The 288,358-nt window shown below is 39.0% G+C and overlaps 2 protein-coding genes and 2 long non-coding RNA genes across 7 annotated transcripts; 3 read left to right on the forward strand and 1 right to left on the reverse strand.

Annotated features, from left to right (window-relative positions):
* Positions 1 to 40,716: 40,716 nt before the first annotated feature.
* Positions 40,717 to 241,536, reverse strand: pcdh9 (protocadherin 9). 4 transcript variants are annotated; one of them, XM_085456809.1, is made up of 5 exons: positions 240,921 to 241,536; positions 237,281 to 240,417; positions 185,642 to 185,743; positions 104,018 to 104,093; positions 40,717 to 42,804 (listed from the first exon to the last, which is right to left on the reverse strand). In XM_085456809.1, exons 2-5 carry the CDS (start codon positions 240,314 to 240,316, stop codon positions 42,434 to 42,436), a joined length of 3,585 nt encoding a protein of 1,194 aa, XP_085312935.1. In that variant the 5' UTR covers positions 240,317 to 240,417; positions 240,921 to 241,536; the 3' UTR covers positions 40,717 to 42,433. The 4 variants fall into 4 exon arrangements, with proteins under 4 accessions (XP_085312935.1, XP_085312919.1, XP_085312944.1 ...); XM_085456793.1 differs by having other exon boundaries at positions 104,018 to 104,219; XM_085456818.1 differs by lacking the exon at positions 185,642 to 185,743.
* LOC146718875 (uncharacterized) lies at positions 79,043 to 81,020 on the forward strand. Its single transcript, XM_085464436.1, has 3 exons — positions 79,043 to 79,140; positions 79,547 to 80,771; positions 80,828 to 81,020. The coding sequence occupies exons 1-3, from the start codon at positions 79,083 to 79,085 to the stop codon at positions 81,018 to 81,020; spliced, it is 1,476 nt and encodes a 491-aa protein (XP_085320562.1). The 5' UTR covers positions 79,043 to 79,082.
* LOC146718876 (uncharacterized) lies at positions 81,239 to 82,333 on the forward strand. The gene is made up of 2 exons (XR_014920477.1): positions 81,239 to 82,071; positions 82,157 to 82,333. It is a non-coding gene; the product is annotated as an uncharacterized LOC146718876 (long non-coding RNA).
* Positions 241,537 to 271,265: 29,729 nt separating the features above from the next.
* LOC146718877 (uncharacterized) lies at positions 271,266 to 271,588 on the forward strand. The gene is made up of 2 exons (XR_014919413.1): positions 271,266 to 271,322; positions 271,402 to 271,588. It is a non-coding gene; the product is annotated as an uncharacterized LOC146718877 (long non-coding RNA).
* Positions 271,589 to 288,358: the final 16,770 nt, after the last annotated feature.

Raw genomic sequence — 288,358 nt, forward strand, 5'->3', positions numbered from 1 at the left:
AGCTGGACAGCCTTAAACATCCATATCCATATAAGACCTGCCTGAAATAGACCACTAATAATTTCACCATATTCCCCACTGCCTTTTGACAACCCCTTTTCAACGCCTTCCGGGGACTCCCTCCAGTGCCAAGAGATTTCAGTCACCACCACAGGGGATGGATGCTTTTCCCAGTAGCAAATTATTAGACCATAACCTCCATCATGGTATGTGAAGTGGCTGAAGGGAAAGGAAGCGAATATTTCTGATAGTCATAGAAACTTTGAGACCAGCTTCGAATTCTCCCCTGTGTCAGTCCTATTCTCTCTCAGTAATTTGTTTGTTTTTCTTTGTGTGTTTTTGTGAGCTAATTCTGTGATTAATCCAGAGTGGCATGAGAGCCGGAGACTCATCCCACTCTGGGATATGAATTATTCATATTATTATCAACTTACTAATTTCATGATATCTGGCGCTTGTCTTTCATACAAACTGCAGAGAAAATTTTGCTCTGCCTCCCAAAAGGTTTACAAACAGCAAGACGAGCCTGGAGCAAGTTATAGGTGAGGACAAACAGAGGCTTAAGTGCTGCATTCGCTTACAAAACTCTCCCCAGATATTATGAAAAAGGGTATTTAATAAGAGTAGACCAAGCTCAAAGTATCATCTAGTTAGAGACCGTGGGTTTTTGCAGTAACTGGAAATACAATTAAATAAAGCAGCATCGCAATCCTCTAAATATTGGCCACTTTGGTTTCATGCAGTCCCCAAACAAGAAAATAATGCGGGAAAGCACAAGCAGTAAAGAAACTCGCCTGCTGCTAGTGTGTCAGTTTACCATGAAATACAACTTTCAAGCCAGAGTTTTGTCAACTTACAGAAAAGGATTTGTACTTCATTTTCTAAATCTATGTCAAAGAGTAGGACACACCAAAAAAAAGGACCTTGAGAATATTATGCACTGCAATAATTAGACCATGTTTTATCATGTGGCTGATCCTCCACCTCCCATGCATCTCACCTCCAGTGTTTCTGTTTTGACCTTGAACTAAAAACTGTCTGTATAAGAGAAACTTTCCCCAGAAATTGGGTTTTGAATCAATAGTTTTAAACTTTCAACCTCTTCACCTAATTATCTCTTTTTGCTCAAGTCTTTCTCTAGCTTAGCAAACTCTGTATCTTGGCACTTTGTACACAGTTGTTGGTTGCTGATAAAATAGTTGTTTGTGAGTTAATGAGCCCATGATTCTTTTTTTTTTTTTTTCAGTTTTTTTGTAAGCTTGCCAGTTGTTATGAGATTGATTATTTACACACCAGTGCTGAATAGTTACTCAAAAAATAGACTCCAAATGCCTTGATTCATAAAATCTGTTTTAAAGTGAAAAGGGACTATGGTGTAGGCACTGAAAAGGTTAGACATTAATTGAAAGAATGTTATCCTTCAAAGTTTTGTTAAGGGATCATCCATTTGCAGCAATCAAAATCAATTTTTTGAGGTAATCTGGAGAAATATCACCCCGTGCTTACCTCCCACAAGTGGGACTGGTTTGATAGACACTTCCAATGTAGCATTTGGTCAAACTGTTCCCTTAACAGCTCAATAGGGTTACGATCCAATGACTGACTCAATTACAGGCAGAAAAAGAGTGGACTTTTTTGCCATCTTAATCTTTCCTCTTTTTCTTTTCCAGTCTTTTTTTTTTTTTTTTTTTTTTTTTAAATTCTGCCTAGAAGGCCAACATCTCTTCTCTGTCGACAGGTATTTTTTGGGTGCCATTTAATCAAACTGCCAGTGAAGCATCTCTGTCTCACACTCAGAAATGAAGCACTATTCCTCTTAAACCAGGGATGGGCAATTAATTTTCCCACAGAGTCACATGAGAAAACAAACCTTTTGTTAAAGTAGCGAAAATTAATGCTCCAGTTACTCAAATTACTGGAATTTGTTCCTCTTTTAATAAGAATTCCCAACAACTGACAATTTTGTGGTATAGTATTGATAAGCAAATGGACCTTTCTACCAAAAACAAGACAATTTCTATGTGACCTAAGTGACTTTTGAGTGATAGTGTATGTGTTTTACAAATTAACAAGTATTAAATAATGCAGTGTCTTTGAATACATCGCCTACATACACTTAAAGACTACTTAGAAATGTTGTAATCTGTCATGTAACTAGAACCTGAAATGCCCTCCTTTCACCTTATTTGAAAAAAAGGAAAGTGGCCTGTATGCTGAAATGCTTTTAATCTGTCACACCATGACATGTATATGGGCCATGAAGAATTTATTATAGACCATTATTGTTATTATATTTATGTTACAAGTGACTCTTGTAACTCTTGGTTGGAATTGAAAAAAATAGAGGCAAAGTTGACACTTGGAAGTTAAGGGAGTTTTTTATGTTCAGGATACACAGTTTTATTTAAATATATTACTGCAACTAGTAAATCTGCTCTCATCAACTTCCCTATCTTGTTCATTTATTTTTGTATAGAACACCTCTCTCGCATTGAGCCATAATACCAGATGTGGTGCAATAAAAATGGTGTGACCTTCACCTGTTGTATTAATAATTCACTTCTAAGTTCTTTTTTGTAGCGATTTTAGACTTTAAATAGCTGACGGATAAATTTCAAGGTGTACTCGACAAAAAAAAATGTGAGGCTTTCTGAACAATAACAGCTGGAATCTTCAGACATCTACACAAAAACAAACTTCAATCACTAAGCACAGAGGAGCAGTTTTATTCATTGCATGGCCTAGTCACAACAATTACACAAAAAGAGGACTTTAGCGCAAAGATGTGAAATGAAACACATAAAAAAGAAGGACTGTTTATAAAGAATTAGGGGTTTGGATTGGCTTAAGCTATTTTTTTTTTCTGCAAACCTGCCTAAAAAAGCCTTTTGTCAATGTAATCTCTAAAATGATGCAGTTTAGCCCCACTTTGTCAGTGAAGACATAATCAGGGTTTAAAATAAATTTGCACATTTATCCCAGGTTAAGACATTCAACATTCAAGTTGTTATTTATTTATTTAGTGTCCACATGCTTCAGTTCTTTTTGCTGTGTGAGTGTCTAAAGTTTTCTTTCTTTCACATTCAGGAATAATTACTACTTTACCATTTGTAACATTACAAATGTCTCCATAGTCATCAAGACTCTTGCATTGGAAATGTGATGTCATTTGTGAGTCTGAAAACGAATAATAATAACCTTGTCTAAGCAGTGCATATAAAAATGTTGTTACTCTCGGGTGCTAAGGCTAATAGAAGTGTCTGAACTCGGTACTCGTTAAAATTCTCAGGAGTAGTGTAAACAGCAACTTAAATGGGATTTTAAAATGCTAATTGCATGGATCTATCCAGCAATGAACTGATGTGTTGCTTGATGTTTTACCAGAGTAAATAGCACCTAAGGCTAGACAGTTTGCACATTTTTCATCAGTACTTGTGGTACAAAGATATAAAAGGCTCAATTTAATTATTTCATTTTCTATGCCTCAAGTATCCACCCAATGGTACAATAAATCAATAGCATTTCCATGAATACTAATTGTGTTTGCAGGGATAGTAGGTGTAGCCAGTAGGTGGGAATTTGATCAGGTCTGCAAAACCAGCCGGCCGAAGCCTCTGCCTTTCCATCCATGCCCCACAGAGACTGACTGGCACTCCTTTGAAGTTGAGGTGCAAAATCAATTGAACACGTCTGGGAGTAAATGAACTTGTTTGGAGCTTAATTTCCAAGTGACTGAAGGCTTTTCACCAAGATATTTATGAGAACAGGTGGACCATTCAGTTTTTTCTTTTAGGGATATGCGTTTCATAACTGAGCCTCAGAATTCATTGACATTTATGGAATCATGAACTCTTAAAATGAATAAGTAAGTGTTTGCTTGCCTTTTCTTTTCTTTAGGCCAGAATATGAAGTTTACATGAAATAAAACAATAAAATTGAAAGAGAAATATTATTCCAGTGAATAGGTCAATAATTAAACAAGCCTACGCTACCTATTTAATACTTAAAATGTTTGTTACTACTAGAGATTTTTCTTCCCCTAATTGAAATCCTAATTTGATACTTGATTGGTGCATTTTTACCTTTTATTTTATTATTAGTTTTTGCTGCTGTGTGTAATGAAATGTATTTTCTAAACAGAAACAGCTTTTTCAATCTGTGTAAGGTTATCAGTCAATTAGGCACAATACTTTGGATTTATTAAAAGCAAACTACACACTTGTTTTCATCCTTTGAATAGTTTTAGCTTTCAACAAGCCATCATCTATGCGTGTTATGTCTCTTGTTCCTGTTTTAGCCTTGCCGTGGTTTTTGATCAAAGCAGAAATGTCTGCTGGCCTGCTGCCCTTCAGGCACTCACTCTTTTTAAACTTTAATCTTAGAATATGAAGTAACTTCAACCCTTTTACATGATTTTGCACATGAAGAGTAGTTCTCCGTGAAGAAATGCACTCACAGGATTTTATTAATTGTATTAACTTAACAGTGTATTGTATAAATATTATTATCCATTAAAAACAGATATTTATTTAAAATGCACAATTAACACTTTAAAAAGAATATTTTGTATAAAATGTAATTTCCACTCATTGAATTAACAAAGGTAACCCTTGCTTGGCTACATGTTTATTGCTATAGTTTTAGATTTAAAAAAAAAAGCAAAATAAAAGCAAAAACAAAAACAAAACAAAACGTCATTAGGCTGTAATTGCTTCCATGCCCCTGGACTTTCGTCTGGAACATTTGACATCTACATTTTTCTCACATAACCTCAGAAGAATTGGTAATGGGTGCTGCTCTGCTAGCAGAAAAAAGGCAAAGGATACAGCAGCCCAAGAAAAGAGAAATAAAAAAAGTAACTTGATTAGGGGAAAAAGGAATCAGTAAGATGGAAGAAAGTCTAAGCTCTTTAACTGGTGCTCCTTTGCATATAAATGAGAGATTAGGCAGAAACTATATCTTACTGCCTGTTAGAATACATATGCCTAATTACAATATATTCATAAAGTGAGAGTGTAATTTCCACAAAGGAGATTACAAACGAAGCACAAGGTCAGGAAAAGCCCTTTCTGTTCTCTGCATACAATTAGGATGATGATGCTGATGCTGCACGGAAAATGACTCGCGCTCATTGGCTCTCCTCGGAGATTATGTATTTTAAGTATGAAGATGGGATAAAGGGAAAAAGAGTGAGTGCTGTTGAGTTATATGTTAATAATGTTAATGAAAACATGAAGGAAAGGACCGAGTTCATTTGAACTTTGTAAACCATTTGTGTTTAAGCAGCAACTGATGGCTAACCGGGTCTTATCGGAATTATAAAGAGTCTCACAAAAAATCTGTGTGTCATATATTTGACATATATATGTGTGCTTTAGGAAATCTTCCTTCCTTTGCTTTTGAAAACATTATGATCCAACTTTAAATGTTTAAGAACCGAGGGGAAAATACACTAACACCTGCAGATTTTTAGAAATCTTCAATTCACTTGTTTCATTTATCCTTATATGGATTTCTGGCATTTATACAAGTTTTGTCATGTGCATTTCAATGGCTAAATGCAGAAAATTTACATTCTAAATCACCTTAACACATAGGTTGTGATTTAGCTGTGTGTTTAGGGAACGTGGGCCATCTGTCAGTGAAATCCCCATATTATCAATTCACTTACTTCGAGTGTTTTTAGTAAAGGAAGCTTCCTATTTTTTTTGCTCTAGTGAAACATCAATAAGAACTGCTCCTGTACTGTAGCTGTCATTGAATTGTAAGAATAAACCTCCAGAGAAAGGTTTGATGAGTCATGTACTTCATTTTAAATGGCAAAGTTCTAACTCTAAAAGCACATTCATTATTTAACACTGGGTCATGGGAGCACGACATTACTGATTTGTTACAGGTCATGGATACAAATCAATAACCTGATGTGCGTCGTCAGTGGGGTATAGAAATGAGATTTCTCGAATTCAGCTGGGATCTTGTCCTTATTTATCATACAGATGAATAGATGACTCCTTTATATACATTCTGTCAGGTGTGTGCACGCATGTATGCATGTGCGTGAAAGATAGTGGGTGGTGGATACGTGTGTTTTACAAAAGCTTTATGTAACACTGAGTTCTGGTTCAGGGTCTGAACATTATTCAAGTTTTCTAACACTGAGTTCAATACAAGCTAATAAAATGTTACTGGGACTTGATATAAGATAAATTCTAAGTGAGAAAAATCCTATCAGTTATGCAGAGTTGTGAGGTACAGAAAAGCAAAAAATTGTTATAAGTAGAATGAGTAGAAAGGGCCTTTGCAGTCCAGTGTCTAAGCTGATCTCTACTGAGTTAAGTAAGCCAAGTTTTCCTACTTTGCTCTAGTTCCAAATAATGAGGAGAGCAATGATACGTGAATGTAAACATTATAATAAAATCCCATTGGCTCTTTCCGTCTGAAAGGAAAGACTTATTTGCTTATTGTTTCAAGTTGTTAATTAATGTACCCTCAAACCATTTTGTTAGAAGTGCAAAAAGTGAATTTTAAAACTACAAACAGCTACCACATCATTGCAATGACATGCACATGAAGGAATCAAATATTTCACAGCAGTCAATCCCATACTTCAATACTGTGGATTCCTCATGTATTGCAACTTAATTGATCAATCTCTTCTAAATCAAATGTCACCGAGGAATTTACTGAAAATTTCTTGTCCAATTACTAGCAAGTGAATGACTAAACGCTCTTATTTCTGGTAATACTCCACCACCGTCTTTTCATTAGAATTTTAATGGAAATTGCTTATCTATGTCCTGTCTTTCAGGTGTTCAAAGGACCTTACGTTAAGTAAAATAATCCCCAAAGCCAGCGCAATTACAGCTAATTCCATTTTAATTCAGCCAAAAGGTGACGTGACAGTGAGCATTTCAAATGTTGGCAGGTGGTTAAAAATGAAATTTTGGTTTCAATTATACGGACGGTGAGTGTGTGGGGATATAGTGTTTGGAGATTACAACGGACCTTATCCCATCAGTAACCATGATAGTATTTATTTATTATCATGGTGACTATATACTAATAGTTATTTAATAGTGTTTTTTGCATAGAATGTTATAGTATTGGTATTATTATTTAAGGGTTTACAATAATTAATTAAACGTATACACAATGATCACCCAATGGGGCTTCATACAAATCATGCTTAAGGTTAACATCATGGTCATATTATTCTTTCACAGACCCTACAGTATTTGTCAGATTTTGGTTATTGAACTTGCACACAAAGCTGTCTACTCTCATGTACATCTAAGTATGAGAACTGAAGGAGCTACAAGGATCCCTCATCCAGATTATTTTGCACTTAACACTTCAAAATGTTGAGCAAAGGCCAACGTGTACAGCAGTTAAAAAGAAATTTTCATTCCTGTCTGATGGCAAAACTTGAGGTGGTCATGAAAACGTAGTCTACTGCTTGTGTAAATGGGCACACAATGTCCATTTTGTGACTTTGAAACCAATTTATTCCAATAGGATGTACTCTGCTTGTGGTACTCAAAGTTTTCAAATGTGGTGGATTTCAAAGAAAATCCAGGCAACTGCTACATTTCACCCAAATAAATTTATTTTCTAATCAAGTTCGTTTCTTTCTAAAGATTAACCAATCACTATTGAATTCAGACTTCTACACTAAACGAATATAAAATAAATAAAATAACAAATCGAATGAAGCCCAGAAAGAAAAGAAAAAAAAAACAGGAGTGCTGGTAAGTCCCAACTCAACTAATAATCTCAACAAATCTGCAAAATGCAACTGAAAGGCTGGTGGTGGAGGAAAGGGGGCTAACACACTAAGACACACATGACAATGCTTCTGTGTCTTATGAAACCAGTACACAGATTAGATTAGTCAAATACCCTCACTTGAAATTTTGAGATCATTCAGCACACAAAAAGAAAATTCAAATTTTCTTTTGATAAATTTTAATTTAGTTAAGCAAGTGAAAAGGAAACTGCTTTGAACACTGTACTTAAAAACAAGTGGTGCTGACAAGAAGCCTTTTTCAAATTGCTGTGGTGGACATGTTTGAGTCCTGCACCAGTGACTGGGGTTCTCCTTTACTGTGTACAGATTTACTTCTGACTAGAGGGGTTAATCAACAATCCCTCTCTGGTTTCTCTCTTTCATCTCAGTCCTCTGTTGAGAGCTCAGGACTCATCTGGAGGGAATATTGGCAGAGTGTTTGTTCCTTGATTGGCTTTGCGGGAGTAATCCATACAGATGTGTCTCTTGTGCCCATGTGGATCAGACTTCTGGAAGGACCAAGACAGACTGAAGCCATCAGATCTCTCTGTAAACGGCCTCAGGGTCCAGGGAATGGCTCGCCATAAAGCAGAGTGATCATTGATCTTTACCAAGGCATTAAGTCTTGATGAAATACTCAGGACTTTCTATCAACACTTCCATGAGCTGTCCTGTTTTAATATTTTCTTTCTTTACAGTACAGCAATAAAAATAACACTATATACTTAAAAAGTAGCAAGAAAGGTTAATCACCCCCTGTTCTCTAACTGCTACAGAGAAACCACAGAGAAAATTACCAGTTAACATTAGTAATATTTTAATATTCCTTTACATATATATCTGTAAAGAAAAAACAAAAAAACATTCAGAAAGTGTGTGTGTGTGTGCGTGTGTTTGACGGGGGGTGTCTTCATACACCCTTCATTCACACATCTTGCCTTGGTCGAGGCTCCACTGGTGGTTTGGGGGCGTCTGCTCACCTACACCTCAGGGGGAGTGCGTTGATGTGTGTGCATGTTTGTCTTTGTGTGTCGTATGTGTGTGTGCCTGTGTGCATGGCTGGTCCTTGGTCTGGGGCTTGCTGAGCTTTAGCCCCTGTGGGACATGTTCATAGAGGGTGGAGTTACCGCTTCTCTCCGCTTGATTCCAATCCTCCTCCCTGGGATGTGGGTACTTGTTGGTTCTGGGGTTGGTTCTCTGGAGCTCTCGTCCTTTGGCCGTGGGCACCCCATCTGGGGCCACCAAACTTCTCCTGCTGGGATGGACGCACAGTTGTCACCAAGATGTGGCACCAAGATGGTCTTAGGTACTCTTGGGGACTGTGGATGGCCTGAATCTCCTGGATCTATCTCCATCTGCCTCTGGCTCCTAGGGGTCATTATTGCAACTGCGCACCCTTGTCAAATACATTTCATGACAAACACACATACACAGACACTCACTTTCTCACAGTTTATGGCGCAACAGTGCGTTCAGATCATAACTCTGATTGTAAAAGCTGCCAGACAGGACAGGAATAAAAAACATTCAACATGCAATGTGGAAAATCAGCATAATGTAAGTTGAGATCCAAAAGCTTAGTGACAAAACTGTACCTGATTTAAAATTGACCACCATCTTTTTGCTAGTGCTGTTCAATAATGCAAATTTTCGTGTTACTCAGATAACGAATTAACCTATAAATGCAGCTTATGTAGGGGAGAGCACCGTGTCATGATTTGTGAGATGAATCATCAATTCGCAAATTCTGAAGACATTTCAACAACCACCGAATCACTTTTATTTTTACTTTCCATAATAATTATTTAATACAGTAAAACACACCTGTCAGTTTTTCATGTATTTTGAAACAGATTTCTTCTAATGTAAATTTGTCTGTCTCTAAAGCACTTTGGGTCAGCTTTTGTTGTTTTAATGTGCTATAGGTTACAAATAAAACAGATGTGACAGTTAGCACAAAAAGTTATTTTTTTCTTAGAGTGTTTGAGGTATATTTTTTTCATTTTCACAGACTATATAAGGTGCTACGAGTCGGTCATGATGGGCTATCTTGCTGGAGCACCCATTTACTATTGTGCCACAGTTCTGATAGTGGGCACTCCTTTACACACTTTATGACATCTGATGAGTGAATTCACATTGTACTATGAATGTTAAGAAGACAGTGGGTTCTCTTACTTGGAAGAACTGCTGTTTGGTCTAAAAGTTGTAGCTATGAACCCAAATCTCATGACCACTGAGTCACAGGCTTGTTAATAAATATCTTTGCAGACATTAAGATGGTGCTTCTGCTCCACATCCAAGTTACAAATGTGTGTCTGCAGTTGGTCACACATTTGATTGCAACACAGGTCTGTGTGTTGCTCACATAACTGCATGTGTCACCCTAGAAAAAAGGAAAGAAACTCAAGGAAAAACTCATGTCAACAATGATGCTGACATATAGAAAAATAATCCCACTAATAAGGAAACTAGAATTATCTCATAAATCAGTTTTGGGGGGGGAAATATGTTCTTCTTTCATGTTTTGTCAGCAACAGTGAAGAAGAGCAAAGAGTAAAGGAATTTCTCATGTTTGTGACCCTATATTTACAACAGCTTTTAATAGATATAATATTTCAGAAAAAAACTGTTTAACAGGGATCATGACCAGTGCACTTTGGACACAGTTTAAATAATTTAAAAGTCAAAGAATGATCTCATAGTTAGATGGTGTGAAAAGTCAAAGTAGTAGGAACCATATAATTGGTTTTATGAGTAGCATTTTGGGCAAACTGGAAATGAGCCATAGAAACTTGACTGATGCAAGTTAACAAGGCACTGCGATAGGCCAGGCATGACTATTAATAAACTGTGTGCAGAGAAAACCAGAAAAAAATTCAAAAACTGAAAAGTAACTGAAAATTGATAGTTCAGAAAATGGTCACAACTTACCTCTTAACAAATGCTGCAGACTGCTCCATTGTAATTTTAGCAGACAAAAGCAGGGGTTAAAATGTGCCAGAACAATCTGGAACAGTGTTCTGGCACTTTCTGTTAGTGTGTAATTAAATCTGGCAGCTATATACAAAATACTGTCAAGTGAGTTCATCTTGTGTGTGCTGCAGTCTTGTGGTACTTTCAGCTGATGCCATGAAGCTACTGGCTTAACAAGTTAGAAAGTAAAATCTTCCCATGATCTCATTGGACCAGCTACACATTTTATTGTGCTTCTCATCTCCGCTATGCATTAACACATGCGGATGTCAATAAAGTTGTAGTTATGGAAATTCTGCTTTAGGCATGATGATACAGCAGCAAAATGGTGGGGAGCATAAACTGTGTAACTGTGTTTAAAGTGGTAGGTGATTTCTAATGCAAAGTTTCACACAGCTTTACCAATATCAACAAACAAATTTCGTTTTGTGCAGTTCACTCTCAGAGAAAGATGAGATGTTTTTTGTTTTTAGAAGATAACTGTTCGCTAAATAACATTGTGAAAATCTTGATATTTGTTAACTCCAGTTTTTAATCAGACAGTGGATTTCTACATCATGTGTTGTTGGTTATTTCGTTATACAAAATAACATTAAAAGTAAACTAAAGTAATAATTTTGTGTTATTCAAACAGTATTATGTTTGCAATTTAATGTCGTTAAGTGAATGCTAAGTAGATAAGATTGCAGTTCTATATTACAGTTTGCAGTGAGATAGTTGTGGTATTCATACTCATTCAACTCGCTGGTCCCATTAATGGTTCTCAAAACTGTGAGTGATTCTCAAACTGTGATGCTGGTTGTCTACATCCCACTTGAAGGACATGGACAATCAGGTGAAATAAAAGAAGTGGAAAAAATCATTAATGTTTTGTTTTGTTTTTTCTTAGAAAAAACAAGCTCTAGCCCAAAACCTGTTTGGGTTCTATGCCCTGAATTTCATTTTTTATTTGCTTAGATTACTTCTCCATAGTATGTTGTAACCCAGTAGAGAAAACTACCTTTTGTTATTTTTTTCTTGTTTTCGTTTTGATTGTATAAATGTATTTTCATTTTATTTTGAAAAGAAACATTTATTTTGAAAAAAGGAAGTGTGATCCTCTAGCAAACTTTATTTTCTGTTGCTGGATCACAAGGGATAAATGCCTTTTTCATTGGTTGAAGGTGGTTTTAGCCCCGTCTTCCGAAACACCAGACCATCATTTCACATGAGCTAGATCTTTTCGCACGTGGAAATAGATGAGACAGGTCACGGATAGCTCGTGCAGAATTTTCTAACATTTTGGTGAGTTTAGCCCATGGGTTTGAAAAGTTAATAATGTGTTAGTCTGTTGCTAAAAGTTGTTTCTTCTGTTCATACCGATTCGCGAGTGGTAATTTGCTGTTTAAAAACGGTTGAAATGCTGTTGTGGTAGGATTTGTTTAGCATACTCGAAGGATGATTGGAAAAATGTATTATCTTGCTGGTTATACCTATTAATCATAATTTCATGGTTAAAAAGAGAACAAGAAATTCATTTGTTGTTTACATGGTTAAAATAATTTCATGTATAACGAGAGATATATTCAAAGCATGCATGTAATGTATTACTGTGGTAATGTGAAAGAAATGTGAAAAGAGATAAAGAACTAAAGCTATAGCTGTGATACAAGAGAAGAAACTGAGCTGGCTGTGTACAATAATGTTAATATTGTTGTGCAGGCTAGGTTTTTTTCCCTTGTCCGTGTGGAATGAACTAAGATTTTGGATTCCAATGGATTCTCTCCGGATGGAGATGGCGAGCCTGAGCCCAGACTGAACTTTGCAGAGGAACTTACTCTTCTTCCTCGACGGAGACTCCCAAGTGGTAACACACAAACCACAAACGAAAGAGAACAAGAACTAGACTAAGAATTTTTGACTTGACAAATGACCAAAGACAAAAAGACAATTGAATATTGAGCTCAAACGACTATTTTTGGGGTTATTTTTGTTTTGCCGGCTTCTTCTTGTTATTGTTATGGTTATTATCACTACTACTGTCAATGTGGAATTTGTGTCTTGTTTATTTCATTTTTGTGCAAAATAATAACTGTTGCTGCTCAAATTCCTGTCTCCAGCCATTTCATTCTGCATTCGCCTCGCTTTCTATTGTAGCCCTGCCGAACCTAGCAACTGGTCCGTAGTTTGGCTGTCCTAAACTATTTAAAATGAGTCAGTGGTTACAGTAAGTCTTGGCGAGCCAGCCAGGAGGCTTTTTCTCATGTGATTACAAGTATATAACGCACCCCAAATGGACCGTCTTGTTGAACGTGAATCTGTTAAAGTCCCAAATTCGGTGATCGTGAGCGAAATAGCTGGAGATGAGCAAATTGATGAGGTGACTGAATTCCTAAAACAGTATGGGTCAATCTCAAGAGTCTTAAAGGTAGATGATGGTAAATCTGAGTTTATCTCGAGTGTTGTTGTTGAGTACAATTCAGGTACTGCTGTTGATGCTCTTGAGCCGTTACCTTACAACCACATATCCGATAGCGGGGTTAAGTATAGAATACAGTCTCTTGCAAGCGTATACACGCGATGTGTGGGGAATGATACAACCAAGTCATATCTCACGGAGTTAAAAAACCTAGCCAAAATGAGCGGCCGAGGGTTTGCAGATGTTCTGAAAGACATGATGTCACAGATAGCTGAATCAATCAAAGAGCCTGAACATGATCAATCAGAGCAAATTGACTTACCTGAATCTCCCTTGGCTGAGTTTCAGCCTTCAGCTGTTGAACCCAGTGTTGATGGTGCACAGCAATCGAACCAGTCAAATCACACTGCAAGAAACCCAGCTCATAGTGTACCCACCATACCTGCACCTGATTTAAACCCTCCTGAGGTGCAGTGTGTAGTAGTTGAGCACATTGTGAGAAGAGATGATCATTCAGTGCAACATTTTTCACAAAAACTCAGAGCTTTTTCTGGCAAGGACCCCCGGCCAACCTATGAGCCAGATTATGATACTTGGCGTTCCAGTGCTGAACTAATCTTGAGTGACACTTCCATGTCGCAACTGCAACAATCGCGAAAGATTCTTGAGTCTCTCTTACCCCCGGCAGCTGACGTAGTTAAGCACTTGAACCCAGACAGCTCACCTGCAGACTACCTTCAAATGTTGGATTCTGCCTATGGGACAGTTCAAGATGGTGGAGAGCTTTGCGCCAAATTTCTTGACACCTTCCAAAATCCAGGTGAGAAACCGTCGTCATACGTACAACGCCTTCAGGTAGCTTTAACTCACACTGTAAAACGGGGTGGTGCTTTAAGCAATGATGTTGACAGACTCCTTGTCACGCAGTTCTGTCGTGGTTGCTGGGATGATTCCCTTTTAAACGCACTTCAACTAAAACAAAAACGGATAAACCCCCCATCTTTTCCTGAGTTGCTTCTCTTATTACGCACAGAAGAAGACCAAAATGCTACCAAAACAATGCGAATGAAGCAACATTTGAACATCACGAAACAAAAAGCGACATACCACCTCCAAACAGTCAAAGGCTGCTTAGACGAAAATGAAGACACAACCACCTTAAGCTCAATTAAAGAACTCTCAAAGCAAGTTGCAGAGCTCCAGGCCCAACTGGTGCAGCTGACCGCGAAATCAAAAGCGCAGAATTCCAGATATGCCTCCCATACCAAGTCTAAAGAAAACCGAAAGCCAGACAAAGTGAGCAAGGAGCCCTCAGAACGAACAGTTAAAACTCAAAGTATCCCACCCAAACCGTGGTACTGTTTCCAATGTGGAGAAGATGGCCACATCAAGCCAAACTGTGAAAATGAACCAAACCCAGCCCTAGTTGCTGAAAAGCGCAAACTGTTTAAAGAGAAACAGAGGAAATGGGAGGTTGAGAACCCTCCAGCCACTAAGGAACAGTTAAACTGAAAACAGTCTCTATTGCGGGGCAAATGGAGACTGCAGCCAGGCGATCATGTCCCACTAAGTACATGCAACATGCTAACTGTAAGCAATCTGTCACTAAGCCACAGAAGTATAGTCTGCCAAAAGGGTTGGTTGGCTCTAAATGCACAGCAGTAGTTAGCATTTCTGGCGTTAATGTAAATTGTCTCCTGGACTCAGGGTCACAAGTGACCACAGTCGCTGAGTCGTTCTACAAACAGAACTTTCCAGATCAAAATCTTAACCCACTCTATGATCTTTTGGAAGTGGAGGGTGCTGCAGGTCAGCCCGTCCCCTATTTGGGTTATATAGAGACATGCATTACTTTTCCAAAAGACTTCTTAGATGCAGAGATGGACATACCAACCTTAGCTCTTGTTGTTCCAGACACTCATCCAAACAGTCAGACCCCAGTGTTGGTGGGAACAAACACGCTTGATGTCCTTTATGAAAAATTTTTGGACCTTAAGACTTCTGACTACTTACCTAGTCCTTGCGGGTTTAGAGCCCTGTTGAAAACTCTAGAACTAAGACATACACAGAACAAAGATGGGAGCATTGGGTTAGTTACCCTGTCAGGCAAGGCTACAGTTGTAGTTCCAGCAGGCAAACAGTAGTTTTAGAGGGATCTGCTAACGTTCATTGTACTGCAGCAGACACGTGTGCCATAGTTGAACACCCCTCTCAGTCTTCCTTGCCTGGTGGCCTTTGTGTTAAAACTTGCTTGATAACACTTCCTTCCCGAGCTCCACACAAAGTGCCTGTTATGATTACAAATTAAACAGAACAAGATGTTACTATCCCGTCTACTTGTGTCATTGCAGAGCTGGGAGCTTTCCATTGTATCATGTCCCAGCATAATGTCACCAGTGTTAATGAGTCAGCCACAAGTAAGACACCGCTGAATTTCAATTTTGGTGACTCTCCGATTCCACATGAATGGAAAGAGAGGATAACCAAGCAACTCAATGACATTCCGGAAGTATTCGCTTTTCATGATCTTGACTTTGGGTGTACGAACAAGGTGAAACATTCCATCAAGCTTAATGATCCGACTCCCTTCAAGCACCGTGCACGCCCTATACACCCTCAAGATCTTGAGGCTGTCCGGAAACACCTGCAGGAGCTGCTTGCTGCAGGTGTGATAAGAGAGTCTCAATCACCTTTCTCGTCTCCCATTGTTGTGGTGAGAAAGCGGAACAATGATGTGCGTCTATGTATAGACTTTCGCAAGCTGAACTTGCAAACAATAAAAGACTCTTACGCACTTCCAAATCTGGAAGAGACATTCTCTGCCCTTTCAGGATCCAGGTGGTTCACGGTCCTCGATCTGAAATCTGGGTATTACCAGATAGAAGTTGAGGAGGCAGACAAAGAAAAGACCGCGTTTGTGACACCGCTTGGGTTCTGGGAGTTTAACCGCATGCCGCAGGGCATAACCAACGCCCCAAGCACCTTCCAGCGGCTGATGGAGCGCTGTGTTGGTGATATGAACTTACATGAAGTGCTCGTCTTTTTAGATGATCTCATCATCTTCTCAGATAGTTTGGAAGAACACGAACGCCGACTTATGCGGGTACTCCATCGCCTTAAAGAGTATGGCCTGAAGTTATCGCTGGAAAAATGTAAATTTTTCCAAACCACAGTTCGGTATCTTGGGCATGTAATCTCTGAAAGCGGAGTTGAGACGGATCCCGAAAAGATTCAGGCCCTAAAGACCTGGCCACAGCCCAAGAATCTCAAAGAACTAAGATCTTTCCTGGGGTTCTCGGGGTACTACAGACGTTTTGTAAAAGGGTACTCGTCCATAGTACGCCCACTCAATGACCTCACTCGTGGTTACCCACCACTACGTAAGAAATCAAAGTCCAAAGAACCCAACCAGACCTACTTTGATCCCAAACTGCCATTTGAGGACCGATGGACCGCAGAGTGTCAAAAAGCTTTTGACTCCATCATTGAAAAGCTAACGTCAGCCCCCGTCTTAGGCTTTGCAGACTCGAAGCTGCCTTATGTGCTCCATACCGATGCCAGTACTACTGGCTTAGGTGCAGCACTCTACCAGGAGCAGGAGGGTCAGCTCAGAGCCATAGCTTTTGCCAGTCGTGGGTTATCAAGAAGTGAAGCACGATATCCAGCCCACAAGTTGGAATTTTTAGCACTCAAATGGGCAGTGACTGAAAAGTTTCACGATTATTTGTATGGTGGTCAGTTCACTGTGGTTACAGATAGTAACCCACTCACATACATATTGACCTCTGCTAAGTTAGATGCCACTGGCTATAGGTGGCTTGCCGCTTTATCTAACTACAACTTTAAGTTACAGTATAGAGCGGGCAAGCACAACCTAGACGCAGATGGGTTGTCTAGACGTCCTCATGGAGAACTCGTAAATGATGTCCAGTCCAGGAAAGAGCAGGAGCGTGTAAGCCAATTTGTAGAGCGTCACCTAGCTGACACTGACACCACTGACACCATAAAGCTTGTAGATAGTGATGTTGTCCAAGCAATCTGTCAAAATCACCTTGTAAAAGTCAGTGATGATTGTCAGGATAGTGGTGTTACACTTGTAGAATCGCTTACCCTCTCAGCTGACGCGATTCCAGACATCTATGTTTCAGAAGAACATCATGGCTTACCAACCATCCCTGCCTTGTCCCAATCAGAAATTAAGGATAAGCAGAGAGCAGACTCGACAATCAGCCAAGTTATCAAACAAATCGAACATGGTCAGACACCTCCACCGACTGTTAGAAAAGAACTCCCAGATCTCCCTCTTTTGCTTAGGGAACTCAATCGGTTGGAAATGCACAATGAGGTGTTATACAGAAAAAGACAAGATGGAGACCAGGTGACCCACCAGCTTGTTCTTCCTGAGGAGCTCAGAGCTTCAGTGCTCCAAAGTTTGCATGATGACATGGGCCACTTGGGTATCGACAGAACCCTTGATCTGGTCAGAACCCGATTCTATTGGCCACGCATGGCGACACAGGTTGAGCAGAAAGTGAAAACATGTGATCGTTGTATACGGAGAAAGAGTCCCCCTGAAAAAGCAGCTAGACTGGTCAACATAACAACAACCAGACCTTTAGAACTCGTCTGTATGGATTTTCTCAGTCTAGAACCAGACAGTAGCAACACACGGGATATCCTTGTGATAACCGATCATTTCACTAAGTTTGCCCTCGCATTGCCCACCTCTAATCAAAAGTCACGAACGGTCGCCAGGTGCCTGTGGGACCAGTTCATTGTCCACTACGGCATACCTGAGCGCCTGCACAGCGATCAGGGTCCTGATTTCGAGGCAAAACTGATAAAAGATCTGTGTGAGATCTCTGGGATAAAGAAAATAAGAACTACCCCGTACCACCCACGTGGTAACCCTACTGAACGATTTAATAGAACACTACTTAGTATGTTAGGAACACTGGAATCCAAACAAAAGTCTCACTGGAAAGACTATGTTATGCCATTAGTACATGCGTACAATTGCACCCGTAGTGATGCAACAGGGTTTACACCCTACGAGTTGATGTTTGGCAGAAAACCCAGATTAGCTGTTGATCTTGCATATGGACTTCCTCTCAGCAAAGATCAAAAAGTGACACATTCGCAATATGCTGAAAGTCTCAAGAAACGGCTAGAGGAAAGCTATAGGTTAGCTTCTCAAACCGCACAAAAAGTGGCAGACAAGAATAAGGCCAGATTTGATCGCAAAATAACTGTTTCAGAACTTGAACCTGGGGACCGGGTTTTAGTTAGAAACGTGCGGCTGCGTGGCAAGCATAAACTTGCTGATAAATGGGAGGCAGACATCCATGTGGTAGTCAAACGTGCAGGCGACCTACCCGTTTATACTGTTAAACCCGAGTCCAAGCAAGGTCCCTCCCGAACTTTACACAGAGACCTGTTGCTTCCCTGCAGTTTCCTCCCGGTTGCCACCGCAGACACATCTGAGCCACAGCAGGTTCACCGTCCTAAAACGCGTCAAACTGTTGTCACAGAAAGCAATGAGGATGAAGAATCAATGGAACTTGACAATGAACTTTTCATTCAATGGGTTGATGATTCCCCATGTGAAGAAATAACCAGATTTACTACTGTACATGAATATCCAAAACCTTCTCATGAACCAGACATTACAAACTTACCTGATTGTGACCTTTCTGAAATTGCTAGCAACAAGGAGCTGAATATGGATAAAGATGCAAGCAAAGACGAACTTACCAATCATGTGCTTGTTGAAAACTTACCAGATGGAGATGAGATTGGAATTGACGATCCTGTGGACAATGGAACGGGAACCATATTGGATGAATCACCTGAGGATTTGGTTAAAGAACCAGGAAACCAGCCTGTTAACTCACCTGATGAGATGGACAGTTGTGATCCCATTACAACTCAACCAGTAAGACAGTCAACAAGAATCAGACATCCACCTAAAAGACTTGATTATCCTGATTTAGGAAACCCTCTAGTTACTGTTGTGAAATCACTTTTCCAGGGTTTGAGCATAGCCTTTTCTGAGTCCCTAAACAGTACAGAGGGACAGTACTGGCTACACATGCAACGAGACGTGCATGACATTTAGCTGGGGAGAGTGTAACCCAGTAGAGAAAACTACCTTTTGTTATTTTTTTCTTGTTTTCGTTTTGATTGTATAAATGTATTTTCATTATTTTATTTTGAAAAGAAACATTTATTTTGAAAAAAGGAAGTGTGATCCTCTAGCAAACTTTATTTTCTGTTGCTGGATCACAAGGGATAAATGCCTTTTTCATTGGTTGAAGGTGGTTTTAGCCCCGTCTTCCGAAACACCAGACCATCATTTCACATGAGCTAGATCTTTTCGCACGTGGAAATAGATGAGACAGGTCACGGATAGCTCGTGCGGAATTTTCTAACATTTTGGTGAGTTTAGCCCATGGGTTTGAAAAGTTAATAATGTGTTAGTCTGTTGCTAAAAGTTGTTTCTTCTGTTCATACCGATTCGCGAGTCATAGAGTAACTGCCTGATTCTTGGAATCACTTCCATGCTCTTGAGACTGTGCTGGGAGACATAGCCAATCTTCTTGCAATCCTGGAGGAGTTGGGCAACCTGTGCAACCTCTGCACGGTCTGGATATAGACTCATGTTACCAGTACTGACACTGACCCTGGCCAGATGACCAACAGTCAAAAAAGATGAGAAGGGAAAAAAAATACCAGTGGCCTCCCCCTCTAAAAGTATTAAGTCCACACTAACTGTGAAAAATGAGAGGGAATAATCATGTAATTATTCTGCTTTCAAAACTTAGAGTTCTTCCACTAAACTAACTCACTTGAACAATGGTAATACTATGTTTTGACAGGCCCTTTTTGAGCTTCCCGCTTGAAAAAATGACATGCCCAAAATGAACACAGTATTTCTCTGCAATTATAAATTCTGTGTAAACAATCTTGGCATCAAAATAAAGCTAACACTTGTGAAATTTCATCAGAGGTGTAAAAATTGCAGATGTTACTGTGTCATAGTTACTGAGGCTGGAACACAGAAAAAGTAAGTAGATTTTTTCCTTACCTAATTTATTTATTTATTTATTTTTAGCATATGACTAAAATATGACTCAAGAATATGCTTTAGTTTACATTTTAACCCACAAATTCAGTAATCAATATATAAACATCATCTGTGCAAAGATTTATGTTTCTAAAGTGAAACAGTGAAAAATGACAGCATTTTTGATAAATAAATATTCAGGCGTTGTCCAGCCCTGTCCAATTTTGGCACACATTGGAAACTATATGTGAGCTGAATTTTTTTAGGTATTAAACAGCAGAAATTATTTAATTTCATTAACATGCCTAAAAATGCCTATTTTCTGAATATTTGTGAAGAATCAAGCACACATTCACAGGTGACGGGCTCTTTCTGCCCTGCGCATGGAGTTTTTAAATGGCCTCTGGTGCTTAAAAGTCTGAGGGCCTGTAGCTCCGTCTTCTTTTGGCCAATTTGTATGATTGGCGCCTCTTTTTAATCATTTGAGCCAATAGAATCAAGGTAACAATGCTGCATTCACATCACTTCAACCAGTCAGAAGTTGCAAGGCCAGATCCCACGTCACCCAAAATTTATAACATGTGCGTCTAGTTAGCCTTCCATTATCAGTAGCTATGCAGGCTATTGGCTACCTGCGAAAACAGCGGAGGAAACTGAGACGGTAAAACTATTTCTGTCTTAGTGCATCTGCGCCTCTACGTGTTTTGGTGCTCTTCTTTTGCAGCTGGTTCAGTAAAGGTCGGAACATGGTGAAACTTGGTGTTTTGGAATCTGTGAGGTCTCTGCGAGTTAACAAGCCATTGTTTACCCAATTATATGAAGTCTGACAGGCTTGGTTGTTTGTGTTTAGCGGACTTTTGCGCATTTACGTTCCATAATTACGTTACCAGATTCTAAGGTTTCTTTGGATACTACACATGTTACATGTTGATATTTGCATAAAAGGCATGGTGGGTTACATAACTCTTGAACCAGTGCCCCCGGTACCAGGGGCATTGGGACTTAACTGCAACCAAATCACCAGAAAAAAATGCCTGTATTTCCTTCATGTCACCTTTCACCTTATTTTTTCTCAAAATATTATGAGTTAAGCAGCTGCGATCTAATGAAAAAAATAATTAGCTTTTTAAAACAAACAGCAGCCCTGGCAAGACCAACAACCATCTGAACAAGTCTAACTTGGTGGCAGTGTGAACTCTTACTATAGTTGTGCTGTGACTGGAAACATCTAAAAACAACTAAAAGTTCACTCAGTATCGGAAGTTATAGCACGCTGTTTACTGTGTACATATTTTACTCGGGGCATAATGACAGGGGGAGCAGTTACTACCTTTGTGTCTGTGTTTCAGCAGCAAAGGATAACATCTTTTTCAAGACGATTTTCCACTGAGTAGTGGACAGTTACATCAGCAGGTGGAGTTTTCTATCACTCCCAGGAGGGTCATTGCTGCTTGGATTAGGGCTTGCAGTGTAGCAGCATCAGCTTTCCTTTTCATGTGCAGCATGACCAGGGCATCTATATGTCTCAGGTAGATTGGTAACATATCCAGCATTCTGATCGCGTCCAGGTTGGAAAGTTGATGATGAATTCAGTAATGGCATCTGACTTTTTCTTCTTGAAATGGACTGCCAGCATGGCCCTACCTCTCTTGATACTATGTTATACTTTTATTTTGGACCAATTATAAATATTAACTGAATAAACAGTGCAGTTCAATAAAACTGGAATTGGATGCCTTTAACTGGGTTCTCCTCAAGAACATTTTTATTTTTAAAAGAGCAGAAGTAGAAAATAATACATGGAACGTCATTAGGAGGAACAAACTGATTGTCAAAGTAAAAAAATAAAATAAAATCGGATGACACATTTAAAAACACAGACTTATGTGCAAGAACCCCAGTTGTTAGGAAGAGGATTACATTTTTTTTTAATCAAACAGCATTTCAAGCATGCATTCTTTAACAAAATCACCTCGGTCCTCTGTTTCTTTTACATGCATTTATTTACAGTCAGTGACTAATGTACGCCTGTCACATTCAAACATCTACCAAGTTAGTTTACAAAACAAGAACAAACAATATGTCTTTGCGACCCAATGACATGACTGTCTTAGATCCTGTGAAATGAGGTGCTCTGATGTAGTAAATTAATTTTGTGATGTTTTAGAATCCTATATAAAGTCCATTAATATCTCTAATCACTCACCCTTGGTTTTCCAAGAGTAATTTTTCATTTGTCAGTGAGATTAACAGGAATGAAAGGGAGATAGAGCCCAATAAATACAAAAGACAACTTCACATTTGTTTATGCTGTGAACGTGGGGTTGGGGAGGGGGTGTGCAACGACTAGTCACTGGGCCTAAAACCGACAATTAACACACAGTGACAATTCAAATAAGTCTCACAGGAACTTAACAAATTTGGATATTTTTAGGCACTAAAGACTACTTTGTTAGATTCAGGAAAACTGTGACTTGGGCAACATATTTCTGCAGAAAGTAAAAGAAAACATCACAATTGCAAAAACTCTAATACAGAAACTTAAACACAAAAGCTGAAGATTCATGAAACAACTTGGTAATGAAAAATGTAAACACCCATGTCTCCAATACGTTTGTAGTTATGCAAGTTCAATTTAATTATTTGATTCACAGTAGTTTAGTGCTGCAGCAGTCGTGGTAAACATAACTGTGGAGGACACTGAGTGGATGGGCCTAAGGGGAGCTACCCTTCACATCCCTTTGAAACTAAGGAAAGGTCATTCGTGCAGATAGTCTTAGCACTAAAAACACCAAGGGGGTCATTTTGACTCGTTGGCATTTTAAAAATCCCGTAACTGTGATGAATTAAAACCCCATCATTTCATATTTCATTACTTTTCCTAAAATGGGCAAAATGTGTAAAATGTCTTTACACACATTTGGAGTGAAAGCTGTTACATGACCGAAGCTAGCTAACCTTGAGTGATAAATAAATATACAGGTAATTGTACAAGATAAATAATTAATGCCGTGGTGATTTTGCTCTGGCTCAAAATCCCATCTTCAGGGGCATGTTCGACCAAACACTTGAACCAGGTGAACCAGGTAGGTAGCTGACTGTTCCAGTAGCTGGAGAACCATAGCTAGACTAAACAGAAAGTACATTGTAACCACTGACTCATTTTAAATAGTTTAGGACAGCCAAACTACGGACCAGTTGCTAGGTTCGGCAGGGCTACAATAGAAAGCGAGGCGAATGCAGAATGAAATGGCTGGAGACAGGAATTTGAGCAGCAACAGTTATTATTTTGCACAAAAATGAAATAAACAAGACACAAATTCCACATTGACAGTAGTAGTGATAATACCCATAACAATAACAAGAAGAAGCCGGCAAAACAAAAATAACCCCAAAAATAGTCGTTTGAGCTCAATATTCAATTGTCTTTTTGTCTTTGGTCATTTGTCAAGTCAAAAATTCTTAGTCTAGTTCTTGTTCTCTTTCGTTTGTGGTTTGTGTGTTACCACTTGGGAGTCTCCGTCGAGGAAGAAGAGTAAGTTCCTCTGCAAAGTTCAGTCTGGGCTCAGGCTCGCCATCTCCATCCGGAGAGAATCCATTGGAATCCAAAATCTTAGTTCATTCCACACGGACAAGGGAAAAAAACCTAGCCTGCACAACAATATTAACATTATTGTACACAGCCAGCTCCGTTTCTTCTCTTGTATCACAGCTATAGCTTTAGTTCTTTATCTCTTTTCACATTTCTTTCACATTACCACAGTAATACATTACATGCATGCTTTGAATATATCTCTCGTTATACATGAAATTTTAACCATGTAAACAACAAATGAATTTCTTGTTCTCTTTTTAACCATGAAATTATGATTAATAGGTATAACCAGCAAGATAATACATTTTTCCAATCATCCTTCGAGTATGCAAATTAGGCTAGGTTTTTTTCCCTTGTCCGTGTGGAATGAACTAAGATTTTGGATTCCAATGGATTCTCTCCGGATGGAGATGGCGAGCCTGAGCCCAGACTGAACTTTGCAGAGGAACTTACTCTTCTTCCTCGACGGAGACTCCCAAGTGGTAACACACAAACCACAAACGAAAGAGAACAAGAACTAGACTAAGAATTTTTGACTTGACAAATGACCAAAGACAAAAAGACAATTGAATATTGAGCTCAAACGACTATTTTTGGGGTTATTTTTGTTTTGCCGGCTTCTTCTTGTTATTGTTATGGTTATTATCACTACTACTGTCAATGTGGAATTTGTGTCTTGTTTATTTCATTTTTGTGCAAAATAATAACTGTTGCTGCTCAAATTCCTGTCTCCAGCCATTTCATTCTGCATTCGCCTCGCTTTCTATTGTAGCCCTGCCGAACCTAGCAACTGGTCCGTAGTTTGGCTGTCCTAAACTATTTAAAATGAGTCAGTGGTTACAATGTACTTTCTGTTTAGTCTAGCTATGGTTCTCCAGCTACTGGAACAGTCAGCTACCTACCTGGTTCACCTGGTTCAAGTGTTTGGTCGAACATGCCCCTGAAGATGGGATTTTGAGCCAGAGCAAAATCACCACGGCATTAATTATTTATCTTGTACAATTACCTGTATATTTATTTATCACTCAAGGTTAGCTAGCTTCGGTCATGTAACAGCTTTCACTCCAAATGTGTGTAAAGACATTTTACACATTTTGCCCATTTTAGGAAAAGTAATGAAATATGAAATGATGGGGTTTTAATTCATCACAGTTACGGGATTTTTAAAATGCCAACGAGTCAAAATGACCCCCTTGGTGTTTTTAGTGCTAAGACTATCTGCACGAATGACCTTTCCTTAGTTTCAAAGGGATGTGAAGGGTAGCTCCCCTTAGGCCCATCCACTCAGTGTCCTCCACAGTTATGTTTACCACGACTGCTGCAGCACTAAACTACTGTGAATCAAATAATTAAATTGAACTTGCATAACTACAAACGTATTGGAGACATGGGTGTTTACATTTTTCATTACCAAGTTGTTTCATGAATCTTCAGCTTTTGTGTTTAAGTTTCTGTATTAGAGTTTTTGCAATTGTGATGTTTTCTTTTACTTTCTGCAGAAATATGTTGCCCAAGTCACAGTTTTCCTGAATCTAACAAAGTAGTCTTTAGTGCCTAAAAATATCCAAATTTGTTAAGTTCCTGTGAGACTTATTTGAATTGTCACTGTGTGTTAATTGTCGGTTTTAGGCCCAGTGACTAGTCGTTGCACACCCCCTCCCCAACCCCACGTTCACAGCATAAACAAATGTGAAGTTGTCTTTTGTATTTATTGGGCTCTATCTCCCTTTCATTCCTGTTAATCTCACTGACAAATGAAAAATTACTCTTGGAAAACCAAGGGTGAGTGATTAGAGATATTAATGGACTTTATATAGGATTCTAAAACATCACAAAATTAATTTACTACATCAGAGCACCTCATTTCACAGGATCTAAGACAGTCATGTCATTGGGTCGCAAAGACATATTGTTTGTTCTTGTTTTGTAAACTAACTTGGTAGATGTTTGAATGTGACAGGCGTACATTAGTCACTGACTGTAAATAAATGCATGTAAAAGAAACAGAGGACCGAGGTGATTTTGTTAAAGAATGCATGCTTGAAATGCTGTTTGATTAAAAAAAAATGTAATCCTCTTCCTAACAACTGGGGTTCTTGCACATAAGTCTGTGTTTTTAAATGTGTCATCCGATTTTATTTTATTTTTTTACTTTGACAATCAGTTTGTTCCTCCTAATGACGTTCCATGTATTATTTTCTACTTCTGCTCTTTTAAAAATAAAAATGTTCTTGAGGAGAACCCAGTTAAAGGCATCCAATTCCAGTTTTATTGAACTGCACTGTTTATTCAGTTAATATTTATAATTGGTCCAAAATAAAAGTATAACATAGTATCAAGAGAGGTAGGGCCATGCTGGCAGTCCATTTCAAGAAGAAAAAGTCAGATGCCATTACTGAATTCATCATCAACTTTCCAACCTGGACGCGATCAGAATGCTGGATATGTTACCAATCTACCTGAGACATATAGATGCCCTGGTCATGCTGCACATGAAAAGGAAAGCTGATGCTGCTACACTGCAAGCCCTAATCCAAGCAGCAATGACCCTCCTGGGAGTGATAGAAAACTCCACCTGCTGATGTAACTGTCCACTACTCAGTGGAAAATCGTCTTGAAAAAGATGTTATCCTTTGCTGCTGAAACACAGACACAAAGGTAGTAACTGCTCCCCCGTCATTATGCCCCGAGTAAAATATGTACACAGTAAACAGCGTGCTATAACTTCCGATACTGAGTGAACTTTTAGTTGTTTTTAGATGTTTCCAGTCACAGCACAACTATAGTAAGAGTTCACACTGCCACCAAGTTAGACTTGTTCAGATGGTTGTTGGTCTTGCCAGGGCTGCTGTTTGTTTTAAAAAGCTAATTATTTTTTTCATTAGATCGCAGCTGCTTAACTCATAATATTTTGAGAAAAAATAAGGTGAAAGGTGACATGAAGGAAATACAGGCATTTTTTTCTGGTGATTTGGTTGCAGTTAAGTCCCAATGCCCCTGGTACCGGGGGCACTGGTTCAAGAGTTATGTAACCCACCATGCCTTTTATGCAAATATCAACATGTAACATGTGTAGTATCCAAAGAAACCTTAGAATCTGGTAACGTAATTATGGAACGTAAATGCGCAAAAGTCCGCTAAACACAAACAACCAAGCCTGTCAGACTTCATATAATTGGGTAAACAATGGCTTGTTAACTCGCAGAGACCTCACAGATTCCAAAACACCAAGTTTCACCATGTTCCGACCTTTACTGAACCAGCTGCAAAAGAAGAGCACCAAAACACGTAGAGGCGCAGATGCACTAAGACAGAAATAGTTTTACCGTCTCAGTTTCCTCCGCTGTTTTCGCAGGTAGCCAATAGCCTGCATAGCTACTGATAATGGAAGGCTAACTAGACGCACATGTTATAAATTTTGGGTGACGTGGGGTCTGGCCTTGCAACTTCTGACTGGTTGAAGTGATGTGAATGCAGCATTGTTACCTTGATTCTATTGGCTCAAATGATTAAAAAGAGGCGCCAATCATACAAATTGGCCAAAAGAAGACGGAGCTACAGGCCCTCAGACTTTTAAGCACCAGAGGCCATTTAAAAACTCCATGCGCAGGGCAGAAAGAGCCCGTCACCTGTGAATGTGTGCTTGATTCTTCACAAATATTCAGAAAATAGGCATTTTTAGGCATGTTAATGAAATTAAATAATTTCTGCTGTTTAATACCTAAAAAAATTCAGCTCACATATAGTTTCCAATGTGTGCCAAAATTGGACAGGGCTGGACAACGCCTGAATATTTATTTATCAAAAATGCTGTCATTTTTCACTGTTTCACTTTAGAAACATAAATCTTTGCACAGATGATGTTTATATATTGATTACTGAATTTGTGGGTTAAAATGTAAACTAAAGCATATTCTTGAGTCATATTTTAGTCATATGCTAAAAATAAATAAATAAATAAATTAGGTAAGGAAAAAATCTACTTACTTTTTCTGTGTTCCAGCCTCAGTAACTATGACACAGTAACATCTGCAATTTTTACACCTCTGATGAAATTTCACAAGTGTTAGCTTTATTTTGATGCCAAGATTGTTTACACAGAATTTATAATTGCAGAGAAATACTGTGTTCATTTTGGGCATGTCATTTTTTCAAGCGGGAAGCTCAAAAAGGGCCTGTCAAAACATAGTATTACCATTGTTCAAGTGAGTTAGTTTAGTGGAAGAACTCTAAGTTTTGAAAGCAGAATAATTACATGATTATTCCCTCTCATTTTTCACAGTTAGTGTGGACTTAATACTTTTAGAGGGGGAGGCCACTGGTATTTTTTTTCCCTTCTCATCTTTTTTGACTGTTGGTCATCTGGCCAGGGTCAGTGTCAGTACTGGTAACATGAGTCTATATCCAGACCGTGCAGAGGTTGCACAGGTTGCCCAACTCCTCCAGGATTGCAAGAAGATTGGCTATGTCTCCCAGCACAGTCTCAAGAGCATGGAAGTGATTCCAAGAATCAGGCAGTTACTCTATGAGTAAAAAAAGCTGTAAAAGGTCAGAAGGACCAGTATCTGCTTCTTTGTGCAAGGAGAAACTGCATAGGTTCTGCTCACAGCCCTACAAAATGGCCTCTAGTACCCAACTGGTGTGAATGTCTCCAAACAATAAGAAACAGACTTGACAGTGGGCTGAGTGCAGAACGTCCTCTAGTGGGCCCTGTGCTCACTACGCAGCACCATGGAGTGACTGACTGGCTGAGAGCGGGTTCACCCTGAGCATATGTGACTGATGTAAAATGGTCTGGAGAAAGTGTGTAGATTGTTATGCTGCTTGTAGCATCATTCAGCATGCCCAGTTCGGTGGTGGGTTACTGATGATCTAGGGTCATGGTGGAACATACTGACCTCTACACGCTAGACAATTGCACGTTGACTGTCATTAGGTATCGGGATGACCCATGGACACCATTACCAGACCCAGCACTGGTGTAGTGGCTACTGCATCTTCTCTACATCATATATGTTGGCCTAGGTGTTTAGCAAGTAAAAACTCATCTGTTGGGATCCTAAATACCTGAAGCTCACTTAGTGCCAGCTGGGTTTCACCCAAATTCACGCAGATAGCAACTGATCTCAGAGCAGCTTGTCTCACACGCTGGCCTCACAGCTTGCAGACATGTCCATAAAATGGAGGCAGCTACAGTTCTCTATGAGTAAAAGACAAGCGGCGCTTTCAGCGACAATAGCTAACTGGAGCCACGTGACGGCAGTTATGAATAGAATATAAATATCCTTTATTGTTGCTCATTGGGGAAATTCATACAAAGGATGGGTAAGGAGCTTCACAAAAGCCCTTTCTTACATGAGAGGAAAAAGAGCACTTTACTTTGGTATGTTTTTAATTTGTCTATTTTTAGATTTGACATCCACTTTCATGAGTAAATCATATATGTTTTTACTATTTCTTTTCCATATGGGCAGGAAACATGCATATCAACGTATTTTGTTTCTTCTAAAATCAATGTGTCAGTGAATTATTCTAAATGAATTGGCTCATGCTTACTGTCTGCAATCTTCATACTCCCACACTTTTTGTCAACATAAGGACAAGTTTTTCCTGAAGGGGCGGAATCATGATAGTTTTATATATATTAAAAGAAGCAGCAATAAGGCTGCTATAACCGAAGTAGTATAATTTATTTGTGACACAAGCAGTGTGGGTGAATGTGTTTTAATAAATGTGGTTTCATGTATTAAGCGTTTATAGCTAATAATATCTTTGGATTTTTTTCTGTTCGGTCTTTGTGCTGGTACAGTAAACCTAACTGTGAAAGGGTTATTAATTAAAATATGTTATATCAGAAGGTATAAAGTTTTCATGTTTTCTGTAAATATTTCATATATTTTACATTTCATTTGTTTTTGTTATTACTTTACTTACTTTTCATGAACCCACTGTTTCTGAATGGGGTTTTTTATACATAAAACAAAAAGGTTGACGTGAGTTTTGCAGAGATTTGAATTTATCAAAGAGAATTTCAAAAGTTTAAAAACAAATTTATAAAACAAAAAGTATGTGAAATCTTTTCAGGAATGGTATGAATGTGTCATTGGTGAGTTTATCACTTGTCCACAAAGCAAACCTTGAAAGCAAACTCATATGCCCACTCCTCTAGTCCAGCCCTCCAGTCTTCCCCAGCTGATTCACCTTTCTGTTTATTTTCTCTCTGTCTTTAAGAATGTGTGTGATTAACCAGTTCTCTGCTTGCAGGGGTGGGATCCCCCTGGGTTTCCTGACCTTAGTTCTTTTACACCTGGACTTGATGAGTACACCTGTGTGTCATCAGCTCATCCTGCTTCCCTTACTTAAACTGACAGAAGTTCATCAGAAGATGTCTGATCCTTTAACTAACACCATTAGTGCAGTTGGCTCCTCCCCAATGTATGTATGCTATGTTTTGGTCCTGTGACTGGCACTTATTTCTCTTTCTGTGTAGGACAACCTGTATGGAGAGAAATGTGTCTGAAAAGGGTTACAAATGTGTAAGGTATGATCCACAAGCATAAACTAAGATTTACGAATGTATGCAGTCATTTGTGTGTAACTTTTGAGAGATGTTACTTGGAATTTGAAATTTTTATGCACACAAAGATACAATTATACCATTTGTGAAGCTGAACTTAATAAGTTGTGTATAAATGATGAGTATTTATTCATGTTTTGATGTAAAGATTTGTAAGACAGTTTCACGTGTAGTAAAATTGCTTTGCATTTATGTGTGGATTTAAGCACATACTTGTGAGACCTCAAACGTTATTAAAAAAAGATGTCAATCTCAGTTTGCTCTTGTGGAGCATACTGTTTGCATTTGTAACGATTTTGAGATTAATGTCTCAAAAACATAGAACATAAACTGGGTTTCTGGGAGAGTTTTGAGAGAGGACCCATTGTGGAAGGACCATACTTTGGAATTTTGTGTTTGTGGACCTGGACCTGCACTAACTAGAATATTTTTGCCTCAATGTTCTGTTGCACTTTTTTTTTCTAAATAAACTTGTAAACTTTTATTCATTTACACTGAAAAATGTGCTGCAAGTAGCAATCGTGTAAAAGGAATACACCTATTCACTGGGCCATGCTCAAAGGCTACACAAAAATAATCAAAGATAATCTACACCACATCACGAACCACAGTTAAGACCATGTGTGTGGTGTGCTCATAGAGCAATTTAGCCACATCGATAAAAGTGTGAAAAATACTTGCCACAGTGTACAAAGAGGAAGACAGGCATCTCCGAAAACGTTAGAGCACTTATGCAAGTATGTGATGTCTTGATAAATCGAGCAGATATGTGAAGTTTACACTGCACCATTCTCGCATGAAAATATCTTAAATGTTTATTTTGTGACCCAGAAAGAGTAATATTTCAAACTCCGCCACTCTGTGTTCCTCCGCCCCCTCCTCGTTTGAGTTTTGGACGAAATGGATTCTGGGATATTGCATTTCGTCATTTCGAGCTGATTGGAGACCAAAACAGCCAATGAGATTTTTTTGCATCCAAGTCTGTGATTGGCTGGTTTTGTGGCACAAATATAACGGTGTACAGAAAGAGTTGAGAGCGCAAGCAACACATTGCGAGCGAGCGCAAATGCAAAAACTGAGCGACAGGGGCTGCTATTGTGTGTGTGTGTGTGTGTGTGTGTGTGTGTGGATAATAGCAAACACTGAAATACATTTTTTGCACGCAGCACTGAATTTTGTTCACTCAAATTTAGCTTTTCTTCGCTCAAAATAAATTTCTCCTCAAAATACAACACTTGCATCTGCAAAATTTTTTTACGTGCGCTCAACTTTTTTTTGCGTGTGCTCAGAATAGTGGCACAAAAATAACGCCATAGTAGATGTTTATACTTTTCATTTCAAATCAGCATCAGAATGACTTATGTCAACAGGCCAGATGAAGCTGAAGTGGCACAGTGACCTCTTTAGAAGGGCCTGGATCCCAAATACCAGCACATAGTGCTGATGCTGCAGAATAGACTTTTTGTCCTGAATTGTTTAAACTCTGTCTTAAAAAGAGAACCTTCATTTAACTGACTTATATTAAAATCAAGACCTCTGGTATTTTGAAAAACCATACACAAAAATGACACTGACGATTTGGCTTTTTTTTTTTTTAGCTGTGTCAGTGTTTTGAAACTGAAGATTTTCAGGACAGTTTCAGCCTTACAGAGGTACTCTCTTGTTTGCATTTGAAACAGTACGTGTTGAAGCATTTTTAGTGACACCCTCAGTATTCAGCTTTGACCTACAGTAGTGACCTCTAGGGATGTAATAACTCAAATGCCTCAGATTTGTGGTTTAAGGTCATAGTAAGAGGGAATAGTAAAGGTACAATTTCTTCTGACAGACTCTTAATCTGTCATAGTTATTGCAGTGGCTATTGCATGACAGTTCCTGTTCACTTATCATCTTCTCCACTGACCTTCATGATTCATTTGGCCAGCCAAGTCTTTTACTGGGTAGATAAAATTAATATATGCCCTGCTGTTTATTTAAATTCTGACCATTAAGAAGAGTGTTATAGACAAAATGCATATAATCTATCCGATTGTTAAGTGATGACGTGACGAATCCTACTTCCGGGCCTAAAGTAGTCTGCGTTTAATATGGCTTTTGTGTTGTTAACATGTTTAATGTTATGTATTTTCTTCTATTTAATCTCAAAAAGCTCCTAAAACAGTCAGTGATCACTGTTGACCTCCCTCGGCTTTTATTATCGCTAATCATTTATTTAATCTCAGTTTTTAAAACCTTAGGATGTAACTACAGCCCAGCCCATGCAGCAGTATATGAATGACTAACCTCATATTGTGGATGGATTATCTCAGTTGTTCTCCTGGCTGAAGTTTGGTCCTTTTACAGCATCCTGCCATATCTGCTCGATTTATCAAGACATCACATTTGTTCCTGACCACCGAGAACACTCGCGTTAACTTTTATCAAGTGGAAAAAAAGTTAGCTTGTTTATATTATGCTAACATAGCTGTGTCGCTAGCGGTCACGTAGCACATCATTATATACCAGCTAGCCCAACTTCAGTAACCCTACAAACGTCACTGCTGTTTAGTTTTCTGTCTTCATTTATGTTGGAAGTGATAACAGAGCTGTACGTTTTAATTTGTTTCCAAAACCCCGCAGTCAGGACATGCTATATTGTATTTAGATAGAAGCTAGCGAGCTAACTCCCTGCTAACTTCTAACTCCGTTAAATGTCATAAATTCCATTTTCATGGATGCCTGGATGTTAAACTCAATTGTTACACCTGGTAGAGCAGAACGCTGATCAATTTATTAAAGACTTCCTCCCCTCCCTCCTTTTCCTCCCCATCCCCGGCTACCTCCCTCTTCCCGCTCCACCACACTCACCCACACAGGTAGGGCCTTGGGGTGCGGGTGTGTCACAAGGGTGCAGGGGAGACATTCCCCCCCTCCCCCCCCCCCTCTGTCCCCTTCTGGCCACCTGTGCCTCAATTTTATCTCACAACTTAGACATCCACATTACTTACACTCTCATAACACACACATATATATAGGGCCTTGAGGGTGGGCACGTTAACGGCGTCCAGTGTACTCAAACCTACCTCTGGCGCTGGTGCCCACCTCTCAATTTTAAATCCATGTAGACATTGAGGGTTCTCGGGAGGGGCCGTGCTAACACCTGCTGCTCTCTGGCAGCAGCACCCTTGTTTTAAATGCACTTTAGAACAATATGCAGCAACACTACACATGAGCGGGAGGAGGGAGGTATGGGGTCTTCACACACTCCCGTTCTCTGCTAGCCATTGGGGGGGGCTGGGAGGAGATGTTAGCTGTCCGATTGGCCTCCCTGCTGCTGCGGAGCCTGGGACGGTCTGCTTGCCTCCACCCCGGGGGGAAGGGTAACATCTCTTGGGTCTGGGTTCTGTTTCCCCATCTGGGGGCGAGGATACCTGGACCCGGGGTATAGAGTATGTTTGGGGAGTGTGATTGTGTGTACATGTCCATTTATGTCAATCCTTACGTTGGGTGAGTGCTGAGTGTTTGTATATGTGTGCATGAGGGTGGGAATGCATGTTTGTGTCTGTGTGTGCCTGTTTGTCTGTGTCTATATGTCAGGTCGGGTCTTAGACTCCACCTCTCTGGGAACTCCCAGGCCCTCCAAGGCCTATCTCCCCTCACCACACTCCCTGCCGGTGACTGATGCCCTCAGGGGTCGGTGCATTGGTGGTTCTTGGTGTCCGGGGCTGGGCACTCAGGTATGTACCGGCTCACTCCCGGTGGCTACCTGGCGGGGCCTGGCGCCTGTTGCTCGGTCAGGCCTCCTCCGGGGTGCGGGCCCTTGGGCCTCCGGCCTCTGGGCCTGCGGCTCGGTTCACTCTGGCACGCCGGTGCAGCCCCCTCTAGCTTCTGCTCGGTGGCTACTGGGTGACACCTCGTCTGGGGATCCTCAGCCCTTCCCATGAGGGTGGCACGGATGCCCCTCCGGTGGTGCTCCTTGGGCTCTCGCACTCTGAGGCCTCTGGATGTCTGGGGCTTGGATCTCCTCCATGCCTGCTTCATGCCCTGGGGGAAGGGGCTATGGCTCGCTACATCCTCTTGCAGACCATTACATGTGGAAACCATTTGAATACAAGCGCGCTGATCCACACAGGTATGCACACGGGTGTTCACTGCTCGTAGACTTAAATTACACCTTTCTTGGCTGCTACTTCAAAGCACATTGTGCGCTGTCTGTCCTGCGTGCTGCACAACAACATTGAATATTTAGTATTTACTGCTGTTTACACTTAGCTAGATTAATGCGATGGTGTTGTGTTTAGTATGTTGCTTTGGGGTTTTTTTTTTTTGGCTTGTTTTCTATTCTTCTCTCAACAGGTGATCCAGGAGATTTTTTCTCCCCCCCCTTTCTCACTGTCCCTCTCCCCTTCTGTTTTTCTTTTCCTTCCTCTTTCTTTCTCCCTTTCCTATCCCTCACTCATGTCTGTCCCGTCTGTAACATCTGAAAATAAAATATAATAAATAATAAAAACAAAGTTCGATCAAATGGACCAATACGGCAATGCCATGATGATCCATTTGGCAAAGTAAATCCATTGAGTATCCTTGTTGGTCTTCAGACAACAATTCTGATGGCTAAAGAACCAAATGGGACAGGCAAAAAAAAAAAAAAAAAAGATGAAAGACTTTAGACAGTTTTTCAACTCTCAGTAATGCCATAGTGATCGTTTGATATATGAACCTGCAGCGGAGTTTAGGTCCAGACACGGCTAGTGATGTCAGACTCAACAACCGGATAGCTTTTGGGAGGTATTCAGAAATTTCCATATAATACAAGAAAACCCACTACAGTTATGTAGTGCACTTTCAACCGGTGTTAAAGGCCAGAACAAACTGAACGAGTTACAATTAAGAGTATCTGTAAATGATTAATTGATTGTAATTTGTGTGTCACTTAGGCGCACAGTCAGTCTGTGGGAGCCACGATTGTTTATTTCACTCAGTAACTTGTAAATCAATTTATAAGTTTTATGTTATGTATTTTTCTAGATGTTTGGTTGTTGGTTGTCTCTCTCCATTAAAATCGAATTGCCATAAAAATGTGAGACTCTTCATTTCTTTCTAAGTGAACAAAAATACAAATTCAGCAGGGGGTCAAATTATTATTTTCCTCGCTGCTCAAAAAAAAATTTAAGGATGACTTTTTTATCAGAGTTTGGGGGTTGTTTCAGTTTAGCTGCTTTGGTGTTAATGAAATAAACAACAGGTAAACCAGGGGCAACAACGAGACAACCCCCAAAACAGAAATGGTTCTACAGATGGAGGTCGCTGACAGTTTTCCTCTCCTTGTCTTTTTTTACTGTATTTCCCTAGTTTTGCATTTGGCTAGAATCAGTGACTTAATTGTTGCATGATGATATTTGTAGACCCTACAGAGGTTGCAGAAGTGGTCAAAGTCCTTCAGGATGGCGAATCAATATGTGCCATTGCCAGAAGGTTTGCTCTGTCTTCCAGCACAGTCAGAAGAGCATCGAGATTTCCAGGAGTCAGGCAGTTGCTCTAGGAGTTGGACAGAGGTGTTAAAGATCGTTAACCCATAAGCAGAACTAGTATCTGCTCTTTTGTGCAAAGAATTACAGGACTGCACTGCCACAGCCCAAAATGACACTAGCATGAATGTCTCCAAACAATCAGAAACAGACTTCATGAGCATGGGCTGAGGGTCTCCAGTGGGCCCCATGCTAAATACCCACCACCATGGAGTCCTATTGGCATTTGCCTTACAACACCAGAATTAGTATGTCCACCAATGGCACTTTCACAGATGAGAGCAGGTTCACCTTTAGCACCTTTGACAGACATGAAATGTTCTGGACAAGCTGTGGAGAATGATATACTGGATGATATGATATGTAGCATCATTCAGCATGACCTGTTCAGTGGTCTGGGAAGGCATATCCTTGAACGTACGCACCTCTACCTAATGACTGATAGCTAATAGCACAAACCTGCCATTTGGTATCGGGATGAAATCTTTGGAAACTTTATCCAGTCCATACCAGTATAGAGAGACAGCATGATGTTTTCTTCAAACATGTGCTGGTGTGCTCAGTGTAGCAGTGAGGGCAGAATAAAACAAATTCAACAAATGTTCAGCTATGAATTAATTAAGCTTTTCTTGCAAACAACCAACAATGGTTATGTTTTGTACAATAAGCTTAAAAAATGTTTTAAACTTTTGAAATTATCTTTGATAAATTCAAATCTCTCATGTCAACCTAATGTTATGAAAATAAAGTATTTAGTGCAAGTAGCTAAAGTGGGGGTGGGGAAAAAATCTGTCCTGCAGATGTGTTCTTGATCCAACACAGCTGATTTAAATGGCAAATTACCTCCTCAACATGTCTTGAAGTTCTCCAGAGGCCTGGCAATGAACTCTTCATTTAATTCAGATGTGTTGACCTAGGGTGATATCTAAAACCTGAAGGACAATGGCCCTTGAGGCCCCGAGTTCCCTACCCCTGATCTAAAGCATGAGTAGAGGGGAGACCTATCTTGCCAAACAAGGCTGCTTGGGATCCAAAGCTTTGGAGTACTGTCCTTCATTTCACTACAATTGACAGAGAAATGTGATACTTTTACATTTCCACAGCAACCAGTTTTAGATCTTGGTCTCCAGCAGAGCTCTCTTTTTTTAAATGAGCCATCCAGGAATCTCTGCTAACTCACGAGGTTCACAAGGCCACAGGGTCTTTTAGATTGTTTAAAATTCAGAATAGATATTCCCATGCTATTTACATAAAAAAGAAATTTATTTAAGTGTTTCAGAAAACTGAGCTTGATTCCTGCTCTTATTATACTAAAAGCTACCTCTAACAATATATAGATGCTGCTGCTTATGCCTACTGTATCCGTATGGAGAGTTCTCTTCGTCTGTCTGATGTGCATGCTCTCTCTGTGACTGATTCCCTGCTGAACATTCACTCAGTTCCACTTTGTGCACAGAGACTTCCCTGTCTGAAAAATATTCTCAAAGCCATATAAAAAGCAAATGCGATTGGGAACCTTTTTTCTTGGTTGTGGCGTGACACTAATTTAGTTCGCCTCACACTTCCAAGGCAATTAGCTTTGAAGCTTCTCAGAAACTATTCTTGCACCAGTCGATAGCTAGCATGGCAAGTAAGAATTTAAGCAGGTCCATTGGGCGACAGCTGATAAATATATCAAATGAGGTTACACTGAAAAAGAGAAACCTAAAAGAATAAAGAAAATATAATTACTTCACCAATTTCACTGGTTGCCCGGCCCTTCATTGCTGGCCAGAGGTATGAAAATTTATATCTGACTGGCTTTGACTTGATGAGCACAACAAACTGCAAGTTTTTTTGTGAGGAAACTTTGATGATTAAACCATGTAATGATACGTTCACTGAAGCACATTTTGTGTAAAGGAACAGCCTATGCAGGCATTTAGGACACCAGAAAAATTGAATATACATACATTTAACTTACCGTATACTGTTAATTGAATGTTCATTCTCTATGCGATTTGTAAATGAACTCAGACATGTTCATGTTTCAACGCATGATGAGACTCATGTGGTTGTTTGATGATTTTTTTAATTAGGTGATTGATAATTGATAAATTATAACAAAATATCTTCTCAGAGTTTTTACAAACCTGATTTATTGATCATTGTAAGCTTATAGGTGTATACTGCAATCTTGTCACTTAAAAACAAGTCGAATGGCCACAACTTCATTATTTTACCTGTTATGGAACTTGAAACTTGACACTGATACCCAAGACGGTGAAAAAAAGGTTCTTGTTTTCCATGTTGCTCGGATCTAATTCGAACCAATTACACATCACCACTTCTTAATGTGGTGTTAAAAGGGTATGATCATTTCATGTTATTTTTTCGCTTAGAGCATTGCAAGAAGCTGTTAAGGGCTCAATATCTTGAAAATGAGTGTGGATTGTGTTTTAGAAAGATTATTAACTTTTAGATATGAATTAAGCAGTGTGAAAATATGCCACCTAATTTTACAGTGGCGCTAGTAGTAAGCACATTCTGTTGTTATCATGCATTCACCACTTACGCTGTTTTTCCCACTCCAGTGACAAAAAATCAAGATATATTTACAGTAAAATGCAGACTGAGTTTCCTCGTTTACGGATGCCCCATAAATATGTTGTTGTAACATTGATCCAAAAAGGGATAAAAATGAAGTTTACATCTCTGTAACACCAACTTGCATGCTCCCAAACACATCTGCAAAGGGTTAAAGTAGCGAAAGTCCGCGGTGATCTGAAAATGATGTGTCAGGAGTTGTGCCGTTCTCAGCGGCTCCAGTGACTCTCAAGCTCTCGGCTACTTATCGAACTGGTGGGTAGCAGACGTCTCCGAAAACGTCGGAGCACTTTTGCAAATATGCAATATCTTGATAAGCCGAGCAGATATTTGAAGTTTACACACCCACATTCTCGCCTGAAAATTAGTTAAAACTTTATTTTCTGACCCAGAAAGAGTAATATTAAAAACTTAGTAGCGGCCGCCATTGTTGAAAACTGGAATTGGCTGGGCCGTGCTATAAATTCTGGGATATGGTGGGCCACGAAGGACACACCCGACCCAGCCTTCAAATTCGGGGAAAAGGAGGACGCATTTGTCGGTCGCATTCGGAGGAGTCTACGAATTTGGACAGCCTCCGTTGCGTCTCTGTGACGCGTCGCTGCATCCTCCTGAGGCCTACAAATGCGACCTCAGGAGGATGCAGCCCATGAATTTGGACACGACCATGGTGTGTTATGTGGCTAGTTACAAAGCTACAGATAATATAAACACATTAGCACAGTGAAGCTGGAGGATAAACGCTAACTTTTTTCCCCTCAATAAAAGTTCATGTGAGGGCCCTGATGGGCAGATCCAAATGCAATCGCATGGCAGGAAAAAGATGCTGAAATCTCCAGCACAAGGTAAGTCATTAATATAGTGCTGCATGGTTTGGATGACTTTCTATGAAAAATTCCTGATCCTCAGCTCCATGTACCCATTCAAAGATTTGTAAGTCTCAGAGTGATTCTTTTCTAACCTGTTCAAATATTTGTTGTCTTGCAAACAGTGAGGCAATGGGCTGTAGTTACATCGCAAGGTTTTACAAACTGAGCTTTAAAACATGCTGATGAATAGTGATGATAAAAACCCAGAGAGGCTCATTGACTATTCTTAGGGGGTTGTTCAGATTAGAGCAGGATATAAAGCATTAAAACACGTAAAAAAGACAGCGAGTCAAAAAGACAAAAGAGTCCTTCAGTTGATTCGTCACTCATCACATCAAGTTTTAAGACACCAAGGTGGCAATAACAAATGCTGAGTTTAAGTCTTCACAGCAGGACTTGACTAACTGATTGGTGATAGTATGGTGGTTTCAGCCATTGTTTATTTGTAGTCTTTGGTCAAAGCTACATGAGCTACCTGCCATGCCGTCATGTGACTGACTATCATCCCCATTCTGATGCTCAAGATGACATGCTGAAATTAAAATTGGCGGTGTAATGGTGTATGTCCATTCCTTCAGGACCACAATACACTCATCTGATGGCTGCTTCCAGCAGAAAAAGGCTCCATGTAACAAGCACAAATCAAACTGGTTGCTTGAACATGTGAGTGAGTGCACTGTCACTAGATCTCAATCTAATAGAGCACCCTTTGGAATATGGTGGAGCTGGAGAGTCACATCAAGGATATGCAGCAAAAAATTTACCAGGTTTGATACAAAAAAAATCCAGAAAGAGACCTGTTCTTTACTGTTACTAAACATAGTGAAGCTGAAAACCAAAGAAAAGTTACTGAAAGAAACTACTGGGAGTTTTTTTTTTTTCATGTTCTTTGGATGTTTAAGCCGTCTTCATTTCCATGGCAACTCACTTCCAGAAATTTGACCTTCCTAGATTGCTTCCCTCAGGATTTGACGCACAGTGACCCTGACATTAATGCTTTAAGGAAGCATTATGTGTATGGTAAGGACACAACATGCAAACTAAAGCAACAGGCAGAGGGATTATTACTCAAGAATCAGTCGTATCAAGGCTGTTTTGACACCTTTTTAAGGTAAAATATTTTAAGCAGAAAATGGGACCTGATAACAGGAAGAATCTCGCTGTGTTCAAAGAAATAAAAAAAAATTAGGAAAAACTAAATTGTACCTCATGAATGCACTGTGCTCTCAAAATAAAGGGGCTGGCTTGCTTTTTTTTTACACTAAATTATTAAGGAAAAATGACCCAAGTGGGAATACATTTACAGCACACACATAGCTGCTGAGGCGATTATCCTGCACACAAATTAAGCATACACGTACTTAAAACATTTATTGCAGTAGCTGTATACCTGTAGAGTAGTAACAAGGATTAACTGTTCAGTATCTGTGTTGTCAAACACCCTCACAACTGACAAACATACTGCGATAAGCAAATCACTCCATCCCACTTAACTTCATTATATTGTGACATAAATATGAAAGTGCTTTACAAACTGAATCTCTCCTTAATGCACAAATCAACGCTATTCCAACAAAGTAAAATGACACAAAAATGATCAAGTTAATTTTAAAAGCTATATCTTTTAGCATGCTTTTTCCATTGTGTAATTTGCCCTCCATGCTGTGGAATAAAACAAACCTTTTCAGACAGTGGAATGACAGAAAATGGTCTCTCATGGTTAACCCATTATCTGCACATGCCTTTGTGTTTTTCTTCAGTATCATCTACTTGATTTTGTACTTTAACATGTGTGTGATTATGTCTCTAAATTTGGCAAACATTCAATGCGTAAGGCATTTGATTATCATACAGAATATTCTTTGTAGCCAACATGTTGTCATTGAAATAAGCACAATTCAGTATTTGAAGAAACATCATGAAGGCACAGTGATTAAAGTGTGATCTTAACCTGTGTTTTCTTATGTATGGAAAATAATAGTTTGTGTGGAAATAATACAGATATATACATATGCCAGGAAACTGCAGATACTACTGAGGGATTTTTCTCAGTCAAATCACAATTCGAATAAAATCTATACAGTAATAAGATCAACATTAGATAAAACATTTAGCCATTTACAAATATATTGCTATTTAATTTGTACTGAACACCTTCAAAACTGGTTTATGGAGAGCTTTCAGAACTTTTCATTTTTATAATGCACATATTGAGCACTGACATCCTTCATACAAAACATTTTGCTTTTTTGTTTTTTGTTTGTTTGTGTTTTTCTTTTGTTTTTTATAGAAAAAAAGATTTGGTTGTGGTTTTGCATTACTTGAAGAAAATTATTAAGAAATATGGGCAACACTGGGTATACTACGAGATGGAAAATTTGCTTAAATCAACAGTATTTTTTCCAAGAAATACATAAATGTCTTGTTGTTGTACATTTTCCCTTATTATAGAGCTCAGTCCAGCTAAAATCCCAAATTCTGATGACAAGGCATTATAATGATAACGGCCAAAAACTGTCCTATTCACTTTGGATATTACAGATACATGATAGTGGTTAATAAGTCTTATTTACAAACACAGAGACAATGACAGAATAAACAAGTGTTCACAAACAGTGTTAGAACAACACTTTCTGAAGTGTAATTCCATTTTCTTTGATTGTGTCGATTAAATATAGTCCTGAACAACTCAATAACAACCACACCACAAATATTTGTATATATTGGTCAGCCATGGTAGTTTTTTTTTCCTTTCTTCTAATTTCTTTTAATTTATGCACGTCCCCGTGGCACTTGTCCAATTCACACTCAACAAAAAAACCTTGCTGAATGTTAAAGAAATCCATAGAGGATCACACACACAGTTTCCTCTAGAGCCATGGTAACACAGCATAAGCACTATTTTGTGACCACCATAGTAAATGTGGCTCTTACACTGCAGAAGCATCAACTTAAGCGCGAAGAACAGAAATAAGAGAGAAAAAATAAAATGGGGAGGAGCTCCGATGATTGCTCCGCCTGTTCACTGTGTCCAGATGTAAGGACATCTAACAGCACAGAAGGAAAGTCCCTCTTATAGCTGCTGGTCCTTTGGGCTGTCTGGGCAAGAGGCTGGCTGGCAGGACTTGAGACTCACCAGTGGAATATCAGCCATGCCACTGCTGGTGAAGTGTCCCTCCCCACTTCCAAACTGCTTTCTGTCACCAAAATGCTCTGACCGCCCACTCTCATTTTTCCAGGTTCTGCTCAGAGTATGTCCATTGAGCAGTTTGTCCTTGGGACCCCACTCCCTCTGAGACCCGAAGCTGGTTACAGGTGACTTGGGCTGTTGGTATGTTCCCAGTGTTGGCGGCATCCAGCAGTTGTCTGAATGTCCCAGGACAAGGCACTCCTGTGTACACATCTCTGTAGCTTCCACTAGACCGCGTGGTCCAAGGGGGCCATCTAAAACAGAAGAACCAGAAAGAGAGTTGTTATATATTTTGCTGTTCTCGCTGAACGTAAGGTTCTCCACTCCAGAATAGCCCAGAATATGAGAGGGGGAACTTCGCATACTTTAGTGATTCAGAAAACAAGCTAGGAATGTAACAGAGAAGGAGATTTGCTTTGGGGAACTGGGAGACATGGTAGTGCTATAGATCTTAGGAAAGCCACCGTCTGGCAGATTTAAAATTGTTTCTAATAGTCTTTATTATTTATTTGTTAATCTAAACAGGTTTTTAAACACGTCAGCCAACGGTTATGTTATAAGCTATTCAAAGGCATAGAAGTTCACTAATTCCTTATTGTAAATCATGTTGCTGTCTCCACTATAAATGATTTTCTGGAAATTAGCCTACCTCACTTCACCTAAACCAGGAGGTGGGGGGAAGAAAGTTGAAGGACAATTTGCATCACAACAAATCATCTTTCCTTGCCAGCTCTCTGCCACCATCTGGCTACTCCTTGGCTGAACATACATCACCATCAAACAGTAAATATTTCAGGTGGTATTTGTTGAAATCTCATTTGATAGAAAACATGCATAATGCATGAAACGTAATGGAATTCTCCCATTTGAATAAATCTCCTTCTTTGAATCAGTTTTATTTTCTTAAAATTGAAAAACAAAGCAGTCATGTTTGTGTTTGTATAGTATAGCATTAGTGGGTAATTAATTCATATGGGGTTTTTTTCTGTTTTACCTAAAAGAGAAAATTATATCTATTTGTCCTAATTTGTCCCTTTGCTTCACAAACTGCTAATCGGCTGGTGCATCAGCTAAAAGGGGTTGCTTTTTGTTTTTTGCAAACCTGGGCATGAACTGGTTTTTCTCCTTCTTCATTTACATATATAAAATTTCAGATTAGTTATGTTACAAAGATATACCAGAAAATGGTATAGAGTGGTAAAACGTTTTTGCTAATTAAAGTTTAACTTAATATTCAGTGAATGGTCAAAGCCTTGCTGCAATGTTTACAGTGTGCAAGGTCTACTGAGAATCCATAACAAACACTTTTGGCTTAGAATAACATCATCACCTAACTGTTTTAGTCTGCTGACCTTTAAGGTCTGCATAACCTTTATCCTGTACCAATGTGATCAGAAAATTCAGCTGTAAACATTTCAAGGTCAGTTAAACATTTTGCATTGAAAGCAACCTTGCTGTACTTTACTTCTGGGATTAAGTTTGAAAAACACTGGAAATGTCTAAGAACCAAACTCACTACATCGGGCAGCTACTTTTATATTGAAACTGTTTTTGTGAGCTCTGTCAAAGACTTCTAGATGGATCAATATAATAACAATACAATAATTAGTAAATGTTAATGCTAAAATGCAATTGTGTGTATGTTTAGCACTGACTTTTAAGGGATTTTGATACATAAAACACCCACTTCATATAAAATATTGAGTCTGTAGTTCAAATTGCGAATTCATATTTTCAAAATTGATGTTGAGTTAACTGTAATCTAACATGATTGTCTTGGATTATGCAACACAGCATACAAATTGACATTTACATTTTTTATATTTGGAGATTCACATATTGTTTGTTTCTGACAGTCACTGCTTGGCCTATAAACCTTTTTATAAAGCTCATCTTGGGCAAAAATAAAACTGTTTTGCATGAGGAGAGCAATTTTTTCCTATTGCTATAATTATTCATGTCTTCTGATCCAAATGGGAACATTTTCTCATACTCCACTAAGCCTCGCTTCTTTAATACTGCTTTCTGACTTTTACAGCACATACTGGAAAATGATGTGAAGAAAGCAGAAGCAGGAGTCAGTCACTCTTCTGTGTGAATGTAGAGTCCATCACAATAACAGGCACCCATAATTGGCATATGAGGAGTATAACCAAGATACACATTATCATAGTTGCATGAAGAACCACAGAGAGCAATAATACATGGTACCCAGGAGACGGCAAGATGAATTCCTCAAATGAAATTGTAGATGAGTGAGTAGATATCTGGGGAACTCTTAAGGAAGAGAGATGGTAAGAAGGAAAAATGCCGTGTACATATACAGTACATGGTGTGCAGTTGAGAACAAATGAACAAGAAAGAAGGCTCCCATTTGCATCTACTTTTTTTAATAAGATAATAATGACGACATTAAAATCATTATGTCTCTGATGGCATTTCTTCTAACTTTGCAATCACTGGACACTTGAGAAATAATAATGTAATAACACAAGGTTGTAAATTAGACTATATACATATGATGAATTTGGACTTTGTGTATTGATTACAGCAGGATCAAATGACTGTAATGTCTATGTTTCCTGTTTAATTTTGATTCCTTTTTTAACAAAGCAGAGCCAGTCATTAATCAAGAACACTTTGTGCTTTGCTTTTCCCCTGGTGTAATAAACATGACCATTTGCATGCAGATTGGTACAATCAGTGGCCCCAGTGGGCAGCAGAGGATAATTTGAATCAGCCATTTTCACCGTTAATCTCTGTATACCTGCTGTTTGAGAAAATGCAGAGACAAAGCCTGATTGAAAAGACCACTTGAGGTATAGAGCTGATAGGTTACAAAATCTATTCATATACAAGAGTCTTATAATACCGGCCTATAATTCCCATACAGGGAAAGCAAATGAGTAGGGAAGTCAAAATAAATTGGATACCTAAATATAAAGGATAAAAGATTGAAATGTCCACACTCCACTGTACCCCAAGAGATGCTATGGAAAATACAGTAACATGACCATACATTGCAAAATAAATCAATCCAATAAAACATATGACAGGATTATCAGAACACTGTCCCTTCAGGTTTTTAGTCTTTTTTTTTAAAAACATTTATCTGAGGCACTGTTAGTAAAGCAACATATTTAAACTTCAGCAACAACTCCAGGATATCACTTCGCTATTACCAGCTTAATAAAAGTTCTGTGGTATATCACTCTCCAGGAGCCCGACTCCACACTTCCAAAAATGAAAGAAATGGAGAGTATTTAAAACTCAGACTCAGCAGACCAATTTCAAACAAAACCAAAACACCAGCAATCCTTCTTTACTGGCTCCCCATTGATGCACGCATGCGAACGGAGCCCTGTTCTTAAGTGTGCAGAAATATGTGAGTCTGTTTAATTGAAAGTACACTGTAAGAGCAGGAATTTTATCCCATTAGTCCACGTTGCCCTGGAGAAGACTTTTTGACACTGCAAGAGAATGCCTCCTCTTAGAGTGGGTGAAACCCATTTATTAAGAACAAAACCCTCATTTTAGCCAGCATTATTATTTTTCTTTATATTTTTTAATAATTTTTGTCATGTCCTTTTTTTTTGCTGGACTAGTCACAGTTTCCATATCCATAATCAATATGCACACGTAGTTAATTATGCATTTTTTAAAATAATTTCTTTTCCTTTCATTGCTCTTTATTTTAATCTTACCTGTTGATTGGGCTCAATTACCGAACTGGATAACACTGACTACCAGCACTTATTAGCTGCTAACTTTTCCTGGTTATCTTGTTCCGAAGAAAAGCTTCCCTTTTTGCCTCATTACCTTCTGACTTCCCAACTCTGTTCTCAGAGTTACATCTCATGTCATGTATTACAATTCGGAGTGGACTGGTGATGGACCATATAATTCATGAAACCCAGTTTCCTATTTGGATTGTAATTTATTTAAACATTCTTGCATAATAACATGGCTGCACATGCCAAACGTGTAATAAAAAACCTGTCACTGGTGAATGGGAATACTCCAGAGGATGTCAAATAACATCTTGTTACTCCTACTGAATCCTGAAGAGCGCTGGACGGACGAAAAGCACCAACAAACCATAACGTCACAACATCAACAGACCGAGTATGAATTCCTTTTGTGACTTGCGAAGTAATTGTAGAGAAAATACACCTCAGTGTCTCTTTTGTACCTTAGCTAAAGTTTTGATATAAACATAGCTTTCCTAAGTCACAGAGAAGTTCTTTTAATATACTGATGTTATGAACAAACAGATAGAGAAACAGAATTGTTTTCCGAATCTCCTGCCTAACATTATTGCGTTTTTGTTCATGTTTTTTTTTTTTTTTAAATACAGACAAAACGTGTCATTTGGAAACAAAACCAAAATACCCTAAGCTTTTTTAAGCTTTTTAATTCAGCTGATTTCACAAGCACATGGCTCTACTGCATAAATAAGGAGTATAGAGTATATGTAAATTAATGTTCCTTTCATTCATACAAAATTGCTTTCACATTATTTATTTCTACTTTATCTCTGCATAGTGTGTTGCTCATGGTTACTGTGCTCAGGAAGTCAAATTCCTCCCTGTGCTTGCACACACACACACACACACACACACACGCACACACACACACGCACACGCACACAAACGCACAAAGAAGCAAATAGCCGGTGGCTTGTGTTTGGTGCAGAGCCCCTGAGTACTTTAAATAACATTGTGGCACAGGTGTTGAGGAATGCAAGGGATTCAGAACTGTGTCAGATGGTGCTGACTTTTGCTTACAGCGCTGTGCAAATGTTGCAGATGTCCACAAAGACAGATACCTTAAAGACAAAGAAACCATTAGATTGCTTCCTGATACGATGTCATTAGGCTGTGCTAAGGGCTGGTGTGCTTAATTCTGCGGAAGCTGTGGAATAAATGTGAGGTACAAGAAATAGCTGTTTAACGATGGACACTTTGACCAAAAAAGTATTTACATGCCTCTCTTTCTCTCCTCCCACTCAGCATCAAAAGATCACAGAGGTTACAGAGGAGGAGAGAATCATCCTTATTTTTGACCAGAGGTTGTTTGCAACTATAAGGGAGTCTTGTTTTAGTCTTCTGGCTATTACTAATGAGATAACATTTGGCTAATTAATTGGATGCACACTATCAGTGCTGATGTGCCAGTCCCACACCAACAACTCACAGCCTTGAGAATGGCAAGGGGGAACGGGTGGAGAGGGAATGAGAGTGATTGAGTGTGGGGGATTTAGTGTCCACAGGGCTTGTTTATTTATCCATGCTGTTAAGCATGCCCAGATGTTGTTATTTAGGGATGAATGAGGCTTGTTTTAGTCCAGCACAGAGGCTAAAAGTTCCATAGTGCTGTTTTTCCACTACCACTCAAAAACCCTCAAGATATGTCAGAGAGATTTATTCTGTATGCTTCTGGTGTAAGTTTTTTCTTTGTGACCCTTTTATCTTCTACTACTAAGGATATATACGCATGCCACCTTTCCATCACTGTGCACACTAAGGCATGTAATGGCACACAATGTTATAAACATAACCAATACATAAAGGTCCGTCTTGTAGTAAAAGTGTATATATATATATATATATATATATATATATATATATATATATATATATTGTAAATAGCCTGGGGAAATGTGTGAGTCTTATAGTGGTTGGTAACCAACGAGGCATAGAATCGCAGCTTCATACTGCTATGCAGCAAATTTGAAAACAGGCCCTGTGATCTACAGTAAAGGCTATCTAGGGTTGGATAGATATAATAGTGAGTGGAGCAGAACAGAGCAAACACTGGATGCATTCTCCTGAGAATACCAGTCTGGCTGATGGATCCTTTCTTGTGCTCCCTTTGAGGCCAGCAAGAAGCTTCTCATGAGAGGAGATGAAGCGCAGGATGGAGTCAAAATAGAAAAAAAAGACAAAGTTTGAGAATGGAAGTGAAGGGTGGTCAGATAAAAAAATTGAAGGGGAGCGAAGAAAAATAAAAGGGAAGTGAAGGTGAGCAATTGTAAGAAAAAAAACCACAAAGCCTGTCAAAAAATGACTATCATTTACATAATTTTCCATGATCAGTGGTAAATATTATTATCTTAGACCTCACTTAAAGCTATTCTCAGATCAATTTGTAATTCAAATTTTCAGTTAAAGCTACTCTCTCTCTCTCGACCAGACTTTTTTAATGTCAGCTGTACAGTATGGTGTGTGAAGAAGTATGTGTGAAACTGAACTTTGTGTGTTTCTTGGAAAAGAACCTCGAGAAATGTAATTAGCATTTTCCCTCCTTTTCACTTTTCAAAGAATAAGTCTCTTAACCTCCTATTTGCTCCTGTTCATTCTTCCAACATGTGCCCTGGACTACGGTTTGCCTGATTAGTAAGATTAATGATGATTTGGAAGCACACTAAAGTGGTAATTCTACAGTAGCATGGCTTGTTGCTTAAATGGCCTAGAGTGCTTTAAAACAGCATGTGGTCTGATAGCTCGCATTACCAAGTAACATAAATTACAAATTACAAGTTTCCTTCAACAAATCAACACGTGAGAGCATTTGGTGAGCATTTTCATTATTCACCTCTGTTAAAAACTCAATTAAACTCCTTGGCATGATATAAAGGTTTAAATCTGAAGCTACTAAGCCTTAGTGAAAAAGAGTTATCTTAGAAAAAGTTATTTCAGCTTCTTTCGACTTTCCAGCATTCTGCTTTAACTGCTAAGCCTTACAATAACTAATTCTGTAATCACATACCATATTTGTTATTCCTCTTTTTGCTCTTACATTTTCTACATGACTCTCTAAAAGTGATACAACAGATACTATTAAAATCATCTGGGCTCTCACACTTGGAAAACAAGTTTAAAGTTACTGGAATAATAGCACAGGGACAATACAGATGTTGAGCTTTTTTTGTCCATCTACTGTACACCACAAATTTCTGGGTCGTGCCACCTACAACCACTCTTAGCTGAAACTGCTTTTCACAGTGCAGCACTTGTGAGAAGAGAATTGGATTGTAGAAACATGAAGAGCTTTGGCAGTGTGGGAAAGCAAAATAAATTTCCTCAAAATCTGAAATACATTTGGGGGCAGCACGGTGGTGCGGTTAGCGCTGTTGCCTTACAGCAAGAAGGCCCTGAGTTCGACTCCACCAACTAGCCGGGATCTTTCTGTGTGAAGTTTGCATGTTCTCCCCCGTGTCTCCTCCCACAGTCTGAAGACGTGGTTAATTGGTGATTGTGATTGTAAATGGTTGTCTGCCCTGTGTGTCTCACCCTATGACAGCTCTGCGAGGCACATCGCAACCCTAAATTGGATAAGCAAAAAAGGATGATCGAATGGCTGAAAGACAAATGACCTTCTGAGACCAGAGTCTCCATTCAAGATTTCCAAAAGATCAAATATTTGATTTTTATATGAATGGAACCAAAATGCATTTTCATGTCTTCCTATATTTGCCTTAATACTATACATATCCACAGCAAACATCAACTCCCAGAGCAACACCGGCACCAGATATAGACAACTGACAAACTTGCCTCTACTGATTTTTTGGAAATAAATATATTCCTAGAGGAATAAGTAACTGAGAATGTGAGTAAGCACAGTGAAAATATGCTGAAGCTGCATTTGAAGACGTGGTGAGATTTCCATATTAAAAACAAACTGTGCTGTGCTGATAACATAGAGAGTTGGGGAGAAGAAGGGCAGATTAGACTGTTGTTGTTGAGCTCTGACTCTTAAGTGCATGCAGCAGACCATATGCACAGTATCAGCTCGGGGAAGCAACACTGTTCTTTGTGACGACGAAGAAGAAAAGGTACCGACAAGGAATTAATAAACTGGTGAAAAACCGCTGTTTGGCCTGGAGGCAACAGTAAAAAGGGATGATGAGGACTGAACTAAATTTCACTGTAGAAAACACCTTGCATCCTATTTATAGTGAGATCCAAAACACCTCAGCATCTGCACTTTTGTCACTGTTAGACTGTACATCGCACTATGACCCAGGGTAAGGATGAGTACTAGGTTTGGGACCAAATACAACTATAGTGCAAGTTAAAGAAAGAATTTAGGAAGGATCTCTACATTACACTGCAGAAAGCGACTCTTTTCTACACTGACTTCTGTTGTAATGTTGCATGCAGATTCTTTGCATGACACATTACATAGTTACTTGTGTAATGTAACTATGAGGTTAATTTATTCACTTCACTCACTTTTTCATGCTCAGATGACATAAATGTTCAAGAGTTAAGACTCGATGACAGTAATTTAAGTTTTGAGTTCAGTTGGAGAAAATTGCTTGACATCCAATTTAGGATTTCACACCATTATTAATCAATCTCAGCATATCTGGATAGGATCATTTAATGGGCAAATATATCTTTGTGTCATCAGCATAAAAAGGAGACATCAGCATTTTGAGATAAAAAGGTCACTTAGAAACTGGCCTATGATTTTAAAGGAAAGAGGGATCTAGCCCAAGTCTTCGGGAACAAACTACTTAACAAGGAAATATTAAAAATACCAAGAAGACTGAGCTCAATAGTATATATTACTTCAAGTAAAAAGAAGGCAGTATATATCAAAGGAAAGCACTCTCATGTGTGACAGCACTTCTAAAAGTACAGACAAAGTAATCAAATAAAACTGGTTTGAACAGTACACTTGTAATCAAAGACACAGTAGTAAGTTGGGTGTAATCAAATACTAAGTGACTTCATTTTATCAGTAAAATAGGATTTAAAAAAGGAAAGAAAAAAACATTTCATGATGAGCAAAAGTGAAAGATGGGGATGGATTTATCAGTTTATCAAAATTCTTAAATAAAAGTATGACATAGTCTTAACAGGTGAAATGATATTCAATGAGGACACGCTGACTGTGTTGAAGGGATCAGCCAGGTTGTTTATGTGGGAATATTCAGACACGCGAGCCTTGGCTGTCAAATAGGGCACAGAATATTGAGACACTTTGATCACTGGCAGTGTTAATAGAGGATGATTCAGTTTGTGGTCAAAAGCAGCCATCCATCCATCCATCCATCTTCATCCGCTTTATCCGAGGCCGGGTCGCGGGGGCAGCAGCCTAAGCAGAGAGGTCCAGACCTCCCTCTCCCCAGCCACCTCCTCCAGCTTATCCGGGGGAACACCAAGGCGTTCCCAGGCCAGCCGAGAGATATAATCTCTCCAGCGTGTCCTGGGTCTGCCCCGGGGCCTCCTCCCGGTGGGATATGCCCGGAACACCTCACCCAGGAGGCGCCCAGGAGGCATCCTTGTCAAATGCCCGAACCACCTCAGCTGGCTCCTTTTGATGTGGAGCAGCAGCGGCTCTACGTGAGCCCCTCCTGGATGGCCGAACTTCTCACCCTATCTCTAAGGCAGAGGCCAGCTGGAGGAAGCTCATTTCTGTCGCTTGTATCCGCAATCTCGTTCTTTCGGTCACTACCCACAGCTTGTGGCCATAGGTGAGGGACGTAGATTGACCAGTAAATTGAGAGCTTCGCTTTTACACTCAGCTCCCTCTTCACCACGATGGACCGTGTCTGCATCACTGCAGCCGCAGCCCCAATCCGTCTGTCGATCTCCGGCTCCCTTCTCCCATCACTCGCGAACAAGACCCCGAGATACTTGAACTCCTCCACTTGGGGCAGGAACTCATCCCCGACCTGGAGTGGGCACTCCACGCTTTTCCGGCTGAGAACCATGGCCTCAGATTTGGAGGTGCTGATCCTCTTTCCCGCTGCTTCACACTCGGCTGCGAACCGTTCCAGTGCGAGCTGGAGGCCCTCACCCGATGAAGCCAACAGAACCACATCATCCGCAAAAAGCAGAGATGAGATTCTGAGGGCACCAAAGCGAAAGCCCTCCGCCACTTGGCTGCGCCTAGAAATCCAGTCCATAAAAATTATGAACAGAACCGGTGACAAAGGGCAGCCCTGGCGGAGCCCATCACCCACCGGGAACGAGTCCGACTTGTTGCCGGTAATGCAAACCAAGCTCTTGCAATGGTTGTATAGGGATCGAATGGCCCGTAGCAATGGGCCAGACACCCCATACTCCCGCAACACCTCCCACAGGACACTCCGAGGGACACAGTCGAAGGCCTTCTCCAAGTCCACAAAACACATGTAGACTGGTTGGGCAAACTCCCATGCAATATCCTTGAGAGGATAAAGAGCTGGTCCAGTGTTCCGCGACCAGGACGAAAACCGCATTGTTCCTCCTGTATCCAAGGTTCGACTAGCGGACGAACTCTCCTTTCCAGCACCCTGGCATAGACTTTCCCAGGGAGGCTGAGGAGTGTGATCCCCCTGTAGTTGGAACACACCCTCCGGTCCCGCTTCTTAAAGATGGGGATCACCACCCTGGTCTGCCAGTCCACAGGTACTGCCCCTGATCTCCACGCAACATTGTAGAGGCGTGTCAACCAGGACAGTCTTACAACGTCCAGAGCCTTCAGGAACTCGGGGCAGACCTCATCAACACCAGGGGCTTTCCCCTCCTGAGACGCCTGACGGTTTGCCAGAATCTCTTCGAGGCAGTCCGAAAGTCTTTTTCCATGGCCTCTCCGAACTCCTCCCACACCCGAGTTTTTGCTTCAGCCACTGCCCGAGCTGTATTCCGCTTGGCCTGTCGATACCTGTCGGCTGCCTCCAGAGTTCATACATGTTCATACATGTTCATACAGCCTCGCCTCTGTCAGTGCGCCCCAGGGCAGCTGTGGCTACAATGTAGCTTGCCATCGCCAGTGTGTGAATGTGTGTGTGAATGGGTGAATGACTGAATGTAGTGTGAAGCGCTTTGGGGTCCTTAGGGACTAGAAAAGCGCTATACAAATGCAGGCCATTTACCATTTACCATATATAATGCTACATTGTCAAACAGGAAATGACTGTGACCTGGCTTTTGCTGGTATTTCTTGTCATACTGCTTCTGAGGTCAACTTTCACTGTGGGTGGGGCCCAGGCCACTCCTCAACAGACAGCCAAAGAATATGTGTTACTCAGGGCTAACAAGCGCTTTTTGTTGTAAGAATCATTTGTACTACAACGTTTAGAAGAATAATTTCAAATGCAGATTGTTTCAAAGCTGCGCTTTACAGCACTGCTGTAGATACATTAACATTAACAGAAAAAGACAGAGGACGCAAAAAATGGCTAACTAGCTAAAGCTAACTGAAAGTATAACAGAGAGATGGACTTTATAATTCTTTGCTAATGTATAATTTTATTACCAGAACCTAAGAGTATATTATTGTTGTAGTTTTTATTCATTTTCTTTAAAGTATTACTATAATTTTTACTGGTTTTTTTTTTTTGATGACATGACATACTGTAAACCTACATAACTGCCAAAAAAATCCTTAAAGAATATATGATACTAATTTCTGGTTATGCCTAGTGTGACTTGATGTGTTACCTTGTGCACACTTACAATTACAGAAAGTGTTATATTATGTGTTTTTTTTATATATATATATTATGAAGTGCATAGGGTTTTAAGACAAACGCTGCATATCTTTCTTACTAAACTATACTGTACTATACAATTTTTTTACAGAAAATTCTTTTACTTTTGACAGCACTGCTATCTCTAACATAAGTAACACATATAACCCCCAAAAAAGTACCAAAAGAAATCCCATCGATACCAGAATAAAACCCACCAAAGACAAAGCGCATTATTCATGTTTATTGAGCAATGAATAGTTAAAGGGTTGCTAATGACAAATTTGCTGGAAGCATTCTAGCTTTGGAACAATAATGTCATTTTTCAGCAGTAGGCCTAATTAATTACAGTTTATGAGTCTGAACACCCAAATCTGAATGGTTAAATTAAGTCAGCTGTGCTACTGAAATGATTCTTTGTAGGGCACTGAGATAAGAAAATCCCTAATCCTTTCGTATTGTTATTCTTAAGTTTAAACAACTGTTGTTCTTATTTTATTTAAGAATTATATTAGCTAAATACACAGTACCATAATGATTTAATTGAACAAAGACTTGTTTTTAAATTTCTTTTCATTCTTTAAATTCTTCCTTGTTAGTAATTCACTTTCTTTATTAAGTTATTGTGCAAGGCAGTGTAAATACAAAGTTTGGTACGGTCCTGTGGAAGTGTTCAGTCGCCATGACAACAATTGGCATATGTAACTGATTTCATCTCCTTCTTTAATCTTCTACTACATAAAACTCAGTCACTGACCTTTTAATATGATTTCTCATCTAAGACAGTGAGTATCTCAACAGTGACACAAATGCATTTATTCATATTTTATATTACTATAGTTGATTACAATAACGAATAAAGTATGTGATGATAAATACAGTTTTCACAGTTGCCTCTTGCAGTCTAGTGAACGAATTTTATGGCAGGGGAGAATAAATTTTATTAAGCCAATTTTCTGGAAAACTCTTGGACAAATTGGTGCCCTGACAGTCCAAATATCAATTATTGAGGGACATAAATATATTACAATCCTGTCCTCAAACACACATACAAAAAACCCACCCAGATGATGGTTATTATGTTGCCATATGACGAATAGATTTCCAATTGAAAACAAGAGCATAATCTTTTAATTAGTGTGGGCTTGCTGTGCTTTTAATGATATAAGTAATGTAACATACAGATAATGATCAAGTTGACCCCATAAAAAAGTAATAGTGCACCAAAGCCCTAATTCTCTTTCCTGTATTAAAGAAGACATTAGAAAGTAAAATCTAAATGAAAGAAAATAATGACTGCTTCAGTTTAGCTCAGCGGTTCAGTTCAGTTGCTTCACGGCGTGCCATAATGCAGCGTGTCTTTATGTTTTTGTTTGTGATGTGGATCTTTGTTTTATGTAGTGAGTATTGATTTTAATCTTGAAGGGATAAGAATAAAACAAATTGTCACTGGCAGCACAATCGCTATGTATTACATTTCATGTGAGCAAAAAAAATTGGTTTAGTGGTGTGTAACAGTGTAAACTACTGGTAATCAGCATCTCAAATTGTATGGTAGTGATTATATGCTACTGAAACAATATTCAGCAAGTATATTATTACGAATTGAAGCAGCCATTAGAATAAGAATAAACTTCAAAGTTGGGAGGTACAATTTACAGATTATTCACCTAATTCACAGCTCTCCTCTCTCTGCTGAGAGTTGTGTTTAAAACTGATTCTTCTATACTAGCTAAGGTATTTAGAATTGCAATACATTTGATTAACATATGTCAAAGATTTTATTCTGTTTAATAATATTAGATAAACTTATATTCAAAAATGTCAGATGTCAAAACTCGCTCTATATCTATTCAAAACTCAAAATGTCTGTCTTCCATTGGTGTCCTGGTTAACACATTTGCTTGTCAGGCAAAAGGTTACTGGTTTAATTCCAGCTGGAGAAGACACAAATCGCCTTTGGTGAACCCTTGTGTAGGGGAGTATCTGTAGCAGCATCATGTTACCAAGCAACATGCTAATATCACAGACCAAATAATGCCATAGTATGGTATTGAAGTATAACTAATAGGCCTCTTTTTTTAGTAAAACACTGTATTTCCATCCATTTCTACAATTTTCAGTCTTACTTTGCTCTTTGCTTAAGTTGGCACAGTACTTATGTAAAGGCATGAAATGTTGCTTGTAAAAAATATAATCAAATAACCCTTGAAAATCAGATGCATATAATATAATTTGTAGGAGACTGGGTTGAACTCTGTGGTTTACTGCAGTGCATGCATTAGGTTATATTGCAATTTTCTTTCATGGCTCCCCACAAAACTTGTACCTCAATAACATTCATTGCCTTTCATCATATATTTTACAATGTGTTGTAAAGCCATAATTATGTTTCGTTAATTAATCATTAATTCACACACACACACACACACACACACACACACACACACACACACACACACACACACACACACACACACACACACACACACACACACACACACACACACACACACACACACACACACTCTTCTTTTCTTAAGTCTCTAAAACTGGGTAAATTTTTTGGCAACTCTTCATAACTTATAGCTTCATCCCGTGATATAAAGCGCAGGTTTGCATGTCAATTCCATTAAAGTATGTAACAAGCTACTGAAGGGCACAGTAGGTCCAGTGAATGCTCATTTGCAGAGATACAGCAAGTGGGTAGCACAAAATATGAAAATGGATGGGGGTGGGTGGGAGGCATAGACTGTAATGACAGAAAGACATGTAATTCTCTGTGTTGATCAGTACCTGGAGCCTGAAGGAATTTGATAATAAAACAGAATTTTGTTAATCCCAGGAGAGCTCTGTAATTGCAATATTGAGGTACATCTCCTCTCTGTTAATAACTGTAATTTCAGACAACGTTCTGCCTACATATACATTTATTCATAATTACCTGAGGGAGAGGACAGTGCCATAGTGTCTATTAAAATGTTCTGAATCAAATGGAAATAATGTATGCTTGAAAACTTGTGGCCCATAATCTATGATTTTGTATAAAACTTCAGCTTGTAAAAAAATGAAGGGTTGTCTCTTTTTTTTATTATTTCCAAGGTCACCTATATACTGCATGGATTATTCATTTCATGCAGATTACTTCAAAGTAACTGCATGCTATTTGTACTCTTGGCATTAACAGTGTATTGCTACTTGTTTTTGGTCCCTCACATCTAAACATAAGCTTGTAGCTACATCATACCATGTAGTTCGCAATGATTTCTACCTGTTAAATAAGCAAATGTGTCAAAATTTGCAAGTTGTTCAGGCATTAAATTGGCAGTGACAAAAAAGTTAGCACCTCCTCCTCAACTGTGAGAACCGTCTGCCTCGGCTACAGTGGTGTTAAGGTGTTAACAAAAATTGGCAGTTATATATTTAAAGCTACTGGATCACATGAAGCTGTGTCCTCAGTAGTAGAAAATAATATTAGAAATGTACTAAAAATGCAAAGTCTAAATAAGAAACAGTCAAAGCGATGCAAGTTTGCAAAATAAAACTTTTAAAGTTTGTATTTCAGTCATCTGTGTCAAAGCTTTTCTTTAATGTACGTCTCTCACACTCGGGATAGATATTGTACAAATGCAAAAATCCCCACTGATTTGATAAACGTAAATTTAATGACAATCATCAGTAAATGATGATTTCCTACAGATTTATTGCAGTAATGAAAAATGAGTATTGTATTTCAGTGCATGTGTTTGCACAAAGCGACAAAGCAAGACTAAAAATGAAATAAAACCTGATAATAATAACATGGAATGTGACTGATAGCCATATGCAGAAATCTGCTCTGTGAGCTGGTGGGTGCACTGGGAGGAAGTGGAGGTCAGGGCCTGGCAGAAACCCCTGTTGGGTGCAGGTGGCGAATAACTTCTGTCAGCCAAGTAATTAAGTGTCCATCACATCTTTGCAGGAGGTCTGTGCAACCCAGAAGTCTCTTCCAATCTCCATCTGTGAGAGGGACCGGATCTACAATATGGCCCACGTATGATTGCTATATATATTCTTACAGACAAAAAGATGCACTGGTAAAAATATAGCATATATTTAGTTTGAGAGACTGTTTAAACTTCTCCAAAGAAATTTGTTTAAAAAGTACTGTATATATTCTATATCACTAATGCCATACCTCTTATGTGTAACAGACATTTTGTAGCTGAAAGCACAAACAAATTAAGAAGGTAAAAGATCTAAGTAAGCAGGAGGTAACAGCGACCTACTTAGTTATATCAAAAGTTTCAAAACAACACTTCCTAGTCCCAGGACTTAATCCTTCATTGTCAGATTGTAACAACTATATGTCACGATGGTTGAGAAGAAAGTGTTTTTGCAGTTATTCTCACACTTTAAAAACACACTATATGTTAACTTTAATAAGACTGCATGATGAACAAAGCTGTCTTAATGGAATAAGAACCTTTACATCTCTTTTGGTTCCAGGCTAAATTCAGTCTTTCCAATTATTAAGAGTTTGAAAATGTGACTTGTTGATGGGCTGATGTATTTTACCTCACTACTTGAAAGATAAAAGGGAAGTCTAATTTACGGCTGAAGATGAAAGTGTGATTATCGAACTAGAAATAGTAGGAGATCAGCTTCCCATTTTCATCTTTTTGAAGAGAGAAATTAATCAGAACTAATGATGAAGTGGGATAATCAAAAACATTGATTTAATTTACATCGTTTCTGACCTTTAATGACATTCATGTCAAAAGCAAAAGGAGAACATACAACTATGTGAAGGTGGTATATTATTAATTTAGCCCACCAGTTCTATAGAAGTCAAATCTACATTTTCTCAGATGAAGAGGAAAAACCACTTTATTGTGATTACTTTGTAACAGTGGCAAACTCACATGACACCGAGCACCAATGTGGTCGGGAATTTTTGTGACAGGCTAGATGTTGTTACGTGGGGTTACTCAGTCTTAATGTCAGAACATGTGTGAAACTAATTTGTTGTTTTTGAAGATGGCAGCAATTAATCTCTCAAATGACCTAGCTAGATTAAATCAGAAGAAAGAGAGGATGCTAAGAAAATAAATGCCAGCATTAGGGAAGAAATTACAAGATGACCTTACTGAACAATGATTTATGGATCCCCCAGTCAAGCAATTACAGCAGGTGATACCTTTGAAAATTCAAACCATGGAAATTAAATTTGCTCCTTTGCAAACTGTGCACTTGTCAAGGACATTTAAACTGTTACCCACATCCTCTGCAGCCATATCCCTCTTCCCTTAACAAATCACTCAGCTTTCAGAGCAACAGAGCATATAAGGATGGAAAAATATTATTTTTCATGTTACATAAATATTAGTAAGTGAAAAAAAGAAGCAGTAGAGCTCAAAGATGTAGATTTCAGAAGTGCCGGTTAGTAGGGATTGAAAATGTGCAATTGCATGAAGTTAACCTTTTAAATGATATTTGGACAAATGACAATGCTTCGCTTTTAACCAGCACAAGCAATCTGGTATGATTTTCTCTGTTTATCACAAGAAATAGATATGGTGGGTTGTAGTCACTGTTTAGATGAAATGCAACCATCTGGAATAAGTAAAATATGAAATAGTCATTATAACTCCCACTCATCAAAATGTTTTTTCTTTTCCTTCACTAATTTTACACATCTTGCATCTTTTGCTACTTCAAATGTGCTTTGGTGATAATACTCAGTTGACCTGTTAAGTGTAGATTTGTTTTTGTTTTTTTCCCAACACACTTTGACGTTCAACTTTACTGAAAAGAGGCATTCGGCATTCATTTCTGACACTGACAAATTTGACTATAATTGTAAATGTGGAAATTAGGGCTCTTTTTGAAATGTAAGGCTTTTTAAAAAAATTCTACCATTTCAGTTTTGAAAAAGGTACTCATAAAATCAACAGTCGAGCAGATATCATTATGCTGTCAGTGTACGCTTCTTTTCCACCTCACTTGTTTCGATAGAGGAGAACGATTATAACAACCTTGCTATTTTGAATCCTGTTGGAAGAAACAAATCAATCAAACTAATCTTAAGGATTATGTTCCCTCATTGGCTCTCTAAAGGACTGTTGTTAAGAGAATACCTTTGTCATGCTGCCTGTGTAAATGCTAGGCATTGAGGTACTCCTAAATCCTTACATCTGTGCCTACCACCATGACTCTCCCTTGCTACTCCTATTGTAATAGCTCTTTCCAGCATGGAGCTGCAGAACATGAGGCATGAGGATGAAAGCAAAGTAATACACCACTCAGGTGTGTTTGGAACACATGTCTCAGTCCCGTATGCCACAGAAACATAAAACTACAAGGTAGATGAAAATACAAATGTAATATTGTTTTTATAGACAACTCTATGCCTACAATTATCAAACATATCTGTTGGTTTTAAAAAAAACCTTCAAATTCTATTTTAGTGCAGAAGTTTTCAGCTCACCTTAACAGCTGAAAAGAATAAACAAACAAATGGAGAGTTAAATAGATAATATAAAGTAGGTATTACAAATGCAGATGTTTCACACCATAAAGTATACAAAATATGAAAAATGTGCTACTGTAAAGAAATTCCACTCCATAATCTTCTCTAGCAATAACACTTTGTTTGTTTTTGTTGTTGACAATTAAACTAATATGGTGGTAAGTTGCCTTATTGTTGACATTTCTGTGCTTATGCAGTGTACATCCTCATAGGTTGCTTTGCAGTATTTATTTGAGTCCAGCCTCTCCATTTTTGAAATAGCAAAAAACAAAAACAGATCTTTCAATGTTTACCTCACAGAAATGTTCACAAAGGATATGCTGAGAAAACTAATATTTAAATAATAATAAGCGGCAACACAAACCCTTTTCAAGCTGTTGTTGAGGCAAAGAATAGGTAGTAAATTGTAAATGGCATTGTATCAAAACCATTCCTCCTACAGTTCTCTCAGTCATTGGACATTTGATGAGTAGCTTTGTCTGTTCCCCTCTCAATGTCAAAAAATCAGCAGGCGCTCTGACTCTCTGATGGGGTCAAAGACCTTTGCCGCTGTGAGAGGGTGACCACGTTGAGTCGAGGACACGCTCTGTCATCACAAATAGACACAGAGAAACACATTTCCTGGGACATAATTCAAACAGTAGACTAGTATGATAAAAAATAAAATAAGTGAAATGAAATGTGCACAAGATAGTAATAACAGCCAGACATGTGGTGTCATTGCTGTGAACGTCTGCAGTTGTTATTTTTATCCTACATTTGAATCCTGTGACACATTAAATAATGCAAATCTGAATTCCCTGACAAAGGAGTGGATATGAAAAGGAAAGACATGTATGGGGCATTAGCAGAAATGGTGCCAGCGGCCTCATCATTTCATTTCCTTTAGCCCATCTATAAATGGCATGCATTTTAATCCTTTTAATTATGGATCCTCGCTACAATTACCTCAAATTAAATTACTTTGCAAACCTCAGAAGGATACATAGCTAACTGAGAAGAAGAGGATCATATTGCCAGGGATTTAACCTCAGTTTCTCTGTGACACATTGAGCTATCACCCCACCTCCTAAATCCAACTCCATATGGAACTGAAATATTGAGAATGCCTAAAAGCCCATACCGTACCCATTCTAGAACCCAATCAGCCCTCAAACTCCTCCAAATCCCCTCTTTCCCAGTCCTACTCTATTCATGGGGCTGTAGAGATTACAGAGAAGAACCCTGCCTGGCAGGCATGCCACACTTAAATAATCTCTGGGTGAAATCCCAGTGTTAATGTGGGGTTTCTGGATCATGGCACCGCAGTGCGTTGCGGCGCTCTGTGCCACGCTGGTCGCAGATGACAGCATGCACCAGGAGGCAGAAGATGTACAGAGAGAGGGCTAGACAATTAAGATGAAAGGAGGGAGGCCAAGAAGAGTGATGAGAAGCGAGAGAGAGAAGGAAATGGAGAATAGGAACAGACTGAAGAAAGAGAATTCAACAATGTGGCATGCAGCAATGGAGCAGATGAAAAGAAGAGGCAGGGGAAACATAGAGGGAATAGAGAGGATGAGAGAGATAGCACTGTGGAGGCGAGATAGTCCCCTGAGTGGGACACAAGAAGCTTGCCAAGGTCTAAATGACATTACTCTGTATGTTATATACTTCATGGCCTTGGGTGGGTGTCCCATGTGCCAAGAGATGCATAAAATCCTGACTGCTATTCTTACCCTTCTCAACAGCTGACCCATAAACACACTCGTCTCACACTCGAAGTGTGACATCAACCCAAGTATGCTCAACATACAAAATGAATTAATTACTTGATGTTTCAATTGCAGCGCAATAATTGCTTAAGTCCACAGGATAACCAAGAAAGTGAAAAGATATGCCAGTGAAGACGACAGCATAATGACAGGATTAGTGTGGGTCTTAAAGACTTCATCTTTCACAGATAGACATGGTAGAGGAGGGGGAGATAAAGACAGAATGACAGAGATGAATCTTTCCAAAGTTAACAACAGCGCAGTGGCAGATAATTGCAGATGCAGGCGTGCTGTTTTTGCAAAATATCTGTGCATGCTCCCGAATCCTACACATTAATTTAATAATGAAAAGAACAACCCACAAAAGCCCTTAAGCTGTGCGTTCTTACTCCACCAATGGTTCTTCATTCGTGCGGGTAACCTTGTCATTACTTCATCACCTGGCCTTGATTCTTCCCTCTCTTGCCTCTCCAGTGAAATGAACTTCCCACTCAAGTCAGGACAGCAGAGTTACTCATCAAGAGCAAAAACTTGTCTGTTCAAAAGACACTTTACACATACCGTATATATCCTCCTCCTCAGCCTGCCTACAGGTGTTCTCTAAAGCATAAAGGACAAAGAAAATTATTCATACTCTCCTATAAAACATATGTTTGGTAGTAACACACAATAATGTGTATTCACAGCATTGCTGGGGCATTATGGCTATAATATATACGCTCTGGATGATGCTTGAAATGTGTGCAATTCAATAGTATAAAGTTATTCTGGCCATAAATTATAAATGGAAAAATATATAAATGCAAAGAAAAAAAGCATTGATATGTATTCAAAGTTGTATTAAAAGTTAATGCAGTCATGAATGGTGTTTTGGATGATAGGTCAAAAGTAGGTTTGTCACCATAAAAAGTGTTCACAGGCACTCTGTTTAGACAAGTTGAAAGAGTAATTAGGAGTAAATGGTATAACATTAGCTTGCGTCAAGGCCTTTGACACATCTAATTGTGTTTATTTAAGGACTTGACCTCTCGGCTCCAGGGAAATTCATTAGAAGGTGAAGCTGCCTGAATATCCAACAATGAATGTCAAGAGTTTGTAAAGAACACAAGATTTTGTATGGTTGCAAGAGGCGGAGGGGCTGGCGTAGACTGTTTGGTGTGTAGATGCAGTGGGGTGAGGGGAACAATCTGTACCAGTTAATTAGCACACACAAGAGGGCACGTCTAAATCCTCCCCTTCATCTCGTGCCACTACAACAAGACCTGCTAGATTAACCTGCACATAACATCATCTCAGCCAGTGGGGCTGTCAATACACCACAATGCTGGACATCTTCTACTTAAGTAGGAATATACACATGCAAAAGGAGTATAATTAGACTTTAATAAGAGCAGGCTGATGTGTTATACTGCCATATCCAGTTCTTCTGGCATTAGAAGTTATCCATGAAATGACACAAGCTTTGTTGCTTCACATTTCTTTTTTCTCTTTTTGTGAATGATGATTTATTTTTATGTGAGTGACAAAGAAAAAAGTCAAACTTTTAAATTCAGTGAGGAAAACATGAAGAAGGATTTAAAACTGACATTGTTTTAAAAACCCGCCTTTATAAATCATGTGAGGAGGACAAAATCACAGTATTTAAATAATTGCAGTACATAGCACATTACACTCCAGGTGGAAGCACAGTATGCTGCACAAAGCATAAGCTACCACAGCAGTTGCAGCAATGAAAGCAGGTTCACCAGTATTGGTGGAGACCAGTCTCGGTACAGTAGCTCTCGCCTACGCCTCAGCTGCAAGGAATAAATGGTCACAGTGCAAACCATTTAGGAAATGGCAATGGCACTGCATTAAAGCACTGCATGAAAGTGTGATGCCGGCAGTACCACTGCATGAAACTATTCCACATTATGTGAAGCAGCAGCTTCTACAGTCTTTCCTTGTTTCTGGGAGATACTAAAGAGCTGGGCCAATAGTGACACACTTTAGGGAGACAACCAGTGCCTTGTTTCCACTGAGTCAGCTGACCAATCACAACAGACTTTAAACACAATGCAACAAAACAGTAGTCTAGAAAGTGAAAAAAAAAACCCTAAAGTGTTAAAAATGAGCAATTTTTTGAACATTAAATTATGTAGACCTCAAAAAATTCATTCAGCAAATGAGTATAACATTCATACTCAACTTGAGACATGTCATATAATTTTTTAAGCACAAATATAAATAATAAGACGGTACATTCTTGTTCTATTCAAATGATACTGAACCTGACAAGGTAACAAAACCGCACTGGATTCTTTGACATGTCCAAATTGCGAGATGCATTTAATTAACTTCTCTATTACTTTGGCAGCATCACAAATTATCTCAGTGTGATAATTAACCTAATACCTCCCAATTAAAGTGATTCTAGTATATTAGCCCTGGGGAAGAAACTGCATCTAAGCTCTTTGCACATTTTATTGTAATGCAGCGGCACTAAAATGCATCAGGTTACGGCAGTAATATTTATGGGCTAATTAACTCTTTAAATCAATGTCTTTATTTAGCTTTTTTAGCTAAACCTTCCTAAAAGAATACTTGTTTAGATAATGCAACTTATGGTCCTTTTCACTTCCTTTAACGTCTCCCTGCTCAATATAACCTCCGCTTTAAACTTGACAAAGCACATGATCAAAAGTCACTCTCTTTCATGATATTTCTGGTCCTTCTCTCTACCGCCTTTGCTCAAAGTATTTCTCTTTCAAAGCATACATCATCATGCTCGAAAACGACTCCACTTTTTTCAATAAAAGATAAAGACCATCTTATTACCTTCCCATTAAGAACATAACATTTTGTTAAATGGACTCCTATTTAAAACACTCCTTCGAGCTCTGAGCCAGATTCAATGAATCTCAGCTGCATTTAATCAACTCTGGCTCTGCTATTTCCACATAGCCTTTTCATGATTAAGAAGAATAAAAATTCATAGTATTTGATTATTCCAAGTCCTAATTCAAAGAAGAGTCAAAGTCCCCACAGGGTAATCTTACATATATCTACATCCACAGTATGAAATATCAATATAATTTCCATTTTAGGGCAAGTGGAAGTGACACAGGTATCAGATATAAAGCAGCTCTCTCCCTTTTCTCACTCTCGTTCTCACATGCAGGAACACACACTCACACAATACAAGCCTGGGTGCACAGAACCAGTCACATGTGTTTAGTAACACACCGTACTCAGTGAAGTGGAAGGGATTCACACACATGTGTCGTGGGTGTGTGTGGTGTGTAATGTTTTTTTTTTTATTTTTACCAGCCAATTCACATTAGTCATCTTGGGGTACTTTACATTTTAACACAGTTAGTGCTAAGACAGTAATATGTTGCATTAATTTGACACTATCTATCAATCCAGAATGATGCATTTATATGTGACGCCTTTATATTCAAGACAAAAACATTAATTCCACATAAAAAAAAAAAATGTGAGAACAATTGGAAAGGCTGATAGCAGAGGTCATTTGGATGTAGATTTAAGCACGCTAAGCCCATCAACCCAGATCATGAAGACTGTGAATAACAGAGCTTCTGGCAGAAAAGGTTATGAACATTGAAGATGCTTTGTAAATAGCAAAAGTGCTGCAGCACTAACAGCTGCATCAGCTGTTCTCTTCCAGACCGCTCTTGTACCCAAGAGAAAGGTCACAGTGTCCCATTTTAAGAGCCTTAACTCCAAGTGACTCATATCAGAGTCCATCATAACTGATCATGTGACACCCCAGGCAGTAACTGGCAGTTGTCAACATCAGTGAGTGCTTGTCATTTACTCAATTTCAAGCCTTTCCTGTGTTTTTCCCCTTAGCCTGTATCTGCAAAACATCTTTATGTGATAACTTGGGCTTTAATGTTGAAACGACCTCAATTAGACCAATGTGATCTTAGTCCAGTAAAAAGAGCAGTCACATTAATGAATTAAAGGTAATAAAGGATACATCTCAAGTACTAACTCTGTGTGTTTCTTAAAACCTTCTCATATAATTTATAGCCTCATCCTCTAACTGACTTGTAGATAAAATGTGAGGATGACATCAGCTTTGTTCTAATCATGCAGCGATATGTTCCCCTGTTTTATATAATGAAATTTGTCAGGAATAAAAGGTTCTATGATACAATATGTTGGCTGTTTTGCACCATGCGAACAGAATTACTTCTTCCATTTTGTCGTTTCTGGTGCTGTTGTTTTAAAGTGTGCAAGTGCAATCTTAAAGCAAACATCTGCCACTTTTACGCACCAAGAGTTGGGATGCTATCCAAAGCACATATGGCCCCCCTGATAGGGTAGGTTTACTCTTTGTCTCTTCTGTAAACCCATCTGCTGCTATGTTACATCATGCCTTTTTGTACACTTCAACTTTATTTTTTTTTTTCCCCAAGCAGCCATTTTGCTACAGTGAAGAATGAGAATTTGTTTATGTTTTTATTTATTTATTTTAAGCAAATAATTGCTTCAACAGTTGAATTCAAATTTGGAAGATACATGAATGTTCATCACAAATCAAAGTATGTGCATGGATATGTAAACGGAGCAGCAGTAATTCTGATACATTTAGTGTGCTTTTTATAATAAAGATCAGCATCTGATGCTAGCAGAACCAGGGAAGGATAGAGAGTTTTTTATTCCAATTTACCGAGCTAATTTTGAAGGGCCTAAACTCCACTGTTGTATCATTTAGCATGCGTTGAGCATATCATCCACTGCAGCAAATAATAGGCATCAAAAGGGATAGTGCTTCATGTGCTTCCATTCATTATATGATATTTGCATATTGTGTGACACTACATTACTTTCAAATTAGTTTCAAAATTAAAATATGTAAATTAGTAACCACATCATGTTTGACGCCATCACAACCCCTAATGGTCATTAGTGCTTGTGACTCTTTTAGCTTTGTGACTCCTGTTATGTGTTTCATTTTCATATGTTAATGTGGCTTACTTTAAATTAGCCTAAGCATTTAGTTATAAAACCACACAGACACAGACACACACATATATCTATATATACACACAACATTTTTGGTATTGGAAAATTTCTTGTACACTGAGTCCTGTTGAACAATCAAGTTGGAGTAGGATCTGATTGCACAGTTCACTCTCCGTGGAGTAAAAAAGAGAAGGATTACATTCCACTACATGGAATCTGAAACCAGCAGCTATAAACAATGAATGACAGGTAAAACTGGAAATCTTGGCCTGGATATTTGTTACCCACTATTCCTGATAGGCAGGCTCAAATGGAATCCCTGTAATATTGGCTGATGTGATGTGATATGAAATAGTTTATGTATCTAATAACAGAGGTGGGACCAAGTCATTGTTTTGCAAGTCTCAAGTAAGTCTCAAGTCTTTATCCTCAAGTCTCAAGTCAAGTCTCAAGTAATGTCAGGCAAGTCAGAGTCGAGTCTCAAGTCACTGGTGTAAAAGTCCGAGTCAAGTCACAAGTCTGAAACTTTGAATTTCAAGTCCTTTCGAGTCTTTAAAAAAAACAAACGAAAAAATAATGTTGCAGTTATGCTAAATGTAAATATTAGACCATGTAATTTTAAAATCTGTGTTTTTCTCAACACATACAAAATAGTGAACTTAGAAAATATACACAAATTGTGAAATTGCACCTCTTTAAAATGCAGCTCAATTAAACCTAGCTCCAAGAATAATTTTCACCGACAGTTCTGAGATAAGCTGCATGTTATTCTTGGATGCGGTTGTAGGACCGGCTTTAAAATCGCATGACAAAAATATCATACACATTAAAAAAAACTGTATCACCAACGTAGCCTGTACAACATTTGCTAGTTAGATGAAGTCAGCTATCTCATTGTAGCATATTTATATGCATATTTATAATCATACGGTTCTTGGAGTGAGTGCACACACTCATGAAGTTTAGTAACTTCAGGTCACTGCAACAAGCCCAGGTACAGTTTACCGACGGATGGGTGCAGGACCTTGAAATGCACCGTGTAGAACGAAAGACCATCGTACGTATCATAAGTTTACCAGTCTCACAAATCGTCTTCATAAATACACATTCCTTAACCGTTTATTAATAGGACCTTTGAGCTCAACGGTAATTAATTAGCAGTGGAAATAATTTCTGGTACCCATCACAGAAATGTAGCAGTGACAACAATATTGTATGCTGTAATCGTACTGGGCAATTAGTGATACAAAAAACCTGTTTTATCCTGTGAATAAAAGTATATGTTTTTGTCAATGTACCATAATAACAGAAGCGAAACGCAATATTGTGTCAGGACAATTCACTATTTATGCACAATAAACAAAGGAGCATAGCGCGACCATTTCTGCTCAGCGCCAGACTTGCTTGTAACCTATATCACTAATTATGTTATGAAAATGACGTATTAACTACTAAAAAACACTGACCTTCGTGTAAATGCTTGGAGCAGACTAACCTGTGAGCTGGAGTGTTCTGGGACGTTATATTTGCTCTTTGAATGGCTGCAATCCAGTCGCGTCTTTGTTACTTCGGAAACATGGCTCGAACAATTTCTCTTCAACGACGTAATCCGATAACAACCGATCTCTTTACCCGTCGGCTTCCCGTGGCTGTCATGCGACCGGCTATTGTAGTTAATAATACAACAGCTTCTTGACATTTTTGTGTTTCTTTTTATCGCTGTATAACTGATTTTAATTGAAAGCCTGCGTGCGCTAGTACCGCTTGCCACGAGTTCCCAGAATCCTTTGCGGTTCTACCCGTGAATGACGTCACATTTTCAATCTCTATATAATATGCATGTTAAATTTTATATTTGGGGTAAAATATCAAGTCTTTTCAAGTAAACCGGTTCAAGTCCAATTCAAGTCCCAGGTCATTGGTGTAAAAGTCCAAGTCAAGTCACAAGTCTTAGAACATTTTTTCAAGTCAAGTATAAAGTCATAAAATTAATGACTCGAGTCTGACTCGAGTCCAAGTCATGTGACTCGAGTCCACACCTCTGTCTAATAATGTGGAAAATTCCCAATTTTCTTGGGAAAATTTGTTGTCCCAAGAGGCTGAATTACAAAATAGCTGAAGCGTTCCTAATATTAATCAGATCAACAATTCTATAATAATTCTAACTAAAATGAATATATGGAAACACAAAACACTTCAAGTCTTCGTTCAGACTCTTACTTTATTTACATATATTTTCTTTCCCTGCTCACATCTCTTCCTTTATGTGGCCCACGCAAACAAATAGCTATTGAAAAGGGTGACAGCTAATTAGTAAATGACTGCAAAAAGTATAGCTTTCATCATTGCTTTCCTTTCATTTATGAATTTTATTTGTTTTTACATAGTGCCACTATATTATATTGAAAAATAGGGGAAGATTAGCATTGTCAGTGTGGATTTGTTGTGGCAAAACTTAGACAGACTTTGCTCACCATAGGCGTGAACAAAATAAAAACAAAGTTCAAATGCAGTTGTCAACCAATAGGAGCATTTTAGAGGCATGAAATAGAGACAAACTATCATATTTTTCTTTCTTGCATTGCTTGCAGACGTATCATTAACTGAAACTGCTGGATGCTGTGTGCTCTGTGGTTCACTCGCTCTCAATCCTGTGCGTTAGTAGATGCTCCAGTGTTTTTAGGGGAGTTCAAATGAGGATTTTTGACAGCTGTAGGAGCCCCAGAGCAAACAAACAAGAGATTGGAAATGGATTAAGATTTATTTATCTATGAAAAACAGTTACCAACAATTGATTAAAAATGTTTCGACTCAATTTGTTGTTCTAGCCGTAACAGACATATTAATTTGCCTGCAGTGTATGATCTAGCGCCATTGTGCAAGAAATAAAAGAACTGGGCAATATGTACCAGTGATGCAATTTTTAGGGACTGCATTACCATTTATTTACCATGTATTAATAATAATAATGGTTGATGCTGACACGCTTGTGCGAGCATTTTTTGATAAGGATGATAATGACCAGGTTGGCCTTGATATCCTGTGCCTTCAGTGAATTCTCCAAATACACATTGTGTTTTATTTTCAATTATGTGATTAATATTTAATTTTTAATATTGTTTTGCATTAATTGTTGTTCTAATGGAAGCACTGTGAAGCCCTTTGAGCTCAGGATGTTTGTGTAGCCCTCAGCAGTGATTAAGGACTATCCAAATAAGCCCTTTGCTTTGTAGGGGTGTGTGGGTGTATGCCAGTGAGTGAGTGACATAGGAACTTGCACTGAGCAAACAGTGAGTGTGTGGTTGTTGTTTGTGAGCTTTACTCTTGCACACTCTCTACATTTCCTTATTTTTTTGAGCAAGATTATGTTGTAAAGTGAGACTTTTATGATAACTGGGACTTTTATGATCTCAATATATTTGTGTCCAAAGTATCTGTAAGTATCTTGGGGTTTACATATATTGCTGGATGTTGTGGTGTTGCCATTACTGCCTCTGGAAAATGGTTTTAATCTGAGCAAGAGAAGCCATATTTGCTCAGATGTTAACAAGAGCCACATTAGTTGTTGAGGAACCAGAACATACTGATAAAACTGGACTACAGCAAATAAGACATGCATGGACTGAGAAGATAATATTGATTTGACAGCTGATCACATGACAGAAGCTAAATGCAAAAATAGGGGACCTGCAGCATCATAGAAACCAATCCAAAGAGCATGTATCTGCCACTGCCACAGTTATCATAGAAACAATAAGATGAAGGATACATGCAGTGAGAGCCTCCAGTGGCAATGGGTCTTGTGAACAGAGTGAAGTTTTTTTTCTTTTTGTTTGGGAGGGGGGCATTTTGTGGCATTTTGTTATCATACATCTGAATGGTCTAGACTGTCAAAGCTGTCAAAACATCTGCCTTTATAGAGTATGTCCTCATACTTGATCAGCTAATCATGCAATTTCTTAGTTGCCACTGAGTTTGATTAATTCCCAGTATGGGTGTAATTATTTTTTTCATAGGATGACATAGAATTCTATGAAGCGTTTCCTTTTCACATGACTTTATGCCCTTCTGGTCATCAGATACCCAGCTAGCAAGACGAGGAGAAAGAAGCTGCTGATGTCAAGACAGGAAAACTCACAATGCACAGAGGTTTCAACCATGAGGCAGGAATGTGTCAGAGTCACGATCCAGGATGAAACGAGGAGCATCCGTGAAGTAATCAGCAAGGTGGTCTGCTACAAGAGTGCCTCAGGCAGCTGAAGACAGATGGTCTGATAAGAAACAGGAGCAGGAAGAATCACGGAAGACGGTGCCCCTCCATGTGATGCCCCACTGACAGATTGAGAAGTGGTTGACATCAAGAAATTCTACCAGTAGCTATAAAAGGCTAGCATAAGGAGAGCACAGAGGCCCTGATCATGGCAGCAGAAAAACTGCCCTAAGCTGCAAATCCATAGAGGCAGAAGCCCACCATGGCCTACATGACCCAAGTAGCAGGCTGCGCAAAGGTGGACTGTCATTAACTGTCGCAGGCACCATCACTGTTTGTGTTCATAGACAAATCTAGACAGACATGTAAATCCAACAGAGTTTCAAAGTGATTTTGTTGTTTGAATTATGACAAATCAAGATGTAGTCATTTTGGTGTCCTTGCTACATTGTTACTAGATTTGTAAATTAATATAATTTTTCACATCATGAACTGGTCTTGGAGCAGTAAGTTCTGTGTAGAACGTTTCAACACAGACGGGCTTTACGCGTTACAATAAATGGAAGATGCATTGGACAGAATGCATTGTGGACACTAATTTACAACTGTGTGTATCTTTATAGCGGAAATGTACACATTTGTTCTTCACTGGGTAATGTAGGCTCGAGGGAATAAATACATTTTGATGTGTGATATCTTAAAAGCATTATATAGCCACAGTAAATCTATAATAATCTGACATCTCAGGCGGGAAAAATAAATTATACTTGAGGTTTTAAGGAGATCTTCTTGAGGAGATTGTGTTTTCATCCCATAAATTTCACATACAGTGTCTGTCACATATTTGTTTCTATTTCTATCGTGTTCAAAGCCCTTCTTGTTCTGTCTTTTATTTTGATTTTTAATTAAAAAAAAAAAAAACCTTAAAAATGGAAACAACTCTTCACTGCTCTTAAAGTGAAAACAACAAAACAATGAATTGACATGAAAAGATGTTTGTTTGGACAAATAGGTGAGTATACCAGTATTGATATATTGGTTAAAATATTTCTTTAGCATGCATGCCTGCGCCGTTATTTCACCTAACCTGAAGCACAAACCCTCTCATTAGTGGAATTTGCATTTCATTATTATTAGGCTTTGTGCCAGAGTGAGAAAAAAGTGCAAAGAAACATGATCGTATGTCCATACGTGGCTCAGTATAACCACCATGGTGATCAGGCTTCATTCCTGTTCACTGGTATTTTTTCTTTTTCGATTACTTCACATACAAAGCAAAGATAAATATCCAGCAAAACGATCTGACAAAAGCTTTGCACTCAAAATCCTTTAATAATACTTAAAAATAGACAGACATACATGTCCAAAAAAGAAAGAAAAATAACCGCAGACAAACATATTTTGGGGTGATTCAGCACTCCATTTGAGCGTGTGAAGACTCAGCAGCATACCAACCAGCAACACTGTCATTTCATCTGTTTTTTGTTTTTTTGGATTTGTTCCCTTCCTCACAGCAGGTTAACTGTCCCCAGACAGTGAGACTTGGCTCTGCTTCAGGGTCTACAGAGTAGGGACACTAGATAGACAGACAGGCCTTGTATTCAGGCAGAGCCGATAGGCCTGGCAAGTGTGTCCTGTTTGGCATTTAAAACACCTCCGCTCACTCTTATGTCGTGGGAGAAGTGACGAACCTGACAGGCTCAGTCTCTTGGGAGCCACTGGGCCTCTTTCCAATCTCCCTGGGTCAGTGCGGGGGTGAGACGCCAGTGAGGAGCTCCTGGCTAGAAACACTAATTATCATGGCTGCTTGCATTTAGTAGCACTGTGTTCAGCACTAGGTAGTGTGCACCTCCTGGTCACGCTGTCAGATACCTCACAGGACTGGCTCTAATTGTGGAGATTGTAAAGCTATGGGTGTTTAGGTTCAAGCTGCCAAAGGCAACTCTCTGCATCACTGACTTATGTAAATAAATGGGTAAACAAACAAGAATTTAATGCCACACCCCCAATTTACTGCTGCTGTTGATATTGTTTGTACGTGGTGTTAATAATGGTCCTGTTTTTAATTTGTGTGGAATCTTTTGATTGGTGGATCAGGGAGCGGTCCTGTCACAGATGGTGCACGTACTTACACCGCACTGCTGTGCTCTCACTAACACACACAGTAATGCCTCTGCCCAAACTCATGATAATTTAATAAATGCCTGAAGGCAGAGTTTGAGGCAGTGGACAAATATAAATATTAATTAACACACCAGGGACCCAAGTAGTGTGTGAAAACTTCTCTGCCTATTGGCTGCTGCCATATTAAAGGAAACTCCGGTCAGATTTTTAATGTGGTTGAGAATATGGATTAGAACTTCAAACATTAACTTCTAAAGTTAACATATTCTGATTTACAGTTGGAACTCGATGTAAGCTGCTGTAAGGGCAACATGCTTAAAATAAATCAATTAAAACATTTTAAAAATGGGTGGTTGACTTTGAGGAGTCAATACGTATTCTTTGACATGCTTTATAATGTGTAACTCACTAATGATAGTTACTCGTCAAAGTCTCAAACCTCTCATCTCGTGGCACGTGATCAATGCAAAGAAAATTATGGAGTCATCGTATGGAGTCCTTCTGCATTCTTTTAAAGACTCTGAGTGTTTGGATACAGAGCATCAACAGTGTGCCTGTGTGGCAGCTTTGAGGGCCCCTTAAATCTCTTAACTCCTACACTGTCTGACTTTTGCGTAGTAAAACTGAGGGAGTGAGCAAGTGGGATGTGTGACAGCTCGTGCTGAAAGAGGTGGGCTGAGTCTTGACATTTCTCATTTCCTTCTACATCGACGGCAGCCCATGCTAGTCATCTAAACAGCTGTCACTCCCACAGTGTTATTGATTACAAAGGTCTCCGAGTTAGTATAAGTGCTACGTGTTATCTAGTATGTAGTACTGAATTTAATACAGTTGGTGTATTTTAAACACAGGAATCCGGTGATGTGAAGACCTGGGATTAATCTGCAGACCATCTGCACACTGTGTAGTTATCATAGTACAGTTTTTAAGGTATGTGATTAGGAAAGAACAAAAAATGAAGAGCTGTATAAAGGCCACAGCTCGATAAGCACTGATGAGAAACACGGCTTCTAGACATAATCGTTAAGGTCGCATAAAATGCAGGTAGCAATGTAATTTCACTGCAACACGCCAGTATTTATCAATTAAATTAAAACATTTCATAAGTTTATAACACACAATGCAAATAACTCTCCAAACGCTGCTGGCGATTCCTCCCTTGAGTGAAATCCCTGCCATGTTACTTATTCAAGCGAATTCTCGCGTGTAGTCACAAAAGAGCCAAGATAACATCAGCTGGCAGGCTAAACTTGAACTGAACACACACACACAGAAGCTCAATTACTCAGCCTACACCACAGTAATAAAAAAACCCTAATAATTAAAAAAAGCGATCTGCATGATTGATGTAGGTCAGATTTTCAGGTTCAATTTAAGGGACCGAGTTTTCAGTCCAACATGGTGTAGTCTATGATGTAGTTTTGTCAGTGGAAAGGCTAAGACATCAAGACATACATTATAGGAATTTCTTCAGTGATTGAGACAGCACTGGACAGCTGTAGTGACATACATGCTCAGCTGAGTTCTTTCATGTGTGAATTACAAAGCCGTAGACAAACAATGAACTCTCTCATCTCTCATAAGGAGAGTGCTGAGGTGCCAGGTAGAGGGAAGAGAGATGGGTGTGAGTTTTTTCTGCCAACTGTCTATACTGCCTTACACTGAACCATCACAGTTTGGCACACATGCTGTAAACCTCTTTTTTTTAAGGGAATGTCTTATACAATAAATGTTATGGCTACAAGTTGGCAAGGAACACTTGTGGTTTAAATCGCCTGGTCAGCACTTCAACTCCAGCAAAACTACTGTGTAGTACTGACTGACTGATAAATCTATGACATAAAAATAATACAGACAGGGATTCTAGGGAGGAGAAGCTAAAGGTGTAAAAGTTGAGTAGAAGTAAAGGATAACACAGGGTAGCTGCTTTAACAAAACATAGGTACTGTAGTGTATACAGTAAAGTTTGTCCATATTTGCTGTAACTTAGACATGGAGCACATTAAACGGAAGAGAAGTGTGTATAGCAGAATGCAGAACCTACTTAGCTAAAAACAAAATCTTCCAGCTTAGAGGTGACCAAAATGCAAATTACAGATCATTTGAAAATGTGAAAATGTATCCAAAACTCATTAGTTTTTTAAAAAGAATTTCCAAGTGAGATGCTGACCATTTTAAAGTTAAAAAGTTTGAGTTTAGTCCCTTAAGGATTGCCCTCTGTAAATCATAGTGTAAACTCCACTAAACACTTTATCTGAGTAATGCTGTCTACCATGCAAAATTGCAGCTTGTAATGGAGGATAGATTAAATGGAATCACTCTCACCTAGTGGCAAATTCCACACCAGTAAGCAACAAATGACTTGCCAAGCTCTGGGTGACATTTCTAGGGATTAGCTCATGATGTTAGAGGTTGAGGCAGGACCCAGTGGGAGGGGCAGTATCATAACATACTCCGCTCTAACAAACACACATATACTACCTTTTATTTAACTTATATATATATATTTCTAATAAAACCTCTAAATCCTACAAACTAATTTAAATAATTAATTCAAAGCACATTATTGAAAAAGCATTGTGCTGGAACTGACAGACCTCTTCCTGTACCTATGCATTTCTACTGTATGTATTCACTGTCAGCTTAAGTGTAAAGCCATGGATGCAAACTGGAACAGATGAGAAAATCAAAAATGTGGCTTTTTTTTTCAGAGGATCCTAACCTACAATTACTTACTGGCTCCTGACTTTATTTTTAGTCAGTAACTGATTGCCTTGTTCTGTATGTGTGTCACCAAATAAGTGTGCCTGTATCGCAGCCTTGCCTCTTGTTTTGTTTCATAAGGGTAATGCATGCAGATATGACATTGCATTTGTTTATTTTCCATTTCTTCTTTCTTCAGTCAAGTTGGGTCTTGTACTTCAGAATATTCCTCACCTTTGTTTTGACCCTTTGCCTTTAGCGCAACAGTGTGAACTGAGAGAGGGGAAGTGAAAACAATGCAAAGCTACCCTCTAGCTTCTTATACAAAATCAACTATTAATGCTGATGATGGAAATGTGGTCTAAGTAATGATGAGCTGAGGTAGGTAAGGAAGTGAGGATGGACGGAAGCAGCAGGGATAAATGAAAGGAAGCAGTTGATGTGTGGAGTGAACAGAAGAGAACGTATAGGGAGGGTGTTGCACCTCCCCTTCAGCTTGGAGTATACACATAAAGGCAATGACATTAGCTGAGTCAGAATACCGTCAATCAATTTTCGGTCTCCTAGAATTAAATTACAATGAATTACATTTAAATGGTCAGCTTGGGAACTATAGGATCCCTTTAGACACCTCTAATGTGCAAAATCACTATGATGAAAGGTTGAACCACAAAGAGAAAATCTTTATCCTAAAGGTTGTTTTTATTTACCAATGACAAAACACCACTACCAGTTCTCTGTACACTTCAAAAACATGAATGTGCATTAAGCATCTTAAAATACAGCTGATCTGAGTTTTCTTTTACAGTTTTACAAAAAATGTAAAATGTGGTTTGTTTGTTTGTTTTTTTCCCCACATTTAAACTCTAAATGTACTTTATAATAAAGTGGCCTCGTTTTCATTTTTATATGATATATTCTGCAATCAAGGACCATGGACAGAAATTTTGCACAGTACAAGTCATCATATTGTCATCACATACACAAAGTGAAGCCAACCACAGAAAACCTCCGTGTTTAGCTGTGACATTATTATGTGGCAGAGCTCGCTATTGACCACAGGATTTGTCAGTAGTGTAGGTAAATAACTGAATCAATGATCCATTCCAGGCTGTGATATATCAGAATTACTATACATTCACTTATACTATCAACCGCCATCGCAGTGTCAGCCTGTGGGAAACTCTGCCTTTATTCTTTCGCTGTGCTATTGTCGACGCAGAGAAGCTCTGAGTGTTTGCAAAAATTTCTCTTCTCAAATCTGCTTTATTTTGTCTATGACCTTTTCCCACTTATCGCTTGCAGTATCAGTATGCATTCTACTCCTACAGTGATTACTTCTCACTCTGTCAGCTCACCTTGACTTTACCTGTCATCCCTCTGTCTATTTTTTTTCTCACCTCTTATTAGTTGTGCCTATCTGAGTCTGTGTTAAGTACTCATCTTTCTGTCTCCTTCTCTGTCACACACACACACAACTTCATCAGCTATTTCCTCAACTATTAATTCATTATTTCGTTAAATATCAATGAAAAAGAACCCAACACAAACTGAAGAAAAAAAAATGTTAATCCCATTCCTCATACGGCAAGCTTTACCTTTACTTTAAAATCATGAAAATATTGTCCTAAAAGTGCTAAAAACTATGAATGCATTTGTAAACATTCCAAATTAGAGCAATACTCCTTACTAGTACATTAGTTTCATGCTTTTACCAGTTTGTATGACACAAACATCATCATTCACACGAATATAGGAGTAAGAAGTACTTGAACGTTTCTTGTAAAACAAAAAATATATATCTAAACCACTATTCTGTCTGAAAACAGAATAAAATGCAGCAGTATCTACCGAATACCAAGAGTAAACATGTTGTCCTCTATTGCCGTGAAGCCCCTGTCAGCCTGTCACTAACAAATATGTCACCTTTGTTGACCCTTAATTGTTGATCTGCCTTCAGCTATTCAGTGTCATTTTAAATACTTGAGTGCAGCAGTGAGATGCATCATGCTACCACACTGTGTCAAAATCAGATCAACAGTCCCTGAGATTGTCACGGACCCGGCTCTGGAGGACTCGGGGGTCCGTGACCAGTTTTGACTGTTGTTATTGTTGTTAGTATTATTATTATTTGGTGATGTGTGTTTTCTCCACAATGCTGTGTTAGTCTGTGTCCCACTCGTATGTATAGACAGGGTGTGGGTGTATACGTGTGTATGTCTGCGGGTGTGGCTGGAGGATGGAGCCTGATGGGTGTGGCCCTGCGAAGGACTGGCCACACCTGAAGTTCCTGCCACACCTGTTGGTGATCAGGGCTCGTCGGGGGAGCTACTTAGGAGAGTGTTGGAGCTCCCACCGGCGCGGGATCATTGAGTTATCGTACCAAGTTAGTGTGTCAGCATATGTCTGTGTTGTTCGTATATGCCCGCCGAGGGTTAGTGTTGATGGCTGCCTCTATGGTTTCCCTGCAGGAGGAAGAGTGGTCCAGAAAGGCAGCACGCACGGGGTGTGCGGAAACACAACAGCGGGGAGCACGAGCACTAGCACAGACGTCGGAGGGAAGCACGCACACGGGGTTCAAGGGAGCAACGGGGAGTTATTGTGTTTACAGTTTTTCACTGTGAATAAAGAGCACTGTTTGCATCGCAGAGTCTGCGTTTTGGGTCCTCCTTTCCCCACATCCCCACGGTCTGCCAACCAGACCGTGACAGAATGATCCCGCCAACCACCATGGACCCAGCAAACTCAGGAGTTGCCACGGAGGAGAGATCGCTCACGCAGCTATGGGATTACTGCCGGAGCGTAATCCAGGCTGTAGACCCACACAAGAGACATATACAGGTAGTGTTCTTTGACAATTATCTCTCATCCACTACCTTCACCATGAACTTTTTGGACATTAACAACCTTAGGCTATTGGTCACTATTTTACGAGAGAGCTCTAGTTTTGATTTATTCGGCTTGGGCAGTCCGAGCAAGGAAGGTTCGGCTGCTCACCTAGAAACTCTAGCCGCTTGGTTTTTTGCGCATCGGCGGAGGACTTTCCCGTCGATGCTTGTGGCACAATTGTTTGATCCTCCATTACAGAAGGGATGTCGCACTCGCCATCATCACCCCATTACACCTCAACCCACTCCTGCGGTTTCAGTCCGGTCAGCTGGCGACGGACCGACAGCACTCATTACCGCAGTGAGTAAACCCGACTCATTTGTTTCTATTACTCCTGTCATTGAAAATCAAAACACAGATGAACAGCAGAGGACTGTTTCCGTACACCCGGCCCCGCCTTCACGGAGGAGAAGGCGTCCTCGCAAGCAGCGTTCAGCCACCTCTACACTCACTCCTGTGCTGGTCGAAGGCTCAGGACCAGCGGCTCTGGACGCCACAGTGAGTAAAATGGACTCTGCCGGTGTCGTAAATTCCCTTCCTGTGAACATGGACATAGAGACTATAGCCACTACGGCAATTAACAATGGAGAAACTGTAAGAGGTGTAACTGAACTCCCAGTGGGGATTTTTGGACCACCGACGGACGAATGTGGCCTGAGTGCTAATGCTGGGGCAGAATTTTGCATAGACAGCCCTGAGGTAGTTAGCTCAGAGTCGGTGGGGTCCGAAACTGTTTGCTTTACCTCCAAAAACTCAGAAGATGTTCACTCTGAGACTGTGAGCTGGGAGCTAGGGAGTTCACAGCATACAGACCCAGATGACTTTTTGGCTCAGTCTGGCCATATGGAGACAGAGGTTCTCCCCAGGGCTTCCCCAGAGGCCGAACTGGAGGCCTCAGTTGCCTCTGGACCCCTGGAATTTGTTGAGCCAGCTGTAACATTCTCATCCTCTCCACCCTTCATAATAGCCATATCACCCTCAACTCAGTCCGCTGCCCAGCTAGTAACGGAGTCTGCTGCCCAGCTGGTGACTGAGTCTTCAGTCCGGTCAGCCTCTCACCTTCATCCTCAGTTGGAGGTCGATATGCCTGCTGGACCACCTCTGCCATCATTTCACCCGTCTGTCCCTGCATCGTTGGCCAGTCCACCGGGAGCAGCGGCCGCACCATCATCACCTCCTCCCTCTGCAGCTACTTCTCCACCAGAGTCCCATCAGACTGCAGCGACCGCAGCACTCTCGGCTTCGCCATCTGCATCACCTACTCTACCTTCACCTTCCCCACCTGCAGACACCGCATCACCATCTTCACCTCCAGATCGACCGTCAGTAGCTGTAGCGCAGCCGGAGGTGCTCAGGGTGCTCGGAGAGCGGGAGGAGCCCGCACCGCCAGCTGTGGAGCCCTGCGAGCCGGAGCAGGAGCCCGGTGAGCCGGAGGAGCGGCTCAGCGTGGCGGAGCAGGAGCCCTGCGAGCCGGAGCAGGAGCCCGGCGAGCCGGAGGAGCGGCTCAGCGTGGCGGAGCAGGAGCCCAGCGAGCGGGAGGAGCTCGATCTGCCCGAGCCGGAGCTCAGCGAGCGGGAGCCGGAGCTCAGCGAGCAGGAGCAGCTCAGCGAGCAGGAGCAGCTCAGCGAACCACCAGCAGAGGAGCTCGGCGAGCGGAAGGAACAACCGGCGCTGCCAGCCGAGGAGGAGCTCGGCGAGCCGAGGGAGCTCTCGCTGCCAGCCGCCGAGGTGGAGCTCTCGCTGCCAGCAGCCGAGGAGGGGCCCTCGCTGCCAGCAGCCGAGGAGGGACCCGCTCAGCCGGAGCCGGAGGTCAACGAACCAGCGCGTCATGAACCGTGTGCCACACCTCGCTGTTGCTCACCGGAGGAGCAGCGCCGCCACCGGACCCGAGGCAGGCCGCCTGGGGAGCAGCGCCGCCGCCGTCGGACCCGGGGCAGGCCGCCGGAGGAGCCGCAGCGCTGCTACCGTCACTGGATCCCGGGCAGGCCGCCTGGGGAGCAGCGCCGCCGCCTTCGGACCCGGGGCGGGCCGCCGGAGGAGCAGCAGCGCCGCTACCACCTCTGGATCCCGGGCGGGCCGCCTGGGGAGCAGCGCCGCCGCCGTCGGACCCGGGGCAGGCCGCCTGGGGAGCAGCGCCGCCGCTACTGGGCCCGGGGCTCGCCACCGGAGGGGCAGCAGTGCCGCCGCCACTGGAGCAGTGGCAGGCCCCCAGAACCGTTTTTCTGCTGTTGCCGGACCCGTGGCTGCCCGCCGGAGCTGCAATGTCGCCACCATTGGACTCGAGGTAGGCCCCCTGAACTCTTTTGTTATGTTGATGGGCCGCCTGAGACTGTTTTGTGGCATTTTTTCTTTTTGTTGCTCCGCTGCGGGATGCGCGGTCGGACTCTGGGACTGTGACCATGGGGGGGTTGTTTTCTTTGGGGGTTTTTGCTTGTTTTGGTTCTGCCCTCCGTCCTGGACCTCCCGCCGCCCGCCCTGGGTTGGTTGTACTGTTTTTGGTTTGTGTTTTTGGGTCGTCAGGAGCCGACCCTTAGAGGGGGGGTACTGTCACGGACCCGGCTCTGGAGGACTCGGGGGTCCGTGACCAGTTTTGACTGTTGTTATTGTTGTTAGTATTATTATTATTATTTGGTGATGTGTGTTTTCTCCACAATGCTGTGTTAGTCTGTGTCCCACTCGTATGTATAGACAGGGTGTGGGTGTATACGTGTGTATGTCTGCGGGTGTGGCTGGAGGAAGGAGCCTGATGGGTGTGGCCCTGCGAAGGACTGGCCACACCTGAAGTTCCTGCCACACCTGTTGGTGATCAGGGCTCGTCGGGGGAGCTACTTAGGAGAGTGTTGGAGCTCCCACCGGCGCGGGATCATTGAGTTATCGTACCAAGTTAGTGTGTCAGCATATGTCTGTGTTGTTCGTATATGCCCGCCGAGGGTTAGTGTTGATGGCTGCCTCTATGGTTTCCCTGCAGGAGGAAGAGTGGTCCAGAAAGGCAGCACGCACGGGGTGTGCGGAAACACAACAGCGGGGAGCACGAGCACGAGCACAGACGTCGGAGGGAAGCACGCACACGGGGTTCAAGGGAGCAACGGGGAGTTATTGTGTTTACAGTTTTTCACTGTGAATAAAGAGCACTGTTTGCATCGCAGAGTCTGCGTTTTGGGTCCTCCTTTCCCCACATCCCCACGGTCTGCCAGCCAGACCGTGACAGAGATATTGTGCTTGACACATGGGGGAGCAAACAAATAATTCAGCACCTCTTATGTTTTCTTGCATTTGCAATACTTTAGGACTTATTTTAGATCTGACTCATCACAAGCGATGCCTGGCAATTTATTGTATTTACATGTTGTATTTACATAGAAAATGTCAAAGTGGTTCTAGCCCAGTAACACTAACCTATTTTAAACTGACATTTACAAGCATCAAATGCTTATTGGATCATATATTATAACTGTATTGTTCAATTATGCTTCATAATGTGTTTCATATTTGGTGAAGTAGTAGATGTGTGGAAGTTTTGTACTCATAGTACAAAAAAAACAGATTATCATTATAAGAAATTAATATCTTAATGAAACCACACGCAAATTACTTTACAAAAAAAGGATCATAAAATAACATTTTGAATGCAAATGAAGGATCATGTGGGCCATTCAGTCATTAGATAAGAATAAAAAGAAAACAACTTTCAAGGTTCTACTATCATACTAATTAAACAAGTAGGTATATAAAAGATAGTTGTCAATTGAACCTGTGTTTGCTTCACGTGTTAATACTGCACCGTCTAATGTGCACCTGGGAATTTTTTATTTTTTTAAATGTAACGTTCCAAACATCTGCCAGAGTTCTCAGTGTCACAATCTGAAATCTAAATTGGTAAATTTCTGCAATTAACCAGGAGGCATCAGCAAGACTCCTAGTGGAGTTTTCCAAAAGCTAAATATGCTTGTGCCATATGCTTCACTGAGAAATTCACTGTATCCCCACCCACGCACGCACGCACGCACGCACGCACGCACGCACGCACGCACACACACACACAGAAACACAGTCTTCCTGTAGAATCATGCAATGCATACGGTTTAAGATTCCATCCCATTTTGAAAAGATGTCTGAAAGGATTCATCACGGTGACAGCACCACTTCAACACATTTTTCAGTTTGTCAGAAGTCTCTTTCTTAGCACTTGTTCCTCACTTCTCCTTGGTGTCCTCTGGTGTATTACCCTGAGTCCCGCTCAAAGCGCACAGCAGGGGATTAGTCCCTATCACAGCACTCACTACCCCCAGATCAGTTCACCAGGGTTAAGGTGCAGCTTTTTTCTGAAGATACCGCTTTTCTTTGGGAGAATTCTCATAGTGACACGTTAAAGGAGACCAGTCAAAGTGGAACATTAATGCTATGATAACCTATTTAAATTGCATTCCTATAAATACTCTTTCTATTGCACACTTTTGGTCTGTCCCCCCTTCCGTCTCTTTAACTCTTAAGGTCTGTAGGTTTACATTACTCCATTACACTCTAGCAAAAAAACCCACAATATTTAAGATTTATATTCTAATATATATCTCACCTAATATATATTAGGTGAGATATATCTTTGATATATATTTATATATATATCAAAGCACTGTGGGATCTGGACTATTAAATGTGACAGCAAACATCAATGACATGGGTGAAAGACAAATAGAAAAATCCAACATATGGTCATGTGAAAGAGTTTTCACAGGACTGCAGACTCAGTCCTGCAGATTAGCACAGACTCTGCAGTCCTGTGAAAAACTAAGCACACGCATATTGCTTCCATAGAATTAGGAGAGTAAGTAGCAGCCAGGTGCTGGTAATCAAATCCATTTGATTAATTGATCATTAACATGTCCGAATACCTTTATAAAAGCAGAAGCAACTTGCTTTTATAGCAATTTTTTGGGCAATTTAATGGTCTGAAGCCAAAGGCTTACCAGGAGTGGACATTCCAGCAAATTCATCAAAGTCAAACCATGCAATACTCAAAGAAAATGCAAAAAGTCTGCATCTCAGACTTATTCATTGCAGTGATTTTCTCATCATGGTCCGACAGATCTTGTGCTCCTTCCGTTTTTGTCCTCCACCTGCTTTCTTCTTTTTCCAGCAGTCTGTTAGTCTTTTCTCATAACTTAACTTTAAGTCACTTGAACCACAGTAAGTTTCTCAGGGGAAACATTATTCAGCGTCCCCATTATTTCAGCCCAAACATCACATTTTAGTTCTTTTTTAATGGTTGCCGCTCCTGTAGAAATACTTCGGAAAGTTGCCCCTTTTCTGGCTTTCTCTCTGGACCTCAGACATAATTATCTTATGTTCTCAAGTCAGTCTTTCTCCTACTTTTCTGCCTCAGTGGTGCCGGCTTCTCTCTTACATTGTTGGTGCTTTCTCCACCTCACATTCAGATAAGCATGCATACTATCTGTATACTATCTGGCAGCACAGCAATAGTATGCAGATGCTTGATTGACTGCTCTTATTTACTAACATATGGAATTTTGTAAGATCAAAATTGTTGGATGTTTCTATATGCATGAAATGAGTGCCACTGTCTTTTGAGCACACAAGAGGAAATGTACAGTCATGTCTGGCAAAAACCAACCACAGCAAATAAGCTCACCTCATACCAACTGTCGAATACGCTAGTTGAGGGGTGGTAATTTGTTCTTGTTTTGAATCCACGGGACTTGGGTATTGTGCAGTCATTGAGTTGACCATGGACTCCTCTGTATACAAAAGTATTCTAAAGTCAGATGTGACTTTATCTGTCTGACAAGTAAAGTTTGTTCAAAAATTTGTCATGCAACCGAAAAATGAAAACAATCAAGAAGTTTCAATGGCTCAGTCCAGACCTCAACCTGAATAAAACGCTGTGGGAGGACCTGTGCTGAACTGTGCATAAAGGAATGACGACAAACCTCAATGAACTGAAGCAGCATTTTAAAAAAGAATGGGCCAAAATCTGATGTGAGAGATGAGAGACATCAGCGAGAGACTGATAATACCCTATTGGTTTAAAGGTAATTCTACAAGCTACTGAATGAAAGGCTGTACCTAAGTTCTTCAATGAACCTTATATGTCGACTGATTATGTATGTAAACAAGCACAAATTATACATCGGCATCTGCAAGTGTGAAAACATTAGCTGTGACAGTCCACATCTGTCTGCAATATCAATTTTTTCGTCTTAAACTTTTGGGTGCTCTTAATTTTCCAGGAACTCTCAACTGATAATTCAAGTTTGATATTTATTTTTGTAACTGTCTGAAAAATGTGTTTTTAGCACATTTTTACAATCTGCTTATATAGAACATCACATAAGGTCTTCTTATACGAACACCCAGTGTCCATGCTACTAACATTAACATGTAACATTAACTTTGCTCCTAGCTCAGGGTTTACTTAAATATTAATAAAATTATAATGCTGCCTGGTCAATACAACACAGCAAAAATGAATTACATTGAGTAAAAGCCATGCTTCCTATATGTTCATAAGACCATCATATTCAATAAATAGGCAGATGCACATCTGTGCATACAGTCAAATTTCTAAAATGTTTTATCAGATTCAAACCTTTCAACATTTTCATCAAACGGCCATGTCTGTCAACTTCTATATACTTGTCTTGGCCATTATACACCTTTTAAAATTTTGCTTCATCACTGCAGTGTAACAGCATATTACAGTACATTTCCTACAGAGAAATATTTTCACAAGTTTGTGATCAAACTTGTGCAGTCAGGCACATTATGCATGTAGTGTGTTTGCTAGTCTTGGCCAAGCATGGAATGCCAGTGCTTCCCACAGCTATTTAACTGAAAATACCTTTTAGGTTTGTGTTTTTCCAGCCCCTCACAGACATTTAAAACTCTGCCTCTCTGTGAATATTGTGAATATTACTAAATTCTTTTTTTTTTATATCACTAGGTATTCTTGTAGCAATCTGGCATGCCAACTTTTGCCCAAAGCATTTTGATATATTGTGATAAGCTCATGTCTCAGGAATCCTAAAAAGAGATCAGTGGCTACAGAAATGTGATAAAATAGTTATATTCTGATTTTGCTTAACTGTGAGTATGATATCAGGGTAAGTCAAAAAACTCTCAAGCTTCTTGAAAACATTCACTTTTTCTATATTTTCTATTATCTACACAAACAAATGGCTGACCAAGCACTATGACTTGACTAATACATACACATAAATATAGTTGCCAAGAGTAAATATACTTCTACACTGATCAGCTACGATATTAAAATCGTCTGCCTTGACCTCAAGACCTCTAAAGACATACCGTTTTGTCAGGCATCTAGAAGTTAAAAGCAGATCCTTTTAGTCAGTCTGGCTATTCCATTGGATCCCATATTGTAGATGCTCAATTAGATTGAGATCAGGGGTATTTGGAGGCTAAGGATACACACGCTACTGTGCCATCTGGTTCAATTGCAGTCAGGCACATTATGCATGTAGTGTGTTTGCTAGTCTTGGCCAAGCATGGAATGCCAGTGCTTCCCACAGCTATTTAACTGAAAATACCTTAATTAATTGACTTAGTTTTTAAGTCTTATTCTGCAAAAGGGCTTTTCAAGAGTGGGAGTTTTAAGCATAATGTGAGGACAGCCAGTGGGAGATCAGAAAGTGGGGACAATCGAGACTTTGCAAGGAACATAGGCAATTGTGCTCAGGAATGGTACACTTCTGGGTACAACAAATTGAACTCTTTGACATATTATTGAGACCATTTTTGAACAAAATTTGAAGCATGCCAAGAATTAAATGTGGTCATCAAGAGTGTTTAGGCTGGTTAGATTTATCATTATAAAATCCACGAATGGTATAACTCAAGGCTTCCTGCCTGAACATTAACCAGAGCATCATACCACCTCCACCGACTTGCCTTCCTATAGTTCATCCGTCTGTTTCTTTTCAAGTAAATGATCATGAACACAAGACAGCAGGTCACCTTTCTGGGCTACAATAAGTCATCTCGGGGATTGAATAACGCAGTCTGCCTTCACTGCCCATGCACGAGCTTGACCCTTTTGGTGGTTTGCTAGCAGTCCTTTCTAGGAACAGGTTCTTTCACTCCTCTTTCAAGAAGCCATCTATGTCCACTGTGAGCGACCATCTTTGAACAGAGGTGGGGGTTTACGACACCAACTCTCTGCCATCTATAATCCAGTTTTGAGATCCCTTCCCAGACGCCTTAACGCCCACTCACATCCTGGGCCATCTGACCTCAGGAATTCGCATGATAAGGTGGGGCCAGGTTTCACAATGAAAACACCCGAAACTCTGGCTGATTGGCACCCACACCCAGTTTCACACCTTGGCTCAGGCGATTAGAGGATCATCAGGGGGTCCTTTTGTCCCTCCGTGGGGGGTTACTCCCACTAGGTTATATCTGGGACTCTCCACCATTTGACCTTAGAACTGAAGAAGCTTCTCGGATGAGAGGTGAAACGTCTTCAAGTAACTTAAAGAAGTCCAGACGCTTTTCTTTGCAAGCTCCTTTGACTACGATGACCTGGATGACTGAGAACCTTCACAGACACTTTCTAGGAACACTTTTTACTGGTGCAAACTTTGTCTTTAATTGCTTATGTTTTACCAGTCAGTGGTTGCTGGAGTACTTTTCTATGCTGTGGTGTGCTGGGGGAGCAGCACAGCAAAGAGGGACTCATCCAGGCTGGAGAAACTGATCAGGAGGGCTAGCTCTGTGGTCGGCATGAAGCTGGACACTCTGGTGACAGTGGCAGAGAAAAGGACATTAAAGAAACTGATGGACATTATGGACAATGCTGGGCATCCTCTGCACACGGCCATAAACAACCAGAAGAGTCTGTTCAGTGACAGGTTGCTTCTCCCCAAGACAAGAACTAACAGACTTAAAAGCTCCTTTGTCCCACACGCCATCAGACTGTTTAACTCCTCTCTGGAGGGGAGAGGGAGGGGAAACAGGAGGACAAAGGAGGGGGGAACAACTAAGCTGTAGTGCCTCTTCACCTCACTGTACAATACCTTGTGCAATACTTTTTGTAAATAGTCAACAGTGCAATAGACTCAATACTTGAAATGTGCAATTCACTTGTATTTTTATTTTTTATTCCTATTTATTCTATTTATCCCCTTTGTATATTTTATTTATATTTGTCTCTGTATTTATATATGTGTGTGTGTGTGTGTGTGTGTATATATATAACAGTTCTGTAACTGTAACTTTGGTCGTTGCTGTGCTTTTTTTGGAAGTCGAATTTCCCAGAGGAACCCACCCGAGGGATTAATAAAGTTCTATCCTATCTTATCTTATCTTATCTTATATCTGCCAATTTTTTGTGCCTATCTCAACAAATTACAGAACTGTCTAGCTGATGCCAAATATATTCCACCTTCGAAGAGCTTCATAACAAGGTGTTTTTCACTTCACCCTTGGGTGCTACTGCTGAAATGTTAAAATAATTGAAATATGAAAATGCTGCTACGCAAGGGATCAGACAAATTACGAAAAAAATATATTTTTGGAAAAATTCGATAACACAAAATTTGTTGTAATTAGCCACTTTACTTTTAACAAAGACAATTGTCATTCCCAGCAGTATAATCCAATAGACCTCAGATTGTCCTCCTCCCTATTGTGACTAATCATCTGCATAGAAGATGCTCTTCATCAGCCCTCCCGTCTGCTCACCCTAGCTGTTGGCACCGGCTGCCATGATAATGACTGAGGCTACTCTGAGACTATGTTTACTAGCTGACAGCGGCACCCTGCTCTCTCTGTATGCTCCAGCAAGCATTTCCATTTAGCTCACTTCTGAAGCTCCTGCCTAATTTCTCTTTGGAGACAGAAATCCTTTAAACCCCATTGTATCCCGGGGCAACATATTTACTGAGGGCTGGCTTTCCAATACCTGAGAGAGATTAACACTGCTCCCTGATTTATGAATCCATGCCACCCACCCACAGGCTTGGTCAGGGGCCCTAGCTACTCTACCCTGCTACTTCCTCTTCTCTCAATGGGATTTAGGAACACACAAACACACACTTCCCTACATACGGCAGAAGTGGGTTTAAGGGGAATATGCATAGATCATCTCTCTGAATTTCCCCCAAGAGAAGAAAAAACAGAAATGACCTGGGTGCAACTGGCTGTCTCGTGAGTCAGTTAACAAGGTAAAATCAAACTCTAAAGTAAACTTAATATGGCCTAGACAGAATCAAGCTGAATTATTTAGAAAACTATCTTTTGAACTGAGTTAAATTATATGTAAATAGATACTCTAGATCTGTCATTATAATATAGAGATGTAGTCAAAAGATCTGTGACAGCCATCTACTGTTTTTGGCATCCCACCATCTCAATAGCATCACTGGCTGTCTGTGACTGAGGTGGTCGGACGGCTGCCAGACTGAGTGACAGCCTGCTATTTGTTCATCCTGGATAGTCAATTGCTGAGCATCTGTACTACAGAAACAACAAAGCTGCTGGCAAAGAGTCCAGTGTATCAGACTAATACACCGAGCAGACTATTATTCTTATTCAGTCGAGAGGGTGTTTTAAAATTCTTCTAATTTGTGTAGTAAAGCACTGAATTACAATACAAATTAGCAATTCAATGTGTTATGCCATGAATTATGAATACAAGTGCAACACTAAAAAATCAGACAGTTATAGACCTGGCAATATCCTTGCAACATATGTCTGATGGTGCAATCAAAACACGTGCGGAGGCCTCAGGGTACTAAAAGAACTTCTAGAGGGTCACGCAACGGTACTACGGTACCAAAGCAGTTCATGTATATCTCTCATTTTTTGTCTTGTGATCATTTATTAATTTCATGACGAGGAAAACAGTTTTTGTAAGAGACTGCTATTGTCTTAGAGACAGAGTATAAGAAAATGATGCATGAATAGAATTAAATATGGAATATAAGAAATTGCTGGAAGAGCGTGGGAGATTCTCTATCCCTTTATAGGCCAGTAGCTTCTGCTCAACCCTTCTCACACGAATCACCCTCGTAGTCAAATCCCCAAACCATGAAAGTATGTTTTTTGTTTGTGTTTAAATTTGTTTGTTTACCTGTGAGAGCCAGATGATGGAACATCACTAAAAATTAATGTTGCAGTCTTGTCATATGTGCTTACCATTTCAATGCAATGACCTTCACTTCCCTTCTTCCACAGAATATAAAATAATGGAATATTACTCAACATGGAAGGTATCCAATTTCCAAGGATAAACCTGCAAGAGGACACTCTTACTTCACCTCAGAAGTCTAGGAAAAGGCCATACTGTGATATGGTAATCAATTTAATTGCCCAGACATGGAAACTTGTAATGATACTGTACATCACGTTGCTGTGAATTGAAATGAACAAAGAAAAGATGACAGACTTTTTCACCGCTTTGAAGCACAAAGTGATATTTTATTCACAAGCCTTAAACACATTTTACCCCAGCACTGAGAAGAAGTCATCATAATTAAAATACATAATGATCTTTGGTATTTTTATCTCTTTGCCCTAACTCTCTTCCTCTCTCCAAACATACCATATTATAAGATTTACTGTAAAATCTATGTCTGAATGGTTAACTATATCGGTATTTTGTTAGATTCCATAGTTTACATGCTGTGTTAAAATTATTTAGTAATATCTCAGTATTTTTGAAAGATAAATATGTGATATTTAATGTCAGTGAAGCCCTGGTAGCATCAAGAGCCCAAATCTACTACTCTCTTTCAGGGGAAATTTGTCTTCTTTATACCAGCATGATTCAAAACATCTCGCAGCAGTTACCAGCTGCTTCCTGTAACGCTAAGAAACAATTATACATAGTTCATGTCTTGTATAGTTTCACTACCAAGCTACATTTTCTTCTCATTATGTATCTCTGTCTCATTTTATTTGTGAATATGTTAGTATTTTACTTCTGATTGTGAAGCTGCATTAACTTTATCAGGCACTTTATTAGGTACACCCTGCTTATATCAGGTGATTCAATAAGGTGGTAAAAGTATTCCTCAGAGATTATGGTCCAGAGTGACACCGTCATATGGATCCAACAGGTTAGTGGGCTGCATGACCAGTTTAACCCCATCCCAAAAGTAGTCTACTGAATTGAGATTGCCACTTGAGTTGTGTGAACTGACTGCCATGTTCAGGAAATCACTCATCCTGCTGGAAGAAGCCATCAGAAAAAACATGTGACACTGAAACAACGATCAGTACCAACTGGGCATTGTTCCAGAGCTCATGAACAAATGAACATGCCAAGAACATATCCCCCATACCAGAATACCACCACCACCAGCAGCCTAAATGATTGACAAGACTGGATAGATTAATACTATTATGTTGTCCATGCCAAATTCTGACTTTACTATCTGAATGTTGCCATAATGTGTTCAATAATTATACACAGTAGTATACAGAAACTTCCCATTTGTAGTTTCTACTGTATGTATTCCAAATCTATTTTGTACTGCCACACTCAACTACAGCAAAGCAGTAGAAAAAGAAAATACAATAAATTCAAAGTAAATCAGTTCTGTTTTTGTGTGAAGCATTAAACGTGATCTTAAACGTGTTCACTCACAAGAAGCTTGGTGTCTTGTTGTTGTCACTCACAAAAGTAAAATGCAGTGAAGATGGCAATTGTTTTTGCAGTAGAGACATAGTTGGAATGGATTTTGAAATATAGCACCAGAAATTTGGCACTAAGAATTACAAAAACATGGAACTGTGACAGCTTTCTTGCCTGAAGCATATTTACATGATACTGAGAGGAACTAAACAGCCAACACCCTGATAAAAATATCCTTAGAAAATTAAACAAAATTATATTACCTAATCCCAATGGCCAGACATGTGTTGGTGATTAACAAAATGGAAATATGATATTTCACAGTAACAAAACATATTTGATGAAAAATTGAAAATATTTAATGAAATATTTTCTTCTTTCCAAATTGAGAATCAAATAGGGGTAGTGATACTTGATGGATGTGGGGCTTGAAAAGATGCTTTGATGTTTTAGAGCATAGGTGTCAAACTCTGGCCCGTGGGCCAGATTTGGCCCGCAGCCTAATTACATTTGGCCCGCGAAGCCATACCAAATTACTATTAGAGCTGGCCTACTGGTATTATACAGCTAATATATATATTGTTTAGTATTAAGCTTTGCTTGTTCCATATTCAGTTTTCCAGCAAAACGTGTTTGAGTCCATAAGAAAATATTCATTCTTATATCTGGAGGAATAAATATATTTCAATAAATATTAACGTTAGCCCGTGACTTTGTTCCAGTTTTGAATTTTGGCCCACTGTGTATTTGAGTTTGACACCCCTGTTTTAGAGAAAGCAGGGTGGAATGCAATGGAGCAGGATACTTGAACAAAGGAGTTAGTCATCATTTCCTGCTTATCAATGACTAATGGCTAATGTAGTTTCACAGTCACTGTAGACGACATAACAATCTTGCATTTGAGTATTTTGTTCTCATGTTTCTGTTAAGCTCATTAATCTTCAAACATTTCAAATATAAACTTCAGCTAATGATCAACTACACAACAAATAAGTATAAGCATTTCTCAACGTGAACCATCAATCCATCCATCTATCCATTTTCTTGTACATTAGGCTCCATCTTCCTGCAAACCTATCTCAGATGTCATCGAGCTAGAGGCAGGGTACATCCTTGAGAGGTTGCCAATCTGTTGCAGGACTAGCACAGAGACAGACAACCATTCACATCTATGATCAAATTAGAATCACCAATTAACCTCCAGAGAACATGTGAATGCCAAAAGAGGCCCAGACTGGATTCAGAACTTCTTGCTGTAAGTTCTTTCTTTGTGGTGTGCTGACCACCACAAAGAAAGCTGTAGGGATGCAGTTTCCACTAGGGTCCTAAACATCATTTGTTATTTTGTGAATAGAATAATCACTTGCTGTAGTATGTAAAGCACGGTTTGTTTGCTGTAATCTTAAGCACATTAGCACATATTATTAAAGTTTTACAGACATATGACCAATAATCATGTAACATTAACTTGCCCACCAGTTTGGACAATGTGGGATCAAGTAAATAAGGTCTAGAGTCTAGGTCTAGAGACAGCCATCTGCCAAACACTGGTAACGAAGGAAAAATTTGTATTTCTCCACTATTCTGGAGACTGATGACAGTTGCTGGGAAAAGGATTGCTGAAGTCCCATTTATGCAGGCCTACAGACCAATCGGTGACAACCTGGCAAATAACAAAAAACAAAAGTGTATTTCCCAAAGGGGTTGGCAAGAAACTCCTTGTGATTACTTTGGTTTCCATCATACTGCTGCAGTCACCCATAGTATGCATGGGGTTGGGGTACTTCTCCATTTCCAATATGTCTCACATTTCATCAGATTTTAGTAAAGCTGGACTAGTAGTTAGTGAGTATTTTCAGACAAAGCTGCTAGCAATCATAAGGACATTTCTGGTGCAGTCCAACTGATTTCAACCAGTGACAGCCAGGAACCTCCAGGAACAGTCAGGGAATGCTCATTTTTCCTTAATGGATACATCCATTGGTGTATCACCTCCAATACAGTCAACAATTTTTGAGCAATGTCTGCATTGTGTCAAACAAGAAATGTCAATAATCAGTGACAATGATTTTTCAGAATGCTAAACTCACTTGACAAACTTCTTTATGACAAATACTGTTCTGCATTGTTCTAAGTGTTGTTTGACCACAATCTAATGATCACAGTTATTAGGGTTTATTAAACCCTTGTCACACACAACTCTTGTTTTTGTAAACATGTTGTCAGCTGATAAATGAATGTTTCTCATTTAAAGTTAAACATGTTACTTGCAGCTTGTTCACTTGTTTATCCATGTCAGAAAACAATGATCCTTAGTTGTATGGCATTCTTACCAATATAATGCAATTTTCTCATTTTAAAAAATCATCTTTCATGTATTATGTATTGTGTATTTATTTATTATTAAAAAAGAGAGTGTTCCTTCATTTATATTGTCACTGATGATGATAATTGCTCCATCACAGCTCATGAATTTCAGCATGGTTCTAAATAGCTGTTTAGACTGCAAGTAAAGTCTATGTTTAAAGTATATAACCAGTGTTTGGTAAGTCACTTTAAAAAAGTAATTAATTACTAATTACTAATTACTTAGCCAAAATTGTATTTAAAATACTTATCTAATTACTGTGTCAGAAAAGTAACTTAATTACTAAATAAGTAATTTAACTAAATACTTCTTAAAATCCCTATAAACCTTGAGTGGGCAAACAATAGAAATCAAACTCTTTAACCCTCCTGCCATCCTTTAAAAAACTCACACCCATCACCCTAGGGACCATTCTCAGCCACGCCATAAAAAGACCATATATCCATATTTTATTCCACTTTAAATTAGCCAACCTTGTAAAACTACTTCTCCCTGAAATATTCATGTAAAGTTTTAATTATATTTTCGTTGTTTTAACCCTTCAAATCCCAGTGTTATTACATGAGCGCCCTGTGTTATAAGCCCCAAAAACCAAAAAACGAAACTAAATATTTCCACAAAAAACCAGTTGAAGTAATATGTGATTGTCATTATAAGTAGGCCTTTAGATGGACCAAAGATTGGCACCAACATACATTTTGACCTGCCATTATTTTTTTTGCATTTTTTTTTGCAATTTAAAAATTAAAACTTCAAGGCCCTGAGTCTTCATTGACATCCAAGAAAAGAAGAAAAAATAAAATCATATGATGATAATTTGGGGTTGAAAAATAGCGTTTATAATGGAAGTCAATGGGCAGAAAATGGTCCCCAGGGTGATGGGTGTGGGGATTTCTGCTGCTCAGCCATTTTAGGCTGATTTAAGGAATTCACACTGGAATATTAACATTGACAGGTAAAAACTATCCTGTGGCAAGTTTGGTTATATTCCACTGAACACAGTGGAAATGGCAGCCATTTAACACATAGCAGTGGCACAAAAAGGTCCCAAGAAGGCAGGAAGGTTAAATAATAAATACATTTTTAAAGACGGAGACTCTACAGTACGCAGCGGTAGCATCTCTTCCACAATGTAGCCTGCAATCATTTTTTTAAGCTCACCTTCAGACATTTTCTGTGCTGCTGAAGTAAAATCAGGTTTTGCCTGCTTAGCAGGAGTTGCCGCAGTGTTATCCATGGATGATGAACAAGGATTACTCAGAAGTGTTTGTCTATGCTTACGTGTCAGGCGCTTCAGTAGATTACTCCTGCTATTAACAGTGGCCGATAGTTTTTTCTCCCCAGGACATAGCTTACATATTACGATAATATTCTTGTCTGCTTGTTTCAGAAAAGTGACATTCACACCTAGTGACAATTTGGATTATCCATCAGAACCAATAAAATGCAAAATGAAATTAAAAAAAAAAAATTCACTTTGAAATGTATTTAACTACAGATTTAAAGATTTACACCCACACTGCATGATACATATCACATGATAAGATAAAGCTGCTTATGTGAGTGTGCTCTTCTAAACTGTATGAGCACACTTTTGCTTGTTAGTATTTAGTATTTAGTATTTAGTATTTATTGTCATTGTCAAGAACAATGAAATTGCGTTTGGGGCTTCCATACAACCCAAAAAAAAGAAGAAAATAATAAATACCCCTTAAAACCCAAGTGTACATATTTAACCCAGTGTGACTCCAATGCAATAAGACAATCCTTAGCAATAATGTTCGTAGAAATTCAGACAAAGACCTGAGAAACATGACAAAATACAACAATGCAACCCGTTCAATATTATTGTACTGTGAGATATGATATCAGATATGATAGTTATCTATTTAAGAAAGAGGGGGGGGCAGGAGGGGGAAGAGAATAAAGATATGATGCACCAATGCAGACCAGTTCCTTGCTATTAAGAAGTTGGATATGGTTATTGTCCGTGAGAGGGGGGCAGAGAGTTCAGGAGCCTCACAGCCTGTGGATACAGGCTGTTGGCCAGTCTGGATGTTCTGGCCTGTATAGACCTGTACCTTCTCCCTGAGGGCAGCAGATGGAAAAGGTGGCGCGCAGGGTGATGTTGGTCCCGCAGGATACTGTGCACCCTCCTCAGACAGCGAGTGGGGAAGATATTACTGATCTCTGGCAGACTTGTTCCAATAATTCTGCCAGCTTCTTTCACCACCCGCTGGAGTGCTTGCTGATCGGCCTTGGTGCAGCTGGGGAACCACACTAGAAATCCATACGTCAGAACGCTGCTGATGGCACAGTTGTAGAAGTTCAACATCAGAGATCTGGGAATGTGTGCGCTCCGCAGTCTCCTCAGGTAGTAGAGGCGCTGTTGGGCCTTCCGTACAACTGAGGTGATATGGTTGCCCCAGGACAGGTCCTCGGTCACAGTTACCCCCAAGAATTTAAAACTGCTCACCCTCTCCACCGCCTCACTGCCAATGAAGAGAGGCAGATGGTTGTTATGACCCCTCTTCCGGAAATCTACAATGATCTCCTTGGTCTTTTTGGTGTTTAAGACCAAGTTATTGTCGTGGCACCATGACTCTAGTTGTTGCACCTCTGTCCTATAGTTTGTCTCATCATTGTTGGATATAAGTCCGAGCACTGTAGTGTCATCTGCAAACTTAACAATGAGATTGGACGCGCGGGAGGAAATACAGTCATGGGTGAAGAGAGTGTATAGCAGAGGGCTCAGAACACACCCCTGAGGGGCACCGGTGTTGACCACAAGGGTGGAAGAGGTGTTCTTACCCACTCTGACACTCTGTCTACGGTTAGTGAGGAAGTCCACAATCCAGTTGCACAGAGAGGAGTTAAGTCCCAGTTGGTGGAGTTTGGGACGGAGTTTGTATGGCCGGATGGTATTAAAAGCCGAGCTGTAGTCTACAAAGAGGAGCCGTGCATAGGTGTTCCTGTGTTCCAAGTGCTTCAGTAATGTGTGCAGCACTGTGGCGATCGCATCCTCGGTTGACCGGTTCTCCCTGTATGCAAACTGGTGCGAGTCCAGGGATGGTGGAAAAGCAGCTCTGATGTGTTTAATGACCAGTCTCTCCAGGCATTTGGCGGGAATGGGGGTGAGTGCCACAGGTCTGAAATCGTTCAGACATGTGACATTTGACTGTTTTGGGATGGGAACGATGGTTGCTGCTTTGAAACAGGATGGTACCAGTGAACAGGACAACGAGGTGTTATATATAGAGGTGAAGACGTCCGCCAGGTCCGCAGCACAGTCTTTTAGCACTAGAAGTACTCTATGTTTAGTATAAGTCATTGCTCAGCCACACAGACCTGCAGCCACCAAGACAATTATCAACAACACAGTGTGGCTAGTATTGTTATCACTCTGTGAACCTGTCTTTGTGTATGTGAGTGTCGCAATGAAAAAGTGGTCCTGGAGACACCTATTTTGGTGGGAATCCTTCCCACTTTACAATCCAGTTCCACTTCCACAGCCTTTATAATAATAATAATAATAATAATAATAATAATAATAAACAATGTAATTTGCACACAATGGTATTATCATATATTGCATATATGTGATTTTTAAATGCACAGAAAGGAATTCCTTAGGGTAACCGATATTTCTATCTGTATATATTTTAAATATGCATGTGTTTCTCCATCGCCTTCTGACTTAAAAGAAATTATTCATGCATGCTCACTTAGATATACACTATTGTCTCAGGAAAGTCTTCTGATAAACATCAGGTAGACTACCCAGCTGGCAGATTGTCCTCAAATCAGAAACTACTTAAAGATTCTGTTGTTGTTTGTGAGACTGATTTATTACATTTCTGTTTGTTTTGATCCCATTTGTTCCGTAGAACGCTAAGGTCATCAGGCATGCGACTCTTGGCTGTTTTATTGTCTATATTTTAAGCTTAAGGATTGTTGCTGGAGCAGAAAAACAACCTTTCTCATTACATCAGTTCCACCCACTCCAACAACTTCATTCAGATTTCATCTCACAGTCTATATCTATTGGCCTTTGACTTTGTGTGTGTGTGTGTGTGTGTGTGTGTGTGTGTGTGTGTGTGTGTGTGTGTGTGTGTATTTCTGTATGCGTGATTGTGCAAGTGATCTTTTTTGTCTTACTGCTCTATATTTCTTGTCTCCAATGTTTTTAAATAATTTATGTAGCACTTTAGTCAATAATGGCTGGTTTATCTAGCTCACCCCACTTGTTTCTCTGTTTATTCTGGGCACTCTCCAACCATGTATTATTTCAACTTCTTTGCAGTCTAGGGAGCCTCATCCATGCACATCCAGTGTGAAAGACCAAAAAAGCCTATTAATGAAAACAACTTTTTATAGCCATTCAAGTACTGCAGCTGATTTCTTCTGTTTGTTTTGAAGGAACTGTTGAGAATGACTTTACAATAAACCTTATCGTTTATTGCACTAGTTTTTATTAGTGTAACCTAATAAAATAAAATAAAAACTTTAATTTCAAGTCAATAGATTTACTCAGTAAAGTTCATTCTTTAAAATATAAACTATGATGAAAGATGGACGTTAGAAATGCTCCTGGGCTCTATTACCTAAATGCACGTTAAGGTAAAATATTAAACCTATTTCTCACATCTCTGGCGATTTCTAGCATGCCTCCAGAACACTTTTTAGATACTCCTAGAAACTCTTTCTCATAGGAATCAAATGTTTTCAGTCCACATGCAACTTGTATATTAACTCTATGAACTTTGCCAGCCATGGCGCAAAACACAGTGTCCCTGCACAAACTGGTATTTCCCGAGGGTGTGCTGAGGTTATTTCCTAAACTGCAACAGATTCGTATCTTGCTGACTCTTCACGCACTACAGTGGCCACAGTAGGAGGAATGCCTCAGTACAGGCCATGGACATGCCAATCCAGCGGTGCACTGCAATCTCTGAGGCAAAGAATGAACACATTCGCCCACCATTTTCCAGCTCAGAGCAAAATTTTGCATGTTTGTGTTCTTTAATATTTTGATCGCTGTATGTAAACCTCTCTGAAATCTCTTCAAATTATGTTCAGGTTTTTTTTACTTGCATTTTGCTCACATTCTATTTTAAATATCTGTGATACAGCATTACTGCCAGACAGTCGAAATAGAGATTACTGAACAATTCTTACCAACTCAATAATCTGTAAGATTTAGTAACCTACACTGACAGCTTTTTCTTTGCCCTTTGCATCCATCCCAAGGCTCCAGGTATCTGCTCCATCTGCAATAATGTCTGTGATAATGAGCACGAGCGAGCCATAATTACACATTACAGATCCACTGGTTAAATCTAAGTCTAAGACTAAAGCAAAATAACCATAAAGAATCTCTGCGCTTATGTGTAATTCAAACGTTTAATTATTCTACTGTTTCTAACGCATTGTAAATTATGGATGGTAGACGCATTAAAAACAGTTCACATAGCCTAACAATTAAAACTTCTTCATTAAAAACTCCCCAGGATCTTCCATTTCTGCTACTCTACATCTGGAGTCGAAGCTCAAAACAACAGTAACTGGAATGACTAATGAACGGATTGAGTTTCTTGTATTGAGCCAGTTCAGGAGTAAAAAAAATCTTGATTACAATACAAGTGACATAATAAGATACATGAACTACTGATAAGCTTTAAATTATTATTTTTGGGCAATTCCTTTCTAGTTTTGGATCAGAAAATGAATCAAATTTATAATATCAAACTTAATTAAACAAATACCTTACTAAATAAAACATGCCCAAAGAACCAGGTTCATTTCTATGTGTAATTATGTAGTGACTTTTGACAGAGTATTTAGCAGCAGATGTAAGTGATACTGGTTTGTAAATAGATCCAATAATTTCAAAAAATATTGTATTACATTTACTGGGTGCTATTAATGCACTTAAAAAGTCTGATTCAGAACTAATTTGTTAGATGAGTGGGCTGTTTTATGTGCGTTACACAGACATCAGTCTCACAGATTTCAGAGCTTTCTAAATGATGACTGCAAACACTATCATGAGGGGGAGTGCAGAGTAGTGGATTTTGGCAACATGATGTTTATGCTTACATGTTTTTGTTTGTACTCCTTTAAATCAGAGTTGAGAGAATTTTGCCTGTAGGTTTAATACTCTATAATTCATCTGCTCTCTATCCTAATTATGTGTTTTGTTTGTTTGTTCTGTTTTTATTTCACAGTTGTGTGCTTAAATTGGTGGTTATTTTCTTTTTTCAATGTCCATTTATCAAGTGATCTGAGTACAGTAACATTAATTTAATAACAAAATGGCTTAATGTGTGCATAGGAATACGTCGAGCACAAGCTAAGTCGATCAAATTAGATTTCACAAAGTTCACTCTGAAACTTACTTCCACCCACTAACATAAAATGCCAAAGGCTGAAGGCTGTCACTGCTGACTGCAAAATGTGTTTCTTTCCTGCAACGCAATCAAGCTGTTCGTTCTACTGTGTCATTTGTGTCGTATGTTACATTTTATATATTTTAATAATATATAATATTTAATATATATTTATATATTTAATATTTTAATATCCAGAACTCCTCTATGGAGTATTCAATGTTATAGGTTAGTTTCAATCAATTCATCCTCCTCCTCAACAGCATTAACAGAACTCCATGTGGACTTGTTTGTAAGTGTTGTTTTGAGAAAATACAACAGCTTTTATATATATAAAAAAAGCTCCAAAAAGCACTCCTAACCTTTAAAATCAATCATTGCTGGGAAACCGGGCCCTGCAAGGTCTTAAGATTTAACTACATTTGCTTATGTAGCACTGGCTCATAGATTACTGTGAGGTTTTTTCTCTTTTTTTATATCAAAAAACTACAATGCTGACTGAAACTGCTACATCCCTGGTTACCATCCATCTGTTAATATTTCTTTTTGGGGGTTGTTGTTGTTTTTTTAATTTGTTTTCATCATAGTGAAACTAAGGAAAATTTACAAAGACAGTCTTTATGTTGTTCTTAAAAAAAGGAAAAAGGGACGTTATCAGATACCCAGTAGTATGCACGCTGTATTTCTGTAATTTAGATGAAAGCCGCAACCTATATATAACTATTAATACTTTCCTGTATTACTTCAAATAAATCATTTTTCAATATTCTGCTTGCAAAACGACAACTGGAGACTTGTAATCATTTAATAATTCATGTCATTTTGTCATTTTGATTCTTGAAGTTCTTTTGAACGGTCTTAACATTTTAGAAAACAAGGCACAAGTAATATTATTGTCAAATCTTGAATAAAGCCTCGTGGAAAGACCACCTACTGTCAAGGTCGGCATTTAAAATGTTGCACTGAATGGGGTTCTTTTCAATAGCGTTAGAAGATACTTTGGAGCTCAGAACACGAAAGTGTCAAACACCTTTTAGATACTGTTTGCCTTTGTCAACAGAATGACTCGTATTGTACAGCTAGTAGGAAAACAGTGTGAGGCTTTTTAAGTCTGACAGAGACTTACTCAAAACGAGTTAACCTGGGTCCACTGAGTTCACGTATTAGAGAGTGCCACAGCAGGTAACATATCGCTCATACACAGGACATAAAATCATTATCCTGCCAAGAAGCAGGTCAATGATCAAAGACCACTGCTGTCACTGTTAATAGTTTGCTGACAGGCAAACAACACTAACAAAAGAGAAGGCCGCTGATTAAGGACAAAAATGATGCAGTGTGCTGAAAAACTACAAATATTTAAGCTAGTAAGTCATGTTTAATGGATGAGGCCTTCTTTGAGGTGCTGCTTCTAAAATTAGCATTTTACATTGTATCTTACCTGTAAAATACTGCTAACAGAATGAAATTAATACAATTTTATTTTATGCTTTATTTAATTGTTTATTTCTTTTATTTTTCGAGCTTCTGAAAGCCAAGGCAGTTAGAGTTTATCTGTCTCTGCGCACCAAATTGTGTAAGCATATCCATAGCCTTATTTGTATTTATAGACAGTAGGACGGAAGGTGTGAGATATGTACAGCTCATTATTCATTAATTGTTATGCAGTAAATACCAGTTGAACAAATAGCATAAATTTCTGACCTGCCATAGGATGAAATGCTTTCCTTAGCCAACAGTTCATGACATTTGAAAATCCCACATTCATATAATGTAACACTGTAAATCTCTATTCTTTCGAGATTCCAATGAATTCATGAACATTGTCCCCTGATGTCAGTACAAGATATGTAATGTGGTTCAAAGGTAGTGTAAATTTGCTGGACCACTGAGTACGTTGTCTAATTGTTAATTATACAGTCAACATTTAAGGATGTTGACTGTTGACTGAAACTGTTTTAATGAATTTTCTCTTATAATTCTTCTACTGTATGAATTTGGGTTGACTGGTTGCCAAAAGCCAAAAACCAAACCACTTGATTAGGCTCTTGATTGGCTTAAATACTTTTAAAGTTGTTATTGACTTTGAGTATGGGATAACCTAAAGCCCTGTTCACCAATAATCTATTTGGTAATCACTTGTTTTGAAGTTGATATGATTCCTTGTTGCTAATTGGTAATCCAATACATTACATTTATTTTAGCTGTCATCCCAACAGGTGAATTTCAACGAGTATAGACAACAATAAACTTAACCAAAGAAGAAAAAAAAATTAAACAGTGAATTCAAACCAAATTTAACAAAAAAAAAAAAAAAACTAAACAAACCTAAAAAACAGTGTGTGAGACAATAAGAGATGAATGGTAGCTATGCATTCACCAGTTTTTCAAACCAAGCTTTGTGGACTTTTTTACCTTTTTTGCATATTGTAGGAACATTTGTGCCCAGCATCAAATGTCGCTATAACTGGTGTAGCAACTCCAAAGGACACTTGCGCATATCTCAGAGATGCCAGCAGCTCTGACAAAATCGCAGTATTTAAAGTCTCTGGGAATGAGAATGGGTTGTTTCTGAAGATAGTGAGTGGGTAGGCCTACACAAAGCTCACTGAATACATTTGCCAACTGTGAGTGCATCTGCTAAGTTAAATCTGTTTTAAATCATATGCACCCACAGTTTACTCACTGCACTTGTATTTATGCGGTGCTAGCTGCTCCACCCTCAGCAGGCAAGCTGGCATCGACCTTGAGGCGATGCGCTTGATCTTTGCGCACGCCTCACCTCTTAATGATAAAATGAGAAAACTGGGTCGGAGATGTACATCCCCACCAGAAATAGTGGGAAGTTAACATCTTCAGCTGAGAACAAGGCTTCCAACTGGGAAATCATCTCTAAATAAATCAAATGAGTTTCACAAATAGGTGAGGAGCCTATGGGAGGCCCAGGTTTGCTCCTGGGAGGAATGAACAAGTCTGGATGATTAACTGAGAAATGAATGACCTGCTCATGTATCCACTAGAAACCTACTTGAGCAATCAAATAACTCTAAATTAAATGATTTTTGGTGTGTTGAGTCCATTATGGAGACAGATGTTGCTTTTCATGAGAATTTATTATCTCTTTTCAAGAGGTTTTAGTCATCCCTCAAAGCCAGATATGAAACGTTTTCATTTTCTTCAACCTGTAGACAATGAATGTTCTGATTTCACCATCCTGCATACAATAAGTAGAAAAATGAATAAAATCATATTGGATTTGAAAGAAAAGACACCATCACTATGCGCACAATGTCCACCAAATTGAGTCAACGTGAACATGTTGCAGCTGTTTCACAATGCCACCAATGTTGATTTAAGCTATAGAGTTTGAAAAAAAGAAGAAGAAGAATGGTAGATTTAAAGTTAGATAAGAAAATCCAAACTATGCATATATGCTAGAAAGAATATAATTCAACTTACCAGAGTTGGGATCGGAGTTTCCATCAGCTTCAGTCCTCTTATCAGGGGAGGCCTGCTCGTAGAAGTCGTCCTGCGCCTGCACCAGAGGGAGAGGTTGTGTGAGGAGGGAGCCACTGCCTACAGGCTCGTGGTCCCCCAGACCGCTGTCACTGCAGCTCTCCTGGGAGCCATCCGGCAGGTGAAACGTGACGCGCCGCTGTGACTAGAACCAAGAGCACAAAACAGAGCCTCTGATGTTAGTGCTCTGCTCTGCCCCCTTAATTTAATTTTTTTTTCTTTTTTATTTACAGTTTTATTTGACACTGAGCTGAACAAGCTCAAGCATGCTGCTTTTGCACACTGAGCGCTGATCAGGACTGCAGTGTGAATTCATTTTGCCCGAACAATGTAAAATGTAATATATATCATCACGGCCGACTGAGAAGAATTGTCGAATAAAACGTCTATTTTGACTTAAGCCCAGATATTGATGGGGAAAGAGTTTGCACACTGTAAATACAGTCACGTTTCACTGCACAATGACAACCATTAACTGCATGCAAATAAACAAGGAGCACTATTAGAAAAATTCCTCAAAGTGAAAAGTGTAAAAACTTTTGAAAAAACAAACAAACTGTGTTTTCATTAAAGTATTACATAACTGCAAAGGGACAATAAAATAATGGAGGCAAAATTCTATCATGTTTGTCGATTCTACTGCGGGGACTTTTACAGGCTGATTGTTTAGTTTGTGTTGTTAATTTGTTTGGTGCTAGCAAAGTCAAAGGGGCCTGTGGAGCTAACAGAAGTCACCCCCAGGGTGCCCTTCCTATCACATTCTGCAGTCTCACAAGGAAAGGAAAACAAGTTTTCCTGGGACTATGTCTTGCACATACACACAAACACATATACACGCACACACATGCCATCCTTAAAGCCATCCTGATTGAATTTCCAATTGTTAATTCTGAGTGTCTTTTCCCTTGCTCTAATGACATTTTCCTCAGGCTTTTTCATAAGTCCAGACGCAAGCCTCCAGCTAACCTTTCGTGAGCACAGAGAGGTCCCTGCCACATCCTTGGTGATGACAGACAGAGACGGGGTTTACTGTAATTATTGGCAAAAGCAAAGGTCACCCAATCTGCAGTCTAATGCAAATGACCTCATTATATATTTTAGAACTGCTCCAAACATTCAATTAAACAAAAAGGAAGAATAAAGAAAGGGAATAAAGGGGGAGGGGGGGGGGGGGGGGGGTTTGCAGTTAGACCCAGGACACTAGCACAAAAACTGGCTTCATATTTAAATACAGTGTGTAAATTGAATAATGATGGATGGAGGGATGGTTTAAACAATTAACTCATATTCTCCAATGACAATTGCAAGTATGACTGGCTGTAAATGCCTTGTAAAACTGCAGGTAAAACTGGGTAAATGTTATTGTCAGTAATTTAAAAACGGCTGCTGATCAGATCTGGCCTTTTGAATGAAGATAACAGGGAGAAGACCTTTCTAAAGGAATTCATTGCATTGTTTGTTTCTGTGAAAGCTAATGTATACTGATATGGTAATATAGCGCTATCAGTTTCACATTTGGGGAGACACGCTATGTCTATGAAGCCTGAAAAACACTTTATAAAGAAAATGAAGCCAGCGAAAGAGAAAAGCAATGGAAGGTGGCAGGTGTAGTGTGTCTGCACTTAATTAACAGTGTCTGCATATGTTTTTATTGCTGCTAATGCCAAAGAAGTTGGCCTTAGGCAAGGTAGCCATCTATTTGTTGGCAGCCCTGAGAGTGTCCAGCCAGGAAAACGAACACTGGCAGTTTTTTTTTCTACCAGTTCTTGTCAGACTTATGGAAACACTGTATATTTCACAACACAGTCACATGCAGATTGTATAAATGCATTACAGTTTTATAAAGTGATTTATGTGGCATTAAACTAGACATGAATGTAGTTTAATTATTAATTGATTGGGTGAATAAAAAGTCAAATCCATACTGGAAACAATGTCTGCTATTATCCAAAGCCCAGAATAGCGAACAGCAATCTACATTTTATATGACATGACAAATGTAATATTACAAAGTCGTCTACTTGTATATATGACAAGTGCAAGAAATTATTTAATAGAACAGTACTCTAGAGATGTTATTTCCTTTGATTCTGACTTCTAGCAGAGAAGAAATGGTTTATAATTAATTGGGATAATGGTAGTGTGTGCTGTCAGACACTGGTGGGACCTTGAAAAGATTCTAGGCTCTGTTTGGACAAAGTGGAGAAGTTCAGTGTAAAGAAATAATTCTACATACACCGTAAAATGAATTAGACTTCTTTAAAAAGTCAATTAAAAAAATATCGTTACAAGCAAAGGAATGTATAAATGTGTAACATTTGAGGATGTAACTGCACTACCACAGTAGCTGTAAGGCTTTAAAATGCACACAGTGATTCTGTGGATGTTTCTGCTTGTGTTTTTGCACATGTTTATTTGTAAGTTTAAGCATGTTTGAAGATGTTTGTATTTCTCTGTTGCTGACTGTCACTTGTAGTAATATTAGCATAAGACCAGCTTAAACTATCCCCGCTGCCAGTTTACAAGATATTATGGCTTATCACGCCTGCTAACCCTTGTTATCCGCTTGTTTTTATAATTTGCCTGACCAAACACAGTCACTTTAACAAACACAAAGCAACTAGCAGCACTTTGCTGCTGGAAGGTTTCAATTCCAGCAAGCCAGCAAATAAACAGGAATAGGATTTGCCCAAGGGTCTTCACAGAAAGCACAATATTAAGTAAAGGGAAAATAAAAACTGCCAGGGGACCATAAATGTCTCATTTGACACCAGCTCCAACTTTATACGTGTTTCTTAAAAAGTATAAATGTGAAGTTTTGCATTCTAAAACCAATCTGTCTGCCTTTGTGTTTTCTTTGAAGTGGGCCAACCCACGTGAGTATTAAAATCATTATTAACACTATTAGTTATTGGAAAGCTCGACAGCAGTTTCATTGATCTCAATTGCTGTTGCCTCTTAAAGACTAAATGCAAGCTAAGCACTTAGTTTATTCTGTTTTTATTATTTTTCCTTTTTGGCACAGTCGGAAGTCACACACACAGCGTATTGTAAAAGTACCGTAGCAGATTCAATGATTTCTCAAGGCACGCTTTGCCTTTTTTGTTAAAATCACTATCAGAATGACTCCACACTAAAGCCTGAATCCCACAGAACACAAAAGCATTATAACTTTTGGTTTTGTAAAACAGAAACAAACAGGGATAGGGCTTATGACACGGAGCGCAGGCTTTCTCTTCGCTCCCCCGTCTTTCTCCTCCTGAGTTTGACCATATGGAGCTCAGTGTGCAAGTCGAAAACAACTTCTGTGTTGTACTGGGTTCCAACCGAACACAATGTAGCACTACATTTCTATCAGGCAGACATTTAATGAGAAGAAGCACACACCGAGAAGTGGTGCATGCGCACGCAGACAAACAAGCGTGCGTACACACATGCACACACAAATAATGCAACCTCCTCACTACCGCAAATAATCTTATCTAACAGCAGTCTGACACCTGCGGTGAGAGAACACTTCCCACGAGTCCGTTCTCACAATCAGACCACTGAGGGAGATCAGTCAACCAGGAAAGCAAAACTCACGAAAAGATCTCTTTCTCTGCCTGCCCTGCTCTCTCGCTCTTGTTCAGGCCTTAGAGCCCAAAGGTGCTCTGCCATCTGCTGGTCACCTTGGGAAAAACTTTATTTTTTTAATATCAACAAAAACCCACTGAAGTGTTTGCCCTTCTGTGTTCCACAGCGAGTGTTGATTGATTCCCCCCCCCCCTTTTTTTCTATTGTATCCCCTCTATCTCACACCTTTGTGCTGCTATTGCTGACTTTAACTCTTCCTGACATGACAAAATGACACACCTGAGTTTTTCTAACCCTCAAATAGAAAAAAATGCATGTCCTTGTTTGATATTTTATTGTGTTTTGAAAAAAGTACATTCGTGCATCATACTCTGTTCCCCACAGTGTTCATCCACAATCCTGACAAGCTGTAGCATTTCGCAAAACATCAAATCAAGTGACATATTAGCAGCTGATAGACACCTTCCTCCTGTCAAGGTAACGTTCGGATTTCCTTTGGGCTCATCCATAAAATGCATCACAGTCGCAGTCAGGCATTGCTTTATTTTGATGACATAAACACAGTCAAAAACAAGCTTTTCGAACTGCTTAAAAAAGATGAAAGACACAGAGATAAAAAGAGTTCCCAAACGTGTTTCTGTAAGTAACACTCAAATAAAAAGTGACAAATAAATCACAATCTTCCCCGTCTTTGATTCTGACTCTAATATTGACGTAGTCTGCTCCCGCTGCCTCTCCAGAGTCTAAGTCTGCTGCCTTCTGCTTTTCATCATTAAATCATAGCTAGGCAGTTCTGAGAAACATCTGCATTCTGCCACATCCACAATAAAGCCTGCGCAGTCACTCCCTCACTTTTTAGCTTACCACAAGCACACGAGCGCACAAAGAAAAAACACAAAGATACATAAATCTAAGTCACATCTGACCCATTTCCCAAATTGCAATCTTGGGAAAGCGGGCATGTATGTGAGTGCATGTGAGTGCGTGTTTGTATTGTCTATCAGCACTGTGCTCTCTCTTTTTCATTTACAGAACACAAGCTTAGCATGTGATTATTAGCGCAGTCCATCATTTTGACTCTTTCTAGCCTAACTGATCTTATAAAGATTTATGGATCCTGTACATAGATTGCATGTTTGTTTATCCGTTTACTGTCTAACTGACATAAGGGACTTTTTTCTCCACCAAAAAGCATAAATCTAGTCTAGTCATACAGCATGCTTGTCACCAGACTCACACTCTCACCTGTCATCTTTCACAGATGACAAAAGCTGTGACAAGCTCCTTCTTGCTTGTGCCCCCAAAGTCCAATTTGCTTGATTTTCATCTGCCAACACTTCCCTAATAAACTAAATCTCATCCCACTTTCATAAGTTATCATGAATACTGCTCCTCCATTGTGTGTGCTTGTTTGAAATGAAAAAAAGAAAGATACTAGTGCTTTACTCTATATTTTTGAGCAAGCTACCATATTTATGACATGTAGCAATCTAACATAAAAACATAATAAAGTCAAGAATCTCAAAAAAACTGTATATACAACTATGAAAAAATATAGTTGCAAGTCCAATGAACTGATAAGTATATTAAAGTTTCTTAATAAATTTGAAAGGCCCAGGATGGATTCGAACACAGGACTTTGCACTAACCTTCCTGCATATTGGTCACTAGCTGACTTAAAAAACAAACAAACAAGTGGCGCCCCCTTGTGAAATAGTGGAAACTGAATGTTTGATTTGGCTGATTTTTACACCACATGGCGCTTCCTGACACAAATCCCCCCAAGGGATTTGTGTCGCCTCCCACAATCAAACTAAGGATCTTTCAAATAATTAGGCAAATTTGGAAACCACTACACTTAGATACAGATAGAGGGAAGCGCCACTTTTTCAAATGTTAAATACACTCACAATGTATATCAGCCAATAGAAAAACAGAATACTTGGTTACATGATGACCAATCTCTACACAATAACTAATAAGAATTCATTAATACTTAAATAAAAAAGACTGAAATGAGTAAATGCGTATGAGTAGTCAGTGACATAAACACATGAAATGACTTATGTTGCCATTAGGATAGAGGGATAGATTGATGCATGCTATAAAGTAAAACAATGCGACTGAACATTTTTTTTGTCTCTGAAAAGAGCAGGAAAATCTCTAAACTAAAAAGATCTGACCTGAAAAGGCTTCTTCAGAAGGGTGAAATTTCATTTATAATTAATGTCATCTAACTCTACCTGGGGCTAGATTTGGACATCTTAGACTCATCTACTTTTATTTTCCTCTCCGAACTGCAGCTCTTTCTTTTCTGTAGGAGGTTTCACTCCCCTCTCCCCGTACATCTACCTCTCCCTTTTCATCCTAACCTTGGTATGCTGTTAAAGAACCTGACTTGGCTGAGTGAGAACTGTGAGACAGTTGTAACTCAACCAGCTTCCCTATGTGCCTCAAGCTGAGCTGAAGAAACCTGTGCAACTGCCACAGAGCATTAGCTACAAAGTTAACCACTACTGACTCACTCATCGGCTCTACCCTCTGCCGACATCCAAATCCATAAAATGAGAGACACAGCAATTCTTCTCTATGTGTGTCTCCTGCATCAGGATGAAGGATTTGACAGTCAGAGACAGTTAACTACAGAGCAGAGCAGGCTAGGCCCTGAGCACTGAATGGGGAATCTTGATGTGTTTATGAGTTACAGTCCATGTGATCTCGCTGCTACACTCAGCTGTAGACAGTGAAGTCGGTGTTCGGTGGTACTGCGCTGATAAAATGAATGACGGATACTAAAAAAAACCAAATCCAAATCAAGTAAAACATGTTAACGGTCCATTAAAACCACCGATTTATTTTGTAGGGAAATATAGAATTATCACAATGTACACTATAATTCATAATAACCTACAACCCTATTACTTGTCATGAAATCCTATTTGTGAGTCCATTACATCAAATAGGTGGAAGCACACGTTTGTTTAGTTGGATCTGTGTTTATCCTGTGGAAATAATGGCTATTTACACAGCCATGATTATCCAGCTTTTAGAGATCAAATGTAAATCAATGCAGTGCAGTCTGGTTGACTGGCAACTGGTAATTTAAATTTCACAATGGTTCCTTGGTTTCTTTAGGTTATATAATTAATAACCTATATACATATATAACATAAAACATTTAATATAATTTTTGCACAGTCAGTTCATCAATTCCAGCATATTAATTGAAAATAATAGCCATAAAGTTTAACAACATTATGTTCTGAGAATGTCATTTCTGCTTCCAATACGATAAATTGCACTGAAACAAATTCAATCTTCATTTCTTAATCTCAGTTTTAATGAATAGAATACATGATTAGATAAACAGTCAAGTAGAGTTTGGTTGGAAAGATTCCTCCATCTTATCAGGTCAGCGAAAAGGTAACTCTAACCAAACTGGTGACGCGCCACAAAGTTTTATAATATAACGAGAAGCTTGTCTGATAATGCAGCTTAAACGGAATCTGAAAGGATAGCTGCTGTTTAAACAAAGCACAGCAGTAAAAGGCTATTGCACAGTTTTGTAATCAGACTTGGGGTTTGAAGTTATGGTCTGAGTTGCAAAACCTTTGTTGAATTTTATGCCACACCAAGAAAACCTTTTTCCAGAGAGAGAAGGACATTTTGTAATCTCTGTTCGTGTTAAAACACTTGAGAAGGCAACTTGTAACCTCTCCCAAAAGCAGCAGATGTTCATGCCACTTGGTAATGGAAAGAAAGTGATAACGGAAGGGATGTTTGATACTGAAGCACCATGGCAAGGTGTTGACAGCGCCACCAAATATCCTTATCGACACCCTGCACTTGCGGTACGTGTCAGCCGTTATGGTGCTACATGGGCTTACACACTAGACATATTGGTGCTTGTATACAGTAAGATGTTACACGTCTAACATGTTTACTGAAAACTCTTCAAAATGTTTCCAAAGTGTGTGCTCTGGCTATAAAATATAGATGTGAATAGCGAATTATGATATTCAGTGTACTTTGGAGCTTAGTTTTACCTCTAAGCAGATGGTGGATTTCTGTACCTACATGCTTTCAATGGATTCAGGTGAGTACAAGTTACAGAAAATTAGAACTACAGTAACTTTCTGTTCTTTTATCTGACAGGAATTCACAGTACAGACATACATTAAGCTCTAGCCATAATAATTAATTTTATGGCCAATGATGTTACTAACAATAATTGTGATGCAGCTAATCATCTGAAAAAAAAATCACCCAGACCCTTTTTCCATTTGTTTTGTTGCCAAGCAGCCAGTAATTTCCATCCAACCGTTCCTAGTGAAAGCAAGGTGCCAGCATAATGCATAGTGGTGGATAGTGTGTGTCGCAGTGCATAATTTGTTTTTGTTTGTATGTGATCGCCTGCCTGTTTGCATTTTGGGGGAGAGTGTGACAAAAAAGGAGCAGTTCTCAGTTTCTCTGCTATGTTTTGCATTTCTTCCTCAGAAGGAAAACCATTCAGCTGCTGCTTTATACATACATACATTTGTATATGGGATGGGTAGATAAAAATTAATGCTGATCTTGAAGGAGATAATTTGTTTTCCTTTCCTGAGGTATGATCTAACACTGATAGAGAATAATTATCATTTTACAGCTCAGCAAGCAGCAGCGTTAGCCTGAGTATACCCCTCACTTACGCCTCTCACTGTTTTTTGCAAATTTTCTATATATATGTCATATATTACTATTTTATGTTCAGATTCTTTGGGCTATTTTCTTCTCAGGTCTCCCCTGTTAACAAAAGACATATATATATAAAAAAAAGAAAAAAAAGAAACATGAATACAGATGAACAACGCTCAAATAAAAAAAATCCAAATATTACAGCATATTACACCATATAACAGTATATTTTAAAAATTCTGACTTCTATTTAGGGGTCCAGATAAATGGGCAGAGCTCATAATCAACATGATATAGTTGTTCTACGTTTGACTGACATTATCACAATAAGATGAAACATTGCTATACTATATAATTGCACATGGCAACCCAAAGTTGGGTACGCAGTTAAGAAAACGAACAGATGGAAATCGGCTCATCAGGATCAATGACCAGCAGCTCCAACTATGACCAGTAATTTAAGATTGTTCCACATGCACAGCCTGTTCCTAGAAACTGTGGTCCAATATAAATCATGCAAAAATGAATCAAGCCACCAATTCTCTGTCAGTTTCCCCCACTTTTGGTGGTATAAGCAGTCTTGATGAACCTAAGCAGTTCAACGGGGCACAGGACTGTTGCCATGGCAACTCATTCTGATCATGTTTTTAAAAAAAATGGCTGTGAGCGTAAAGGAGATTATTGTTAATGCGCTCCTCATTGGTCAAATGTAAATAACTAGAGTTTTCCACGCACGTTCGTTGGCCCCCAGCATGACTGATACTGTGCTTTAACACTGATATACAATCCTTTGCGCTTTATCTTTATGGCTGGAAATGCCCCCTGGTGTGAAATTTCTGGTTTGATCAGTAGAGTAAGTTGTTGTTTCTTGGTTTGACAGTTGGCTGTAAACAGAAAATATCTGCTATGCTGCTAAGTTCTGAACAATATCAACTGTACAGAAAGCACCATGGTCTCTGCTGTCAGTTCAGCTGCGTCTCCTCACCAAATCTGGCAAGATACAGAGTTAATGTGCAGCAGGGGCGCTGTTGACTTACACCACCAGTAAAATATGGGTGACTCTGAACAACTCTTCTTGAAACTAAACAAGCCTAACCAAGACAGGTCTGTAACTTTAGAATCCCAATAACATCACTAAATGGATGCCAGAGTTAGCTTCTTCTTGTACTGGGTACCCGGTGGCTCTACTGTTACCAGATGTGAGATGACTGTGTGAAATGGATAAATATGTATTGCATTCTATCAGCACCAAGTTTACTTTCTTCCTCCTTTCTTCTTTAGTCATCGTTCTTTTTCTCTCTGCGTGTTTTCCTGACCTGCTCAGTGGCAGCTTCTGTACTCTAAGTACTTACACCAACAGCCTAAGGCAGGATGCCCTGATTTCCCATAGAGGGAAAATGGCTTGCCTGTGATGGCAGTGTCTTTTATACGGGTGCTGAGGTTGTGGCAGTAGATAGTTGTACTTAACAGCTGATCTTCTCTAGCCACTATGCCCACTGACTAGAGCTTTTTCCAGCAATAGGGTAGCATTCTTGTTTCTGAGAAGAATTTTAAGCAATAAACAAGCACAAGGAGACATTTAGTCATGTTAACGATCGCTGAACACTGAAATTACATGTGTCCTATAGTACTTTTTGGATTTTTTTATTTGTTTGTTGGCAGATTTAAAAGAAAAGTAAAGCTAATCTAAGAAAAGGCTGCTTGAAACATTTATCCAACCATTATTTAAAGAAACTATTAAAATAAGGAATCACAATATCAATTATAGACTATGACAAAGAAAAAAGGTGACAGATTGACCAGATCTCAATTATTCATGTGATTTTATGTTATTACAAAGTAAAACAGCCCATTTGAATCTGCCACCTAAGGCTGAGAATCAGACTAGAGATATGCAGCATTCCCGGTGAAGACTGCAGGCTTGTCACATACCCCTATTATACAGAGGTGTCATTCCTTCAGTAATGATTTCAGTTTGGCACAAATATGTGTTTTGCAAGGCATGGATACGCACTCAAAATATTATTTGCTGTTGAAGAATATCCTCGAGCAATAACTTATTACACATCTAGTAATAAAATCCCTAGAGAGAGAAAAACAAAGATGTCTGGAAGTTACATAAGCTGTAGCACAAGCTCAGCTGTTTTCGTAAAGATGGGTACCTCCGTTCCCTATCCATATAAAAGAAAACTAAATGGCATAGACTAAGAAAAACTAGTACATAAGTGTTTATAAATTTGCATGTGCTCACTTGGGATTCTCTTACAACTTGGCAAATAATAATCCAACTGAGACACAGCACTGCCATCAGAGAAAAAAAAGAAAGAGAAAAAAAGCAAAGTATATTGGCTTTTCCCTCTCATCATCTCTTGTTACCAGTTTATGACAGAAGTGCAAGGGGAGAAAGACAATATTGGTGTGAGGAAAATGGAGATGACAGACAGGACCAAGAGAAAAAAATGATGTAGAGTGAAAATCCCAATATTAGTTTAAAGAGACAGCTGCAATATTCAAACAATCATTCACAAGCACTGGCTCCAATGGCTCACTGGCAGCATGTAAACAAACTTAATGTCTACAGCCTGTATCACCATGAATCTCATAACCCGTCTTGGCCCTGAAGCCTTTTCTCAGCCTCCCCCACGAGTCCGGCAGCTTATCACATAAACGATTATTGACTGCTGTGCAACTCATCAATACGATCAGTGCAGTTTTACATATGGTAAGCCAGGCAACTTCATCATTGTAAGCCAGTAGAGGCAGGACGCCTGAGAAGCAATAGTGCTACACTAGCTTCTACAATAAGATGCATTTCTTTAAATTGAACGTGGGCTATACTGGATTACCGTAAATGAGAATATTCTGTTGAAAGCGTATTGATTTATCTCATCATGTCTTCCTAGATGTATCTGTTAGGACAAATTAAAGGTAAAAGTGAGGGCAGAGCAATTAAGAATTAAGAGCGAATTGCTGCAAAACAAAAGCTCACGTACCGCAGTTGTTTGATGATGCACTGTATTGGTACATAAAATGGTGCCTCAGGTCTTGCAGCTGAGCCAAAACAACTTAATGGATTAATTGGAAACCAACAGAGATAATTAGGCCTTTGGGGTTGTATGATTCCACCCCTCGTCGACTGTTGCCTCAGAACTGTGATGTAGTGCGTTCCTGCTGTGTAATCGAGATAATTAGCAAGAATGTTGTGTCACTGTCCAAAGATTAGCAAAAGGGAAAGGCCAAACCAGGCTCATTAAAATGTGGTTCCAACTTAGACAGACTTGATAGGATTTCTTTACTGACAGAGGTTACGTCTGGTTTTCGTTTACCTTATTTGTGTCCTGAAGGAAGAGAGAGATATAAAAAGATAATTTTTATTTCATCTCGTGAAAAGTGTTGTTCTCTTCATGAACAGACACCACAATTAGTGGAAATGATCCAGCCTTTAATTTGGCACCCATTAACTAGCTTGCACATGAATACAAAGACACTTTAAAAAAAATGGAGAATGATGCACACTATCTTCATATATGTTTGTCTTGATGAAAAATTACTAGGGATAGGTAGCGGTTAGCTGAGACTAACTGAGCCAAGGCTTCAGTTGTTTACTGTGCTCCTATTATTGGATGCCAAGGTGTCCTTCTGTGAGGCTGACAGGCACTGAGTAGTAGGCCAAATTGATTGGTCTGCTCTTGCCCACCAAAAGGACCTGAACTCAATTTGCTTGTGATGGCTTCAATTTCCTGGCTGGACAAAATCCCCCCACTCCTCTCTCCCTTGCTCTCTCTCTCTCTCTCAGCATCCCTTCCTCGCTCAAGAGCTGTCATTTAATTTCATTACTCAACAGGGGAGGTTCATGCCCTGTCACAGTTTCTGCCTTTTGTCCCTTGTTCTGTTCATATGACGCTTACCATCATTTGCCAGAAAGAAAGGCTTGTTTTTAAGACGCCGGTCGTTTGAGTTTTTTCCTGGAATAGTATAATTTGCAGTTTTTGCCTGGCAACATCCGTACCAAACCTCAGTACATTCTGTTTTCATTAAAGGAGGGTTGGGGGCTTGATTATTCTTCTGCCCTGTAGATGAGAAAGCAAGAGAGCACATTTTCAAGAAAAGCTCCTTTTTAGGGTGTCAAAAGATAAAAGCAAAGACATAATACAGAAAGTAAAGTCCACATAAACATGCTGCCTGGCTCCATTTGGGTGTGGCGTCTGAAATAAGTGGAAGACTCTGGTGGAGAGATATTTTACAGATCGGTTTTGTGTCATTATTCATGCCAGTATTAAGCTGGTTATTCAAGAATAAGTCATCAAAGGTAGGACTAATTTAGGTCTTGCTTTACAAAGCTTATTTTCTTCCGCAACATTTCTCAGGAGCAAAGACCCAATTTGCTTCTCCCAACATACTCTAGCAACATTTCGTAAACTAATTTCCGATGCACATAATGCCTACACGGTCAACGGCTGATTAGAAAGAAAACAGGATCTAACACTGGAGTTGAGCAGAGGTCTTTGATGTGATTACCTTACATGTTTTGGCCCTGCTTTTGTTGCTGTAAGATAAACATGCAGAGCCACTCAGCATATGCCAGCTTATGTCAAGATGAAAGATTTTACAAGCCATTATCAGAGACCTGCAGATTGTTCTGAGGGTATTAGCTGGCCTCAGAAATGTGCTACAACTGCAAAGATCTTGCCCTGATTTCAGAAACTGTGGATGAGGGGTCAGCCTCTCAGCACTTTTAGATGATCTCAGTGACTGGCAGGAGATTAAGGGTTGGCAAAATGGGAGGTCTTAAAGATAGCCAACAACGTAGTTTATAATATAACATTAAAAAAAAAAAAAAAGAGTCCTGACACATTCACAGAATATTCTATCAGGAATCCAAAAAAAAAAAAAAGCCAAGAGGAATTTGCAACATCCCTCTATCATTTTCTCTTGTTTTTACTCCCCTTTATCTCAGAGGATATGCTCTCTTCTGGGTGTATTTACCAGCGGTCTTACAAGCTTTTACCTCCAGGAAACAAGCGGCTGATCTTGCTCATATTTTACAATGATTCATCTTGCTCAGTATCAACCACGAGGCATAAATGCGATACAACTAAATTAAGGCCGCTCAGCCAGACAAACAAGCTGGGGAATTTCAAACCTATGCCTTTTTTTTTCCATCTTGCTTTGTGAGCCAGTCCAATTTATTGCTATATTAAGACAGATTTCTTGCTGTTTTTTCATGTTATACCTGTTTACCATATACTGTGTGTGTATATTTATATATAAAAAACAAGTAGTTTTTTACAGGGCTCTATGCAGACTTTGGAAAAACTAAATATACCTCATGATTTAGTAGCTTGAAGTCTCCTACATGATTGTGGCACACTCTTCTGTACAAAGTTGCTTGAGTTCATTGCAATTTGCATGCATTTGTTTATGCACAGCCACAATCCTGGCACATGATTTCCATCAGGTTGAAGTCTGGGCTTGACTGGGCCATTTTTTTCTTTTCCAGCCATTCTGTTGTAGATTTGCTTTTATGAAAGGGATCATTATCCTGTTGCGTGACCCAGTTTCAGGTGCTTGCCTGTTGATTGTATTGAATTGTTTCGCACTTGGTGACCAGCTGCAAGAAGTTGCAGTGAACCAACCGGTTGCCCACCCTCAACTTCTGGGCGACCACTTTTGATCGCAAGGCAATTGCACAGGCTGCCTAGTGAGAGGTAACCTGTCTCCTACCAATTGCAGTCAGACTTGGATTGCAGACTGATAGCAAACTGAGTCAATCAATTTATCACCATCTTTATGCACCCAAGTCCCTCTGAAGATGGCTACCAACGGCTGTTTTGAAAACTATCATTTAAAAGACAACAGCATGTTTCATTAATCACAGTCACAATCATTTTTTGTAAGTGTTTGTGAAACTTTTATTTAATTTTCATGTAAATGTATATATAATTAATAGTTTTAACAATATAACTATACATACTAACTGGACACTGGAAGCAAATGACTATTTCAGAATCTTTTCTAGGTCTATGTTTTAAGCATTTGTGGCTGGTATTGTCTTCACCTTGTGTGTTTGCCTGCCTGTTTGTTTGCTTTCCTGTGTGTCATCATCAAATGTTGTACCGGACACACCTACTGTGTGAACTACCACAAAGGCGGTTTTCAGCGCAGCACTTTGTCTGTTTGCGAACAGATTTTGCCATTACAATAGTTCTGTAACAATGCAAGCTACAGTCACGAAACTTTGATGACTGGTCAATTTATTGAACTCATTCTATTCATAGGCAGTGTTATATCTTCTGAGCTGTTTGATCAGCTAAAGCAAAGATGATTTTTGCAGAAAAAAGTGTGTTTACTTTGTACAGACATGCTATGCCCTGCCATCAGTTGAGGTGTCTGCTCTGACTTTCTTCAAGTGAATCAAAAAAACCCAGAGGGGAAAACCCAGAAGTCTGGCCATTGTGTGCGGGGAACAAAGGAGAAAGCACCTTGTAACTGCAACAAAGGAAAAAAGCATGTTGGACACTTATAGGTATACTTCAAGGAAATTGCACGTATATATGCTAAGAAATTGCACTGATGCACCAAAAAAATACTCTTTTCTTGTGATTCTCTATATCCATTTGTTCCACATGGTGAAATGAGAGTTTTCATTATCTTATCGATCCCATTATCAGCCTGAGATAAATATACTCTGTGATTTTGTAGAGGATAAGGGTAATTTCCCTGTTCACTAATAATGTTTCATTATTGTCTTTCTTGAAACAAATTAGTAAATCAACCCATTAAAGTTTTACAATAGCGCTGCAGTTAAACTGAATTATGTGTTGTATTGAGTAAAATACACATGGAAATATTTAACATATATACCAATGAATTAAATTCTGTTACTGCATATCACTTTATTTTAAGGCCATTTGAGAGTAGGATTGCTTTAAAAATAATTGTGAGTTTACTTGGAAAAAAATACATGTAGTACATCCAGCACATCACAGCTATGCACTTACAGTAATTCATAATCTTATTACTCTCTTTATCATGTAGGTTAAAATATATTAAAGTAGTATCAAGGTTTTAGAGGAAATTACCATATCCATCCAGTTTGATTAAAAGTATAATAAATAGTTAGCAACTCTCTTATATATAATTTAATTTGTAATCTGGAAGTTTCTTACTGTGAAAAGGGAGCCTTTTTCTTGTCACTGTTGACAAGTGTTTGCTCAAAGGGGTCATGTGATTTTTAGGATTTCTTTTTAATATTGTAGGGTGTTTACCTTACAGTATAAAATGCCTTGAGGTGATTGTTGTTGTGATTTGAATTGAACTGAATTGAAAAAAGGCTTAATTTTTTTTTTATTTGTTTTTTTACATTTAGTCTACCTTTTAAGGTAAATGCACAGCAGAATTTCATTACCATCACTGCACTATCTGACCACGATGTTAAACTATTAGCAATTTAGCATAAAAAAATGGATATGGCTTATATAACACTAACATTGAGCAGCAGATCTTGACTTTTAGCAAAGGTTTTCCAGCAGACACTGTGGAAATCATGTGCAAGTTACTATAAGAAAGGAACCAAAAATGTTCAGATGAATCGAGAAGACTTTCTCCTGAGACAGAATAAAATAGTGTGAAGCGCTGTCTCTCTGTAGCAACAAGCCAGTTTCCTTCTCCTGTCTCTTTTTGAAGGGTAGTGATGTGTATAATACTTCTCACCCTGAAAGGTTTGGTGGTAGAAAGAAATAACTGAAGTAGAGGGAAATACAAAGTGAAGCTGGCAAAGCTTCTTGGTAGCGGAAGGGGAGTAGTTCACTTCAGATGAGCTGACCTTCAGAAGCAATGGGCACACAGGTTCAGGACGAGCAGGTCAGAGAATAAAAGAAAAGAGGCCTCCCAAAGAAGCCGTTACACCATCCCCACTGGTATGTGTTTTTATATATATATATATATATATATATATATCTATATATATATATATATATATATATATATATATATATATATATATATACACTCTGTGTAGTATTGACTTTCTGTCAGGGTGCTGTTGTGATGCAGCCAGTTAAATTGCATTCTAAAACAAGATAGATTGTACTGCGCACACAGCTGTGCCAAGCAGATAAATCAATTAAAGTGACCTGATCTGACAAGTAGCCTTGTCCTCCGACAGGCTTAATATCAAAACACACGTCCATGAAACTCGTGCCTATCTCTGTCTCTTACCATGAAACCTTTCTCCTGAGATACTCAGATAAAAGACAGGTTGACAATGGTTCAAGAGGACAAACCAGCATATAATTACACTTTGGCAAAGATATGATACAATCTCTTTATTTCTCTTAAGTAGATGAATATTTTAATACGAATTTTCATCAAATGGTAGTCAGATGCCTGACCTGGAAGTCATTTTAATATGGCCAAATTAAAATAAAATCCCATAAGGAATTTTTCGTTTGAGGATTTTCTTTCAATCAGGGTCTGAAACCAAACGACAGCTACATCTTGATGGAAGTAAAAACTTCGGTCACGTCAAGACAATTCATTCTTTTTTTCAGTTAGACATTATATTTTGGACATTTGGTCATTCGAATATCGAATGTGCAGAAAAACACAATATTGCTGTCCATGTTCTCAATACCAATTCTAACTACTAAAATGATCTACTCAACAGATTCCCATTTACATTATGGTTTGTTAATGTGAAATGACAGCAGAGAAACAGGCCACTTCCTTTCTAATATGATTGTACTCACAAAAAGGCGATGCACTTTGTACTGTATGAAATGTGCCTTGCTTATTTTTTTGTATATGTGAAAAAGGAACCTTGTATTTTTATAACAATGAAATGTGGGATGTGATGACATCTCGGCAATGCTTATATATGAATGTCATTCGGCTTTTCACTGTTGTCCGTATCTGTATTCTTACAATATGTCCCAGTGGGTAAACACTGCATGTTATATGTAATATAAATGCAAAAATCTATGGACAATAAAAACTTCTCTGTAGAGATGTCGGTGGTATTTACAATGCTGTGCAAAAGTCTTGAGACACCCTTCTTTTCTTTATATTTTGCTGGAAGAAAAGGAAATAGGTACAGTCATTTTTTGAAATACAAACATAAGTGAAAATACAGTACAAATGGGGGGGAAAGAGTTTGCACAGTTATAATGAGTTTAAAAGTTAATATTTATGCTGTTAGAAGCTGTTAGAACTCTCTTAGGCAAACGTTCATGAAATTTTGTAAGTACTGTAGTCTTCAAGAATAGTTCTCCAGGCTTCTTGAAGGACATTTTAAGGCTCTACTTTGGATGTTGGCTGGCTTCTGTTATCATTCATTATCATCAGGATGATCCCAGACAGCTTTAATAACGTTGATGTATGTTCATATTTGGATTCTTGACTCCATAAGACCTGTTTCCACTGATGTTCACTCCAGTTCTTGTGTAATTTGGTATACCTTAACTTTTACTCCCCATTTTGCTTCCTTAAGAATGGTTTCTTGACAGTCAGCCATTAACCGAGACCATCTTTGCTGATGTTTTTTAGTGAACAGTAGATCATGTCCTGGGTTACTGATCATCTAGACAGTTTTTAGGTCTGCCACTTTTTCTTTGGTCCTCACATTTTTTAAGGACACACTGCACACCATGCCAATATAGGGATTTTTTGGGGTTTAATAGCTGGGAATCACCTGGTTGGCGCAAAAATATTATTTTATGCCTGTCTTCTTGTTATTTTTTCCATTTTAATAGATTCAGATAAAGAAATGGGAACAAATTATGTTTTTGCAGTAGGCTGCTAGTGGCCAGAGATATCATTTGAAATGGGTTCTTTGAAAAGTTACCTATTACCTTTAGGCACCACTGGTACATTCCTTAAGTTAGGTGCTTTTTTTCATGCCTGAATGATTCATAAGTCAGTGTTGAGTGTCTTAACCAATGGAATCAGGCCAGTTCAGTCAAGAATTGGACTACAAAAGAAAAAAGACCTCCAGAAAACCCAGAGAATATTGCTCAAGACTAATTTTTAAAATTGCAAGAAAGGGTAGCTCTTTGAAAGCAAAATAAATTTAGTTCATGTAAAGACAATCTTAAAAAAAAAGGGGGGGTTTTAGACTAACCTCCAACCAAGCCTTTCTCGGACTGAGAAAAAAAGCCATTCTATGCAGTGTAGAGGACAGCTCAGAGGATTTTTATCCTTAACTCATCAGCAGCTTTCATCTTGAGGGTCGGTTTCTAAGTATCAATCATCTCAGTGCTCCAGCCTCCAAAAAGTCTTGTTAATCAGAAAATCTATTGCATACACATCAAAGAGATTTTTAGAAAAGCTGTCTTCCAGGCATGGCTTTTTCAAACTGTATTACCACTGAAGATACAAATGGATTTACATTGCACCTTAACATGACAAAAGTATGCTGAAACCCAAGGTGAACACAATTACAGGCACAACTGATATAGCTAATTAATACACATAGAGAGAGGTCTGGGTCTTTAATCATCTCAAGCACACGCTCTCTTTTATCAAGCCGCAGATGGAGTGAAATCGCAAAGTTCCTAAAATGCTATTTGTCTCAAGTAGATCAAAAAAAAGTTTAATTTTTAATCATTTGTCTTGGGAAATAACGTTGTGCTTTATTCAAATAGTACAGCTGTGGACTGTGATCTGTTTCCGAATATCCAATGGCAAAATCACTTAGAGAATTAAGCAAACAAAGGCAAAAATTCAAGGAGATAAAGGGAAAAGACAAAAGAGGGGGAAAAAAAGTACCAGGACAGATTAGAAAGGGGAGAGGGAGAGAAGTCAAGTGTGGAAAAAAAAGAAACAAATGAAATTCCAATATATAGCAAAATATGTACTAAAGGAGCCTGTAAGTATGAGTGTATTCCTTTGTTTTCTACAGCGCTGACTGGTTGGCTATCATGATAACCCTTCACAGCAGCTGTCAGCTGATGAAGTACAGCATGAAGAGGGAGCGTGAGGGAGAGCGAAAGATGCAACACACTTACTCTATCGGTCTATCAATATCTCCCTGTATCTCTGTCTCTTTTCATTCCTGTCTATCTCAATTCAGTTCAGTTTGAATCTGCTTCACTGGCACGACAGGGGAAGAATCCATTGAACGCTATAAGTATCATACAAAATGTCTAGACAAATAATGGACGTTCATAAATGATGGATACTGAATAAATAATTGAAGATTTTCTATCACCACCAATGAAACATTTGAATTGAGCAGTTCATAAATCAGTTCAATATATTCAATGTAATTTGGCTCCAAACAACAGAAGGCAATGGGAGAGAAAAGCTTTACAAACTTCTTCTACATTTGACATGTATTTAGTGATATTTTGAAGCAAATTGTGCTATTTTTTTTTTTCTAATGCCCAGTAACACTTTAAAACATTAGTAACACTTTACATTTTCAGTCGGCGGCTGAGATATTGAGGCGTGTACTGTTCACATTATATAAAGAAGTGAGGGTCTCTTTTTACGTCTTCAGAGTGACAAAAGAAGCAGAGTCCGTTTCTTGGTCAAGAATGTGTTTCTGTACTTTCATCTGGCAAATCCACGGCAACTACATCTCTCTTGGTCTCTCCCTCTCCATCTGCCTCTCTCACTCACCCTTTCAACAAGCCTCGTGGCCTTTTAGAACAAATTAGTGGTGTTTTTGATGTGAGCTTGACAGGTCCTGCTTGTTCAGAAAACTAGAGATGACAGAATGTTTAGGCTTAACTCCATATACGGCTCACAATTTTTTGTTTCCTTTGCATCAAAACTCAACATTGCGCAAAAATGTTGTTATGTTCAGTAAAGTGATTTATTAATCAATTTAACAAAGAGTGGCAGGTTCATTATACCACACAGAGGTGAGTGTAGAAGACTTTAGCCCAGGAAAATTCTTGTTAGTTCATACAAAAGAAGAAGTTTTAAACTGCTCAAACAAACGATAATGTTTTCTTTCCAAGCCAATAAGAAACTACATCGCTGCAGAGACACAAAATTATAAAAGGACTTGGGACTGGCTCAGAAAAGCATAATGTGACATCCCTATCAATGAGTAAAGTTAATGCAATAAAGCCATTCAAATCATGCCTTTCCTTAGTATTTTTCACAAGCAGAAATATCGCACAAGCTTTGATGTTTACCTAAAGGATTCCTCTCATGTCTTGTAACTCGGGTGTTGATTCCAATTTCAATGTATTTTTCAGATGTTATACTTTTTCGGTGAAAGTATACCTGCACAGTCCTTTCCCTGTCTTCACAGTGTCTACATTTTCTATTTAAATGCTCCCTTTTTGATCAGCAGCCAAACTCTCAATATCCCCAGAGTAAATGTCACGTTCCCCACTCGGATATTCACAAACAAATTTTACTACATGACAGCTGAATGTATTACTGCTGGGTCACATGACCAGTTGATTCAATATTTACAGCAAATTTAACACCCCCCCCCCCCCCCCCCCGAGAGATACATGGATACAGGCTAACTTCACGACCATGAGGAGTGATGGAACAAAAACATTCCCATTCATTTCTGAGAGGTATGATGGGGTAAATGATTTCAATAACACTCACAAACTGGGCATTTAGCTAACACTTAACCCCCAACTCGTCTCGAGAGGTTTCGTCCCATCTCTCTCTTTCTCAACAGCTGTAAAGCATTGGTTTTAGCTCATGTTACCGCCGTTGCTCTGGCTTCCCAGGGTATCCAACCTTTAGGGCTATCCGTCTCTGTGTTTCAGGCTCCATCTTCATCTGTCTGTCTCTTGATCTGTCTCTGTTCTCTCCTTCTCTCCTTGCCAACACATACACAACCACACACAAACTCTCAAGCACTTACCCTCATGATCCGGTAATGCGAGTCTAGCACTTGTACTCCAATTATTCTCCTGTACTTGTTCTTGAAAGGGTTCTTGCCTCTCTCTTAGCTAAAGAATGTCATGCCCCCTGTGATTTCTGCTGGACCCTCAGAGGCCTTCCAGTGTTCATCTCTTCAAGCTCATCCATTTTCAAATGCACATTTCAATGCTATTTGACCTGAAATTGATTCAACATGTAGTTTAGCATAGAGTAGATGTTTCAGTCTAAATGCGTGAGCCCTAATCAGTTATACACTCACAACTGAACACTGGTGCAGCAATTAGAGAGCCAACCAGCACTATAAGATTCCCCTGTTTGTCTCTAAAATTACATAATACATAATTTTTTGTATTTTATTCCTTTATGCTATCATTTCTGCAACAGCTACCGTACGTTAGAAATGTTAGTAAAGTGAAGCACAAATGAAGGAAAATGTGTGTTAAAAAATTACTCTGAGAGTGTAGATGTGTGTTAGACACACCCTTTCAATATCTACCATGCACCAAAAAGTGTACTCTCTATTCCCTCACTCTATTTAAATTATAACCCAGCATCACACAAACACTTTTTCTCCCAGTGGTGTTAGTGGTCAATCTCCACGTAATCTTTGCAAAGATTTTCCTGTTGGAAAATGACACTTTTATGCAATCCATAACAAGCAGATTTTCTCTGACCTAAAATAGAGTTAATCCTCACATGAGGTCAATAAAGAGAATATATTCATAGGGATATCGTCTCTCTGTATCGTTGTTGTCAGACTAAATACAGTTCGCGGTCATATTCGCAGCATTAGCACTGCAGTTGTTTTATTATGTAAGTCCTTTCAGAAGGCTCGCAGAAAAGTGGCACGTTCTGATATCATGAATAAACTAAAGCTCCAAGCTCCATGCAGCTGAACATTAGGCTGCCAGGGAAAACTGAGAGCATTGGTACTAACTTTCAGCAGCGTAGAGATAGCTGCACAGAGATAATCTGCCCCATCTCGCTTGCGCATTTGAGGAATAATCTCCATCTTTCATTGTAAAGTGTCATCAACAGCTTAAAACCAGCCCCATAACCGTGGAGACGCGCAGTGGTATCGAGACATCTTAGAATGACAGCCATACAGTATAAGCTCTTGGGGCAGTACGGGATTAATGGCATCTTTGCAGCAATGGGATGGCCATATGCTTGGACATTTGGTGAACATACAAGCATGCTCACACACTTTATACCAGGAACTGCTAACAGCCGAAGTGACACAAGGTCCAGCTTTGACGTGTCTCCCTTCCTTCTGTCGGTCAGTTTTGTTAAATTCCCAAATTAATCCACGAGGCCACAACGAGTGACTGTAACTTTGAAATTTAGCATACTCCACTTTCTAATTTTACATTTAGACCAAACCTACTCGACTAAGTGTATACATTTAATGTCTGCAAAGTTCAGAGATGAAACGCTTCAAAACTTAGTGCCGTACCGTCTCCCGCAGTAGCTTCTTTCACTCTCTCTTAATCTCTTTGTATGTCTGTCTTCTCTTTCACTGGTGCCCTCTAAAAACCGGTCGTCAGCATAAGTGGCCTGACCTCTATAGTTCTGCAGGAGCAAGAAGATCTAGGGGCTGTAAAAAGGAAATCTGGCCGGATATGACAGAGATGTGGGATTTTCAATGGTCACTTAAGACTAATCTCATTACTCAGTAGAGACCACATACTGTATCACTAGAAAGCATGGGACGGAAGAGATAGTGACTAAAGTGAAATTCATAAAGCAATTTTCTCTTTTGGTGTACAACATCTGCCAGTGATGACTGATAAGATTTCCCAATTTGCTCGACTGAAAGAAAACAAAATTGAATTTCTGAGTGTCTGAGTTAAGTTCTTTCTTGTTTGTGATGCAGGATTGAGAGGTCATGTACTTTTAAGTTTTATCCTAGTAACGTTTTAACATCTTGTTTACATATTCTTAAAATATATTCAAGTTAGGCTTCTTTAAAGGAATAAAAAAGGCTAAAATGGGTACCGGCTTTCTTCAACCTTTGAAATGGTTCAATCAGGGGTGAAAGTCTCAAACATAAAGTCTACAGTGGGTCTCACTTCAACAGAAAGTCCCTGATCGGATGTGAGTCACATCTGTTTGCTGTTTCCTTTCATACTAATTAAAGATATTTGTATTTTTCAGGGTGTGTGAGAGAAAGAGACAGAGTGGGTTAGTTGAGAAGGCAAACAAACAGAGATCAAAATTGAACACTGGGCTTAATTTCCATGTCCTTTTCATTCCCCAGGGGGCACACAGTCACTGCACTCAGCAAACTCCAGCCCCCGTTTCCCCAGATGCTTTGCTTGGCTTTTAAAGACACACTACAAAGACATCCTACCTGCTTTCCAGCACCACAAGGGGGAAACATTGTCCATCAACTCTACACTCTCACTACAAGCCGCTCTTTTTTTCCTCTTTTTTTCCTTGTAATTTGTGGGATTGTATGTTTGTCTCTCACCCCACTCCCAAACTCTCTCTGTAACGTAATCAATACGTTCCATCCCTGTCAATCTAAAACTTAAAACTCACTTACATCAAAGCCCAGCATCCATCATACATCTCAAGGTCACAGATGGACCGAGGATGAGGGGCTGAGATAAATGTGTGTGTGTTTTCCTGTAAATGTCTGTGCAGACAGAGATAGAGAGAGAGAAAAGAGAGACAGAGACAGGGACGAAAGATAGAATGTGTGTGTGTGTGTGTGTGTGTGTGTGTGTGTGTGTGTGTGTGTGTGTGTGTGTGTTGGAGAAAGACACAGTCAGACACAGAAACAGTGACAGAGACAAAGGCGGAGACGGTGGTGGGGGGCGACTAATGGAGGAGTTGTACAGAGCTCAGCACCACCCTAAGAGCCTCTGTAAGCCAGACTGAGTTGTGCTCTGAAATTAGCTGATTTTTCACTGTGAGCACTGCACATTATCTGGGTGGGGAATGGGGAGCGGAGTCGAGCAGAGGAGCACTGAGAGAGGAGGTGGGGGTCGGCGTTTAACTTAACAAGATTAATATGTTTGCCTCATCTCTCTGGATTTTATTTCCTTCTCCTTGCAGGGCCCTTGTCAAATCTCTTTGGACAGGCTCACACATGACGCTGGAAGGAGACCTGAAGGACACTCTGCAGAGTGTCAAGAAAAAGGAAGAGCATCCATTTTGCGACTTTGTGATTAACATTGGCGTAAACGTATGTCAAAGCACGGCCGGCGTTCTCCTGTTGATTTCCATTAACTTCCTGCACCAGTCGCTTGCCTCAGATACCTTCATTTCTGCCCTATACATTAACCTTTAAAGTGAAACGGACAGTCGGCTGCACGTCGCATGTGTTTCCCGTGTTTATGGGGTGTGGATACTCGCACAGATGTTCAGTGGTTACCTAGATTAGCGAGCGGTAATGAAATCAAATCTTAGCCCCAAAAGAAAAAAAAACGGAAACATGCTCATTTGGACTATATATCCATAATGATTATGTTAAGAATAACCGTGTATGCAGACAGAGTATTTCTCTGAGGAGATTAAAGAATAGGTATGATGAGATTAAGGAAAGGGATGAAGCGATTAAGACTGACTACTTTAAAATGATTATGAAAGGCTTAGAAGGGTAGGTCGCATACAGCATATTAGAGAGACACAGAGAGAGGCAGGACACAGAGCACAGAGTTTTTGATCCATGGAAACAACAAAGACGAGCACGCTGTGCTTGTTATATCCTTATTGTAATAGAGTGAATTGTTGCCCCCCAGTGGTAAAATACAGAAGTGCCTGTTACAGGGCTAGTTCTTGGTTGACCAATATATAACAACAAAAAAGGGTAGTTTTCTGCACCGCTAAGAAACAACAAGTTAGTGTGTGATGTCCTGCTGTTCAATAAAGGCACCTATCCACGTCCTTCTGTCCTGATCCTTTTAAGAGCCTAATCCAGAATATCACAACTGGCGACGAGGATTCTAAAGATTTCCACAGCGTGACAGAGGCTGTAGGAGGGTTGTGTTCACATGTAAAGAAAAAGACAAATCAAGACGTTTTCTTCACGGCTGCAGCGGAACAGCTTTTGGTGAGCTAACATGGCGATGCATGTGGGTCGTGTTCAGTGTTGGGTAAGTTACTTTAAAATAGTAACTTAGTTACATTACTAGTTACTTCTCTCAAAAGTAACTCAGTTACTTCAAGTTACTCGTTACTTTCAAAGTAACTAGTTACTAGGGAAAGTAACTTTGGTTTTACTCAGAATTTTCTTGTTAATGTGTTGCTTCCATAACTTTGCCAGTCTTCTAGCTTGCTTACTTGCCACAAGTGCACTGTGCCACCGACAAATAGAAAGGAAAAGATAATGTGCATATTTCCACGAGAGAAATCCCACGCCTGGACCGTCATTGACTGCTGCCATGATTCTAGCCTACGTCACAGCGTCATGTGCGCCTTTTACATCCAACACAAAAACTGCAGTCGTGGTGCTTTGATTGTACTCAGAACTCGGAAATTCTGCCTTCTGAATAGGAAGATGTAGGTAACACCAGACTGCAGATGAGCTGCATACAGAGCTGGACTGGGACAAAAAAATCGTCCTGGGCATTTTGACTAGAGACCAGCCCACCATTATAGGAAAAATCATAAAGCCTTTGAATGAAAACAAACGCTGTTGTGACAGTGATGTACACTGTTTTGATGGTATATATGCATCAATCTATCAATCGTTTGTTGTAAGATTCAGATAATTATTTTTTAAAAGCTAGACATTTTAAATGAGAATAAGAAAGAAAAGTATTTCTTTGTGCCCCCCTTTCCCTGTTAATGCCCTACCTGGCCCCCCTGGCAACACTTTGCTAGATCCGCCCCTGCACAGTTACCAGCTGTCAGCTACCTAAAAAAGGATCCTGGGGTTATTTGTCTCTCAGAAACAGTTCATAACTTCCCTTCAACTCATTCATGTCACCTAAAAGGTAAACCTGTTTCTCCATCACCTGTTCAGCTCTGATGATCCAGTAAGGACATCTCCTGGTTTCATCTTCATGTTTCCCTCTCACCAGATAACCAAACCATATCATGACCAGCAGCTTTTTTGCAGCTGTGGCTCCAGCAAACATCAGCTGATACTAGAAATTAATATTAAATAAATTCTAACGATAGCTGATCAAGCTTAAACGTGCTGCTGTTGTTTAGCGCAACATCCGCTGGTTTCCTCTTTCGGCGCAAAGTGAGCGATAAACAAACAAGAGAGAAAAGCCGATCAGCTGATCATTGATCAGTTTCATGATTTAAGTAGAAACGGGAGAGGGAGGGGGAGAGAATGAGAGGCAGCTGTGCAGCGTAAACACAGAATAACTCCAGCGTTGTGCCTTTTTCATTGTAGCTGAAGTCCGGGACAAACTGTTCCTTTTCACCTCAATAAGAAACGCGTAATATTTTCTCTGAATACCAGACGGGACAGTTGGCAACTCTAATAACTTATGAACAAAATAAAGTTCAACATCATTAACTTCATAGCACCACCCAGCTGTATAGAAACTCCGTCATGCTAGCTAGCACGCAGTACGGAAAAAGTCAGAATAACGAAAATAAACTCCACCTAAACTTGGTTTATATCTGACCCAGAGAGACTGCAGGTCATAACTTCTTACCTGAAGTTCAGTTCACACTTGGACCGGCGGCCGCCTCGGGTCTCTTTTCCTTCTGCGTCCCTTTTCCTTCATCCACCCGCTGGCCTCCACCACTTGCTAATGTTATTGAATCTGTGGAAGCTCCGCGATGCCACCACACGAAGTAACGAGTAACGACCCTATCTAAATCCCAGTAACGAGTAACGCGTTCCTAGTTTTGGCATAATAACTAGTTACCGTGCTCGTTACCACAATAATAACGTAGTTACTGTAACGCGTTACTTAATAACGCGTTAGTCCCAACACTGGTCGTGTTGAAGAGTATAATGAATCGAAGGAAGATTTTGAGTCATATTTGGAGCGGTTGGAGCAATGGATGTTGGCAAATGATGTTTCCGATGTGATCGGAGCAGATACATACAGGCTGCTAAAGAATCTTGTGTCTCCGAGGGTACCGAGTACCATGGGATATGCAGCGCTGACTGGGGCGTTAAGTGCGCATTATAAGCCGACTCCAGTGGTGATAGCTGAGCTTTTTTCGTTTTCAGAAACGTAACCAGAAAGAAGGGGAGGCAGTTTCTGACTATGTTGTCGCCCTGAGGCAGTTGTCAGCCACATGTGATTTTGGACAATATTTGGATGAGGCCCTGAGGGATCGTTTTGTTAGTGGGCTGCGTTCTGATGCTGTGCAGCGCAAGCTACTATCGGAAAAGGATCTTACATTTCCACGTGCATGTGAGATTGCCGTATCCATGGAACTCGCTTCGAAAAATACGATGGAGTTCTCAGGACGCCAGGACCCTCACCACGTAAATGCCTTGACAAATGCTCCAAATTTTTTCAACAAAGGATGGAAAGGACAGAACAGGCAAGAGGGCAATAACAAGCCAAAGAACTGGAAGGGACCTAAAAAAGACACAGGAATGAAGCAACCATGTTATCGTTGTGGTGGAAAGCATTCAGCACGTGAGTGCAAATTTAAGAGCGAAAAGTGTCATGTTTGTGCAAAAATAGGACACATTGCACGTGCTTGCAGGAATAAAAAATTCAGTCAGCAAACTCAGTATTTGGAAACTGAGGATGAATGCTCAAGTAGGAATGATGAAGCTGAACTTTTTGGAGTTTATTCAATGTACTCCATCACCTCCAGTGAGAAGGGATACACAGTGGATGTTGCGCTTGGGAGCAAGAACACCACCATGCTGCTGGATACAGGATCAGCAGTGTCGGTAGTATCAGACAAGTATTATCAGATGCATCTCACTCATTTCCCTATAAAACCAGCCAGTGGGCTAAAGCTCAAGTCCTACTCAGGCCAACACATTGCTGTGCGTGGATATATTATGTTACCAGTACAGTATGGGACTCAAAACATCACCCTACCACTGATCGTTGTTCAGGGAGACAGACCAGCTCTGATTGGACGAAACTGGTTAAAGAAACTACAGCTGAACTGGAAACAGATTTTCACAGTACACAAGGTACTGGTGCAGAAAGAAGCAAAGCCAGGAGTACTAGAAGTGATTCAGCGCCATCAGGCAGTGTTTTCGGATGACCAAGGCTGCATAAAGGGATTTAAAGCTAGAATCCACACTAAACCAAACACCACACCAATTTTCTGTAAAGCTCGCCCAGTTCCTTATGCACTAAAAGAAGCTGTGGAAAAGGAGCTGGACAGATTGGAAAAGGTGAAGGTTATTTCAAAGGTTGAGAAAAGTGAGTGGGCATCCCCTATTGTTACTGTTCCAAAGGCAGACAAAACAATTAGGATATGTGGTGACTACAAAGTCAGTGTCAACCAGGGTGTTGAAGAGGAAGATATCCACTTCCAAATACTGAAGATTTGTTTGCCACTTTAGCTGGAGGAATATCCTTCAGTAAACTTGACCTTTCTCATGCCTAATAGCAGCTACAGTTAGATGAAGAATCAGAGAAGTATCTGGTCATCAACACACACAAAGGTCTCTATAAGTACAATCGCCTCAGCTATGGTGTTTCCAGTGCTCCGGCTCTTTTCCAGTCTGTGATGGATCAAATCCTTCAGGGGATGGAGCATGTCACCTGCTTTTTGGATGACATCCTCATCACTGCTTCATCTGAAAGGGATCATTTGAAGAGGTTGGAGGAAGTACTCACACGTCTGGAGAAGCATGGTGTCAGAGTGAAGCTTTCCAAGTGCCACTTTCTTCAGAGCAGTGTGGAGTACCTGGGACATCGTATTGACAGGGATGGTCTGCATCCTTTAGAGGAAAAGGTAGCAGCCATAGCAAATGCACCAGAACCAACAAACGTCACTGAACTGAAGTCCTTTCTTGGTCTTCTAAATTACTACAGTCGATTTTTGGAAAATCCATCCACCATTCTTCAGCCTTTGCATAACCTGTTGAGAAAAGATGCTAAATGGATTTGGACCATGGAATGTGCAAAAGCATTCAGGGATGCAAAAAGTCTACTGCTGCAGAACAAAGTGTTGGTGCACTACAGCACAAATCTGCCATTGAAGTTAGCCTGCGATGCATCACCTTATGGATTGGGCGCAGTCATCTCTCATGTCATGGAAAATGGAGAGGAAAGGCCTGTGGCTTTCGCATCAAGAACATTAACTGAAGCTGAGCGAAAGTATGCCCAGATAGAAAAAGAGGCCCTTGCCATAATTTTTGGAGTAAAGAAATTCCATAAATATCTGTATGGAAGGAAATTCACCCTCATAACAGATCATAAGCCACTGCTGGCTATACTAGGGCCAAAGTCAGCTGTCCCAACACTCGCTGCACTAAGAATGCAACGCTGGGCTCTTATTCTAATGGCATACAATTATGACATTGAATATAGAAGATCAGCTGAACATGCTAATGCAGATGCATTGTCACGTCTACCTCGGAATACGCCAGACAACATTGCCGCTGAGGGAAGTATCTTCTATTTCTCACATGTGGAAGAGCTACCAATAGTAGCTAAAGACATTGAGAGAGCAACCATGAAGGATCCAATCCTCAGCAAGGTCTGGAGCTACACCATGAATGGGTGGCCAAGTTATATGCAAGACGAATCACTTAAGCCTTACTTTACACGCAGACACGAGCTGTCAGCAGAACAAGGATGTGTTCTTTGGGGACAACGGGTCATCATTCCACCGGTTTACCAACAGAAAGTGCTGGAAGACCTGCATCATGAACATCCAGGTATCTGTCGTATGAAAGCACTCGCTCGCAGTTACCTGTGGTGGCCAGGCTGTGATGGTGATATACAAGAACTGGTTCAAAGCTGCTCAGTCTGTCAGGCTGTACAGAAGTCACCACCCGTTGCACCACTCCATCCGTGGAAGTGGCCTGAGAGAGTTTGGCAACGGATTCACATTGATTTCGCTGAAAAAGGCAAGCAGTACTTTTTAGTTGTCATTGACAGTCATTCAAAATGGTTGGAAGTGTTCCCTATGCCATCCATTACCTCACACAACACCATTGAGGTTTTGAGAGGGTTATTTGCTTCATATGGACTTCCAGAAGAGCTTGTTTCAGACAATGGACCTCAACTTGTGTCAAAGGAATTCAATCAGTTTCTGGAGTTAAATGGGATCAGACACACAGCTGTTCCTGCCTATCATCCTGCATCAAACGGGGCAGCAGAGAGGTCAGTACAAATCCTGAAACGATCCCTGATGAAAAATGTGCTGGAAGCAGATGGTAAGCCCACATTGCCACTCAGTCATCGTTTGGCAAACTTCCTTATCATGTATCGCAGTACACCGCACACTGTAACGGGTCGTACACCAGCAGAGTTGTTCCTGAAACGTCAGATCCGGACTCGCTTCAGCCTGCTGAAACCTGAACTAAGCAGACACATTGAACAGAAACAGTCTGAGCAGAAGCGACACCATGATTACAAAACCCAACCTGTTCGTGTTTTTTCGGAGGGAGACGCTGTGCGTATCCGAAACTTCAGGGGGGGGGGAAACAAAATGGACTCAGGGAACAGTTCGGAAGAAAATGGGAAGTGTTACTTACCTGATACAAGAGGGACAGAGAACACGCACAATACATGTGGATCACCTGTTACCATGGAGACAGACTGTGGAGAAACCCCCAGTTATATTTTCACCGGTTTCAGAGGGACGGCCAGAAGTGATTATGGACAGTGTTGTTCCAGAGATACCACCAAGTCCACCTGGGATTTTAACATCACACTCCTTACCTCCTGAACCACCTAAACAGACAACCGATGAACCACCAGTATCCAACCCAGAAACCACCCAAAGCCCATCTGTGGAACGCAGATACCCAGAGAGACGCAGAGTTCCCCCAAAGAGACTGAATCTTTGAAAATGTAGAGTTATGTTTTAGTTATTTACTGCCAGTTATTTTAGAAGTGAAGAGTTAATAATGGAAGTAATGGCTACATTTGTTCATTGTTCGTAAGGGCCACAGAATATTTCTTTTTGGTGGGGGCAGTGAAATACATTCTTTAAAGGGTTGCTTACTTCAATTACAAATCTAAAAGGGGAGGAATGTAATAGAGTGAATTGTTGCCCCCCAGCGGTAAAATACAGAAGTGCCTGTTACAGGGCTAGTTCTTGGTTGACCAATATATAACAACAAAAAAGGGTAGTTTTCTGCACCGCTAAGAAACAACAAGTTAGTGTGTGATGTCCTGCTGTTCAATAAAGGCACCTATCCACGTCCTTCTGTCCTGATCCTTTTAAGAGCCTAATCCAGAATATCACACTTATGTCAATGGCATTTTTAACAGTGCTCCTTGATATTACTGGGGAGAAAGAAAGAACAGAAGAGGGAAAACAAAAAGAATAGAAACAAGGCGTATGCACTCCCACATGACCTAGGAGAAACAATGACAATCAAATGGCCTGCAGCAGACCTTCCCCTTCCTCTCTCTCCCTCTGTCTCTTGCTCGCTCTCTCTCTCCTTTTCTGTGTACTTTGATGTACAAAATAGCCCCAATCCATAAACAGCACCATTACTTTCACTGCCTACCTACAGTGCTCTCGCTCTGTGTTTCTTCTTTCTTTTTCCCATCACCTCTTACTCTCTCTCTCACACACACACACACATGCACACACACAAACACACACTTTCCATTCACTCTCAAGCTACTTTCAAGGTATATTTTGCCAGAGGCTTTTTTCTTGTGGTCATGGGTAATATGGAACGGAGTAGAAAATTGTGGGCCATCCGTGCTGCCGACGCTCGCAATCAGATACTACAGGTTGAAAAATTACGTATGACTGACAGCGACATATAACAATTTTTCACACCTTTTCCATTGTATCAGCCTACCTCTCTTTATTGTTCTATCATTCTGTCAAGCCTTTCACACCTGACTGGAAAGTAGCAGATATATGAAATTCTGATCAAATTGCCTTGGTTGAACAATGGTTCATCCGCCGTAATTCATCTTTCTGCGAATTAAATTGGTTACCCGTGTTATTTACTTATTCCGCTATATTCATCATGTGTTATTTTCCTTGTCACCGTGTTCCGATAATGGATGAGTAGTTGACCTTTGCGACTGCAAGAGCTAATGACCTATGTTTACGTTCGGCACAAGAACAGACACACTGCTGCTGAGACGTGGCATATAACACAAGCAAAAGTTATGGGGTCGTATTGAGGATGGATGGACGGGAAAAGAAGGGGAGTGTTTTGTCATATGAACAAATCAGCAAATGTGATTTAAATTGCTTTTTCTGTTATCCAAAACTGAATGACTTTACCTTTAATGACTGTGATTTAGCATTTCTATTCCATGCTAAAGTTTAGGAAATGGTTTACAAGCTACGAATAAGGGGTTTTGTGTGTCTGTGTGTGTATTTGTCAAGGACTAACTCCTAAGCGGCGCCTGTTACTTTAAAATAAGAAGACAGGTAGGTATTTTAAATGACCTTTCATCTTTTAAACGACTACCTGTGCATCTCTTTAGCTTTATTCTAACATCCGTATTTTTATAGCAATGCTTGACGAGAGCTAAGTGTTTATACCCCGATGCGGAAGAGATGCAGCAACTCACCTGCATTTAATGTGCATATGCTAAAGGGCTTCTTGAACAAAAGAATGAACAAAACCTGCTGATTTCACATAACCAGCATTAGAAGACACCATGGAAACATTGCAAATGCTTGACCTTAAGACCACACATATAATAATAAACAGAACTGACACCAATTAAAGCATAGCCTTGATAGAAATGAACTGTGACACATCACAATGAGAAAGCTTGAATCAAGATTTACCTTTTGAACTAATGCTCTTGAAAGAAGCTTACTTTAACCGTAGCTGTTTACATCATAAAATGATGCTTTGTGCATGGCTGACAGGCCAGCCAGTCAGGTATTTAGGTAGCTAGCTGACATTTCATTAGTGGCAATTGTTAGTGAATAAAGCTTTCATATTTAATGGCGTCCTTCTGCAGATCTGTGGTTATATTTGGCAGCAACTTAATTGAGCTCATTGTGTGTACTTTTTAAAAGCTTGCGCCTCGTAAGGAAAATCCACTGTGTGAAAGATAAAAGAATGAGAGCAGAATCTATTATAAATACTAAAATTATTAATTATGTTGAAGCAAACTGTTCATCCCAAAACTAAACCGAAATAAGACGCAAAGCAGAACACTCAGCATTTCCAATTACAATGTGATCAACGGTTGATAATTATTTTGAATGAAGGTCTTTTTGATGGTATAATAATGGTAACATTGATATGTGTTTTGTATTAATCCTGAAAGTGGTTAACAGATTTTGACACCGTGACAATCAACAATATGGCCTTTTGTACAGCTTTCCTATTTATAGTCTCTCCTTCCTGTCATGCATACTGAATCTCATACAGAGATACAGCCCTTATTCCCAGCACTAACAATGGCAACATGGTGATACTGAATTATCAACATATTGTACAAGTGAAATGTTCAGTCCTTCTCTCACTCCGAAGGCTACAGCAAAGGGTATTTGAAGAAATCCACACGACCACGAGCAGGCTGAAATACTTGCACAGCGGAGCAACAGATTTTTTGACATCGAAAAGGGAGCACAACAAAATCACAAGCAGGGAGTCACCTGTAGGTTTCATTTAGCTGAATGGCCTTCATGTCACATAGGACATTGGTGCTGGCTTGGCAAAATGATATGGATGAGTAATGGGATGCCGTACACATCCGGACACTCTGGGAAGGTGAGGGGCTGCTGCCAAGCTCCAGTCCCTGATGACCTCTCCTTCGTGAGCACTCAGCAAATTTGCCAATGACACCCCACGGGCCAGCCTGACCGGTAGTGACTTCTGTCAGCCATTTTTTTGTTCTTTTGTAATTGTTGGAAACATGGCACTATGGATGTAAGAAATGACCACCTACCTTGAACAGTTTGCCAGTCATTCAGCTGCACTGATGAAAAGATGAACAAGCAAAAACCAAGGAAGCCAAGCATGTAACCTCATAGTGTCCACATGCCAACTTATGTTCTTTTGCTTTTGCCGTCTTCTTTTATTTATTTTTTAATCTTATTTTTTTATTTATTTCCTTTTTGATGAGAAGAATTTGGATTTCACTCTGGGGGCAGGCAGACACAAAAAGGGCCTCCTAGCACACTGCTGATTCAAGGTTTTAGCCAAGCAAATCTTAGGCAGGGAGCTGAGAGCAAAGAGCTGGCCATTTTGCAGTTTGCTCTCATCTGCCAATTTCTTCCTGGGGCTTTCAGAGTCAATCAAAGAGCTACCAGAATGCTCACACCAGTCTTTTAATTATTCATGGTAATTCTATGCCACTACACACTCTCTCTGCAGCCCCTGTCGCCTCCCCCAAGCAAGGTGTGCTCTGATGTGTTTATGTGTACTGAATATATAAAGAAAAAAATCTTCCATCCATTACAAAACAGACTCTTTAGTTCGCCCGGTGCTTTGCTGGCAGGTTTTTCAGGGTCATCTGGCTTCCACTTCTGTGGGAAGCTGAGCTGATAAATGTTGTGTCCCATAAAACCAAATTTCTTTTTTTTTGCCCTTTTGATCTTTTCTCTGGACATTTTGAAAACTCGCATTCAGCTTTTCCAAGCTCAAATATTTGTAATAATATAGATTTTTTTAAAATATCTAGCATTTCATTACAATCTTTTAGTGCGAGAAGCCTAACCTCTCAATACATCTGTAGTTACTGTGCCTATTCAAACGGCTCCAATTCCTTTTAATAGTGCTGCCTAGAAGGCCACGCTGGTGTAAAAAGGCCTGTCTATCATCATGTCTGCAGGGGGAATGGAATTTTTTTGATAAGCGCTAGCCTTGCTGAAACTGCATTCATTTCCTTCTATGAACTAATTAGCTAGAAAGGGGGCAACTCCGCCATTCTTGGCTGTCCATCAACCTGCCAACAACCACTGACATCACAAGGTAGATGTCAAGTTCAGCCTTTTGTGTCTGAGACAAGCCTATTACCAGGAAGTGTGAGCAGAAGGTTTTAAGAGAGTAGAAGCAGCTTGATATGATCAAAATCTCTTTGTGGGAAAAAAAGGCAAACATGTAATAAAAACGTATCTTGGACTCATAAAGTATAAGAACTATAAAAGAGCTATATCAAATATCTGAAATTAGTACAGTAGGCTACATTAGATAAGACAAATATGATGCTGACTGTAAGCTAGCATCTTGAGTATGCAGTATAGTACACTGTGTGCTCTTGATGTCCCTTCAGAACTTTTATTTCTGAAATCTCAAAGATTGTTGCTGCTTCTGCTTTTTGGGCCTTTGAGGGAAAGGTGATCTCTCCAGAGCAGAGAAGCTGTTATATTTTGTTGGTTGTGCGGTTGAAGAAAAATGGCACACCTCCTCTCTCCGACATGTCTTCACAAGACTTGTCAAGCTTAAAAAAAAAAGGAAAAAAATGGGGAAATGTTTCATGTCTCCTGTCTTTTCCTGCCAAAAGCAAAAAGGAGGGCAAAAGAAAACTGGGATAGATACAGTGACATACCAAGGGAGGATGTAGCAGGGATGAAAGCATGTCATTTTGTAACAGATGATCATGAGACTGCCCCCCTTTTCTTTTTTCTTTTTTTTTTTGAATCAGACTTTGTCAGAATTTGAGGGATATATTGTTTCTGTTTTGCCGTACCGCTCAAAACAGGAATGGAACTTTGAAACTGGGTGTTTACAAGCCAGTCAGATGTGTCCTTTTGACAAGAAGTGGAAGAACTAGACTGAAAGGTCTGCAATCAACCCCAGCCGACAGTATTCACCACTGTTTTAACGGAAAAAGGAATCACTAATTGATCCTGCGACAGCCGGTAACTACTTTATTTTAGGATTTGAAATGATTTTTGTTTGCTCGCAGATTTGTGGTCATTACCAGATAACAGAATGCAGATTCTATTCTCTGGACACATTCGCCATAACTGCACACATTTACTCCAGCACCCTCTCCATCTTCAGAGCATAGCAACAGATGCTCTTTTAAACTCGTTATCTACAATGGCGCACATGTGAACAGTTTGTATGTCTTTGTTTTGGCCTAATATTTCTGTAATAATTCCACGTTTTAATGCATCTATTTTTGTCGCCATTAAAACGAAATGAATAAAAACTGCTATTCCAACTGCTACGTTATCAGAAACTGTGAAAAGAGAAATAAAAATAAAGATCTGCAATTATCAGGTTACTCTTGCCGGCTAGATCACGGGTGTTTTTGCCTTTTCTAAAGCTCAGAAAATCAGTGCAATTTTAAAATGTATGAAGAATTAAAACAGCTAAAAAAAAACAAAACCCTGAAGAGTAAACATTAACACATACGGTGATTGCAAAGTGTTTTGCATGAATAAAAATACTGAAAAAAACAAAACTTTGGTGAACTTATATGACCTTTTTTATTATATGAAACTGTATTCATTTAATCTGCAAAAGTTTTGAACCACCCCTCATTTCTTTACCTTTTCTGAGAAAAATTGGAAATATGAGCAGCAGTTTATTAAAACAAGTGCAGACACACATGGAAATACAGTACATAAGACGAAAATAGAGATTGTGCAGGTCTAATAAGCTTGAAAGTCGATATTTAGTATTACCACCTTTATTCTTCACCGCCTGAGCTCACTTAGACAAGCTTACTTGTGATTTCTTTAAATAGTCTTCAGGAATAGTTTTCTAGGCTTCTTGAAGGACATTCAAAGCTCTTCTTTAGATATCAGCTGCTGTTTTTCTGTTCTCTGTCAAGATGATCCCACACTGCTTAAATGTTCCAGCTCTGGGGAGGCCAATCCATGACTGATAGTGATCCACTGTGTGTTTTTCTATCCGGGCATGTTTTTACTGCATTGTTGTTTGGGATCATTACCATGCTCAAATATGAAACTGCTGCCAATCGGATGCTTTCCAGATGCACGGTGGATCAAAATCTGATGATATTTTTCTGTGTTCGTAATTTCATACATTTTAACAAGATCTCCCAAACCACTGGCTGAAATGCAGTGTTGGGGAGTAACGGAATACATGTACCGCCGTTACGTATTTAGAATACAAAATATGAGTAACTGTATTCCGTTACAGTTACCGTTTAAAAAGGTGGTATTCAGAATACAGTTACTTTGTTGAAATAAATGGATTACACTGCGGTACTTTCCTGTTTCATTTTGTCTCGGGTCAGGACTGTTTGGGTTTTGTTTGACAGCTACGTTCTGTTGTTCCAGGCGGCAGCGTTACGGTTGCCATGGTTACAGGGCGACGCTCTCTCTCTCTTTCTGCGACTGTGTGTTTCCTGGGTGAGAGAGCGCCTTTTCGTTGTTGTTGTTGTGCTAAGCTAACAGGCAGAATGCTACAAGCATAGCTCTAAAGAATGTAGCATCATGGGCAGTGTAGTCCGTGCTGCAGGGAGAATGGACTGCCATACACGTTATGTGTCTGTGAGCGCGAGGAGGGAGAAAAAGGAGAGTGGAAAGGTACGAGTTGTCGTCGAGGAAAAACGGGAGCTGGAAGCATGTAAATATAATAATAACCACTGCAGCCAAGAAGAGTGCCTGACGAGCCTAGTTGTAAGTAAGCTATTAAGACTCGACTGTACACCGTGTTCGTGTTTTCCTCCGAAAACAATAAGTTCCGTTGGAGCAGCCTTTCAACGCCTCTCTCTGTCTCTCGCAAGAAAAATTGACCCACACAACAAAGTAAAGCTATTTTTCGGCTATGAGCCGACAGGGACCCCGCCGTATTAGTCAGAGGTCCCTTTACTACAGTTCGGAGTCGCGGACCTTCAGTAATAGTAATAAATCACACAGCAATAGTACATTCACGTTGTTGTAAAAAGCACGATAATATATTAAGTAATCCAAAGTATTCAGAATACGTTACTCTCATTGAGTAACGTAACGGAATACGTTACAGAATACATTTTGGGGCATGTATTCTGTATTCTGTAACGGAATACATTTTAAAAGTAACCTTCCCAACACTGCTGAAATGCAGCCCGAAACCTTGACAGAGTCTCGATGTTTTACACTCTCATTGCTGTACCTCTGTCTATACCTACTGACAACAATTTGAACCAAATATTTAAAATTTGGATTCATCGCTCCATCAGATGTATCACCACTTATTTTCAGTCCAGTTAATCTGGCACACCTCAGACTCCTTCCCACTCACCATTTTCCTGCTTTAAGAAAGGCTTTTTGGCAGCCACTTCAACCAAGATTATTTCTGATGAAGCTTCAGAGAACATTAGATGGATCAACTGAAGGGCCAGATGTATAGATTGTTTTCCTTAAAATCGTTCCGTCGTAGATAGTTTTTAGGGGCATATGACACACCGTTCCAAATAAGTTTTTGCCAATCGCTCTCTAAGAATCACCATCTTAATGCAAAAAACTATTTTTCTGACACACCGCTGTAACAAAACACTTAAAAACAAGATTTAAAATTGGTTTGTCGTCGAGTTGTCAGTTATGTGTAGACACTAATTCATCCCTTGAGTTAGTTGCCTTTTTTATTCTTGAATGTTTGAGGTCAGTGTTAAGTGGTTCAACAAACATTTGTCAGAAAATGGTCAAGGATTAGACTGAAAAGGAATGAAATATAAAAAAAAATGGGGCGCAGCTTAAGACTTTTGCACATTACCGTATTTTAGCAGCACGGATTCTGTAGTCAGTACTACCAAATAAAGGAAACACTATTCATAATACCCCTTATCTCTCCCACGACGACACGGTTGCTTGTTTGTAAACATACCATTTACTAAGTAATCCAGGTCAGCCTACAGGCAAGGAATTCCAATTCAACGTCCTCTAAATAATGACGGAAGACACACTTGGCCTCAAGCATAATGTTTATCACTGGCAACATCAAAAGACCAGCATCTCATAATATCACTCTACATTCAGAGCATGATTCCTCCATCCCCACAGTGGTGGTGATAAATGCCTAACACCGAGGCAGTGCTCACCTTTGAGAACCTTGGCCTTACCCTTGTGAGTGTCCTGTAAAGCATTCATTCTGATTGCAAACAGCACTGCTAGTTCACACAGGTGCCACAAAACACACAGCAGATGACAAGATTATGGGTTTTTTTTTCTCCTCTTTTCTTTTGCAAAGAGAGTAATTGTAATGGATGACTGTACTTTTTTAATATAACAGAAGTAACAGCGACAGTGTAAAAACAGAAATTTGATGTGGAGATTATGCAAATTATAGTCTGTCTGTGTGTGTTTGTAGAAGGGGTAGCTCGGGGTGGGGCTTTACTGCACTGGCTTACAGGAAACCAAATGAGACAAAAACCCATCGGGCAAGCCAATGAGAAATAATGAGAAATGTGGGATGATAGCAAGTATGTCCAGAGCTTAGTGGGCAAGGCTGCAGGAGGAGATCAATGATGCAGAACACAACATAGATGCATGTAGTGTCTTCTGAGTTTCCTGGGTGGCCAAGATCTTCACTCTTCTTTCTCCTCTCTTTTTTGTCACTTTTTGCATTCATGATTTTCTCTCTATTTAGTCTTAATTGAGTGGTTAATAGCCATAAGGACGACTGCTACCGCTCTCCCTAAAATATGCTCAAAACTCATCGCCATGGCCGTGTGCACACGCTCTATTAACTGTCAAATGCTTTAACATGGGGCACGATTCTGACAAATACTTCTACTGAAGTGCCTGTTTGGAAAATGCTCAATTTGTCTTGCATTTAGTGGGAACTGTGTAGGCGGAGAAGAGAATAAACACTGAGAAGCATCAAGTAATCCCTGAATGGATATTTTATATTGAAAATAACAACAAAGTGAGTCTGCTGTGTTTGGGGGTCATACTGAGCCTTCAGAGGATAACAACAGAGGGAGCACAGGCAGCAAGGGAAATAAAGTGAATTCTGTGATGTCTGTAGGATCCCTGATTTCCTCTGCTCAGTGAAAGAAAAAAAAAATATTGCTGCGCTGCCAAGTATTGGCTTCAAAATTTTGACTCACTCTGATGTAGCTGTCATCCTTTCAAAGGAAGTGGATAGCGAGGGGAAATGGGTGCATGTACCATGTCTTTCACTGAGCTTTTCTGAAGTCCAGAGGAAGATGCAGGACTTCTTCTTCAATCTGCATGGAAAGAATGCTGAGCCCGGTGTTAATTCAACATGCCATTCAAGGCGCTCTTCTTTTGAGTAGGTTGACCTCGATCTTAGCTATTCACTCGCAGATAGTACCTTAGAAGAAGACCAAAAGAAAAATTCCTATAGAACAGAGCATGAAAAAGTAACAAGTGAAAATATTAAGGCATTCATCTGATTTTGTTGCCATCTACCTGTTCTATTGGCTTGAACCCGGGCAACAATTTTAACTGAATTAAGGCGTCTTAAATAGAGAAGTAAGAGTCTGTTCTGGTCAAGGTAAGAAGATTAGACGTAGGAAGGCTGTGCTGTTTTCACTTTCCAGTTACTTTTTACAGCTGGCTGGTTAGTTTGTTCATTGAAAACGCTGTCATGCTTTTGCTTATGCCAGGTTCTGTAAGAAATATCACTGCACTTTTCATAAATCCATCTTTTGTGGACATGTTAGGTGCATTCATCATGCATCCATCCGAGCCTTCAAGATTTCCAGAATGAGCAGCAATTGCACCATCAGTAACTAAGCGTGTGCTGACAACCTGTCCGCCTGAAAGTCTTTTTATTGCCACAGTTTGCCTCTGGGCAGAACATCACCCATATTCAGCACACTCTGCACAGGCTGAGGGGAAGGGTACTTCCGTGCCTCTAGACTTCTGCATTATCTATTTAGTATTGAAAATACTCATTGTGGCAAAAAAGACACTACAAAGCAGTACAATACTTCCCAAAGCTCCAGTCAGTGCATTTCGACTGCGTTGCACAAATCTGTGCTTTCAGCATCTCAATAACAGTGCTTTGCTCTGAAATGCTTTTATTGGTAAAGTATGGGTGTATAAATTGACGTACAAAGCTTTTAGTCGCTGCTATAAGTTTTATGGAATGTGCTATTAAATCATGTCATAATCAGTTTGTAATTTCAGCTTCTTTTTTTTCCCCCGGTCTTTCTTCTTAGCTTTATTCACTAACCAGAAAGTGTCCTTGTGGAATGTATTGGTGTAAATTTCTGCAAATTAAAGAAATCCTTAGAGTATATGTTGTTCATTGCCTATTATTAATCTTAGTAAATTAGAAAATAGAGCAATGAACCATTTTAATGACTTTGAATCCAGGTTTTCTTTCTGTCTGACATGATTGGAGTCATAGCCCACTTCCCATCACTTACAGGGACTCTGAGGGTTTTGCAGTCATGAAGATGTGCTGTTATTCACTGTTAAACACTGACAGCGAACTTCATTTCTCATACCGTCTGTATTTGTTGTAAAATCACATTAAATTTCATCTCAGCAAAGCAATCATTCTTTTCTCTCCTTTTTGCTGCATCCTGCTTAAGACATATTTGTGCAGATTTGTAGTGATTTTCCTTTTTGCATATTGCAAAGACATGACATAAAAGCCACCCTGGAATATTGGCCGTCTTCAACTGCAAAAATGTGTGGCTGTGAATTCCCTTTAAAAGGCTTAGAAATGTGATTTACGCAAACAAACGAGAGAAAGAAAATGATCGAACTGCTGCATTCCACCTCCTTCCATCTCCCACACTAATGTGTGTGTCGAGTGTAAAATGCAATAACAGATTTTGAACTCAGACACCATAAAAGGTACACCAGAAGGTTATGTAGAAGCCATTACAATTGAATGTACTTCTTTTAATACACATAAAGTCTTCTCATATTAAATATACTTACAGTGCCATCCTGAAAATTTGATTTGTGAAAATCAATGGGGTGTTTTTAAATGTACTATGCGATCACATACGCCGCTCGCTATCTCTCGTTCATTCTGTTTTTCCAATCCCAGGCACTGTCTTCAGCCACTTCTAGATCAGGAGTGGTGATCTCCTCTGTATGACTGAAAGCTTCTGAACTGCTCTTTATACAACAGAATTTTTCACTCCACTCCTTTTTCAAGTCCTTGGTTATGTATTTCTTTATTTCACCAGCAGTGAGCAGGATTAGTCAGCAGCGGCAGCACCACTATCAGTCCAAGATGTGCTCCTTCATCCTGCTGCTCTGCTCTGATAAAGGAACTGCTAGACGAGTGACTCAGGTGCACCTTGTAGCCTTGTAGAAAACAACATTTCTCTCACTGAAGCACAGTCTTGCATGTCAATTACTGCCATTAAGCAATGGGAGAATCTCACTTGCGGTACATGTAACTACATGTGCTACCTGGCACACATGAACATTGAGCACCTTGTGCTTAAACCTGCCAAAGGAGCAGGTTACAAGCTTTTCACAAAGTCATACCTCAATACGTCACCTTCTTGCTCCTTTATAGTATAATGCATGTAATGGGAAGCTTGGATAACTAACTGACTACTCTTCTTTTAAATAAAAGTGTAAAAAAAAAAAAGCTAATTTGTTTGTGAATAGAAAGATATACCTATTGCCATAAATTTCTCTTATGAAAAAAAAAAGCTTCTCTCCACTTCAGGTTTTCTGGAGCTTCTAGTTCACTAGTTTCATTGCAGTGTGCTACACTATGATGTAGCCACGTAAACATCCATGTTTCAACTGACTGAATACAAGGTGACAGGGCAGACTGCTGACCTGAATTTGCTCCTTTAAAATACATATTGTGATGCAGAGAAAAATAACTCCACTTGCACTCGTTTTTATTATTCGCAGTATTGCACTTTCCTACTCTCAGTTGAAAAACATATGTCTTCTTTACGGCCAGTAGTCTTGTGACAAAGATACGAATCCAGGTATTATCAAGTGTATAATTTCCCTTGCAGTCCTTAAACAACCTATATGACATTCGACTATCATCTATATTACCCTGATAACAAGGAATTTAATTAAATAACATACCTATGATGCCCCAAGTAATTTAAAGCCTCACTAACCAGTGCAGAAATTACCTTACACATTGGGTAAGAAGATAGACTTACTCTAAGGAGACATGACTGTGCCACCTGGTGGCACAGCAGATTAGCCTCAGACAAAAGTTATTATTTGATACTGTCATTTAATGGTGCACCGCTGTCCAAATCAGTAACTACTCCACCATCAGAGAGACAAGTTAAGTCAGCATATCTGTGCATGGACGCTGAGAAGCTTGGCCAAATGGGGCAGAAATAATATTTGTAAAGTACTCTTACTTTCAGGAGGCAGAATTCCCCCCTGTTACTGTCTTACCGAGTAATTTCTGATAAGTTCAGGCACTGGCTACACAGTTCTGGGCTTCTAAAGTGCTCTGAATTACAAATGAGTGAAAAGGACTTTTACAGTGATCTCGCCTGACTTCTGAAGGGATGGGCACATCAACTTACAAGAGCAGCAGAAAAAGACTGATGCATGCATGTTTAGCAGAAAATATGTGGAAGATGACTCATAGCATGTTGGATTATATATACTGAACCTCCCTTATACTTTCCACAGGCCTTTTTAAATTTGAACAAGATGAACCCAAGAAGACCCTTCTTGTATCCATCCTCCAAATGGTTCTCTCTTTCCTTCTGTGTCTCAGTCTCTCAAACTGTAAAGAGTGGCAGCAATGCAAAACTGCACCCACGAACTGTAAGTATACAAAAACTCCTCAGGGCCTGAGACGCACAAAGCCACACACAGACACACACAGACACACACACACGAATAGTATGTCCATGGGCATTGATGGATGGAAATACAAATATTGCTGTACAGAGCTCTTTATTATTATCTTCGTGATTAAATTCTATTCATCATCCTGAGTTTATACATAATCTACACATATTTTAATCATGTCACAATCGCGACGCTTCTTATAACCCTAACATGGGCCAAATGTAATGACTTATTTTTGTTGCAACCAGCTTTTCAGACCCTCAAATGCAAGTGACAGAGATTTATATTATACAGTGTAATGAAGAGTATGTCACCCACAAACATGCGCACCGGTTCTCAGAATCTGACACTGTGACCACATTGCTATTCACTGTAATATGATGCCGTTCATAATATTGCATTTCGAAACTAAGACCAAATAAGCAAATTAAGCCACATGATAATATCCTCTTATATTATCAGCAGCATTAAACAGTTTTGAGGGCTTATTTGATCATAAGAGCTAAAAATACTACACGTTGCCCACACCCAATGTCAAATTTTTCAGTTGAATAAAAGCTTTTAAAGAACTGTCAACATTTCTTGCTAAGCCTGAATGTGTCTCTTAGTCAGCAGTGCCCGAAAATGTCACATGCCGTATGTCTGAGGTGAATCATTTTTAAATAATGAAAAAAGAAAAAAGGGGAAGAGATGTCCTTCGGAGAGGATTTAAAACTAAACATGTGAAATGAGGAAGATATGAGATGACACAGGGATGGTAAACAGTCCATCTGTGTTCTCCCAAAGGAGGCATGCCATGCTTTGAAATGCACTTAAAGAGGAAGTACGGCAATTCAATATCAATCTAAGAGCATTCTAATGGTATTGCAACTTTTGCTGATTTTACTCTGAAGAAAAAAAGATAAGAGAGTGGCTGCATAGAGTTGAAAATGACTAAGGACTAATGCATTATGGATAGTTTCCGAATACTTCAGTAGAAAGAACAAAAGTGCACTTCTAAACTCACAGAATACAGTAATAAGTTTAAGAAATGATTTCTGGTGTGTTATTTTATTAATTCATTTAATTTTGTAGGAAATTATGCAGTCATGAAATCTGGCTACCATCCAGCTTTCAAAGAAAATTATATGCTATCAAAATACTAATTATGTCATTAATATAAACCAGTAAAACCCAAAGTCTGAAGATAGAGATTATCTAAAGAATTAGCAATTCTTTTAAAACCATATGTAATGTTTGTTCTTTACTTTCTTTCCTTTTTTCCATTTGAAATTTGAATGTCAGCCGTGTTGAAATGTCATACTATGTCATAATCGATTGCTGGTTGCAATCTTCATGCCGGGTCTGAAGAGTAGTTAAGTTACCAACCACAGCTACTGGTCATGCTATTCCTCTGAGAGCAAAGACGGATGATTTTGATTATTGGTTTTGATCAAGCAATGAGCAAGATGGTACAACAAGCCACCGTGAAGCTTCATGAAGCTGGAGAGTAGAAGGATGGACAAAGACAGAACAAGATTTTTCTTTTTATATTATTGTTGCAAATACAGATTTCTTTCCCCCCTGTTCTTGTTTTCTCTTACAGAGTTATCTGCCACTGTTTTTAGCAATGAGAAGCATTTGCCTGTAAGATGATATATAATATATAATCAAAGGTTATATTTTATGTAACTAAAAGGGAGCCTAACATTATTTTTAAAGTAAAAAAAAAAACTGTATCGAAAACGACCTGCTGTGAAATGTCACATTTCAAAGTACGAGAGTGATGTTGTGGCTTTTCATTCTGTCATGCTTCAGTATAATAGAAAATGCCTCTACACTTGATGTACAACAATGTGCCTGTATGTGACAAGAGCTGAGCAGCAGGGGGGTATATCAGAGAGGGAACCAATCATTACTTATCGAGAGACACTCAAAGTAATTAATGACTTGCGCAAACTGTTGCAAGTGGAAAACATTAATGAATAATTTTCGATACATAATCAAGTAATTAGGAAATGAACTCAAGAGTAAATCCAGGAACCATGATAATGAATACTGGTGATTATCAATTTGAAGCTATCTCCCTTATGCCCTCGAGGGACCTGTGCTAGTTTTAGAGGGAGTAAAAGGAGGGAGGAAGGATTTCTGTTCTGACACCACGATAATGTGCCACTGCCACTCAAAGATCCAGAGTGACACACAGCTGTGGTGAGACTGAATTTCTTCAGTATTTCACAATTTTCTGTCTAAAGCACTGTCATGTCTGCTCCAGTTCAGTCCATTATATCAAGTGGAATTATCTTTACGTCTACTAATCTGCAGCCTTGTATGCCAGGCTTTTTCCACTTCTAATAACAAACATGCTGAAAACTGTTCTAATTATTTATACCAGGTCCCCATTCTGTCAGCTATTCAAGGATGATTTCAAGTGTCTCATGAAGATTTCTGATTTTTATGACATGCCAGGAATGGGTTGAGCTATCCCTGCCTAAGTTACCGATTTATTTCCTTGAATGCCCTCTTTTCTTGTTTGTTGGTGACTTCATTGCTTTTTCTTTCTGACTTCAAAGGCATTAACTACACAAAAGTCTCAAGCTTAAACAGCCTTGAAACAGATATGGCTTTAGGCACAAGTCTAAAATGAGCATTAAACACAAGTTTGTGTCCTATGACTTGGAAAGTCCCTATTTGGTATCTTGTTTACCAGTTAAATAAGCATGTATCGTGTATCTGATGTTTCCTCAAGACCAAGGAGTACATGTAAAAACACTTGCCCTATAATATACTAGGTCTCAATCAAAATTATAATATTTTTTAGAAACCTAAAACTTGCATTTGCATCTAGATTGTTCAGCAGATTGTCTCATTTCAAATCAGAAAACATTTCTGTGATTTGTTTCTCCAATGTTCGTTAGGGCCATTTCAAACTGCAATAACAAATGACCTATTTTTCAACTTAGGTATAAGGACTTGAATAAACGGTACCTCGAGGCAAAAATCATTATTTACAGCAGCAACAGCTATTAACAAAGGATGATAAGTGGTAGAATAAAAATAGACACAAGTAGCTTTTGCCTCAAGAGGGGAACAATTTAGCAAATACACAAAATGTGTAAACAAACTCCTTTGTCTACAAGTTTTTCCCCTGACCTTAAACCATTAGCAAACTTATTTTGAGTTCTTATTGGCAGAGTGAGGTTCAAATTATTGATTTGTGAAGCTAGCGGCTCCCTGAAAGACACTGTAAAAATCCCCCCCAAAAAAACCCATTGGACATGCTCATCCAGCACATTATCATTTCAGTGCATCCAGCACGGTTGTTTTGTCAGAAGCCACTAGAGTCATAAAGATGATGAAGGTGTCCTTTTCAGTCAGTGGCTTGCCACCTGCTGTGGTAATACTGGATGCAAAGAGCTAGCAACACTGTTCAAAAAGATGAGGATACGGGAAGTGTGTCCAAGCTGGAAACTATGGTTAGTATGCTGTTTGTGGGGTTTCTGTTTTGCAGATAAATGACTCTTAATGGCGTTTAAATGTGACCTGAAGTAGTCCTGGACAACCATCTCCATGTGAGTTGGGAGTGCCTGTCTCCCTGCTGCAGTAGCCCACGTATCACTGTTATGAATGCCAAAGGACACCTTGTTCATATCTTTCCAAGAGCAGTGTCCAGAATAAAGCTGCATTATTTGAGTCGCCTCACTCATTAAAAGTATTTCCAGCATGTTGTTCAAAGCCGTGAACCGAAACTCTGAGATAGAAAATAAAATGGGTCTAAAAACGAACAAGAATGCCCACATTGTTACAAAGCCTGATCTGCTCTGAGAGTGACATATAGTGAGTAAGCAATTATTGGTCCAGTTGGTCTTTGTCATATTGTATCTGTGGCCTACTAACACCTTAGAGAAATAACAAATGTGTTGGGTGGGAAGAAAACAGAGACAGTGACAAGGTTAACATGTCCCATTGTACACACCCTGGCCTTTGGTCGGGATCAGGGACCGGACAAAGAGACAGAAAAGTGCTTTTTGCACTCTGACTACTACAGCAACTCATACAAAATAAAACAAGACAGTAGGCTGATAGGAAGAAAGCTGAACTAAAAATGTTACACAAAAGCAACATCTATATGATGCAATACTCCATTGTCAAGATTTATTACTATTTCTGTCACCACCAATGACTGATCTGGCGTATATACTAATGTCTGTTATAATGCTATATATTCCAGAATCAATTTCCTTGTTTCATTGTTTTTGCTTTCCTCTGTTTTACATCTCTATGGATTTAATTTGGGTCAGCATTGTGAAGGAAGACAGGGTATTGATTTCTGTCTAAGGGGGCTTATGGGAACCACGTTACGCTTGTCTTCTTGAGGCTTTGCAGGCGGTTGTGACAACACACAGAATATACCCTTAAATCTCAGTGCAAATCTGAGGCCACACCAGGCTAAACTCGGAATCACCTGATGCCTCCCACCTTAACTCGGGTTGGTAGTCACGTATTCACTTCTCTAGAGAAAAAGGATAGCGGTGGAAAAATATCTCATTGTTAAGCAAAAGTATGACATTCAGGTCTAGCTGCGCGTTCAAGCTGTAGGAGGATCTTATCTTGTAATGCTGGCATGCAGCATCCCAGGCACACACATAGGTCAGAATGCTTACCAGCTGAAGTTGTTTGTTGATTCAAAAGTGGTGATAATTGTCCACTGCTTCACATCTTCAAAATGGCCTTCGCGGTCAACCTAGCTCTTCAATCCATAACTCAGAAATACATATTCGCTTTGACAAGAGAAGAACAAGTGGAACAGAGCACAAGTGGAATCCAAATTTATGAGACAGCTGAGAACTTTAACATATTATGCAAAACAGCTAAACTTTTTATCAAGTGTTTTAAGTAGAGATGCAGAATGGTTTTATAGTAGACAGTAACCAGGGCCAAGTTCATTTACTTCAGGCTGTTTGTTTGGAAAATAATACAAATCATGCACACTGCCAACTAATCCTACTCGTAATACAATTTCAATTTAAGTGTTTTTTGCTATTCAAATTAATTCACACAGTAATTTGACCTGCGCAAAGTCTGATTTCATTCATCAGTATGAAATGCTATCCAGACTGGACTTAGAAGTCTATACTTGCTTATGTCTGTGATAAATATGAGAAGGTTTGGGCCTGATACAACACATTTGTTATCTGAGTATCATACAAAAGTTGAAAGTGATAAAAATGTCAGCAAAACAGAAGAGCACTTGGACCATGTAAGCTGTATTTTAACACAAGCACACCTTTTTATATTGCATAATGAATTTCGCGTTTGCTGAGCAAACACACAAGTGTGCAGTTATAGTCATTCCAGATGCACGTCAACACTGTGGACAATATCAGTATTTTTCCTAAAATGCAAAATAGTCCAACAGAAACACCACATGGGAAACGGTAGTTCAAAATATTACCATAAGTGGTTCGCTGGTGTTAGAAACCAGAAGCATATTTGAAAATATTCTGGCCTGACTGATTGGGTCAACTATCCCTGCATGACAAATGGGTTTGAAAAGGACATGAGTTTATGAAAAAAAGGCCTGATGGGGTTGGAGGTCATATGAATGGTTCAATAGATGATAAAAATGAAAGCAAATTGTTAAAAAGGCAAGCACACGGAGCTACGTTGCCTATTTCTGGGTAAGCTGAAACAACCGAAAATACTGGGCAATCTCTTTGAGAATGGACGAGTTTTAATCCTTTAGATGTTTCAAGTGACCAAGGGATAATTGAAATTGGGTGCTGCCTGGATGACCTTGATTCCATTCCTGCTGATGAAACGACTACCATCCAAACACCCACACACCACATGCATAAAAAAATAATCCACAAGGATAGCAGAAAGCACAGACAGACCTTGTTTCAAAATAATGCCTACAGGGTCTCTATTTCCCAGTTTTTTGTTCCACTTCTGACTCACAAGCATCATCTCTGTATATCAATGTTTGGGTACCAGCTAGCATAATGGCTGTATTATTTATGTAAGCATAATCAATAAACCATGGCATCCTCTGTAGATGTATTTGTCTTTCGGAAGAGTGACAGCCAGGATGTATTTTTTGAAGATACGGTGGAGCAAGTATTCCTCTGCCCACTGATAAACACTACTGACACGCCACTCTGTGAGTTTGGCAATCTAAAATTACATGTTTGTGTACATCCCAGAAATATCCAAAAGAATATCTGGGCAGTGTGGCTAGATGAGATGGAGGTGCTGCCAGCAACATGAAGAGAACGCTAATGACTCAAGGGTTGATTTATTTAGCTTTCGTCGTACGAACAGTGTCTGATGGTCAACAGAGTACAATAACAGCACCAACGTGCTCAAGGATAAAGGATGACCTTTACCACCAAAAGGAATTCTCCAGGCATCCTCTGGATAAGGACTTTGTCAACCTGCTAACATGCTGACTACAGCATAACGGTCTGAGGCAGAGATGTTGGAACTGGTCTTGCCATGTCATCAGAAGCCAGAATAGATTCATCAGAAGAAAAGCACAACACTGGAGGGGAAACACAAAAGTTGGTGACCCAAATCCTGATGTCAGAAGCCCGTGGAGGCTGAGGTCAAGATTCCCAACCAGAGTTGGAGCACCACTGAAACACTTGTCTGAGAATGACAAAAGTGGAAAGGCTTTGTTGCTGTCCGACACCCCAGGAAAAAAACACACAAAGCTCATAAATACTACCCTAAGATTAAAGGTCTGTGTTTCTCTTAATGACAAAATATTTCACTGTTTTTTGCAGTTTTTTCCTCATCAGTCAAAGTATTTGTTTGTCCTTTCTGCAAAAATACATATAACAAACAATAACCCACTGGTATTCTATGAAACTAAGATAGTGCTACATCCTCAGTGACATGTGTCATTAGTTTTTCAAGCAAGGTCAAGCACTGTCTCTGTTGTTTGTCGGTCCTGTAGCACAAAAGCAGAAAAAGAGTCCGCATCATTTCATGCATTGTGTCTTAATCACTTCTCTGCCAGCACTTATCATATAGCTACTGTTAACTTCCTTTCCTCTGCTGCTCTTTATGTATGCCTCCCCCCAGTGCCTTCCACCCAACACTTTGTGCTATCGATCCGTACCATGGCACCCTTGTCTTATTGTCAGCACTGAACATGGGATCGTCAGCCTCTCAAGTTTCTCTCTTGTGTTTACAAACACACCTCTGCTGCTATTGGAAACACTCCTACACAAGGAACATACAGATGTCCTGCTCTCACTGTCCTGCAAGAGGGTTTGCTTTCACTGGCTTCCTTGGCTTTTCCTCTTGGGAACGAGGTTAAGCCTCGTCAAAAATAACCTCAGCATGACTCTCAGATTAAAGGTCACAACTTTATCCTTCACCTCTTTGTTGACCCCTGATATTACTATGTCAAAATACATCAGGATTAATGCCTTACCTTACCTATAGACTTTCTTATCTTAAACCATGGAAGCTCTATTTCATTTATAGGATTCCCATTCTCCTTTTCTACTCTTTACTGTGTGTGTGTGTGTCCTGTATTCCTCGAATCAACCCTGCTCTTGGCGGGTAGCTCAATCTCAATATCATGTTATCGGACTCAGGGGCCAAGGATATAAATACCACGCACCATAACTCTCTCCTGTTCAATAACCATTATATGCTCTACTTTATACATTAGAAGTACCTGATGGGGCAGTAAATTCACAGCTGCAGCTCGACCGTCAGAGTGCATCCAGAGGAAAAATTGATGCTAAAGCCAAGGAAAAGTTTCAATGACAAGTAAAAATTGAAAATTTTGGAATTAAATGAAAAAATAGAAAAGGCCAAGAAGGGAAAGCATGTGACTCAGAGGGGGCTCTAGTGAGCAGCGGTTGTATATGAGAAATAGAGAAAAACAGAGTAAAGAGCTGAGGGAAAAATGGAGAAAGCCAGCTGGGCCTGACTTTCTCATTGTTACAATTATCTATTGTATTTCTGCAATAAGCTTTGTACATCCAATGAATCGTGCACTCTTTTTCCTAAAGTCTTCCTTAGACCTGCCTGGCCCTTCACTATGAGATCTATCTTCTCACACAAAAGGTTCATGTTGCCCTTGCTGAGACTATTTCAGCTCTTCCGCCAGCATCTCCTCACTTCCCAGGGACAGCAATCAATAGAAACATATTTCCATCCAACACTACAGATAAAGTAAAACCCACGCTGAACAGAACATGGAAATGGCAATAAATGTCCATCCTCAAAACTCAAAACACATCGCAGGCAAGTACACACACACACACACACACACACACACACACACACACTATTGTTTACCACATGAGCATGACTGGATGCAGCAAAGAGTTTACGCTTCAATGCACTTTTTCATTTGGAAAGCTAGGGTGGTTACCCACTGAGCGAGAGAGAGCTGATTAAGAAAACAGTCCCATTTAATTCCTTTCTCCTCAACGGCTAGCAAGAGAAATGTAATTAAAGCCACTAAATCTCCCATGGGCCCTGCTACCTGCTACACGACCAACATGACACGTCGTGTAATTCGCCCGACCTACAAAGGCGACTGCAGTTTTTTTTTTCTTTTTTTTTTTTTTGCTACGCTTGCAGGGTGAGCACAGACCTTTGAACAGACAGACAGAGAAACAGACAAAAAAGAGAGGATGGGAAACAGAGACAGTGGGCTGGGCTGGGGTAAAATTGGAACCTGTGGTAGTTAACCTCTACTGAAGGTCCAAGAACACTGGAATACACCCACATGAGTAAAAACATATTAAACATAATTAAGCCACAAGTATTCACACTTACAAAATATACTACATAGCCAAATGCTGTTGCAAAAGAAACCATAGTTTGTATTGTTCTAAGGCAAAAAAAAAAACAACAACAAAAAATTGAACGTTTGATGATCAGAAGTCTGACCATCCTGGCCTGGGCAGGAATATTATTCGCCTCATAAATATATAAATTGATCAAACTTTCTCTCGATGATAACTGACATCCTTCAGTGTCGGTGCAGCATGCGGTGTAACTTATTTAGTAATTGGACATAGAGAAGCATTTTCGTCAAACTCTGTGTGCTGGTTTCCTGACCTGCCAATCAGTACTGAAATATCTTAAAGCCCTGAAATCTTTTAACCGTGACCGTGATCTTCCCCAACTTCCTTCAGCAGTCTAACACCAGCCAACCGTCTGATCCAATCCAGTGATGTGGTCGAAAAAGTTGCAAATTCCATCAGCTGGCACTTGTCATTACAGCTGCAGACAAATAAATAATAATACCTTAAAAGCGTTGATTGCTTACCTATTTGTAGCTCCTAACGTTGTTTTGCAAGTTGTTTTGTTTTCTTTTTTCAGTTGTTAATGAATGAGGAGGAGTTTAATTATTAATCTCCTTTAGACATGCAGACATACAAATGCTTTTAATGGTGATGTTGTTTGGCTGATCAGACCAACAGGATGCATCATGTAATATGCAAGAAGAAAATAAAAAAAGCTGTGTACAATAAAACCTTCAATAAGGAAATAAGGATGTCAACCAAAAGCAGAAGATACTTTCTGACAGCTGGTAACACGACCACTTGCCCAAAACCTAATTTCTTCTTCAAAGTTTTGTCACAGTGTGTCTTAGAGGTAGCTGCTGTGCTCCATGGGAGTCTATATTCTCGGAAAACAAGACAGCAGGCACACTTACTAGCAAGACACGCTTTATTTCTTTAAGGAACAAGCCATGTTTTCTCTATAAATATAAAATGAACAAGACCTCAATGAACTCTCATGCTGCTTAAATATACGCCATGTTTCTGAGGGGTGCCAGCTAAATTTTGTTGGGCCAAGACTTCTCACACTGTGATGCTCAGAAAATAAAAGGATGGTAGAGACTTCTCTGCATTCAATATAATCCCCTACCAGGACTAAAACGCATTAAACCCCTTTATATTCTGTCTTGACTTATTGCTTGACTCAAGAAAAAGAAAAAGTGTTTTAGCCCTTTTGGAAAAAAAGATGCTGAAATTTGCTGATTTCACTCCTACTGATTCGGCTGTGGTGACATAGACTGTGACCTTTGCCCTGTGACTTGGAATTATAATGTTTGTTGATAGCATAGAGCATGAAACAGTCTACTTAGCACTATCACATAACAAAACAATTAGAAAGACAATGTATTTGTGCTCCCTCAGCCATTTAGAAAAACAGCGGTACTAAGGCCTGCTATGTGACAATCTCTTGCTGCACAGTGGCAAATTTGTGAAGGCAGCATGAAATATCTGTGGCAAGCGCTGCTTTGTTTGCTGGTTTCATTAATTCTTCAGGAGGGTATATCTCAAAAGTGCCAACAAATACAGTGGAGAAACATGTGCTCTGGCAACAATCCATGCTTCTAATTGGGAACCATGGGCTTCAGGAGTGCAGGATGCACCTTCGCTCTGAAAGTCTCCTCCATTATTTATAAAAATGTAAGAATTATAGAACAAGAACTAGCAGCCCTTCTGACTAAGCTCCTAGAAAGGATGCTGGCTGCACACAGATAAATGCTTAACAATCTATTTTCTTTCAATAGCATACACTTCAAAATCTAGTCCACCTGCATATGTTTTTTTCTAAAAGAATTAACATTGCTGTGAAAACCAAGCAGACCTTTACTATGTGTCCCTGGTTATAAAGAACCTTAATATATGTGACAGATAATGAGGCTTATACTGACATTAAAATGTGATTTACCATCAGTAACTGTGAAGGCCAAACAAATAACAAAATAGCATAAGTGTATTTGGACGTGTTTTGTTTCAACGTAAGTAAATAAAACCTATCGCTGCAAATAACTTAGTCCACTACAAGCATGGAATGAATGGACAGATGTCGTTCTAAAGAAGTAATAAAAGAGCAACTTTCTTAGATGTGCATGGAATGCATATAGGCTCACACAATGAAAACAATCATTTATATGAATCCTATTAATGTAGTATTTACTATACAAACACCATTAATGGAACTTCAACACAGTTAAAACCTCACTATGATACAATTGAAACTTGCCATACGCTTGGCTTCTCCCACTCAGAGCTATTTTCATGGTCGACCTGAGGATCAGCGCAAACTGAAAAGACACTGATTTTCTATAAATGTTGCTGAAAAACACACAAACTGATGCTTTTATAGCTACAAGCAGTGTTGCCCCGGCTGATACTTAAAAAAATATTTTGAGAGCTTTTACGAAAACTGAACATCACACCAGTTTGCATGTGAGACATGAAAGCACACGTCAGAAGGAGGTAAAAATGTACAGTACAAAGGCTAAAATGCTCATTGTTCAAACATCAATATCTGCTTGTTATATTATATATCAGTAAGGTGCAGTGAATTTTATAGATAGGCAAACAAATATGGTAGCCCACCCGCAACACACACAAACACACACAAAAACAACTTCCTCCACCATTTAACTATTTGAAAAGATAAACTGGATCAAATTTTACAATACCATTGTTGCTTATTTTCTGCATTCTGCATGCATGTCTTCACCTTTCTGTACTCCTTCTTGGTTGAAGAATTGTAAAATATAATTACTTATATGGTTAATCAAATATCTATTATATTGGCAAAAAGTAATTGCTATTAGCGGACAATGGCAAGTTGTAGATTTTTTTCAACTTTTTCAAACAAAATTGCACATAAAGTTTAAAAAGTCAGTATAATTATTCTGCAGAAAAATAAAAGGAGAGAAATTAATTTTAATTCATAGATATTAGACTGATGGAATTATACTGAGGTCAAAATCTTTTCATCATGTTACAGTTTTGTCTTTTTTGTTAATTTAATAGAAACAAGCTCCCAAAATAATTAGCAGTCATTCTTGAACAATCCAGCTTTTTAAATCATTATTTTTGTGTAGCACATCTTTAGGCTAAAGTTTTCAAAAATGTGCACACTACAGTCATAGTAACATGTCTGCAAACCAAATATTTGAACTTTGGTTGACTCAAATCTTATTGTAGACATCAATTTTAGGAACAGGATTTTCGTTTCAAAGCGAATAATCCAAAATGCACAACATAATAATGACTAGGTTCATGTTGGGGATTATCTCACACATTTGCTTGGCTGAAGTTTGGATCTGCCCACTGGGGAGCCTCAAAATTAACTTTTATTGAGAACAGTTTTAGCCTCGTCCTACATCATCCCTTTCTAAAGTGGTTATATTAGCCTAACCATAGTGCTATAGCTAGCCACCAGCTAGTATATAATTATATGTCAGCTGGTCCAGCTTAACTGATGTTTAGTTTTCTGTCTTTGTTTACATCTAAAGAGATGTAGATTGTAGTTTTTCAGAAATACTTACTGTGAAAATATGGACTTCTGTCTTTGTTAGATAAAAAGCAGTTAGCTAACTTACTGCTAACTTCCAACTTCTAAACCTTGTAAATAGCGTTCTTCATGGATGCCTTAAGGTTGAACTTCATTGCAAAATTATTGCGATGAGCCAAAGTGATCAGTAAAGATGAATGATTATGGACTGTTTTTAACTCTCAGTCTCTCACTTTTTATTTGATTTTGGAAACCCAAGGCCAGTTGGATCTGAATGCCCTAATGATGCCAGAACTAACAAGCAGATAATATATAGAATTTTCTTTGAGATAACAATGCCTCCTTTTCCTTGGAATTCTCCTTTTATACTATATACGCATATCATCATTCCACTGCAAAAGAGAAACTTTGAAACTCTTATAGTTTCCCCACTTCCTAATGCAATGCAAGGTCAAGTCTAAGTGACTTGTATCCGTTGTCCTCCCCTGTGAGGATGTTGGGAAATACAAAATACTTTATTGCATTTGATCCTCCATTTATCTCTCATGTGGTAGGCCTAACCAGCTTTCAGAAGTAGATATGAGTCAGGAACAAAAGATAAAACTGTGACCATTCTTCAATACTTATTAGAGTTGCGGCCATCAATGTCAATGAGTTAAGCAGACAGCAAAAAGGAGAGAGAATAGGGAAAAGAACAAAGACTGAAGATGGAAGGAAATTGAGGTTGGGAATAGATAGGAACATAAGAGGGAGGACAACAAAAAACAGATTATAAGAAAAGAAGCCAGCCCATGAATTGGATATTGAAAGAAAAACGAGATGAAATGTTTTAAGACATAGTTGGTGCAAAAGTTTGGATTGTGATGTTCAGATGAGACTACCAAAATGAATTATACATGCAAATCATAGATTATTAAAACTGTCTGGATACATAAAAATAATCTGAAACATTTGTGATATAAAAATTACTTGAAAGAATTAAAAAATCTAAATGTAAACAATGTGATCTTTACCGAAGTGTATACAAATAAAATATATATGTATATGTATTGTAAAGGTACACTGTTTATTACTTGCTTGGGAGTAAAGGAAAACCATTTTCCCCTTGCTTTTCTGCTACTGCTGCAAGACAGTCAACTCAGGAGTGATGTCACTTCCTTTAAACTAGATGTAAAAGAAAAGCAGTAACAGATTTTTTTATGGCAAATTGTCAGTAAGTGTACACACAAACCTGGAAGCAGTTATCTCCTACAGGTAGAGATATAATTAGTTAGTTGACATGGTAGATAGAATGGATACCACCTTGGGAAACACAGCCATCCCAAATAAAAGAGCTACTTAATTAGAAGAAGTACAGTGAGCCAAGAGAGCGTGACAGAAGATGGGACAAAGGAAGACCTTGAATAAACCGTTGCATTAAGAATTTCTAGATTTAGGTTGTTTTAAAAGAGACATTCAGAAGGTCTTATTTGTGCTACAGTCTTTTTGTAATGCTGTATTAGTAAGTAACCTTTTTGCCTGTTATCTAACTTACTATTTTTGTAAGAATTTACTCTATTGCTGAAAAATCTAATTGGAGTTTAAAGGGGCATTCTTGGGACTAATTAGCGACATTAGCTTTAGCTATGTAGCTAACCATTAGAGGTTACTAGGTTAGTAGTTAAAAATACAGCTGCGATCTATTAATAAGCAGGAAACAATCACAAACAATGAAGTGGGAACTCTGTTTCTGAAAAAAGAATGCTAAAAAATTTGCCAGTGATAGCACGTTGGCAGCCTGTTGGTTCACAGGAAGCTGCCTGTCTACCTGCAGAGAGCATCTGTTGTCAGATGGGGGCAGTGTTATAAATAAATATGGGGCACAACCAGGGTACTCCTGTACTTTTGTTGGTCAGCTGCGGAAAAGAGTGAAGAGTACAGCAAGGACCTGGAGGACTGTGCAAGAGCATGTTTGAAGTATTGAACATGTCACCAATTTTTCAAAGTAAATATATTTCTAAAAGTGCTACTGAAATGAAATTCGCAGATGTCGGCATCAACCCATCCAATCCACAAATGCTGTTACATTCCTCTAAAAGATTGGACAACTCTTCTAAAATGAAATGCTGTCCAAGAGCCAAGGACCACTTGTGGAGTTCTACAGAAAGACCTGGAATCACGAGTACAACTGTTACAAAGAATACAATAAGAAATGCACTCAACCGCCCTGAGCTGTATGCACGCTCCCCATGCCAAAATCCATTGCTGAAGAAAAAGCAGGTTGAGGTGTGTTTAAAGTTTACTTAGCAAGCCTGTAAAATATTGTGAAATAACTGCAGCAGGGATAAATACAAAAATCAACTACCGATTTTTATGAAGAATGTATTGGTTATCTACCACATGTTGATGAAGAAGAATGAGGGTGAACGTTGCAGCGAGACAATGATCCCAAACAGAAAGTCAAGGAAAGAAAATAAAAATGCTAAAATGACCCAGCCGATCACGTGAGCTGAATCCAACTGAAAAACTATGGAAAGAACTAAACCTCAGAGTTCATAGAAGGTACCCACAGAACCATCAGGATTTCAAGAATAGTGGTTTTATTGCTTTGCATGTATGGATTGGATGGCTTGTTATCTGCTGTACGTGCAAATTGACACAACTGTGGCACTATAAAGGATTAGGCATGTTCCCTAATGTGACCACGTGACAAAAAGCTTCGCATGAAGAACAAATTTGGTTAATTGAGCGACTGCCAGGGACTGCATAGGGAGAGAGGCAGGATACACCCTAGACAGGTTGCCAATCTGTCTGAAGGCCAATGCAGGGAGACAGACAACCGTCCGCACTCACATTCATACCTATAAGCAATTAAAGGTCACCAATAAACAACCAGGTACCTGGAGAAAACCCATACAGACACAGAGACTATGCAAACGCTACACAGAAAGGCTTCGGCCAGATAGTTTTTCTGAAAGTATAGTTGTGAAACAGATAACTTATCAAATTATTTATTTGATGTGTTCCAGTCAGGATTCAGAATTTACATCACAGAAATCTTCTTATAGCCTCTGACAGTAGATAGACTTTTTTTGTAAGATTCTTCTGGCAAAAAATATGAAGTGATATGAATTTGTGACATAATGAAAAAAACACAATATAGACTTACACTGAAAACCTGATAAATATTTATCATAGATTAGAAATACAAACATCAGCTACGCTATGGCCAAATGCTGAGGTTCGATTTCAGAAACAAGGGATAATAATATTTTCGTAAAAATTTAACTATTAAACCCAAAGCAAACAATATATTTAAATGCTAAGAGAGTCAGAAGGATGCCACAGTCCATGCATACCAAATGTCCCCATGTGTTTGCTACTGTTTATAAGCTTGTGGTGAGGTATGTAATATCTGCTTCAAATAACAATTTATCTAATCACTGGTTGATATGTTGGAATATTTAAATACGTCATATTCACAAGCTGTCGCAGTTGAAAAATGGGATCAAGTCTCTTGTTTGGCGCTTTAGTGCAAAATTGCATTTTATAAAAAAGAATGTCCAAGAGGTTCAAGTGTAGGTTGAATAAGCACTTTTTTATAATAGGAGATTGTATTTCTGGTAACCTCTGTGTTTCGTAATAAGAAAATATAAATAGCTACATTGACCTTTGAGTGCTTTCAGGCTAAAATACAACAGTGTGTTGTTGCTTCTCCTTTGATGATTTTTTTTAATGCTTATTAAGTTCACTTTCTTTTTCCTGCACTGATATAGATTTGTTGGTTTTAGTTACTATTTTTCCCAGCCAGTTTATGTTTCTTTTCCTTCTTTTTTTTTTTTTTTACAAAACAATTCCAATCCAGTGCTTACCAACCAATCCCAGTCATACTCTGCAGTAACTCAACTATTTACCAAGCTAAATAACAAACTTGCAGTAGGGAAAAAAGAAAGAAAGAGATAAGAAAGAGTATTATCCTAATTATTGGAAAAAAGAATTATCAAGAAGGTCCACTATTCGGCCTTTATATGTGGAGTTTGCAGATTCTAACTGTGTCTGTGCAGATTCTCTCCAGGAACTCCCACAGTCCAAAGACATGCAGTCAATGGGGATACTTTATTGGTGAATCTAAATTGCCCATAGCTGTGAATGTGAGTGCGAATGGTTGTCCGTCTCTCTGTGTTAGCTAGCTGCCCCCAACCTCCTCTGTTACCCTTACACGGATAACCGGAAGCGAATGGATAGATGGATGGATGGAGAAAGTAGGTAACGTATAGAGTTGCTGCAGTTGCCAAATATCCTTGGGCAAGATACTAACTCCATGTTTGCCTACTGGTGGTGGTTAGTGGGCCCGGTGGCACCAGTGTCCGGCAGCCTCGCCTCTGTCAGTGCGCCCCAGGGCAGCTGTGGCTACAGTGTAGCTTGCCATCACCAGTGTGTGAATGTGTGAATGTCTGCCTGTAGTGTAAAGCGCTTTGGGGTCCTTAGGGACTAAGTAAAGTGCTACACAAATGCAGACCATCTCAGGTACAGTACACATGTGGCTGATTAAAGTAGCTATGCTATAGGCCATCTCTCTTCAATTTTGTTAGTCTTTACCACCAACATTTTAGCTGCACAAGCTACAGGCCGAGTCTGCTGGTAGCAACACTCCCACCGCAAGTTCTCCAGACGTGGTATAGTCTAGTTTTCAGTACTTTTTAAATATAGACCCAGATGATAATTCCCATGTCCTCTTTCATATGTAGTTAAAGTATTTCTTGCATAGCTAGAGAGTTAAAACAATGGATGCTAGAAACTAGACAATTAGAACTAGACACCCTCCTGCCTCAAAACCTGTGCTGAACAGCTGGCTCCCATCTTTACTCACATCTTCAACAGATCCCTGGAGCTGTGTGACGTTCCCTCTTGCTTCAAACGCTCCACCATCATCCCTGTTCCCAAGAAACCCACCATCACAGGACTGAATGACTACAGACCTGTCGCCTTGACGTCTGTGGTCATGAAATCCTTCGAACGACTGGTGTTAGCCCATCTGAAAGACATTACAGGCCACCAGCTGGACCCTCTGCAGTTTGTCTACCGGACAAACAGGTCGGTGGATGATGCAGTAAACATGGGGCTGCATTACATCCTGCAACACCTCGACCACCCGGGAACTTATGCCAGGGTCCTGTTTGTGGACTTTAGTTCGGCTTTTAACACCATTGTGCCTGAACTTCTCTCCTCCAAACTCTCCCAGCTCAGCGTGTCACCAGCTACCTGTCAATGGATCACCAGCTTCCTGACAGATAGAAAGCAACAAGTGAGGCTGGGGGAGATCACCTCTGAAACTCGGTCCCTCAGTATTGGTGCCCCTCAAGGATGTGTCCTCTCACCACTACTGTTCTCCCTCTACACTAACGACTGCACCTCCAAGAACTCGGCTGTTAAACTCCTAAAGTTTGCAGATGACACCACTGTCATTGGCCTGATTCAGGATGGTGATGAGTCTGCATACCGGCAGGAAGTTGAGCGGCTGGTACTCTGGTGCAGTCAGCACAATCTGGAGCTGAACACTCTTAAAACTGTAGAGATGACAGTGGACTTCAGGAGACATCCCTCAACTCTGCTCCCCCTCACCATATCAGACAGCCCTGTGACAACTGTGAAGACCTTCAAGTTCCTGGGTACAACCATCTCCCAGGACCTGAAGTGGGAGACCAACATCAACTCCATCCTCAAAAAGACCCAGCAGAGGATGTACTTCCTGAGACAACTGGGGAAGTACAGTCTCCCACAGGAGCTGCTGATCCAATTCTACACTGCGGTCATTGAGTCTGTCCTGTGCTCCTCCATCACAGTCTGGTATGGTGCAGCCACTAAACAGGACAGGAGCAGACTGCAGCGGACTGTACGGGCAGCAGAAAGGATCATCGGCGCCCCCCTGCCCTCCAGCCAGGATCTGTACCTCTCAAGAACCGGGAAATGGGCAGGGAAAATCATCGCAGACCCCTCACACCCTGGTCACAGACTTTTTGATCTGCTGCCCTCTGGCAGACGGTAGAGAAGCCTGCAGACCAGGACCACCCGACACAGGAACAGTTTCTTTCCCCTCGACATCTCCCTTCTAAACAGTTGACCTGTCACACTGCTCCCACTGCCACACTGCAGCTGCACCTTATGTACATTCTGTAGTATTCATTCCACCTCATTTCATTTCTGTATTTTATGTATACAAGTTTAGATTAGTTATTTATAGTTGGTTTACACAGCGTTGTGTATGTATGTGTATGTATGTGTAACGTATATATAGACACGTGTGTGTGATTTACATTGCTGTGCTTGAGAGCCACCATCTACCGGAACCAAATTCCTTGTATGTGTCTGCACATATACTTGGCCAATAAACACGATTCTGATTCTGATTAAATTTAAGGAACTTCTTTATAAGGAACTTATAAGGAACTTGTAAGGAACTTCTTTATAAACATTAAAAGTTCAAACATATATTTATTCGTTAATGACTTAATTAATGCTAGTAATAGCATATTGATTTAGTGTCCATATGAATCATAGAGTAATTTAGATCATTTTAATTCACATATTTACATTTGAGTGGCCCCAAAAATGGTTTAGATTCACAAATTGATTTCTCACCCCCTGGGTGGTATGTAATGAAAGTTACAAAGCATGAAATGCAATCTTTCAGCTCTCAAAAGCCTAAGTTACGAACTCTAATGTGTTTTTATCTTTTACTTTCTTCTCCAATACCTGAATCTACTTTCCTCAAGGTTCAAAGATGAATGAGTCAATATGAGCTGGGATGGTTTCGATTTCTGGGTAACACTGAAATAAAGGCCCAACTGACAGAAATCTTCATTTTTAAAGAAGGTATTCTTAAGATATTTAAGTAATTCTGTAAGTATTAGTACCTTTTTTCAAAGCAGTAATATTCAGTATAGCTACAATATGCCAAAAAACTGGCACGCTAGACTGACAGCTGAGTATTAGGGTGGATAAAGTAAGTTTTCCAGGAAAGTGACTGAAATGGATATTACTATTAATAATAAACTATTAAAAGAAATAAACCGCTGTTTAAACAGTGCACATGCAGTAATGAAGATACACATATTAACTGCTTTAAATCTTGATTTTTTATTTTTTCACTGACCTTGAGAGGATCTTAATTTTTCATCTTGCGTCATTGATAGAAAACCATGCACACAGCCAAATTTCAACTGTTTAGTGAGACAAAAATGAACAAAGACGCACTACTATTGCCCTGAAATATGTGGTTGGTGTTTTTTAGTAATACAACAGTTAAATGGTTTAACAGAATGTTTCTTGTAGCTCTGTTTCAGGTGGTTCTCTTTTACCACTTATAATAGATTAATTAAGTGGTTAAAAAACCCAATTAGTCACCAGAATGGTAGTTTTGCCAGATGAATATTCTGATTCCAACTCTATACAAGAGTTGGAATATAGCCCCGAGGCTTGATTACCTTAAGGTCTTCAACCCTATCTTTGGAGTAGCAAGAACCCTGCCTGAGGGTCCAATGCCACACTGGGTAACTTGGAGGCAAAAAAGCCTGTAAATTCTTGTAGCTTGAGGCCATATCCAGATATGTTTCAGATCAGGTGATCAAGAAAATCATTTATAAAACAATCAGGTGTCCAGAGTAGAGATTATGTGATTTTCTTTTTTCTTTTCCTTTTTTTTATATGCATAAACTGAAGCATATCGACAGTTGAGTGATCTATTATATTTATCAAGGTAAAGTTATAGCTAGAACATTGTCATATTTGACTAAAAAGTGCATGATTGCATGATTTGCATAAATTGATCAAATAAGCATTTGATCCCAACAACCCAGCCCTCAATTCTGATTCCAATCAATCAATCAGTTAAAGATCCTCCTGATCTCATTAAAAGTAAACTACAATAAAAATTAAAGACTGTTAATTTCTTAATTGAGCAAATTTACAAATTCACCAGGAGATCTAATAATTATTTCCCCTGTTGTAACCACATTGTTTAGTTCAAATAGCCATCGAGTCTTTATAGTATGTAACCACTCGTGATATTCTAATAAAACTCTCCATCCGTTTTAATCTGTTACAATATACATACACGTCATATATTATAAGCTCTCATATAGCTGTAATTATTTTCTTGTCTCATATGCGTTCCCTCTTGTTCTCAAACTGTTAAGAGGTCTTCTGCTTACAAAGGGGTGCTGGAGCCTATCCCAGCTGCCAACACAGAGTGGCAGACGACCACTCACAGTCACACCTATAGGCAATTTTGGTTCACCAGTTAATCTAACCCTTGACTGCACGTCTTTGGACTGTGGGAGGAAGCTGAGTACCCAGAGAGAACCCATGCATGGGCAGAACAAGAGCAAACTCCACAGAGGCTTTAGTCAGATAAGGGATTTGAACCCAGAACCTTCTTGCTAACCATCGCACCATGCTGCCCTAAATTAAGTGGTACTGAGTTAATTCATTTCAGTATTCTCTTTTAACAGGAAATGTGTTTTTTTTTTTTATCTAAGCCCATCAAAGTGAATATTCAACATCAAAACTGCTTTGTTTTGTTTACAGTTTCAACAATAATGGTGATTTTGCAACTGTATTATTTAAGAAAAGGGAAAAAAAATTCTCCTAAGCTTACTTAAACACAGCAACATTTGCATCATCCTTTTTTTCAGAAACAAAATGTATTTATGCAGCATTTCATATTTAATTGCTCTACTACAGGTCACTAATAATCCCTTTGCACTAACATGTAAAGATCAGATTATTCTGTAAGTAGGCTAAATGTTCAAGTTTATAGCTGTGAATCTGGTAAAAGATTGAATAAATGCGACCACCAGAGAGGATTCATCCCCTCCAAATTGTAAAGCTGGTCTGGTTATGGATGGGAACAACTTTAGAATATAAACAGTTCCTGGAGGATGAAGGAATTCATACCATCAACTGCCCACAACAATTGCCTGACTTACGTCCAATATAACAGCACTGGGACATTATGTTTTGGTCCATCCGAACCCACCAGGTTACTCCTGGAGTCCTGGTCCAGATCTGGGAAGAGATCCTCTTCAATCATCACAATAAAGAGTATGCAGCAATGTTGTCAGTACATTATAAGCACCCAGGGGCCATACTGAGTACTATTTTTAGTTGCTTTAATACATATTCAATCAAGAGGGTAAAACTGACTGTGACTATACTTTACATAAATGCAATAAAAGAACAAGTTCCAGTTGCACAAGCTACACACTGTCTTGGGTAATCATTTTAAAATGTGTGCCTATAAATAGCAGAATAAATTCTAAAATTATAACCTAAAGTTAACTCACACACTATAATGTGTTGTTATTAATGTTAAATGTAGCAAAAAAAAAGTATTTACCTCAGATATGTCTCTTATGGTGACTAGAGTGTGCAATTTGAGTTTTCTTCTCAGGCTCATGGACTGGAATCAAAGATCATCGTATTACAGCAACTAAAAGAGAAAGACAATCTGATACCTTTACTGCACAGTGATTCAGTGCTTATTTAGTGCTCTTTTAATGCATACAAACATTTCCTTACACTACATTCATGCTTCAAACATTTGTATTTGTTTTTAAAAACTGAAAAACTAAAATAACAAGGTTTCACTGGGTACTTTTAAGATATCTAAACAAATCAAATCAAATGATTTTCATTACTTAAAATCAAGCAGCACAGGTAGAAATGACCATTACAGGCAACAATTTTAGTCCTAATAGCTGCTATGTCTAAGATTAAACCACTGATTTTAGTGAACTTTTTATGGCTGAGTGGTGCAGATCAGCAGCAAGTACCGAAATTATACAGCAAAAAACCTTAATCAAAGATAAAAAGCATGAATTGTCTCCTGGAGCTCACAGAAGACTTTTTCAACAAGACAACAAAAGTGAAGAAGTAATCTCTGAAACCCAAAGCTGGTTCTTATTTTATTTGAGAAATCAATGACTTTACTTTAAGGAAAAGAAATCTTGATCATGTCTTGATGCATTCTCAATCATCCAGGTAAGTAAATCTCCAAAAGTCGATTCTGTTCATCTAGATGTAGCGTTTTCAGTGTTTATAAGATTAGGGAAACCTGCAGTCAGTGGAAACTGAAGAAGTCACTTGGATGAGTGACGAAACGTTTCTCCCACTGAAAATGTTGCGTCCAGTTGAACCTATTTTTTTAATTGTTCAATTTTTTTTATAAAAAAGTTGTGTTAAACACAGTAATTTAAACTACACCGGCCATTTCATTCTGACAAATCCCAAATACAAACCTTCAGAAGAATCCCATAACCAGGTAAAATCTAATCAAGTTTTGCTGTTACAAAGACACAGAGACACTCACTCATTATGTGAATTAACATAACATTTGATGCTTACTTGTAGACTGATAATGCTGGAGTTACTTGGACACTACTGAACATGGGGGGTTCGACTGGCCAGGGATTTGAAGACTTACTTCAAATCCCCAACCAAATACTTACTGGACCAAAAAGTGCCTAAAATATATTGCTAGCGGGCAGAACTGTGGTCAATTAATATTTGCTTGTATCATCAAAAATAAGGCAACAGCTACTAGCATCCAGTTATTATTGCATTTACTTTAACTTGCTAGAAGCATTTCCTGCTGCTCGGAGTTCCACATGCATGTGTTTAGATTAAGTAGATAATCTAATCAGAATACAATCTGCAAGGCTTTATCTGTTTTGACGGCTCAAGGTTAGAACTGCCATACTAAGACTGTTCAAGGGTGGTAAGAGGAAAATTACATTTTAAAAGTTCAACCTCCTCCCGGGAGAATGGTACTTGAACCAAACGCACTCAAAGAGATTACTTCAAAGACAGTATTCCTTTAGGAAATAACAGCATTAACATATTGGAAACAATAACCCCTCCACTATTTGAGCAAAGGAAAACAATGTGCTACTATACAAAGACCCCATTGTTATGGAAATTATTCAGAGAAATTAAGGTGTTGCCGCTACAGCATAGAAAACCTATCTCCCTCAAGCACGGGGGATACTCTTCATCCATATACACTGTAATTCTTCCTGACATTGGGGGTGTAAGTGCTTCTTCACGTTGCAATTTAGGTTTTGTAATGAAACTTTAAAATTGTGGTGGATTCTCTAACATGCTTCATATTCTTGATGGCATGGCTTAGAGAGGTTTTTTTTTTCAAAACAAAACAAATTTTGCTTAAAATAGGTCACTGAGGCTGAAAGGGTGCTTATATTATATTCAAGGATTAACAAGTAAAAGGTATTCAGTAAATTTCAATATTAAACTAGGTCATGGCAACTTACACTAGGATTAGGAAAATCCATATGAAATAGAAATGACTATGTTATGAGATTTTCATCTAAACTAAAATAATCATCTTTATTGTAAGCTATTTATGCTTCCAATTTAAGGCATAATCAAAACAAAAGAAAATCAACGGAAGTGAAACAGTGGTTTTAGTGCTTTTAAAACCATATCACAAATGTACCTTTCTCAGCATTTCAGTCAACTTTGCTATCACAAGACATGAAGTCTTATCTGCTTAAAAGATTGCGACTATTATGGACAAGAAACCTGAAAGGATTCAATCTCTGAAATTCTCTCACTAGAACAATATTTCCATTGATGATTTTTGTTTTTGTAGTTGTTCATTTGTTTTCTTTTTTTTCATTAACCCATTCAAATGAACCATCTGCCAAGTTCTCTGCGTATTATCTAAATTGTATTGTTTTAGTTGAGGAAGAAATAAATAGATTAATCATATTGTGAATGCTAACTCTTTCCACCCACACAAGCACACAGCCTCATGGACACAGAATGGGTATGAATCAAAATCCCTGATGTATAATCCTTCAAATAGAAAATCCACTTCAAAGTCTTATTTCATCCATCCAAGACTCATATGCTCATGTCTGCACCACTACAGTCAGGCCCCTCAGGTACTAGTTTTAGGGTCAATGTTCTGATAAAACCAGCTAATGATGCCTTCAAAGACCACTAGGTCTATAGAGGCTGACCACAAGAGATTTAATTCATTTTATTTCAATATTTATAAATATATATATGCAACCATTAATTTATTACCCCCCCCCCCCCCCCCCCCCACCTCACCTTAACTTAATCCTTTGTACTATTAGATGAATACATCTAATATTCATCAATGAAATCTGTTCAGATTGTCAGCTGATTTTGTTTGGCAGGTCTAATTAGCCTCGGCTCAATGAGCATCACTGACATTTGTGGGTGTGTTTGTGAGAGGTTTATTGTGAATTTGTAGATGTGTCCCTGACGTGACTGAATGCTTTTCTTTAAAAGGAGAGAAGCATAAACATCTTTTTATAGCAACAAACATACCCTTGCCTAAGTTAGAAACTGTGCCTTTTTTATAACTTCTGAGTTGCAAATCAACAGCAAAACAAGCGACTTTATATCTGTGCATGCCATGACCTTGTCAATGCAAGCGTGAAGAATCAGTTTTAGTTGTATTTTGTTCAGGGAAATGATTGTAATTTTAATCATGATCTAAATGAATTGATTGAACGAATATTTTAGTCAAGTTTTTGCTGTTGCATCAGTTTTGTGTTGAGTGTTTAATCTGTATTTATTCTAAAGTTGGAGAAGTATCATCTTTGTAATATGCAGTTAGAGCAATAATGTGGTAAGTATGATTTCTACAGTGTTAGTAAAAAACCTACTTTTTTCTTAATTCCACAAGTACTCCACATTTTTTGCTGTCCCTTCTAACCTGACAACAAGATGCTCTGCTCAGGAAAAAGTAATTCAGCAGCTCTCTAAAATGGAGCGACACGGGTCTCGAAAATGAAAAATATGCACTTATTTAACTTTTCTGAGTTGTAATTAGTGAAACTTCGGGAAACTGAATAATTGCACTTCATTTTGATTAGACAATTTAAGATTTTTGTACTTTTTGGTACAGCTTGCTGTATGCTGCATGAAAATTGAATGAAAATGCCATTTTCTTCTTTTATGTGAGAATTTAAAGCATGCTTGATTTTGTAGTATTGTGAGATTCAACTACATACTATTCCAAAATTGTGACTATCTGCCTTGTGCAGTTTGAAGCTTTTAATTTGTGTGTGGTCAAATATGAAACTTTGCAGGAGTGCTGCCCCTTTTTTCATATTTTAACTAGTCAAACATGGTTTAATCTCCATTCCAAAAGTACAAATGCTGATTAATTTTAATGGTAAAAAGATCAGTAAAAAATTTCATGCATTATCTTTAATAGTTCTAGAGATAAGCTTGTTTAAACATTTCCACAGAGTTCAGTGTGCAAAAAATAAAAGCCTGAACGTGGGTCAATGAACCACTTTTTTTTTTTTTTTTTTTTTAAATGCTTGGAAATATATCCATCCATTTGTTTTCTTCTGCCAATCCTTATTAGGATAGGGTGAGAGGCACAGTACATGCTTAACATATCGCCAGTCTGTCACAGGGCTTCACGCTCACATTCACAACTACTGGTATGTACCTTTTGGAGCCACCAGTTAACTTAACCACCCTGACTGCATGGGTAACCCACCCAGACACAGGGAGAAAATGCAAACTCCATAGAGAAAAGCCCCAGTCAGAATTGAACCCAGGACCTTCTTGCTGTGAGGCAACACCGCTAAAATTTGACAGCAGTCTTCAAATATGTTGAAATTTTTTTTTTTTCATTTTTCAATTTTTTTATTCTAAAAATTGTGTTTTGTAACCCTGTAGTTCAAGACAAAGATCAAAACATTCTGTTGTGTTTGATTTTTAAAGGCAGGTAGTTTCCCACCTAGCTTGCCGAAATTAAAGCCAATCTCCCACTGACTTTATGCTGAAAATAGTTTTGCACTTGATTTGAAATCGTGTGTACTCATAAAAATTGAAAGTAAAAGTGATTGTTTCTATAGAAGATTTCAAAGGGACACATATGTGTTGAACTGTTTTATCAGTTTTCATGTACACTGTTCCAAAAAATAGTAATGTCAAATTATTTTACTGTGTATTTTACAGTTGTGTACTGTTTTTCTAGAATATCATTACATTCACATAAGTAGACTGTGATCTGACACGTCAAATGTAAAATAACATAACATCACTGTAAATGTAATAAAACAAAATTTACTTGTTTGTTAAATATATTTTGTTCTACATATGCATATTTAGATTGTAAAAATACATCCAGAAATGTCTCCCATCATGCGTTGGGACATGTGCTGCTGTTTAGATGTTCTTGTTTTATTGTTTATGGTTACGTTACTTTTAACTGTTATCTTGAATGTTGTGTTTACGCCGTGGTGCAGCGTCACTGACAGTTGTTGTTTTGTAGAGAGAGTGCTGTACCATGAGTGACTTCTGTTGTGCTGTTGTTGAACCTTGAGGCACATTGTAGCACCGGCAAGTGTTTTAATAAAGAGCTCCCCCTACCAGCTTGGGGTTAAATAACAAGCTCAATCTCTCTCTGTGAGCTTCTTTGTTAAGATTTCTCTGCATGCCACAATGTAAAACGTTGCACGGACACGCTGTGCTAATTATATATTTTGAAAAAGAAATGTAGAGGTAGGAATTGCAATTAATATAAATAACATGACGCTAAGCATCGGCCAATGAATGTGAACTAACAACAACAAGGTCGCGGGTATGGCTGTGACCGTAGGAAAAAACCCTAATATGAAGGTATTTTACTGTGAATTTTACAGTAATGTTCTGTTCTTCTAGAATATCATTAAAGTTACGTAAATAGACTTTGACTTCACATTTTGAATGTAAATTAACGTTAAATCACTGTAATGTAATACAACATAATTGTCATGATTATTAAATGTATCTGTCTGTACATATGCATATTTAGATTGTTAAAATACATTCACAAATGTATCATGATTTCACAAATATCTGTCCGTTATTTGAAAGATTGAACTGTTGAATTCAAATGTAATGCTATGGAAAAGTATATAACATGATCCCTATAAGCTTGTGTTACATCACATAAGTATTATTATCATTGCTAGTTAGGGCCATCGTGGCTCAAGAGTTGGCAGTTCGCCTTGTGATTAGAAGATTGCCGGTTCGCGCCCCGGCTCGGACACTCTCCGTCGTTGTGTCCGTGGTCAAGACTCTTCACCTACCGCCTACTAGTGATAGCCAAAGGGTGCGATATGGCAGCCTCGCCTCTGTCAGTCTGTCCCAGGGCATGCAATCAATTGTTATTTAAACCAACTGTTAACTGTATATTTCTGTACATTTACGTATTATGATTCATATTTCCACATTCAGTGACCTTGTTTATAGGTAATTTCATTGTTTGATCACGTAAAAATGTTCCTAATTTAATGTCTAAAAGCACTTGGAAAAGGCAGAATCCCATGTCAAATTAGCGCAACAAACTCTATTTTCATTACTGGAAATAACCGTATTTTTATGGGGAGTTATTTTCTGTTATTTCACGGTCGTATTTTGGCGCCCCAGCTGCTGGAATATTACCGTTGTTTTAGGATGTTTTTTTTTAACAGTGTACAGACACGACAACACTTGAATGCATTAGTATATTTGTTGATGTTGATAGGAAAAAAATAATCATTAAAGTATTATCTATTATTATTATTTGTTTATCTGCTGCTGAATTTTAGAAGCAAGTATTTAATCCACAAGCAAAATATGACTTAGTATTTGATGGAGAAACCTTTGTTGACAAGCTCAGTGGTAAGAGATTTCTTGAGGTTCATCAGCTTTTCTTTTTTTGGGGGGCTTTTTTTTTGGCTTTTTTGTGTTAAAATTAAAAATTCTTTAAATAGCAATTCTGTGAACTGGCGATGAATCACCATCATTTTTGTGACTCATTATCCAGCTGAATAAATTGAACTCTTAACAAATCAGATGATACCCGTTATAGCTAATAATTGTTACTGCAGAATTTCTGCTAAATTCTATTATCAGTAAGGTTGTTCGTAGCATACCTTTCACCAGTTACTGTAGTAATGTATACATCTTGTGTGGCTTGGGTTTTAAAACTTACTTCTTAGCATGATTGTTGCTACATATAAATATACATATATAGCATGATATATATAGAGAATTTTGGGATAACATTATTTTTAATTCAGATGGTTTTTTATAGCATCTGAGAACTTTGATAGCTTAATTACTTTTCTGGATAAATAAGGCATTAACTCCATCATACTGTACTGCATCTGCTCCAACACAGTGAAAAAGCATTAAGATGAAAATATCAGACAAACAAAACTACTAAGCACTAGATAAGCACCAAGAAGTGAATGTGCTTTTTCTGCTAACTTATTTTGAAAGTGCAACAATTTATGTTCCAGTGTCTCATAACCTCAAAAATGGTCATGGAACAGTTTTATAGGTCAGACATCTGAAACTCCTCCAGCACACCCTGGATATATTCCAACAAGTCAACTGCACTGTGGGTATGTTGTACATACTAAGATTTTTTTTTGTTAGTATCTAGATTTGGACTGCATGTGTTCACAGTACTGGGCAAAACATCAAAAGCTGCCACGATATGCTCTGCCTCTGAGGCTGAATTTTAGTGATCTCATCTAACTATATAATGCTGTAGAAATGGATGAACCTTAACATACTGTAACAATCAGTCAGTTATCTTTTGTGTTGCTGTCAGAAGGATTAATGGTAGCAGAACATCTAACTTCTCCCTTTAGATGTAGACAAAAAAGAAATTATCAGAAAATTAAATTCTTCTTTTTGGCAAACAGTATTCAATGAATAGTGAATAACCAGCTGCTATGGTGATGTTGGGTGAGTTTAACTGTGTTTCTCTGAACAAATTCAGAGCAGTAAATGAATAAAAAATGTTTCTTCGTTGTCAGCGTTCTAACAGATTGGGTTTGAGTGAACTAAAAACAAAAGATTAATAAGAATTGCTGTGGTAGAGAGAAGGAATCTTCTTACAATTTCAAAGTTTTTTGATGATGATTTCCCATGATAAATTGCATGTATTGTATTTCCCAAGGTGCACAGCACGTGGCTGTTGTTGAGTGACAAGGAGTTTGAAGCTGCTAATGTGACTGACAACAGAAAATCATTTGAGCATTTCAAGGGATGACTGGCCCTTGAGAGGATGTAATGTGGCTGGAGGAGATTAAGCAATCACAGCTGTTGAAACTATCTATCTATCTATCTATCTATCTATCTATCTATCTATCTATCTATCTATCTATCTATCTATCTATGGCCCTCATAGATAGAAATAAATCAAATTTCAATAGCAGAAGCACTTAACAGCATAATTACTGGCTCAGAAACCAGTTCATTAAGAAAACATCTAAGGTAAAAGGCATAACTGTTAAGAGCTCTCTTAAAAGTGCAGTTCACAAACACCACAGTAAGAACAACTGTATAACTGAACACATGACAGCAATTAATTACTATGAACTAGGAATAAAGCAGTTCAATGCAGTCAAGATAAGATCACTTTTAATACCAACCTCCAAGATAGTATCAGTGTAATATCCAATCCACAGTAACATAGTTTTTTTTGTTATTGCAAAAAAACCAAAAACAAAACAAAACAAAAAAGCATAACTGCATTCACAGACAGACCAGAACTGTTAACATGACTTTAATCAGCAAGCAATAAATGCAAAAGCTTGACAACCCCCCCCCAACACTTAATAGCTTAGTAGGTTAAATATATATAAGTGAATGAACCGTGTATGAAGAAGAGAGAAGGGCACTGATATAGGCCCGATGAGTGAGAAAATAGTGCATTCTACTGAATGAAATTACAGTCTGCATCGTCATAAATCTTCCTGTAGCATAATTATAAGAATATGCTGTCATGGCCTCTTTATATATTGTCTTTATATTTACTGTAAACAAATGCAGTGCTGCATGCAGTATGTTTGTTTTGAACAGCGTATTTTTTTAACTGTGTATTTTGTTATGACAACAACATGATGTCCTCTCTGCAGTTAGATAATTAAAAAAAAAAAATGAGTAAAGGTGGAAAATGAGGTTGAACACACATATTTCCCATGAGAGTGTCCTCTGATTTTACATTTCTTGTTTCCACAGCTCCAATTAACAGCTTTGGTACCAATTAGTAAAATCAAGCCTTTGCTGATGAAAAACCCATGGGGTTATATGTGTCAAGAACTAATGCTTGAGTTAAAAAAAAAGAAGAAGAAGTAAGCGTAGATCTGAATCTAGAATAATTGGGACAATGGGGTAAATGACTTTGTTCTATATATTCTATATGTTGTTAGTCGCTTTAGTCGTTATTTTACTAAGCATATATGTAATAGTGGGTAGCAACAAAGCTGGATCACTTTTACTATTGACATTTTGAGATTTCTTATATCTGAATTGAGAAAAAAAAATACTGTATAGTACCCACTTCCTTCTCTAGTGCTTTTCCTTCAATACCCCCCCATATTCGTCTCATCCTAAGCATCCTCTTGGGATAACATGGTATCTAGGTGTGGCTGTGGCAGGAGTATCAATCTGAACTGCTCATGCAACCTGTAGACCTTGCCCAAAGCCAACATGTTTGTTAGTATGCCAGGGATAACAAATGACTTAACATGCTTCCCTCTTTAATAACCTTGTACACCTACAAGACAACAATAACAGAGAAACCTCCCTGAGTGCTCCTTAATTCAATTAAAAAGCATGGACGATGAGCGTGCCATGCAAAAAGAAGACCTCGGAGCAGTGATAAACTTCACAGCTCTACATTTCTTTGAAAGATGTTAGATGGTCTTTTTAAAGTGGATTTTCAGTACCAGTGAATGTTCAGGTCAAATTTTCTTACTATATTTTCATTATAAATAATATTTTCATATATTGTTCTTGTGCATGATTGTTTGACTGCTGACTGACGTGTAGCACAATGTTCTTGATTCAATTACTTACTGTAATAAAAATAGGGGCAAAATGATATTGCATACAAAAATACTACATGAAAAAATAACAGAAAACCGTATGTAACCCTAAGAAGCACACAAATACAAGACTGTGGCACTACTTTGTATAAGGTGCTGCTGCTGTGCTGCTGTTTTTGTAAGTGTACAACATTCACAATTACTGACTTTCACGAACAATAATTTTGTGATGCTCACCCCAAATATCAAGTTAAAACATTTTTACCAACTAACTGCAGTCTGAAACAAAGCAAGAAAATTGTGTGGCTTTTAATGGCAAAAAGTATGAATGTGGTTATTCTGCATCTTCTATGTTTATGTGTCTGTGTTATGTCTGAGGCTATAGTTATGTAGCATGGCGTCCACTGGTATGTCTATATGCCATGTGTACAGTACAGTACAGTACATACTGTATATGCATGGCATACATAAATATCTATGGCATCTGGGGCCACTGCTACCTCTGTCCACCTGCAACACAAAATTTGACCTAGACATTTTTGCATCTTCTCGAGTCCCCATTATTGGTCCTGTTTTTTGTTAAGTGGTTGGTAATTGGTTCATGATTCATATTGAAATAAGTACAAAAACTAAGGAATCTAAGCGACTATTCTTTACCTCAAGACAAACTATGAAAACCTGCACTTGACGTTTTGCAGAAACAGGGAGAAAACAGAGCCATTATGCATATTTTGAATTTCTTGACCTTTCAACACACGTGCACTTCCTCATCGGTTTTATTCTCTCCATGTCGAATACAGAGAAGTGTATCTTTATCTATGAACCTGGCTCTCTCACTAATGTTCCTCCTTGTCAGAGACAAAGGGGTTTTAAGACTGGATGATTTGGCAGGCTCTACCACTTGCAGGCAATATTTCAACCCATCCATCTAGCTAGGATAATAGAGTGTCCTTGCCTTTCAGCGCCTTGAGGAGTGACCAGTTATCACTAGCCACCAGCTCTGTTGTTAATAAAACAGGGGATTGGAGGATTGAGTTGAGAAAGAGGATAAAAAAGAAAGAAGGATGGAGAGAAGGGTAAAAGAGAAAAGGGTGCATGTTATTTTGACAGGCGCCTCGCAAAGGTGAAGCTGATCACGATCAGCAGTCAGTTACCAAGCTGGCAGGAGTTCTCTTTTAACATCTTAGCTTTGGTTTCTGTGAAGATAAATTTAGCCCCATCACATCTCTCTTCAGACTGTGGAGAGGGGAGGAGAAGAGAGGAGAGAGTAGATGAGAAGAATTGGAGTGGAGAGGTGGGGCAGACAGTGTTAGGCTGATCTAGCTAATGGCCAAACTGACCTTCACATAAAGTCAAATGGTAAGAAGAGTAAGTAGCGTGTCATACTAAGCCACTGCAGTTTAATCAAGGCTATTTCCATTATGCCAGACTTTCCTACTGCCTTGTGATTTTAAACAAGTAGTTAAAATTTCATTGATTGCTCAGTATGTGTTGCACAACTTCAACATTAATATTAGAAAAGATAAAAATGATATCGGATCGGACAAAAAAAGGGATAAACCATATATGTTTTTTGTCTCATAAAGAGTGGAATACATCTAAACAACTTGTATTTTTTGGTAATTCCTAAATGTAAACAAATTCATTCTTCCTAAGGCAGAAATTTGCAGCATAATTTCAATGATTTTATCTACCTTGGGAGTTTTTTCCATCATGAATTGACATCAGTGCTCAAGAAGTGGAAAGGCTGACTAAAGCATAATAATGTACTGTATATAGGCAATATCATTTGAAATTTTAGGATAGCACAGAGCTGGTTTCATATAAAGTAAAATTACCCCAGGCATATCCTCCACTATCTGGTCTTCATCACATCTTTCCACTTTACAGTCTGTGGAGCATTTCTCTGCTATACCTGATTGAGACATAGTCTCAGGCAAACACTCACAGTGACAACTGCACCTCTCTCAGGATTACTGTTGAATCTCACATTAAAGTTTATATTTATTTATTTATTTTTCTGTCAACATGGTTTGTAAAAATATAGAACAGTTTTTTTTTTGTGGTATTTTGTTATTGGGATGCAAAGCATAGATTATAGTAAGAGCTTAAAGAGGACTATTGAGTAGTTAAGTAAGTTTCTTTTGGAGTTCTTTTTATATTAGACTTTAAAAAAACCTTGATTAATTCATTAATATCTCTAAGTAGCAGGAGTTACTGTGAAAGATGAAAACTACCTAGAAAAAAGAAAATACATGTAAATAGGACCCAAATAAAAATTTGAAAAGCCCAAATGTATTTTAAAAATCTGTCCATAAAGTGCCCATAAAAAGGGTACCACACTACAAAAACTAGGAGCAAATAGTTACATGTCATGAGAAGCTGTTTAATAAGATAAAGAGTTCTTATGTTATTAAACAGGTGCCAAACCCGTGTATTAGGCCACACATTTTAATTCAAAACTGACTAATTTTTCAGTGATATTGTTTGACTTTGGACAGAATACTTGCCAAAGACAAAACAACAAAAAACATGAGATCTCACAATCTAAAAACTGACTAAAGGAGTTAATCATCATCAGAAAGATTAATTCATTATTTACTGCTGTGTAGTTGTGTTTTACAATGCTCTTTGCAATTGTATAGCTGGCCAAACACTCTTCCTCATCTCTGCTTAAAGCAGTTCATCATGGTCTAAACACTGTAATCATTAATAGATGTATGAATCTATAGCATTTTCCTAATGTGATTTTCCAGCTTGATCAATAAGTACATTTCAGACAATAAAGCACATTTCACAGAATAAAACTGTTGCCCTATACACAGGTATACGTTATAACTCTATCTGACATTGGTTCATTTCAGCTTCCAAAGAAACACCTACAGAGATTGTCCCTGACAGTATGCCTAATGTCGCTTTAGAAGAGGAAGCATGCATAACTGGAATCTTGTATGAATCCTGAAAGTCGCTGATTTGTCACAATTTTCCAAAAATCAATGATTACTTCAAGCATGTTAAAACACACACATGCTGTTTTATCTGCTATATGGAGTAAGAGTAAGCTGCCTAAATTTATGAGTACAAAAATTAGTCTGAAGGTCTACTTTCCTTTCTAGTCTTATCAATATTTTCAGTCAAGACACTTTCAGATTGATTAAATCAAATTGTACGTAATACATCACTAATCTAAGCTTAGCAGCTGGACTTGCATTCCGAACATCCTGCACCATAGTTTTAACGATACATTCTCTCCATTGTTAGATTATGTTTCATCCTCTAATCCAGGTGTACTATAAGTGGCCACACAGTCTCTTCCAGACAGATGTATAAAATAAAGCATCTAGCTTTGCAGCATCTTTACAAAGATTTGTAAACAAATCACACCACCATGCTCAACTCTATGTGGTGTTTTTGCAAAGTTGAACTGTTCAGGGACTACAGCAGTTATAAAGAGGGGTTACAAAGGTACACTTTTGCTGACACTTTGATGATTCAGCAACTGCGGAGACCCAAACCTCCTTTGGAATTAACATCAGTACAAAAACTGTGTGCCGGGAGCTCCATGGCACAGGCTTCCTCTCTCAGCTGTAATATGTAGGTGGTTTGTCTCAAGTTACCTCAGACTAGTTTCATCAAATTCTTACACCTACTGTTCAGTCCTGTACTTTCAGAGACTTAATTAAAGATGTTAAACTTAATTTCCAGTATGCCACTACAGTAATTAAAGACAATCTTATCAGAAACAAGATAAGAGTAATCTGATGTCATAAACAAAAAACAAAGTCCCATGAAACATCAGTTACTTACTACATAGGGCATCTGTCTTGCAATTTACAATGGAAAAATAACTGATTTTTAAATGTATTCTGGTAATTTTATCCTTTATCTAATAGTTTTATCCTTACAGGGACATGTGGCCTGCATCCTGGTTGTTTTAGATTCCCCCTACCCCAATACTTTACAATGGATATAATCACATGGCAGTAAATGCATTGATCTTTATGATTTCAAGGACCACGGAGTGACAAAATTCCCAATAAATCGTTGTGACAAAAGCAGTCTACGAGGATACTTTTCCAATTAGCTAATGGATTCATTCAGCTGTTAAAATGACTCTGGAGGATGTATGTGTGTTGTGACTAGTTTACATGATAACTGCAATACTCCATTTCTATAGACATGATTTCTGAATACAATTAAACCATTAATGAATGCACATGTGTGGCCAAGGACTCTTAAACAATAAACAATCAGCCCAAGCACTTACCAACCAGAGAAGGGAATATTTTCAGCCAGCTGTGCCATTTCACGTTAGTTCTTGCCACATTCCCAACCCCTTTCTCCCCATGCAACAACTCCCCTATGCACTCCGAATGACAGAGGAAAGGAAATTATCGAACACCAATACAATAAAGCTGTCTGGTAACTTAATAGGGCTGCTGAGTAGGGGCACTGTGGCCTTCTTGCTTTGAGGCGATAATGAGAGTCATCATTCCCTCTTGGGCTGGAAGAAAGGGGCCTCCTCAGTGGTGATAGTGTGTGTTTGCACATGCATTTGTGTATATGCGCATGCAAGTAGTCTTTGAGATTTTTTTTTAGTCCGGTGAGGCCCAATAAGCAAACAGCATAGTGCTACAACAAAGAAAGATAGATCTCCGACTGAATACAGCTTGGGAGAGATGTCTGAGAAATACTGTTCATTAAATCAGGCTAAAGTCCAAATATTGAGTTTATAAACTTTAGCGAGACACAGAACATGGACTGCCCCATTTATCATATTATTGGTCCCTCAGCCATTTATATGTTTGGGGAATATCAAATTCAAATTCAAATTTTATTTGTCACGTACACAGTCATACACAGTACGATATGTAGTGAAATGCTTGTGAATGCTAGTGAATATGTCTCAGGATGATAAAAGAAACCTGTCTCTAACGAAAAAGAAAAGTACCACTTGTTATTGGAATGCAACATGAATTATTGTCTAACAAGAGATCCACAATGACGAATCCTTTTGTTTGAAAGGAAGCCGTGTTACTGCTGGATCCGTAATCATTAGAATCTTTTTTCAAACTGAAAAAAAGAGTTTCTATTTATCTAGTAGGTTTAATGTATTGGTTCAAATTTTTGAGTTTTGCTTGCTCCAAAATACTGACTGAGATATTTACATATATGCAGCATTCGTAGTTCATTAATACACATTATGATGATGAATGGAACTTTATTCAGGAATTTTGATCACCTACTTTCTCTCTGAGGCCAGTAATGCTGTAAGTTAAACATAGCGCAGTTATAAATGAAGGGATGAGAAGTGAAAGGAATTCTTATGCTCAAAGACATTTGTTTAATTTAATTTCAGCTCCTATGGTGTGTACAGTGTGCTCTTTCTCTCACACTACATCAACTGTCCACGTAGGAATGATTTTTAAAACTGGCTTTTACAATGACCCGAGGGTTCAAGCTCCATGATAATGAAATATTCCAACTGTTGTCTGTGCTGACTCTGGCTACTAGAAGTACAATCAGTGCAACACGATGGTGTACCACAGGACTTGATTCCCACCCAGGGGAGTTTAGGTAAGAGAGACCTCATTGTGTTTATACCAACACCTTGTTATCTTTTCCCATTTGCTGATGGTGAGCCCCAAGGGTGAGCAACTTGCAATAAATATTTAATGCTGAGAAAAGGAGTACAACTATTGTGAACAATATTGCTGTTAAATAAATAATTAAAGAAATTAAATGTAATATATCTACTTTCGAATTTAAAAGGCAAAACATATTAGTCCACATTGCCCTTACAGCACATGAGACAATTAATCGATGGCTCCCGTTAAGTAACTTCAAGAAAAACATCAAATCATTCACAGTAGTTTTACACAAAGGTGGTATATGCTGTATAAATGGTCAGAAAATTAACCTCTAACTACTGCTGTGTGTAATATACACTGATGAGTAAGTAATTTACAGGCAGCAAATTATTCCTGCGTTAAAACAGGACAAAAATAAATAAACTTAGCACTGCAGATTGCAATGGAGGCAGAATATGGTTGGAGTCCAAGTTTACAAAACCCCCTGTTCCATGTTGATATAGTGTGGTTGATAACAGTAAGAAAAACTGACATCATTAAGATTCACAACTGTGCAAGCAAAGCAACACAAGCCAACCTCCTCCAACCCCCAGATGACTATCAAGCACTGTGTTTTCCAAGCATGGAGGTAATGAGACAAATACTTATTACTCAAGTAAAAATGGCATGAATATTAGCATCACATTAGGCCCCATATTTAATGATGTTGTAAGTACAATATGTCACTGTTACTCGGAGGCAAAACATATTTAAACATTATATAGAGAAGAAGGAGGAAATATGAAGAAACTGCAATCTATTTCACTGCAGTGTCTCACAGAGAAACATGGCTGAACAAGGATGGAAACATGAATGAGAAAATCATCACCATAACAGGCTTTCATATGCTACTTCATGGATACCTGATGTGAAAATGGAACACAAAATGATTAGAGTTGTTAAAAAATAACAAACTATATGAAGTGAATCTACAGTGAGCGATTAGTAGAAATGGGACCATCAGTACTCACTAAAGGGGTGCAAGGGGTCCAATATTCAGGGTTCAGCTCAGCTCGAGGACGAAGGTCCAGATATTCAGGGTTCAGTTCAGTTCGGGCACGAGTTAATGTTCCCTTCATGGAAGATTGAAAAAAAAAGGTTAGAACTGCTCACTGTGTCATTTTAGATTGGTTGTTATTTATACAAGTAGTTGAGTCCACGAAACCCAATATAAGGTAACTAAACAGAGTAAAAAACACAATATGTTTTTACTAATCACTGTTTAAACTGAATTTACTGTTCAAATTAACTCTTTACCACCTTTATTTGACTGAACAAACTAAGCCTCACTGTTTTCTGTCTCCACCAGCCAGTCGTGTTCAGGTTACATGCATGTCTGCCAAGAGTCATACATGTAATAAACATGGAAATCAGGATGTTGTTCTTAACTGTTGTTTCTAAGTGTTTGGCCAAAAAAATCTATTCCTGATTAAAAGCACAGCTGTAGTAACAACAGCAGATATGATCTGTATGCTTTTGCAATGAAGTTACAAATTCTAGAATATGTGCGCTTCAACCTGCCATCAATTTCGAGGTGAGCACCAAATCTGAATGTCATTAATTCAGTTCATTTAAGTTCACTTCAGTTCAGATCACTTGACTAAATTATCTTCTGGAGCAACCTGGGTTATGATTCTGAAGAACTGTCAGAAAAGTCTAGTTTCAAAACATTATACTTTCACGGTGAAGTTTACCTTTGATATTTGTGTTGAATGCTGTCATAGCTATAGCATTAGTAAAACACAGAGTTGCAAAAACTAGAATTTGGAAGTGTGAGAGTAAGCTTCAGCATCTAAAAGTGAATCAGTTGATTTTGAGTGAAGAATGGGACAGTCAAATGGACAACACAAAAAAACAGTCACCATCATGGAGGTACAGAAATGTTACTGAGTATCTATAGTAGAGCAATTAAAGAAAAAAAAAAGTAAATTTTATATACATAACATATTTAAACAGAAGTTTCTATAAAATGAAGAGCAAATGAGGTTAGAATCCTGTTTTTCCTTAGGCCTTCTCCCCTAAATGACAGGCTAGTGGAATGGTCTGAATCTGCTGGGCCCCATGAGCTCTATGATGTATACTGTAATTATCTGCTGATTCTCAAAATGGCTGTGTGTAATGAGGCTATGCCGCATGAAGTTCCAGGCATAAATCACTGTCTTTAACTGACTTCCAGATGACCAACAACACAGAGCAGAAGCAGAGAGAAAGGAGGAAATGGGTTATCTGGGTAGCAGAACCACAGCATCCAACTTGTGCTTCTTATCAGCAAAGGCCACATTGTTAGCTGAGCTTGCTGACTTAAGACAGTTGTCTGTCTCTGTTAACTCACATGCACTTATTCAGAGGTATCTGTTTATAGCTTGTCTACCAATGTATTAACTTCTCACAGCTTTATTTAGCTATGCAACACAGGTGGAGACTTTTTAGGAGCTATGCTCATCTGTGCTGAATGGAAACATGCCAGTGAGCCCATCAGGCTGCATGCTGTTCTTGGCATAAAACTGCCTTGACTCACACAAATAATCATAATCAAATGTCATAAACAAGTAAACTGCAGCCGCACACACATAAACTGGAAACATATTCTGAATATTAACGAACGAGGGTTTTTTTTATAGTCATACAGCTACTTACAGAATGTAATGGACTGTATACATAGTTGGGTAGAAACCACGTTATCTTCTTTTAAGGGTTATATCCATATATTACATGCTTTTATCATGACTGCTTATTGTGTTAATTTTATCTTAATTTTACTTCACTTTTATTTTTACATTTTTTTCTTTTCATAGATAAATACTCTTATATAGTAATATGTATAGGGGGTCAAGGGTGGTAACTGCCCCTGTGCTGTAGAGCCTTGCCCTCCCCCCAGCTGCCCCCAAATTTTATGTCTTTAAATACTTGTAAGAACTAATTGCTTGTTTGCCCCCCCCCCAATTTAAAACTATTATAGCATAAAAAAGAGAAACATGCTCTTTGACTATGTTAGCAATATCTAATTTTCTGTACAGGAAGAATGTGTGCAACCTCAAATTGTTTTAGTGAACCCCTATATATAATCACCATACTACAAAAACACATCAAATCACCTTTAATATTAGGGAGAAATTAGGGAGTATCAACCAAAAAACCGTACCTATATCTTGCTCTATAGCCCGTAATAACAAAAAAATTCATCAACAATTATTTTAATAGTAAGTAAAGATGGCAGACCATCTTGGTGAACCATTTGTGAAACAAATGGCCTCTTTAAGTCCAAAAAATTTGGGGAGTTTCACAAGAAGTTAAATAATTACAAATATTCATTAAATTATATTTAATATGTTTTAAATATATATTTAAAATAGTTATACAGATTTCTAATCTGTCATTTTATTGTTACTTTGGGGCCGTAGTCTATATACCAACTCCATTTATAGTTTACCAGCTGGGACAGCAACCTAGTCCACATTGCTTAGATGTGTCATCTTTATGAAATTTTCAAAATGTGCTATCAATTTACACAACAGATTTACTCCTTAGTGAAGTATTTTACCAGAAACACTGTATCCTTGAGTAAGCAGTTAACTAGTATTTGTGAGTGGCTAACGGTAATTTTAGTTCCTTTAAAACTTTTAACAGTATAAATCTCTTAAAAGTTTAAATAAACTGGAACTGTGCAGACTTGTGTTGGTGTTGCTTTTACTAGACCAATAAAAACAAACTTTTCCTCACAAATGTTCCCCAGCAAATTCTTCCAATTATTTGAGAAAGAAATGGAAATGGGTGAATAGGGTAAAGCAATACTTAGAACCCCGATTTCATTATGCATCTTTGTAATATATTCCGCTTGTCTGTCACTCTAATTAATGGCTGTCCTTCTCCATAAACCGCCCAGAATGTGAGATTATTTATTAGTACCTAGCCATTTATCACCAGCGTGATAAGTGACAGAGAGAGGGGAAGTGAGAGTTGGCAACACTGTAATTGATCATTTTTCACTCGATATAGTCAGAGTGATTGTGGTAAACTCTTGGTTGCAGTATGTGATTCTGTCAACACTGACAACAAAAATAAGGTGCATGAATAAAGCAGGTTATTTAGATTGATTAAGTGCTGGCAGTAACATTAGGTTTCAATAGACTTCCCAATACCTGAACAGAAAATAGTAAAAGATCAGATCTATTAGTAACGACTCTACTCTTGCATTTATATTTTATTCTTTATACTGCTAATGCTACAGTTTAGTGGTGGTGCTACAACAAAGTATCACTTCTGATCCTTGATGGATAGAAGGAGTACTTTCACACTACATCAAGACTCAAAAATTTGGTCTTCCACATCTTTTTTTCCTGTCTTTGGGAACTGGGAGGGAACGTATTTTAATAAAAAAGGTGAATTACAAGCACCAGCATGTTCGTTTATGGGTGTGTCATACAAACAAAGGTACCTGCTGATTAATGACATGGAATTTCAGAACAACACCACTGAGTTGGCCACACTGTTTATTTGATGCTGCAATAAAAAGAATCTTGAAAACCAACCAATATCACAAACATGGTTTAGGGGTCCAGTTCAGAGACTCTTTTCACGTGATGCACAGCAGATAGCCTGCGGGTCCAAGTACTTGTGGCCTTAAATATCAAGTTGTTAGCATCCCTTAGTAGCCTTAATAAAACTTAAATGGGTTACTATTTAAAATATTCACCTCTCATACAGTTGTTATGAAGACTGAATCTTGATATGAATACTGAAATAATTTTTCATGTACCAGTATCTAAACATGTCTCGTCTCTTATCAAGGGAATCTATGGGGATTGACATGCTTATGGCGTTAGTCTCAAGGAACTTTGGTTTTTGGCACTCTGATACTGGTAACATATTAGTTTGGAAGCAGTGCACATACACTTTGAGATCTAGGTTTTGCTCTTTTGGAGGTAGGATCTATATATTTTTAAGGTATCTGCAAAATAAAACCAAGATTTTATAGAAGCTCTTAAGTTAAAAATTTCAAGATGTAAGATAAAAAGGTCTAGTGTTTTTTCTGGAACAGCTAATTGAAAACACACAGACGAACTGGTGGGGGTTAATCAATTACAAGGTAGTGTTTTTACATTGGTAAACCCAGTGAAAATGCTCTTTAATGACCGACATGTACAGGTAAAAATAACAACATACTGCTAAAAGTCTCTCTGGACTTGTAAAGCTATTCTTTTGAACTTTCCTCTATACCGTGAGCTGAGAAGATGAGTTTCATTAGGGGGATAAAACACACCTTAATTAACTTTACCATTAGTCTATTCCTGCCAAGCTTTTCCAGTCACAGCAGACCTTTAATTCTGTTTAATTACCTTGGAGATTCCACTGTATGCACTCTTCCTTGACATTACGAGAAAACATTAATTTCTCAACAAGTTCTGTGCATGTGTGTGTCTACCACTAAGAGAACTACATGATGTTTATCTTGTGTGTTTATCTTGCAAGACTTATGAAGATGGTATGACACATAATGCATTACAGTTTGCATATGACTTATTCAAGCATTTCTTCAATCATTTTTTATTAAATTAGCAATTTACTTGTTTATTTATTAACTAATCATATCAAAATATCAAAACAATTTGTTTTTAGGAAGATTTGATGTGAAATTTTAATTAAAAAATCTCTTTCATGAGATGGATAGGGGGACACCTACAAAGCTGGCAGTGGAAGAAAAAATGTGTAGATTGGTCTACAGTCGGTTGACTTACGGGAAAGGCTTATCAATCACATTATCATCTGACTTGTCTTTAAAATTGTTCGCTATTGGTTAATATATTATAGCTATAATCACCCTGTGCTGGCATGGAAGTCTCCTTCTTAGCAGCCTGCTGACTTACAGTTGGAGCTCTAGTAATGCAAATGAGCCTATAAAGTGTCCCTGTGTGGGGAATTCCCCTCTGGACATTGGACTGACATCAGCTGAGAAGTGCTCTCTGTTATTCAACAATTTAGTCTCTTCTTTGTACAAGATAATCTGATTTTATTCTATACTTTGGTCTTTTTTGTCCATATAATAAATGAAAAAAGAGCTTGGAAAACGAATATACAACAGGCTTTGGAGGGTAAAGAGGCAAAGCGTTTGGGGCCAAGATAGAAGGAAATTGGTGATGATAGGAAATGAAAGCACACCATAGGGTGCTACTAAGTTATTTATATTAAGCTATTGAGAAGGCTAGGCAAGAAATTATGTGATTATTATTCTTTGATTTGCAAAGCTATGTTGTGATTGGCCCTTTCATGGGTGGTGGCATTAAACTTTATGTTTATGGGTCCCAGTGTTAAGCTCATTTCCACGCTCCCTATTGCACACACAAAGTATTGACATTCCATTTAAGTTGACAACAGTGAGGAGGGTATTTTATGACAGAAATGTAATGGAAATGCATGCAGGAGGCATTGCAGTAAAAGATATCACCCAATTACATTTTTGCATAGTTGAGAGTAAAAAAGAAAACGAGTGCATGATGCACCACTGCTTTGTTCATAAAGAAGAAAGGGAGAGGGAATCATTTTAGCTATTCACACACAAACAGAATAATAGTCTACAAAGAAAATCTCCCTATGCGTATGTATAGTGGGAAATAATAACACTAAAATGATGTTTGATATGATAATTACTTATAAAAGTTTAAAAGTGTAACATCTATATGTAAAAGCACAATCTCGTAACTGTGTTCAAAGCTGAGAAAGAAATACATCTGGATTGTTAACATGGCTGTTCAATGAAGGTGCTTTGTGAGCAAATGGGAAAACAAATTAGGTTAACATCTTGTGACAAGATAAATAAAACCTTGATCAATTAAGTGGTTGAAAAAGACGGGAGTCCGGCATTCAGCGGGAGCAGTCTTGCTGTTACAGTTTAATTCTTGAGCCACAGAGAAGCATTGATTCTCCTTGGCACCCTGTCCTTGTCATTACAATTGATGCTGAGGCCAGCCCAAACCATTTTCAGCAACCACTAATGGCTTCAAGGAATTCAGCTGGACTTGTGGCAGAATTCTAATAAGCAGATTTTATGAATTTGGAGTGCAGGAACTAGAAGGCAGATTGCTGCAGGTCGTTCAGAGAACACAGTGAATGCATTAACAAAACAATTCTCTCCCATTACTGCACAGTTGGAATTACCTCTGTTCTAAGATGCTGAAATAAGATCGAGATGCCAGAGAGGTCAGCTTTTCTGATGAAACAAGTTGCAATACTGATAATTGTAACCTGGCTGAACAAACATTTCAGCTGTTTAAAAAGCAGTTTCTTTGACTATCTAACACACTAATGTTTGACATTCAAGCAACAAACAAAGTTTTCTTTTTCGCCTGAGCTCTTCATATATGCTGTAAGAACATATTTTATCTCTCAAGTGTTGGACTTCATCTTTCCTCCCTAAGGGGGCATATACAGAAAGAGAGGAAAGTTGTTTCAGTGCAGCTCATTTCTCTGAGATCAGGTTGGTTTTTCAACTGGTCACTCCTTTTTTTAACAATCGCTTCTTATTTGTTTCGTTTTTAATCATGGTAACCTTAATTATGGTAACCTCTTTATAACCAAACATTATAATTAAAAATTAAGTTACCCATAAACAAGAATAATTTCCTCTGGAATCCACCGAGGCAGAAACTGACAAAAATATAAACTTCTGCTGCACTGTCAGAACAGTGAGAGACAGTTTGTGTACAACCCCACAGCCATTCTTACACAACAGAGACATTTTCTGCCTGTCTCCTGTATGCCTCTGTCTTTGGTTCTCCATCTAGTCAAAAGTTCTTTGTTCAATCTGGAACTGCAGCTCTACTTCAAAAGAATTCAGTGAATTGAAGACGCTGTTGCAGTAAAAGTGCAGTGTTTAAGTCAACTGAGCATTCACCCTTGAGGCCAAGCAATGTTTTCATCCACATAAGTCGAATACAGCAACTTTCAGATCTGCTCTACTCCACCCTATTAAATCGAACCCTGGACAATGAAGGGTGGAATAGTTGTAAGAATTTGAAGTAGTCTAAATCCTGCTATATCCAATTTATGTGTATGGCTTACAAAGAAAAAGGGTATTGCCCACATACAGTTCAAGCTATAGAATGAGGGACATTATTCTCTAAGCTCCATGCACTGAGTGTATTAAATTGCTCTCTTCCTGATGGGGATTCTTACATTCTTGAAAAATACCAGTTTACAAGATTGAATGTTGTACAGCCTACAGGTAGGACACGGTATACGTTTAAGTTGAATGCCAACTTCTCTTTTTATGTGTCAACTCTTGAACAGCAACACTAGCAAATGTGCATAGCTCCAAGGATGGCATTGCCAGTTATCAAAAGGAAGCAGCACTTTCTTCAAATGTCTTAACTGCAATATTACTGTACTACTGCTATTAAGGGCTGAAACTTTAAAAAAAAAAAAGTTGCAAATACTTTTACTATACTCAAATTACAAATGTTAGAATACTTCATAAAAGAATTGCAACTGTAATTGTTCAAATTGGTTTGATTTGAAGCCTGAAGAGCAGTCATTGAGTGCAGGCTTCCACAAAAGTCAGTGGCTCTGATTAAACATCCTACTCATTTATTAAAAAATAATAACACCAGGTACACTCATAGATTGGAATATTTTAAGAACAACAGTGTAACATTAAACATTAGCTCACAATAGTTCCTCAAACAACTCGTTCTCACTCCCAAAGCGTAACATTTTACGCTAGGTGACAAATCGTCACCATATTATGTTTTCGGCTACCCACCACGTTCCTAAATGACGACCTCGGAAAAAAGAGGAAATATGAGAACCGTCTGGACTGAATCTACACATGTTCGCTCTTTTTCTTCAAATCGCTTAGAAACACGCTATTTAACATCATTAAAGTCCTGGTTAAGGTCAGGAATAAGGTTATGGTCAGGGCTAGGGATAAGGTTAGGTTTAGGGCTGGAATACAGGGCTGGAACGTCTATTACCGCGGAAGCGTCATTGCACTGGATCCCAGCCATAACCCGCCGCGTACCATAAGAACGCCGAAGGTCTCCTTTCGCGTTCCTCAGGAACGCCGCGGGACGTGACAAAACGTCGACATGTTACGCCTCGGGAGTGAGAACGCTCTGCCTCAAAACACTGTAAAACCTTTGGTGTTACCATTCATGACATAAACCATTCTTTTGTTTTAGGCCCCTCTCACACAGGTCTAGAGACCTGTCAGGGACACCCTGGCAACTGCCAGCTGGTATTGAAAACTCAGTATTCCCCAACTGACTGGTGAGTAGCTGCAGTTGGCTACTGTCAGTCACTGAGTGAAATTGGTCCCTTAAGCTACGCTGCTCTGAAAACTTTGTTGCAATTGCTTTGGTCACAGCAGGTTGCCACAGTTACCTATAGTTTACAAGGAAGATGCTAACTTCCTTGCAAATACTCACAAACCACTCGCCAAGACCTAGTGGTGCTATGAAGAACATGAAGCAAAGTAGAAAAGAGTAAGAAAAAATAACAATACACTTCTAAATATCACCAGATCCGTACCAAACATAGTGAGTTCTTCCTCTAGCCCAGCGATCCCCAACCTTTTTTGCGCCATGGACCGGTTTATGCCCGACAATATTTTCACGGACCGGCCTTTAATGTGTCGCGGATAAATACAACAAAATAAAACTACCGGTACCGAAAAAAAAGAAGATTTATTCATAACACACGTGAAAAGACCCAGGAAAACAGAGTTAACGATAACAAAATAACGCTGAAAACCAATAAAAACCCTGAAAACCATACATTTCACACCTGAGCCTCAACTCTCGCGACCCGGTACCAAGCGACTCACGGACTGGTACCGGTCCGAGGCCCGGGAGTTGGGGACCGCTGCTCTAGCCCATCTCTTTTCAAGCTTCATAAAAACTGCCTCTTCAGTTTCTATCCATGCTAACAGAATGACTAACAGACAAACAAACATCAACAAAAACAAGCTCCTTGGCAGAAGTGATTTCAAATATTTTAAAAGCAATAAAACATTTCATTGAATCCAGATTAAACTGTCAATATGGAATTACTGCCTTTTTCAGTTTCTCTCAAATAGTCAGGAAGGCTGCTCCAGTGGTTTGGAGTATAATGGCTGTATAGAGCACCATCCAATGTTTCTGCTGTGCTTTTAGGAACAGCAAAAGGAACAAAAGCAACCGAGAAGGCTTTGTGGTCTATAAATTAAAAGCATTTATCATCTATAGTCTATGGTGCACACTACCACCATTATAAATATTAAAGAGCTATTTCAAATCAATGAGAAAGATAACAGGCAACTGGTAAAAGTCTTAAAAATTGGCATGTTGTATACTCTCCTTTTGGTTTTTAGTAAGCAGTTGTATAGCAGAAGTAATTATAACAGATTGATAGCATTCTTCAGTATCCCAGAAGTCAGAGTGCTGTAATCGTAGGATGCCCTGTGTGCATCTCTCTGTTGTCTCTCTGAGTTGCTCAGTAGTTTTTATAAAAAGGATAATGGATAAAAAACAGTTTTGTCGCACCCTGCACATGAACCTCTAAAGTTAAAAATCTGAATCAAAAGTGAAGTCACTGAGGTGTCCTGATGCTTGGCGTTGGGGTGAGTAACAGTAATGAGTATATATCTCCTTTCTGTCTTTTATCTTGGGTGAGCTACAGAAAAAGGAGGGCAGTAGAGTAGTTAAAAAGTGAGACGACTATACAATGTCTGTAACCAGAGTAACTGCTCCAAATGCTTTCTACAGTCTTTTAGTTGGAATAGACAGTTGTGGCCAACACCACAGTGACTGATTTATGCTATAAAATGGGTGGATGAATAGATTTCATCCATCCATCCAACAGTTTATTTATTATTTTGCATTTCTTTTTTGTTTTGCCACTATCATAGTTTATTTCCCCATGAAAAAAAGGTGAACTCTTATGGTCATCTTTGCTCCCATTTAACTGAGTCAAAATGTGGCACATGAGTTCTTTGTCAGTGGCCTTCTCAAAAATTAATTGAATCATATCATTAAATTGTAATGATATCAGCGCAAAGTTTGCTATTGGAAGCAGTTGTTTTAGTCTGTGGTTTTTCTTATCAGACACTAGTAGTCACAGCTTGATGCCAAAAAGGAAGGCGGATACCCACATGGCTCAGACAAAAACCTAACCATCAGACACTGATCGTCAATTAAAATTTCATCAGCCACTTGAAAAGATTCATGGATTTGTGTTTGTCAGCTTACTGAATGCTGTTTGAGAATTTTTATGTTTATGTTAGAGAGTGTTTCAGCTGACAGTGTCAGAATATACCCGTATTTGTCAGCACGTTTTTAGCAGTTGTCAAACTTGCACTGTGTGCTGGAGAGGGTTAGAACATAAACCTTCATTTTATCATTGCTACAGCTGAAGTAGAAGGAATATTCACATGTAATGTCATTTTTTGGCTCATTTATGGGATCCTTGATTCTTTTCTGGAGGCAGGAATATCAGTGTTTAATTGTAAATTGCTCCTGATATATAGGTCTTACAGTATTTGAAAGTAAATTCGTGAGTTCAAGTTTATTCAAAAAATAGATTCTTTCCTACCAATAACCTAACAGGTCTTCTCACTTTCCACATTTACCAGTGAAAAGAAAAATTAACAAGTGACAAGACAAAGTGTAACAAACCTGTCATTCCTGTCATTTTAAGTTTGCATATGCACTATGTCTTATATTGTGACATCAAGACATCGTTATATTGTGATATATTGTTGTACTTTGCTATTATCTAGAAGTATTTGAAGGTCTTAGTCGGCATGAAATAAATATCATCATCAGACAATGAAAGCAACGCCACGCACTCACATGCCCTCCAATTTGTTGTGACCTTGCAGACTTGTTGATGCAGTTACCCTATAGGTAACTATTATGTGTGTGACCTCCAACACAGTAGAAAATACAACAATAAGAACAACTTTTCATCTGTTTCATCAGCAGCTGTCCCAAACTTAGGCGAAACCACCACTCCCAGCTTTGGTTACAGAACATTTCTATTACGGGGAGTGCAGAATTAATAGGCAAGTTGTATTTTTGAGGAATAATTTTATTATTGAACAACAACCATGTTCTCAATGAACCCAAAAAACTCATTAATATCAAAGCTGAATGTTTTTGGAAGTAGTTTTTAGTTTGTTTTTAGTTTTAGCTATTTTAGGGGGATATCTGTGTGTGCAGGTGACTATTACTGTGCATAATTATTAGGCAACTTAACAAAAAACAAATATATACCCATTTCAATTATTTATTTTTACCAGTGAAACCAATATAACATCTCCACATTCACAAATATACATTTCTGACATTCAAAAACAAAACAAAAACAAATCAGCGACCAATATAGCCACCTTTCTTTGCAAGGACACTCAAAAGCCTGCCATCCATGGATTCTGTCAGTGTTTTGATCTGTTCACCATCAACATTGCGTGCAGCAGCAACCACAGCCTCCCAGACACTGTTCAGAGAGGTGTACTGTTTTCCCTCCTTGTAAATCTCACATTTGATGATGGACCACAGGTTCTCAATGGGGTTCAGATCAGGTGAACAAGGAGGCCATGTCATTAGTTTTTCTTCTTTTATACCCTTTCTTGCCAGCCACGCTGTGGAGTACTTGGACGCGTGTGATGGAGCATTGTCCTGCATGAAAATCATGTTTTTCTTGAAGGATGCAGACTTCTTCCTGTACCACTGCTTGAAGAAGGTGTCTTCCAGAAACTGGCAGTAGGACTGGGAGTTGAGCTTGACTCCATCCTCAACCCGAAAAGGCCCCACAAGCTCATCTTTGATGATACCAGCCCAAACCAGTACTCCACCTCCACCTTGCTGGCGTCTGAGTTGGACTGGAGCTCTCTGCCCTTTACCAATCCAGCCACGGGCCCATCCATCTGGCCCATCAAGACTCACTCTCATTTCATCAGTCCATAAAACCTTAGAAAAATCAGTCTTGAGATATTTCTTGGCCCAGTCTTGACGTTTCAGCTTGTGTGTCTTGTTCAGTGGTGGTCGTCTTTCAGCCTTTCTTACCTTGGCCATGTCTCTGAGTATTGCACACCTTGTGCTTTTGGGCACTCCAGTGATGTTGCAGCTCTGAAATATGGCCAAACTGGTGGCAAGTGGCATCTTGGCAGCTGCACGCTTGACTTTTCTCAGTTCATGGGCAGTTATTCGGCGCCTTGGTTTTTCCACGCGCTGTTGACTATTTTGAATGAAACGCTTGATTGTTCGATGATCACACTTCAGAAGCTTTGCAATTTTGAGACTGCTGCATCCCTCTGCAAGATATCTCACTATTTTTGACTTTTCTGAGCCTGTCAAGTCCTTCTTTTGACCCATTTTGCCAAAGAAAAGGACGTTGCCTAATAATTATGCACACCTGATATAGGGTGTTGATGTCATTAGACCACACCCCTTCTCATTACAGAGATGCACATCACCTAATATGCTTAATTGGTAGTAGGCTTTCGAGCCTATACAGCTTGGAGTAAGACAACATGCATGAAGAGGATGATGTGGACAAAATACTCATTTGCCTAATAATTCTGCACTCCCTGTATTGTTGTTGTTTTGGGGGTTTTTTTTGCAATGATCTTTTCTATTGATGTAAAACTTTATAGGCAAAGTAATTTTAAATCATACTGTATAACTTTACTCGTCTTATTGTAAGGTCCACAGCCTTACAACATGTGTACATATTTAAAACAGCCCTGTTTACAGCATAGTATTATGCATTCAATTCTGGCCCCATCATTTCTCTTATTAATGTGGAATACAGTATTTCTAATAATATAACTAGAACTGATATGCTATAGCCAAAAATAAACAATAAATATGCAGAAGATGATATAAGGTGGAACTAGCATATAATGCAAAGTCTATTTGTAACCTTTGAAGCTACTGAAGGTTGAAATTAAAAGCTTGTTACTTTTTATATCTTATGGATAAGTATCTTGTTAACCATCCACCAATGTCAAAAATATGTAATTTGCTATAATTAAAACACTTTCTTGTATCAAAGGAGCATCTGGCAGCTTCATCTGTGGGTTGCAATGAACCTTCTCCTCATGAATATGTAAATCAACAGTGAACCTGAAAGAATCAACGTAAAGCCACAGGCCAAACCCAGCCAGTGATAAATCACAAAGCGATAAGAAATAATATTAGAGAGAATTCAAATGAGTCAACAGTAGGGCCACATAAGGTAATCCACAATTAATAACACAAAGACATCAGATGTTATCTGCTCTGGTCAATCCCTAGTGTCAGGGAATTAGATGAAGTCAAGTGTGTCAGCGAAGCTAATGGTCCAGATAGATTATCTCCAGGCTGATGTAGCTTGCAGACAAACCCAAGTCAGCTAATTCAATGCTTCCTGTCAGTGTCACTATTTTTACAGCAAATGTAAACCTCCTGGACTTTGAAAATCTGGAACTGCACAGAGACAAATTGAACATTTAGTAGGTCGGCAATGCTTTAGATTGAGCACAGTCCCTGATAGAATAATAGATTCAGGAACTGTAATGTCATTTTAACCTGTGATGAAGTCAGGACTGTGAAAGGATATTTTTGTACTTTGAATTTATTTTTGAACCGCTAATGTTGAACCACAATTCAGATTTAACTGATGTCTACAGCATCTTTCAGAAACGTGATCTCCTTTCACCTCCTCACAATGAACACCCCAAATTGCTGGTCTGGGAAAATACAGCTGGATGTTTAACAGAGGTTCACTTGATATTGCAGTATTGATTCTGCCTCGCACTTCAGAAAAATTTCTTATGCCCTAAAGGTAACAAGAGAAATAAAAGTGAAAGAAATCACAGATCCAAGATTTCCAGTCCTTTGGGAAGAAATTAAGTTCAGTTAGACTCTAAAGGGGCTGTTAGATGGAATGTTGGATGTGATTTTACCATCAACCTTTCACTTGTTCCACCATCTGCTATTACAATAAATTGTAAAAGCTGCTCTCCCTCTGTTCAGTGCCATAAAGCACTTTTCTTTGTGAGATCCAGCATATTATCCATGAAATCCAAGCCTAGAGCACAAGGTTGTAAATGCAGCATACAAAGCTGTAAAGGCTGCCAATATTTTAATTGTACTACAGCACCATATATGTGTGTGTCTCTGTGATTATTTTAAGATTGTTTTAAAATAATGGAATTCAGAGACCTAACCTACTTTCATCATATTATTCCTGAACTTTAAATGACAGTATGACAGCTAAACCCAAGGCTTAACAGGCACAAAAGGAAATGCATACGAGTCTTGAAAAAAATGTTTGTCCTGTTACTTACCAACAAAGTGCTGTACTTGTTTTGCTTTCTGCATGAAGCACTTTTATCCCCTATTGCATCCCACTCTAGACCAGTAAGGAAATACCTGATTAAAAATGAATTTCCACTTAACATTCAAAAATGTCCATTGTTATGTTCACGCAAGGAGAAAAACAAATTTACTTCTTGTAGTACATTCTTACTTTGTACTACAGTGACGTGCAAAAATAGAATACACCACCCTATTGTGAAGGGTAAGAGCACGGCTTTCTGTTGGCCAAAATATCTCAATCTTAAAATATTAATCAAGAAGAGTTAACAGTTCAAGAAGAAAGCAAATAACATCTTTGTTAGAACCGCCTTTTCTAGTACACACCTGCATTTCCCACACTTAACATCTTAAACTTGAACAATACTTTGTGTTTAGTTATTATTCTATTCTATTCTATTATGCTATACTATAATGCCAGACTTCCACCGGTAATTTAATTTAATAAGGTATAGTTCTCTGGGGTCTCGCTAGGTCCTTAAGAAATTTGATCCCTTTCTGCTTACTTTCAGTCCAGTCCTTGAACCTGACTATTTTCAGAGAAAATTTTCTTGTTGTTAAGCCACATAAAACTGACCTCAATCAAATCAAATCAAATCAAATCAAATCAAATCAATCAAGCGTAAAAAACACACTCTACTCAAGTTATGAATCAGTGTTGTGTCTGCACATGACAGACAAGAACTAATTTCAAATTGTATCTTTTTCTGTTCTAAAATCATATAATGTCTTCCATTCCTTTGAATGAACATGTAAAAAATGCCAAAGATAACACAGTTTGACAGACATTAAAAATTATATTTGCACCAACAAGTAAATTGACAAAGAATCATTAGCTAACAAACTGGCATATCTCTGCATGGTGTGCAGAGTGTCCTTAAAAATGTTGAGGAAACTGCACAAATGAACGATAAAAGAAGAGATGCCGGACCTAAAAAAAAAAACTACATGAGAGCTACAAAAGATGAATAATATCTGAAAGTTAAACGTGAAATGATTGGCTCAGATCAGGAACATTATGTACAGTAAACTATATCTGAAGACAACTTAAAGAAATTACAAGAAAGCTTGTTATTCCTGTTTATGTTTGAGTGTTTCGTTAAATCATTGCACCGATATTCCAGTTTCCTAACAAAATATAAAGAAGATGTGGCTAGTACTGGCACAGTGTATTACTGGCACAATACTGTATTTTTTTTCTTTGAGAGTCACAGAGCAGATTAAGGAGGACATCAGTAGTCTTTATGTCAAGTAGAATATTGTCTTGCATAAAATCAGCGGAGGGCTGTTAAACAACTTGAGCTACAGCCCATGTTTCTTGTGGTATTAGACAGTTCTAAGATTCTCCTTCATTCCTCAAATAGTAAAACGTAACATGGAAATCACACCTAGTCAGACTATATTGGCTTCTTACTTTCTTGGGAGGTTGAATCTGCCCACAGGCCTCTGATTAAGTCCTTTCCCTGTCTTATCATTCTGAAGAATCAAACAGAGCAAATGGAAAGCATTTTCCATGGGGATATTTCTTCAGCAGCAGCACAAACAGAAACCACTTGCAGCCTCAAACTGAATTCAAACTTTTTGAGATAACGTTGTCAGGTGTGATTACTGTTTATATCACAACTCTTTCCTTCTTATATACAGTTTAGAAGCTCCTCTGCTGTATTAGCACTCTATTAACTTTTGTATTCACGTTTCATTTACTTGAAAGGTATCTTTTAGGGTGGTCAAAACGTGATCAGTAAATAAATAAATAAATTCTTAATCATTTTAAGGAAGCATTGACGTTCTCTTGAGTGTTGGAGAGCAGGAGCGTAACGATCTGTCAAACCTGTAACTTTCTGTTATATCTTGATCTGCAAGACCATCTGTAAACTCCTCCTTTTTTGGAAGGGGGGGGGGGGTCATTTGGGATGGTAGAAGTATTAAAAAATGACCTGAATTACATTTAAACCTTACAACCTTTACCAGATTAGCATGTTTTACCCTGCATTAACCACCACAGATTCACATGGCTAATTACCATAAGTAATGTGAGCCTGAAGCTAATTTGCATGCTATTACTGCATATGCTAAAGCTTTTTCTCAGCCTATGTTTACACACACACATGCGGTACACAACAACATCAATGTTTTTTTTTTTTTAAAGTGTTTAAACAGACATTGCTTTAAACTGTATTTCACAACAAAGCTAAGGTAACATACCAGTAGTGTCCTTGCAGTTAGCTACAGTGGTGAAGCTATCCCTCTTTCATTGCCATGGTTCACATAATCCTCCTGAATATCTCTGTCACCTAATCCTCCTCCTGTGTCTGTGTTTACATTCGTGCACCGAGCTGCTGCATTCCCCATAACTTTTACAATTTCTCTTCTGCACAGTCCACGAAGGTTTGCATCACGGATTCGGACACAGTTTCAGATCCCTTGGTGACCCGAGTCTTTTCAAGGCAACCAGCAATGTACTCTGTATGGATGTGCACACACTTCCACAACCTATAATAATGTGTAGATCTGCTGTAGTGATCACTGTCTCCCTCCTCAGAGATAGTTAATGCCTAAATCTCTTTCTAACTGGCAGGGAATCACATAATTGGCTGTGGTCCATTTGCTCACCCGCGTGTGTGTCCTCTCACTAACAGCAGATTTTAATGAATCAGTTTTACAGTGATTAGAGCTCCTGGCTATGAGGAGGTCAGGGAAGGAGTGAAGACTCTGACCGCTGAGAGACGGCCAAGCATGGATGTCTGTAGTCTAAATGGTCTTAGCACAGTGTGATGGGCTTAATCAAAACGCTGCAGTTTTCTTTCTCCCTTGATAATTCTTTGTCTGCTGCGTCACTGAAACTCACTATCTCTTTCTAAGAATGTATGTTTCTATCTCTGTGTGTGGATAAGCTCTCCCCCTCACTCATACACACACTCTTTCTCCTCGCTCTGCAGTATCTCTCTATCCTCCGTCCCATAATGCTTTTAGTTTCTATGTCGAGTATCCATGATAGCCAAAACGTGTCTGGGGGGTGATGAACTACACTTAACTAAAGCAATTTGCAATTAGCCTCACTCATGTCTGTTTCCTATGACGGTTTATATTGTGCTATAGTTAACAGAAAAAGACACACACACAAGAAAAAGAAAACAGAGGCCTAAATTTTGATCATTAATTGACTCATATATGTGTCATTTTAATCAACTGAAATTTTGCAGTAATTAGAATGTTTGCAAATTAAATGGCTGAATTATTGATCAGTGTTCTTAAAATCCTTTGAACAATGTTCACATTATAATGCGATCTATGCCAGCGTTCCCCTTAGGAAAACTGGATCTAGAGTACATCACTAAATGGAACCTAAATATTCAGTTTAACTGCAGGCATACAGAATTTGCACATGTATTTTGCTTAACTGTTGCCATTTTATGCTACTTTATGCTTCTGCTCCAGTAAATTTCAGAGTTGTCATTTAAATTCATTTAGTTGCTAAAGGGTTAAAATACACACAAAAATCACCACATGCCACTAAAGCACTGTGCCTTAGTATTGATTTTACAAGTCCCTGGATCTCCTCTCTTACCAATATCTCCTCAATTTGCTGTTTTGATGATGAGAGTGGAGAGTGTAGTCTAACACGTTGGTTTTAAATCTAGGTTTAGCTCTATTGACTCATAAGGCCACAGCCTATGATGCACATTTTTATTCTCATCAAACCATTCAGTGACTCCTCCGGACCTTTGGTTGGGGCCACTGCAAATGTTTCATCACAGGATAAAGGTCGTCACTTTGGACAGTGTTTTATTGATTTACAGTGACTCTTCTTTATAAATGGACAATACCAACAAAATAGCCAAGAGTTTACATGATGCCTTTACTGGGGATTCAACTTTGGTTTTATTTTTTCACTGATAAAGACGTTAAAATCAGTGTGTCTGTGACACAAAGCACTACTTACAGAAATATGCATCTGCAGTAATTATCTGTTAAAATAATTGGACACTGACAGAGGCTTCTGTTGACTATTATTTTTCAATATTTTCAATATTGGCAATATTGTAACTGGAAGTTAGCAAGAGGTGATAAAATACATGCAACCCTTTTTTGTCATTACACCAAAATCCCACATATTTCTAATTAAATTTAGAAATTTTGCTTTGTTTTGGCTGATGATTAGTATTATTTGCCCAGCATTTGCTTTTGATGTTTCAGAACACTAATTGGGAAACTCTTAAAATGCCGAAAACATAAATATGCACAGATACAAAAACCTTCACTGGCATCTGCTGGTTGATAAGCACTACTCATAGCCTGAAGCCCAGCCTCTGCAGTGATACAAAGCCTGGCTCATAGCAGTGCACCGCCGAGCCAACTCCACTGATTTACCATGTCAACTTCTCTAATTCACCATGTTCTCCATGTTGGCCAGACAATCCATGTAGACAGCCTCAAACCAACCACAGTGACAGGGAAGGCAACGGCAGTTGGGGGTCTGCCCAATGCGTCTCTGGCTATGACACACCTGTCAATCAAATGGAAATACCACAATATGCAAGCCAGAGAGCTGTTGTGCTGGTGCTCCTGCCAAAAAGAACCATGGATATAATTTCTTTGTCAGCACTGCAACCTACATCTCAAATTACTAATAGTACGAGTTTGTGCTTTCTGTGTTATTAACACACACTTGAATATTTGTTTTATTTGATATTGTTTGTCATTCTGCGGTGCTACATTTTCATTACCACATAAAATATATATATATGTGGAAATTCTGCTTCTGTCAACACTTTGTAGTGCACAATAATGCTTCTGTGTGCTTAATTTGGTCTTTAAATGATTTTTTTTTTGTTTTAAACACAGTTATTAGGTTTTCTGTTTAATAAATTGGTTCAGCAGCAACTCAAATATATAGGATAAAGAGGAAACTGTCAAACCTTTTTTCCACCAATAAATGTATTATTTTCTATTATGTGCACTCATTTCATTCATCCTATCATTGCTCTCTTTAGTAACAGTGTATTTGCACACATGTAGCTGGAGTATAGAAATGGAAAGTGGATCTGAACTCATTTATTGTTCAAAATCAACCTTCTTAACACTGATTGAAACTCAACTTACCTTTGTTGTTGTAAAATAATTATACCCTCTTGGGTATAGCAGATAAAGGCCTTTTTTAAGATGTAAAATATCTTTTTAATTTGCCCATGGGGCATATAGTGCAAAGGCAAATGTTAATATAGGTTATCTTTCCTATTATATAGTGCTTTATCCCTCCCTGTGATCAAAAGTCTTCACCATCATTCTAATATGATTTTTGGCTACTGACAATGACAGCCTGCTGTCTTATTCTACTGATTCTAGTTACTTTAGATTGTCCAGCTCTCAAAGGCTACTTTTTTCTAGTGTTACACACTAGACGCACAGTCTTATACCTTCAAATCAGATCAGAGGATGTCCTAATATAGTCTACTTATTGTCTGTCACTGAAGGAAATGATTCAAAATGGAAAAACAGGAGAAATTCTGCATATTGCATTTTGCAGTAATCGAAAGAAACAGCTGAGAAACAGAGTAATTAACAGCTATCAGTTTGGAAATGGTTACAAAACCATTTCTAAGGCCTTGGGACTCCAATGAACCACGGTGAGATTCACAAATAGAGAAGACTTGGAACAGTGCTGAACCTTTCCCATAGTGACTGGTCAACCAACATTATTCCAAGAGTGCATCAAAGACTTATCCAGGAGGTCCCAAAATAACCCAAAACAACATCTAACTGCAGGCCTCACTTGTCTTTAGTTGAGGTCAGAGTTCATATTTCAGCAATAAGAAAGAGACTGGACAGAAGTGGCATCCATGAGAGAGTTCCAATGTACAATTACTGCTGACCAAAAAGAACACAAAGTCTCACATTTAAAAAAAAAAAAATCTTGATGATCCCTGAGACTTTTGGGAAAACATTCTGTGGAGTGACAAGAAAAATATACAATTTTGTGGAAGGTTTGAGTTGCATTACATCTGCCATGCAAAGTGTAAACAAGGGTACCATAATGAGAACATCATACCAACAGTGATGATGATGGTCATGATGGTCTCGGGCTGTTTTGCTGCTTTGGGAGCTGGACGACTTGCTGTAATTGATGGAACTGTGAATTTTGCTCTACCAGAAAATCCTGGAAAGGAAAATGTGTGTCCATCCCTTTTGCTCTGAAACTCGAGTGCATTTTTGTTATGCAGCAGGATAATAATCCAAAACACACCACAAAGTCCACCTGTGAATGGCTCAAAGAACGAAAAAAAATGAGGGTTTTGGAGTGGCATAGTTAAATCAGATTGAGATGTTTTCTGCATGATATTAAATGGGCTTTCATACTCGAAACCCCTCCAGTGTGGCTGAATTAAAGCAATTCTGGAAAGAAGAGTTCAGTGCTCCAGAGATATGTGAAAGACTGAGAAAAGTGGGACAACCAGTTATTAGGTTTTAGGGGGCAGTTACTTTTTCAAACAGGGACAGGTAGGTTTGGATAACCTCTTTTTCTTAAAAAATGAAATCATCACTTAAAAATTGTATTTTGTTTTTGATTGGGTTATCTTATCTAATATTCAAATGTATTCGATAATCTGAAAAGTGTGACAAATATGCCAAAAAAAATTTTTTTGATTGATTTTTATTCTGTAACCCTTTCCAGTCAAGGTTGAAAGAGTTTGTTAAATGGACTATACTGAGTTTTATTACTGAACTATACTACTGAATTTTGGAGAGATTAGCTTGCTGGTTAGCCTACCATTACATGATGACAAAACAAAAATTATCCATGTGTCCCTGGCAGATTGTTTGCGCCAGTGCTCATCCTTCCACTCAGCCTGCACTAGCATTGACTGGCAGTGTAGCTGACTGAAGGGCCGAATGGAGTAAGACTATTTACACCTACTATAAAAGTGTAATGTGCATCTGGAAATGCTATACAGACAATGAACAAACCGATTGTGCCCTTGCATTTACACATAGAAGTTGATGACTGCATCTGTCGGCTTAGTAATTGGATCTTGTTTTTTTTATGAGGGCTTTGCAAAATAAGGACGGTGCAGGAGAGGTAAAGCTGTGCCAAGTCTGTGTGTTGTCACATGCTGTACATGGGCAGGTGTAGTGTCGTGAGGGCTGTGGATGCTACAGAGCCAAGACTTATTTCCGTTTTTGCAGCAAGACTTGTCCTCTGAGACTCTTTAGTGAGAGGCATGGCAAGAAGACATGGTAATAATGTCTGTGTCCTGTCAGTGGATACTTTTTCACTAATGCAAACACACGGTGCAGATTGCATTTCCACTTGGCTGACTCCCTGGCTGAGATCTGATGATAATATGAGCCAAGCCACCTCCTGAGGTCCCCAACCATCATATGGATCTCTAATGAAAGAAGCAACTACTATGTCACAATGTTTGGCAACTTGCTTGTTTACAGATTTGATAATTAGTATGCATTTGTTTTATGCGACCAAAGGTGGTCTTCTTCTTTGGTTTAAACAAAAATCAAACAAAGTTTGCGTAAAGGACCATTTCTAAATTTGATAGGATCAGCTTGTCATCATCTGTCATCCGCAAAGCCATTTTTTTTTAAAAGAAAAAGTCTGAAGACTGCAGCATTTCTTTCAAGTCTTTCAACTTATATTAACACAATGCACTTTAAGTGGAGCTAGTGAGTGGCTCATATCGATCTTAAAGGTTGACACTTTACTGAAATAAAGGCTGCTTCTTAAATCATAGAAATGGCCAGTTTCCCAGTACACTACTTTTGTAAGACTCCAAGACTTTCTTATTAACAGCACATCAGCTATAAAATCTTCCTTTTTAATGGCCATAAATATACCTCTAACATGTATTTTGTATTAGAGAGGTGATATTTCTTACACATTTTTTTCTGAAACAACACAAGCAATCCATAATCCATGTAAATATTCAAATGAGAAATAATCAGCATATTATAGTCTGACGTCATAAATCTTATCTTTGGAAAAGTCTGCAGTGCTCTATCAGAATGAGAGTTTGACATTAAAGCCAATGACATTAAAGATAATGCAAGTGTGTTACTCTGACAGCGTGCATGAAAATAACCACCATGACAGTTTAGCAGGAAAAGGTCAGAATGGAAATGACTGTTCACTCATTATGGAGCTCCTGAGGCAACTTTTCACTGTCACTTGCTAATAATTGCTAAGGCAGTTGCTGCCAGTGACTGTTACTTTTGACTGTTTTTGGAAGTGTACTCCTCTCAACTACTTTCTAAAAGGTGATAAGCAATAAATTACCTTTACTGTACCCAAGTATATTTCTGTGCAAATGTTTTAGGCAGATCAGATGTTGAGATTTTTGTTAACTGTGTAATAGCCTGCCATTAGGCAGGCGTTTGATTTGTCTCAGATTCAGTGTGCAGTGTGATAAGGACTGTAAATATACAGCTGGAGTGATTAAGAACTTTCTTCAGTGCCAAGCAGAACAAGGAGCACTACAACAGATGTTATTGCCACCACAGAGCACTAATCTCAATACCACTGAGTCAATCTGGGATTACATAAAGAGACAAAAGTGCTGTGACAAGTTCTTGAAGATGCGTGAAACAACCTACCTGCCAAATACATTGAAGAGCTTACTAAGGAGAATTACAGTGAATTAAAGCACAGGATGATTAAAGATCGTCTTATTTAAGTTGTTTGTGTTTACCTGTTTCATGGCATTTTACTATAATCAGTTTAAAGCATTTGCACAGAACTGTATATCATATTTATACTAAATACACTAACTGCTAACTTCATTAGGTAAACCTTTTCCAAGTATCCCCTTTCCCTAGAGAACTGCCTCAATTCTTTGTGGCACAGGTTCAATTATTGGCATAATAGCAGCACACAGTTGTTCCAGGTTGATCAGCTGGTTTGCCCAGATTGGTCATGTTCAAAAAACAAGTGTCAGATGATTTGAGCTTTGTGACATGATGTGTTATCCTGCTGGAAACAGCCATCAGAAGGGTCAGCATGAAGGGTCAATATGGTCACCAAGAGTAGTCTGTGGTCTTTAAATGATGCTCAGATGGTATTAAGGAACTCAATGTGTGTTTAAAAAAACATAACCCCATTACACTACCAACATAGATCCATGCTTTCATGTTACTTATGCCAAAATCTGCCCCTACTAAAACACCAGGCAATATTTTTCCAATCCTCTGTCCAATTTTGGACAGCCTGTGGGAACTCTAGCCTCAGTTTCTTGCTCTAAGATGACCAGAACAGCCTCTGCTGTGAAGTGGTCTTCTGGTTATGTAGCTCATCTATTTCAGGATTTAATGTGTTTTGCATTCAGAGATGCTTTTTTGCATACCTTGGTTGTGACGACTGCTTATTTTAGTTGCTGTTGCTAACTCATTATCTGCATAGAAATGGTTTATTCGACAAACTTCAGTGAGGATTCAGAACTTAACACAGTACAGAAACGACACTAGTGATAGACAACTAGTGATCAGTTAAAAATTAGGTCATTGCACTCAACCCTGAAAATTACCCGCGCAAACCCAGTGTGTTTATAAATCATTTTGCATTTAATCATTAGTTATTATTAAACTCTCCCCTAACCCCCAGTCAGGTAGACTGTTGCAGATGGGTGTCCCTCCCTGACCCTGGTTTGACCAGAGGTTTTTATCAGGGTTTTTTTTCCTCCCACTGTCGCCAAGTGCTTGTTTATAGGGGCCTATCCAGTTTGTTGGGGTTTTCTGTCCATTAACTAGTTTGTTTACCTTATAGCACAAAGTTTCCTACTCAGTTTAAAGTCTGCCATTCTCCTCTGGCCTCTTGCATCAACATGACATTTTCCCCTAGAGAACTGCCTCTCACTTGATAGTTTATGTTTTTGGAATAATTCTTTGTAAAGCGTAGAAATTGTTATATGGGAAAATCCCAGTAGATCAGCAGTTTCGGAAATACTCAGATAAGTCTGCCACCAATAAGCATTTAAAGCCACTTAGATCCCATTTCTTACACAGTCTCATCCTCAGTTTAAACCACAGCAGGTCTTCTTGTGCATGTCTGCATGCCTAAATGCACTGACCTGCTGCCATGTGATTGGCTGATTGGATTTTTACATTAACAGGCAGCTAAACAGCTGTATCTCAGAAATCACTTTAATATAGATACCATGTTTTAATTTTGATGTACACTGTTTTGGCATTAATAACAAAGAGTCTTTGCATCGAAATGAAAGCCATCTGCTCATATGACAACCATGAAAAAACTTGAATTTACCACATAAATAAATGGCTGAGGCTTTAACTACATGGGACTGCTTCGGTTGTTCACTAAACTAACAACTAGGCTGATTACATTTTATAAAACGCTGAAAACCTCAGTAGCAGAAAAACTCCTAGAAAGAGGCATAAGAGGTTGGTGGTTTAACTAGAAATTTATTTGCATTCAAAAGTTTGTTTTAAACTCCTAAAATAGGTTTCGGTACATGGTGGGACTTCATAATAACATCCGTGTTGAAACAGGAATTTGGATTGCTCCCTTTGATTTGCTTACAGCAAGATAAGATGTTGGCTAAGGCAAGCTATATTATACAGAGTCCAAAAGAAGCATCAAAGTATAAAAGTCTAAACCCATTATATTGATGAGAAGTGTACTACATTATCCCTTAAATAGTTCAGATTTCATCATGACTAGTATATAGTAAATCAGTTGCTTTAGCAGAGAGAGAAAGAGTGTGATAGAGAGAGAGAAGGCACTGTGTGCCAAGGACTAAATTAATAAATAAACTTTCTTAAAAATAACTAGCGTGAAGATTCTCAGTAGCCCAGGTTATATAATTTCAGAAAGGGTAAATCAAAGCAACTTGGTGTAGTCAAGATATTTTATTTAGCTGGCTGAATCTTCAAAAAAATATATATTTTCAGACATTTACTAATTCAAGCTTGAAAGATGGTAAATTCACAGCAACAAACAACTTGCTAGGAAAAACAAATATAAATATTGGCCCGAACAGCTGCTACACATTATATTAACTAGAATGCATATCCATTTGTAGAGAAAAAACAAACTAAGCTCTCACAATCTTCTAACATAACATTTCTCATGTGATCGAAACACAAATGCTGACAAATCTCAAGCATTAAAGTTTTCTCCAGCAATTTATGCTGCTCTCTCTTTCTCCAATTACACTGTAATATTTAAAGATTGCAAGGCAAAATCTTTAAGCCCTGCAACAAATCTAGAACATCTGCTGTATCTCAAGTTAAATAACTTTTTTTTTTTTTTTACTCTGTCACCCCTGCCTCTTCCCACCTCTCTTTTCCCTGTGCACACATTCAATCCCCCATGTTGAATGGCCAAGATAAGACATCAGCTGCGAGTCATCAGGCACAAAAATGGCCTGCAGCACGCGGCTTTGCCTCGTCTTGACTCGCCTCACAGCGAGGGACACATCTCTCCATCCCTGCAGCAATCGATGACACCCTGGTCACCTCTTATCCACGCACTCCCTCCTCCTCACAGATCTCCTCCACTAACGTGTATTCCTTTTGTGTGTGTGTTGCGACTCATGACTCACTCGTGTCTGTACTTGGCCGTGCATGTATGGAGCTGAAAAGCATTAACAAAAGTGCAAACATGGAGACACACAGACACACACTCACACACGCACACAGAGAAAGGTAATTAAATGCTTAGTGAGGAAATCTAATAAATTTTAAAGCCACCTGGGTTTTCATTTCGATGGCGATGTATGAATGCATATGAACTGCACATTTCCACAGAGATGCTTTGGTGTAAATTTCATTGTGTTGAGAAATGTAGAATATAATAATGAGAAAAATATATGCATATGTATATTATTAACATAAAGTACAATAAAAATTAATAAATACTTTAATTTTCTTTAAATGTTTCTCAGGAATAATGCTCCAGGCTTCATGAAGAACATTCAAAGCTTTTCTTTGGATATCGGCTGCCTTTTGTTCTCTTCTGTGTCAAGATGATCCCTCACGGCTTCAGCAATGTTGATGTCTGGGGAGGCCAATCGATGACATGTGTTTGATTGTTTGCTTTTCTCTCCAGGTAGGCTTTGAATGCATTTGCAGTGTCTGGGATAAATGGCCAGTGTGAATATTGAAGCAGTTGCCAATCAGATGCTTTCCAGATGGTACTGCATGGTGAATGAAAATCTGGCATAATTTTCTATGTTCATCATTCAATTGATTTTTGACCTTCAACGCCAATGGCTGAAATGTAGCCTAGAATCATGACAGAGCCCTCACCACGTTTGTAGACATGGGCTGTTGTATCTCTCTCCTGACCACTGCTGTCCATACTGAAACTACTTTAACATTTGGATTCATCACTCCTTCAGATCTGTTGCCATTGATTGTAAGCCCAGTCCTCGTGTAATTTGGCACCTCAGCCTTTTCTCCCTGTTTCACTTACTTAAGAATGGCTTCATGACAGGCACCCTTCCACTGAGATGATTTCTTATGAGCCTTTGGCCAACAGTAGATTGACCATATTCAAATACAAGTGAAGGACCATATGCATTTCTCAGGTTCTGTGAGAGCTGTTTACTGTATATCTTCCTATATATTAAGGACATGAATTTCCGATAATGTTCATCTTTTGTCGATATTTTCTAAGTCCTCCCACTTCTTCTTTTGTCCTCCAGTTGTTTAGTTTCCTCATGTTTTTCTTTTTTAAGGACTCACTGAACACCGAGATATTAAGAGATGCGTAATTTTCATCTTATAGCTCTTTATTAATCACCTTGTTGATGCAAAACTACCATTTTTATGCCTGTTAAACTCTGCTATGCTTGATATTTTTTGTAGATTTGAAAACCCCCCAAACAAACAGAAAAGGAACAAATAAAATGTTTTTGCAATGGGCTGCTACTGACAAAGTGCCAAAGCACACAGTTTAAATTTGGCTCTCTGCTAAGTTGTTTCTTTTTTGTTCATCCCTTGAATCAGGTGGCTTTTTTATGCTAAAATGATTCATAGGTCAGTGTTAAACGGATTAACAAACAAAAAGAAGCAGCACTCTGAAAATGGTCAGGTTCAAGGACTGGACTAAAAAACAGTGAAAAGGCAACCAACAGAAAAACTTGAAGGCCTTCAGAGACCTTGAAGAACTAATACTCATGACCAGAAGAACTAAGTACCAAAGATCAGTGGTGGTTTTCTAGGGATCATGCATTGCATTGTTTGTAGGCCAGTGTCTGCCTGTTTGCAAACGCTCAGCAAACTAGAGACAAAAACATAATGTATTTTTCCCCAAATCCCAAATTAGTTACTTATGAAAAGTGAAATATAACAAAAAAGAGCAAACAAAACTTCAAAACACGAAAACAAGCTGTAAAATTAACCATAAAAATGTTTTCTTTAAATATTGAGTTAAAGTTTTTCAAGTTGTCATCTGAGGCTAACTTTGCTAATCTTCACTAATCTTCACTAATCTCCACTCTTTTTTTTTTTCAACCATTATCCAATTATTCCTTCTGTTCTAACTTTTTTTCTTACTTTTCCTTTTGGGAAGAGATCATCCTCCATAAGATCACAGCAGACGGGCTTGCTTGTAAAATCACAACAACTAGCTACCTCAATGTGCTGGTAATAAAATGTGTTTGATGAGAAGAGGGAAAGGTTGCTTTGAGAAGTACAAGCTCAGAGGATGAGCAGCCCTGTGAATAATAGGACTCGTCAAACTTACAAACCAGAAGGATCACAGGCAATCGGAGCTAAAATAAGACCTCCAGTAGTAATGAAATTAAAAAGACTATCCCTCTATCCTCTGATTAGAACCAAAGAGACTGTTGCAATTTAAACCTTTTCACATGAGAAACCATTTCAGTGTGAGAAATGTGTGAGGCAGGTGTTCGTATCCCTATCTGTGTGTGTGTGTGTGTGTGTGTGTGTGTGTGTGTGTGTGTGTGTGTGTGTGTGTGTATTTGCATGAACTTAGGATATTAATAGGAAAAGACCAGCATTGAGCTGCCACCTTCAGTAGATCTGATGTTTTTGTAATACTTACATTTTTTAAAAGTTGACATTGAAACTGTGATCTGTGGTTGTATCTGATTCATTACCATAACTTGTTCTTATATACTTCAAATGGCCATGCCTCTTGACTCCATTGTTTTCCCGCAACAAGGTAACGTCACTCTGAAAAGACTGAAGATTTTACATATGTTTTTTCTCCATCCATCCATTCATCTCCACTTATCCAATTCAGGGTCACTAGAGCCAGTCCCCGCTGTCATGGGGCAGCAGTCAGTCACAGGTGATCACCCTAAACAATCGATCAGTAATGTAATTTGTCTTACGCTAACCTTTTCCCTAGCCTAATCAAGCTGATTTGTTTCTGAGTCTGTGTACTATGCTATATCTATGCACTATGTCTGAAAACAGTGGTCCATCACAGGACACAAAATTCAGTCAGCTTGGTGAAAGTCCTACACTAAACTACCATCTCCTAAAATGGATCTGTTGATTTTATTTTGCTACCTCCCAAGACGTAGGGCACCGGTGTGTCCGCCACTGCAATGTTCCTTTTTTGACTTCCTTTTGGCAGTGTTTACTGTGCAGGCGTGCCACTCAGAAAAGGGTAACAATGTTAAAGAGGTGGTGTGGGTGTGGTGTGGTGTTGAGGTTTTTGGATAACTTACCGAGTGGTCCTTTAACATTTTAATAATTGATACAGTATTTCTATAATTGAAGCTACTAGCTTTCCAAAATGTATTTTTTTGTTTTGTGGAAAGCAAATGCATGCTGAGTGGACTCTGTAAAAACAACTGGAATATTGTGTGTGTTATTTTATTAAACTGATGTGCTCTGTGAATATTTTGATGATATGGCATATGGATTATTCATTGTTCACCACTGTGAAGCCAACTGTTGTTATGGTCTTGGCACACCTGATTAAGAGACAAGAAAACCTTTGAACAACCTTTACTGTCAGCAGTTGTGAATGTCTATCATAAGTAATGGCATTTTTCAAATTCTTCCTGCTTAAAATGTCAAATGAAACCATTTAACTGTGCTGAATACTGGATTGCTCAGGTTTAGTGTTTACTATGTAGATGTTCTTACTGGAGCTAACATTGTCAATATAAATATAAAAATGTCAGTGGTATACCAAGCTACAGTAAATGCCTTGTGTTTTTACCTTGGATTTTTAGATGTTTGACTCCTTATCGTGAAACTTTTAGCACAGCTAGTACATTTTACTCTATGCTTGATTCTATTTGTGTGAGAACAAACAGTGAAAACACTGCTCAGGAATGCACTTACACATAAATTGCAATGTAGCTTGAAACAGATTGGGTTAGGACTTTCTTTGCATTCCAGAAATTAAGGACCAGAGAAAATTAATAAATAAATAAAACTGGTATAGGTTTAGATTCAGTGCTAGATCCTCCCTTCCAACCCTTTTCTGACAACATGAAGTTTCCAAGCAACATACTGCACATAAACAAGACGAAGCGGAAGCCTGTGACAGGGTGCAAGCAGATCAGTCTGATCCAAAAGAGGTGGCTCGTAGAAAGGATATGAGTGAGTGTTCAAGCCTAGAAAGAAGGAGAATAACAAATTCAAAATGTCAGCCTGACTGTCAGTACTGTGATTGGACTAATGCTCTGTGGTTTTCCAAAGCAGCCTCTGCCTGTGCACATCGGCTGCAGCACGTCAAACCCTATCAGAAAGACCACTCTATACAGCAACGCACAGCTCAGCACAATACAACGCAACAGCACAAACAACAAAGATCAAGAGCCACAGTATCTCAGTGTGACACTCCTTAAGACAGTCGAAACGCCAACCAAATCTCCTCTAACTCATGCACATACAAATGCATGCTAAAAAAAAAGCCCATTCGCTTACATGTATACATGCATTATACATGTATAGATATATAATACATGTGTACGGATTATCACAGTCTGTAAGGTTCTATCTTGCAGATGAAACAAAGCTTTTGTGTTGTTCTTCCATCACCTAAAGTGATGGTGTCAGTTGCATTTCTGAGGGTGTTCAATAATCAGCAGTGCTGCCTACTTTACAATAGGAGCATACATCCTGTTGTTAACACGGCTGTGCACACCTGATCTTGTTTGGAGCAATTGGGCAGTGAGATCATTTCCTTTGTTTTTAGCATCTAATGGCATAATTGTGTGCCATGGTGCACAGCTCCCCAGTGCCTAGGTAATGGTGGGGAGATGCCACCCTCTTTCCAAAGCAACCCATGTTTACTCTTATGCAGAATGACAAGCACATGCAGGGAAACTGACAATGTGCAAGTGTAAATTAGGTCCCCAGTCTGCTCCGCATTAATTATGAATTAAGTATAATTGCGGTGGGATTTTCTGAAGTCAATTCATTTGGACTGACTATAATATGAATATCTTTTGAGCAAACAAGCTGTAAGTTTTAACAGGCTTAAAAAGAAAAGCACAGGCAGAGCAGAGTTTCTGCCGCATCTGCTCGAGAAACACAAAAACAAGTTGAACAATGATTTAAAGAAAAGTCTACATAGTGCTCGGAGTGCTTTGTGATATAGTGCAGCAGAATAGTGACTGATCGAAATGATGTGGTGTTTCTTGAGAAAGCCTTTTTTTATCGCTGAATTTCTATTTCATGCTCTGCTTATCTACTTGTTTTTGCATTTTTATAACAATAACAAAGTCAAATATGAAATGCATGTGCAGAGGTGTTTTTTTGCAAATTTGAAAGTGTGCGGCAACCCAATGAGTCACCTATAAAATAGAATGATCCCTTATCCCCTCTGTCTACGTTGCTTTGTTGACCATCCTCCTGATTAAACCAATTGAGTTTCTCTGGATTTGTGTTACAGAGAAAGAAGAATCCAATTACAAGCTAACTAAAATAAGGTACCATCAAAACAAACTACTGCAAGCCAGTTATTTACAGATACAGATGAGCTCAAAAACGGCAAAACAGCAACCTTGCTGTAAAGGGCCGTGTGTTTTGGCAGAGCTTGCTGAGTTTTCTCTTTTTTTCTATTTTTGAGGCATTGAAGGATTAAATCCCTACTCTCCTAGGTGAGAGTCTTCTGCCTGTCCTATTGCACAACTCCTACATAGATTTTTTTGTCTCTTTATACTACTTTATACTATTCACCTGATGTGATCTGTAAAGACTTGTGATCAACCAAAATTCTCCATCAGGGGCTCGATTTTTGAAGCTTAAAATCAGGAACTCAGAGGAGGTGTAGGAGTCAAGTTACTTATGAGGTGTTAAAAAACACTATGAATTTTTTTGTGATTTATTTAGCTCATGTTGATTTTGTTTAAAAGCTCATCTAATCCAGCGTATTTTCCTGAAATATATAACTAAAATCAAAGATAGATATTCCAATGAGATGAATATGCAACAAATATGTGTGGAGATTTCTTAAAATGGTTTGTGCTCTTAATGGTGAAGTTCTCAAGTCAATTGTTGCTTTTTCAAATAAAATAATGATTCAGAAATTCAAAGGTTCTTCACTGTGTTCATTTCTCACTTAAGTTGTAGTAAGCTGCAAGAAGAGCAGAGAGAGATATTTTACTTTAAGCTAACATGAAAACAGACACATTTACACAGACACCTAGCTCAGTCGTTTCTGGTGATTAAGGACCCTGGAATGTACTTAATATGTTTTGTTTGGTTTTTTTTGCTCACTACCGACTTCTTGGCAATAAATATCTCTCCCTGCTGGTAATTGAACTTCTGCATGCGTGTACGTTTCACACTTTGGAGTGTCAAAGCGTGAAATGGACACGGTGGACCGGTGTGTCTGTTCCACGTTTTGTCATGATACTGGGTTGTCTTGGGAACCAACTTCATAATGCACTCCAGTTACAAGAGGCTAATACTGGCTACATTCACTGCAGGCTTCGGCGGAGCTATCTAGCCAGTGAGAAAGGTGCTATTGTCTGCTAAAAGTCACTGCAGGTTTTAAACTGCATAGTTAGAATAAATATGAAATGATAAAAAGCTTAGCGTTCTTAAAGCTCTCTAGAAGGACAACTAGGAACAAGCAGTAAACAATAAGTAAAGTCCTTATATAACTATAACTGCATTTTTAAAATATTTTGTCAGTATTTACCAAAGATGTGAGCATTCAAAAGTCTGCTGTTGAAAATAATGTCTGACCTTGGTTAGGGAAAACTAAACTCCCTTGAAAGCAGTCTTGTGACTCTCTGCCTGAACATATCTCGCCTCCAGTCAGTTTGAAAGTAAACTTTTTGCTTCTTTCATGGACAACGAATGACTCTAAATCATATGTATAACTACATTCGCTCACAGTACATCAACATATTTTCACTCCACAACCATAAATTATTAGGTATTATTTTGCAGGGGTTTATGTTTCCAGATTTGCATAGCATTAATTTACAGGATTCTGGCATCCTTATTATGAAAATAATGAAACACTCAGTACTGAGCAATAGTCTTTTATTAAGTAGGATTTTTGGAATGAAAAGTATTTAGTGTTTACACAATAATTAGTCATAGTAATGAGAGTGATTTAGAGTGAGCTTGACTGGTTGGCTGTTGAACATCATGAATACACACTCACATGGGCACTGTACACAAACACTGAACATTCACAGCCTGGAAATGACCTATAGAGCTGAAAACAGCCTCCCCACTCACGGAGAATAGGCCTATTATCATGACAACAGATATGTCGGACTGTCCAGTGAAGAGGAGGCTACTGCACTACTGAGAGAGAGGGGCTAATTTCCACTCAGTGGGGTTGTAATGAGCCTTTCATCCTCTTATCCAGCCCGGTTACCATTAGAAACCATACCAGCTCTGACAGGAGCAGCGAAGAACAGCAGAACTACCACAGCATTTATAATAAGGCAGAATAAATATGTGTAATTTTAAGATCCAGATATTGTGCTGTATGCTTTCCAGAAGGCTAACGATGTGTCTCATCTTTATGTGAAAATCAGCATGACAAATTACCACTGGACCTTAAAATGGAGAAGTTTTATGAAACTGAAAAATAATATCTACAAATTAGTCATTGTACACAAAGACTATAATATAAATGAGAAAAAAGTTTTCTTGAAAGATGACTTCATGCTGTGTAGCAAGTCTTTTTTTACAGGAGAAAATTTAAAAGGCTATAAAGTGCACCGCCCAGCTAAAGCGACATTAATGTTTTTTTAATGTTTTTTTTTTCTTGGTGAAATGCTAAACACAAGTTTCATCCAAATTTAGCGTCATTGTCTTGCATATTTCATTGGAGTTTTATAACACTGAAACACGTACGGTATTGAATATATTGAAACAATTTCTGTAGCTGAAGCATAAAAGTCATGCAGTGTGTCTGTAAAGATAAATTCACATTGCAGAGCTAATTAGAACCAGTATGACGTTGACAAGAAGGGCCAGATTACAGAGTATGGCTGCATGTGCTCCGTGTACAATAAAAAGGTTTCCTGCTGGGTCATATGCAATCAAAATAGCAGGTATAAATCATTTCTTTAATCAGTACGCAGGCACAGGTAAGGGTTGCTGCACTAAATCTCTCCATGGTTATCAGTGCAGAATTGAACACTTTTCTAAAGACATCCTTCGAGTGAGACAAAGGAAAGAAAGCGATTGTGCAATTGTGAGACCTCTTGGAAGGTTTTATTGTTCCAGTCTTAATGCGTGGTCTTGTGAAAGCCTTGAGCTTGTAAAGAAGTCCTGCAGCATTTCTGATAAAGGTGTGAATCACCAAGGTGATGCAGATAATACAAAAGATGGCACAAAATACACTCAGTGACACATGGACATGAAGTAGCTCAGCTGAAATGGCCTGAATACAAGAAGGTTAGCCAAACAAACAGATTGCATATGAATGACAATGAGGCAGAAAATTGGTGAGAGCAGCAACATACATCAGCAGAAGAATAAGACGCAATATTGCATGAGGGCTTTAAAATATGCAGGTAGGTTGTGAAGTTGGTTCTAAGTGCACAGGCTGTTGCTGCTGCCACCCAGCAAGCACTCCCACATATATTTGCTATTCTCTCTCTCTCGCTCACTCTCTGCCTTTCCTCATTCACTCATAAAACCACAGAAATAAAGGGAGAGAATGACAGAGTGAGCATTAGAGGTTAAGGGATGAATTTCCCAGCATCTTTTGCCTCCGCCTCTGACCATCTGCCTCTCTGGCAATAGCCTTCCTCTCCTGAGGTTAAACTCTAAATTGGCAGTCGGCTAAGCAGCCACTTAGACAGGAAGGTTCAGGTGGGTAAAGTCAAATAGATATATACTATTTTGTGCTATACACATTGGGTAAGTGCATATTGAAAACAAGAGAATAAAATGTGAAATAGTGGCAAATTGGACGAGTGAAATGTTCACTTCCAACAAACAGGGATGGAGAGATGGCTGGGGTGAAAGTAAATTGACAGGCAGATGGTGAATGATGAAAATTGAGAAATAAATTAGAGGACAAAATGAGAAATGCATAGGAAGGAATGAAATGCAAGTGTAAAAAGAGAGAAGATTGAGGAACACAGATGGAGAAAGGAATGAGTGGAGCAGCGGGCAAGAAATGGAGATGAAAATACAGGCATGAAAATTAGAAATCGAAGAAGAGAGATGAAGAGACAGGCAAGGTCAAAGAGAAAAATCTGAAATAAAATAATGGTAAATAGCTTATTCTTTGATATCACAGGGCACAAAAAATACATTTATGTAAAGAACAGCTTGTCACTGAGGTAGCCTATGGTCTTGTCCCTGCACTCAAGCAGAGACAGAAAATGAATACTGACAGAGAGAGAAGAAGAGAAAAGGAAGAAAAAAACCCACAAATGTCAGGCTAGTATTAAGTCAGAATCTTAAGTCAACCCTCTCATCTCACATCACACGAACAGGGCCTCTCTAAAAAATGAATAACCAGGATAGAAAGCCTGCAATAGAACCTCCTATCCAAATTAATTAGACTCCTCGGTGCAGACTTTTCTCACACGTCTAGGATGGTGTTTCATCAGTTTCATTAGTTTCAATGTGTGGCCAACAACAGGCGGATTTACAACTGGACTGCCACCCAAGGATTGGGCACTCGTCCCACAATCTCATGGTTACCCCACATTCAGTCTGGCATCGCAAAATGCCACCGCCTGTGCAGCCTCACACACAAAATAATCAGCACAGCCGTATTTGTCACATAAACCCAACAAAACACAAAAGAATTAAAATGTCCTGTTGAAATTCATTCAGTGAAAACTGATTGATTTGATGTAAAATGAAGCCTGTGCAGTCTTTATGCATCTACGTGGGAGCACCATATTTGCATGTGTTCGCTTGCTCGTTGGCCTGGCAGCAGCTTCTCAGAAAGTAGGACTGAGAGTCTGTTACAGCAGTCCCAGTGTGTAGCCTCCCTTGGCACACAAACACAAATTTGCTGAGGGACGACTGCTGTGGCAGAAAGCTTCTCTGCAGACAAAACCTCTTAATATTCCTTCCAAGTCCATTAAGGCCTCAAGAGATTGGCCGGGATTGATTGTTTGTACTTGATATTACCAGGGGCTTCAAGGCCAGATCCTCGTCGAAAATTAGAGATGGCATTTTGTAAAGCCTAAGGAATTGAAAAACTAAATACAAACCTGTGCGTTGCTATCATCCTCACAATGAGCAGTGATGGAGGAAGCCTTCATCTAATTAGCAAATGCTTGTTGCCATCTCTTTTTAGCTGTAGGGTTCATTGACAATTGGAATGTTTTTCCAAGTCAGTGACTTTCAAGTTTTTTGTATGTTTTCGGGCAAGAAAGAGTTTTTCCAGTCAATTATTCAATTATAGAGCAGTGACCTCTCCTCACCCCCTCCTCAAGCACATACACAGACACACAAGAAGAAGAAAGAAAGGATTCCTTCTTGCGAAGCCCAGTGCAGACTGTCAGGTGCAGAGTAAAAAGTTGTCAGATCAAATCTTGCTTTACGGATTTCCTTAAAAAATAACAGGCTAAAGCTTTCAGGTATTGATTCATAATGATACAAAAAGCCTTATATTCTGAGAGGATAGTATAATAAAGCTAGCCTGTTTTACTTGCTTTATTCAACACAAAGGGGCGTTATAGATAAAATATAATGGAACTTTAAGTAACCCGAAAATCCTTTGTGGTGATCTCTTACAAACTGGGTATTCTTAAATGGAATAACAATTATTTGAAATCACTGAAATCTTCACTCTTCAATGAAGAACTTACATTTACAAAAAAGGAAGAAAAATGAGCTGCCTTTACTTAGACAGACACGTACATATCAGAAATAAAAGCATTCCAAACATGCTGAAGTTTAGTAGTTATAACATTTACCTCAGTGTACAAGTGTATTAGCATTAGGTAAAACAAAACAGATATCAAAACTGAAGCTGACTGCAGTTTTACAAGTATTTAGTCATAAACCAAAGTAGGCTATTGGACAAAAATTGAATTTTTAATGTGAAAAGGGAATCACTGAAGTGATTACAATTTATCCTGAGGGGCACATGAATGTCTATCTAATTTCTTATGACAATATATCTAAAGCTTAAGAGATTTTACATCTAAACACAGATAACCCATCATTTCTTTATTGATGCACTTTCAAAGGGAGCTGTCCTGCACCTGCAGGTGGACCGGCTACCAAAACACTGCTTGGACCGCAAAACACACAGAGGGAGTGTGACTAAGACCATTACTTCCCGTTTTTACACAGCAAGTAGTTGTTTACTGATCTAATAATGTTCATACTCTTACTTATAAAAACATCATGGAACAACCAGCATCCAAGGGATTCATGCTTTGGAGAGCACTGGTCAATTTTGCCAGTATTACAGGAGCTGACTGATAGGATGAGGTAGCCAAGTTAAACCTGTAAGATACATTAATAATGGAATATGAGTGTGTGTGTGTGTGTGTGTACGTGTGCACACTCATGCAAAAAATGTTAAGTGACAAACTGACCCTTCATTGCACCAAACAAGTCATTTAGTCTCTCACTGAGCCATCAACACTCTAAATTGCGTGTCCACAGTGTATCCAATAAAAAGGGAGCAGTTTTGGCAAAATGCTGAATTCACAGTTCTTTATTTAAGGACGTGTGTATCTCCACTTGAGATGTGGATAGTTATATGAATGCAATATTAGGAAGAGAATTTTTGTTCTATAAAGGTAAAGTTGCTTAAAATCTAAAATTATTAAAAACATCTTAGCTCAACCTTTACAAATCAATAACGCACATCTTTGACGGCAAACTGTGTGTTCCTAATCACAAAATAAACACAAGATCAAAGCACGTCCTCTTTTAAGATATGAATCAGTCCAATCTGCCAAGTGTGCTGCATAAAACCCCCCTCTGTCCTGCTCTGGTTATGAATATCATCCAAGAGGCTGGGCTATTAATAAGTGGACACACACATGCACACACTTCCTACAGGGAAGATATGGACCAGAACAAGGGAGTCACTACCGGTAATCTCAATGGGTGAACAGCTTAGAGCAGTGTTGAATAAGTGTTGAGGGAATACAGTCCCATCATCACCACAACAAAATACACACTTCCACTCAGACACACATGTATTCGATTCATGTGGGATTTCATGTGATGTATGGCCTGGGGCAACCAAAGTCCCGAGTCTGTGGTGATGAAGGAACCTTATTGTTCCCAGCACAGAGACTGGGCTGGTTTCTGGGACACTGAAACGCCCTAGCAAGTATGTCGTGGGGTCATATGTCACATGACAAACAAAGCCAACGCTTCTGAAAGATTTAAGGGGGAAGGGGCAAATATAGTCAAACTAGGGCCTGTGATGTTCTCTCGGGTCATCTATAAGTCACTCAGACCATCTCCCATACAGTAAACTTTGCGAGACTGGATTTCAAATTTTGACCAATAAATGACCAACTAATTTTCATCCATGATAGCCTAATAAATCAGATGGCCATGAGACCATTCCAGCAACAGAGAGACTATAATGAAATGCTCTGTGTTACCGTAGTTTCTTGCAATGATGCCAAGTGGGATACAAACTCTGTGAGCAGGCACTGAGGCAGACAAATCAGCAGAGTGGAAGTTTCACTTCCTTTGCATCTGAACTTCCATTATATCCTTTTTATATATGTTACAGTAAAAGTTTCAGGCCACAAAAGAGCACCCTCTTCTATTTTTTGCATGGCAAATGTTCCCCTCAATTCTCTGCTACTGGAACTCTGCCGTCTGAATGTCACAGCTGAAAGCAGCCATAAAACTCATACATTAAAAAAAGTTTCTTGGAAAAGCAGTTGTGGCAGGAAATAGAAAATAAATCTGGGTGCATATATCCATTATCAGGGCACGTTATCGTCAGAAGGGAGTCTGTGGAGAGAGAGGAAACCGGGCTGGGTCTCTATGTGTGCCGTAAGATAGTGGAAACCAATTTTCACCTCCTCCCTCCTCATCCCCAACACACTACTTGATTCAGCCTTCGCTAACTCTGCGCAACCAGGACTAAATCATTTCATCTAAATAAGCTAGCCAAATGTTTTACACCTCTGCATATTACTGAGAGAAGATAAGGTGCTGGTTCACCATTCTGTGCAAAGCATCTCTTCCTTTCCTTCCCCCATTTTTTTTTTTAGGTCTGTTCCATGGGCCTAACAAAGATGAGCAGGACTGCAAACTTCTGTGCATATGAGGGCTGCAGAGATAGAAAAGTGCAAAAATACAGAGGTGAGAGTATTTTAAAACCTTGCCATTTCTTATACCCTCAACGATAAAACAACAGACAAGCCATTTTTTATGTTTGTGTTAAATATTCCCATGTGCGCCACCTCTATGACAGCTTATTCTCAGGCAGATTTATCACAACCTTTATCTGCTCAACTCAACAGACAAAGGCAAGGCGCATGGCTTACACTGCGGCGTGCTGATGCCTGAGGCACGAGACAAAGCATACGATCAATACAAATCTTCAGTCTATACGTCGGACAGGGCCGAGTTGACACACATCCTTCTAGCAGCCATACATCACAACTTCTTATTTAATTAGCTCCCTGAAGAGCTTTATATGTCTGCTAATTCAGTCATTGTACTCTCTGCCAGAAAAGAAATAATAAGCCATCCACGCTAAGTGTTGTTGCTTTTTGTTGTTGTGATGAAGGGAATCTATTAATGATACAGTACAGATTTAAGGAAATATATAATTAGTCTTAACACCATTTAATCAATGGCCTTCATCTGTTTCACCATGGGAAATAATGTGGGCTTAATTCTATGATCTGCAGCAGTTCAATCACAAGATCAAACCTCTTCCAAACCTAATACCAATGTAGCTGCTGCTCCTCTCTCAAGCGATACCTTCTGGAGTCACTGTGTCAACGTTAAATGTTTTCCCAACAGAATCTGCACAGATGTGGTATTATTTTGAAGTCTAGGAACAAATCTGCAAAGCGCCAAAGGGTCAAAAGTTTAATTTACTACTTAAGAGTATTTTTGGTAGAAAGCTGTTTATGCTCATAAAGGCAGCAAAAATGTTGCAGGTTGCAGCATCGCTTCTATTTTCATGTTGTTCATTACTGTGCTCTTAAATGGAAATCCTTCAGAATCCCTATAAAATGATATTCATGCATTTTAAGTCTGAGGTGTTTGCCGTAAGAATCCATGTGGAATCAACTAACCAAGTTGTAAGAAGACTACAGCTAAATATCGTGTTTATGTGCTTAAAAGACCCAGGAGTGGCGGTTAAATTTCAATCCAGGGTCAAAATGTCATAGAGAAGAGAAGCATAAAGATCAATTCACCACTCTTTCCCTCGGTGCGAAGTTTTATCTTTTTAAATACAGGGTAGATTCACCGAGCAAATATCTCTTTCCAGAATTATCCTGCTTCACACTCACATGGGTTTACACATCTACACTTGAAAGTTGCAGTTTTTATCTACTAAGTAACCCCACTGGAACAAAAGCGCCTTGCTTACAGGCATATAAGCGGCTGTTTTTTGTTTTATTTTATTATTTCTAATATATCTTGCCAGGCCAAAGCTGACCCTACAACCTTCCGGTCCAGAGGTCACCTCAGGAACCCTTGGGCCACTTTTATTTTTATTTTACTCAGCTGTTTGGTTGGTCTTGTTGTTTGCTGTCTTTGGAAATAAAAGTAAACAGAAAAATCACACTTGGCTCAGGCCCTAAGTAATGTGGCCACTGCGAAGCGAGACCTTCTTCCAAGATAGAGACACATTATGCTAGATGGGGTTTTCCCCGCCTGCAACTTCAGTGCACAACACACTGCTGTCCTGATGGATTCTGTGTTACTGTTGTAACAGTAAAAATGAACAGTTTTCTCTTTCTCTAGAGTTAAAATACATTCGGGAATTAAAATGTAAGAAATGCAGTGAACATTCGTAATGTTTCCCTACATGGGAAATTACAAAAAACTATAAACTGGTTATAGATCAGTAACCCACTGTGGGGAAATGTTTGTGTAACTAGACTAAAGGGGAATATGACAGCATGTGCATCAGCATGTGCAGAAATAATAATAACAATAATGGCAGAAAAATAATTTCGAGTGTCTGACTGATGCTGATTTTAATTCAGTGGAATGACATCGGGCGCATGAATAATTTGGTGACGCTCCAAGCAAAAAGAATTTTCAAAAGACATCAGTCAATTCATGGAAAAATATGAGTGGAACATATGTGAGAATATTCAGTCAAGTCATGTTTGCTAAAAACTTAAAGCAGCTATTTGGCCCTTTTAATGTAAATTGCACTTTGCCCAAATATATCAACTGTTGCTTTGTTTATTACTTACTTAAACTTTTTGTTTCTTTTTGTCACCTAAATTTGTCAAAACACGAAAAAAAAAAAGCCCAGCATCTATGAAATTTCTCCAGTCTATTAAGCTTAATCTGTTAATCTCCATAATAAGACATCTGCTTGTGAATATGTAGAATCTGTAGGCAAGAGGGAGAAATCTTTGGTACTGGAAGCTTTTTGACATTCACTTGTAGTCTCAGTGCTATTGACCAATCAGGATTGAGCAGGATTTTCTTGCATGCTGGTTAGCGGCCCATTTGGGAAGCAAAAGAGAGATTGCATTTTCCGAAAGCAATCTCAAAACAGTCGGCTATCATCTGACATTGATTTAGCTTTTTATTACCTTTTTAAAATTATCTGCATTTCTAAACAATTACCTGCAAACGTGTCAGCCCTGATATTGGCTGGCTACACTGGAAGCTCTGAAAAATTGGTTGTTGCCCCAGTCAGCCTCCTAGCTAATGTGAACCAAATTTGATAAAAATATTGATTTCAACATTATGTAGGGGCAATTATCAGTTTAATAACAAAGGTAAAGCTGAAGTCAGTTTTGAAATTAACCTTTTTCACTTCAGTCCCTTGTGTTCACAGACCACTTCAAAAACACATCCTCATATTTATAAAAATGCAATCCACAGTGTATGAAGACAGCCTTTTATGACGGAGAAGAGCTTGATGCTGCAATGCAGCAAAGAGAAAGGAAACCCCCGAAAGAGACTTTGGAGCCTTCATTTTTTTTTTTTTCTTTTTGCACATTAGAGTTCTTTTGAATTTCTGATCAGAGTTCAGCGTTTTTCATGTGTGTCGTTACAACATATAGTTGTAGCACGCATAATCTTCCCCAAATTGGGCTGTATAATAGGTAGCCTCTCAAGTGAACAGCAGCGTGGAACGCACACAAGTGCATTCACTCTACTGTTGTGATCAGATTTAATCAGAAAACACTCTCTAGGGGGATTTTTTCCCCCTGCATAATGAGTTTGATTCTAATGTAAACCTTGATAATACTTTACATTTATCATTCAGAACTTGTCCTTCTAACCAGGTGGATTGCTGCTGAAAATGTGAAGACTTCTTCGACTACCGGAAGCGAGTCATATGTTCGAACACCTATGGGTCATGAGACGATCATGTTTATTAGCATCCATGTTAATGCATAGTGACTATGCATAATGAAACAAGTGCTGCTTTGAGGACACGGCTGGTAGAAGACCAGGAACAGAATTAATCTGATTTCTGCCCAAACAAGGTTAAAAAGGCATGTGACATCATCCACATGTGGATAATTGTTCAAGTGAATGTTCAGCTCTGTCATGCGCAGTTTCATGATGAACTGTGTAACAGAACAGTCTGAATGCTGGAGCTTTATAAATTTGCTGCACAGACTGTCTACGCCTGATTGTGGTAGACACACGGTTCTTTCTGCGAAGCATCCACGCACAGCTTAATGCATCTGGTTGCTGAAGTGGTTCAGCTTCAATATGTGAGACAAGACTTTTGTATTGCGCAGTCTGTTATTTTCCTCCACTTTGGCAAAGCTTACATTACATCTTGCGCCTGGGATATTAATTGAAGACGTGGTTTGTGGAGAACATTCAGTCTTTCACTAACCAGTATATGCACATAGAGGTGGTACATGAGATCATGTGAGGCATTAAATTTGGCCTGTAGGAGCAAAAGAAAGTCTCATCAAATTCAGTGGTGGGAGAGCAGTTTTTTTCTAGCTCTATGCAATGTGTTCCCTCAATTGTCCACAAATGATACTAAATTTAGGACATGATTTACAAGACTGAGAAACACTGAAAATATATTTCTCATAAAATGTTTGGAAGTGCAAGATTAGGATTGCCTACCTAACCTGATCACCACCCCAACTTTTTTTTTCATAGACCAGCACTATGATTATCCTTTAGGTCAGAAGTCAGGTTTCAAATTCTACTCAGTAAGTGCAGACAGCTTTTTTGAAAGTGACCATATATATGAGGTCAAACTTTAAAGCCTATATTTATTTATTTATCCTTTCTTCCCCCCCTCCTCATCTTCACTCAAATGCAGACTAAGCTCTGCCTTTGGCTTTCAGACTCAGTGGACAGATTAAGCTGAGTTAGCCCTACTTTCCATGGATGTGTTGTCGTAGCAATTTGAAATCCACCCCCCACCCCCTACCCCATCACCCTTTCTCCAAAAACCAGTTAAGAGGTGACACATCTACACTGCTTTAACTGGAAAACAGCTGAAGATTTAAAAAAAAAATGGAAGCATCAGTACAAAAATGCCAATAGCTGCAAAAAATATATATTTTTTTCATAAATATTTCATAGATATATAGACATATTCACAATATATACATTTTCACGGCGTTAGGGTTTATTAGGATGCAGCTGGCAGTGATGATGATGATGATGATGAAGATGGTATAGGTTAGGAACTCCCAGCTGCTAATGGTTAGTATGTTTCCCGTTCACATGTATATGTGATAATACAAAAATCTGATGTGAAAGAGTGAAGAGGCAACACAATCTGAGTGTTTTAGAACTCAATTTTAAAATACTACCATAAAGAAAATTCACTTGCGCATTTTTTCTCTGTGCAGCCTTACAGTCAGACAATTCATGAAAGGCTTCATGTTCTTTGAAGTCATATTAGACTATTATCCACATTTAGCTTACAGCCATGTCAGATTTGTACAACTATATGCACACCGTATGTTTTAAAATTGGTTTTAAAGTCCTGCTGTAGAAGGATGTGAGCAACTGCAAAGAAACTCACTGTAACGGTTCCTCGGGTCCATATTGGTTGTGGGGCGTCACACTTATAAAACTGAAGCTGTAGAAGGTAGTCAGATGGATGCATGGCTGGAAGTTTTATGAAAATTTTAGGATCAATTTTTCATAAAGGAAAAGCTTTTCTCTCATGTCCTTTATTTATTTATTTTAAAAAAAAATTTGATCTCTTCATGGCCAGTAGAGACAGGAGGAAACATACAAGACTTGGAAAAAACTCTGAGCCCATTTTCTGGTGCTATCCAAACAAGCACTACAGTATGTGTAAAAATCCGTCACCGTCACATGTTTAGAGCAGCTGCTAACTTGATCTCATTAACATTCATGTATTTAGGTCAGCTGGAAGGAAAATTAAAGACAGCATTTGCACGTGTGACTGTTTAAGACTGAGGAACAGTGAAATCCCCCCAAATGACATACCTCTGTAAATTAACCTTGAATTAAATTTCCCTTCCACTCTAAGTGAATTATCGGGTTGGCTGTGTGTCAGTGACTTTGTATGCCTCTTTAAAAACACCAGATCAGTCAAAGCAGAAAATCTGTTTGCTTCTTAAAATACACGAGTTGGCAACGTAATGAGCCGAAGCACATGTATATGAGCAAACGCTGATTAGAATCGGTGCGCACATGGTAGCTTGACTGAAACATATCCCAGTTTATACATAATGTCCCATCACAACATCACAGAGGCAGAACAAACGGACAAATTCCAAACAAGAAAGATATGATCTCTTTGAAACATTTATTATGAAATTGTAAAGGTAGAATACCACTGTTCAAATAAAGGCTTTATAAACAGAGTGGGATTTGCAGTGTACTGGAGATTTGGAAGAGTTTATTTCAGATGTAATTAATGTATAGCCAGCAATGAAAAAAAAGGAAAAGGAGAAGGCAGCGGAAATAAATAATACAAAACTAAAATAAAACAAGTCCATTATTGTTTAACACAGCACATTAGGCAAGATTACCAGGAGTTCAATTTACATGAAACATCTCATATATACAAGATTTACATCGATGAGGGTTACAGAGTCTTTGTGAGCTATGAGGCCCAGTGGCAAAGCAGTCAATGGCAGTCACATTTCAAGTCAAGTGAGGCTCTTAGCTTGAGGGGGGTTTTGGCTGGCAATGCCATTATCACAACTATTAGTCTAGACACTGGCACACGGTAGTGACAGAGCAGCGGCCTGTGTGTTATTTGACGCAACACCCCAATGACAAGGACACATCTCCCTCTGGGTTTGTCATGTCAGAATAGACAGCGCCGCTTTGCCCATCTTTTACCCGCACACCCTTTTTCTCTGATGATAAACGGAGAGAGGATGGTAACAGGGAAAAAAAGAATGAAAGTTGGGCTATGTGTTGAACACAAAGCACCCTCATCTGTCACAAATGATCAGAACACAAAGGTGAACACACCTTTGGTGATTTAACATCGTATGTAACGGCGCTGACCCCAGTAAAACACGGGTGAGAGGTTAGGGCTGGAGACGGGGAAGATAAGGAGTGGGTGGAGGAGCCAAGTGAGGAGTGGAAAGGAGAGATGGGTTGTTGTTGGTGGGGAGGAAGGGGGGATTGGGGGCATTCAAACAATGACGTAGCATCATAACTCCATCTTTTTTTATATAATATATATAGAGATAGATAGATTTATAGACAAGCAAGCAGTCAAGAAACATTTTCTTCCACCCTCTACTCTTATTTTTAAGGAAAATTCAAGAGAATTTCAGATGAGGTGTTGATACCTTAAGTGTTTTAAGCTGCAGTTTGTCTTTTCACGTCATGCAGTGTTGGGAAAAAAAAGAAAAGGAAAAAAAACACGAAGCTAGTATGTCAACTTGATTGATTGCCTTAGAAAAATGGGAAATGCGTTTTGTGGATTAGTGAAAACATGGAGATGAATTAAGTAATGACAGTCCTACAAAAGCCGCTATGACTTTTGTGCATTAATTTCACAAAGCAAAGCCCCTGAAGACTGATCATCAATCAATGCGCTTCGAGAATTTGCAGAAATGGATGATAAATTTAAGATGAATGGGTTGCCAGCCAAAAGTGACGGACAAACAACAAAGCAGCTGTGAAAAAAATCAAATAAAATCACATATGAACACACTTGCAAGAGACCTTTTGATAAGAGACAATATTTGTCATTATCAAAACGGTGTCGTATATTTTGGACAGAATGAAACAGCGCAATGATGAGAAGGTTTCTGTAGATGAGGGAAAAATTCATGAAATGTTCACAAAAAACAAACAAACAAAGGAACAACAACAACAACAAACATGTAATTCCTGGTAATTTGCCATCATCTGTGTTTGGCAATTATGTCCCTGGCAGTTACAAAGAAAAAAGAAAAAACAGGCCCATAAATTAATAAATATATAAATATATTAGAAATCAGTAGCACTTCATTTTTCTGAAACAGGGGAAAATAAAAACATATAAATGAACTCCATAGTTCAGCCAGTGTATCAACAGGGAGCTTTGATTTATTTTGTTGTTTTGTGCAGACAAAACTGGATCCCCCTTGGGGCAATAATCTACTCTGATAGTACTCACACCCACTACCATAGTATAGCTCGCAATCCATTTCATTTCCTCTTACCCACCTAGAATATAAAGGACATGACAAGTTTTTTAAAGACGCAGATACAATGTTCTCTGTGGTGAAGGGCTTTGCAAATCCTCCACTGATAATTTAAAGCTTTGATAGAAACTTCACTCGCACACTTCCTGTCTTACTTTCTCCAGACAGCTACATTTGTTTTGAGGATCTGCTACATTTTACTCAATAAGAAGATGCAGCGCTAAAGATCTATCTTCTTGGATTTACCTGCTGTTTTCTTAATTATTCAGCAGATGTTGGCAACAGACCTAACTTCACAGAGCTTGCTCACAGATTTGGTTAATTAATATCTTTACTTAGTGACCCAATTTAACCTTTTGTACATGTTGGTGTCCTTTTTCCGTTCTTCCTCTTATTACAAAAAATGCTAAGGCTGTTGGAACGCCATTAGTTAAATGTATGAAGGACATGCTCAGTGTAAGAGATCACAAACACGGTATCCTGATTAAGTGACAGGATAGCTTGGGAGAAACGATGTATGATCACAGTCGGCAGCAATCACTGGCCTCTCTCCATCTTCCTCTTTCATACTGCCAAACTCTGTGTCAGCACAACCCATAAGATATTGCAACAGACTTTTCCCCTCAGGTGCAACATTGTCATAGTTCATTAATCTTCTCAAACTTCTCCTGCTGCCATCAGCCCCCGTACATACTACTAATCCCCTTATTAATGTGGCAAATGAACCTGCACAAGAAGGACGACTCCCTCAAGGCTCCATAATTACAATGGTCTGTACAAACTCCTGTTTGCATAGAATGTCCATTCATTACATTCATTACATTACTGACAACTCCAGGAATCTTCTCGCTGAGGATTCCCCCCTTTTTTTTCCACAAGTCTTCTAATATCCTGCGCTTTAAACTGAATACTCCAGTTACTGTGATATTTAAAACCCTGCTTGTTGTTTATGAGATAATGTACCATATGCCTATTTTCACTGTAGTGCTCAACACAGAGAAGGAAATGATCCATGAGTCAGATGTAGACAGAAATACTGAATCAAATTTTAAATACCTCCAGTATTATTTGGAATAATTAACCCATATTCACATGTTGCCATTTGCTCTATATGTGCGGAAACTAAACTGAGACTGCTCAGATAGAAAGCTGTTACATGTCCCCCAGCCTGAGGCAGATTTGGGGTGAAGAAAAGCACATCACAGCAATAGGAGATGGGTTAATTGTCAATGCACGCTTCCTTTCCGTGTTTGCATGTGCATGAAAAAAACCCAACAACAACCTAGAAGCCTACAGCCTACATGTTACAGATTAGGTGTTCAGACCACAAGGTTGCACAACTGAAAAATGTCATACAGGGCCCATAACTGTGGATTCTCACATACGTAATGTTGCTTCCGCAAAGTGACGGAAGAGAGAACACATCTTGTGTGAACTTGTCAATATGTGGTAGCAAACGTAATAATTAACATCCCTTTATTCGCGTTTACTACAAGATTTGTTCAAGTTTAATTCTGAAGACTAGATATATGGAAAATGTAGATTGCAATCAGTCAGCAATGATGTTGCATTCGCTGTCTCTGAGACTACTTTCAAACCCTGCTCCCCTCAGCAAAACCATGTTAACGTATTCTTAACACGAGCCTTGGGATCTGATGCACAGTACATAGTTAATGCATAGCCACTGGGCTCATGTTGTGGTAGTGAGCCACATCTATGTCTATGACTACTGACAGGATGAGAATAAGAATGATGATGATTATTATCCTCCGTTTCTTAGATGCTTGTGTTGCCTAGTGAAACTAGGACAGTGTTTTCATGCTTTTTTCCCTCTGTGTTGTTTACACTAATGTAGGTCCCTAGAGGGTAAAAAAATAAGTGAGAAAAATGAAAGGAAAGGCAAAGATTCCCCTATTGCTATAAGCTATAAGGATCTGTATAAAACTGATTGCACTAGGCATTAGTGCGTAATAACGCTACTGCAGATAAGCTATTTCTTTTACTTATACGCTCTATATCACCTAAAAAGAAGACAGCACTGACGTCTTCGTGCTTTGCTGTTGTTCGCAGTGTCTTATTCTCTGTCTAATCGTTTGTCAATTTCCTTTCAGTTTCCTTATTTTTTTGACTGGTGCTGATGTTGCATAGAAGTGACTCTTGAAAACTGGAAGAAAATGGCTTTTCAATTCCTTGAGAGAAGGTCAATCTTAAAAGCGATCCACCCACAGCTTCGCTTGTGTCTTCCTCTTGAACTTCCTATTTTACTGTTTCGTGTTAACTTCAGGCACCAGTTGTTTATTGGTGTTGGTTTGTTAGTCATAGGGCAGCAAACTAAGTGCTAAATTTGATCTTCCTACCGTATACCTTTTTGGATCCTTTAACTATGGCAGCAGTTTAACACCTTTAGCTTTAATTTCAATATATTACATCAAATCACATTTTCCAACCAAAAACTAACCAGTAATAACTTTAAATGAAATTGGCTCATTTTTGTTATCTGTATATATAAGAAATCTTTTAATAATGTAGCTCTTATCTTCTTCTAAAGCGCTTCTACTCTGCAGAGAATGATATGATAATCCGGTGATATTACCTTTTGGATATACTGTCTGTTTAAAGATTCAGTCAAAGGTAATTGGTATTTTCTTGATCTTCTTTTTTTTTTAAACTACAGCACAAATCCAAAAGGCATAGAATTTAGTGGATGGGCATCTCCGCATGATTGATCATGAAATGGAGATGACATGTGCATGTCAATACAAATGGCTGCATTGTACAAAACAATCAAAACAATGGATGGAACAGTGGCATTGATAACATACCCTGGTTTATCCAGAAAGACATGTCAGTGCAGTCGGGGCAGTCTAATCATTTAACCACAATCAATAACTGCCAATCTGAGCTGGAGTCTTTGTCTGTGAGATGTTTTTTGGAGTAATTATGACTAAGAACCACCCGCATGCTGTAAGGGCCTTCTTTACAAATTTGAAAGATTGATATCAGCCAATAATGGAAAGACGGATAATCACTATTTAATGGAGATAAAGTGCTTTGTTGTATGGAGTCGCAATGTAACCATGCATACTGGTAAGAAAAGGAACTCATACTTCTTTTCTGTGCATATCTGTATGATAATGTTGTTTTAATATGTAAGCAAATGCATCTTTAGAGTTTTTAAAGATATGATTCTCTTATTCCCTTTCATAAAAATAAAAGACAATGGACTTATTTCAACTAATTTATATCAGTAAGTAATAGCAGAACAGTAGTAGAATTAGACTGGGGCACAACTTACACAAGTTCAGAGAAAAACACGAAACTGTACAGAACATTTTAGACATAAGTCTGTGCCCAAAAGCGTCTGTAACAGTGCATCATTTATAATATCGGTGGCACAATATAGAATACACTGGCTCTGTTTGTGTGCTTCTTTGAATCATTTGTCAGAATTATTGATCCCAATAAATCTTGTGTGGAATTGTAGGATGACTGAGCAAATCAATGAAGTTGTGCTTACAGTATAGTGTCATATCTCATGTGTCCTCCTCTAGGGTTGAATAGTGGCCCCCACCTCACCCCACCCGCTGCCACCGCCAGCATCACCCATTTCATCGCCTCGTCTCATCTCTCTCTCACACATCACCAACCCCCCCCCCCCCCCCCCCCCACACACACACACACACACACACACAAACACACACTAACGGCGCCTGGCAAATGATGGCACACTGAATGCCTCTTTTGACTGCTACCTCTCACACAGAAACACATTAAATGCAACCCCAGATGCAGTGACCCGGAGGTATGCATCGACAGGAGTCGCACAGTGTCACCCCTGTAATTCCACTCGCTCGTCCGGATAGATCTTATCACTCACATCTCTAACTGCCATTATCAATCTTTCCTGTGCAGCCTCTGCATCATTAGGCGAGAGTATTTCACTAAGAACACTAACATAGGTTTCACTCCTTTCTTCTCCTCCCTTGCATTTATAAGTCCACTGCAGGTTGGCGTAGTGCCAAGCTCTGCCATGCAGCGCAACACTGCCACCTAAAGGTTCAGTACCACCGTCAAGCCTGACCCGTCGACAACAGCCTCTGTCTCTGCCTTCCCTTCTCCTTCTGCGCTCTTTCTTCACTCTTTTCTGCAGTTCCCAATATTTGTCCACGTGTGTTCCATTAGATTAAAACTGTGTGTTGTGTAGTGGTGCTTTATTAGCAGAAAAATTAATAGGGCTTTGATAAAAAGCAGCATGGATTACGTTGAAATTTGAGGCTCATTATTGGCTAATCCTTTTTGAATTGGATGTGTATCAAGTTCCAGACAAGCTTCACTCAGTTCGCTAGTGTGCTTTGAGAGGAGGCATTTAATTCAAGCTCAGATGATGTGGCAAAGCCTACAGTGACATTCACAATACCATTGCAGCAGTCTAATTATTGAATGTTGTTATTGCTGCAGGTGTTGAAAAGGTTACAAAGTCTTTCATGATATTACAATGCACACCAAAAAAATAATAATAATAAAGAAACAAACAAACAAAAAAACATGAATACACTCAAGAGTTTTATGAAGAGAGAGAGAGAGAGAGAGAGAGAAAGAGAGAGGTGAAAAGTCAACTACTTTTTGGAGGATGTGTGCAGCATTTGTCTATGATGAAAAGCAGCAATCTGAGTAGATAGGCAAGAAAAAAATGTTTCTTTTACAAAGATCGTTGGGTTACAGTTAATGTTATGTTGGTACATGTTTGCCAGTGATCTAACCTGGGTACTGAAGAGACAAAATAAGGCAAAGCAGTCACTCGTCCACTTGCATTTTGGTAAATATGAATTAAATATATATTAAATACAAAACATGGGTTTGCAAGTGTTACCCCCAAATTATGCATTGTGTGATTGCTGAGTCCATAATCAACTCCATTAATCAGCTGTTGTTCAAGTTACTTTTTCTCTCTTTTCTTTTTATGTTTAGGTTGGAAAATCTGCTGAAGCAGTGTGTCTCCTGAACAGTTTTCTGTTGCTTCACAGTACCTTAGAGTCAGTCCCTAATCTAGACTGGCACTTTAGCACTGTGGAACAGGGCAGTTATACGCAGTACTTATAGACCAGTAAAAGTGCTCTTTTACCTGCTGTCTGGTGTGCATGGGCCCCTTCGTCTTGAACCCTCCTTGGGAGCTGCACTCTGAGGCACTGAAGTGGTCGGAGCTCGTGGAAGATCTCTTGGAAAGGGTGTCACAGCCCCCCACAAATGTGTTATCCAATGGGAGCTCTTGTATCACGTGATGCTTCTTCACTGAGACCGGTGTGTCAGCCTTGAGATGAAAGGCCGACTGCGGTGAGGCGGACTTGTAGTGCCGGGCCAGGTCTGGGCTGCTAGGTTTGAAGGTTGTGGTCGGCGTGGCATTCCAATCGAAGCGTCCAATCCCTTGCTCTTCCAGCTCGGTGGGCAGACTGATGGTTCCGTTGATTGGCTCATGGGCAGGATCGTCAGGTTTGTTCCCCTCTATGGTGACAAAGTTGAGCAAGGAGTTTTTGGGGGACTTCCTTTTCTTGCGCTTTTTCTTCTTGTTCTGTTTGTTTTCTGTGTTGGGTGACATCCACTCTGCCCCCTGCTTTTTTCTCTGTGCGGCTTTGAATCTAGAAGCATGGCGGCAGCGCAGCAACACAGTCACAAAGATGACAATAATCACCACCAAGGCGCCGGTAACAAAGGCTATCATTATGGTTAAATAGTCACCACTCTGATAGGTTTCACTGCTTTCACCAATGTTTCGGTCAATTGGGGTCTCCATGGTGCGTCGAATGAGATCATTGATGAGTGTTGAGTTGCCCACAGTGTCATTAACATACAAAAACACCAGCACAAGAGTATGGAGAGATTTGGGATAACCCAGGTCACTGATATTGACCACTAATCTGTGCAAGCCTATGTCGGTTGGTGCTGGCTTTTCCTCCAAAGTAATATTCCCTGTGACTGGGTCAATTCGAAACAGACCTTTGTTATTCCCACTCACAATTGTGTATTTGAGTTCCGCATTCATCCCTGTATCACCGTCTACAGCAAACACCTCTGCTACCACAGATCCTGGGATAGAGGAGAGAGGCACGAGCTTGAAAGACGTGTTGGAGGGTGGGTAGATAACGATGGGTGTGTTGTCGTTCACATCAATGACATTGATGGTCACCTTGGCAGCTGAGGAGCAAGGAGGCCTGCCACTGTCCACAGCCCTTACATCAAAAGTGTAGGAACTCTGCTGCTCTCTGTCGAAGGATACATTAGACTTTATCACCCCAGAGTAAGGATCTAGTATAAAGTTCTCATTGTCATTCAGAATAGAAAGAGAAACAGCAGCATTTTCTCCGGCGTCTGAATCTGTCACAGTTATCACCCCCACAGTACTGTACTTAGGAAGATTCTCTGACACAAAGAACTGGAAGTGGTTATGTGTGAACTTGGGGTTGTTATCATTTTCATCCAGCACGGTTACAATAACGGCTGCCTGCGTTTGTAGAGGGGGCGTCCCGTTATCTCTTGCTGTTACAGTGAAGAGGAACCTATCCTGATCCTCCCGGTCAAAAACCCTGGATGCAGTCAGAACACCTGTTTTACGGTCAAGATCAAAAAATGATGCATTTGGTCCCAGCTGGTAAACAATTTCTGCATTTTTCCCACTGTCCTCATCTGTGGCGCTAAGAGTCGTGAGGAACAAGTCACGTTTGTTGTTTTCCATAACAGCCAGCTCAATAACTGGCTGAGTAAAAATAGGCGGGTTGTCATTCTCATCCTCCAGCCTCACTCTCACCAAGGCAGTCTGATTCAAGCTCGGCTTTCCAGAGTCAGACGCTACAATTTTAAAGTTATATTCCTTTGTCCCTTCGTAGTCAAGCAGTGCGGACGTCTCTAACAGATACTGGTTGTCATACACAGCTTTTAGATGGAAGGGCACATCCTTCTCTATGAAACAAATGACCTTGCCGTTAATGTCAGTGTCTTTGTCTGACACTGTGATGAGTGCTATCTTTGTATTGATGGGATCCTTCTCTGAGAGGAAAACAGTGCCATTAATGGGACTGATTATGTATCTCAGGTCTATATTAGGTGGATTGTCATTAACATCAGTCACATTTATGGTAACAGTAGCTCTGGCTGGACTTGAGCTGCCATCACTAGCTAAAACAGAGAGCTTATGGATAGCAGTTTCTTCCCTGTCCAAAGGTCTCTGCACTGTAATTAGGCCAGATGTTGCATTCAGTGCAAACAGTCTTTTTGTAGCAGGAGACACCTGAGTCCCAAATACATAATGTATCTCTGCATTTGCCCCTATGTCTGCATCTGTAGCTTGGAGCTGCACTACAGATGTGCCAATAATGGAGTTCTCCGGTATATGAACCTCTATCTGACTCTCTTTAAACACCGGTTTGTTGTCATTGACATCTGTCACAGTAACCTGGAGAATGGCAGTGCTGGATTTCTGTGGACTGCCACCATCCTCTACTTTAATCTTCATCACATACGTGTCCTTCTGCTCTCTGTCCAGATTCTGCTGCACAATAAGCTGGGGCCACTTTTCCCCCTCAGGCGTTTCTACTATGTCTAAGCCGAAGGCACTTTGCCCATTGATCAGCTCGTATTTGTGGACACTGTTGGGGCCAGTGTCTGGGTCAGTGGCAGAAGGAATAGCAAAGCGGCTGTTAATGAGCGTGTTCTCTGGGATAGAGATGTTGATCACAGGGGACGGGAACATGGGGGCATTATCGTTTGTGTCTTTAACGATTATTTTGATCTTAATCAGCCTGAAATAATCATTAGGCAGGATGACCACTTCAATTTCAAAGGAGCACTCGCTGTCCTCAAATGAGGGACCGGGGCATAACTTCTCTCTGTCAATTCGGTTTGATGTTGTGAATATTTCTCCAGTGCTGCTCAGAACACGGACCAGTGGGTTATCTCCTGCTTTGGAGACGAGCCGGTACACAAGATTAGCACTCGTTCCGGTGGCAGCATTTGTATGGGAAATGTTTAGGTCCTTTGGTATGTTCCCAATGAGGACATTTTCTTGCAACTCCTCCCTGATGGGGTAGATTAGCTCTTGGGCTATTGAAGGATCTAGCCATATGCAGGCAAGCAGTGCACCCAACAGGTAATAGTCTTTTAGATCCATAACAGTGTTAATATGCTTCCAGCCTTCAAAACTCAAAGGTTTCTTTCTATGCAGTGTTGTTACAGACAGTGACTCCTGGCAGGAATCTTCCACGAATAAACCTATGAATACAGGACAGAGATTCCCTTCAGTGAAGTAACTTTATTATGCACAGTAAATAAATTTAATTAACAATCATCCAATCCCTCTCCTCACAGTCAGCTGATTCATGCACTATATTTTTTTCCCCTCTTCTTTAGGATTTACCCTTAAATCTGAACATAGCCACAAATCATGACTTCATTCAAACAGTAAAATGAAAATCCCAAAATAAACTGCATTAACCTTTTAAGCAGCCATTAATGTCTGTTACTCTCTTTCTACATCCTCTACGTTTTACGGTCACTATGAATTTTCAGTGCCTCGAACACCCCCACGGCAACAAAACTTCACAACACATTACACAGTCTTATTAATTTTTCCACTTAAACTGTCAAAATTAAAGAGCTTAGGCTGTGAGTGGGCTGCTTAACGAGTGAATAAGCATAAATGAAGCCAACAAAGTAAGCTCAGTGAGATTTTGAATTCTTAGTGGGCAAAAGAGACCCATGCTTGTATTACATACCCAAATCGGTTGCAGCACAGAAGAAAAACTGGAGTGTGTCAGCTCATAGTCTTCTCATCCACAGTAGTACAGTAGTTCATTCAGGTAAAGATATCCTCCTCTGTCGATCTGCTTTTGGCTCCAGGTAAATAATAATAACAACAATCACCCAGCAGCACTGGGTTAATCAGACACGAGTACAGGTTTTAAATAAAAGCAGCCGGTCGCAGAAACTGGGGTAAATTAGAAGCTGCATATGTCGCAGTTCCTTTCCCCCCCATTTAACTTCAGGAATTGACTGGATCTAATTGTGCGACCTGCGGTGATTGCGGTGATCAGCGTCGCTCTCCAGCAGACACAGCAAGGTGGTCAGTGGTTTGCGGTGTCTTCAATTAAACGGGTCCCAAAATCAATGCTCATCTCCTGTGCATGTCCAGAGAGAACCGGCGTCTTTCCCCCTTTCTTTCTTTCCTTTTCTCCCCGGCTACCTGTGAAGGTTAAGGCGCAGACGAGGTGAACCCAAAAAGAGACACGCGTGTCCCATTATGTTTCAAGTTCACGGAGCTCCATCAATAATCAGACTCAAGGTTAAAAAGAAAGAAAAAAAGATCACGAGGACATTTATGAAAAAGACAAAAAAAAAGCCAAAAAAAAAGCCAACAACAAAAAAGGTGTAAAAGCTCAGAGTCGATCCCACTTAGAAACACCAGCCTTACGGCTGCTCAGTGTGACACGGATGCGCAGCGTGTGTGTGGCGTTTATCCTTGCACTCTCACTCCCAGAGCAGAATATCTTGCACTAACTCTGTGTAAACCCATAGGAGGGGTTGGCGATGCACACCACACCGACTAACCACCCCGCACCCCCACCCGGCCGAACCTCGTCATTGGACACCGCCCCTCGCTTTCAATGGCGTTGGCAACCCGAGCGAGGACGGGATTGGCCCGATGTCACGTCACTTAAAGCGAACCGGAGGGCTGTCCGCGGTGAGATTCTCCGCGAAGATGCTGCAGGCTGAAGAGACGCTTAACCAAAAACCCCGTGGCTGGGCTGGAGGAGGAGGATGACGACGATGATGATGATGAAGCTGCTGCTGATGATAGTGTAAAAAAAGACACTGGGAGAAAAGAATAAAGAGATAGTGGATGTCCTCTAGCTTTTATAGTGTGTGTGTGATTATATAAAAGCAGATAACACTCATTGGCTCTAAAGGGACGCATCAAAAGCATACGCCAACCTGTTAGGCTGCTGTCAGGTAGGCTACAATAGCCTAATTGGGGTGGACATAAAAGCCACTAGACTGAAGCACATTAGAAAGATGCGCTATGGCGGTTTCCCGTGCATATTGACTTGCCAAGAATAAACACTGGCATATACAATACAAGCCTTGTGTGAGAGTCAGTTATAATTGCACTCTAAACAGAGAATCCGTTGTCTAAGCATGTTTGCGCCGGGTGCATATTCACGCTCCGTCCACCGCACTTAGCACCCTGCAGCCAGTCGTCAGCATTTGTTTATGAGAAATAACCTTGACAGTTATCCTAGTCATCAAGGCTACAAAGCCGCGTGTGGCCGGAGTTCTTGGTTTAACGGGTGAATTGCACTTCTTATTTTAAGTTTACTGCCTCTTGCTGTGGTGCTCCGAGGAGTCTGTGGCGTGACTTTGGAATAAACGCAGATGACCTTACGTGACAAGTTTCAAAGCAACAAGAGGCTGAACTGTTCCGAGTCGCCCCGAATGTTATAAGGTAAGTAGAAAATAGCAATTTCATAAAATGCAAATCAGACTGAGCCATACAGATCCAGACATCATTTATTACCAGCTTCCATCCAATCATTACTTAATTTCAATGCAGGAGATAACCCTCAATTTAAGCCTGGGCTCAGTGCTGTTGCTGTTGCTGAGAAATGGCAAGCTGTTGAGCTCAGTGCCTGTCGTGGTGAACACTGCCATCTTGAGGTGGACTTTCACAAACGCCTCAGCTATGATTTGAGCTTCAAGTCTTAAAACATGATCAGCCACGCAACCCTGGGTCAACTTAGCGTGACAACTAAGACAACATAGTGCATCATCGGCAGCTCAGAGGAAGAAGAAACAATGCGTGAATGGGAAATCAAGCAAAATGAGAATATGCCCCAGTTTGGGCAAGTGGTGATGAAAGTGATGCAAAGGACATTAGACCGGCACAGTTGAGGTGAGAACTAGGCTGCCAATGTCTCTTGAGAGGCTGGCTTATTGCCTGGTCAGCAGTCCATTAGCACAACCAACCTGGTGGCCTGACCTTTCTGCCTCTGGATGCAGCCGTCACTGTCCTTAGCTGGAAGGGAGCAGCTAAAGGAGTGATCTGTCACTTCAGCTTAAAGCTTGACACCCTGATGTAGAAAGAAAAGTGACAACATAACTGTCTGTAGTGGTGAAACACTTTCTTGCTCTGCTGGCCAACTGCAGTCATTAGGAACTCATCACCTGCCTTTAGTTGCTCTCTGGGAACCTGTGTGGTATGTGTGTCCTGGATTTTTTTCTTCTTTATCTGGAAAATGAGAAATATGCTTCGATTTGGTAGAAATTTCCACCTTTGTCAAGTCTCTAAGGTATCTGTGTGGGTGATGCAAGTGAATGAGCAGTAATTAGGAGTATTGGACAAAAAGTAAACCAGAAAGCGAAAAATACCCATATTGTGAAGCAACTGTTAAAACATTGGTATTGATTACCAACCCTATCAGAACTCCACACAAGAAATGTGGACATTTCGTTCCATGGCTTAGTAAAACTTTTTTATCCTCACAGATGTGTTAAATGTCACACGATGGTGATATAAACACTAGACAAGGACAAAGTTAGTAGCTGTATGGCTGATAATTCCAATTCTACCAGAGCTCTAGATTCTCTTATCATCTTATTAAGCCTGTTTTAAATCAGCTAAAGCTTATGTTTCTGCCAGTCAAGTCACTGACAAGTGATGAATAATGTAGTTTGTTAATATGTAATGTAGGTCTTACCTCCTACAAACTCACGTCGAAGAGAGAGCCTAAGGGAAGTGTCCAAACCTTAGGCCCTATGATTCCCCATATACCAGGTGAAGTCAGTCAGATTATTCACCTTATTGACTTGTTCTTACTCTTGAATTGGCTTCATGAATAATACAAGGAACAAGTATGTGTATTTTTCGTGTGTGTCAAAACACAAGATCAAACAAGTAATATCTATCTATCTATTTAAACTTAAAGGAGGTCTGAGTATAGCTGGAGGTGGATGGTAATAAACACAACTTCTGCGTTGATAGACGTAAGGAGCAGCAAACATGGCTGAGGGCTGTAATCAGCAGGGTTAAGCAGCAGTTTTTCTGTAATTACATCTTAATTATTTAATATGAAACTTCTTCCTTTTATTTAAAGAAATGCGGAGGAGAAACAATTTGGGAAATTTAAACTTTAAAAGCACTATTGGGGTAAACATAATTTGGGTAATTTTCTGTTATGGCCCTCACTAGTACAAGTGAGAAAATCTATGCTGGTTGGTGAGAAGCAGTATTAATAAGAGGCCAGCTCAGAGTGTGAAAGCTCTTTGACAGTCAGTGATGTCTTTTCCAGCACACTGTGAACAGGGTACACAGTGTAAGCGTCTATATTATTTGGAAAAACATGCTTTCCCCATACTCTAATGACTGCTGAAAATTTTCACTACTTTCCATCGCAGTTCACGTAATCAGCTGACTCAGGCAAAACATTAGTGAGGCTATTATCACACAAGCTGAATCCTTCTGTTTGAGGCGCTCTACCACCTGCCAGCTAAACAAATGTGCGCAGAAACTGACTTGTGCAATAATCAAGTCTATAGAGGGTATTTACTCAGTGCCGGAACTGCTTTGTGTTACTCAAGTCAAAATGTTGGGCTGCATTTACAAAGATGAGGTCGTCTACCTATGTTTTGTATAAATAGAAACCAATAATTTTCTATTTTATCTCAGCTCGCTCTTTCTCTTGTTCCACTAAGAAGACTGGTTTCATTTGTACTTTGTCAAAGAGCCACTGCAACCGCTGATGAAAATTTAGGCCTTTTTCCTTAAATGCCTTTTGCTAGTGCGACTTCTCTCCAGAGTGGTAATGACCCGGTGGATAATTGGCATCACACATGCTGTGGACCCTGAATACTAATCAGATCTTCTAATCAGGCATCTCCAACTTAAAAATCCAAATACATGGGAGTGAACTGAATAGGAAATGCATATGATTTTCTTTGGAACAGATTTCACTGTATTCAAATCTTTGAATTCCCCCAAGGAATTTGCCTTATATCACTTAACAAGGCTGTAACAAGGTGCTTTGATTTGTGTTGAGACAGAACTTTACACCTGTGAGTTTATGAGTTAAAATATAAATGCTTGCTCAAGGTAATTGTTTTGATTCACCATATGGCAACCCCAAAGATATCCCGTAGTTGCTACTGAGCCCTCCTAATTACTGCAAAACCATTTTCATGCACACAGCACATCCGTTACTGCCTTATGGTTGGCATTTTGGGAGGTATAATGCCATTCATGATAATCCCTTGAATATTGATTGACACATTGTTTGATCAAAAAAAAGATATTCTAGGTGGATTAGAGTTTCAAGATGTCAGAAGTTGCAAGATACGCCTTATAAGAAATGCCTCTTCTGTCTTCAAACCTTCCCTTGGACTGTAATTTGCTCTCTCCCTTTGCTTTCTGTCTCTCCCCATTTTTTTCTTCTCCCTGACACATTTGAATCACATATCACTTTCCAGACTGTGCACCGAAAAAGGTCAAACATTCCCTCCCATTCTCTTTTCTTACTGATGTGAAAGCCAGAAGGCTGCCTGTAGTAGCTGAAATAGATCCTGGTCAAACCAGGGAAAGAGAGTCGAGCAAGATCCCTCTCTGCTCAGTGCACAGGCTGATTTGACCTTGTGCAGTATGAATGAAGCAATACAAAGTTATAAGATACTTGACTGCGCTCAAATACCAGTACTTTTTTTTCCAGATCACATCAAATTGATTTGGATATTTTTGACACGGGCGATCTTGCACTCAAAGGTCATCTTTATTCGTAGAAGCTTTAACTATATGTGTCAGGTGATCCTGAGTTACTTTCTTTTTGTTTGTCCCGAGTAACTCGTTTACATATATAAATGCAGGACTCCACAAGCTGGCTTTGAAGTGTCAGTTTATTTCTACACGATTACTATTTTTATAGCCCCTGTGCAATTAAATACCATTTCCTCAGAGGTTTGATGTCACTTATCTTTTATCAGGCTGCGAAATTTCTAGACTCCAGCCAACTGTGACATATTTAATGATTCCATACAGTACTCGAGTACATACTTGGAGAACTGCAGCTTTAAAAAATGTCTGGATCAACATGAGTGTAACCTACATTGAACTAATTTATATCTTGTAGTAATTATGACTCTGACAGTGAGGACAGCTCATGAAGAAGAGAGGGGATGGCAAGAAAATGCCCACATGTTGTACATACTGAGACTCTAGTGTGTCATTCTAAAGGTCAGACTTCTACATGGCAGTTTTTTATCATGCAGTAGCCAAGTGGCTTCACATTTACAAAAAGGGATCTGGCTAATTTATCATTTGCACAGTTATTCCAGTAATATACTGATTCCGTTCTGCATGAAAATGTGAGATACGAGGTAGTTAGGTGTGGTAGCGTTACTGGTTCCCCACTGTTTATTTCCCCCACACCGAAATGGATTAAATTAGTGTGATTGGGCTTTACTGTGAAGAAGGTTTAAGAATATTTTGCAGGTATTATTCACATTGTATTTGTGGACCAAATCCACTGAAGTGCTGAAATTTGAAAATTTGAATTAACAAAATTTGAAAACCAGGCAGTTTATAGCTTTGTTTCTTCACTTTATATTGTACTGTAAAAAAGAATTGTAAAAATAATCTTGAAAAGTTAAAGGGAAGACAGCCATCATACAGGCACACACTCTGCTAAATCTCAAGCTATAGCACTATATCTGCTGAATACCTGTCATCATTAAAGAATTTATGTTAATAAAGCCATTATGAGTAAAAATACAGTCTCCTATGAAAAATGCTAATATCACCCTGTAGGTGTCCAGTAATTGTTGCACCTAGATTTTTATGTAAAAAGGAGAAAAAAAACCACCCACTTATCAGTTTTAATTATTGGTCTACAAGAGAGAATGAGTCATTGCCTCAGAATGAGGTGCCATAGATTTGTTCTGTAAATGCAAAAGAATATTTCTAATGTCGACAATGGACACTGGGGAGAAAACAGAAGAAGCGAATAAAAAGGACAAACTGTGTCTCAAACATAAGCAAATGACGCTTGTCAACAATGACCCAGACCTCTTCTTACGGCATTCATTTATCAGTTTCAAACTAGTAAATATCCCATCAGTGCTAATCAAAACAGGCTTTTGTGTATTCTGTGTGTCAAGACAACCATCTCACCCTCAACGTCGCAAAGACAAAGGAGTTGATAGTGGACTTCCGGAGGTGCAGAGAAGTACACACCCCCATCACCATCAACGGCGCTGCTGTGGAGAGAGTGAGCAGCTTCCGGTTCCTTGGCGTACACCTGGCTGAGGATCTTACGTGGTCAGTACTAGAGATGGCACGATACCACTTTTTTATGTCCGATACCGATACCGATATCATAAATTTGGATATCTGCCGATACCGATATGAATCCGATATAATGTTTTTTAATCAACAAAACTGTTTTTTTTTAAATATCTTGCTGCATTTTGTATAAGTTCATACTCAAGTTTAAAACAACAACTACACTAAAGCTATTCTGTTATACCTATATGCAAAAAAAAAATATTTCATAGTTCAGCAATACTGATCAATCTAATAAACTTAAACCTACACCATCCTCCCTATTCTGGTATTTTAAAGAGTACTTAGCGTAAATATTAAGCAACCTAACTAATAGGGTTCCAACTCCCAGCAACAACAAAAATAAATAAATAAAAAATAGGGAACCACCCCTCACACTCCACCTCATGATGCTTAATCAACGTAATCAACCTTAATTTGATGCAGTGTGAAAAAAAATGCACAGAAATCAATTATTTTTCAAGAAATATTAAATAGATTCAACATCTTTCTTCAACAAAATTGCAGACTGCACAGATGGTACCTTCCCAAAGGAAAAAGTACTATAGCTTACTAGGGTATATATATTAGACTTAATAGTCACTATATACAGTAATGGACTTCTATTCATTTTACATCAAATTAAAACTTTGGGTGTAAGATTCGGATAATTATTTATTAAAAGCTAGACATTTTAAATGAGAATAAGAAAGAAAACTATGTCTTTGTGCCCCCTTTTCCCTGTTCATGCCCTATCGGCCCCCCTGGCTAAACTTTGCTAGATCCGCCCCTGCACAGTTACCAGCCGTCAGCTACGTAGAAAAAGATCCTGGAGTAGAAAGTAATAATAAATAAATTCTAACAACAGCTTATCAAGCTTAAACGTGCTGCTGTTGTTCAGCCGATGGTTTCCTCTTTCTGGTGCAAAGTGGGCCTAAAACAAACCAGAGAGACGGACTCGCGACAGAAAAGCCGATCAGCTGATCATTAAGCAGTTTCATGATTGAAGTAGCAGCCAGAAGAAGCAGTCGCTCCATATATCGTTTGGTAAGCTTAACGCAGGAATGCTTTACAAACATTCAGAGATGGACTTACACACTTGCTTTACTTCTCTCGGGGATAACTTTGTCGGAGATGAAATGCCGGGTTGCTAGCGAAGCTCCAAATGCTATCCAGACCACCGACAGGCCACAGCCGCTCTATCACGTGATGCATACTGCTCCGACATGCTAACGTTCTGAGGTGAGTTACGGCGTGTTGCAAGTTTTGTGAGGTGCTTTCGTGATATTTAATGGATCGGATTACATTTTTTATTTTTCTCCGATATCCGATCCAGTAATTTAGGTCAGTATCGGACCGATACCGATACGTAATATCGGATCGGTCCATCTCTACTCAGTACACACAAACAAAACAGTGAAGAAGGCGCAGCAGCGCCTCTTCTTTCTCAGGAGACTGAAAAGATTCGGCATGAGCCCCCGCATCCTCAGGACCTTCTATCACTGTGCCATTGAGAGCATCCTCACTGGATGCATCACCACCTGGTATGGCAACAGCACCGCCTACAACCGCAAAGCTCTCCAGCGAGTAGTGCGGTGCTCTGAACGGATAATTGGAGGTGAGCTTCCCTCCCTCCAAGACATCTACAGGAAGCGGTGCCTGAGGAAAGCGGGGAGGATCATCAAGGACTCCAGTCACCCCAGCCATAAACTGTTCAGACTGCTTCCATCAGGAAGGAGGTTCTGCAGCATCCGGTCCCGTACCAGCAGACTGAGAGACAGCTTCTTCCACCAGGCCATCAGACTGCTGAACACGTCATAGACACCTCAGCTTCACTACTGGAACTTCAACATTATGCACTCCACACTGTATATAAATGCCACTTGTTTTGCACATATTCAACTCTGTATATTTTATATATTTTATTATTATTATTATTATTATTATTATTATTATTATTATTATTATTTTATTTTATTTTTTTACTATTTAATTTGTAAAAATGTGTATACACACACACACACACACACACACACACACACACACACACACACGTAGGAAAATATTTAGTATACACATCCAGAAATGCATACACTATTATATATTGTACATATATTTATTAGTTTCAGGTTGGCCATTCTTGTATTTTGCTCGTTTGTGTTGTTGTGTTTGCACATCTCTGTTGCTTGTGGGGCTCGCACACAAGAATTTCACTCGCATGTGCTGTGCCAGTGTGCCTGCACGTGTGATGTGACAATAAAAAGTGATTTGATTTGATTTGATTTGATTCTAAAAGTTGTTGTGGAAGTTGACAATAAATATGTGTCTGAGAAGATGACTAACGCATTTACCTCACAGCAGCTGCAATTTAATTTAATGCTACTTTGTTGAATGCATACTTTTTAACCATATGTCAAACTCCTTGACAAATTCCAACCATATGGTAACTATGCTCATTATTTCAAAATGAATAAATGTCATATTCTATTCGATATACATAGCTTTGTATTTTACACAATGTTGCATAATATTGTTTTAGTGTATCTGTATCTTAAGTCTATGTTGATTTAACAATCTACACACACAGAAATCACGTTGTTGGTGGGAAAGTTACGAATCTTTGTTGCTTGTTTGTTTTTTCTTAGCCTCTTCACATGCTAATGCTTGCTTCTGTTGAACAAATGCCAGGGTACCAACTCTACACATCATTTTACAGGCAACACAAGCTCTTAGCATTCAAATCACTGGTCAAAATGATACGGTATAATCAGTGACAACATACAATTAATGTTTAGCAGATGACACAGAGAATGGAAAATGCCACTCTCCCTCATGTCCACATTTTCAAAAGCACAGATTCAGCTAAGAAAATAATGTCATGTGTTGTTGTTATTCAATCTGTGTGGCATGATGTTTGACGCTGGGGACTGCCAATAAATCCTTTTTGCATGATGAATATAGCAAGCAACCCCACATGACTGACAACTTTGAGGGTACCTGAAGGATAATTCTTGCCTTTTCATATGTTCATGTCTGGTCTCATTCAGCTGTAAAGACTTGTCAATTGAAAGAACCCATACTTGGCGTGGAGCAAAAACACAAATACCCATACACTGTGGCTGACATCGCCTATGAAAACTTGCAAGGCGGAGCAAAATTTTATGAGTAGCTCCTGATTTATATTAAATCTTGAAGTCTTCGGAGTCTATCTTTGTGCCAATCAATGTTTTATCTAGCGATTTACCTCTTTCACTCTATATTGTACTGATCCGCTGGCCTGTGTAACATCTTCACCAGCTTAGGTAGAAAGCCATATTCTTGGATGTTACAGGCAACATGAATGCTATTTTCAGGCATAGTGACCCTGCGAGATCTAAACACTGCTATTCTCTGGTTCCACAGAAGAGCGCAGAATATTCCAACCATCCATCCATGCATCGATCTATTTTCTGCCTCGTATCCAGGTCGTGATGGCAACAACTTAAACAAGGTACCTTTCACTGAAAACCATTTTCTATTTTATCCTTAATAGATATTTAAACTTAACCTTTACCTCCAGCCGTTAATGGGCTGCAGCTGGTGGAGATCTGGAAGAGGAATCACAGGTGCAGAGTGATGCATTTCACTTTCTTCATCTTCAGATTTTCATTTCACAACCTGGGACAAGCAGCGAGACTGCTCAGTGGGGATTCGCACGGATGTGTGACTGTAATTGTTTCCTAATGAGTTCCCTTTTTTCACTAATTGAGGATCACATTCTATTGCAACCTATGGTTTATACACACAAACATCAGCAAAATGTTACCACAACTGTTGACTAATGAATTGTGTTCTTCCCTGGAAACATTCCTAATATAAACTCGCATACTCAGTGAATTACATGACCCCCTTTAGTTTGCTTTGTCTGTCAGACTGCAGTCACTTAGCAATCTTTTTTCCAGCCTCTAGTTCTTTAAGAGATATACCGTACATATATTTCTGGACCTGTAAGTCTAAACAACAACCCTTCCAAAAAAATAAAGATAACTAGTTCAAGTCATAACAAAAACTGAATATTGTTAGGCATCTCACAAGCTTTTTAACCCCACAGTCAACTCACTGTTGACTCTGTAGCACAAGAGAAATCTGATAAAAAAAAATCCTTCCTAATTGTTCTCCTTTTGTGTCTCTCAGAGAAAATAATTCAAGGAAACTTTTAACGAGAAAACTTGGAGGGGAAAAGTAACATCTTGAAGAATTAAATAATCACATGATTAATACAAGTTCTCAAAAGAAAGAGAGTCGTCTCTGTGCAATGATGTGGACCTTATGCTTTTTATGAACTTTAAAGCTTGTGGCTTACTGCTCTCATGTCATATGTGAGTTTCAAAGGTTAAAGTAACCCCTGTGCCTGCAATTTGCCTACACATGGAAACTCCTTTAGAAGATTGTCTCTTTACTGTGAATTCACATTCAAAAAGCATTTTCCTACGAGAGATGTGTCTTAGTTTGTTTGGAGAGGACAGAAAATTACATCATGCCTTCAAAGTTTCATTTTGGATGTCATGGATGTTCTGCTTGATAAGAGATCTGCAATAAATAACAAGACTGATGCTGACAGGACTGTTAAAACTATTTACTCACCTCGATAAGAAATGGTAACTGTGGCCATTACAGCTGTCTTGCACAGTGACTTAGGCTATAATAATCAATTATTTTAAATAATGCAAGCATCTTCTATCCAGTAGCCTTTCTGAGAAAAGAAGTTCCTGATGCTTATCTACTGCAGTTATAGCACTGACACTGTGATAGTAATACCTAAACCCTGTGCTACACACATCACAGTAGTTCAAGCAGTGGCTCAAAAACTGTGTTTTTTCAGAAAGGCCTTTTTTTTTCAGGGTAGTAGTTCAGAAACAGGGTGCCACATTGGTGCAGTGGTTAGCACTGTCACCTAATACCAAGAAGGTTCTGGGTTCTATACCATCAGCTGGCTGAAGCCTTTCTTTGTGGAGTTTGAATGTTCTCCCTGAGTTATCTCTGGCTACTCTACCTTCCTCCTCCAGTACAAAGGGACGCTTCGTAGGTTAACTGATGATTCTAAATTGGCCATAGGTATGACTCTGAACATAAACTGTTGTTTGTCTCTCTGTGTTAGCCCTATGATGGACTGCTGACCTGTCCAGGGTGTACCCTACCTCTCAGACAGCTGGAATAGGGTTCACCCTCTTACTCCCTGTAACCCTGAACTCGATAAGCTGTAAAGAAAATGAATGGATGGACAGTTCTGAAACAGATGCAACAGTGTAAAGAAAAAATGCACTTCGGTTGGTTGTTAATAGTTAATAGTTAGGCTTTGAATGTGGTGGCAATGAGGTAAACAATGCATAGATTAGTGTTAACTATAACTTCCACGGCCCTCATTAGTGTTTATTCTGATAGTTTAGTTGCAGTTTTCCTATGTGGGTTTCTCCTGCATGCTTCTTTGGGTTACATGTGGAACACAAGCCACAACTATGGGAAAAAAGTGCATTTGTCACCTATAGTCACACTCCAGATGCGAAATGGAGACAGGAAAATTAGTCAAATTACCAACACATTCTCACCCCTAACTCCCCATAAAGTGTCATGGTCAGGACCCCTTGTCTTCATAACACACATGGAAGCAGTTAACATCATTACCCATTCACCCAGTTTTTCACCACTTGTCCAGTTTGAGATTGTCCAACGTACAAAGCAGTGCTGTGGAAAACATATAGCTTGACAAAAAGGCGTATAAACTGACAAATTTTGATGTTGGTAGTATCGTGGTGGGTGTACAAACAAAAAGCCTTTAAACTTGAAGATTTTGTGTAGGACACTTGTTTTTAGATGTTGGCAGATTAACTTTAGGAATCAAATACTTGGTTACATCTAGCTACTATTATCATGGTTTGGGGTAAAATGTGTACACACACATGCACACGCTTTTTTATAAGTCCAACCACAAGTACGCAGGGCAGGATTACTGGGAGGCTACTTCCAGAGAGAAGTGGCAAAGGAAAACTCTAATAGTGAGTTGCATGTGAGGCTGGACACTGTGGATACTAACAAAAGGGAAAAGCATTTGTATCAGATGGCTGAACAAAGAGATCAAGCTGTTTAGGATGTGCAGCAGGTTGGGTTGATTTAGGACATAGATGAAAATGTACTAGGGAGTAACAAGATGTCTTGAGAAAATGGAAGGAGTACTTTCAAGAGCTCATGAGTGAAGAAAATAAGAGAGAACCTGAGAGACGGAGGACAGAAAGTTTTGAGGATTAGTAATGAGAATGTGAGGGCAGCTCTGATGAGGATGAAGAGTGAAAAAGGTGGTTGCCGAGATGACATAACTGTGGAGGTGTGCAGTTGTGAAGATGTCTTGGAGAAAGGGCAGTGGACCTTTTGGCCAGATTATGCTAAACAATCTTGGAGAGTACGAAAATGCCAGAGGAATAGAGAAGAATCGTACTGGTACAAGTTTGCAAGGACAAACATGATGTGCAGAGATGTAGTAACTACAGTGACATACATAACAATTTAAAAAATATAGGAAAGAACTGTTGAAGTTCAGTTAAGAAGAGGGGTGACAAGTGAGCGGCAGCATGGCTTCATGCTGAGAAAGAGCACTACAGATGCAATGTTTGCTGTGGGAGTGTTGATATAGACGTATAGAGAAAATCAGAAGGCGCTGTGCTGTGTCTTTGTGGATCTAGAGAAAGCATGCGATAGGGTGCCAAGAAAAGAACTGTGGTACAGCATGAGGAAGTCAGGAGTGACAGAGAATTATATGATGGTGGTGCAGATATGCAAGGGACATGGGGACACATTGAGGCAGTGGTGAAGTGTGCAGTAGGAGTGACAAAAAGGTGCAAGGTATGGATAGAGTTTATCAGGAATCAGCTCTGACTTCTTTGCATTGGTGATTGATAAATTGACAGATGAGGTCAGGAAGGATTCTCTGTCGTATATGGTTTTTGCAGACAATCGCGTGATCTATACTGAGAGTAGAGAGCAGGTGAAAGAGATTGGAGAGGTAGAGGTATGCGCTGGAGAAAGGAGGAATGAAAGTCAGTAGACACAAGGCAGAATATGTGTCCGTATAAATGAGAAGGTGTCAAAAGGCAAAGGCAACATACAAGGAGTAGAAATCATGAAGGCAGATGAGTTTAAATACCTGGGGTTAACAACCAAAGCAACAGACAGTGCACGAGAGAAGTGAAGAAGAGAGTTCAGGCAGGGTGGAGTGAGTAGAGATGACTGTCACCAAAAGTGAAAGGGAAGATTTACAAAATGGTATTGAGACCTGCTATGGTGTATGGTTTGGAGACAGTGGCATTGTCAAAAAGACACAAGGCTGACCTGTAAAACAGAGCTGAAAATATTAAGATTTTTATTGGCAGTGACTAGGATGGACAAGATTAGAAATGAGTATATCAGAGGGACAGCTCAGGTTGAGCAGTTTGGAGACAAAGTTAGGAAGGGCAAGCTGAGATGGTTTGGACATGTACAGAGGAGAGACAGTCAATATATTTGACAATGTATGTTTAATATTGAGCTGCCAGGCAGGAGCACGACCACAGAGAAGATTCATAGATGTAGTGGACATGCAGAGGGTCGGTGTGACAAAGAACAATATTAGGGATATGATGAGAGCAGATGACCAGCTGTGGAATCCCCTAAAGCAGGGCGAGGGAACTCCAGGCCTCAAGCGCCGATGTGCTGCAGGTTTTAAATATCACCCTGGGTCAGCACACCTAAATCAAATCATTAATTCATTACCAGGCCTCTGGAGAACTTCGAGATATGTTGAGGAGGTAATTTAGCCATTTAAATCAACTGTGTTGGATCATGGACACATCTAAAACCTGCAGGATACCGGCCCTTAAGGCCTGGAGTTCCCCCACCCCTGACTTAAAGGAAGCAACTGAAAAAAGAACAAGAACCACTACAAGAACCACGGCAGAAATTGCAATAACACCAGCAGAGAACTTTTCATGACAATAAACTTTTAATCCTAACAGGTGTATTCAATATATGGATGCTTTATCGGGGCCATCTTTTTTGGGGGGGATACAAGGTGTATCACTGCAGCATCATTTTCTGATTTGTCACTGTATCTCAGTGTCAAAGTCAAAGTCAAACAGAGCATGTCTCATTGTTGTTCAAGTCATTCACTACCTCAAGAACCTTACTATAGGGTACCTAGTGCATTAAAATGAAAAACCAAGGAGTTCTACCCAGCATTAGGATTGAAGTTAGAAGCATAAATAAGTAATAGTAAATAATACGACATGGAAGTGAATAGTGAAAAAAATTTAATTGTATTTCTATTATATCATCCCAGAGCAAGAAAGTCTTCACATCTGAAAAGCTGTAAAATACTTGTTATCAACTGATGCAGTAGTAATTTCACATCAGCAGTTAAGATGCGTGAATGCAAAAAAATAAAAATACTATGGTGAAGCTGCTGATGTTCATTTTGTTTGCTTGGGTCAAGTGTTGACTCAACTCTACGCTCATCTTTGAGACTGTTTTCTGTATTAGACTGCATGGTAATGAGCACCCCGAGGTTGCATTGGTAATCAGGTTTTTAATGCTTTCTGGAAGCTTTTCCATCTGGATTTTATGTGTTGTGCACTATCCAATTACAACAAAATCACCTAGGACATGTAAATGACACCTGCAATACAATATAAAAAGGTCAGAGAGATAACCCTGACTCCCACTCAACTAACTCCCACCTCTTCTTCCATTCAGCCCATACACAAAGACTGCAGTATCCGTAGTGTTAGATTTGAATTTATTTCAGATTTAATGGTAAAAATTTTAGTTGTAAATGTGCTGGTTTTGGTAACTTGCCACGATGGATCATACAACTGGGTCCTAGTTTTACTTTTAAAATTTCAATAAATAGCCTAAAGCTATTTGCACTGTTTGTGGACCCAAGATTCATGTGCATTACTTATTTCCTTTATAAGACAATGTAAAGGGGACCCAATACAGTAATTAAAAACACATTATTGTAGTAAGGTTAGTGATAGGATAATAGCCTCATCATTCCTTCGTGTTTATATGCAGATCAGCACAAATCCCCTTATAAATAAACTGCTTTTCCGACAAACCAGACCCCTGTGCCCTCGCAGTGATTTTCCATGTATAGGAGGCTTAACAGTGGGGCTCTGCAGTGTTCTGGATCTTCCTGCTACAAATTAAATTTGAGTTGTTCCATAAAGGGTCAAACATCTTGAGAGAATAAACACGACACACCATGAAATTAGACTGTTGTTGGAAACGGCAGAGGTATACTTAGATACAAATTTCTTATTACAGAAGTGTTTGCACACAGATCCGTGTTGTGGCTGGCTGATCTGCTGCAATATTGAGCAGACAAACATCTCCCCCTTTCATCCCCCTGGTACACAACAGGTTTAAGGCTGCACAGATATCCAGCCTTATGGAGTACATTTGAGTTTATTTGGGGTGATAGGATGAAGACGCAAGTTAAAAGATTCTTTTTTTTATTTCATTTTTTTGCACTTTGTTGTAGTTAATGAATGTAATCATCACAAACATAGGAATAACAATTACGTTGGTTCCGTTTAGCCATTAAAATATTTCTCAATGAAACTCAAAATGGATTCAGAAGGAACATTACAATTTTAAATGTTGCTTTTATTGTGTTAGTAGGGGTAGATAAATGGATAAATATGGAGATGTTTTTGTTGAACTACCATAATCAGTGGTTGTACGCATCCAGCATCACCACCACAACTGTGCCTAGTTGTGTTTGGCAAATACTCTAGGCTTTTACAGCAGCGGAGGGAAGGTGTGAAGAGTGAGTTTTGAGGCTAGGTGCCTTGGAAACTGACCAGCGGCTTGTGTATGCCAGATCAGTGTTTCCAAAACATAGGCCTTCCCTTGGAAACCAGCCCAGGCAAACCTGTTCCCACCCAGGAAAATACTTTTTAACTCAAATTCAAATTTACGCCACAAAATACCAGCCTGCCTCCACAAAAAATAAATCTTCCTGTGTAACACCAAAATAACACGAAGAATATACTGTTCATTTTTGGACCAGAATCACAGAGTAAAGGGCAGGTCAGGGCTTACTATTCACCAGAAGAAGTATCATCTGTAAAACCACTACTACATATTTGAGAACTATATCTGTATAATCAGTCATATTCTGAAATCTTTATGTTATAGCTGGGAGACATCGTTTTTTAAATACTGTTTTATAGAAACTGAATGGCAGCAAAGTATCTGTTTTGTGGACATGACATCACAGTACAATATTATTACAGTCAATACATAAATCAATAAATATGTACAGAATTTAGAAACTACACCAACTGAACTATGCAGCTGCATAAACAAACAACATTATGAGGCTGATACATTTTGCAATACGTGTTGCACACCCATATGAACCTATATTACTTACCTTAATTGGGCTCAATAAGAATTGATCAGCTTTCAACGTAGGATATAGATATACCAGTAGATTATATACAACGTGTAAATGTTGTTTTTTATTTAGATTTTATGAGATTTTGCTTTAAAAACAAATCTTTTTGCATCTGTTCGACATATTCTCCTACCAGAACATCAAATACTGCCATTTGTATTTTAGCTTTTGGCATCACAGAGACATGCAAAAAGTGCCCTTTGGCTTCCAACCCTTGACACAGTGATGGAAGAAATACTGGACGGTGAGAGCAGCTTGAAAGAACAGCAACATATACACACAGGCGGATGCACTGTTTGGTATCTTTTGTTTTGTTTTCATTTATTTTTACTTTGGCTTTTACTTGCTGCCTGGTTAAATTTAGATCATTGTTTAGGCTAAAATATCCCTCCTCACTACACTATCCCTGCAACACTGAAAAATAATACGCGAGGGTACTCAGTGCACAAAATGAGAGTATTTGAGTCCCTGGCGTAATTCAACAGACTTCCTTGAGTTGATGTTACATGATTGTTATTATAATGCTATTGATAACCCTTACAAACATCTGATATGCATCTCATGGAGTGACTGACTGGCTGACCATTATCTTTGTGTCCTCAGGCAAAATTACCCAATACAAAAGCCTGCAACTTTGCAAAACAAGATGATAGTGAAGTGTCTAAGGAAAATGAAAAAAGAACAGCGAGCACATCACTTGTGGCTGGCTACGTGAGCGCTTGGACCTATTCTGGCGGACATCCAATCATTGCTCAGACAACAAAAGTCTTTTGTACTTTAAACACATAGTTTGGTGCACACTTTAGAAATTATTTCCAGTTTTATTCAGTGGGAGGCTGCTGCCAGACTGACAGTAAGAAGTCTTCGGTAATGTACTAAAATATTTAACACCTATTTCTCTGTCCTTTAAATGCATTTTTCTTCACAAACACTTTCACAAGTTTGCAAAGTGGGATTCACACTTTCTAAAATGCTACTCAAAGAAGAGAGCAACTGCAAGTTTTGAGATTGTAACAGACTCTTTGTTCCCTGCTTGGTTCCTTTCCCTTTGTATCCAACTCGTGGTATGATGCACAGCCTGTTAAGAAGCTCCTCCCCGACAGCTGCAGCCACTCCCACCTCTGATCATCAGTCAGCCTCAACAAGGGAGCAGCTGCACGGCACATGTGTTGATAAACTGAACTGGAAAAAGTAAATATAATGAGCATTAATAATTGACTATTCTCATTCTCATATCACTGTGTGTGTGTGTAGAGGGGGAGGATCCTGGTTAATCATACAAAAGTTCCACTGTTTCGTCCTCTTCTCAGTCCAACTCAGGTCGTCCACTGTCTTTTTTCAGTGATTATTTTCACTGCAAGTAAATAGAAATTAAAAGACACCTAATGTGTGCGTGTGTGTGTGTGTGTGTGTGTGTGTGTGTGTATTTCTTCTACAATCTTTCTGAAATTTGCTGAAATTCTTTAATATGCAAATATGGCATTAATAATGCAAACTTTTCAGAAGAGAAGTTTAAATGTTGGATAAAGCCTGGTTTAAAAATTTTGTTCTTTATCTTCCTCCAATAAACTAGAAGGTTCTTGCACCTAAATCATACATCATACTGTCAATGGCACATGAGCAACGCATTGTCTAAATCCCTGCAGTATATATACAAAATTCAAACTGTGAAGTCTGCTGTATGTAAGTGCTGCTGAAGAGTGTCAAAAAGACACTTTCCTAGAAAAGGTAAAAGTTCTGTTCAAGTTAAAAAATTATGTAACAAAACATGAAATGTGGCCAGTTTATTTGTTACATAATGTCAGTTATGTTGCTCATTGGATAACTTTTTTATTTTTTGAAAAAGGCAAATAAACAGTGCAACAGAAGTCTTTCAGAAATCTTCAGTCTCTTCAAGCTAAGCATTCACTATTTGATACTTAATTGAAATGTGGATGTAAACGGAGGTATTGCTTGTTAATATTAAGACTTATTAGCTACCACTTCATATCATTTGTGGATATTCACTCTTGGGGAACTCACACAAAGTACCACCTGAGTAGTTTAGCTAATCATAGCTGAAGAGTGGTCGTAATGAGACTTATTTGATGCAGATGGCTTTGGACAGTTTGTCTGTGCAAATAGGAAACAACAACAGGCCTTTTAGCACATATCTTGCCTTGACATGGCAGTAAAAGTGTTGCTGGTGGCTCTGTTCTATTCACAGTGTGACAGTGGCTAGGCATGCTTAATTTCAGGACCTTGAATCTAAAGCAGTTAAATAGAATCTAGCAGTCATTAGTTTCATTTTTCGCACATGTGAAAATGTATTCAGTGTAAAAAGCCCTATGCCACGGCTGCACAAGCAAAGATCTTTTTTCTGTTAATACAAATTTGCATCTTAAAAAATCAGTAGTTCAAAAATATCATCTGTGGGATTTCTCACATGTTCGCTGTTTGTTTGTGGTTGCCCTTTTAATGGCACATTAGTCGTTGTGTGTGCAGACACAACAGCATTTGTTTTGACACCACATGTGATAAGTTCATGTTTTCCTCTGTAGAATATGAAAAATACTTGCTCTTAACAGCAAATAAATAGTCACTGTGTCGCCATTCATGATGTGAATCATATAACCGTGGCAGGCGTATAATGAAAGTCATCTGTGATCTATTATAGGCATATTAAAGCATACTATACTGGAATGTCTTTGTTCCTAACTATGATAACAGTGGTGTTGGATAAGTGTGCATGGCTTTTCACTAAAAATAAGTGCATTTGCATTATTTAAATATATTTCCAGGGACATAATTTACATCTGTTTTTTTATTGTTTTTATTATAGCATTTTGTTGTTTAATTAATCCTCTGTTGGCTTTGAAGGAAATATATTTTATTTTAGTCCAAGTTATTCTTAAAGTGTCTTAAAGTACACTCACAGTTTAAACCGTAAAAAGAAAAGTGAGTAAATTCTGTGAAGTACGAGGGTGAAATCAAGGCTCTCTTATAGTCCGTGTCTGTTTGTGAAACTAAGACATGACCTCTACATCTGCGGGCCTGTTAAGCTCTTAGAGCTGATATCACCTGTCGCTCTGCTGTTTGCCTAAGAACTGTGTACATAAACACACCTGGCTCAAGATCCTGCAAATTTCTGATTATAGCCCTCTCTCATTTCTCTGGGACTTATTTACCGCATCACCTAACATTGTGTTAACAAGCTGCAGAAAAATCAAGCCTTCCTCCTGTTCGTACTTTTTAATAGCCCACAATTTCCTCTGTCTCCCTGCTCTTGTCACGTTTGTGTTGACCACTTTAGATAGCCGTCTTTTCCTTTTTATTTCTTACAGTCATTCTCTTTTGTCTCTCTCAAAGCTGGCAGAAGGATGCCATCGATCTTCATGAGGTTTTGATACACATCGTTTCACCTCCTGCAGTACCTGCTTTATCAGGAGATTGGAGGAGGACGGATGACTGATCAGACTGATATAGCTTCTCTCGCATTTCAGTGACAACCCCCCACCCCCACCCCCACCTTCTCTTTTCTCATTCCACTTCATCCTTCTTTTCTATCCTCCTCTTACCTCCTTCTGAGTAATTGAAATTTGAACGGCTTTGGCTGTGTGTTTGACTCATTTCTGACACCATCATACCTTCATTTTTTTTTTTTGTGTATTTCTACTTCGCTTGGTAAAGGCACTTGCTGCATACAATTTAAGTCAATTTTAGTTAAGAAAATGCGGCATTATTTTCGCAGGATTTCTAACACCCTATTTCAGTGTATGTTTACAACCATCTGGAGTGTAATGGAAATTAGCTCATCATAACCAACTGACTATGAAAATTGTTTAAATCTTCAAAAAGGAAAAAAAAGCTAATGCTTTGATCAGGCTATTCAAGTCAATTCAGTTCCCTGTTCTAGTTCATTTAAGACAGGTCAAGCTGATAGTGGAATTTATATGAGAATGATTGATTTCCAGAATGACAGATTTGTTTTAGTAGACCATACCAGGGAGTTGGTACAACATACACACTTGAGGACACAGCAGAAGATGCAGGGAAAGGTCACATGGCAAGCTTTCTTGTCATTAATCCTAAGCAGGGATAACCTTGAATGATCATAAATGTAAGGATATATGATATATGAAATGCATGAGCTTGATCTCAGCTGCGAGGCTGGTAACTGTTCCACTGTTCACTAGCACTGAGGCGAAATTATTAATTTCTATCACTGATAAACCTTCACAAAGGCCTGGCAATAAAAGCCTAACCTATATCTGTTATTCTGTTGTCTATAAGACAATTCACTTTTTGTCTCTGACGTAAAGATTTAGTGTCAGACTCTATACATTATTGTATCATAGCAAACGCTTCCTGCATTTCATGATAAAATACCATAATAGGTTTTCAGGCCATTTAAACATAATGTTACCACAGAAATATGACAATAAAGACAACAAGAAGGAGCTGCAATGGAAAACAGCCACCTTGAAATATTTCCACAAATTTTTGGAGATAGGTCTTGTTTTTATGTATTTCTTTATTTTGTAAAAATATATTATTGAAATATTGACACACAAAATGTCCTACCCAAAAGAGATGATGAATATACTGTACACATGTGATAAAAAAAGAGGTGTCTAACAAATACAACAAGCTGTTCATCCCCGAGGCCTTAGAAACTGCCAAGCAAAGACTCACAGTCTTAGCTACCACTTGAAGAGGTATACCAGAGGGCTAGAGGCCAGGAGAATAAACCAGATGTCCCCCACTGAACAATTCAAGGTGTATTCTCAAAGGCACAATATGACAACCACTCCAACAAGGCTGGAGACACTGCAATACTGGAAGAGCATATAGGAGACAGATGCAACCAGGGCTGGACTGGGACAAAAAAATCGGCCCGGGCATTTTGACTAGAGACCGGCCCACCAAAAATGTGACGTCATTCAGGGGTAAAACCGCAAAGGATTCTGGGAACTTGTGGCAAGAGGTACTAGCGCATGCAGGCTTTCAATTGAACTCAGTTACATCTTGGCAGCTGCACGCTTGACTTTTCTCAGTTCATGGGCAGTTATTTGGCACCTTGGTTTTTCCACACGCTTCTTGCGACCCTGTTGACTATTTTGAATGAAACGCTTGATTGGTCGATGATCACGCTTCAGAAGCTTTGCAATTTTGAGACTGCTGCATCCCTCTGCAAGATATCTCACTATTTTTGACTTTTCTGAGCCTGTCAAGTTCTTCTTTTGACCCATTTTGCCAAAGGAAAGGACGTTGCCTAATAATTATGCACACCTGATATAGGGTGTTGATGTCATTAGACCACACCCCTTCTCATTACAGAGTTGCACATCACCTAATATGCTTAATTGGTAGTAGGCTTTCGAGCCTATACAGCTTGGAGTAAGACAACATGCATGGAGGGGATGATGTGGACAAAATACTCATTTGCCTAATAATTCTGCACTCCCTGTATACAGGAACATCTGTGTCAAGTACGACCTGGAAGTCCCAATGTTAAAATGGGATAAACCCCCTAGGGTGGCACCAACCAGACATAATAGACAAGCTCCAGCAGATTCCAGGAACATCATCTTAGATCTCTCTCCAGAAGTATGCAGTCCTGGGAACAGAAAAGATACTGAACAGGACCCTCAAGCTCCCAGCCCTATGGTAGAGGACCCAGGCTCAAAGGATAATAATGAAGAGGAATTATATGTGTGTAAGATCGATGAAAGATTGAATGACTGTACACAGTATAATCTCCTTTGTGTAGGACATTGTGTCTGGATATACTCCTTCTGCTTCGATGTGACAAAAATCAACTCTGAAGTACCCGAGATGAATTCAGAGAGGATTTTAAAATGTATTAGTTAAGCATTCATATTAAGCTAAGGATAATGCAGCATGGTATTGAAGCATCATAAATAGTCTCTGTACCGCAGGTTTTTTTAAGCCTACGTTTCTTTTTATTACTGTTTTTTGTTCTTGTTGCTTTTTTTGGCACAGCATTTTCCACCCCCAGCTCACAGCTTCTTAACACCACAGGTTTCAGTTGCAGCCCCATGTTTTTACCATACTGCATTTGCATTTTGTCCCCACTGGGGTGGGTTGGAGTGTGTGTGTGTGTTTGGGGTGGGGGGTCTTTGCACTGCTTTCACCACTGCACAAGCATGCAATGGATGGGTAAAGGTGTCACAGGTGCAAGTGGGGTTGTGAATATGTACATCTGTGCTCACTGAATACTCATTACCCAACATATTTGGATAATGAGCATTCAAACTGTTCTTCAGATCGTCACTGGCGAACTAATAAATCTTCCCCTATATTACAAGAAGAGCCATTTTTACACTGTCCTCAAAAGTAGTCTATAGCTCCAAACCTATGTAATCTTACCCTTGATAGGAAATGAAAATATCGCCTTATCTCTGAAACAGATTCACCTCCACTACCACCACCACCATCCTCCTCCTACCCCTCAACTGTGGAGTGCCTGAAGATGTTTTAATATTACATGCCACCCTTTTGATTTTAATAATTAAAGCCTGAACCATTGATGTTGATTTGAAGCTTTCAGCAGCCTCATAACGAAAAACAGCTGCATGTAAAAAGCACCACTTTTTATTACTTTAGATGTGATTTCATCCAAGACACATTCTTGATGCACTTCAGCACTGAACATCCTTTTGAGTTGCTATAGTGTACTGAAGCAACTTATTCATGTACATTTTCAAAGAGGGTGAAAATAGCTTGTCTTGCTTTTAGGGTTTTAGACTGACAGCTCAAAACCCCATGCCTTGCAAAATGTTTCTTGTCGTAGCCTTGGTAACTGTACAGTCTGGTTTTTGTTCTGTCTTAAACTACAGCTACTTTGTTATATAAATTATTAGGACTAAAATTAGAACTAATGGTAATTTTGCCATCTATGGTATCCTGCTAAGGTAAAGTCATGCAGCTGGACTGATGCTGGAAGTTATCCAGCTAAAAAAAAAGAAATTCACTTTTGTGCAGGCTCATTTAAGTGTTAAGCTGTGAGACAGATTGTCTTGATCAGGAACAGTGACTTCACAGCTGGACTATGCATTAAAATAACGTGAACATTTCTCCCAGCTTGAATTAAATAACGGATGTGAAAAGGTGACAATAATTGCCAACAAAAATATTAGGAGAAAGGGATTCCTCTGGTTAAATTACCTGGTATTAATTTTAAGCAGTTAGAACAGCAGGGTCTACTAAGTCTGCGTGAGCACAATGGGAGAGACTGTGTTAAATTAGGAGCATGCTAAATGAAGGATAAGGTCAGAATTGGAAAACCAAAGTGTTGGGAACAGATAAAGAGCTCTGGGAGGGAAAAAGAGCAAGAATAGGTGGGGATGCCAAGCCTTTGCAGGTGGCCCCATCACCACCCAAACGTGCTCGTAATAGCTGCCATTCATTATCGAATGTGCGACTGCTTGGTGCAGTACCAAGTACGCCATCCATCCCTGTCAGCTCATGCCATGTCAATGACAAAACCTTAATTACACCATTAATTAATAGAACGATTTTTTTCAGCGTGTGCTCTGCGCCTGATGTTCGTTGAGCCTCCTTGTGAGCGACTGCTCATGCCACAATGCCATTTAGCTGACAGAAGAACATAGAGAAAAAAACAAGTCAATGAACTTGCATCCTGAGGAAGGGAGGCTCTGAAAAGCACTACAGAGTTCTATTGATTGACAAGATAAGAAGAGAAATTGGTTGATCTTGTTAGACACCACATCATCAGTTGAAGTAATTCACATCCTTTCAAAACCCCCCATTGGTTATTTGACTTGCAATCAGAATGTCAAACAGCGCTAGAGGACAAAGTGCTTTTGAAAGGGGAGATCTGGTCTTCAAAAGGAAGAAAAGCTTGAGATATATAAATATTGTTATATATCTCGAACTAATGTGATGCCAAATTAGAGGAGGATGAACAAAAGGCGAAAAGACAGGGGAGGAGAAAATCAAGAGGCACAGCAGCAACCCTTGAGGCTCTTTGCTCTCAGTGTCCTGCTCAGAAACGAACTAGTTTCAAAATCATCTCTTATAAGAGCTGCAGCCTCTGCTTTCAACTAAACTGTAGAGAGCCCTATTGCATCTGTGTCCATCTACAGCATATATTAATGATTACTGATGACTGAGCGGCATTGCAGTTGAAACAAGGAGTGAATAGTCAGTAGGGAAACATGTGGAATATGCTGTGCATAGGTGACAAAAGCAAAGTCTTAATTTATTAGAATTTTACTTTTTTTCCATAAATTGTGAATCGAACATTTTCAATATCTGAAGTGAGTCATATTTAAACTACCATCTCAACAAATCTTTTCAGTGCTGTGATGAAAACTGAACAGATAATCACATGCTATTAATCACAGCACACATTACACACTACGCCATAAAAGAGATATTATTAAGGTCACGATAACTATGATGATGAATGTGAGGCATCCCAGTGTGACTGCACTGCACTTAGTCTGTCTCACACAATCACTGCAAAAACAATGAAAAACACTGTTAATGGTTAATCTCTTTAAAATGTTCATGAAGACATCTCACGATTAGTAAAACGAGAAAAAGCACTGCCAAATTAGCTCTGCTAAAAAGGCAGAGAGAAGAAGGTAAACAAAAAAAAAAAGAGGAAAGGTTGAACTACTTGAAATTGACAGTGTAGTGCAGGGAGCCCAGCTACAGGGCTGTAACCGGTGTCAAGGCCTCATCAGCGAAAAAGGAATGGGTGGCCAAAAAGCTGAATAAAACCACCTGACTGCAGCAGAGGAGCAGACTGAGGTCATGGCTGCAGTGGAAGTTTAAATAAAGACCTGTTTTCCCACAATTTAGTTCAACAGTGGGTTAAGAGGTAGTTAATACAGAAATTATAGAATAACTCAAAAAGAGCCACAGGTTTTTTTTAGTAAGTAATTAGGTTGAATAAACACACATGAGCAACACAGAATACAATATTATGCCTGTCTGAATAGATGAGTTTTAAATTGTTTATTTAAAATGATGCTACAGAGTCAAGGGTATGAATAGAGAGTGGTAAGCTCTTCCAAAATCTTGTTGCTAAGGTTTAGCACAATTCCCCTTAGTTTTTAGATGGGTACATGGGATCACAAGAGGACTTCTAGCTTCTGATCTAAGGATCCAACTTGAAGACTAGGGATGGTACTGAGTTGAGCAACATTCTTTAAATGGAAATTGTGCCAGATACTTTATGCGAGCGTCACAAGGCAAAGACGGATCAAAATTAAACCAAAGTTCCTTGGTTAGCTTTTACAGTGAAAGACTGTGATGTTCTAACTTGGGAATAATGGCCCCCTTATCTGATAATGGTCCTTATCTGATGGATGCACGTGGATGTACATGCTGTTGGAGGAGAAACTATGCTGTTCACTTTATCGAATCCTTAGGATCCCTTTTTTATGCTGTAAGTAATTTAGAGAAGAGGCTCTCACGTCTTTCACCATGTTATTATAGGTAGACAAGAGTTCCTTCAGATAAAGCTCGTGGACCTCTTGTTTCCTGGCTTTCGACAGGTACTCAGTTTTATAGGAAATCTGTGGATGGATTCAGTGACCCAAGGAGTCGGTTTAACAGTGCTGACTTAATACGTTTAAGAGGTGCCACTATTTTGAATACAAAGTCTTCTGTCAGCATTATAACATCCTATAAGTTGCCTTCACAGCAACTGATTTAGTAGGAATGGTTTTGGGTGAGTGTTTTTAGGTGACTAGAGGTTTCATGTCACATAGAGCGATCAGTACTTAATGGCATCTTTTTTTCTTTGTGCATGCATTACATCCATGTAGCATTGAAATTATAATTTTAATTATGGTATTTTCTTCAGTGTGCAAGCACGTTTTTCATTTAGTCGATCAGAACAACAATAACAATAATAGCAAATATGTTGGTTGCTTGACTTGCTTCAAAAGTACAGACTTCAGAACTCTAGTGGAAGATAGATACATAGAGCTGCTGAGTAGGTAGTTACAGGTGAAAAAATAATAAATAAACTAGAATAACTATCGAAGGGGTCTGAAAACAGAAGAAGCCAAAAGCCAAAGACACAGATGGAAAGTCATATTTACATAAAACCTATGCGCTGATCTGTATGTCATTGAGTGAAATAAGTATTTGATCCCCTACAACTCCTCAACAAACTGTTACCAAAAGTAAAGCAAGAAGTCAGCCATTTTTTAAAAACGTCCCATCGAGTCATCACACATATTCATCCCTACAGACAATATCTGCACTTAGTGGAAATATACCAGGCTGAAATAACCATAATTATCTTTTAATGTTAAGAGTCTGTGGTTCGGTTTAAAAGGAAGCATTACTGACTGTTCAAAGACATTGATTCAAACCTTTGGCCTCCCATCTTAAAGTCTGAAAGTTTGCATGACCACAGTCTAGCTCAACTTTCTGCTTAAGACAATCTGTGGTACAATGTGGTAGAATACCATACTTCTCTCTTTGTAGCCAACTAATGTACGATTCATAATTTATCATTTATTTATTTATTATTATTATTTATTTAATAGGGCAGTCCTTAACACACACCAACAAACTGTTACTAAATATCTATTTCAGACTTCTGGTGAAAGGAATCTGAAATTTTTCATTACTGCTGTGAAACCAGAAAATACTCGTCTTCTATAACTTCATGTGCTTTAGATCAAATTCTACCACACATTTCTGAAAATGTAACACAGTAACACATAATATTTGGACTGCATTTATCTAGTGCTTTTCTAGTGTTATTAACAAGCCACATTTATCCATGCATTCATACAGAATATGTTTTTTCTTTGCAGCTCACATCCATGAATGATTCAACAATTAACCTTATATGTATGTCAATGAACTATGTGAGTGACCCTCAGACCCGCAGGGCAACATGCAAACTCTGCACGTCAAGGTCTTGTCATGTGCCACCACAATGCTGACATCGTATTTTGTTTCTTTCTTGTTTGCTTGTTCGTTTGTTTTAATTTTTTTGAAGGAAGGACTTTTGTAGTAGAGAGCTGTAAGCCATCTACAACAATACACCAATCAAACATAACTATATGATCCCTGACAGGTCAAGTGAATAGTATTTAGTATTTATTTATTTATTGTCATTGTCAAGAACAATGAAATTGCGTTTGGGGCTTCCATACAACCCAAAAAAAAAAGAAGAAAATAATAAATACCCCTTAAAACCCAAGTGTACATATTTAACCCAGTGTGACTCCAATGCAATAAGACAATCCTTAGCAATAATGTTTGTAGAAATTCAGACAAAGACCTGAGAAACATGACAAAATACAACAATGCAACCCATTCAATATTATTGTACTGTGAGATATGATATCAGAATAACAATGATTCCCCGTTGTGATGATATATTAGCACGCAAGTGAGCATTTTGTCCTCTAAGTTTCTTTATTAGAAGCAGGAAAAATATAAAAAATATATATTATTATCAGGTTCTTCTAAAAATTCCTTAAAAAGCCTCCAATTAATCCAAAATGCTGTTTCAAGAGTACTAACAGGGATGAGAAAGACACGTTTCTACCATATTGACTTTTTTGTTATTGGCTTCATGTCCCATCCTGCCTTAAAGATATAGTATTATCCTAATAGAACACTTTGCTCCTAGACTACAGACTTACTTGCGACTTCATGAGTTTCTAAAAGTAGAATTGGAGGCAAAGGATTCAGCTTTCAGGCCCTCTCCTGACATTCTTTCATTTTAAGATTAGTCTCAAAACTTTCCATTTTGATAAAGTTTGTAGTTACATGGACCAGGTATCCCTTAGCCATCTCTTAATTATGCTGCTATAGACTGCTCCAGGACTTCATGTGATGCACTGAGCACTACTTCTCCACTCACCTTTTTTGATTCCTCAGGTGTTAATATACTACTGGAGCATGTTATTCAACTTTGGTCTTCTCTTTTCTCAATCCCCAACCAGTTATAGCAGATTCAATTCAATTTTATTTATTTAGCGCCAAATCACAACAACAGTCGCCTCAAGGCGCTTTATATTGTACAGTAGATCGCACAATAATAGATACAGAGAAAAACCCAGCAATCATATAATAATAACAATGGATTGCATTTATATAGCGCTTATGAGCAGGCACTTTGGCGACAGTGGGAAGGAAAAACTCCCTTTTAACAGGAAGAAACCTCCGGCGGAACCAGGCTCAGGGAGGGGCGGCCATCTGCTGCAACCGGTTGGGGTGAGAGAAGGAAGACAGGATAAAGACATGCTGTGGAAGAGAGACAGAGATTAATAACAGGTATGATTCAATGCAGAGAGTGAGTGAGAAAGGTGAGTGGAAAGGAAAAACTCAATGCATCATGGGAATCCCCCAGCAGCCTATGTCTATTGCAGCATAACTAAGGGAGGATTCAGGGTCACCTAGTCCAGCCCTAACTATATGCTTTAGCAAAAAGGAAAGTTTTAAGCCAAATCTTAAAAGTGGAGATAGTGTCTGTCTCCCGAATCCAAACTGGAAGCTGGTTCCACAGAAGAGGGGTCTGAAAACTGAAGGCTCTCCCTCCCAGGAGATGCCTGCTCCTCCCTAAGTCTGGTTCTGCCAAAGGCTTCTTCCTGTTAAAAGGGAGTTTTTTTCTTCCCACTGTCTCAAAGTGCTTGCTCACAGTGGGTTGCTTGATTTTTGGGGTTTTCTTCAGTCCTGTACACCACTTTGAGGTGACTATTGTTGTGAATTAGCACTATATGAATGATCATGAATTGAATTGAAATGAATTAAGGATTATGTCAAAAGAAAGTAAATTTATGTCAACACAAACACTGCACTTAAGTGAAATTTGGAGGCATTAGAAATTGTTTTAGCCATATTATGCTTCCAAAAATAAAAGTTTATAACAAAACCATGGGCAGCATGGTGGCACGGTGGTTAGCACTGTTGCCGCACAGCAAGGTCTTTGTCATGGTCTGGTTGGGCACCTGCAGGTCTCAGACAGCGGCTCCTCCTCCTTTAGGCGGAGTCCGGTTGCCCCTCCCTGGCTGACCACCTGTGAGCAATCGTGCCAGCGGTATATCAGACCTGCGCTCTCAACCACTCATCGCCTGAGTATCTGCTATTCTCATGTTAGTTCAGTGGAGCATCCTAAACCTTGTCTTAACGGCGTGTGATGACTGACCTGTCTTTTCTTGTCCTCAGCGATAGCACCCGGAGTGGAGATCTTGTTCCCCTCGCTCCCGTCCTCCTGGACCTGGGCCGCCAGCTGCTTACACAACGTGGCCTGCCGGCCCACTGCTCACCTGCCTGCCTCCCCACGCCTCGACCGCTTCCGGGTTTTCCGCTCCACCTGTCCCCTCCATCTGAAACCAAGTAAGGCAATTCAATTCAACTGCGGAGGATTATTGGTTGTCTGCTGGATCCCTCTGATCGTGATCTCCTCTTGTTCCAGTGCCCCCGGCCCCTACCTAGTCCTGTTTCTACCTCCCCGCTGTCCCCGCTGTTCAGCCGTCTCCTAGAGGTGTCTAGGTCGCCCTCATTATCACAGACGAATCCTACGCGCCACTAGTGTGGTGGCGTCGCTTTGTGTTTCACCTTTGTTTACCTGTGGGCGGAAATAAATCATTTGTTTTCTGTCACCTCGCTTCCGGGTTGGTTTCTGCGCCTGTGTCCATCCCTGTTCCCTCGTGCCGTTGAGCCGTGACAGTCTTGAGTTCATTTCCACCATCAGGGCGGGATCTGTCTGTGTGGAGTTTGCATCCCCCCCTGTGTTTGCGTGGGGTCTCTCCGGGTACTCCGACTGCCTCCCACAATCCAAAGACATGCAGTTATTGGGGATAGGTTAATTGATCAATCTAAATTGCCCATAGATGTGAATGCGGGAATGGTTGTCTGTCTCTGTGTGTTAGCCCTGCGACAGACTGGCGACCTGTCCATGGTGTACCTCTTGCCCTATGACAGCTGGGATAGGCTCCAGCAGTCCCCGCAACCCTGAAAAAGGATAAGCGCATGGATGGATGAATAAAACCATGTTACATTATCAAACTATTGTGCTCCAACTATGTTGGTTTTCTAATTCTTTAAAAAATATATATATCTTGCTTTAGGGGTGTTAGCATTTCCACCAAACAATTTTTTTTTCTCTAATCTTCTTGATAATTAGCTGAAAGGTCTGAATACATGTTCTGTCAGGTCTTATTTACTAACCAATAATTATTATAAAAATCTTAATCTAAATCTAAGCAGGTTCCATGTAAAATCCAGCTCTCGGTGGCAAAGTCAGGTCAGATAACACATGGTGGGCCATTCAAAATATAAGAAGGAATACAGACAGATATATAGACAGTGAAACTCAAAGGGAAGAAGAACATCTTAAACATGTTTATTATGTACTTGCATGAGATAATGTGATCATGCATTAACTGCAGGCTGCACATGCATGCAGTTGCACTGCATGATCCTTATGGCAGATAATGGAGTAGTTTGTCATGTTTAGGTTAGGTACAAAGATAAGTCCCATATTATCACAGAGCCCTATAAAGTCTGTGTTGTACTTTGTTCCCAGTGGGAGCTGATTTGTTGTTAGATTTTCTTCTCTGTTACAGTTGATTTACTGCTTTATGGAAGTAACAAATTCTCACAGGTATTAAACAGATTCAAGAATGACACTGTAGCTGAAAAGCAAGCCAAGCCTTTCCTTGAAGGCTCTTTATTACAGTGTGTCTGCATCATTATTACAATAAGCACACAGGACAATCACACCTTATTAGTTATGTTTGATATTAATAGGGGCAATAAAAATAAATTCCCTCAGTGTTTCAGATGGCTAAGCAAGAAAACACATAGCCCTTTTCTCACTGCTAATGTGGTCTGGGTAAATTATTGGGCTTTGTGCTTCTTATGCCCGGGAGAGTGAATATGCAAACATTCCTTATTGATCTACAGATGGTTCTGAGCTGAGTGGCTGCATATATGATGGTATGATGACAGAAATGATTCAAGACCAACCCTAAAAGACCAGATGTATGTCATGGCTTTCTCAGAAGATGTTTCTCAAATCCAACAAGTTGTGATATATTTATGTCTGTGCACATATATTGGAATGTGGGTAAGGAGAGGAGAGCATAACTGAAAAAGAAGGTCATGCTATGACATATCCATATTCAGTAATAGACTATGGCAGACTGTGTGTGATGCTGAAATCTATCAGATCTCCCTGCCCAGCCTCACTCTCTGTGTGTCCTGCTTGAAATTTCTGTTTGATTCTTCGCTGGGGAAAAGAGACAGTCATTAATACACCGCAATATCTTCCATGTCCTTTGGTGCTGAGGGAATCCTTTACCGCATCCCTCCTCCAAAGTTATGTAAATCAAAATGTGCATCAAAAGCCATTTGCCACGTTAAGCACAGCCTGCAAATATATGTGTACATGCAAGCAACCTTGACAAGCCTATGACTCCCCGTTGTATTTCAAATTCCCTCACCTCATTTAAAAATCAACCATGCTTAAAAAATGAAGACATAATCAAGCAGCTTCCTTTGAAAATCAATGGATTCCACTTGTTTACTTATGAATAAGAGAAATGTGCTATTTGCGTCCATCAGAAATTCTCTGTTTGATATTCTCTACCTGAGATATGGAGGAGAAAAGTATCATACATTATTTAAACTACAACACTTTAAACCGTGTTGCTTTAGCGTATATTCTTAATACTAAATCTGCGATTGTGTCAAACAAGTACTAAACGAACAAGGTGCTTTTTAATTCCATCATTTTCCAAGTCAGCTCTTCGAAAGATCCGTGTGCGTAGAAAGAAAAAAATATCCCCATGACAATGCCCTTCTGTGAAGTCAGAGTCATACTTATGCATCAGAGTGTCTCTCTGCTCCCACTGATGGCATCTCCTCAAAAATGTGACTACGCACAGAGGCTATAAACACCATATACTCTCGCTATAGCTGGTCAGTTTGTTTTAAAGTGCTGGTATATAGCAAACGTTCATTACCAAACACAATGCTTATATTTTTTGCCAATAATGGTGACACAGAAGATTCTGCAACCAAACTATTGCTTTGTACATTTGGAAAGTAAGTCTAATATTTATCTCATGAAGAAAAATTTGAGTCCTGAGTCAGGACCTGAAATATGAGCTGAATCTGTGTCACAATATGTGAACAAAGAACACCAAAATTAGTCATACAAAAGCAAGAAAAGGGTAGAGAGAAGGGAACTGCAACCCATGAAAGTGCTTCTGCCATGTACAAAGTATGCCTGGTTTAAGGTTTCAGTTATCGGAATATAATAAAAAATAATCTTGTCCTTGAAATTAGGTAAATTTGATGAACTACAAAACATATACCGTGTCACTATTTATTTAGCAACGATTAAGTCTAAATGCAGAAACATGTGTGGAAAACTAAGTATATACTGTTTCCATAGAGTAGGTAGCAGTCATTTGGCGTTAAACAAATGCACTCAATTAATTAATCATCTGGAAAAGTGACAACCTCAGGTTTCAGGAGCGTATTATGACAGTGTGAGGGAGGAAAGAGATCAGCAATAGTGTTAAAGAAGCAATTGTTGCTGCCCACCAATCTGGGAAGGATTATGAGGCCATTCCCAAACAATTTGAAGTCCATCATTCGAGAGAGAAAGATTATTCACAAATGGAAAACATTCTGGACAATTGCCATGCTTCTTAGGAGTAGAAGTCCCAGAAAATTCACCCCAAGCTGAGACCATGCAGTGCTCAGAGAAATTGCAAAAAAAAACCAAAACTCAACGCTACATCTCAGACTCTATAGGCCTCAGTTAGCATGTTAATTGTTAAACTTTGTGAAAGTACAATTAGAAAAAGAAAAGTATGACTTGTTTGGAAAGGTTCAAGAGGAAATAGCCTCTTTTCTCTTGAAAGAACATGTCAGCATGTCTCACACTTGTAAAGTTACAGCTGAACAAACTGCAAGACTCCTGGAACAATGTCCTGTAGAAAGACAAGACCAAAGTCGTGATTGTTGGCAATAATGCAACCCACCATGTTTGGCAAAAAACAAACATAAACACGACCACCCCATGCCAGCTGTCACACATGGTGTTGGTGGGGTGATGATTAGGAACTGCACACCCTGCAGCCATTGAGTTAACCATGAACTCCTCCGCATACCAAAGTAGTCTAGAGTCAAATATGAGGTCACGTGTCTGACAGCTTGCACATACTTTGATCATGCCACAGGACAATGATCCCAAGCACAGCAGCAAATGTAACACAAAATCTCTGGAAAAGAATAGAATCAAGGTGTTCCAATGGACCAGTCGAAGTCCAAACCTAAACCTGACTGAAAAGCTGTGGCAAAGCCTTGAAAGTGCTTTGAATAAAAAATCACTGTAAGCAAAAAGGTACTGAAGCAACATTAAAAAGAAGAGTGAGCCAAAATTCCCCCCACAGTGATCTGAGTGACTGTTAAATTTATACGGAAAATGTTTTTAACTGTTACTTTAATTACTTCATTTTATTTTATTACTATTAAAAGTGTTTCTACAAGCTAGTGTATCATGGGGCATGCTTTGTTTTTCATACACTGCATTTTGATTTAGTTTTTGTTAAATAATAATAAATAATGACGCAGTGTAATATGTCACATGTTGCATTTACCTCATGTTAAATCCTGGTAATAAATATGTATTTTTCGTGTTACATTTTGAATAGTAAAGCCTCAGAACTGACTGAAATTTCTTTTTATAGTGACTGCAGATAAAAAATTGTAGCTTTTATAGCTTTCCTTAGGACCATTTTAGTTTCAGTTCCAGAGTGGGCAAGTATTACAGCATTGCATGCCCAGCTGCATCCCTCTCACATGCAAAGGAGATTGTCTGACATGTTGTTAGATATAAGATCTCCTTTGCAATATCAATTAACTTCTTCACTTTAAGTGATAAGATTTATGTTCTATTGATGTCACATAACATTACTGTTAAACAAAAATTGATTTTGCTAAGCCATTTTTGCATAAAATCATCAAAGTCAAAATTCAACATTTCCACAATATAGTGATTGTTGAATTCACAGTTGTATCCAGATTAGAAAAATCCCAAAAAATAAAATAAATAATCATAATTTAACAGCAAAACTGTTACAATTATCTGTTTTACATTCAAGAAAAACATGTGGCTTGGTTAGAAAGCAGCAACCTTGGGGAAATATACATTCTTTATTGTTGTTAATTATGTATAACATTGACAGCCTGTCAGTCTGCTTAAAGTTAAGCTATAAATAGATATTCAAAATGTTTTTCCTTGAAATTATATCAGCCAGAGGACATTTTAATGCTCAAATGGATTCCCACAGTGGAGCAGATTGGAGTGGAGGTGGCTTGACCGCAAGAATTAATATGTACAAAAGAGGCTAAACAGGAGAATAGATTGCTGTCACAGTGGGTAATTCCACAGCTTGATTGATTGCTGGCATATTGTATTGCTACTATCGAGGTGATTAATCTGCCTTTGCATAGTTCAAAACCTCTAGTCCCTGACTTGTTTGCCTTGCCAGCTATGCCATAGAACAGAAATGCGTGTAGCTTTTCTTTTTATTCTATTTGTCTCTTAATTCTTCTTTAAGTACCCTTGTCTTTATTAATAAGTGTGAATGTCTGCAAGCTCAACTGTGAGTGAAGGAGTGACGGAATGTCTGACTGAGTGTTATTAACCTTGCATTGTTTATTCGGGCTTACGCATATGCATGAGTTGGCGGTTAATAATCCCACACTAATAAAAAACCATTTAAAATTTTCAGACAGAAAATGAAACCTGTCAAAAACATACACAATTGAAATTTGTTAAATTAATGAGATGAAAAGAATATGAAAGGGCAGCAGCAGGTAGACCAGATGACGGGGTCAATAGGAGACACTATAAAACTGATCATGATTGATTGTGACAGACTGGAACATTTGTGTGGGCAGGGGGAAATTAATTGGAAAATTAGGAACCATAGTTAAATCGTTAGTATAAAACAAACAATGTGCATAGAGTGTATTTATATTAACACAATTGTAATGCATATTTCTACCTTTAAACATTTCGTGCATGTCTTTGTTTGTTTCTATGCTTTTCTAAAATACTGTCAAACACTATATAAATAAAATATCAGTTTAGACAAACCAGTTTAGAAAGCATGGAATATATACTCTGTAATTACATGCACTTATATCCGGGGAGACATGTTTCAAAATGCAGATTGAGTGTTCAACCGATAACTTCCATGCCTGTCGATTTTATTTTCCCACAGAAAACCATGCAATAATCTTCAGGTCAGAGCACATTTTCATAAATAACTCAGTTCAAGATATTGTACCAGCTACGCATGATATTGCAATTTCCTCCCTAAGATTGTAGAGCTATAAAATAATTGGACATCCAGGCAGTCATTTAGCTTAATCGGTTTTCCACTGAAATTCTAGCACACTGTTTGCAGCTGTTTCTTATTGCTGGTACTACAAAAATCAGAAGAATTAGACACAGAGCTTTAAAAATTATGCTTCTCTAAGTAGCAGTTTTGACAATAATGCTAACTACTAGTTATCCATACTGTAGAGATTATAAAGTATTTGATGTAATAAACATTAAAGCTGGAAAACATATAAAACATTTTGTAAACGTGAGAGGTTATTTTCAATGAATCTAACTAAAATAAGATTATTCAAATTGGTTTAACTTATCATTTTTTAATTTATTTATGGACAAAGGACCTGGAGACAGAGATTTAAAAAATAGCTTTTAGTGAATTAATTCCTCTATTCAGCTATCAAGCCACAGGTTCATTAATATAGACTTGGCTTAACTTTTACATAATTTGTTGTTATTATAACTCACGACTAAGAGTCTTGGTGGGACTTTCATACCCAGAGCATTCATCCCCACTTTCCCTCCCGCAAGTCTGGAAGAATCTCTTGATCAGAGCCGTGGACAGCACAAGGAGGTATGAAAATGTGAATTTAAAAAAAAATTGCCTCCTTAAAATTACAAAATAAAATTCATAAATACACACATGCACAAAAGCTAAGTCAGTTGTGTATATTTGAATGATTTATTAATTTCAGAAACGGTGGTATGACAGGCCGAGTGTAATATGAAGAAAAGACATATCTCTGGAACTACAGGGAGTGCAGAATTATTAGGCAAATGAGTATTTTGTCCACATCATCCTCTTCATGCATGTTGTCTTACTCCAAGCTGTATAGGCTCGAAAGCCTACTACCAATTAAGCATATTAGGTGATGTGCAACTCTGTAATGAGAAGGGGTGTTGTCTAATGACATCAACACCCTATATCAGGTGTGCATAATTATTAGGCAACGTCCTTTTCTTTGGCAAAATGGGTCAAAAGAAGGACTTGACAGGCTCAGAAAAGTCAAAAATAGTGAGATATCTTGCAGAGGGATGCAGCAGTCTCAAAATTGCAAAGCTTCTGAAGCGTGATCATCGAACAATCAAGCGTTTCATTCAAAATAGTCAACAGGGTCGCAAGAAGCGTGTGGAAAAACCAAGGCGCAAAATAACTGCCCATGAACTGAGAAAAGTCAAGCGTGCAGCTGCCAAGATGCCACTTGCCACCAGTTTGGCCATATTTCAGAGCTGCAACATCACTGGAGTGCCCAAAAGCACAAGGTGTGCAATACTCAGAGACATGGCCAAGGTAAGAAAGGCTGAAAGACGACCACCACTGAACAAGACACACAAGCTGAAACGTCAAGACTGGGCCAAGAAATATCTCAAGACTGGTTTTTCTAAGGTTTTATGGACTGATGAAATGAGAGTGAGTCTTGATGGGCCAGATGGATGGGCCCGTGGCTGGATTGGTAAAGGGCAGAGAGCTCCAGTCCGACTCAGACGCCAGCAAGGTGGAGGTGGAGTACTGGTTTGGGCTGGTATCATCAAAGATGAGCTTGTGGGGCCTTTTCGGGTTGAGGATGGAGTCAAGCTCAACTCCCAGTCCTACTGCCAGTTTCTGGAAGACACCTTCTTCAAGCAGTGGTACAGGAAGAAGTCTGCATCCTTCAAGAAAAACATGATTTCCATGCAGGACAATGCTCCATCACACGCGTCCAAGTACTCCACAGCGTGGCTGGCAAGAAAGGGTATAAAAGAAAAAAAACTAATGACATGGCCTCCTTGTTCACCTGATCTGAACCCCATTGAGAACCTGTGGTCCATCATCAAATGTGAGATTTACAAGGAGGGAAAACAGTACACCTCTCTGAACAGTGTCTGGGAGGCTGTGGTTGCTGCTGCACGCAATGTTGATGGTGAACAGATCAAAACACTGACAGAATCCATGGATGGCAGGCTTTTGAGTGTCCTTGCAAAGAAAGGTGGCTATATTGGTCGCTGATTTGTTTTTGTTTTGTTTTTGAATGTCAGAAATTTATATTTGTGAATGTGGAGATGTTATATTGGTTTCACTGGTAAAAATAAATAATTGAAATGGGTATATATTTGTTTTTTGTTAAGTTGCCTAATAATTATGCACAGTAATCGTCACCTGCACACACAGATATCCCCTTAAAATAGCTAAAACTAAAAACAAACCAGAGGTGTGGACTCGAGTCACATGACTTGGACTCGAGTCAGACTCGAGTCATTAATTTTATGACTTTAGACTTGACTTGAAAAAATGTTCTAAGACTTGTGACTTGACTTGGACTTTTACACCAATGACTTGGGACTTGAATTGGACTTGAACCGGTTTACTTGAAAAGACTTGATATTTTACCCCAAATATAAAATTTAACATGCATATTATATAGAGATTGAAAATGTGACGTCATTCACGGGTAGAACCGCAAAGGATTCTGGGAACTCGTGGCAAGCGGTACTAGCGCACGCAGGCTTTCAATTAAAATCAGTTATACAGCGATAAAAAGAAACACAAAAATGTCAAGAAGCTGTTGTATTATTAACTGCAATAGCCGGTCGCATGACAGCCACGGGAAGCCGACGGGTAAAGAGATCGGTTGTTATCGGATTACGTCGTTGAAGAGAAATTGTTCATGTTTCCGAAGTAACAAAGACGCAACGGATGGCCTGGATTGCAGCCATTCAAAGATCAAATATAACGTCCCAGAACCCTCCAGCTCACAGGTTAGTCTGCTCCAAGCATTTACACGAAGGTCAGTGTTTTTTAGTAGTTAATACGTCATTTTCATAACATAATTGGTGATATAGGTTACAAGCAAGAACAGAAATTGTCGCGCTATGCTCCTTTATTTATTGTGCATAAATAGTGAATTGTCCTGACACAATACTGCGTTTCGCTTCTGTTATTATGGTACATTGACAAAAACATATACTTTTATTCACAGGATAAAACAGGTTTTTTGTATCACTAATTGCCCAGTACGATTACAGCATACAATATTGTTGTCACTGCTACATTTCTGTGATGCTACCAGAAATTATTTCCACTACTAATTAATTACCGTTGAGCTCAAAGGTCCTATTAATAAACGGTTAAGGAATGTGTATTTATGACGACAATTTGTGAGACTGGTAAACTTATGATACGTACGATGGTCTTTCGTTCTACACGGTGCATTTCAAGGTCCTGCACCCATCCGTCGGTAAACTGTACCTGGGCTTGTTGCAGTGACCTGAAGTTACTAAACTTCATGAGTGTATGCACTCACTCCAAGAACCGTATAATTATAAATATGCATATAAATATGCTAAGATGAGATAGCTGACTTCATCTAACTAGCAAATGTTGTCCAGGCTACGTTGGTGATTCAGTTTTTTTTAATGTGTATGATATTTTTGTCATGCGATTTTAAAGCTGGTCCTACAACCGCATCCAAGAATAACATGCAGCTTATCTCAGAACTGTCGGTGAAAATTATTCTTGGAGCTAAGTTTAATTGAGCTGCATTTTATAGAGGTGCAATTTCACAATTTGTGTATATTTTCTAAGTTCACTATTTTGTCATGTGTTGAGAAAAACACAGATTTAAAAATTACATGGTCTAATATTTACATTTAGCATATAACTGCAACATGCTTTTTTCGTTTGTTTTTTTTAAAGACTCGAAAGGACTTGAAATTCAAAGTTTCAGACTTGTGACTTGACTCGGACTTTTACACCAGTGACTTGAGACTCGACTCTGACTTGCCTGACATTACTTGAGACTTGACTTGAGACTTGAGGATAAAGACTTGAGACTTACTTGAGACTTGCAAAACAATGACTTGGTCCCACCTCTGAAACAAACTAAAAACTACTTCCAAAAACATTCAGCTTTGATATTAATGAGTTTTTTGGCTTCATTGAGAACATGGTTGTTGTTCAATAATAAAATTATTCCTCAAAAATACAACTTGCCTAATAATTCTGCACTCCCTGTAGTGTGAAAATGGTAATGGGATATAATGGCTGGGCAATATGAACCAGTATGGCCCTCCCCCCAATAATTTCTTGTAGTAATTTTGGGGTTTAATAGTGACACGTAACAATATTTTCTACAAAGTAGGCTAAATGGTCAGTTGCAAGTTGAAATGCCACAAGCAATTATTAAAACTGAGAAAATCACTTTGTGTTCATGTAGGCAGTTTTTTTTATTTAGCAGCCAATGTAGATTTCATGAAACTTGATCAGTTGATGCATTTTACCATGGTATTTCAAATGATAAGTCAGACCGGAGGAATGCATAAAAGGTCATCGAGGAGAGCTGAAAAGGGATGTGCCTCCGAGAGCACTAGGCTTTGATGCCTTACTGCTAGTGACACAGTTTGATACCTTGTTAACAACACTGAATGAAACCAGGGGCATGGTATACAAAGCTAGATTTTGTTTGACTTCAGGGCCAAATAATTCTATACAGTACAAGTTATTATACTGGACTCTGTAAAAACTTTCTGGTGGAGTCTGTTGACAGCACTTGGAATGATCAAGGTCATTCTTCCATTTATTCTAAATCAACAAGCTTGATGCAGAACTAGCCTTTTGAGAGACTCTGAAGATAGAACATATGACACATCTGCTGGAGTGCCAGATTTTATAAAACACTCCATCATCATCTGAGAGCACATCCACACGGACTAAATGTACTGACTCAGACTTGCTGTCTGCGCTTAGAGAATGCCTGCGTTTGTCCCAAATTACTTAATATCCTCTACAACACTACATCCCAGTTTCCACCATAATGTTCTTCATGGAAGTATTAATCAGGTGGTATCACCCCCAACAAAGATTATAGTAATAGGATGTGCCACCTCCACAACTTCATTTATAGTTGCAGGTTGTACTGTAAGGAGTCAAATTCAAAACATAGCTAACTCTAGGTAGCTACATATATGGTGTAACCATCATTCTCCAAATAGTAACTGGCACAAACTTGATTTTTAGGAAAACTGAAAAAAACTTCTTGCTGGGCCAGGATCATTCCAACCGATCAATCCGGCAAACATCTTGAAAAGAATTTGTCTTACTGTGATAGTGTATAGAGGGAGAATCCCCTTGTTAGCGCATGTCCTGGCTGTATACAGTACAGCAGAGCCCCACACAAGCATATGTCAACCACAGTGTTTCATCACATTTCTGAAGGTCTGGAAAAGGTAGATAAGAGCCAACAGGTTGACAGCAGGAGTAGTGCTACTAGTCAGAAGGGTACTGGACAACATGGGAGGGAATCATCAAGATGAACTGGATTGACATGTGCTCCAAGCCTGAATGAGTTTCCTAATCCAAGCTACATATGATGCCATGCCCAGTCCCAGCAATCAACTGCAGAAAATTGCCTCCTCTGCAACTCTCCAAACCCCAACCCTATCCAACCGTAAGATTTGTTGTTTAAAGGTTACTGCCCTTATGACATGATCCTGCAGAAAAAGACAATAACCTCAGAGGTCCACTGTCTGGAGACAAATAGAGCTTAGCCATTTCTAAAACGTCAGCTGGATTCCTTCTTTAGACAATGTGGAAGATGACAGCAGATCCTGCTAAGTGGGCATCAGTCTTAAATGCTATTGTGAAGTTATTTATTATATTAAAATTCATCTTAGAATTTTAGGTTTCTTTTATTACTAGTAATTATTAACATTATTTTTTCAACTTCTGAGGATGGATATGCCATAACCATTTTGGGAACCACTGCCAACCAAGACTCTGTTAAGGTATCGCATGGCATTTTACATTAGACTTTTGAAATTGTGTTCATCTCCTGTGAGTTGTTACAGCTGTCGGTATGCCTCTTATATGGTACTGGCACTGTTGTCTGCCATAAGCCAATCATCTTTTCAAATCTAAACCTTATTAATTACACTGACAGAGTCCAAAACTCACCCAGTTTTTAAGTGAGGAATGTTGTGCACTAATATAAACTGATTCTTTAACCATCACACAATGAATGTTTAAAGTTTTTAACAATATCTTAGTAGCTATAATGTTTTTGCAAAGATCCCCTCCAAAGAAGAAGATATTGCTATGAATGCATTTTTCTGGGGAAAAAATGCAAAAGAGTCAAAGTGGACATGATGCAATGCTGCAAGACTTGACCACATGCATAGGAATAAATCTGCCTATTCAGCACTTTTCTCCTTGTTACTTACCCCTGACCTGCTCTTAAAAAATATAGTCAGCAGCATTGCACTACCTCTAATGATGTGTAATCACACTGGTTTCCTGCATAATGCCTTCAGTGTTGAGAGAGTTTATCAAGAACCAGAGATATCCAGGGACATTTTAGGCAGATGGTGATACTCTACTTCACTTAACAGAAAAAGCACGAGAAGACATATTTTCACACCTCAGTAAATAGACCTCAGAACACATTCATATTTGAAATAGAAGATCATGAATTTGTCTAATTTCTTGATGATTTTATGCTATACTGCATGGTGGGAAGCATGAATGGCTTAGATCAGTGTTTCTCCTTGTGTGCTGTATGTATTCCATCATTTCCTTAAGAGCGGGGAGAGAAAACTATTAAAGTTATTCATGTCAATCTTTAAGCTCTCTTGGAAAAAGAAAGAGAGAGCAAGGCTGTTTGAAAACTCATATCCATGTTTGCTTGTGCTCTTTTCATTACGCCTCGTACTTCATTCTGTTTCAAGGCAACTGAGAGCAAAGTAGAACCTCAGTTGAATTCAAATGGAGCTGCAATTAAATGCAAAAGCACTGAGAACCAAACGTGGCTATGGGAATGTTCATGCACTGCAGATTTCATTGTATCATTGCAAGACTTGACCTCACTCTAGAGGCGAGTCTTAATTAAATGTTATGTGAAATTTACTAAATACATGAATTAGCATCATCCTGAAAAGAAGTAAAAGGGCTAGTTAAAAAGCTCTGAGTCCCTTTTATTATTTTCCTCTAAAAGTAATGTTATTTAATGTCATCAGGTAACATACGTAGTCTCTCAGCCAGATGACCCAACACTTTGATCCAGGATTATATGTATATATCAGCATCTTTTAATTTAATTAACTATATTAATTTTAAAGAAATAAACTATATTAACCTAAGTTGATAATGTATTTATTTAATTTTTTTCAAATGACATCATCTGGTTAAAAGTTAAACATTTCCAAAATGTCAGTTTATGGCAAAATTCCTAGTACGCGATTTGTCTTAATACTGCTCAGCAATGGACCGTACTGTGCTAATGTCTTGAGCCACCCCTCATTTTTTTTTAAATCGAACGAGGCAGTCTTTGTTCATTTTCTCTTTCTCATGTGGTCCTGAGCAATACTTCTCAAGGCTTTCTCAAAAGTATGGACATCGACTGCTTTTTCACTTATTTTCAGTCCAGTCCTTTTACTGTATCTGAAGCTTTTCACTGGATCTTGTTGTTGTTGTTTATACCACTTACTGTTCTAACCCAAGACTCATTCATGTCACGGTACTGGGTCGGTGCGACCCAGTATTTTGAGTTCTAATGTTTTGGTTTATTTTTGAATGATCGTTTTGTTGTCCTTTGATTATTATTTGTCTGTTTATTCATGTTTAAGGATTTGTTCGTTGGTTGTGTCTGTTTAGTATAGTTCAAGTTCCATGTGTCATTTTCTGTCTGTCTCTCGGTGTCGAGTCTGCGTCTCTGTGTAGTGATTTCTTGTTTCCTGTTTTATTGTGAAGGTCTGCGTCTCATGTGAGCGTGTTCAGTCTACCTCCCTTGTCTCGTCTCGTTAATCACTCCCAATTGAGTCCCCCACCTGTGTGTAATCTCCCTGTGTTTCTCTGAGTGTATTTAAGTCGTGTTTTCTGTCATTGTAGTCGCTGGTCCGTCTGTGTATCCAGCATGCTTCATCTGTGTGTTCTCCCTGCTGTCCGTCGTTATTTACCTCTGCTCGTCCTCCTTCATGTTCAGGTCCTGGTTTGTGTTCAGTAGTTTAGTTGTTCTCAGTTTAAATAGTTTTGAGTCCCATTTGCCGTTTCTCCATTTGCATTTTGTGTTCAATAAACCACCTCACCTTCACGAGTGCCTGCGACTGGATCCTCCTTTAATCTTTCCACACGGCTCATCTCACTCGCCGTGACAATTCAAGCACAAAAAAGGCACCAAACTTAGAAAATAATCTATTTTAAATGTATCCTTGGGCACTAGCACCCAGGCACAAAATCACAAAATTAGTTGAATCTTTGTAAAACATCAATGATGACACTGTTTAACAGGTATAAAATATTACATTTGCAACAACAAGGTGTTTTCTGAAGAACAATAAGCTAAACATTTGGTATGCCTTTGCTTGTTTAGTGGTGTCCTGGTGTGCTGGAAAGTGGACAAGTGAAGAACAAAGGATTTAAAAAGTCATGTCCTTGAGAAAAAGGAAAAGAAAACAGTAAAGACTTGAAACTGAGATGCATCTGGCCCATCAGCTGATCCATCTACTCTTCTATCATCTACTCTTCTATGAAAGGCAGCTCCACTAAAGCACAGTTGAGGGTGTGTCATGGTTTGGGGCTACAGTTCATCAACTCATGTTGGAATCTTGGTAAAATTCATAGAATTATGAACACAGAAAAGTACCATCAGACTTTGATTCACCATGCAGTACCATCTGAAATGTGACTGATAATAGCTTCATTGTTCAGGGAGACAATGATCCCTGATATGCTGCCAACAGTAAAAACATACCTGGATGGAAAAACACAAATGAACACTATGAGTCTTGGATTGACCTCCCCAGAACCCATTAATCAACATTACCGAAGCATTGTGGGATCATATTGATTGGGAACAGAACAAAAGGCAGCCAACATCCAAAAAAGAGCTTTGCAGATTGCTACTATTTTTAACACACACGAGAATGTGTGTTTATGTGTAAAAAAAAAAAAAGAAAGAAAGAAAAAAAGAAAAAAAAGAAAAGGAGGGGGGGAAAAGCGATTTTTCTCAATTGTTTTTAAAGTAATTTGTTGATATCTAAAATATCTAACTTGTAGATGCTTGTTAGCAGTGGATTAATGTGAATCAAGCCATAAGTGTGTGTTGGCCAGCAGCTGTTTGAGGCCTAAGTCCAATCTCAAGAAGCTTTAGACCTCCCAAACAAGTGCTAGCTGCAATGAGGTGCATCACAGTAACTCTTAATTTCCTTCTTTGCCACATCATATTTGCAGCAAGCCAAGAAAGGAAGAAGAGGAAATAGGTCTCTTAATTGCTTCCGTCTATAATTTCTTATCTTGTGGCATACACTCATTCTGCCTCTCCCTTTCTCAGCCACAACCCATCCCCACCCCCTACCCCCCAAAGGCTATGCCTTTAACTGAATGGGTGTGCCGCCCATCTCAAAATTGAATTGGAGGGGAGAAAATTAGAAATGAGGGAATTTAAATTTCAATTTATCTTTTAAATGAGACAATTTTGATGTAAGTCCTTTTAATGTTACAGCAAGGAACTCCCACATCCTTGATACCCTTCACCATATGACCTTGTCACCTATACCCCACTGCCTCCCTTTAAAGCCATAGCAGCATCTCCCTGTCTGCTCTCCCACCCATTTAAACAGCTCTACATCTTTAAAACAGTCAATTTCCAAGCCAAAGTATGCCACCTGCTTTTGGCAGCTGGAAGCCCTGGAAAATGTAGATAAATGAACAGAGCCACCTGAGGGATTTTATGAATCTACTGCTGCTTGGCAGATTTATTTGCTCCCTGCCACAGAGAGCTGCACTGGTAAGCACAGATTACACTGTACAGCATAACTGCCCCCAGCCCATTCTCCTGTCTTATCCTCTGTGTGTCCACCCATACAAGAACTGAGAGGTTGTTGACCTGTAATTCATCAGTATTTCAAATTGTAAACTGCAACCTTGTGTTTTTCTGTCTTCCCTACCTCATCATTACAGCTCTGTAACAGATTGCATAGTGCCCTTGGGAGCCTATGAATATGTTTGTTTAGTGCTTGATATAATCTTATATTATCATGCACAAGCATATTTGAAAAAATCTTATAAAATTGTAATCTAAATTGCAATCTATTGTATTGCTGCCCTGTACTATACAGCATTTGTATGTAAATGTTTGTTGCTTTACAGAATATTGTCTCAAATGGTGCCATTCTGTATTTCATTAGCTTTAATTATAACTTAATTAAATTGTGGAATAAGATTTATTTGTTTCTCACTGTTAATTATTTAAAAATATAAAAAGAATGTTCGTCTTTCATTGTAATCAAAATTTTTAACAGTGTGCCATGTCACTGCATTATCACTACGTTTATACAGTGGGGCAAAAAAGTATTTAGTCAGCCACCGATTGTGCAAGTTCCCCCACTTAAAATGATGACAGAGGTCAGTAATTTGCACCAGAGGTACACTTCAACTGTGAGAGACAGAATGTGAAAAAAAAATCCATGAATTCACATGGTAGGATTTGTAAAGAATTTATTCATAAATTAGGGTGGAAAATAAGTATTTGGTCACCTCAAACAAGGAAAATCTCTGGCTCTCACAGACCTGTAACGTCTTCTGTAAGACGCTTTTCTGTCCCCCACTCGTTACCTGTATGAATGGCACCTGTTTGAACTCATCATCTGTATAAAAGACACCTGTCCACAGCCTCAAACAGTCAGACTCCAAACGCCGCCATGGCCAAGACCAAAGAGCTCTCGAAGGACACCAGGAAAAGTATTGTAGACCTGCACCAGACTGGGAAGAGTGAATCTACAATAGGCAAGCAGCTTGGTGTGAAAAAATCAACTGTGGGAGCAATCATCAGAAAATGGAAGACATACAAGACCACTGATAATCTCCCTCGATCTGGGGCTCCACGCAAGATCTCATCCCGTGGGGTCAAAATGATCATGAGAACGGTGAGCAAAGATCCCAGAACCACACGGGGGGACCTGGTGAATGACCTGCAGAGAGCTGGGACCAAAGTAACAAAGGTCACCATCAGTAACACACTACAACGGCAGGGAATCAAAT

The sequence above is a fragment of the Copadichromis virginalis genome, linkage group LG1, assembly GCF_057382275.1.
Source record: "Copadichromis virginalis isolate Kocher_CV1m ecotype Utaka linkage group LG1, C_Virginalis_male_GT1.1, whole genome shotgun sequence".
NCBI lineage: Eukaryota > Metazoa > Chordata > Actinopteri > Cichliformes > Cichlidae > Copadichromis > Copadichromis virginalis.

What these genes read in the sequence shown, in the direction of transcription:
- LOC146718875 (XM_085464436.1), top strand. Translation starts at nt 79,083, where the DNA reads ATGGGATTACTGCCGGAGCGTAATCCAGGCTGTAGACCCACACAAGAG. An exon ending in CACACAAGAGACATATACAG is followed by an intron (nt 79,141 to 79,546) that starts GTAGTGTTCTTT and finishes ATCAAAACACAG; the next exon opens with ATGAACAGCAGAGGACTGTT. An exon ending in CTCAGCGAGCGGGAGCCGGA is followed by an intron (nt 80,772 to 80,827) that starts GCTCAGCGAGCA and finishes AACCACCAGCAG; the next exon opens with AGGAGCTCGGCGAGCGGAAG.
- pcdh9 (XM_085456793.1), bottom strand. Translation starts at nt 240,316, where the DNA reads ATGGATCTAAAAGACTATTACCTGTTGGGTGCACTGCTTGCCTGCATA. An exon ending in CCATGCACACCAGACAGCAG is followed by an intron (nt 185,744 to 237,280) that starts GTAAAAGAGCAC and finishes TCTTCCATGAAG; the next exon opens with GGAACATTAACTCGTGCCCG. An exon ending in GGACCCCTTGCACCCCTTTA is followed by an intron (nt 104,220 to 185,641) that starts GTGAGTACTGAT and finishes TCTTGGTTCTAG; the next exon opens with TCACAGCGGCGCGTCACGTT.